Source organism: Chelonia mydas, chromosome 24 (assembly GCF_015237465.2).
Source record: "Chelonia mydas isolate rCheMyd1 chromosome 24, rCheMyd1.pri.v2, whole genome shotgun sequence".
Lineage (NCBI taxonomy): Eukaryota > Metazoa > Chordata > Testudines > Cheloniidae > Chelonia > Chelonia mydas.
Window position 1 is genome coordinate 6,352,241 of NC_051264.2, and position 250,448 is coordinate 6,602,688.

At 47.8% G+C, this 250,448-nt stretch overlaps 5 protein-coding genes and 1 long non-coding RNA gene across 13 annotated transcripts; 2 read left to right on the top strand and 4 right to left on the bottom strand.

Moving 5' to 3' along the window:
• Positions 1 to 14,796: 14,796 nt before the first annotated feature.
• SF3B4 (splicing factor 3b subunit 4) lies at positions 14,797 to 25,819 on the bottom strand. Its single transcript, XM_037883155.2, has 6 exons — positions 25,652 to 25,819; positions 24,066 to 24,194; positions 22,012 to 22,554; positions 20,468 to 20,662; positions 16,221 to 16,394; positions 14,797 to 15,289 (listed from the first exon to the last, which is right to left on the bottom strand). Exons 1-6 carry the CDS (start codon positions 25,683 to 25,685, stop codon positions 15,108 to 15,110), a joined length of 1,257 nt encoding a protein of 418 aa, XP_037739083.1. The 5' UTR covers positions 25,686 to 25,819; the 3' UTR covers positions 14,797 to 15,107.
• Positions 25,820 to 27,097: 1,278 nt separating this feature from the next.
• Positions 27,098 to 56,713, bottom strand: MTMR11 (myotubularin related protein 11). Of its 5 annotated transcripts, none has more exons than XM_037883052.1 (17): positions 56,645 to 56,713; positions 45,712 to 45,784; positions 43,304 to 43,446; positions 42,777 to 42,849; positions 42,088 to 42,230; positions 40,791 to 40,875; positions 40,507 to 40,654; positions 39,032 to 39,119; positions 38,444 to 38,532; positions 37,845 to 37,969; positions 36,899 to 36,965; positions 36,564 to 36,634; positions 34,927 to 35,099; positions 33,882 to 34,052; positions 33,094 to 33,333; positions 32,445 to 32,723; positions 27,098 to 30,924 (listed from the first exon to the last, which is right to left on the bottom strand). In XM_037883052.1, the coding sequence occupies exons 1-17, from the start codon at positions 56,696 to 56,698 to the stop codon at positions 30,850 to 30,852; spliced, it is 2,097 nt and encodes a 698-aa protein (XP_037738980.1). In that variant the 5' UTR covers positions 56,699 to 56,713; the 3' UTR covers positions 27,098 to 30,849. The 5 variants fall into 5 exon arrangements, with proteins under 5 accessions (XP_037738980.1, XP_043391473.1, XP_037738979.1 ...); XM_043535538.1 differs by lacking the exon at positions 56,645 to 56,713 and adding an exon at positions 50,496 to 50,915 and having other exon boundaries at positions 43,310 to 43,446; XM_037883051.2 differs by lacking the exon at positions 56,645 to 56,713 and adding an exon at positions 50,496 to 50,912.
• A 16,672-nt stretch (positions 56,714 to 73,385) lies between these two features.
• Positions 73,386 to 142,124, bottom strand: OTUD7B (OTU deubiquitinase 7B). 2 transcript variants are annotated; one of them, XM_037882785.2, is made up of 12 exons: positions 141,940 to 142,118; positions 110,648 to 110,798; positions 102,666 to 102,836; positions 101,338 to 101,553; positions 91,612 to 91,713; positions 88,794 to 88,921; positions 85,976 to 86,088; positions 84,448 to 84,575; positions 83,627 to 83,776; positions 82,593 to 82,707; positions 80,721 to 80,805; positions 73,386 to 79,250 (listed from the first exon to the last, which is right to left on the bottom strand). In XM_037882785.2, the coding sequence occupies exons 2-12, from the start codon at positions 110,730 to 110,732 to the stop codon at positions 77,922 to 77,924; spliced, it is 2,622 nt and encodes an 873-aa protein (XP_037738713.1). In that variant the 5' UTR covers positions 110,733 to 110,798; positions 141,940 to 142,118; the 3' UTR covers positions 73,386 to 77,921. The 2 variants fall into 2 exon arrangements, with proteins under 2 accessions (XP_037738713.1, XP_043391472.1); XM_043535537.1 differs by lacking the exon at positions 110,648 to 110,798 and having other exon boundaries at positions 141,940 to 142,124.
• A 17,449-nt stretch (positions 142,125 to 159,573) lies between these two features.
• On the bottom strand, positions 159,574 to 203,572 carry LOC119564084. Its single transcript, XM_037882684.1, has 17 exons — positions 203,306 to 203,572; positions 202,493 to 202,579; positions 195,982 to 196,051; positions 172,835 to 172,870; positions 172,055 to 172,103; positions 171,840 to 171,906; positions 169,941 to 169,991; positions 169,725 to 169,752; positions 169,055 to 169,085; positions 167,258 to 167,315; positions 166,832 to 166,862; positions 166,482 to 166,518; positions 166,261 to 166,326; positions 165,871 to 165,906; positions 161,699 to 161,734; positions 160,662 to 160,689; positions 159,574 to 159,695 (listed from the first exon to the last, which is right to left on the bottom strand). The coding sequence occupies exons 3-17, from the start codon at positions 196,022 to 196,024 to the stop codon at positions 159,678 to 159,680; spliced, it is 615 nt and encodes a 204-aa protein (XP_037738612.1). The 5' UTR covers positions 196,025 to 196,051; positions 202,493 to 202,579; positions 203,306 to 203,572; the 3' UTR covers positions 159,574 to 159,677.
• Positions 176,002 to 231,877, top strand: VPS45 (vacuolar protein sorting 45 homolog). 3 transcript variants are annotated; one of them, XR_006287407.1, is made up of 16 exons: positions 176,048 to 176,347; positions 177,095 to 177,229; positions 179,335 to 179,395; positions 183,610 to 183,689; positions 184,232 to 184,300; positions 186,552 to 186,689; positions 187,117 to 187,227; positions 189,667 to 189,801; positions 190,158 to 190,271; positions 190,882 to 191,049; positions 200,337 to 200,495; positions 201,678 to 201,785; positions 202,308 to 202,429; positions 210,805 to 210,936; positions 230,616 to 230,782; positions 231,068 to 231,877. XR_006287407.1 is itself a non-coding variant. In XM_037882683.2 (15 exons), the coding sequence occupies exons 1-15, from the start codon at positions 176,255 to 176,257 to the stop codon at positions 231,153 to 231,155; spliced, it is 1,713 nt and encodes a 570-aa protein (XP_037738611.1). In that variant the 5' UTR covers positions 176,002 to 176,254; the 3' UTR covers positions 231,156 to 231,877. The 3 variants fall into 3 exon arrangements, 2 of the variants coding, with proteins under 2 accessions (XP_037738611.1, XP_043391474.1); XM_037882683.2 differs by lacking the exon at positions 230,616 to 230,782 and having other exon boundaries at positions 176,002 to 176,347; XM_043535539.1 differs by lacking the exons at positions 189,667 to 189,801; positions 230,616 to 230,782 and having other exon boundaries at positions 176,059 to 176,347.
• On the top strand, positions 213,783 to 228,422 carry LOC122463781. Its single transcript, XR_006287408.1, has 3 exons — positions 213,783 to 213,793; positions 215,592 to 215,597; positions 226,712 to 228,422. It is a non-coding gene; the product is annotated as an uncharacterized LOC122463781 (long non-coding RNA).
• Positions 231,878 to 250,448: the final 18,571 nt, after the last annotated feature.

Below are 250,448 nucleotides of genomic sequence, written 5' to 3' on the forward strand. Positions count from 1 at the left end.
GCTTAAACCCCTCCCCAAATATAAACTAAACCGAAAAAAGCCACTCTTACTGGCCTGGCCCACACATAGATATTGCACCGATGTAAATGTAGGGGTATAATTTTTAGCAATGCAGCCTCTAGTGGGGATGCAGTTACACGGATACAAAGGTGTCTTATACCAGTGAACCTTATTCCCCTTCCATATGGGGATAACCTATACCAATATAACTCCCTTTATACCAATATAACTGAATTCCACATTCAGGGATTTTACTGCTTCAGCTATACCGGTGTAGCTAAGCATTACAACTTCCATGCGTGGACAAAGCTTTATAGCAGAATAAGAGTGTCCACACGGGGGTTATTCTGGTGTCACAATCACTTCATTTCTTGATGCCTTTTCCTGGTTATACAGGATCAAAGGTGCCCACAATTCTTTGCCACTCCTTCCAGTCCATGGCACAGGTTCACAGGCCATGGAGTTCCAGTCCTTTTCAGACTTCTACTGACAGATTCTTTCCATCGGATCCTCGGTCTTGCATGTCCTTTCTCGCTGTCCTCTTCCTCCCGTGTTTTCTTTGCTGGCCGTTCTCATCACACATCCAGTCTATCTCAAACCTGTGCTCTCCAGCCCCAAGTTCATCTTCCCCTGAATTTCTGCCATGGGCTCTGTTTACCTTCTGCTTGCCTGCCATTCTTACTATCTGTATCTTTCTTTCTTCCAGCTCTGTAAGACCAGCCGCTCCCCAACCATGGAGCGGGCAGGGACAAACACATGTGGCACCCACAAACTCCCATTTTAGGGGATACTGAAAAAGCCTTCCTGTGCAGACAAGACCTTAGACTGAAGAGGTAAGGCAGAGGGACCAGTATCTTTTCCCCTCCTCTTCCACCAGAGAGGTTCACAGCAACGTGAGGAAAAGGCCAAATTCCCAGGCTGCAGGAAACCACAGTACATAAGAACATAAGAATGGCCATACCGGGTCAGACCAAAGATCCATCCAGCCCAGCATCCTGTCTACTGACAGTGGCCAATGCCAGGTGCCCCAGAGGGAGTGAACCTAACAGGTAATGATCAAGTGATCTCTCTCCTGCCATTCATCTCCATCCTCTGACAAACAAAGGCTAGGGACACCATTCCTTACCCATCCTGGCTAATAGCCCTTAACCTCCATGAATTTATCCAGTTCTCTTTTAAACCCTGTTATAGTCCTAGCCTTCACAACCTCCTCAGGCAAGGAGTTCCACAGGTTGAATGTGCACTGAGTGAAGAAGAACTTCCTTTTATTTGTTTTAAACCTGCTGCCCATTAATTTCATTTGGTGGCCCCTAGTTCTTATATTATGGGAACAAGTAAATAACTTTTCCTTATTCACTTTCTCCAAACCACTCACGATTATATAGACCTCTATCATATCCCCCCTTAGTCTCCTCTTTTCCAAGCTGAAAAGTCCTAACCTCTTTAATCTCTCCTCATATGGGACCTGTTCCAAACCCCTAATCATTTTAGTTGCCCTTTTCTGAACCTTTTCTAATGCCAGTCTATCTTTTTTGAGATGAGGGGACCACATCTGTAGGCAGTATTCAAGATGTGGGCGTACCATGGATTTATATAAGGGCAATAAGATATTCTCTGTCTTATTTTCTATCCCTTTTTTAATGATACCTAACATCCCGTTTGCTTTTTTGACTTCTGCTGCACACTGTGTGGATGTCTTCAGAGAACTATCCACGATGACTCCAAGATCTTTCTCCTGATTAGTTGTAGCTAAATTAGCCCCCATCATATTGTATGTATAGTTGGGGTTATTTTTTCCAATGTGCATTGCTTTACATGTATCCACATTAAATTTCATTTGCCATTTTGTTGCCCAATCACTTAGTTTTGTGAGACCTTTCTGAAGTTCTTCACAGTCTGCTTTGGTCTTGACTATCTTGAGCAGTTTAGTATCATCTGCAAACTTTGCCACCTCGCTGTTTATTCCTTTCTCCAGATCATTTATGAATAAGCTGAATAGGATTGGTCCTAGGATTGACCCTTGGGGAACACCACTAGTTACCCCTCTCCATTCTGAAAATTTACCATTTACTCCTACCCTTTGTTCCCTGTCTTTTAATCAGTTCTCAATCCATGAAAGGATCTTCCCTCTTATCCCATGACAACTTAATTTACGTAAGAGCCTTTGGTGAGGGACCTTGTCAAAGGCTTTCTGGAAACCTAAGTACACTATGTCCACTGGATCCCCCTTGTCCACATGTTTGTTGACCCTCTCAAAGAATTCTAATAGATTAGTAAAACACGATCTCCCTTTACAGAAACCATGTTGACTTTTGCGCAACAATTTATGTTCTTCTCTGTGTCTGACAATTTTATTCTTTACTACTGTTTCAACTAATTTGCCCAGTACTGACGGTAGACTTACTGGTCTGTAATTGCCAGGATCACCTCTAGAGCCCTTCTAGAACAACTTCACTTCCACCCAAGGGTCTCCAGACACTGTGTAAACATTCATAAAGCTTCCCAGCTGGTAGAGGAGTATTATCACCATCTTACAGATGGGGAAACAGAGGCAAGGGAGTCACAATTGAGGTGAGTCATCAGAGCTGCCTCATGGCCCAGGACTAGAATAGCAGGGGGTGCTGCAGGTTGTATTTGAAGGGCATCAGCATGTGGAGGGGAGGTGGGGGGAAGAACCCCAGGACTTGAATAGCAGGGGAGCTGTGGATTGGTACTGAGGCATCAGCAGAGAAGAATTGTGAGTCAGGATTAGGGTGAAATGGCAGCGCTGTGTAGGGGCCCAGGGATAGCGTGGGGGGGCATCTATGGGTCATAATCAAGGAGCTACAGCAGAATCAGTCTGGGGGAAAGGTTAGAACTGTCAAGTCGTTTAGCCCTGAAGTGTAGGAACTTACATAAAAACAAACTTCTACAACGCCTAATGGGCGCAGAAACATTTCCATTCAATTTAAACCTCATGGAATGAAAAAGAGGGGAGCTGGTTTCTTCTTAATTAACTTTTCCTCCTGGGTGCCAGAAACACTCAACTGTGCTAGCACTGGAGAAGCGGAAAGCGAAGCTGACAAGGCCTAGCCCTCTCCTTAAAGCAGGATTAGGCACAAGGGTGGAATGTATGTGCGAAATAAAAAGAAATCACTCCGCACTGGTCTGTTAATGCAAACAGTAAAACTCCCGTCAGACTCACTGAGAGCAGAGTCTGGCCAGCACTGAGTGATGCTGCAAATCCCACCTTAGGGATTAATCAATAACAGACTCCTAGAAAGGGACGGTTGGAAGGAACCTCACCTCGTTTATGCCCCCGTGCTGAGGCAGGACTCCATAGCTCTTTTCAGGCGTAGATATCAAAGCACTTTTACAAAAGAGGTTGGCTTCATTATCCCCGTTTTACGGATGGGGAAACTGAGGCACAGAGAGTAGATGTAACTTGCCCATTGTCACCACCCAGCAGGCCAGTGACAGAGCCAAGGATAGAACCCAGCTCTCCTGCACCCCAGTCCTGTGCAGTAGCTACCGGGCCAAAGGAAAATACCCAAACAAAACCTGTGGAGTTCTCTGGTACCTTGGGCAAGTGCCTTCATGGGGAGAATATACCAGGTACTACAGGGCCCCTTAATCTAGCGGGGAAAGGCAGAACAAGAAGCAATGGCTGGAAGCTGAAGCCAGACCAATGGAAGTTAGGAAAAAGGTGTCAATTTTTAACAGGGAAGGTGACTAATCAGTGGAACAAACCGCCAAGGGAAGTGGTGGATTTTCCATCTTTTGAGGTCTTCAGATCCAGACTGCATTCCTCTCTGGACGACACTTTAGCCAGACACAGGTTATTAGGCTGAATAGAGGGGTAACCAGGGGAAATTGTCTGACCTGTGTCAGGGCTGGCCTTAAAAATCTATCCCTGTATTACATCTATCAGTCAAGCCCCCAGATGAACTTTCACACTAGGCTCCACTGCCCTTTGCTGTTACGCCCCCATGCCTTTGTCCGTACATCTGTCCTGCCAGCACCTCAGAGCAGGCACCTTTCCCGCCTCACACGTGTCACAGCGATTGATAGACAGAGTCTCTGCCCAGGTCAAACACCGCGCAGAGCGTTAAACCAAATGGTGACAAGTCCGTTCGGTTCTCAGGGCTCTGAATCTGACCTCACTTACGCAGGGCGGGATAAAGGGACATCCCCACGACTGTCCATTGAATCGGGGGGAAGCTGGTTTTAGCAAGGGGAGAGCCAGACCACGGTGGGTAGGAAGAGGCTGATCATTTAGTTGGGGGTTGGTCCTGCTTTGCGCAGGGGGTTGGACTAGATGACCTCCTGAGGTCCCTTCCAACCCTGATAGTCTATGATTCTACACCCCTATACTGCAGCCCTGAGTGGTTTCTGGTGGCTTCCCAACCCAGAGAACACTGAGCGCCATTAGTGTCTGTTCTGCCACCGGTATCTGAAACAGCAGCAGCGGGGAAGAGGCCGTGAGGAAAGGCCCACGCCCAGGAAATGGATGTTGGTATAAAGAGATTCTCTCCCTTCAAGTCAGCTCCATTCTATCCCTGACAGGTCGAGTGGTCCGACCCACAGATGGGAAGCCAGGAATGCTGGGTTCTGTTCCTGACCGAAAGGGCACGCGGTCGAGTGGTTTGATCCAGCGACGGGGAATTCAGGACGCCTGGGTCCTATTGCTAGCACTGTCAGAAACCCTCCTTCCCACGCAGCCACCTCCTAACCTGCTCCCTGCGCCCATACACACGGAGAGGCGGCCCACCCCCCCCAGTGGTGCCAGACAACAGAACAATCCGCTTTGCCACCAGTTACGCCGGTGAAACGGGCTCTAACTGGGGGGGAAGGCACACTCTGACCAGAGCCAGCTAGTCACGCCTACAGCTTCCCCGCTCCTGAGCGCCACGTCAACAAATGGAGCGAAGACACAGCAAGTCCGCACTCCCGCAGCCCACTTCTAAGATGCAGTTAAGCAGCGGTGAAGGCTATTAAAGACGGAATCACTGCCCCAGCTCGTGCCATATGCCGTTTATTACCCATCCTGGGATTCCCCTAAGAAGCTTTTATCATCAGAAACTGCAGCAGCATTTTATTGCTCTTCTATCCGTTATTATTTGTGGCCGTGTAAATACCACGGTCTTGCTGGAGATTAAACAAGGATCTCAGGCCGTCCGTATAGATCTGGTGCCATTCAAGGATGTGGAGATGCTGGAATGGGACTCAGGAGGTTTATTAAAGGTTGTGTCACCTAGGAGCCTCAGTCAAGGATCAGGTGCCAATTATGCCAGGGACTTTATGACTTTTTTATGACTATTAGGAGCATTACAGGAGCACCTACAAGTCTGTCTTGGCTCAAGATCCCACGGTGCTAGGCGCTGTACAAAGAAATGGTCCCTGCCCCAATGAGCAAGCACTCTAAGGAGATCCAGGTTCAATTCCTGGCTCTGCCACAGACCTGCTATGTGGCCTGGGGAAAGTCACTTAGCTCAAGGTTTCAATAAGTGACTGGCCATTTGGGAGAGTCTAACACCAGATGCTTTAAAGGAGCCCTGAGGTCCAGATGCTGGGTCCTCACCACTTCCTGAGCATCAGATCCTTTGAAGGCACCTCACACGGGGCACCCAGGAGATCACTCTGGAACATCTTGGCCTCTCCTTGGCTCCCCATCTGTAAAACAGGGATAATAAATCTGCTACTTAGATTTCAAGGGCCGGCTTTTTCCAAAGGTGCCAGTGGAAATCAATGGGAGTTAGGAGGAGTCTAAATAGTGTTAAGCTCTGGGGCAGGGACTGTCTCTAGGCAGCACAGTGAGGCCTTGATCTCTCTTGGGGCTACCAGAATATACATAATAATGAAAGTTGGATTAAGGGGGAGGGGGGACAGACAGCCCTGAAGGTCCCTGGGGATTCTGAGATCAGGGCCAGGCAGAGCAGCAAGGGGGCTGGCTCCCTACACAGGCTCACTGGGTCAGCCTGCCTCAACCCAGCCCTTGCGGGGATGGGAGGGGATTTCAATCCTTGGCTGACACCTTTGTGGGAAGCCTCAGTAGAGAGCCTCTCCATTAGTTACCAATTGTTCAATGGCCACCGGGGACCAAATTGAAACAGACACACACACGCACAAACTCATCTCACACAGGAATTTATTTCCATTGCAGAGAAGGGGGGGGGGGGGCGGGGTTGGAGGCAGGAGGGGAAAAAAACATTTCAGCTAGGATCTGTTTGAAAAGAATCATTTTCCACCCATTTTGCCAAGTCTGTTGGTAGCCTTAACAACCACCTCCCTGAGTGGCAGGCTGTGAAATTAAATCCAACTGTACCGTAAATGGCACCAAATTACAGGCTGTAATTGTCCTACTGCCTGGGCCCTTTCAGCGCTTTCATTGTATGGCACATGGCTTCTCAGAACTGAAGAATACAAACAGAGGAAGCAGACGCTTTGATGGGCCTCTGCAGAGCAGCCACGGCGGTGAGGAACACGGCTGTTATGGGGGACTGCAGGACTGGTTAAGCACCTGCATTGCAAAGGGATATTAGATATAAGAGATATTAAAGATTAGGGCAGCACAGACCTGATGCGGTGAATTATCAAAGATACCGGGCGGGGGCGGGAATAGGAGAGGATCCATTCTTGGGCTAAGTGACTTTCTCCAGGCCACTCAGAAGGTCTGTGGCAGAGCCAGAAATTGAACCCAGATCTCCTTAGAGTGCTTGCTCATCGGGGCAGGGACTATCTCTAATGGGACATGGAGACTTTCTAGGCTGCAGATCTAGCCCATGTTTATTGTGACTGAAGTTTATCTCTGGCTCCTGGCTGATGGGCAGTCAGTTGCTGGGATCAAGCTAGCGTATGAGGAGATCCCTCTCTTCCGGGCTCTGGGGCAGATATAAATCAGGGAAGATGCATCGTCAGAGAGCGCTGCCTTTGGAAGAAAAGCCCATCACGCAGGCAGAGATGTACTGCAGATTGAATTAAAGGGCGGCCAGTTGAGAACTAATACAGGGAAATGTACCATCGAGTCATGGATTCTAAAGCCAGATGGGATCATCTAGTCTGACCTCCGCAGGCCAGAGAATTTCACCCAGCTACCCCTGCATGGAACCAAATCACTCATTTTTTGACGCAAGCGTCACTTCCAGAAAGGCAGCCAGCCTGGATCTGAAGCCCTCAAGAGATGGAGAATTTACTGCCTCCTTTGGCAGTTTGATCCAGTGGTTAAAGATTTGTGCCTTATTCCTAATTTGAATTTGTCTGGCTTTAACTTTCAGCCCTTGGTTCTTGTTCTGCCTCTTCCCGATAGATTATATTAGGGAGCCCTTTGGTCCCTGGTATATTCTCCCCGGAGGATAGTTAATTATAACAGGTGCAACCCCTGGAGTGGACATGGTTACACCAATATAGCTCATTCCCCTTCCCAGACAGCAATGAGCTATGCAAACATAAGCACTTACCGCTGTATCTGCATCCCCAGGCTGGGTAGGGAATCGTACTGCTTCAACTATACCAGTCCAGTTAAAATAATACAACGTGTTTGTGTACACACAGCCCTTAATGACACACAACCAAAGCACAGAGGAGAAAAGGCAAGCCGTATAATCACAGTCCCAATGATCAGTGGTAGATACTCTCTTTCAAAACCCACGCATAGATAGAATCACACTCACCAAGCACCTCTACTCCGTCTCAGCTCAGTGCCTATAAACCAGTGGCTCTGGAGGCCGGGTCATGAGGCCGTGAGCTAGGTCAGGTGTAACTTGATAGCTAGCTCTTCAGTGGACACATCTGGTGCTGGATGCAGGTGTATAATTACTTCCCCCCTCATAGCTCTGCTCTGTTCCTTAAAGGGGGTATGACTGTGAATCGGTTCCTGTTGTCGTCCCTGTATTGCAGGGGGGGAAACTGAGGCAGAGAGAGGTGGAGGTTTAGCCCCGTCACACAGTGAGTCAGCGGCAAAGCCAGAAATAGAGGCAGTCAAGAGTCCTGACTCCCAGTCCCCTCCTCTAACCTTTTAAGCAGCTGTTTTCCTATAGGTCTAGCAAGGCAGCTGCAAAGGGCATCTTACGATCCTCCCAGTGAGGGATGAAAAATAACCAGGCTGAAGTCTGGTCAGCAGCAATTGCAGAACGTGGTCCCCAGAGAGAGGGCAGAGCAGATATTAAGGTGATACGACATGCAATTAAAGCCAAAAGGCTGACTGCGCTGGGTTTGTGGAACAGCCCGCGATGGCATCACAACCCACAGCAACACAAACACCACACTCTTGCAGTCAAGAACTTCATGGTGTCACGTCGGCCCAGCCACTCAGTAGGCAGTGTGGGTGAGAGGGTAGTGCACAGGAGGGGGACTCGGGAGAGTTCGGTTCTATTCCTGGCTGTGCCACAGGCCTGCTGGCTGACTGTGGGCAAGTCACTTCATTGCTTTGTGTCTCAGTTTCCCCATCTGCAATCTGGGGATAATGACGCTGACCTCCTTTGTAAAGTGCTTTGAGATCTATGGATGTGCAGTGCTAGATAAGAGCTGGGGATATGTTATAAGAAGTATTTCTAAGGTACAGAGTATCCAAGGCTAGACTTTTCAATGGATCCTAAGTATCAAGGTGCCCAACTTCGATTGGCATTCACTGGGAGTTGAGTGCCTAACTCCCTTAACAATAGTCTCTAGTTCTTTTCATCAGCAGCTCTCAAAGACCTGTACAAAGGAGGTCGGTAACATCACCCCCTTTTTCCAGCTGGAGAAACTGAGGCAGGCAGCATGGCAGTGGCTTGCCCAAGGTTACCCAGCAGCCCAGTGGCAGAGCCCAGAATAGAACCCAGGTCTCCTGAGCCCAGGCCAGCATTCTATCCACTAGGCCCCACTGAGCGAACCACACCATTGCAAAGTACACACACTGTCCTGCTAAGGAAGGGGCCAAGGGCTCCCACGGGAGCAGAGGGGCTCATCGTATGCCGGGTCTGATCCTTCTCCCCTGCCACAAGTGGGTGCAGCCAGATGTTTAGCCCCAGGTGCACTCGATCAAGGCTGCTCCAGCCGTCGCTCCTGCGAGAGGAGCCAGCAGGAAGGTAGCAGTGTTGGGCTGATGCCTCGGCCTCGCTCCTACAAGGCATTTAGGTGCCTAACTCCCATCGAGTTTTAGGAGTTGGGCACCCAAATGCCTATGAGGAGCCAGGCCCTTGTTTCCCACCTGTGGATTTTTATTTTGGGCAGTGACACCTAGTGGCCAGAGGGGCAGGGTTTTAGTGATTTCTGTTGAGGTTGAGTTCAGTATCCAGCGAGGCAAACGAACTGAGGCCCCCCACAGCAGGCTCTGGCCCAGAGAGACCGAAGAGCCAGGCCCACAGCTACACCCGCGCTGCTGCAACCCTGGTAGCACCGGCAGCGGGATAAGCTCGCCCTGCCCTGGGCCTCGCGTGCTGGGCTCCGACAGGAAGGGTTTGATAGCATTCATATTTGCTTCCAAACTATTAGGGCCGCAACAGTGATTCTGTCAGGACGACCCCCTTCCTCCTAACCCGAAACATTCCCAGGGCCGCCACCACCAACCCCTGAGTCACAGCTCCCCAGCTGCTCTAGAGGGTCAGTGCACTAGCCAGCTGGCCTAGTGGTCAGGCAGTTCTCAACCATCTGCTCATTCTGGAGATGGTCCCACCTCAGTCCCTCCTGGGCGTCCCTTCTTCTCCCCAGGGGTCTGGCATGACAGAGGGGAATGGGAGTAGGGAAAAAGGGACCCAGGCCCTCCCACTCCACGGGGTCCCAACCCAGGGCTCTAAAGGGATGTTGCAGTGTCCGGTCCCCTCCTTGGTCCACCCTAGTTTAAACAGCCTCCTGGGTTGCTTCCTACCGGACTGTGGTTCCTCCGGTTGGGGGCATGCTTAGACTGCCGGGGGGAGACACATCCCATTCTTCGGGGCCTCTTGGGGGTTTCAGCTCACAAAGGTGCGTGGAGGTGAGGGGGAGGATATGGATTTCCACTTTTGAGCCGCTCTTCCCACAGCTCCTGGTGCCCTTTTAAAAGGTCCCTCCACCTGGAGTACGCCCTGCAGCTGCTGAGGGGTGGGGCCTCCTTAGCCCAGTAGTGCCCTATGTCTTGCTCGGGTTAGTGTGGAGTCGGTCAGCCCCCACAAGTCTAAGAGAATTTCCCAGCTTGTCCCTTTGGCTGGATCCTTACCCCTCTACATCCTTCCACTGACTACCCCTGCTGCATTGCATCAGACACAAACTTCTGGTCTTCCTCTGCAACGTCCTTCACAGCCACTCCCCTAATCATCTCTCATTCACTATGGAAAGGTCAAGTCCTGCCTGTGAGCAGACCGTGAGGCAGCCTCCACCGCCTCCTTGTTACACTTCCAAATGAGCACCTCCAGGCTTTCTCCCACTGCCTTTAAACACCCACAAAGCTACCTCGTTAGCCTCCTTCAAATCCCACCTTACAACTTCCCCTGTGCCTACAAAAAACTGAACAGCGACCAGGCAGCTGGTGTGCTGACTCCCCTGCCTGGCATGCTGTTCAATATAATCTCCTCCTTTCCTTGTACTTCCCCATCTGTCTGTAACCAGCTGTTGTCTCTTCTCTTATACCTTGTAAGCTCCCTGGGGCAGGGACCATCCTGAATGAATTTATGCAGCGCCTAGTACCAGGGGGCCTGAGCCACTGCAGTACAGATAATAAATAACTCCTTGCAAGGGCAGACACTGTTATGGGGAAGCCAGCTGGACTGTCTTCTGCTTTGCGCATCAGCAAAGCCATCAGCTTCCAACTGCAGAATCTTCACACCTCGGGAAGGGTGAGGCGCAGAAGCAATGGGTGGCTTTCCAGAGGAGCAGGCTGCCGCGTTAGCAATTAGGAAAGTCTTTCATGTCTGAAAGGGAGCAACGGGGATTCAGAGAGAATCCAACCTGCTGTAAACTCCAGCTCACTTTTCTGGCTCTAATTGGATCCTAAAGGGGAGGTCAACTTTTTAATAAAACTAATGCTTCCAGATGGATTTTTTACAGCGTTATTTGTGTACTAATTAACTCCTAAGAGCCCTATAAACAAACCAGCTTAAAAATAAACAATCAGGAAACCAGAGTAATTTTATCTTGCACTGTCGATGCTACAACCAGCATCTGTACTTCATGCAGGTCTCCCCCAGAACAGGCAGGAGAGAATTATTTTTATTTACAGGGAAACATGATTATAAACCCATCTGGAACCTGGAAGTACTTGGAGACTTCTTTTTTTGGAACTAACTAGATTTCAAGCTAAGAGGTGCTATCTTTTATTGGATCAATTTCTGTTGGTAAGAGAGGCGCTTTCAAGCTCCCACAGAGCCCTTCTTCAAGTCTGGGGTTTCAAGATGACAGCGGCCCTTCAAAGCATCTGGTGAATCAAGGGCCATATCTCTTCCCCATCTTCAAATGGAGACTTTTAAGCCTTTATTCAGTCAGTCTCCACCCTCACCCCTTTCTAGCTGTCAAGGGAGGTGTGAAACTTTCCACACAGCACCTCTGCTTTTATACCTTCCCAATTAACAGCTTCACTTGTGCGATCGCATTGAATTTGTTAGAGGAGCTGGGAAGATTCTAAAGATACAGCTATGCCAGATTTCAGAGTAACAGCCGTGTTAGTCTGTATTCGCAAAAAGAAAAGGAGGACTTGTGGCACCTTAGAGACTAACCAATTTATTTGAGCATAAGCTTTAAGTGAGCTGTAGCTCACGAAAGCTTATGCTCAAATAAATTAGCTATGCCAGATTTGCCTAACCAGGCACTCATCCATATTTGGGGTCGGGAAGGAATTTTCCTCCAGGGCAGATTGGAAGAGGCCCTGGAGGTTTTTCGCCTTCCTCTGTAGCATGGGGCACGGGTCACTTGCTGGAGGATTCTCTGCTCCTTGAATTCTTTAAACCATGATTTGAGGACTTCAATAGCTCAGGCATAGGTGAGAGGTTTTTCGCAGGAGTGGGTGGGTGGGTGAGATTCTGTGGCCTGCATTGTGCAGGAGGTCGGACTAGATGATCATAATGGTCCCTTCTGACCTTAATATCTATGAATCCAGTCAGGGCACAGACCCTACCTGCATCTTCAGGACAGACCTTCTAATTCCTAGCTGGAGACTGGGGAGAGGGCACGACCTCATTGCCAAAAAGATCTCTCAAAGGAGATGAGTTTAGGGTCAGATGGCAGCACGGCTCTGGGATTGTGAGAACCAGATTGTATTCCTAGTTCTGCCCCTGACTGATTGGGACCTTGGGCAAGTCACTGCATAGTTTCGTAGAGCTTAAGGCCAGAATGGACCATTAGATCATTTAGTTTGACCTCCTACAGAATAAGGCTGTTAAATTTCACCCATTTATCAAGCCCAGGCATCACTTCCAGAAAGGCCTCCAGGCTGGAGCTGAAGATGTCAAGAGACAAGGAAGCCACATCTTCCCTTGGCAGATCGTTCCAGTGGTAAATTGCCTTCCCTGGTGCCTTGTTCCTACTTGGAATTTGTCTGGTTGCAGCCCTTGGTTCTCATTCTGACTTTCTCCAGCAGCTGGGGGAGTCTTTTAGTCTCCAGCAGGTACCGATACACTGAAATTGAGGCACCGTTCATTCTTCTTTTAGATCAGCTAAACCACGCCAGCGCTTTACGTTTCTCACCGTAAGGTGTTTTCTGCAGCCCTGGAATTATGTTTTGGGCCCTTTCTGCCCCCCTTCTCCAACATCTTTTTTAAAATGTGGACACCAGAACGGGAGGCAGTATTCATCTCACCACTGCCATCTCCAGGGGTGAAATCACCTCCCTATCCCAATTCCCGTGTATGCACCCAAGGATTGCATTAGCCCTTTGTGCCACAGACTGGCCCTGAGAGCTCCTGGTGAGTTTCTTCTCCACTAGGACCTCTTGATCCTTCTCACCCTCTAGCTTGTCCACTTACATTGTAAGCTCTTTGAGGCAGGGCCTGTCTCTCACTATGCGTCAGTGCAGGGCCCAGCACATGCAGCCTTGATCTTGGTTTGGGGCCTCCCCAATCATACAAGCAATAATAAATCCATCCAAGATAAATGTCCCTCTGATCCCTGGTTTACAAAGTCTAATGGAAACAGGGTTAAAAAGAAAAGATAGGAACAGCACCTGCCACGTTTGCAAAGCAGGCATCAGGCAGGGGATCTGGAAAGTGAAATCGATCAGACTCAAGACAGTAAATAAGAGGGAAGCTGATTAGTCTATTTCCACTGCACAAGCTGAGTGAAGTGCAAAATGACAACAGCACAAAGTAAATTAGAGTTCTAATGTCCTAGGTGACAGATCCAGCTGAGTGAGGTAAATCAGAGAAAAGCTCCATCGTTTGGAAGACACACCAATAAACCCACTTGCTTTTATTCCAGTCAGGCCATTATCATCAGGCAAGAGCTCTTATCTTAGTGAGATGCTGGCTGCTAGGACACAAGACATGCGCTGTGCAGGGAGGAGTGAGAAGTGTGTCCCTGGGTATGTTCTGGATTGAAACACACGCTTAGCTGGGCTTTGAGATTAGAGACTGGAGGCCAACGAAGTAGCAGCAGCGCTGGGGTCTCACTAGCTGAGAATGCCAAAGTGCTCTGCTCAATGGAGCTCTCAGACCCCCTAACGCCACAAATTCACATAGCACATTCCAGCTAGCCGAGTGCTTTACCTAGGGTACAAAGCGTCCACCCCACGAACTGACAGAGAATCGTTCCCTGAAGCATATCGACTCAGGTACTCTGTACACTCTAGATTGGAGCAAGGCCAGAATCTTAACCTTCAGCCTAAGGTTCCATGGCTGGTTAGAACAAGAGTTGACCAAAAAATGTAGAAGGAACAGCTTTCCTTTGGAAAAACACCAGAGTTTCGTCTAAATGTTTCAGGGGAACATACTGATTTCAACCGTTTTTTGATGGGAAAAACAGAGTGGGTTTTTTTGGACAGTGTTTTGATTAATTTTGGTTACAGAGTTTTCTACTGTATTAACTTTATCTAGATCTGTCTCATTTAACATTATACTGAAATATTTTAATATAAAAGTAAGAAAACAACACACTTGCACCCTAGCAAGACATTTGATGGGACTGAATCAAAATTTCTTGAAATTTTCATTTCATGAGACATTTTGGCTTTTCGTTCCCAACTGGAATGATTTTTTGTTTCAAAATGTCAGAACTCCTCGTGGAATGGAAATTCCAGTTCCCAACCAGCTCTCATTACTACCCTTTCTATCACCCTAAATAATTCCTCTCCTCCTTTGCCTTCGCTTAACCAAGCTGGACTCATTTAAGTGAGAGTGCAACCCCACGCTCTGGGTGTCCCTAAACCTCCAACTGCCAGAAGCTGGGACTGGAGGACAGGGGATGGATCAGTTGATAAATTGCCCTGTTCTGTTCACTCCCTCCGAAGCATCTGGCACTAGCCACTGTCCAAAGACAGGATACTGGGTTAGACGGACCATTGTTGTCAGCCAGCATGGCTGTTCTTACATTCTTAAGGAAGAGGCAGTGGGCTGGCTGGTTAGGAGGTATGTTCATAGAGCTGTACGTGGTACCTAATACTGGCATAACTTTGAGACGTCTTGGCCAAGAAGCACAGAGGATGCCTGCAGGCATGGCTGCATTATGCCAGTGCTGCCAGCCCTTTACCTTCACGATCAACAGCCCCCTGAAGGAACAATGATGCAGAAACAGGATTCTAGCATGTAAATAAATGTTTGCGTGAGGATCCAATGATACACGCTGCCGGGATCCAAAGAACAGCAGGCCCTATGGACTCCTCAAGATGTGGCGCAGGGGCTGGTAGGCTGTGGAATGTAAAGATAAAAAATCATACCAGCCTCAGAGGGCAACGCCCAAGGTGTTTATTTGAAAACGGCCAACCTCAGTCAGTTCACATAGAAAAAAAATTCATTAAAATCAAGTTATCTTCTCGAAATGATGGAGACAAGAGCAGGGAGAGGAAAACTAAAAGTAACACTGTTAAAGGGAATAGCAGGGTTTTTACAGGGGCAACGAGACACTGACGGCTCCGATCACGCTTCCTGTTCTCAGGAACGTTAGTCCAAAAAGAAACCAAAATCCAAGGTAGGAGAGAGAGGAATTCGCAGTAGGAAGGTTCTTCTGCTGGCCGGGTCCTGATGCGGCTGCGTTTATGGAAGGGGTCCCCTCAAAGGCCCACGAGGTGGCACGGGGGGCCTCTGGGCAGGACGAGGCGGCAGAGGGACCCGCTGGTAGCCATAGGGCGGTGGGCGGGGAGGGCCACTGTAACCATGGGGAGGCATCAATGGAGGCGGCCCACGCATGCCGTGGTGGGGCATGGGGCCCGGGTGACCTGCAAGGACAGAGCGTAGCGACATTAAACTCTAGCTGAAGGAAGTAAAGGTGGCAGCTCCAATCCAGGGCCCAGCTGCACGAGCCTCTTGCACAAGATTTTTCAGGTACCACAAGCCACAAATTGATTTCGAAGTCAAGAGGCTGTTCAGAGCTGGAACTCTTGGCCGGGGCCTCTGGAGGGATGTCGAGCTGGGCACAGCCCTACAGGCGTCTCTCATCCGCGGGGCCCTCCCCACACCTCAGGCAGGAGTCTGGTCTCAGCGAAGCGAACTGGTCACTGAAATGACGCAGCTCTGGGCAAAGTAACTGCTGTACCAGGATGCCAGTTACCTGAGGCCCTGCCTCCCCGTCTGATTCCTTGCAGCAGGGCTCGAGGCAGAAGGGACATGAGCCCCCACCCTCCCGCTCCACCAGCAGGATCAGAGAAGAGGCACTTTATCGCTCAATCCCTTCCTAGCTGGGAAGCAGGCAAGGAAGCCCTTAGTCACCTGCCCCAGGCGCCTTTCAGCCAAGGATCTCAAAGGAAACATCCCCACTCGATGGCTGGGAAAGGCAGGCAGATGACATGGGACACGGCCAAGTTCACACAGCGAGGCAGCGGCAAAGCCAAGAATTGAACTCAGGAGTCCTCACTCCCAGGCCCCTGATCCACCCGCAGAGCCACGCAGCATCACGAGGCAGAGGAAACTGCTCGCGGTTCCCCCTTCTCAACAGCTCCCAGCCAGAGATCTCGCTCCGAGCATAGGGCTGACCTCCAAGGCTGTGACGTAACCAGCCACCATTTCAGACCTCAGTCTTCCTCTTCCCACCGCCCATCTGAACTAGCAAATGGATGCCACAGGCCTGGGCTGGTATTAGGCCCTTCACTCCTGATAGTGCCCACTCTCACTCTGGCATATCAACACCCCATCTTGCAGGTTCCCACTTACCCATGGGTGACCCGAAATGGGGCCCTCTGGGCGGCATGCCCATTGGGGGTGGTCCGGGGTGGGGCATGCCGTGGGGCGGTCGGGGAGGCGGCTGGCCTCCTGACCCTGGTGGCCCTGGATGATGATGCTGTCCCATCCCGGGTGGTCCGTGATGCACCTGCATGGGCGGCATCCCTAGGGAAAAGCACAAGACATTCTTTAGATCCCCTCAGACATTCAAAGCAGCTGATTAGAAACTAAGTTCTGCCGAGCCCACTGACCACATGAGCTGCTGGAAGGACTCCAGGATCCCAGCGACCTTGAGACAACCAGGGCTTGGGGGACGTGACTGGTCCCAATAGCAGTTTTACTGGCCACTAGAGCAACTCGAATTCCAGCAGGTGGGAGGATTGTACCAGAGAATTCAAGGCCAGAAAGGCCCATTAGATCACCTAGTCTGACCTTCTGCATAGCCCAGGCCAGAGAATTTCACAGCTAGCCCTGTAGTGAACCAGAGCCTTGTGTTTGGCTAACATATCTCCAGAGGGGCCTCCACTCTGGATTTAGAGACTTCGACAGACAGACAATCCACCACTTCCCTTGGGAGTTTGCTCCAGCAGTTAAACTCCCTGGTAACATCTTATTTCCAGTCTGAACGCATCGGGCTCTAGCTGCCAGCCATTGGTTCCCGGTCTGCCTTTCTCCACTAATTTAAAGAGCCCTTCAGTGCCAACCTGCGACAAAGTGGGACCGTTCTTAATGTTTCCTCTGAATACTGTAGGGATGCCTGAGTTTCCCCTAGGCATTTCCTAAGTCTCTAGGTGGTGGGATAAGGGGGTGTAATTGTTGCAGAGCACAGGGCCAGTGTACATCAATGGCCAACACTCTGTCCCCTGGCAACTGATGGCCTAGACCCTACCCCACTGCAAGGTGAGAGCTAAAGGGCTGTAGAAAAAAGGAATCAGGTGACCTCCTGGCCTGGGAAAGGGACAAAGCCCAGAGGAGGAGGGGCTGGAGGGTGAGTCAGTTTGGGCTGGCTGGGGACGAGGAGTGAAGGGCAGATGTGGTTGTCTGGCTCACTGCCCCCCAAAATGGACCCGTCTGAGGGGTCCTGTTCTCTGTACCTACAAGCTCTGTTTTAGACCATGTTCCTGTCGTCTAATAAACCTCTGTTTTAGTGGCTGGCTGAGAGTCACGTCTGACTGCGAAGTAGGGGGGCAGGGCCCTCTAGCTTCCCCAGGACCCCGCCTGGGCGGACTCACTGTGGGAAAAAGAAAAGGAGTACTTGTGGCACCTTAGAGACTAACCAATTTATTTGAGCATGAGCTTTCGTGAGCTACAGCTCACTTCATCAGATGCATCCGATGAAGTGAGCTGTAGCTCACGAAAGCTCATGCTCAAATAAATTGGTTTGTCTCTAAGGTGCCACAAGTCCTCCTTTTCTTTTTGCGAATACAGACTAACACGGCTGTTACTCTGAAACCTGCCACTGTGGGAAGCGCACGGAGGGTCAGAGGACACTGAATGCTCCGAGGTCAGACCCAGGAAGGTGGAAGCCATGTGAGCTGTTTGCCCTGCAGAGAGTCTGCTCTCAGAGAGGAGACTTCCCCAGGGTCCTGCCTGGCTTCGTAGGAGCAGTTCCAGAGCATCGCCCGGGGACGCCGTGACACAACCAAGAAACTTGGTGTTGTTAATCATGCATGTGATCTAAGGCCAGGCACCGAACGTGATGGGCCTTTCACTGCTGTATGTAACCGTCTACTTTAAAGCACTGAAAGCCAGTGTGTAATAGGAGACCACAGCCATCTGTCACTAACACAGCCAAATCTGCAATTATACAAAGCCTCCTAATCAGACATAAGGGGGAGAGGTGACTTCCTAACAGACAGAGCTGGGTTCACAGTTTAGAGCGGGGGTGGGCAAACGTTTTGGCCCAAGGGCCACATCGGGGTTGTAAAACTATATGGAGGGCCAGGTAGGGAAGGCTGTGACTCCCCAAACAGCTTCTCCCCCGCCCCCTATCTTCCCCATCCCACTTCCCGCCCCCCTCAGAATCCCTGACCCTTCCAACCCCCCTCCCCCCACTCCTTGTCCCCTGACTGCCCCTGCCCATAACTGCCCCCCGGGACCCCACCCCCTATCCAACCCCCACTTCTCCCTGTCCCCTGACTGCCCCAACCTCTATCCACAGACCCAACTCCTGACAGGCCCCCTGGGACTCCCATGCCTATCCAACCCTTGTTCCCCATCCCCTGACTGCCCCCCACAGAACTCCCGACCCACCCAACCGCCCCCTGCTCCCTGTCCCGACTGCAGCCCCGGAACCCTCCGCTTCCCGCCCCTTTACCATGCCGGAGCCAGCCGCGCTGCCCGGCAAGAGTGCGCTCAGGCTGCAGGGAGGACGTCAGCGGGGGAGGGGCCGGGGCCTAGCCTCCCCGGCCGGGAGCTCAAGGGCTGGGCCGGACGTGGCCCGCGGGCCATAGTTTGCCCACCTCTGGTTTAGAGCAGGGAGGATTAAAAAAAAAATCATGATTTTAAAAAGATTTCTGTTTAAAATCAGAGGTTTTTTTTAGCTTGCATGTTGCTAGTTCTTTGATTCCCTCCCATTTTATAGCCTTATATTGGTAAAGGGAAAGTTCTGTATTTGTTCCTTTACCAGAATTTCAGATTTTACATGGAGATTCGTTTGCCTGCTAAGAAGCTGCACACTTCAATCTTCATCTATGCTGCAGAAGACAAGTCCAGAGCCTCATTCACGCCCTTATTGCAAGAACGCCACGAACTCTCACACAAGATTGATAAACAAATAGCCCACGCTGGGTCTGCAACCCCTGCCACCTTCCCATACACTGAACTTCCCCAAATTGGAAAAAGCTGAAAGGCTTTGACCAGGCTGCACTCCCCCATCTGGGGCTTATGCTCCTAAATCTTGTAGGTGCTTTACAAAACTCCCACCCAAAGGTGCTTAAATACGGGCTTACGGAGCCTAATGTCAGGCTCTTTCTGAATATTTTGGAATGGGCAAATAAAAAAAGTTACAGTCACTTTGGATGTGTCTACACTAGATAGGCTACAGGTGGGCTGCTGCAGTGTAGACGCTACGGCGATGGAAGGGGTTCACACCCTGAGAGCAGCAGCTAAGCCGGTGTAGACAGTGCTAGGTAGACAGAAGAATTCTTCCGCCAACCAAGCTCCCGCCTCTCGGGGATGTGGATTTACTACAGCGGCAGGAGATCGCCATCCGTCTCTGTAGTAAGCAGTTGAGCCACCGCAGCCTTTCTAGTGCAGACATACCCTTAAAAACCTCACACCGCCATAGCTCTGTTGGTCATAGTGGGGAAAAGCCACCCCCGCAGTGGCACAGCTATGCAGACACAGCCCTAGTGTAGATGCAGCTGTGTCCATAGGAGAGGAGTCCTGTTGGCTTAACTAACCTCATGCAGGGGTTGGACCACCACCTCCCACCAGAAAAACTTCTGTTGGTGTGTGCTGCCGTCTACACTAGCGGCTATGCCGGCATAGACTCTGCAGCGCAGAAACAGCCACGTTCACTTTTCAGTCCGAACACCGAAGCAGTTTTGTTCTGAAGTGACACAGATTTTATGCCACTCCAGGTTTTTTTAAAAAACAAAAAATACCATTTTAGCCCCCATCCTGCAAACACTTGAGCATGTGCAGAACTTTAAAACTATTCCAGGGAGGAAAGGTACACACCTGCTTAAGCGCTTGCAGGACCGGAGCCTGAATTTTTAACGTTTGGGGGCTGCGGGGAGGGTGTTTTGTAAGATTCACCCTTAGCAGGAACGGCATAAAAAATAGCATTTATAATTCAGGCCACAGATTTGAATGTAAAGTTGCAACTGCATACATTTTCAAATTAAATTTACAAAGCCTCAACTCGATTTAAGTCAATAAATTAAATCTCTCTCTCTAGTGATTTAAAAACAACGATCCATGATAAATCACCTTGGTTTAAATCACTTCACCCTGGTTTAAACGTCCGTTTGGTCCGCACTCTAGAACAAGGCATTCAGAAGAGCAGATCGCAGAGAAAGCCTGAAAGTCCCCAGCTCTTTCCTTGCATTTAATCAGTAAATCTCAAAGCACTTTGCAAAGCTCAGCCAATTTTACAGGTAGGGAAACTGAGGCACAGAGAGGGGCCGTGACTTGCCCAACATCACCCACCAGGCCAGGAATAGAACCCCCAGGTTTCCCAAGTCCAGTCCAGTTCTCTGTGCACTAGGCCACACTGACTCTCTGATACCTACCTGGATGATGCATCCCCCCAGGTGGGAAAGGATGTGGGTGAGGAGGGTGCCCTCCACTGGGAGTGCCCCCTGAAGGAGGACCCGGGGCACCTGCACCTGGTGGCATGGGTGGAGGTGGCATGGCAGGAGGCATTCCTGGGGGCATTGCTCCAGGTGGCGGCACTGGTGGGGGAAACGATCCTGGGGGTGGAATGCCTGAAAAGAAAGATGAGTCAGTGAGAAAAAACTTGATCACCTGGGTCAGCATCAACAAACCACAGCGAGGAGTCAGAATGAACTGGCCTCGGCAGCAGCCACATGTCCGCCTGCTAGTGCGAGCAAGTGCCAGCGAGCTCTGCCTGCTGCTGGAGAGCCTGCATCACCCGTAGCATCTCGTCTGCTTCGTTATAGCCCATGTGGTCTCTGCCAAACCAGGAGCGCCACAGATCGCCCGAAGGCCTCAATGATTTCAGCCAGCACACAAAGCCAGTAATCTTCTACAGAGCATCTCACCCAACGGTCTCAATATAACCCCGCAGTGCCCTGAGTTGAGGGTCATACCCCCACTTTACAGAGACAAAAGTGCGGCACAGGGATTAAGCAACTTGCCTGAACTCACACAGCCAGTCAGTGGCAGACAGGAACAGGACCAGGGAGTCCTGACTCCATTCCCCAGGTTCCAGGTGACTGAGGTCACGCCAGCTACCTGCAGACCTCTTGGGTAGGTCTGAGAGCAGAACACATGGCCGACTGCACTGGGGACTAATGGCCAACTTTACCCCTGAGCGTGATGGGGAAAACTGCAAGCAGTTTGCAAGCACCCGAAGGAACCAGGGTTCACGATAGAGCAGCGGAGTTTGCAGCCACGCAGTTCAGCTCTGAATCCAGGCTTCAGCCATGATCCAGATCAGAGCGCCCTCTAGTGAGTCATCCACACCGCTCTCGGCAGCCCAGCGCCCCTTAGCAATGCACTACGGCACTGGTTCAAGCACCAACTAGAGCAGAGGTGGGAAACTTCTTAGCCCAAGGGCCATATCTGGGAATGGAAATTGTATGGCAGGCCATGAATGCTCACAAAATTGGGGGCTGGGGTGTGGAGGCACGACCAGGCGGCTCTGTGCGCTGCCCTGTCCACAGGCGCCACCCCACAGTTCCCATTGGCCGCAATTCCTGGCCAATGGGAGATGTGGGGGCAACGCTTGGGGCAAGGGCAGTGTACGGAGCCCCCTGGCTGCCCCTACACATAGAAGCCGGAGGGGGGACATACTGCTGCTTCCGGGAGCCGCATGGAGCGGGGCAAGCCCGGGACCCCACTCCCTGGCAGGAGCTCGAGGGCCGGATTAAAACGTCTGGAGGGTCAGATGCGGCCCCTGGGCCGCTGTTTGCCCACCCCTGAACTAGAGGGAAGAGTGCCCCTTAGTGATTCACCGCACCACCCTCTGCAGCACAGCACCCCCTAGCAATGCTCCGCAGCCATGTCATAGCTGAAGGGTCCCTCTAGCCTATGGAAACTTGCAGCCAGAGTTCCCCGCAAGCACAAAAAGCACCACACAGCATGTGCTCACCTGGAGGGTTGACGCCCGGCCCCAAGGACGTGACGACAGGAGTTGGCACCGATGGAGGAGGAGGGGCGTCTGCAAAAAGCTGATGGGGCCGGTCTGCCTGAGAGAGGGGGTTCTGGGCAGCCAGCAGCCGCTCCGCGGCAGAGCCGTGCCGCTCGCCTTTGGAATCCTTCTTGAAGGCGTAAGAGACGGTGATAGGACGGTTGCACAGGTACTGTCCGTTCATGGCCTCAATGGCGGCGTCGGAGGCGTCGAAGCTGGCGAAGTTGATGAAGGCGTAGCCCTTGGAGTTCCCCGTGTCAGGGTCCCGCATGATCTTGGGGGTCTGCAGGATGACCCCGAAGGCGCTGAAGGTGTCGTACAGCAGTTTCTCGTCGATCTCCGGGTCCAAGTTGCCGATGAAGATGTTGGCGCCCACGTCCAGGTTCTTGTTGTGGGCCGAGGCCTTGTTCACACGGATCGGCTTCCCATACAGCTTGATCATGTTCATGATTTTAATGGCGTAGTCAGCATCTTCCTCGCTGAGGAATTCCACGAACCCATAACCTGCAACACGTACCCCAACAGAGCCCTTTATAGCCAGATACACTCCATAATCTCTCTGTGCCACCCACACCATCCCCCTGGTTGATCTCAGGGCTCCATCATTTCTCCACTGTTGATGCAAGAATCTTCTCCTCTGCAGCTCTCCTGAAATAATCTCTCTCCTCCTTGCTTATCCAGAACTGGCTGGAACAACTGAGGAGGCTAACTGCCCCCCTACAGACAGGAGAACTCTCACTGAATCATCTAGCATCCAGAACCACCTCATTCTATGTCTCCACCTTCTCCACTCCATCTCATTTCAAACTGTCTTCCTCCCTCATCTGCAGCTATTGATTTCTCTCCCACTCTGCTTCTAAAGCCTGGTCTAGACACAAAGTTAGACCAGTCTAAAGGTGCGATTTCAAACCTGATTTATTTAAATTGGTGCAGCTTTGTATGTGGACACACTCATCAAGTTGAACCTGGCTTATCAATTTAGCTTGCACCTGTAATTCACATCTGCAAGCTAACCTAGATTTAAACAGCTATGAGTATCCAAAGAGGAATCTGTACCAGTTTCACTAAGATCTGATCTACACTTCAGAAGTTTTCCAGCATTGCTATGTTGGTTAGGAGTGTGAAATAATCACACCCCTAAATGGCATAGCTGTGTCAACAGAGGCCCACGTGTAAACGCAGTTATACCAACAAGTCAGTTCTTTTGCTGCTACAGCTTATACAGTATAAGCTATAAGAAAAGGAGTACTTGTGGCACCTTAGAGACTAACCAATTTATCTGAGCATAAGCTTTCGTGAGCTACAGCTCACTTCATCGGATGCATTCAGTGCTATAGCTCACGAAAGCTTATGCTCAAATAAACTGGTTAGTCTCTAAGGTGCCACAAGTCCTCCTGTTCTTTTTGTGAATACGGACGAACACAGCTGCTACTCTGAAACCTGTCAGTATACGCTACAGAACTCTTTTACTGGTGTACACTGTCTGCCCCTTGGGAACATTTGCCAGTATAGCTGCCCGGGCCCGGCCTTGTGTGGACAAGGCCTAAGTCTCAATTGGTTTTAAAAGTAATGGTGCATCTTGGTGCAGAGACACGCTTTTACTCTTTAAAGTAACAAGTGGGGTGAGACAATGTACAGAATGAGATGTGGTAGGTCTTTCATCTTAGAACAAATGGCAACATACACACAAGGTAAACTGAAACCCAGGAGAATTACTTTGATTATAAAACCTATGGGGAAGGGCCTGTCTGGTCAGTGTTTGTACAGACCTGGCACCATGGTGTTCTGATCCACAACTGGGGCTCCTCCACGCTGCCACAACACAGCTAATTGTCTCAGTTCTGTCTGAACATTTTACAGGGACTATTGTTACAAGTGACATGTAAAATGACTAGAAATGGGATTTTTAACCCTTTCCATACTGGCAGAGAGTACATATGTCTGCCTGCAAAATAACGCATTCACAGGTCACTCGTTCAGAGACATGTCTTTGAAGGGACCAGTCAATATCTCACCTTGATGTTGACCAGTGACTCGATCTTTGGGCATGTGGGTATTGACCACTGGTCCTGCCTGCAGAAAGAGCTCCCATAACAGCGGCTCGCTGACCTTCTCATCCAGGCCACCGACATAAACCGTAGCATCTTGAGGGGGGAGAGGAGATGGTGATTGGTTATGTGGATCTGAAGAGCAATCTCTTGAACATTTCAGATGAGTTAAGAACTCTCCCACAGACAGATCAGCTCTGGATCCCCATGGGTTTGAGCTCAGGTCCATGAAGTCAAAAACAAAACTTTCCTTGACTTAAACAGCTCAAGACTGGACCCTTAATGAAACATACGTCTCTGGAGTAAGTATATTGACATCTAATAAACCAATGTTAAATGATTAAGAACATTGTTTACAATGAAGACATGCTCCAAAGAGGTGATAATCCCTAACTCTTATCTAGCACTTTCCTTCAGTAGCTCTCACAGTGCTTTACATTATACAGACGGGGAAACTGAGGCACTGAGAAGGCAAGCCCAAGGTCAACCAACAGAGCCAAGAATAGAACCCCAGGTGTTCCGAGGGCCAGTCCAGGGCTCTAGCCACCAGGCCGCGCTGCCTCCCCTTGTACTACTAGGAAGTGACTCCCCTTAAACCACACGCTTGTACTGTGTCACCCTCACACCATATCTGATGATGTCGCAGCCAGTTGTCCCCCACTCATTGCCAAGGCAACACAAAGTCGATACCTCAGATCAAACTGATGTAGAACCCCTGGCTGACCACTGCCGTCCGCAGCCCAAGCCCTGAAACATGAATGTCAGTTACCCCGCTGAATGCTGGTTCCTATTTTGAACTAGGAAATCTGTTATTTTATTGCATTTCCAACCAAGTCTGCCGCTGTCTATACCAAACACCAGAGCAGTCCCTGGCGATATGAGGCCTCTGTGCCGCCGAAGGGCTTTCCACACAAAGCACTGCACACCTCTTCTTAGACTAACCCTCACAAGCCCCCGATAGAGAATTGCTGTTATGACACCTATTGTATGGAGGAAACTGAGGCAGAAAGAGGGGAAACAATTTGCCCAGGGCTGCAGTGTGCGCCAGTAACAGAGCCAGGAACAGAACCCAGGAGTCCTGAGTGCCAGTCCTGCACCCTGGGAGCCTTCCCTTTATGGGTCCCACAGCTCCCCCCAGACGCCCAAAATGAATTGACTGAAATCAGATGCACAGCAGGGAGACTGAATCTAGCCCCCCCCGTCCCAGCTTTTGGGGGGGAGGCTCGGGCCCCCCAATCTAGGCCCCTACGGCAACCCCCACCACCATCTTTTGGGGGGGAAGGCTCGGGGCCCCCCAAGCTAGGACCCAGCCCCCCCCCATAGCTTTTGGGGGGAGGCTCAGGACCCCCAAGCTGGGACCCAGCCCCGCCCGGCCCTCAGCTTTTGGGGGGAGGCTCAGGACCCCCAAGCTGGGACCCAGCCCTGCCCCCCCTCAGCTTTTTGGGGGAGGCTCAGGACCCCCAAGCTGGGACCCAGCCCCGCCGGCTAGAGGGGGATCGGGCCCCAGCCCCTCGTGAGCGGGGACAAGGGGGTTCGAAGCCGCCGCCATTTACCCTGGTTCCTCTCGGAGATGGGCCCCGCCGCCATCTCGAACGCGCTCCCGCCGCCCCTCGGCCAGGCGGGCGACCTCCGACTTCCGCCCTTTCACACCCCCCACTTCCGGCCACCGCGGCTGAAAAGGGGCGGTGCAGGCAGCGGCCATCTTGGGTGAGGCCGGAAGTGGCCGTGCATGGAAGGAGCCATGGCGGCTAAGGGCGGAAGTCGATTTGGACGCACGCGTGGCCATGTTGCCTATGGGCGGAAGTGGCGATCTTGGGCCCTATTTCCCCCAATGTGTAATTCATCCCCTCTCTTGGCCCCCAGGGGTTCAGAGCTCGTTCCCCTTTGATCTCACACCTTTGTGGTGACATATCATGACATAAACTCCCCCTAGCAAATTCACAGGCCCCTGTACCCAGTGCAGTGGATGCCCCCTCCCTGCAGGGCACCCCCATTGCTGGGGGGTGGGGGGGGGGGAATGAGTGGCTGCTTGACAGGGGTCCCTGTTCCCCCTGGAGGCACAGGGTTGCTCAGCCTATGGTCAGTGGTGCTGGGGGGGCAGTTGTTTGGGCCTCTGAGGACCCCTGTTCCCCAACCGGAGAGACAAGAGAAAAATTAAAAACCCAGCAAGAGGGGGTTTCATCCCCCTCCGACCGGGGTCAGGGAGAAAGACACCCAGGCCCCCATAATCGATGCCAGCAGCTCTGATATTAGGGGGACAAGCAGCGGGCAGAGTCAGCTACTCCATGATGCTTTATTGTCCTGCTAAGCCTAACGGGGGCCCTCACTGCCCTTTCTGCACCTTCGTTATGGAGCAAGTCCTTAGTCCTCTAGGGTATCCAGCCTTGTAGGGGAAGGATCTTCGTGCTCTTTGCAAAGCACTAATGGGAAACCGTTACCTCCCATAGTGACCTTCTTAACATTATTCCTAACTTACATATGGGGGAAGTGAAGTATCTTGCACAAAGTCATTGGCAGAGGTACAAATAGGCCCTAGCTCTCCTGCCTCGCAGGTCAGCAGCCTGTCACCTGAACGATCCTGCTTCCCAGTTTACAGCCAGGAGAGTGAGCTGAGAGAGAGCCCTGAACACGGACTCACGAAACCTGGGTTCTATTCCTGGTTCTCCCATGAGCTTGTTATGTGACCGTAGGCAAGTCACTGCCCCACTGTGCCTCAGTTTCCCCCCATCTGTAAAATAGGGATAGTGGTACTGACCTCCTTTGTAAAATGCTTTGAGATCCACTGCTATGAAACATCATATAAGCACTAGCTTTTATATGAGAAGAAAACTCCTAGGTTCATACATTTTAAAAGCACAAGGACCCATTAGGATAATCTAGTCTGGCCTCCTGCAGAACACAGGCTAGAGAATGTCACCCCATGATTCCAGCATCTAGCCCCCCGCCAACTGTTAGTTTAACTAGAGCATACCATTCAACTCACAGTCAGCCACTCTGCATTTAAAAATACTGCACTTTAATGAGTTCTTAAATAGAAATGTCACTACAAAAAATATACAGAATAGAAAAAAAAATGCCCTTATTTGGATTTCCACTTAACTCATGCCTCATGTCACGGGGAATGTGTGATCTGCACAGAGTTACCCTAATGTTCTGGTCTCCAAAATACTTCTATGTATGTGCTATTAGCACTAAGGATTTAAAAAAAAAAACAAAAACAAAAACAAAAAAAACACCACACCACCACCACCACCAACCCCCCCAAGTAGTAACCAGCAGGAAAAAGAATCACAAAGGAGTCTTCCAAGGGAAGTCCAGGCCCTCGCGGTCTTGAAACCTTGCACTTAAAAAGAAATGAGGCTGTTCTGGAGGAAGTACTTTGTTCATACTCATCAGCTGACAGTCCTGGTTCTTTTCCCAGCCCTAAAGTTCTAGGACTCTTACACCAACAATTCCACACTTTCGCAGAGAACAGTACCAATTTCCTAAGCTCACAGCTGGACTAGACCCTCTGCTGTAACAGCTGCAGCATGGGCCGGTCTATCCTGCAATCCTAGGTGTGATTACTGGGCAGGTATGTCTACCCATGCTAGCTTTATCTGCACTAGCATGGCTCAGAATTGCCAAGCAGATGCATTGCTAGCCCGCGCCACCACACATACTTACCCAGGGTCCCCGTAAAGCCCCCACTGACACCAGTGCCCCCACATCTACACTGCTACTCTTAGCCATGCCAGCATGTCTACCCACGCTGCAATGCTTCCTTGGATTGCAGGGTAGCCCTACCCCTCAGACTGTTCTAATCCACCCTGGAATTTGGCGGCTTCCAATGCCGCTGTGTGTGGGTGTGAAAGAAACACACACACACACAAAAATGTATCGTCCAGTTTTGTCTAATACTTTAGCTTATACAATAACCCATTTCCTGGGGGTTACTAATGTTATAACCAGAGCTTTTTTTTTTTTAATATAAAATATAAATTTTGTAACAAAAACAAACATCTAATATCGTCCTGAGAGATTATATTACAAATGCCAATAAAAATAATCTTTGTTATTCCTCATTGGTGTTAGACAGATATACAAAGTAGGCACTCAAATCTCAGGGCGGAAAAGAAGTAGATACAGGAACTGTGCAAACCCCAGTGTCCATAAACACTGACAATAAGCAGCATGTTGCCATCTGGGTATGGCAGTCATGCATCTGTAGGTACCTGAAAGACGCAGCAAGTCTCCCATCAAAGGGTTTCCTTCATCTCCCTCACAAGGGCCTGAATCCAATGTCCATTGGGGCCAATGGAAAGACGCCTGTTGATTCTAATGCCCAAGCATGGCTGGTGAAATGGACTAACTGGATGCAACTTCTGCAGGGTGAGGAGGGAGAAGATTGGGTTCCACATCCTGCTCCCCCCTCGGAGATGAAAGTCTCAGCCCAAGAAGGCTGGCTAAAAAGTGGAAGGAGTGGAGGGTGACAGGGTTGTGATTCAGGCCTCTGAAAAGCTGGAGCTCAGATAGCAAGTGCGGTTCCCTGAAATGCATGGCCCACGATCCGGAGCATTCACTTTTCAATTAGGATTTAACATACAAAAGCAACAACATCTCTGGCTTAAGGCCAGAAGCAGCCCATGACTGGGATGGATGATTGCTTCCCTGCCAAGCTCAAGACAGATTCCAGTGGGATCACCCTGGAAACTGAAGGCCTCCAGGCCAGGTACAGTCCAAGCAAACTGTCCTCGCCCACTCCCATACATGGAGCCTCAGCCCTGGGTTATAAGGAGAACTGGGAAAGGTGAGAACAAGGCCCATTCATGCTCCACTGCATGTATCAAGGTGGGAGCCGCAGAGCAGGAAAGATGAAGGAAGTTGGGGGGACACGGATGCTCGTTTAATGGGGACTTGGCTGCGACCCACCAATCCCCTCCTCAGAGACATCAGGTGGTAGCCTGACCTAGGTCTGCCATGATGGCGTCTAGGAAAGGCTCCCACCCCTGCGCAGTCCTCCCCTAAGCTTGTGCTGGAAACGCGCTGTAGGAGAAACTACTGAGCGCGGAATTGCCATTGTTTGAGGGTGGTAATGGAGGACAGAGGCTCCCGGGACCAAACTTGGGACACACACACACACACGCACACACACCACCAAGAAAGGGCAGTTACCAGCTGCCTGCCAGCGCAACTGCAGCTTACATGCTGCCCAGACGATTGGCAGAGACACAGCTGGGTATGCTGTTCAGCCCACAAAGTCCCAACGCTCCAGATCCTGACATTCCCACCCTCTGGGGACTCTCCAGTCGAGACCTGAACTCCGAGGCTTAGAAAGCAAGTTTGGGAGGTAGCACAGGCAGTACCTGTCGCTGGGACATGCCCACCACCTCAAAGACCCGCCCCAGCACGTTGCTAGCACGACAGCTCCAAGTGCATCCGACTCACGGGCTCCGCAAGGCAGCTCTGGGAGCCACAGTCCCTTTTGGACCAGAGGCCGGGTCTACATTACACACGCTGCTCTAACTACGTCGCTCGGGGGGGTGGATTTTTTACACCCCTGAGCAACGTCGTGAGACCAACCTTAACCTGCCCCGTGGCAGCCGGGACAGCTCTCTCCTGTCGGCTTAGAACGTCTTCACCAGAAGCGCTACAGCGGGCCGCCGATGCAAGTTTGGAGCGTAGCCCTGCCCGGAGACGGGAGCTTGTGCGGGCTCCCTGCGATCTATTGAGGATGGGGTTCTCCTGCTCCTGCTTTTCCCCACCACCCCCTTCTGAAAGATTCAATCCCTTTTCCCCTCCCCATCCGCTTCAAAAGCCTCGTTTGAAAGGTTCGCTTGGGAAATCCAGGCAGGGAGGTTAAGAGCTTCGTCGAGCTGCAACTCAGGGCTGCGTACCAGACTGGCAGTGCTGGAGACCAGCGATAATCCAGAGGATGGGTACAGCATGGGCAGCGGCAGGTTAACCCTCTCCTACCCTCCCACCCACATGTCGCCCCTCTGGGGGAGGTACATTACAGCATCAATACCCAGTTGGAGGAGCGTGAATGAGCCAGTCTCATCAGCTGAGTAAGCCACCCTGCGGGAGCGAGGAAACTAAAGGGGCATGAAATATCAGACAACGGAGGGAGATGCAACTCAGCTCGAGCAGCAGCAAAGCGGTTGGACCCAGTACACTGGAGCCTGCCCTGAACCCTGCAGTAACAGAATCCGATGCTGTAGGTTTTGCCAAGTGGCGCTCGAAAACAGTGGAGTTGTTTGGTTCCCACCCAGATCCCACCATCCGAATCCCGGGCAAATGCCCAGCGTGACCGGGTGGGGGTTTCGCCAGACGACTCAGGGCCAGGTGGGAGCCCTCGGATCAGGCCTGATTTTGAGGAGGTAGCACTTGGGAGGAGCCAGGGTTATCTGGGCACCTATCACCCTGAGCTGCGGGGGTGGGAGCAAGCCCTTTAGATGAACAGGGTTACCCGGTTCCCTTTCCGGCAGCCACAGAAGGACGGGCAGCTCCCAGCATCAGGAGGGACAGCAGTGCCCAAATTCTGTTGAAGCCATTCCTACAACTCCAAGTCCCCCCGTTTGTCCACTGGCCCAGCAGACAGATCCGGTTCTGCCCAGGGCACTCTCCCATCTCCAGCATGGCAGCGGGGACGCGATGCCGTCCAGTCTTCACGGCGTTTCGCCTTCAAGGGGATGGCGAGAGGGGGCTCCGGGTGCCCCAGCTGGGGCTCTCTGCTGCCATGGCGAGTCACCCAAGTGGGTCCTCTCGCCTGTCAGTCGCCCAGCCGCTCTCGAAGCAGGTCCAGCTCCTCTGCGAGTTCAGCGAGCGTGGAGGCAAAGAGGCCGCGCTGATGGGGAGAGTCAGAGACACAGACAGTAAGGGCGGTTCAGGGGTGGCTGAGTCTACACTGTGCTTAGCTGCTGTGGGTGCTCCCAAGCTGCACTCCCTGGGGCTGGCGACCAGGCAAGTGAGAGACTCAGCACCCCAGCTAGACTCGGGTATAGCGCAAGGGCTTGGGGGACACGATGGCCTCCCCCCACAGCTCTGCGTCCTAATCTGAGTCAGCCCCGGCTGGAACAACCTGGGAAGGTAACGCGGCTCTGCTCATGGCCCTCCGTCCTGTCGCAGTCTGGGTGCCCGGTGCAGATCCACCAATACCCTCCTATCCTGACCTGGAACAGATCCTGCTATCCCAGGCCTGCGGTCCCCCCCATACGCTCAGCTCAGGCGATGCCCCTCCAGCTGTTCGAGCCCTGGGCCTTTCCCATACAGACTAAAAAAATATATATTTTTTTAAAAAACACATATCACCGGAGCAGCCAGGCCTGGCAGCTGCCGGGGATTTTGAGGCCTCTGTCTCAGGTGGATTGAGATCATTAGCGAGATCTAAGCCATGCCAGTGGCCAAAGCAGAGCCATGTTCCTCTGCCCCCCAGAGAGCTGTGCTACGTTCTTCCTCTAACTCCAATGTCCAGGAAACGTTTCGATGCCCTCAGGCAGGCCGGGCAGGGAAAGGGAGCACCTCAGCATGTGGCAGGGCCTCTGGAGGCTCAACCAGGGAAGTCTGTTTCCAATCACAATCCTTTTAAGGAAGCCGAAAGTGACAGGGCATCATATGTATGGGTCCCTCTTTCCAGAGGTTTCCCATGCAGGGCTCTTTGCAGGGAAACTGCAGCCAGGTCAGCTGCAGCCTCCCTGGATTTAAAAGCCTGGGCCCAGCTCTGTTCGGCAGGGACCCTCTCTATTATCTGTTTGTACAGCGCCTAACACAACGGGGCTCCGCTCTCTAGGCGCTACTGTAACAAAAATGAATATGGGAATCAGGACTCCTGGGTTCTCTTGCAACTGACTCGTCGTGCCACCTTCACTTTGCCTCAGTTTACCCCTCTGCACAAGAGGGTATTAATACTGGACTTCCTACAGGGGATACACAGAGTATCTTCATTACCATCCTCAGCCCATCCCCGCACCCAGATTCGACAGAGAGGTAATTTGCTACTAATCTACAGGTTTCATCTGGCACCCTTCACTATAGTATCTGACCCCATGGAACCACTAATGGATTTATCCTCACAACCCCCTGGGAAGCAGGGCAGGATTATTCCCATTTTATACAGAGGAACGGAGGCACAAAAACTAGATGACTTGCCCAAGGTGACCTATAAAGTCAGTGGCGGAGCCAGGAACAGAACCCAGGTCTCCTGACTCCCAGGCCAGTGCTCTATCTGCTAGGCTATGCTGCTCTACCCAATAGCAACAGGAGGCACATGGCGTCTGCGGTAGAGCAGGGAAGTGGCTCCTAGTTCCCAGCTCACAGCCTTAACCCCACAGCCACTCTGTCTGCTAATGTCCCTGGTGCTGGCGTTACCTGAACTTCCTGGCTCCCCCGCAGGTAACACCTTCTCCAGAGCTGGATCAGGGGGCCCACAGACGCAGGGAGTAGCAGCCCCTCAGGCTGCAGGGGGCAGCCGCTGGGTTTGCTCCTCAAGGACCGGTCCTGTTCGCTGAGGCTCTCCAAGGACTGAGCCCACCGCCAGCCCTTTCGGGAAAGCGAGCCATTCTTCCAGGGGAAGAGGTGGGTCTGCGGTGAGAGGCTCCCCTTGGCAAACAGGTACACGGCCCCGTTCCCAGACAAGGCAGCTTCCAGCTGGAGAGAGAGAGGGGGATGTGGGGGGGTGGAAATCCAGGACAGTAACACTCAGCACGTTTTCTCCCTCCCCCCCGCCCTGGTTTTGGTGCTTCAGCCACAGCAGGATACTTTACTGAACCCTGCCTAGGAGAGAGTGTGGACTAGGGGTTAGAGGGGAGGACTGGGCTTCAGGACTCCTGGGTTCTATTGCCAGCTCCACTAGTGACACAGAAAAAGTAAACTGAGGCTCAGAAAGGCCTCGCAGCCATCAAGAAAACCCAGCTGCCCTGACTCCTACAGCCCCATGGCATGACTGCCAAACAACACACTCCCTGCCCCCAAATCGCTCCTACTACCCCACCCAGTGTTTGGAGCCCAGCGCACTCACCTTGTCGCCCCCTAGTGGGGCAGAGTTGCCATTTGGAACGCTGCTGCTGCCCCTGGCATAGGCGGGATTTCTGAACTGTGCCCTCTGCTGGGTGGTGTAGCGCAGCGCCCAGTCCCAGATGGTGGGCAAGTAGGGGCCCCCCGTCTCCTTCACCAGGCGGCCACCCTTCTGCAGGATCTCCAGGGGAAGGGGTTCCCGCCAGCCGTTGACGGGCGCGTAGATCTGGTTGGAGGCACGGTGCTGGGAGATGAAGAGAGAGTGTGAGAGCTGTCTCCGCGAGGAACAGCAAATGCACATCCCTATCCCTTTGCCCCCCTGACCCTGAGAGAGGCTGCACTCCGTACCCCACTGAGGCTGGGCCAGGAGCGGGCCCTTTAAGGGGAACGTTATGCACTGAGGATCTCAGAGCGTCACAGAGGTGGAAGAGAATCATGAGCCCCACCCTGTTCTATGGATGGGGAAACTGAGGCACAAAGAAGCGAGTTGACTCGCCTTAGGTCAGGGAGTGAGCCAGGAATAGAAGAACCCAGGAGTCTGGTCTCCCAGTCTCCTGCTCTGTTAGGAGCTGGGAATAGAACCCAGGAGTCCTGTTCTCCAGCTGCCTGTTCTAGGCCATGCCTCACTCTCCCAGCTGAGAATAAAACCCAGGAGTCCTCACTCTCAGGCCTTGCATTAACCCCAGCACCGGATTTCCCCCTTCTCCGCCCATGGTAGGATAGCGCTTGGGGCAATGACCGCAGAGCGGCCGAGTGTTTCATTGTAGCTGGGAGGCTCCATGCTGGACCCACCTGATTTCTGCGATCTCTCTCCCACTGGCAGTTAAACAGGAAGGTGCTGAAGAAGGGTATGTAGCTGCTGTCGTGGAGGGCCACCAGGTATGTCTCTGTGAACTCAAAGGATGCTGGGAACTGCTGGAGCAGCTGCCACACGCAGTCCAGGAAAAGCAGAAACACCGGAGACTATAAGGGGAGGGGGGGGGAAAACTCCCTGAGGAAACAGAAAAATGCTGCCCCCTTTGCAGCATCTCAGCCAACTTCTGCATGGCATAGGCCAGAGATCGTCGCCCAGCGACTCCTCCACGAAGCCCATTAGCTTTCGGTGGAGCTAGAGCGTGTCTTTCAGCAAGAGGCCAAACAATCCCGATTCAAAGGCTCCAAACAGCCGCTCCCATGGCTAATTGCCCCCACTGTAATCCAGCACAGGCCGGTACCAGTGTCATTCACAGGCTGCCCAGCAGAGGTCCCCACCAGAGCAGTGGAACCTGAGCCAAGGAGGAGCGTCCTAGCAAGTATCCAGCTGGACAAAGCCTAGAGGGGTTGCTTGCGTTTGGTTCAGACTCCGGAGCTACTGCCGATCCCCACCCAGCCATCTCCGCACCTTCCCAACTGCGGCCCCCACAGCCAGTTGCTCCCACCTTGCCTCTCCCCTCACCCAGCCCCCTGATCCCAGCCCCACCATAACAGATGCTGACATGACTGGCAGCAGAGGGAAATCCAGAGCCCAGGGCACCAAGTGCCCTGGCTGGGAGCAGGGCAGACGCTGGGAATGATTGGATCAGAGCTGCTTTCTGAATCTGGCGTCCCACCGGCCCACGGGGGAGGAGGGAAGGCAACCGTCAGTCCAAGGAACCCTCTCAGTTTTGCATGGCCATCGAGCCACGCTCCCGGCCAGCTGTGCTCGGAGCCAAAAGGCAGAGCCCACGTGCTGGGAGACATTCGACACAGTGGTGCCACGGGGGCTGGACTGGTAGAACTCCCATCGCTCTCAAGCATGCCCCGCTCTGGCCAACGCAGCCAGGCATCAAGCCGGAGCCGCGGGTGCTCAGAGACTCACCTCCTCGCGGTCGTTGTCCCGGAGGAGATTGAGGCGCTGGAGGAAGGGGTGCCCTGCCACCACCCACTCCTTCTGCAGCAGGCTCTGGAACCCAGACTGGGTGCGGGCATGGGGATCTGACAGGATCTGGACGAGGGAGGCCAGCAGGCAGTTCAGATCCCGGTCGTCTGACTCTGTGAGGCGGAAGGGTACAGAGAGTGAGGGACCTCGGCAAGAGGAGCGTCACGGCTCCACTGTCCAGACACCTCTCTGCTGCAGCTGCCAATGCAGAGGCTGATTGGCAGTAGCTCTTGTGATGTCCCGCAAGGATCTGGCCTGGGACCCACTCAATGACCCTCCATCAGTCCCCGATTCCCAGAGTCAGCCAGCCCGCCCATTGGCCAGCATGGAGCCTGTGACCCAGGCACCCCTTGGTGCCAACAGGCAGAGGGCACAGGGGTTGCATAGGGTTTCCCAGGGATCAGATATATGCACAATAGTTCACCCAGGGGTGACATGTGAGGTCTCTACCAAGAGCCAGTAGCCCACTGGTCTTTACAGTAATTGCAAACTGGATGGATGGATAATATTTACGGCATGAGGGGCCTGAAAATTCTGTTCTTAAAGTCTTGGACTTAAGGCAGGTCACCAGGAGGTAACAGACACCTCTCCCCCTGCCTGGCAGTTTGGCTATTGTGTATTGTATGCCTCACATCGGAGACCTATTTACATATTGAGCCAGTGAGGAAATGAGAAACTGTGAAATCTACAGGAAACAAACAGTGGAGGGAGGTTTCAGAGTAACACCCACGTTAGTCTGTATTCGCAAAAAGAAAAGGAGTACTTGTGGCACCTTAGAGACTAACCAATTTATTTGAGCATAAGCTTAGCTTAACTTATGCTCAAATAAATTGGTTAGTCTCTAAGGTGCCACAAGTACTCCTTTTCTTTTTAGTGGAGGGAGGGGAGGTGTCCTGCTTCTGAATACAGACAGAGGGTGGGGCTGGCATATCTTGGGGAGCAAAGAAACAGCATTGAGTCCTTCACCTAGGAGCCAAGCTGGACCCTGGCTGTAAAGTCCTGCAAGGATTTGGGGTGAGCGTTGCTCTAGGAGACAGGAGAGGACTGTTAATTTGGCAGAGCTCGAGAAGGCCTGCTGTGAGGTGTAACCATTCCTTTCCCACACTGCCACTTGCTACTCCTTGCATCTCTGGGCTTGGCCATGTAAACCTAGCCTCGGTTTCACTAGAAGTAGACCTAAGTGCTGGCGAGTGGTGATCTGAGCAGGAACTGGGAAGCTGGGGTGCGCTGCTTCTTTGGGAGCAGCGAGCCGGTGAATGCTGCCAGGGGTTGGACTCTCCACGGAGATGGGCCAATCGCTAGCCTATAGAGCGACAGCAGGGCCCACGTGACCTAGAGCGGAGTGCTTGCATTGCCCGTGGGGTCGGGGAGCCAACCCCCGACAGGCACAGACAAGCCTGCTTCACGCAAAGGACAGGTAGTAGCCAGGTGCCTCACAGATCTGGGAAGCGTCACAGAGCCTGTACCGAGGAGCTCACTGCAGCTGCTTATTCCCCTGCCGGGCTCACCCCACCCCTGGCCCTGCCTCAGGGCGGCCAGCCTGTGCTTGGGTCAGAGGAGGGAGCGACATACTCTACCTTGCAGGATGACCGAGCGGGACCTCTCCGCCAGCAGGGCGGCCACCTCGCTCGCTTTCCTCACGCAAGCCCTGCAAGGAGAAGGGGTCACTAATGACAACGAAGACCCTGCAGCCAACGGGAAGCAAAGGACCCCCTCGCCCCCCCAGCACCATCTGAAATTCATCCAGCCAGGCACGGTCCTGCCAGCCACTCCCCCCAGAGAGCTCCACCCCCCATGCTGGGGCAGCCCCCAACAGAGGGATGGTGGTTACCCAGTCCCACCCAGATGTTCTGTAGGGCCTGGGCCCCTGGAGTTAAGGCGTCAGCGTATGGGGCGGGGGGGCGGCTCTCACCTGACGTGGTCCAGCCAGCGCGTCCCCTCCAGGGCAGAGAGCCACTTCTCATCGGCCACAGAGGAGTCTGAAAGGAAGCCACGCCGAAGAACCCCCAATTACTACTTTGGCTGTGGAGAGGTTTATCCAGCCTCCAGCCGCGTAGCGCCAGGTTATCATTACTGGGTTTTAATCCTCACCACCCCCTTGGCAGGGAGCGAATGATTATCCCTGGTCAGACAGAGGAAATGAGGCACAGAGGAGGTAAAGTGACTTGACCCAGATCAGACAGTCTGTGGCCGAGATGGGAACAGAACTCAGGTCTCCTCAGTCCCAGCCTAGAGTCTTGAACATCCTTCCTTTGGGCTGCCTTTTCTGTGGCAGGTCAGGAATTGTCCCGGAGAGAAGACAAGGAAGGAGACATGGAAGGAAGAGACCCTCGAGTCCCACCTGCCTCTCAGCCAGTGCAGGACTGTGCTCTGGCTTTAGCCAGGCCTGTTTTACGGAGTCCTGGCTTCCTTGCGTCAAACAGCCAGCTGCTTCCAGGAGGAGAGAGGTCGCCCCGGGGTTACAGTATCAGCCTCAGATCTTGGTTCTGACAGACTCCCTCAGGCAAATCATGTAATTCCCTGGACCTCACTTCCCCCCTGTAAGGCAGGGATAATACCTCCCCACCTGCCGGGGGACTGAGAGGATATAACCCACGGCACAAGACACTCTGACAATGGTGGAGCCAGACAAGCACGAAGAGCAAGAGAGGAGAAACTGGAAATCCGGCACAGGTGCATCAGATACAAACTAGTGATAACGGTCCCTTGATTCCCAAGTGGGATCCAATCCAGAATAACCCAGGTCCTCCCCGCTGAAGAGCTGGTTAGTTACTGTCTGGGATTCCGCAGGCGTCGGCTCAGGCGAGCGACTGCTATTGAGAAGTGATCTCAGTGCCGGGGCCGAGGCCGGGTCTCACCAGGAAGGCAGAGGGCCCGAAGCTTGAGGTAAGAGAGCTGGATCTCTGCAGGGCTGGGCAGGTCAGCGGCTGTCTCCACTATCACGCACTGGGCGTGGCCAGCGAGCATCAGCGCTTCCACGGACCTGCAGAGAGACGCAGCCGCACCGGGGAGGTGGAATCACTGCTTTGGTCTGGGCTATGGGGCCCTGCAGCACAGCACCCCTACCATGATGCGAGGGCACTGGGGTCAGCACCGGCGATGAGGGGACAGCACCCACCCAGCTCCCTACAGCACAGCACCCCCTAGTGCTGCACTGGGGCATTGGGGTCAGCACGGGCTATGAGGGGACAGTGCCCCCTAGTGCCACAATGGGGCATTGAGGTCAGCACCAGCTATGAGGGGACAGCACCCACCCAGCTCCCTGCAGCACAGCGCCCCCTAGTGCCACACTGGGGCCAGCACTGACTGTAAGGGAGAGTGCCCCCAATTGAGCAGACTCCCTAGAGCAGCTGGGTTTTCCTGGGGAGTCTTCCACCCCAGCCTGGCCCTATTTAGCTCCCCCGAGCTCCCCGGCTGGGGCAGCGCAGCCCTATTCCCTTGTCCTCGAGGCTCGTACCTCACGTCTTCCTTCTCGGGGTCCGAGTCGGCGTAAAAGCCAGCGGCTCTCAGCAGGTCGCTGCCTCCCGGGTGATGCCAGCACAGCCTCTGGGGAGACACAGGGGAACAGAACGAAATGACACTCCACTGGCTGCAGGCTCTCCACTGCGCACGCCAGGGCCCTGAGCTCTGGGGCCTTGTCTCCCGCCTTCCTCCTCTCCCCCCAGCTCCAGGGACCTGCCTCCCCCTAACTGGCTCTGGGATACACCCCCACCCAACCAGCTGGTGGAGACCCTCCCTCCTCAGCCTTCCCTCCCCTGCTGGTTTAGGAGCGGTGTAGTCCCCATTTGATGGCAGGCCAGCTTCACAGGGCACCGGCCGCAGGGAAACACAGCCTACCGTGTGGTGGTGGGGGGGGGGCTCACACCTTATTCCACCCTGCTGGCCCAATGCGCCCCTGCCTCAATAAGAGCCCCACCCTCCCACGGCACCCCCCGGTGGTTGCCCCATCCCCAGAACCTGGTGAGGCAGGGGAGGTCGTTAGGAACCGCCCTCCCCTCCCCAAGGCGGCAGCTTGCAGCCTGCTCCTGGGGCAGGAGACACTCACCGGGATGCGCCTCGCGTTGAAGTGGCCAAAGGCCCTCTTGAGCTCGTTGTCCAGGAGCCTGCTGGGGACCCAGAGGTACTTGGGGAGGCTGCGGAGTCGGAGGGGAAGCGGCTCAGAGCAAGCGCAGAGGGCTGCCGGCCCGCCTCGCCCCAAGCCTCTTCAGGAGCTGCACACAAACCCTACAACCAGAGTGGGATGCGGGACCCTCGAGGCCTCTCCCGCTCCACTACTCCGGTACCTGCCTCCTTCCCACAGCTCCCCCTTTGAGCACTCTCAGACCTTGATAATCAGACAGGGCTGGATGGCCCCTGGCTCTTAAAGGAGGCAGATCTCCCTGTTACAAGGCCATTCCCAAATCCTGCCACCCCTACAACTCACAAGACTCCCCCGGATCCATCCCACATTAACATGCACAGACAGAGAAGAGAACTCAGGGTCTGCTGGCCCACAGCATCCGTCCCACGTGTGCTAGAAGAGAGCTCCCACCAGCTCTCCCCAGACAGGCCTTCCACCTACAGCTCTTGGGAATTTGACAGCCAAAGGATTTTTCCCCAGAAAGCGTCAGTTTGTCGAAACCCGGAGGTTTCCGCGCCAAAGGTGATTAGTTTTGGCTCATTTTGTGAATCAAAATCATTCAGGGAAAAATCCCAAAGCTGTCGAAACGTTTCATTTTGATATCTGCGAGATGAGGAATTCCAGTTTTCCGGGTCAAAGCCCCTTTTGGTTTAGAAACTTGAGCGAATGAGAGTAAAACAAAAATGTAAAAGGGTCGAAATCGGAAGGAAACTACAAGTTTTTCCAGTTCAAGGAAACGTTTGAGATTTCGACTTCTTGCCCCCAACCACCACCCACTTCGGGACCGAAACGTGGTTCGAAATCATGAACATTTTCACTGTGCTTCCCTAGCCACTCGAGGAAGCCACATGCCCATGGAGGTTACGCTCAATCCAGTAGGGGGCCATCGATACGGACCTGGGACTGTAGCCGAGGGCTGAACACCATACCCACTGCAGAAAGGGGGTCTGAGGGAGATTCGCGGCAGAGGGCATTCCCATAGCTTAGGGAGTCCCAATTACTGGAGGATACCCAGAGGGGCTGTGACCAGGGGAGCCGGAATGGGGGGCAGGGGCCAGGCCCCCCCACTTCTTAACCGGCCGTAAAGGCAAGTGACAGGGGAGCGGTGGAGAGGAGTGAGCGTGGGCGGGGTCTTGAGGGAGGGGGCGGGATAAGGGCAGGACTTTGCGGGGAATGGGCAGCACGAGGGCAGGGGAAATGGGCAGGACGGCATGGGTGGGGGGCACACCTAAGGCACATGTGGCCCCCCCCCACACACACACACACTTTTAGGGCACTTCCGCCGCTCCTGGCTGTAACATGCTCCCATGCCGTGGGCTGGGGTTAGGGCGAGGATCTGACTCACCCCCCGATCTCCCCTACGCCGGAGCAGGGGGAACAGCAGCTGGGCCACGCTTTACCTGGTGGCCATGTCGAAGCGCTCATTGACCGGGCTGACCCTCCAGCCAGCAGCCCCGAGCCGCCTCAGCTCCTTCTCCCAGTCGCAGGGACTCTCGAAGAGCAGCGTCGAGGGGGACGACGACTCCTCCGTGCTCAGCCAGGCGTTCTCTGAAGCCGCACAGGAGGGATGGCTGTCAGGGACGAGCGGGGCAGCGCCTCGTGGGTCCAGCCGCCCCAGGGACAGGCCCCTCAAGCTGCCAGGGCCTGGGGGTAGGGCTACACGCCAAGCGGAGATGCCACTTACCCAGGTTCCTGATAGCGGTGCTGTCGTACCACGTCCCCGCACTGCTGCTGCTGCTCTCCTGAGCCTGCACAATGGCCAGCGTCACCTGGAAAACAGCGGCGTCTGGGGCTGTGGGCAGGGTTTGGGGGCCCATGGGAGGGCAGAGGGTACGCTGCCAGGCTGGGGATCCAGGAAGGCCCCCCCAGCAGGGCAGCGCTTGCAGCACTGACCCATGGAGATTTGTAGCCCAGGACAAATAGCCCGCGCAAGTCCCTGCGGCTGCAGGCCCATCGCTGAGCCAGACAGCTGAACAGAAGGGTCGTGACGGGACCCCGGCCAACCCCGCTGGAGCAGAAACCCCCCCCAAGCTTTGCCGCTCGGGGCTTCTCTCCTGGGCAGGGCGCGACAGGCCGGGTTTTCAAAGCTGCCGAGCTGACAACCCTCAGTGACGTCAATGGGAGCTGGAAGCGCTCAGCCCCTCTGAAGAGCAGGCTCTTCGCTGCTGGAGGGTCCCAGCTAAGGCAGAGACAAGAGCTGGGGACGCTGGGTGTTTCAGGGCATCAGAGGATCGCTAGACAGGGGGCGGGAAGGGAAGGGTGGGGTTTGCCTTGCCCAGGGTTCTGCAGCTCTGAGCCCTGTGGGAGGTAGATCCCTGAGGAAAGGGTCCTCGGGAAAGAGGGAAGAAACCGAACCATCTTGCTCCAGGTCACATAGGCTGGATCTGCCCTGCAGCTGGGCAGTGCCGCTCTTGGCCCAGGGAGACAGTCTCGTAAGCGTGCTGAAAACAGCAGCACGGACGCTGTGGCCCAGGCTAGTCGCCTGAGTCTAAGCCCGCCCAGCCCCCGGCTCTGAGCTGCCCTCCGGCCGCAAACGCCCTCACTGCTGTCTTTAGCACGCAAGCTCAGACGGGGCTGGCATGAGTCTGCCTATCTGCCCTGAGCAGCGTGGACATCCCCGCCCCGAGTCAGCAGCAGAGCCCGGAATAGGACCTCGCCTCCCCCCAAACCACATCATCCCACTCACCTCCTGGAGCTAGGAATTGAACCCAGGATTCCTGGCTCCTAGTCCCCTGTGTTAATCCACTAGACCCCACGCTGAGGAGTAAAACAACCTGCTTGGGGGTCCCATCCTCCCATCCAGGCGACACACAGAGCAACCCCTGGTGTGACAAGCCCCCAAATCCCAAGCAGGTCCAGCTCAGAGCCAGTCCACTGGAGGTGCCCATCAGTATCCAAGGGTCCCGAAGCCCCGAGCCGCTGGGCCCTGGGAATCACCGGCCGGAGAGGCGGGTGCCCCTGTCTGCAATGCAGATGCTCACCTGAAAGGCCTGGTACTCCAAGCTGCTGTCGCGGAAGCCAAAACGCAGCACCCGGAAGTCCCGGCAATAGAGCACCAGCTCCTCCGGGATGAACTTGAGGGTGGAGCTGGCCGTCAGCACCTTGGCCTTGGTGAAGCTGTTCACTGCAGAGGAAGCCAGGCAGAGAAGGGGGGCTTGGACCCAGGAGGCCAGGCAGCAACCAGAGTCTTGGGGCAGCTGCGAAGGCTCGACCTCCAGCATGGGGGGGTACTGGGGCAGGATCGGCCCCCAAGCCAGCTGCATGGAGACCGCGCCTGGTGTGGGGGATAGCTGGCAGCGGCCGATCAGGATTGCCCTGGTGACCGGGAAGCCCAGAGGGAGAGCACACGGAGGGACCACGGCTCGCTCCGAGTATGGCCCTGCCAACTACGGCAAGGGCAAGTCTTCCAGTGCCGCCACCCCCCCGCCAAGGTGCCGTGGCCCCAGCCCTGCCTGTGGGTAAGGGGGCAATTGGGTCGCCATGGCCTGGCCTTGGCCTCTCTGCCACTGGGACAGCCCATGAGGGGATCACAGCGCCAGCCACGGGGATGGATGCTGGGATGGAGGCAGTGAGCCACACGGGCTGAGAGATGCCAAACTCATCACAGCGGTGGAGGAGATGCGGCTTGATGGGGTGGAATGTAATGGTGGCCCCTCCTGCCCCCCTTTACCTGCCACCAGCCTCCCGATGCAGGGCAGGGCCACGTCGTGCTCACTGTGCAGGCAAGTGGAACAGCGAGGGGCCTACGGTGGGAAAGGAGCAGCCCTTAGAGATCAGGCCCATTCCCCCTCCTGCGGCATGGGGAAGGAACATCCCCACACCCCGACCCCACTCGCAGAACCTGGCTCCACGGCTGGCACAGGGGGCCCACCCCGACACCACAGCCAGGGGGCTCCGACGGGCCAGGAGGATGGTGTCCACTAGAGAGCATCAGGGCTGCAATTCAGGTGGCTGAGGGCTACGAGGCTCCCGCCCGGGCGCCCCCATTGCCCCGGGCCGCTGCCGGCACCGTCCCGGCTCCCGCCCGGGCGCCCCCATTGCCCCGGGCCGCCGCCGGCACCGTCCCGGCTCCCGCTCGGGCGCCCCCATCGCCCCGGGCCGCCGCCGGCACCGTCCCGGCTCCCGCCTGGGCCCCCCCATCGCCCCGGGCCGCCGCTGGCACCGTCCCGGCTCCCGCCCGGGCCTCCTCCAACTCACCCCCACCGTGTCACCTGGGGCCGGCTCTGGCACAAAGGCGACTCTCAGATTGGTGCAGTACAGCGTGCCCAGGATGGATCCTTGGCCATCCCTGGAGCGGACGATCTTCCTCACGCGAGCTGCCTCTTCCAGGACGTGTTCCCCTGAAGGACGGGGAAGGGGTCAGGGCGAGCTGGGAGAACGCTGTGGTTTGGAATGACCCGTGAAACCGGCTCCCCAGGGCTCTGGAAAGGAGGGGGTAAAGGCAGGAGCCCAGGGCTGGCTGGGGAGTGACGCTGAGCCAGGCAAGAGACTGGGTTAGGGGCGTGCAATGCCACAGGAGGGAAAAGCACACCGAGGAGCCAGATCCTTCCCTGGCGTAAACTGATGGAGCTCTACGGGCTGCAATGGAACCAGGTGGATTTACCCCAGCGGGATCTAGGTCCGAAGGCCTGATCCTCAGGGGGCTGCAGCTGGAGTGGCTGGGGCCGCCGATCAGGCAGCAAATTGTACCTGCAGAGCTGCGGGGAAGGGGGTTTGCCCCACAGAACGCCTGCACGGGGAACAATGGAGGCCGTGCTCAGAATAGTGGGCCCTCGGCTAGGGGGTTTCACAACGGAGGGGGGACTGTTTTCTCTTGACCAAGGATCCTTTTGAATAGTCCAACAGCCCCTGGCATGTGGGGATAGGGGGGCACACAGAGCCCCCGGCATGGGGCGGGGAATGGGGAGGGCGCACAGAGCCCCCAGCGGGAGGTTGCAGCAAGTCCCTGGAATAGCGGGGGGATGGGATGGTCCTGGGGGGAGAAGGGGAAATGAAGGGACGCAAGCAGCCCCTGGTGTGCACAGTGAACTCCGTCTGCAGAAGCTGTGACCTGTGTGACCCTGTAGTACAAACAGAACCCAGGAGTCCTGACTCCCATTTTCCTGCTTTAACCACGAGACCTCACTCCCACCCCAGAGCTGGGAGCAGAACCCAGGTGTCCGAGCGCCCGGTCCCCTGCTATACCCACCAGACCGCACCGTCTCCCCCTCAACGTCAACAAGTGCGGGCATCACAGAGCAGCTGGGCAGCCAGCCCCTGCTAAAGAGCCTTGCTAGAAAAGCCAAACAATGGACCTGCTCCAGCTCAAGTTCCCTCAGCCCCGGCAGCCCCCTGGGGGCCCTGCCGCTCACGCTGGGCATGAAAGGGAATTGCCCATGTAACAGGTGCCTTTGGAGCGGTTGTTCTTTGCTAGTCACGAATTCAGCAAAGCATCTGCTCCGGCCACTGCCTGCAGCGTGTCATCCTAGCCAGGAAATGCCTTCAGACAGCTGCTGCCCAGAGCCCCGATTTAACCCTTCATGCCTCCAATACGGAGCAAAAGTGAAAGGCTCTTAAGGAGGAAGAGGATCAGGATTGGGCCCAGCTTAATGATTTTTATAAAAGTACCAAAGCTCCATAGTATCTGAGCACTCATCCTTCAATATATTAGCCCTCACGCACACCCCCCAGGAGGCAGGGCAGCGCTGTTATCCCGATTGTCCAGGTGGGAAACTGAGGCACAGGGAGACCAAAGGCCTTGCCCAAAGTCATACAGGGCATCTGCGGCACAGCAGTGATTTGAACCCAGTTCTCGGTTAGTGTCCAAGCCCCTGGACCATCCTTCTTCTCTACTCTCCAGTCATTATACTCCAGGAGTCCTGCCTCCCTCTCAGAGCCAGGGAGGGAATCCAGGTGTCTGGCATGCCCCCTCCGCCCCCCCGGGGGAGCCTGGGCCGACAGCAGATGCGAAGTGGCTGTGGCCAGGGAAGGAAGGGCTCCTCCGCCTGCCAGGCACAGGTGAGCTGCGTGTGGCTAGAGTCCGTAGGCCTGGACTTCAGGTCTCATCTGCTCTGGTCTAGGTTCACTTGGTCCTGACACAGCGCAGGGGGCTTGTCACGGGCCCTTCCAGCCCGACATTTCTGTCATTCTGAGCCTGGGGCGGTGGGGGGGGAAGAGACCCCTCATCACAGTCCCCCCCACCCCGGGCGCTCACAGGTCACCAGCATGTCACATGCACAGGCGAATGGGGAGCCCAGCTGTGTCCTCCTCTGAGCAGCTAAGGAACAGGGAAGAGACACCACTGCTGCCAGTCCCGTCCAGTGCTCGGCAGCAGTGTGGTCTAATGGCTACTGCACCGAGATACGACTCAGGACACCTGGGTTCTACACCCAGCTCTGCTGTGTGACCTGGTGCAAGTCGCTGCCCTGCTCTGTGCCTCAGTTTCCCCACCTGTCAAATGGGGATTGTGATACTGAGCTCCTTTGTGATGCACTTTGAGATCTGCAGCGGGAAAGTGCTAGATTAGAGCTAGGGATTATTATTAGAACCATAGTGAAAGCCCCAAGGAAACCCAACCGGGGGGTCAAAACACGAGCCACCCACTCCCCCGTAGCCAGCGGGGATACCTGGGATACACGGGAAAGCCTGGCAGTTTCTGTTTCTCTGGCCGTTCATGTCAGAGGACTTTGGACCTCTCAGCTGTAAAGAAAGAGAACAGGTCGCTGTTAGCTGGATTTAACCCTTTCCTCACTGTGGGCTAATGCACAGACATTGGAGAACCAGACGGCAACTTTCACGGTCTCTGGGGCAGAGGCTGTCTCTTTAGCCTACATCCATATAATGGGGCCCTAACTAGGGTGCTGCAAGTCAAGTAATATTTAACCTGATCCGCTAGTTAATTATTTCTTCCCCTTCGCAGTCCTGACTTCTGACCCCATCCCCTCCCACAGCAGGAGGCTCAGCCAGTCACAAGGATCTGAGTGGCCAGCCTCCGGGATTCTATGGGGTACACTTCTTAAAGCCCTAACTCCTGGAGTCTTGGGCATCTCGGCTTTTATTTCTTGAAGGAAAGGAAGTTTCCTGGCCTTGTGGTTGTGGGGGAAAAAAGCTATAAAACACAACCTCTAAAGAGTTTGAAAACAAACAAGGAACCAAATATTTAAAATCTTCTGATTTTTAAGCCAATCTCATGATTATTTTGGGACAGGGCTTGTGGGGTTTTTTTTTTGGTTTGGGGTTTTTTGGGGAATGCTTGGGATTAGCCACACTGGGGTCTACAGCAATGGTTCTTACCTGGAAACTCAGACCCCTTCCATTTACAATAATACGGCAAGATGGTGATGGCATGCATGAGAGATAGTGCGGTCTAGTGGATAGTGCAGTGGACTGGGGCCCAGCAGAGCTGGGGGTCTATTTCCCGCTTGGCCACTAGCCTGCTGGGTGATCTTGGGCAAGTCACTTCCCCTCCCTGTGCCCCAGATCATGAGTGGCTGTTTAGTGGTGGTGGTTGCTTAGATGGGCCCAGGCAATAATATTTTGAAAATCTGATGCTTTTGGGGGGGGAGGGCTGGCGTGAGCACAGGACTAGGACCCAGGATTCCTGGGTTCTAATCCCATCTCCAACCCTGACTCCCTTCTGGGGCCTTGGGTACATCACTTTGCCTTTCCAGTTCAGTTTACCAATGGGAAAACACAATGAGTTTTAAATGATTTTGCCCAAAGTCACATAACAACTTAGTGGCAGAGCTGGGAATAGATCCACAGACCCTATTAAACCACACTTCTCTCCCAGACTGGGAATAGAACCCAGGAGTCCTGGCACCATCACTGACCATTTTAAAATCAGGGTGGGGGGGGGGGTTCCCCTAAAAGATCTGGCTGAGGAATTATTCTGGGCAAGTTCTCTGGCCGGTGTTACAGGAGGCCAGACTAGGTGGTTACAGTGGTCCGTCCCTTCTGAAATCTATGATTCTCAGCTAGCCACATGGCTATGCTGGCTTGGCTACTCCCCAACTCTTGGGCAAGCCAAAGTCTCCTGACTACTAGGGTCAACTAAGGGGAGGGGGCTAATGCCAGCTGAGGGCACAGGGTAAGATCTGAGTGCCACGCTACCAGGGAACAGCTACACAGAGGAAAGATTAGCCGGAACATAACTGCCTGAAACCTAAACCACAACCAAAGGTTATCTGGCATTTTTGTTAAGCAGAGAGAGCAAACAAAGTGGAATTGCCGCAGCATACCTTCCTCTGCCTGATCAGATAGCGAGCCGGAAACCTTCTTGCAGCTGTAAACAACCTTAAGGGCCCAGAACACTGCAAGTCAAAGTCACTGCAAATGTATAAACCAGAAACGTTTACCACTCTCAGTCCCAGGGATCTTAGAGCTGGCGAAAGGGACAAGACAGACGGCCCCAGGGACCTTAGCAATCTCAGACGAAGTTTGGTGGGCACATAGGGCTGAGTTGGGTGGGAGTGTGTCTATCCTGGAGAGATCCCCGGTAGGGCAGAGAGGGGAGTTTCGTCTCCATGGCCCATTGGTAGCTTGCAAAGCCAGATGGGCCCATTGTGATCATCTAGTCTGACCTCACTTCTGCGGCTGCCAGAAAGAGGAGCCAGTAAGTGCCAACTGGCATTTTCATGGCCTGACCACCTGGCTGCTAGGAACCAGCCTGAGGCAGACAGATCTGCTGCATCCCGCTCCATTAGTGCCTGCAGCCCCATACACGGAATGGGGACATGCAGCTTGTTCCCAGAACCTCTTTGCAGAATTCAGTTTTTTAAAGTAATTTTTTACAGGTGTGCAAAATTACGTGGCTTAGACAATGGGGGGGCGGGGAGGGTCAGGCAATAATTGTTTAATGACACCAGAGGCTGAGATCCCAAAAGTTATAGCTCTCTCCTGCTTTGCTTTTTTTTTTAAAATCTGACTTTTTAACAGCATTATTTCAGTGTCCTTGGACCAGATCCCACCCTCCCCCTTCGCTGTTGTGTGGCGACTACCAACCTCCGCCCCTGACGTGGCTGCATTTCTCCAGTGCTGCAGCCTGCATGTTCTTATGTAGACTACAATAGTAAAGTAATACTGGTGTAAAGGTGTTTTATACCAGCATAGCTTATTCGGCTACATTTACAGAGACACCTTTATAGAATAACTGTGTCCTTACTAGGGATTGCACTGCATTATTTATAGCCATTGCAAAGAGCTCTGGTTAAAGTTAAGAATTAGATAAGTTCATGGAGGCTAGGTCCGGCAATAGCTATTAGCCAAGATGGTGAGGGAAGACACTGGGCTAGATGGACCCTTGGCCTGACCCAGCATGGCAGATTTTACATAAAATAGTACAAAAACTGTGTGTAAGAGCAGCTGGTTAGTGACGCCACCAAGCATATAGGAGCCCGCCAGCCCCCAGCTATGCCATGACAGCAGGGTAAGACATCCCCCAAGCACGGACCAAAATGTTAGGGGTCAGCAAGCTATTCATTCCATGAGAGGTTTTCCCTGGGGTGGGGAGATCAGCTGGCAGCAAACTGCTAAATTTCCTAACGACGAGGGCTAATGGAAGAGAGTCCAAAGAGGAGTGGCAAAAGACTTATTTAAAGCACTGAGCAACAGGTGGGAGGAAGCAGGGCCCCGTGGTTAGGAAGTTTAGCTCCTAGGGTTCAATTTCCTACGGTGCCACAGACATGGGCAAGTCACTTGGCCTCTCTGTGCCTCAATTTCCCCATTGGGATAACCGCCCTGCCTTACAGGGGGCTGTGAGGATAAATCCACTAAAGACCATGATGTGCTCAGATACCGTGATGATAGATCCTAGAGCTTTATTGAGACAGGGAACAGTCTTGTCCTAACTGTCAGGTACCAGTACAGAGTTCATACTCCCTAGCTCAGTCCAGAGCATTACCTACTAAGCCACTCTGCCCCCACACTGGCCTCTCTAATCTAATGCATCCGATGAAGCGAGCTGTAGCTCACAAAAGCTTATGCTCAAATAAATTTGTTCATCTCTAAGGTGCCACAAGTCCTCCTTTTCTTTTTGCGAATACAAACTAACACAGCTGCTACTCTGAAACCTCTCTAATCTCCGTGATTTTACCCAGCTGTTTGCATAGAAATGTTCTAACCAAGATCAGGGCCCCGTTTTAGAAAGCGATTTTCTCCACCCTTGAAATCATAGCAATGATCACCCCTCCTTATGGTCTCATTATTTCCCCCTGCTCCCCCATGTGTCTCTCTCCACCTGCGGTCACCTGCCTTCTACTTAGATGGTCACCTCTTTGGGGCAGGGCAGGGGCTGTCTGTGTGGCCTGTGTATGTCCAGCGCCTAGCATGGAAGAGGGTCCTGGGCCAGGGCTCCTAGGCTCCATGTAACAACAAACGAGGCTTGTCTGAGTCTTTAAAGACTCGCTGTCTCTCCTGCCAGGGCGCGCTTGGCCCCTGCGTAGCATATTTCTGCTCGGCGGTGGAAAACAATCGTCTCATTCTGCAAGGAATGCAGAGAGCCGCGCAGCCAAGGCCAGCTTTCCCTGCAAAGAAACCCTCAGCCCGCTGACCCGCTCCAGCCCCGGGGAAGCCCTGCGCAAACTCCGGGCGTGCTGGAGGTTTGGGGGGGGGGGGGGCAAGAAGAAAGGGGGGGGTGTCACCCACTTTGCAAGAGCAAGGACAAAGCCCCTTGGACAACCACCAGTCGCCTGGTTACCAGCCCCAGTGGACAGCGCAAAGCCTGGTCCCAGAAAGAAGGCGCGGGGCGGGGGGGCCCTGCCCAGGCTCCGAAGCCCAGGACAGCACGTACCGTGCAAACAGCCCTGCTCCAAATTACCGCTGCCGAGCTTGGGGCTCGCTGGCCAACAAGCGCAACCACACGCGGCGTTTGGCGTCGGAAAGACCCGAGCCCGGCCAGCCAGGCGCATGGGGAGCGGGGGCTGCTGGCTGGAAAACCCGGAGCTGGGCTGCTGTGGGCCAGGAGCACGAACCCCCCCCGCCCCCCCGCAGCCCCGGGGGCTTGACAGAGCCGCGCACCCTCCAGCCCCCCACTGCAATTTTAACACCAAGGCTACACAACAAAAAGGGGGGGGGGACAAGCAATGTCATGCCCCCCCCCCAAACATCACTTTGCTTCCAACAGCTAGCAGGAGACCTCCCTCCCCCCCCCCCCACACTCCCCACGACCCAGGCAGGGTGAGGAAGCCAGCCCCGGAGACTCAGCCTATAAATTTATTCCCCCCCCCCCAATAGGTGCTGGAAGTGGGGGTGCACCAGCACCCCTCGGCTCGAAGGAGTTTTTCCTTCCATCCTGGAGGGTTTCCAGTTTGGTTCAGTGGCGCTCAGCACCCGCATCGTGTACATTGTTGCAGGACCCCCCCCCATGCCCCTCCCCCAGCATTTCAACACCCCCCCTTAGCTTTCCACTTACCGGAGGGCCCTGCGCGTCCTGCTGGATTTTAAAGGAGTTTTTGGAGCCCGATAACATTGTCAAGTCTCTTCGTGCCCCATAAACACAAACCCAGCGGGGAGGAGACGTGGGGGGGGGGGAATGAACCCCCCCAGCAGGGAAGGGGGAGCAAGGGGCGAGTCCCAGCCCCGGGAGGAGAAGGCAGGGCGCTCAGTCCATGGCGGGGAAGGTGCCCGGCTCAGCCCCCGGGTTCCTGGGTCTCCGCCGCTGCTCAGCCCCGCGGCAGGGGCGGTGCCCCGGTCCCGGTCCCGGTCCCGGGGCGGGGGCGGGGGCCCTGCGTGGCGAGCCGGCGTGGAAGAAACTCGCCTCCCAGGCGGGGCAGGAGGCAGCCCCAGGTGGGAGGATGCAGCGGCGGGGCGGGGCTCGCTCGTGACCCCTTCTAAGGTGCGGGGGGGGGGGGACCCGCTTCCTTCCCGGGGGGGGGGGCGGCACCGCTCAGCCGTGGGTCCCCCCTCGCCTGGGGAAACTGACCCGCTGGGTCCCGGGAAGAGGCTGAAACCTGCCGCAGCCTTAAAGGAGCCCGGGCCCTTTTCTGGGCGCTGCCCCCCCCGCCCCCGTTCCCCCTCCGCTCCGCCAGGCGCATTTTAATGTCATCGCATTGGCCGCGGATCGGGCCAAAGCCGCGAGGCAAGGGGCGGAGCAAGGGACTGGGAGCCAGGACTCCTGGGTTCTATCCCCAGCTCTGGGGAGGGATGACGGTCTAGCGGTGAGAGCTGGGGAGGGGGTCAGGAGTCCCCAGTCTATTCCCAGCTCAGGCCAGTGAGCCTGATCTAGCAGTTAAATAGGAGAGCTGGGAATCAGGGCTCCTGGAAGGGAGTGTGGGCTACTGGTTAGAGCAAGGGACTAGGGGGTCAGGACTCCTGGGTTCTATTTGCAGCTTGACTGCTGGCTCGCTCTGTGAGCTTGGGCAAGTCATTAACCTCCCCATATTGCCAGGCCAAAGCACTTTAAAAAATTATCAGGCCTCAAATAATTGTGAGACTGCCTTAAAAATTATGAGGGTTTTTTTTAATAACATTTTCATTTGTCTTCTGGGCTCCGAGCATTCGGGGTCACAGTCAGGTCACAGTTTCAAGCTTTTCTGTATGACCACAACAGCTAGAAAGCTGAGGCTCTCACATAATCACATGACTCCAGGAGCGGGGGCTTTAATGAAAGCACCAAATACAGTGAGTGTTGGCAACACTTTGTTTTTCGGCCTCCGCAGCAGTGAGCGTTTACCAAGCACTCTAAGAGCCCTAGCTGAAAAGTGCTCAAGGAGGACAAAGTACAGTGATCTGGAGGGTGTTGCCAATACCAGATGCCTCCTGCATCACTTAGAGCTCCCTACACTGGTTTCCTCATCTCCCACCCCTTGGGCCTTTGTCCCCACCTTGTATCCCACCTTTGAACCACAGCAGCTGTTGGGGTGAGGTTGGAAGCAGGTTGGGGGAAAGGCCAAACCAAGAGGGGGATAGGAAGTGAAGAGGAAGGTGCTGGCTTTGGGGGCACTGCAGATCAGCACCCCTGAAATATTGAAGGGCCCAGCTACCTTGAGGGCTGTAGCAGAACGTGAATAAACCAAACCCTTTGCTGGTGAGTCCCTGCTGCTAGAGGAGTGCTGCTTCTGTTGGGGTAATGCTGGTTCTCGAACCACAAATGGCTCATAGAGGGGAAGGATGGTCCAGTGGATAGGACCTTGCCCAAGCGACCTGAGATGAATTCCCAGCTCAGCTGCAGACTCCCTGGGGCAAGCCCCTTCTCCGCATCTCAGTTCCTCCCCTATTATGCCGCTATCAGCCCCAGGATGAAAATTGATTTGCGACCGCAAGATGCTGAGACACTGCAGCGCCCAGGACTGGAGAAGTACTCGGGGTTCGTCTTCCCTGGGCTATTAGCTCACGGTATAACGCTTACGTTGCCCCTAACCTGCCTCCTGTCCCCACATGCACAAACCTCTAGCTCGAGTTAAGTGGGGCTCTAAGCTAGGGCTGCAGCTAGCTGGCGTGGCGCTCACGGGTGCAATGAAGATGAACCTTCTTAGGCTGCATGGCTCCCAAGCCGTCCGGCTCCAGCGCTTCCCCTCGGGGGGAGCGGAGTTCTGAACTCACAGGCGAGCAGGTCCCCGGAGGAGCAGGTTAGAACCAAGCTGAACAGCTGAGCCATCGACGAGGGGCCCGGCTCAGCAGGACCCAGAACCTGGTGTCTGCCCTCTAAACCAGGCAGGAAAGGTCACAGAAGCCAGGCTGCATTGGGCCCCGGCAGTGCATGGAACCCGCTCTCTTGGCGGACAAGGATGGCAGCTGGGCCCTGGCTATGGGACCATCAGCGTTGAGCCCACACCGTAGTCTACTAGGGCTAGATTCATCCCTGTGACAGTGCAGAGCCTGGAGGGGGAGACGGCAGCTGGCCTCTGTCCTATCCTGAGGCTGGCTTGCCCCTTGCCCTGACTTGCCTCCCAGCCGCCATGCTCCCTAGCAGCCTCAAAGCAGCCAGCACAAAGGACCACCCCAGCCACACCCCCTCTGGCCCCTTCTCCACCCCCTACGCGAGCGGCTCCTGCGGAGGGGGGCGGCTATAGGTGGCAAAGCTGCCTCCGCACCTGGCTGTGTGTTCCCGGGGGGGTATCTTCCAGCTGTTGTGCAAATAGGTGCGGTGCCATGGCCGGTAGCCCCAGGAAGCAGCAGTTTGCTATTAGAACTGTAGCACCATGCGGCGCCAGCTGAGACGACGACTTCAGCCGCCGGGTGCTGCCCAGCCACAGAGCGGGAGACAGTCCCTTCCCCCAACACCTGGCAGTCTAAAGCGACAAACCAGCCCCAGGAAACAAGCGTCGGGGACTGAGACTCAGAGATATTCACAACTTGATCTAATGCCCATAGAGATCAAAGCAATGGGCAGCAAATCAGGTGCTAAGTGACTAGCCCAGGGTCACACCAAGCTGGGAGTGGTGGAACGGGGACTAGAACCCAGGGCTCCTGAGGCCCAGCCTTCCTCTGCCAGGGCTTTTCAAACTTCATGGAGCCTGAAGAGGCTGAAGTCACATCTGGCCCGGTGGAGTTTTTCACTCAACCCAGAGGTCAAGGGTTATAGATTGTACAGGTGTAACCTACGGCTGGGAGAGGGAGGTGCTGATTGGGAGGCTGAGTCAGGCTTGAACCCAGGTTCTCAGCCCCTGCTGACATAGCTGGGCTGACACAAACAGGGTGAGGAGCGGTGCTGTAAACTGCACCTATGCCTGGGTGCAATGGGAGTCTGGTGATGGACGTGCGCTCTCTGCCATGGCCCTGCTGGGGGACGTTGGACAAGTCAGGTCCTCTCTCTGTGCCTTTGCTTCTCCTCCTACTCCGTAGTCTGTCTGGTCTATTTAGATTGGACGTTCTCTGGGGCAGGGACGGTCTGTCATTCTGTGACACGCAGTGGCTGGCCCAACAAAGTCCTGATCTCAGCTTGGACGTGTAGGCACCAGCATAATACACAATATCAGGCGTAACGTCACTGGTATCATTATTATCCATACTGCAGTATCACCTAGGTGCTCCAGGTATGGATCAGGACCCATAGGCATTAGGCGCTGTACCAACATAGAACAGAAAGCCAGGCCCTGCCCCGAGGGGTTTACGCTCTACAATCAAAACTCAGCCACTGTCTCATCTCCAGTCTATTGCTGGACAGCTGGTCCCTGGTGCTGTGGTTCACGGCCCGCAGGTGACTAGCCTGTATGCCCCTGCCCAGCAGAAAGCATCACTCATTTCTGAAACGCTACTAGGTAGCTGGGCAAACGTCCCTGAGAACCCCCAGGCAGCTGCTCAGCACCGCAAAGGAGCAGAGAGTCACAGAGGGGACTTAAATCCTTGAGAAAGAAAACCACGGTGCAAGCTTCAGGGCCCACGTGTTCCTGGGATGGGAGGGAGACATTGGGCTCTCCCATGACCTGGCACTTTGGGCTTATTTTAAACTATGGTTGCAGGATTTTGGCCATTTTCATCATGAATTTTCCTTCAGGGCAGGGGCAGAGTAAGGATAGAACCCAGGACTCCCTACCCACTGGGCCACATGGCCACCACAACTCTGAATCCAGCTCACTCCTAAGCACTTCCAGCTGGCTAGCAGCTGCCCCCTGCAGCACTCAGTCCTGGGGGGAGCTGGGCCTGCCCACGCAACAAGCAGAACCAGTGGTCGAACCTACAGGAGCAGCAGATGCTTGGCACTCAACAAATTGACTGGCCGCTCCCTCCAGGCAGGGCTTGCGTAGGAGATCAGCCTAGCAAGAAGCAAGAGAGCAGGAGAGGCAAGGTGAGGTGAAATGCAGGCTGGCAGCTCACGGGAGCACAGTCGCTGTATCAGATAATGCCCTGATGGTTTTTGTTCATGCTCATGCAATATAGATCAGCCGGCTCCAGTGTGCCATCCCAGGGGAAATAGAGCATGCCGTGAAATTACATTGTAAACTGAAAGGCAGGCTCCCCGTCTCAGGTGCATCTCCCCGTCTCAGTACCAAACCCAAAGGCCCGTCATGGTACCACAGAGCCACCGGGCAGAAGGAGACACCCCCTCCCAAGTGAGGCAAAGCCAAAGGGCCTGACATCCCATAATAATTAACATCCTCTGGGACGAATGGGGAGAGTAAGGATGCAAACCCCGGTGTCCTGGCCAAATGTCAAATCAGCTCATCTCATATGTTCCTGTCATTCCTTGTCTGTTCCATCTCGCTCCCCTACCCTGGTGGTCTGGTCTCTTTGGGGCAGGAGCTATCTCCTACTCTGTGATTGTGCAGCGCCTAGCACAAGGGGGCCGTGTTTTTGATTGCGGCCTAGGCGCTACCTTAATGAACATGACTAATAATGGATAGCCCAGTCGCAGTGAGCTCTGGGCCTGGTCCCATGGTGACTACACTCCAGGGCTAGGTAAGACAGGAGCTTGCATTCTAGCTTGTTAAGCTGGTAACTCTGGCAGATGCTCCTCTGGAAAAGTGCAATAAAACCGGGTCATGACTGCCCCTGGGCAATTCACTAGGTAGTCAGGGCCTGCCTTTTGCCCTTGCTCTACCCCCAGCTCCACTCCTGATGGCTACAGCATTACAGCCCCACAGCAACGCTGTAGATAAAGTATCATGCCTAGACCAGCAGCTGGAGAGATCTTGGAGCAATAGCTCAGGTGTGAACAATCCTCTTATCTGAATGCAATGTTGACTTTGAAGCCTGGCAGTGGTTCTAATGTTCACATTAGCTATTTCATTCTCTAATCCAACACATGTGGAGGTCATTTCCAGTGTCTGCTTGTGCTCACTTCAGGAGCTATTGGCCTGAAAACTAGAAGGCCATGGACCAGATTTGCTAATGGAGGAGATGCCATGCACCAAAGCAGCACTGGCATAATGATGCTGCAAAGCCCTGGGAACAGATAAGCCCAGCTTATTTGCACAGGCTCCAGGGTGTGAATAAGCACAGTAGCTCCGCTGGGGTGTTTGGTTCTGGTGCCACGGAGCAGCTGTGGTTCAAAGCCTCACTGTAGATGCACTGCCCTGGGCTCCCCCAGCTATTTTGTTACCCCAGTTCTGGCTGTCTTTAGCCCAGGTGGGCTCATGCCCTTTCTATCACACTGCCGATGCAGCAGCCACTTCCAGCAGGATCATTTAGCTGGTTAGTGCACAGAGAGATACTCCCAAGACTATTGTAAGTGAGTACGGACGCATGGACAGCAGTGGACTATGCCAATTCAAGCCCCCGCCCCCCAAGGCTGGGTCCATGATGTCTGTAAATAGAGAAGTTCTGGAGCTTAGTTCATTAGCCAAGAAGGGAAGAGAGTACAATGGTAAAAATTTTGATCTTGTTTTCCATTAAGACTCATGCATCGAGTACGGCATGGCTAGCAATGAACAGAGCAGAAGCCATCACAGGTTATTGAGCTCAGTACAGAGCTAACTGAGTGAAATTCTCTGGCCTGAGAGATCACATGGTCCCTGCTGGCCTTAACTGCGATGAAGCTCTGTGAGATGAGCATTTGTACCCAGTTAGAGGGTTCAAGCGACTTGCCCATGTCCACAGAGCAAAGCAGTGCACAGTCAAGACTAGACCCCACGGTTCCCGGCACCTACCCCTGCAGCTCATGCCCCAGACCCTGACCCCTACCTGATGAGACCTCTTTTGAACGTAGCACTCTGTTGCTGTTATAATTCCGGCCATCTGTGCCTGTACGGAGTTCACTCTTCTTCACAAAGAGCCTCCTGCATTCTTTATCAGCCCTTGTCTTGACGGATGAAAAGGAGCTGCTCACCAAGCTGAAAATTACAGCTAGCCTAAGTACAAGTGGTCATGACTTGATCACACTTATAATGTGCAAACAGAATAAAGTCCAGAGCAGTAATATATATATGACACTTGGTGCTTTAAAAGGGACAATTTCACAATGCTGAAAAGAATTGAGATCTGCTGGGAGGAAGAATTTAAATCAGAAAACTGTTACTGATCCCTGGGAATTGTTCAAAAAGACTTTTAGATGCCCAAAAAGCCACAATTGAGGACAATGGCCATACTGGTTAAAAACAAAACAAACAATTTAGAGGGGAAGTAAAGCCAACTATAAAAATAATATTTAACAAATAGAAGAAAGGGGAAGCGGACAGTACTGAATATAAATCAGAAGCTAGGAAGTGTAGAAGATTGTTTCCGTTATCAAAGAGATACAAGGAGAAATCTATGGCCAGCAGAGTTAAGGACAACGAGCAGTAGTTTCTAAAGTATAGTAGGGACAAAAATAATTCTGACAATGGTATCGGTCCATTACTAGATGGAAATGATAGGATTATCAGTAATAATGCAGAAAAGGCAAATATTTCTGTTCTGTATTAGGGGGAAAAAGACAGTCACATCACATGATGTTGCTAACACTCTTTCCATTCCACTAGTATTGCAGGAGGATGTCAAACTGCAGCTACTAAAGTTAGCATGAAGAAGGGTTTAGCCAACTCCGCTGGGCTCTCAACCTGAGCTCCCAGGGCTTTCAAAGCTACTGCCTAGCCCAGTCCATCTGTTTATTATTTCCCTACTAGATGCACTCTCCCGCTTTGCTCCATCTTGTATATTTAAAAAATAAATACAAAAACTTAAACAGAAACTAAAGAAAATTTCCAGCCACAAAAATGTCCCTCAGGGTGAGGTGAGGGCGGGGCAGAGTAAAGGGTAAAATAAGTTTCAGACTCGAGTTTATTTAGCTCTGCCTTTTGGAAAGGAAAATACCCACATTGTTTTCCCAGCTTACATAAATATTGTCTGCTCCAATTCTAGACAGGCAAGCCCCTGTGAAGAAGCCAGGCAGTCACTTGCCATATGCAACATCTGCTGCAAATCAGCATTCGACCATAAATTCTAACGGCACAGAGGGGGTTGTTCCCATAGAGAGAGAGAGAAACTCCCCCAGCCCTGGGCCTGCATTCTCTTGAAGGAAACTTAGCTCCAAACAAAAACCCCACGAGGAGCTTCTGTTCTTTTATGTTCCCCTGTTGTTGCAATGCTGGCCCCAGCAGGGAACATTTTAGACGCTGCCCAATTATGGTCTGAAACCGATTATCACGGCCGCAGCGCCATGGGTGAGAGCTAAGAGGAGATGACGCTTCAAAGGCCACGCAGCGTGCGCGTGTGGGGGAGCAGTCTGGTTAAGGGGGAGAGTGGGAGTGACACACGATGTAGGACATAAGACAAAGGCCTAAGACACAAAGGAAGGGGTTGATTCAGCAACGGGGCTGCATGCATTCCAGGCCATGAGAGCTCTGTTCACGGAGGGTCAGCGGAGCAGCCTTTGGGTTAAAAACAGCTCCAGATGTCCTAACGCACAAGTGGCAAGCACTCTTGTTTATTATGGTAGCGCTTTGAGGCTCCAACAGAGATCAGGGCCCCGCCGCGCTAGGCGCTGCACGTTCACCAACTAAGAGACCATCCTTCAAGGCAGAGTTCCTAAGCTACCCTGGCAGCATAGCTGTGCTGTCTCCTCTCGCTCACAGCCGGCAGCCCTGTAAAGCACTTCTAGGCCTCAGCTAGGAACCTTATTTTTGCTCTGTTACTGCAATACAACTGCAATGTCACTTGCCCCAGAGGCCAGCCCAGTGATGGTGTAGCATTCTAGATGGGTTGCAGCAGGTTATAGCAACAGAGTAAACACAGAGCTATAAATAGCAGCGGGCGTGGTCAGCAGGTGAGTTTCCCCAATGAACAAGGTACCAAAGGCAGGCGCTGCTGTGCTATAAAAATCACAGTAAAACTCCAGTTCGAATTCTATTTTGCTCTTCCCTAATGTGGCACAGCTGGGGCTCTCCAAGCGCTTGGGAAGTGACAAGGACAATTATGAGCGACACCGAGCTACTGAGGGCTGGTCTGCACTTAAAAGTGAGGTGGGCCTGGCTACGCTGCACGGGGGTGTGAAAAATCCATGCCCGAGCCCTGGCACTAGGCTGACCTAAATTTTAGGCTTAGATGCAGGTGGGTGGGTGGCAGAATGCTTCCATCAACCTCTCTATTCTCACACGAGAAGGCGGTATTCCCACAACGCTGGGGAAACCCTTTCCGCCACTGCATCTACACTAGGGGGTTATGGCATAGTGCCATTGTGTAGTCCTGTAGCTATTGCGGCTAGAGTCTCTGTAGTATAGACCTGGCCTCAGATACTACGAGGATGAAGGCCAGGTATAGACAGATTTTTAGGCCCACAAGGGACCATTAGATCATCTAGTCTGGCCTCCTGCCTAGCACGGGCCAGAGAATCCCTCCATTATCTCTGTATGGAACTCAATATCTTGTATTAGGCTCAAGCGTCTTCCAGAGAGGGAGCCAGTCTGGATCTGAAGCCATCAAGAGCTTGAGAATCCCCCATCTGCCCTTGACACTTTGTTCCGCTGGTTAATGCCGTCACTGGTAAACATGGGTGCCTGGGCTCTTATTTGAATTTGTCTGGCTTTAACTTCAACTTCCAGCCACTGGTGCTTGTTCTGCTTTTCTCTGCTAGATTCAAGAGCCCTTTAGTTCCTGGTATATTCTAACCCTACTGGAGCAGGGGCAGAGAAGGGCAACTAGGATGATCCGGGGAATGGAAAACCTGCCTTATGAGAGGAGACTCAAAGAGCTTGGCTTGTTTAGCCTGACCAAAAGAAGGCTATGGGGAGATCTGATTACTGTCTATAAATACATCAGAGGGATAAATACCAGGGAGGGAGGGGAGTTATTTAAGTTAAGCGCCAATGTGGACACAGGAACAAATGGAGATAAAACTGGCCATCAGCAAGTTTAGGCTTGAAATTAGACAAAGGTTTCTAACCATGGGAGGAGTGAAGTCCTGGAACAGCCTTCCAAGGGGAGCAGGGTGCAGGGGGAAAAAACAAAACTGGTTTCAAAACTGAGCTGGATAAGTTTATGGTGGGGATGGTAGGAGGAAGCTGCTTACAATGGCATGTAGCCGATCTGCAACTGCCCGCAGCAACTATCTCCAATGGCTGGTGATGGGACGCTAGCTGGGGAGGGCTCGGAGTTACTGCAGAGAACTCGTTCCCAGGTGTCTGGCTGGTGGGTCTTGCCCACATGCTCAGGGTCTAACTGATGGCCAGATTTGGGGTTGGGAAGGAATTTCCCCCCAAGTCAGATTGGCAGAGCCTTTGGGATTTTTTTTTTTCTGCCTTCCTCTGCAGCATGGGGCACAGGTCACTTGCAGGTTTGAACTAGTGTAACTGGTGGCTTCTCTATAACTTGACGTCTTTAAACCATGATTTGAGGACTTCACTAACTCAGCCAGAGGCTAGGGGTCCATTACAGGAGTGGGTGGGTATCTGTGGCCTGCCATGTGCAGGAGGTCAGATTAAATTATCACGATGGTCCCTTCGGGCCTTAAAGTCTGTGAGTCTTATACACTAATCAAGTCACCTCTTGATCTTTTTGATACACAGCAGTGACACTCAGGCCTCAGGAGCCAAATTAGTGATCAACAGTACCCAACAGAGCCCCAGGAGTATGAATTCATTGTTTCATTTACTATCCATTCATATTGAAAGAGTGAGGAGAAATATTTAGTGTGTATATATATAAATTCTCACTGCAAGAGGACTGACCACATTTTCTCAACTACAATCAGTTAACACAGTAAAAGCAGCCTGATTAGTTAATAATTAAACCACACAGTGTTTTAATATCACGTGCTGCAAAGAGCCGCACTCAAGAGCCACTTCCGGCTATTGAGCCTGGGTTGGAGTATCTCATTGATACACAGAGTCAGGTACCACACGGTCATGCTGAGAAAGCACTGGGAGAAGAGCCCCAGGTGGAACACACACTATAAATATGACTACCCAAAGCACAAGGATCATTAACAGCCCCACTATCCCAACGCCCCTCGCCTACAGCACTGCTCTAATCGATGGCAAGTTACCTTCGATGTAAGCACAGGAACAGCTTGTACCATTTAAACTGCAGGTCCATGTCGTACGTAGGATGAGTGCTGGCAACGTGAGCTGTTCGACACGTATTAGCTTCCTCAACCTCCCCAAAGCGACCTTGGAGCCTTCCACCAACAACCCAGGGAGATTCATCCGCAGGAGTCACGCCTGGCAAATTTCCTTCACCTGGCTTCATTTTATTGGCTGGTCGGACATCTCAAGCACCCAGAAACAAGCACGGGGGACGTGGAAGGAGGTCCAGAGGAGATGGGCAAACACGAGGGTTCAGAGCACACAGGATCCTGGAATTTTCTTGTGGTGGTTCTGCTCAGGGGAAGGAGACAGGAGCTGGGGGGCTAAGAGAGATGCTACTTGCACTCTGGAAGTTAAAGGCCTCAGGGAATTTATTACCATAGCGCCTAGAGGCTCCAACTGAGACTGGTACTAGGGGCTGTACAGACAACATGATTGATGAAGGACTTACAGTTTAAACAGACAAGGGAAAAGATGGGAGGGGAAACAGGCATGGAGCTAGGAAGTAACTTGCCCATGGTCACCAGCAGGCCGGTGGCAGAGCGGGGACTAGAACCCCCGTCCCCTGAACTAGGTCTCTTAAACTAAGAGCCGCCATCATCTCAAAGCAGCTGGCACTCAGCCGCCATTTTGTTTTTGGAACCCAGCAAAAGCTTTTTTTTTCCTGTTAAGCGAGGCCAGCTCAGGCGTTCTCTGGTCAGTTATGGCAGCAAAGAGAAGTAAAGCCTGGTCTACACTTAAAAACGTAGCTCAAGGTCCTAAAAATCCACACCCCTCTGGGCCACGGCTTGGCCCACATAACACCGAGTGTAAACACAGCTAGGCTGATGGGAGAAAGCTTCCGGCAACCTGGCTACTGGCAGCTGGGGGTGGGGGTGGTGGGGAGTACCTAGAGGAACAAAAAAACCCATCCATCATTGTAGGATGTGTCTACGCTATGGGGGGGGGGGTAAATAGGGCCATAGCCGCACCCTAGTGTAGACAAGCCCTAGGCCATTGCGTGCACAGCTATGAAGAGGTTACTTCAAGCGAGAGGTGAGTGGAACACAGGCCCTGATCCCGCATTTTCCTGGGCTGCCCCTCTCCGCCTCAGCTTCCTTTGCCGAATCAAAAAGGTGCATTTCAGCCACCTCGGAGAGAGACTAGCCCAGGGAAATCCCAGGCCTGGCTTCAGTGAAGGGGGCTAGCCTGCAAGACACCATCTGTTGGAAATCGCAGGAAGCTTCGGTACAGCCAGTTCTCAGGCATGGCTCCCACCCAGCACAGCGAAGCCGGCTGCCAAGAGCCAGGGTGGAAAAAAGCTGACTGCAGGCAAAGTCATTTCAGCTGATGGGGAATGGCTCCCGGGGTGTGTGTGTGTGTGTGGTGGGGGGGGAGATCCCGTCCCCTTCAACTGCCGGAAGGCGTTGGGGAATCATAGCAGCCTCTCGCTCCTAATGAAGATGGAAGAAAAGGAGGAAACCGTTCAGCTGGAAGCGGAGAGGGTTAGAAAGGTTTTGCAGCGCGCCCCATGGAGCTGAATGTTAAAAGCAGGGCCTATTATGGCCAGCGGATCAAAGGAGCTGGGGCGTTCAAGGGAGAAAGGTTGCGTCGAAAACATTCGTCCAAACCAACCGTGCGATGAAAAGAACTCGAAAGGGATTAACCATTTGAAGACTAAAATACTTAGCAACACACTCGTCCCACAGCCTGGGAACATAACCCGGAGTCCCAAGTCCCGTCCTCAGGTCTACCCCTTTCCTTCCTGAGTCAGGAATAGAACCCAGGAGCCACTCTGCTCTAACCATTAGACCACACACTCCCCCCCCCACCCCGATTCAGGAATAGAAACCCCAGATTCCTGATGCCTTGTGCCCTGCTTCAGCTACTACACAACACACTCACCTCCCCAAGACAGAAAGAGAACCCAGGAGTCCTGACAGCTTGTATACTGCTCTAACCACTAGCCCGCACTCCCAGGAAAGCACTTCCAGTTTGAAAAAAAAAAAGGGGGGGGGTGTGCTAGAGGCATATGCAAGTTGCAGCCCTACAGCACTAGGCAGCCTGAGCACAGAGCGAATGGTAGGAATGCAGCAGGCATTTCTCTGCACCCCTGCTCCGATGGGGCTTGCTTGAGGGACAGTCTAGACGGCCCACTGTTCCAGCACCGGACCGCAGATCAGGCATCAGTCACCACCAAAGCAGCCTTTTAGAGCATCACCAAATTGCTATCGCAGATCACAACAGTGAAGGCCTGGCGCTGAAATGCAGCAGGCCTGGGGAGTCGAGGTGAAACTAACGGCTAGCAGAGAGGCTGGCCCCTTGGGCTGCAGCTCTCTCAGGAGGATGAAGGCAAATGGGTTGCTCTGGTCATACTCCTTCACCAGCTGCTTGCAGGGGCATGGAGCGAGAGCTAAATTCTGGTTTAGTCAAGGACCCTTCCCTCGGGGTCTCGGATTGCTAGGTTCAGAGCTCCTGGTTCTTCTCTCCCCCTGTCCTGCAAAAGGGACCATAGGTTGCTGGTACCTGTCAACCTGCAGGGGCAGGAAGGATATTTGCTTCTATGTCCGTGACGAGGGAAATCTCTCCCTTTCCGCTTCAGGAAGGTCAGGGGATCCCTCCTTTGCAAAACACCTTTAAAAGCTTTTGGGAAATCCCATTGACTTGATAGGATTAATGCCACTGAATTGTTTTAACCTTGCAAGTAGCATCATCAACACACATTCTGCTGCAGGATGCCGGCAGAACACGAGGGGCATCAGGCCCGAACCAGGAACTGAAATATGGACAGAGAGGAAGGATGACAAGACACTGGACTAGCTCTCAAAAAAAAATCTGGGTTCAGTGTGGGCTCTGCCACACATTCCTCCCACAACCTTGGTCATGTCACATCAAGTCTCAATGCCTCAGTTGCCCATCTATAATATGGGTATAACCCCTCCTTTCTCTTCCCCCTTTGGCTTGTCTGTTTAGATCGGGAACTCTTCAGTGCAGAGACTGGCTCACACTAGGGGGTTGACTTCACTGCAGAGCTAGGGGTTACTCCTAACCCCACGCCTGTCCACACACCAAACCCTCTCACCCAAGTTTGATTGTGCTTTCAACCCAGGCCAACGGGCACAGGTGGGGCTACAGGTGAGTCCCCCAATGTCTTGCCAGTCCCGTCCCTCCCCAGTGGGCCCAAGAGGAGAGAAATTCTCCCACAATTCACTGGGAGAGACTCAGCGTCGCACGCTTGTTTGAACGCTATGAACCAAGGGGTTGTGCCCCAGAAGCCCTAGCGACACACACTGGGAAAGCGCAGTGCTAGTGAGGACGGGGTAACTCAGCCAGGGCAGTGCAATGCGGCTGCTCGCACACATGCTAGCTCTGCGAGGAAGATGTACTCTGTACATCTGGACACCAGCCAGCACCATGGGGAGGGCCAGGTGCTACCGGAATAGCATTAGAACTAGTGTTTTAATTACCCTAGTTTATTCTTTTCCCTTCCCCTTTTAGGTCAATCAATCATGTGCAGGTTTTTTAAAAGTTAAGATTCTTGCACTTAAACCTCTCCCAGTTATTAGTTCCGACTGTGAAATCTGCCTTATTGACTTGTTTTGGGTCCTGCCTATGGGATTCCCTGTTCAAAATTCAAGCTTTACTTCTGAAATGCCACCTAATACTCTAATGTATCTGGACACAAGCCTCTGCCGGCCCTGGCCAGTCAGTGCAGCTTTTCACCGCTACCCGTGTTTTCAAAGAGAATCGGAACAAAGGCAAAAAGTTGAAGACCAGCCCCTCTGGGATCAGCCAGCAAACTAGCTGTGAAAGTTCACCCAATGACCCTGCTAAACTTCATCCTTCAAACTTCATGATCAGTAAAAATCCCATAGATAAGAGTCAATGGAGCGTGAACTCAGCCCTGAATTGGAACTCAAGGTTGATATGTTGGATCATATTAAAGAAGTTCTGTATTAAAAATCACAAATGAGTTTGATTCCCCATAGTTTAAATTCCAGGGTATTACTAATTAAGAGGTCTCTTGGTTTTTGGTACTGTTTCTCTCCCTCTGTGTGTGAAACTTGCAAGCTGCTAATTGCGTTAGTACATTCTAAGACAGAGTCTGTTCTCAAAGCAATTCACAGAGAGAGAGAGACTCAAAGCAATACTCTGTAACAGAAACAGCACCCAGAGACTCCCCGCCCTTTTGTTGTATTAACAATTGTGATTAAAATAGAGATAGAGGATGTATGTGGATGGATGCTTGGTGTGGATAATAACTGAATGATCAGGGAGGTGCCAGCCTAAGAATCCAGTGTCCATCATCTGAAGAAGGCGTCAAGTGGAAATAACCAGAGGACCCCCGGAGGGCAGACTGGAATCCACCCAACAGCCTCAAGAATGGGAGAACCAAAGAACAAGATAACATCTAGCAGCACGGAGCCGTCAGGAATGTGCCATCTGCTGATTGATTCAGCAACAGCATGATGAAGCAATTCCCACAGACTGGCATAGGAAGAAATTCCTATAAAAATGGACTCTAGAAATGAGAACTTTGGGGTCTGATTCTGCAAACCAACTTCCAGGAGCATCAGATGAGCATCTGACAAGGCCCTGCTCCCGCCTCGTGTCCAGGCCGCCTGGCCAGTGGCTTGGCATGAGCAACTCTAAGGCTGGTTTCAGAGTAACAGCTGTGTTAGTCTGTATTCGCAAAAAGAAAAGGAGTACTTGTGGCACCTTAGAGACTAACCAATTTATTTGAGCATGAGCTACAGCTCACTTCATCATGCTCAAATAAATTGGTTAGTCTCTAAGGTGCCACAAGTACTCCAACTCTAAGGCTGGTAACTATGATAACAACCTTGCAGAACCTGTGTGTGTGTGTATGAATGAATGTGTGAATAAATATGAGATTGAATGGAATGTTATAGCTATAACTAACTGCTTACTATGATAATCTTGCAGAACCTCTGTGTGTGTGTGAATAAATATGAGACTGAATGGAATGTTATAGCTATAACTAACTGCTTACTATGATTCTTTCTGTATTCACAATAAATGTGGTATTTTGCCTTTTTCCCTTTAATAAGATCCTGCTGGTTTTTAATTTATTGGTACAACAGATAGACCAGCTGTAGATTTAAGTCTAGGCCAACAGCTACCAGAAGGGATGCAGTTAGGAGAGATTTTTCCCCTGTAAAAAAAAAAAAATCAGCAATGCGGGGGGGAATTTCTGGAGATGTTTGTTCTTTCGCACAGGGAGGCGCATTTAGTACCATTAACTCAACAAAAGGTTCTTTCCTGTAATCAGAGACGGGTAACGGAGTTTAGAGCTCAAGCAGTCAACCGCTTTGCAGAAATTGGCTGCATTGGACCCCAGATTGGTAACACAAACGGCTTTATTCACCCACCACGAGCATGTCTGCCAGCACAAGACTGAGGCAGATTGAAGCAGAAAGGCCTGGTAGACACCGTTTTTGTCCCAGGATAACTACGTGGGTTAGGTGGCGATTAATTTCACCGATACAGTTATAATGGTACAACTTCACGTGTGGATGCAGTTATACTGGTATACAAGCGCCTTATAGCCAGATAAGTTATTTCCCTTCCCATACGGAAATAAGCTACACTGGTATAAACCCCTTTATACTGATCTGACTGCATCCAAATGAAGGTGGTCACACTGCTTTAACTGTACCAGTCTAGACCACTGGGACGCTGTAAGTGTTTAGACAAGACCTTACCGCTGGTAGATTGCAAACGGGGAAGTCTCTCAGTGATCTTGTTCTTTATGAGCCAAACAGCTGGAACAGAAGACCTCTTGCTTGCAACAGCAAGCTGCCCTTTGCATTTAGACAGTCAATAAATGCCAAGCCCCATTGTACAGACAAGACAATTACTCCTCAAGCCCAGCAAGGCATCTGTAGGTTTAAATGCACAGAGCAGCAGTCTGGGAGCCAGCTCCCTTGAGTCCCAGATGCTGCTCTGGCCACTAGCCCATACCACCCCACCCCTGAGATTTGCAGAGGGACATTTTGTAAGTGCACCAACGCATCTGACGCTAAGTTACTGCGACTTTTCAGCTGGCCGAGCCAGGCCCACAGCCAGGGTGATCCATCAGAACGTACAAACGTCACTGCACGTATCACAGCGTGAAGAAGCCGGTCAACAGCATTCAGAGTGCAGGGGTCAGTCTAAACTGGAGTAGCAAAATGGCAGCCAAGGCACACAGAGAAGGGAAACTGTATCTGGTCATCTCTGGCTCTGGTAGAGGAGCCGTGGCCAGATGGCGCGAAGACGGAATGCAAGCTAGGACAATGAAGGAACGGGTGGAAGGTTTAAGATAGTTTCTCCCTTATCCTGGCTTGCTTTTGGTGTGAAGGTTTTTCCACCAGTATTGACTGAATATATTCCTTTTATTTAGGCTTGTGCTCCCAGATGCCTTGGTATGAGTTTTGACTCTGTTCAAGCATTCAAGCAGCAGGAGATCATTAAAGCCAGGGCAGGGGACTGAAGCAAAGACCCGTTTAAAAAAAAACAAAACAAAAAGGAAATTGACAGTCCAATGACTTATGCCAACTATGAAATCTCCAGTCAATTCCAGCCATTCCACTTTTTGTTGAGGGAGAACTTGGATGCTATCTGAACTTAGCTAAGAATCTGGCACCTTGCGAAAGAGGAATTTCCTCCAGGGTTATAAAACCAAAGCATTCTTTTCAATCATTTCTACACAAGCTGGAGAAACCCAGCCCTCTCTCTCACAAGGGTTCAATGCCACGAGTGCAATATGAAGACCGTGGGGACTTATTCTGCACTTCAGGCTGGAATCTAAGGGAAATTCCCATACCACCACTAATTGGGCTGTAATATTTTAGTCTCTGCCAAGTTATCGGTCTCTGTGCCAGGGTAACGCAGCACGGGTTAGTGGCAGGAGGTCAGATTAGATGACCCAGTGGCCAATTCAAGCCTTAAATTCTATAACTCTCAGACCAATTCAGAGAGCGCACAGAGGTACAGGGCGCCCAAGAACATGTACCAAAAGGCCTGTTTCTGCTCTTATTAAAGTCAGTGGTGAGACTCCCATTGGCTTCAACAGGAGCATGGAATTGCCATACTGCAATGGTTTTCAACGGGGCGTGGACACAGCCCTGGGGGGGACACAACACTGCGGGTACGAGGCAGGTACACAACTCATCTAGATATTTGCCTGGTTTTAACACAGGCTACATAAAAAAGATGAACAAAGTCAATACAAACTAAAATTTCATACAGACTTGTTTATGCTGCTCTATAGGCTATCCCCTGAAACCTAAGTACAGTATTTATATGCCAATCGATTTATTTTATAATGATACGGTAAAAATGAGAAGGTCAGCACTTTTTCAGTACTAGTGTGCTGTGACGCTTGTGTATTTTTAGGTCTGATTTTGTAAGCAAGTTGTTTTTAAGTGAGGTGAAACTTGGGGTACACTAGACAAATCAGACTCCTGAAAGGGGGACAGGAGTGTGGAAAGGTTGAGAGCCACTGCCACACTGCAATAGTCCATTATGGTAGCACCTAGAGGCCCTGACTGAGATCAGGGCCCCATTGTGCCAGGTGCTGCCCAGACCCACAGATTTTGCCCCCAAAGGACTTAACTAGACAAATAGCTGAAGGGTGGGATACAGGTAAAGGATGGGAGGACACAAAGGCAGAGAAGGGGGATGACTCATCCAAGGTCACTCAGCTGGAGAGGGGCAGAACCAGGAATAGAACTCGTGTCCTGCTTCTCAAACCCAGTGCCCTAACCACTAGACCGCACTACCTCATCTAGTCCAGTGTCTGAGTGGCCAACACCAGCTGCTTCAGAGGAACCTGTAAAACACCTGCAAAAGGCAATTATAGGATAACTTACCCACAAGGAAAGCTTCTTCCTAGCCCCCAATAGATAGCCACTGGCATATGCTCTGACACATGAGGGTTTATTATCCCTTCCAAATATACCCCTACCAGTATATTTACTGTTGTCAATCTGGATATTCTTGTTAGCCATTAACGTCCAGTCCTGTTTTAAATCCGGTGAAGCTCTTGGCTTCACTGATATCTTGTGGCAAGGAGTTCCACAGTTCCAATGAACTGCACTGAGTAGAAAACTGGAATGTCACTGTTCGGACTATTGTATCCTAAATTCAGATGCTGAAGTTCAAATGGATTTTACAGTAAGTTTTAAACCCAGATCAGCACAGTGCAAAGTGTAATGAACAAACAAGACAGTATTTATACATGAACACACAACAGATGCTGAATCTCTTTTACAGGGCCTGAATTTCTACAGCTATAATGGTATTACTGTGCGGGGGTGTTTTTTTAGGCTTACTCAGTTCACAGCTATGGAAAGAAACCATGCTGCGTTCCATAAAATTAATATCATCCAGTCCTCAGAAAAAGGGATCAATTCAGAAGATTATTTTTGCACCGGAGGGTGGGGAGACAGGAAGTGAAGTGATGATAAAAAAATGGTTTGTGCCGTTTGCGATCCTCTCAGCTGTGCTCAAATGTTTGCATGCGGCCACTAGAAGCAGCTGAAATGCTTGATTTCCATATCACTTTAGCATGTTCCTATTGGGGGAGAATTCACACACACAAGACGCCTAAGTATGTTTCAACCTCTACACTTTCAGGCTTGGAAAATCACGGCCACTCAGCCGCTATAGCAGCCATGCTGTCCTTTCCCGCGCCTGCCCAGAGAGAGAATCAGTAGCATGGTTTGGGGAGGGTGCACACCAATGTTTGACAGCTGTTTCAGTTTGACACACAGCACGGGCTGGGACTTTTGCCCGTCAAGTCAAGCTAGATGGAGCGTAACTATGGGAAGCAACGATGCCCAGCAATAATCCAGATCCACTATTTGGGGGACTTCCAGCTTTTGGAGGCGAAGAAGTAGAATCCAGAGAGAGAAGAGACCATGGAGCTGAGGATGTTTAGTTATGGTCAGATTGAGCTGAAACATCTATGATGCTGTCATGAATACTCACTTTAAGCAGCACAGGGGAGAGTGGCTAGAGATGCACAGAACAGTCAAGACGACGTTGGGCTGGATGGAAAAAAAAAAAAAAAAAAAAAAAAAAAACTTTGTGGGCCTCTAGGAGTTTAGTCAGAAGCCAATAATAGCAAGGAGTTCTTGATCATCACACTGTGCTCTGGTTGGGTCAGGGAACCAGGACCTCTCTCTGGCCACCTGCGTGACCACCACACGAGCGCATGAGGGCTTCGGAAGAAGTAGCCAACCAGAAGGACAGAGCAGTTAACATGAGGCTCTGGCACCACAAAGCGAGAGGATGCAGCTTTGATACATGGCAGGTTTCTGCGGGGGAGACCCATGGCAGAGTCTCTCAGAGCCTGGGTCAACTGAAAAGCAGTGTAGATATTCCCGCTTGGGCTGGAACCCACGGTCTGAGACCCCCTCCCCTCCACACCCTTGCTGGGTCTCAGAGCCCAGTTTCCAGAGGGAGTGGGACATCTACACTGCTATTTTTAGTCAGCTGGCCGGGCTCTGAGGCTTGCTGCCGTAGGGTTTGATTTGATTTTTTGCAGCATAGATGTACGCTGGGATGCTTAGGCAGTTTGCTTTCGTGTCTGCAACAGGTCGAGGCCAATCCCTCTCCAGTCTTAAAGATGGGTGAGAAAGTGACCAGTGAGAATAATAAAAAAAGTCTAGGGATAAACATCATGGGATAATCCCAAAGTTCTAATCCAGGATGAGTGTTTAAGATAACAATGGAAAGTGGTGGCTCATTTGATACATCAACTAGAAAGCCAACATACTTTATTTTTACTAAACTATTAATTCATATAATGTAAAACCAATACCAGGTATGGAGGCAAAACAGGAAGTTAGGAGACACTGGCAAATAACGAGAGGTGCGCTGCTAAGCAAATGCATCTAAGCATGCTCCATGCAGGCAACATCAGCATCCGAAAAAGTGGGAGGATTTGGGCAGGAAATCTTGGCATTCCATGAAGACCTTCCATTATTCATGCTCTGTGTTTCTAATTTAACCCAGCTAACAGTGGGCACGATTCTGACTCGGTAGCAGATTCCAGCACAATTGTCGACAATCCTCGACAAAGAATAATAAAACCTAAAATAGGATAAAGTGTAGACTTTCCAACAGTCATCTGAAAGCATTTGCAAAAGAAACTCATGGTAAACCCGAGGCCATTTCCCCTGGTTACTTCTTACAGGCCTGACTCAAAGCCCATTACACTGAGCAGAAATCAACTGATTTCAGTGGACTTTGGAACACACAGGACAGAGCCAAAAGGAATTAATTTTGCGCCAAGTCAACAAAGCACTTAAGTGCTTTTTTTTTTGACTCAGGGCCTTAAATCTTTATCACTAAAGCCATCCCTAGATCTTCGACACTATTTTTTAAAAAAATTGACTCCTTTCCCAGATTTATATGGTTTACTTTTCTGCATTCCTCTCAGTTTGGATGGAGAAGTCCGTTTCACCTTCTTGTTCTTATGTGTTGGCGCCAGAACTGCTGTGGTTAAGCTTTTAACATGTCAGGGGACAGTTTTCATTCAAAAACCCCTTTTAATTCAAACACCTGCACAGAAGTATTTATGTAGTGGCAATTGGAAGCCTTTCCCCTAGCTTGTTTTTAGTAGAAAAAACAAAATTTGTTACCCGGAAGGGAAACCGGAAGTTTAGCACAATCCTATAGTAGCACTGTCAGCTAGTCCAAAATGCGAGGCTACATTACATACTTACAAAGAGCCAGCAACTGAAGTGAAGAAAATGGGTACAAAAGCAGCGTGGCACAGACTGGTTAAGGTGGAAGTTTGAAAAGGTGCCAAGGGGAAGTGCAAGGACCTGATACACATCTAGATCCATGTTCACAGAAGTTAGTGCCACGAACGGAGATTCAGGAGAAAATTGCTCTGGGCAAAATTTGTACTCTGGGCACCACACTTTAGGAAAGATGTGGACAAACCGGAGAGAGTCTAAAGCAGAACAAAGATGACAAAAGGATTAGAAAAGGTGACCTCTGAAGAAAAGTTTTAAAACTGGCTCTGTTTAGTCTTGAAGACAGACAACTAAGGGGAGACCCGAAAACAGTCTTCAAATACATTAAGGGCTGTTATGAAGAGGACAGTGATGAATTGTTCTTGTCCTGCCTTCAGTGGACATGGAGAAGTAATGGGGCTTAATCTGCAGCAAGGGAGATTCAGGTTAGATATTAGGAAAAACTTTCTAACTCTAAGGGTAGTTAAGCTCTAAATAGGCCTCCAAGGGAGACTGAGAAAACCACATCATTGGAGATTTGTAACAAATTGGACGCATACCAGTCAGGGATGGTCTAAGTTTAGTTGTTCCTGCCTCACCATGAGCGGGGGGGGGGGGGGGGGGGGGGGCCTGGACTTGACGACCTTGCAAGGTCCCTTCCTGGCCTTCATTTCTCTGATTCTAATATCTATCTACTTAAGAGAATTCACTACAATTCCAGCATGAAAATTTTGGTTGGAGCCATTGTGAATAGTTCTCTGAACCCATCTGCTCAATGTGCAGCAACAGTCAAAAAAGCGAACGTTCAGAACCATTAGGAAAGGGACAGATAACCGGACAGGAAAGATGATAGTGTACACACACCTTGAATACTGTGTGCAGTTCTGGCCACCCAATTCTCTTTTGGGATGGTAACAGGTACAGAGAAGGGCAACAAAAATGATTATGGGGATGCAACAGCTTCCACAGGAGAGATTAAGAAGACTGACTGTTCAGCTTAGAAAGGAGATGGCTGAGGGGGGACATGAGAGGTCTATAAAATCATGAACGGTGTGGGGAAAGTGAAAGTGTTATTTACCCTTTCATGTAACACAAAAGCTATGCATCACCCAATGAGATTAATAGGCAGCAGGTTTAAACCAAACAGAAGGAAGTACTACTTCACACAGTCAACCGGTGGAATTCGTTGCAGGGGGATGTTGTGAAGACCAAAAGTGTAACTTGGTTCCAAAAAGAATTAGATAAATGTATTGAGGACAGGTCCACCAATGGCTATTAGCCAAGATGGTCAGAGATTCAACTCCATTCTCCGGGTGTCCCTAAACCTCTGACTGCCAGAAGCTGGAAGTGGATGACAGGGGATGGATCATTTGATAATTGCCCTGTTCCGTTCATTCCCTCTGGTCACTGTCGGAAGACAATATAGCGAGCTTGATGGACCACGGCTTTCCTTATGTTCTTATGCAAGAGGTTGACAGCCGTCCACACTGTCAGCTTTTTGGGTCAGGAGGACCATCTTTTTTGTTCTGTTCGTAGAGTGCCAAGCACAACTAGGGCTCTCCTGCAATACCAATAAATAATCACACACAGGCCGGTTGGTTTGTGTAGCTGCAAAATTGCATCCCTGAGATCTGGTTTTAGCAATCCAAGAAACAAGCAGACAAAACAGCCACAGCTGCTTCTCAGCGGTTATTAGTTGAACTTTTCTTTTTATTGGTCAGTGAAATCTATGGTAGCATAAATGAAAGTATACCATGTAATAAGACTGATTACAAAGCGCCATCTAGTGTTCATTACAGCAGTGCATTTAAACTAGAGTAAAAAGTTGCCAACCCAATATTTAAATTAAATTAAAAAAAAAAGTTTATCAATAAGCAATTGAAGAATTAATTCAGGTCACTTCTCTTATGACTAATGAAAACCAGGCTATGTGCTAAACCTTTCTATGGAGATTCTCCAGGCCTGCTAATCACATCCATGGCTCTAAAAACTGGTCTTTAAAATCAAATGATGCCGCAGATCTTGTAGAATTAAAGTCTAGCAGGTGAAATACTAGAACGCCATATCCTATGGTGCCTTCCCTGCAACAGAGCTGGAGTGTAAAACAAAGGTGTAGGGCAGTTAAAATGCTCTTTAAATGGTTCATTAAATATTTTAACCTATAAAAAAGCCGCTAGTGTCTCTCTCAGGAGCCAGGGCAGTGCAGAATAAGAGGCTGCCCGGGGCTATCCAGGTCCCAACGGCAAGCAACGTTTCTTCCAACTGCACCCCTAAGTGCACTTGTTTTAAGACCAAATCAAATGGCATCCTCCCCTTTTTCCGTCTCTTATGCAAGTCCTCCAGGAGCCTGCTCCGCCTCTGGTGCGTGCGCATCGTCCCCACTAGTCTCCGTGGGAATCCTGCCAGGCCAGCAGACACGGAAAAGCCCCCTCCTGTTTGGTTCTTGGAAGAGCGGAGCGTTTGGTGCTCGTTTTAAAACAAAGGTGCTTTGGAGTCCACACTGCTGCTCTTCCTTCCTCCCGCCCTCCCAACCCACTCCCATCCCCTTTAAAAAAAATAAAGTACCGTAAAATACTCAGCCCCACCACAGGAAGATTAATGCTGCGTGGGCAATCGATTCAGTATGTTTATGCAAAGGAAAACTGACGGTTAATACTGTCTTTCAATAAATATAAAATGTATATTTAATCATCCCTTTTTTAAAAACACACACACACACAAAACACTTTCACTATAAGGAAACATAAATGACCTGAAAAAATCCTAGCAGCTCTACAGAAATTCAATAGATACCTCTCTAGTCAATTCATTATGACATATTAAGGCGGGAAAGCTTTGGAATCAGTTATGTTCAGGGCAATAGTTGAAACTCTGTAGTTTATAGAAAAAATACTCTTCAAATTTTTTTTATTGGAAACTTAACTTTGTTTGAAGTTCAAATTTTTCTTTTTTGATTAAAAAAAGCTATGAACTATACCTAAACTGCAATAAAAAAAATGGCAGACAAGCAAATGCCAGAAACTGACCGCAAGGGTAAGATCCTACAGAAACCTCTGTCTAATAACGGACGACACACAAGCAGCAGCGCCTGAGGTCAGGGCCCCATCCTGCAGTCTCAGCTCCCAGGGTAGTTAAGGGGAGTTCTTCTTGTGCAAAAATTGCAGAGCTGGGTTAAATGGGAGAACAAACGTTTGAGGAAACTTGCCCTTCACCTGCTAAACTTCCACTATCTCTTTGCCAAACTACTGAGCAATCAGATCCTGGCATATGAGAGTCTGACTTTGTGTGTTTCTCTTTCACGCTTTCAGACTCCTATCCACTATGTACAGGTTTACATTCACACCACAGTACAGCAAGCTGGGTTCAAACAGTCTTCGGAGAGAGAGGACAATACAGTCAAACTTCATTAATAAGAATATACTGTCAGTGAATGCTGCCACTGGAGAATTAAAGCACCCAGCTAAGCTGTTTTTAAAGAGCAGTGAATCTTTGTAGCAAAAACAAGAGATTTCAAATGAATTCCTTTGAGAAGAATGAATTGATTCAGTGTTTGTAACTCGCATCTTCCTAGCTAGTCTATTATTTTTAACTAGTATTGCGTGTGTGGATGTCAGCTTACAAAATAAGTGAAGCTGCCCTGAAACCGGTTGGTTAATTTCAATTTACTCTATACGGCTAAGATTTTCTGAAGCAACTAGTGGTTTTGGATCTCAAGTCTTGGGGGCCCAACTTCAGATACCTTAGAGGGGTCTGACTGAAAAAGTGCTTCTGAGAACGAGGCCTTGGCTGGGTGCCCAAAAATCACTAGGCACTTTTGAAAAACCTTGGCTTACATCACCCTCATGAAGAATGCTGCAGACTCATTTACCTGACAGCAGGGAGAACAGACATTGTTCCTTCCTCAGTTTGGTCTGGATGGAACAATGCTGATAGCATACTGGAATCAGCCCAGAACGGGAGACGGATCCCCTTTTAGAAAAGGAAATAAGACCGAAAGCTGATGTTTTATCAGCATAGCAAATGTGGAGCTGCTGTTTTGGTTCCTGGGAAAGAAAAATGCAGCCAGGAAACACAATGAGAATATAACACTCAAACTAAACACCTGGGGCATTATTCTGTTACACTCAGGCTCGGATCTACCACTCTGGCAGTGTAAAGTGGTATCTGTCAATTATAGTTACCCTACTTGTGGGGCCCTTTACATTGCCACAGCTGTGTACAGGGGCTTCTGATTGTCTAAACACAAAGCAGTACCAGTTTAATTAAAGGTGTGATTTAAAATCAATTTAGTGAAACCAGTGGAAGAGGCCGAGTGGACACTCATGTCACTAGTCACCTGGCTTCTAGCTTCAGTCAATTAGAAAGAAGTTTAAGCTAAACAGAAATAAGGCATTCCAGCCAAAATAATATCCACAGGGGGTTAGCACCATTTTTAAATAAAGCCTTATCTACGCAAGAAAGTTACACTGGTTTAACAAATCAGTTAAGTTACGCCAGTGCAAACTCCTGTGTGGACACTTCTTTTGGTTTAGCTTAAGCTGATTCCTAATGGGAAAAGAGTCCGTCCATTTTAAAGCACACCTTTAGTTAAACGGGTACAACTTTTCCCTGTAGACAAGGCATCAGTCATTTAAAAACACACTTACATTAAACTGGTGCAACTTGCATGTTCAGACACAGTCTGGGTGTAAAAGAGAATAAGGCCCGAAGGTCATTTTCCAGTATAAGTATACTTTCACCTTCTTTGCTGAACCTTCCCTCCCCCAAGTTAAGGACAATGGGCAGACTTAAAATGGAAAATTGCATAGTTATGCCTTCTTAAACCAAAAAGGGAACGTTGTAAAGCTTTTAATTTATCATTACAATTCAAATTTTATTTCAAATGTTCACCCCTGCTCTGTACAAGACTGGAATGAGGACAGCTCCAGTTTGGGGTCTATCTTTACAAATGTCTGTGCAAACACTGCAGTGCTAAAGTTCTGCCCACCCGCAAAATAACATGTGGACATAAAGGTCCCGTCCACGCTAATGCTGCAGGGGACTCAGGGAGGGTAGGGAGGGAAAGTTGTGGACCACGTAATAAAAGTGTGTTTAAAATTATGTAATAGCTATGCTGTACTTATTACAGTTCCTTTAGCCCTGTTATCAAAAAAATATCTTTATTACCCATTGTTCAAATGTCAGCTATGGCTCAACAAAACAGAGCCAAATTAACGCTATTCAGCACAACAGAGGTAGTATGGAAATAACTTGCTCAAGTAGAAAAATCAAGTTAGAGAGAAAGAGTGTGCGTGTGTGTAAAAATAGCAGCAAACTGGTATAGATTTAGCTTCCAGTGCTGCAGGGTGCTTGATACATCCTTTCCACTTCTACTTCTCCACACTGATGGTTATTGCTGGGTGGAGACATCGACTTCTTTTTCACATTGATTCTTACTAAGTAGGTTTGACTGTATCCCTAACAGAATCATTTTGCACAGTACTTCTGTAAGAAAATGCAAACACTCGGTATTGCAGCCCTCCCACCCCCACAAAAAGTTTAAAAATAAAATTTAAAAAATATAGTCAAGCCCATCTAAAGGGTAGAGTCCTGAGCCTGCTGCTAAGAGGCACGCTCAGAAGACATAGGATGGAGATGGGTCTGGAGGTGAGGGCCCCCTTCAGAGCCACTACACTGAAACCGTCCAGTTCCAACTTTAAATTCTTTTCAGTACCAGCAAAGAATAAAAACAATGTTAAAATCTCTTCTTAAAAAGGTCCACGATATTTAAACTAAAATTGCTGGGCTGTTTTGCTAACTCCTCTGAAAAGCTATTTTAAATTAGTTTAAGTTGGAATCCAACTAAAAGGACACAGTCACAGTATTCTCCACGTGCCTTCACTTAAAGCTTTGGTCTTGTTGATTTGATCATTTTAAGAACCTGGTGTCTTATTCCCTGCTTCACCATGTGCTCTGACCCAAGCATGCCTTCTCCAGGGGCTTGCTAATCTTAGTCACCCTTTGCCAGAAGAAAGCTGTGATAGCATGCCCCTCTCTCCTGGAAGGAAAGGTTTGTTCCCCCCGCTCCGTTTAAATGGATCACCACTAGAACACTGGAGTGGAATCACATTTGTTACCCCAGCCAGCCGTCCCCACCCTCCTATGAAGAGGGAGAGAGGAGCATGGAAAATAATTATTATTGCATTCCCCATACTTCATGGGTCCAGATGGCAGCGCTAGCCAGACTCTTCAGAACCTGTGTATTAGTGCTTCTCGTTCCCTCTCTTTGCGTTTCAGCTCCTCTTTGTAACAGCAGGAGCAGAAATTCCCAGTTTCCGGATGCCCGTAAAAACTGCAGGTCGGCTGCTTGCATTTGGTCTGCTGAACGTTATAAAGTATTCGGCTTTTGCTTTTGTCCCCGCATGCTCCCTTCTGCAAGCTGTCCTGCTCTAGGGGGTCCTTGCAGCCATTGCTGTGGGGGGCCATGCAGGCAGGGCCGTCGCACTCGACGGGGTAATTTGGGGGTACATCCATCTCTGTTGGGGAGAGCCGTCCCAGGTGGGAAGGGCTAGTTTGGTACGCGTGAGGCCGCCCCTGAGTGCAATGTCTGGGTAAGGTAGCATAGGGAGGAAGGCTGCTGCAGGACCCACCTGCTACCTGCCTCCTGGTATCTTGATAGCTGGGGGGATGTGCGCCTTCTACACAGTTGACCACAGCGGGCCGGGGAATGGTAAAGACCCCCGAGTAGCTGGAAGGAAAAGCTGTCATTTTAGCTCCTATGACATGCTCCGAGGTCTGGCTGCTGTAACTAGGAGGCAACTGGGGGTAGGATGGATTCAGCAGCACATCCTCACTTTTGTGAAGATTAGCCTCCGGTTCCAGCTTCTTGGCGGCAGTGCCGCCGTTTGCAAAGGCCTTCTTCTCTACCTCCTTTTGCTTCTGCTCAGCCAAGAAGCGCTCCTCGGCATCAGAAAGGTACCTCTGGATCATCTCTTCCTGGTACTGGTGCCGGTTGCTGGTCTTGAGGTGGCCAGCGAAGATAAACTTCCGCTCACCCTGCATGGCTGCTCGCAGGATGCTTAGGCTAAGTTTCACGTCGTTGCTGTATTTATAGGGATCCGACTGCTTCTCGGTGCTCACTTGGCCTGGGCAGGTTTTCTCAGCAGAGGCCGACAAATCCCCTTGGGAAGTTTCTTCTTTGCTGCCTTTCCTCGCCTTTAAGGATCCTTTCTTCTTCTTCTCCAAGGTTTCCCCCTGCCCATTGCTCACTCCTCCTTTGACAGTTTTACTGTGCATCAAGCCACCCATGTTCTTTTTTAGCTTACTTCCCAAAGTCTTGCCAAAGCTGCCCAGCTTATTAGCAACCGAGTCGGTCCGTTTCTTCTCTTTCTCCTTGTCTTTGTCCTTCTCTCGGTCTCTCTTTGGCTTCTCTTTCTCCTTGTCCTTGCTGCTCTTACTGCCACCGTTGCTGGTGGTACTACTGCAGACAGATTCCTTGTCCGACTCCCCAGATTCCGCCGCTGAGCGGGCATCATCTCCGGCGGAAGCAGTAGGGGATTCTGGCTGGGCTAGAGGGGCCTAAGGAGAAAGAAAGCAGCCATCAGAGAAAGTCAATTAGTTCAGCAGCTGCAGTCTTCTGGCCAAATTCTGAGTGGATGCAGCACACAGGTGCTCACTAGAAAGGCCTGAACACGCACCAGGGGGAGCATTTTCCACACCAATGCTGGCTCTCCCAAAAGCCGCAGACAGGCTACTCCGTGACAGGAGCTGCAGAGGAGCATGCTGAGCCACAAGGCTGCACGTACATCACTGTGTACTCCATAGCACGCCCCCACTCGGTTAAAATACATCCCTAAAATTACATTTACAAATTAGGCTCTGCAGACGCATCAACTTAGTGCAAGATTTAAATGGGGGAAAGCAAGACCTTAACCAGAGATGTGCTCTACTAGGGTGACCTATCCCCTTCTGGCCAGCTACAAAAGCTATTCTGGAAACAGCCCTTATAAGGTCACCACGAAGGACAAATGCAGGAATGTATGTAGCCCACCTAATAAAACAACCCATGAGTATAGTGGGGTGGTTCTTTATAGTGTGTTTGTACGGGATACAGGAGCAGCCGTTTGGATTCTGGAAGTAGTAACCACAATCAAGACGACACCACAATAAAATGGTAGCTATTGCTCAAGCTCAGAGCTGCGGCCCATTTCACTAGGGGACACTATACCCCCATAGTTCACTAATGTAATTTACTTGTCATGAGCTGGGGCCCATCATGGCAGGCAAGGATTTAGAGAGGATATAGGTTCACAAGTATTGTGGACAATCTATGGGGGGGGGAGTGGGGGGGGGACAGAAGGAGAACTGTTACTTTTAAATGCAGTCATTTGAGCTTTTTCCTTACACATCACACCTTGGCAGCATCTTGTTCTTGGAAATGATCCAAGCTTGAAATTTAACAATTCACACGGAATTTGGAGGAGTCATTCCAGGTCCTGAATTATACCAACCCCACAACTTCCTTTAAAAAAATATATATATGTTTATGAACCTGGAAGAATCTAAGCCATGTTTTCACTGTTAATGCAGCTACCATGACTTGGCGATACGACAGCATAGGGATTTCGGGAGTATGCTGAAGTATTCAGAACCCTACATATGACCCCTTAAGGTTTAAGGCCCTGAAGTTATAGCTGAATCACCTTAATATCTTGATTCACTTTCTGGTGGCTGTAAAGCAAGTGTCCAGACCCCGCAGCGTACAGAACATCCCAGGTGGTGTAGTGCAGTAAGTTGAACTGGCGGCTCTGTGTATTTTGAGCTTTAACATTTAATGTAAACTATTACTAAAGTGTGCACAGAATCTAAGAGGTACATCTGAATGGCATTTCTCTGCTCTTTCTGATCAAATCAATGACATCCAGGCCTTCTAATGGCAGGTTAAAGAAATGTACAGGAATGAAAGCAAAAGTCCACCCCCCGTCTAGTCCTCTGTGGGAAGGAAGCATCACTGTGTTCAAAGGAATAAAATATTTCCTGTTTCTTTACCTGCATTTCACACGGCAAGGTGATCCACTTAACATTCATGTAACTGTGCAGCAAATGTAGTTTTGCTTCCAATGATAATGTCACACTAAAAAAAAAAAAAAAAAAAAAAAGATATGAAACAAAGCACCAATCCAGGATCTTTTTAGTAACTGCGGTTCTATTTTCCATACATGGAGATTTAATTAAAAATTGCTTGCTAATTTTTATAATGTAATAAGTGGATCAAAAGATACCTTGGAGTGATACCTGTACTTTATATGAATTTCCTCCTTATACGACTAGCATTTATGTAAAAAGTTAATGGGACAAATCAGCTTAATTTAAGCCCCATATTCAGGATTTGTGTAAAAGGAATTTCTGAAAAACACTTCTGTTCACACTAGTGTTGTAAAAGTTAAAGTTTTTAAATTCAGATTCTTCTGCAGGTCCGGAAACTTGGACAAAACAAGTGCATGAGAACCAGAAAGAAAAACTGACCACATGCTAAAAACTTTATTTTTATTAGCAGTTTTATCAACGAAACAAGGCAGCAATTTTCTCGTCTCTTTAAAGATAAATGTATCTTTAGAAATCATTTACATTTTTCTGATTTTACATAAACAAATTCTACATATTCTTTTCATAAAAGAAAATAGTTGAATATTGGCCACAATGATCTCAGTTAACTGAAGCTGAAAAAATGAAGCGGTCACATACATTTGCTGCATATGGATTTCTATCTTGTCAGTGTCCCTTTAAGAGGTAGCAGCAATACAAGAGAAATCGGAGCATCATCCAGCATCCTAACTCAACCTTAGTAGCACGCAGACATATCATGGCTCTGTTCCTGCCTACACAGAAAGGGGAGTTATGTTGTTCTTTGGCATACCAGGGGATAAATTCCTATGAAATTAACAAATCACCTAAGATCCTGAGGAAGCAGGGATTAGGTTACAGCAAACATGCACAAAGAACAAATACATCATGCCTTCAATTATTCAGGAGAGCTCTATCTTAACTGGCTGAAGTTTATGAGACTGTAAAATGTTAAGACACTTGACCACACTTAAAGGGTCTTAAAGAGCAAAGGTTAGTTAATTTTGTCCAGTAGAGGGCCCTTTAAAAATAAACCCATTTGAAGTTCTGGAACTGAATAAAATAAGGCTTATTTAACCCTATGCAAGAAGAGACAAAAGACTGAGCTGTAGGAAGTTAACTAGTGCCATTGAGTTTTCTGTAAGCTTCCAAGGGCCTCAATGAGATTTAGTAGCAGAAACGGTTTTGTACTGTAATTATGTAAAATTAAATGACTGCATGTGAAATGTGGCCAAATTCAAAAATATTTTTCTGTATTAATTTGGCATACAGGATTATTTTTGTAATAATGTTAAAAGGCCAGTCATTTGTACATGATGTGCACTTATTCCTGAAGCAGGTACCACAGAAAAAAATCTAAATACAGCTGGTTGGGAAATAAGCATTTCCCTCCACAAAAATATGACTGATTTCATCAAAAGCCATTTTTTCACAAAAGTGTCTATTTGGTCAAAAAGCAATTGGCCCTTGAAAATACACTGCTAAAAAGTTTTCTACCTGCTCTAGATTGATAACTTCAGAGAGGTTACTTGTTCCATATAATATAGTACCTACATAAACCTGCACCTACCTTAAGTACTTTGATCTTAAATACTTCTGCCCATACAGTCCTACGGCCTTACAATAATTGACAGCATTTGAAAAAAAAGGGCTACTACATCTCTATTGATGATTTTCACACACCAAGCACAAGTTTGAAACAAGATGCTAATAATTAAAATTTAAGTTATTAGCTAGGGGATACTAAGCGACAGAGCAGCTGCAATCAGGGAGTTTAACTTCCAGCTGAGAACTCACCTTGCTAGTTTGACATTATCAGTGTCATCTCTGTCCCACTCCCATTCTTTCCCAGGATCCACAGCGAAGTGCACGGGAAGCAGTTTGTGTTCAGAGTCAGTCAGAGGGATCACTGCTGCAATGGAAAGAGGAATAACACAGCTTGTTTAGGGCCTGAAGGGACAAAGGCCTGGGCAACAAGGTGGAAGTGGACAGAGGTAATGGGGAGCGGAAATGGCAAATCACAGTTTACTATTTCTACAGGGCATCATTTTCTTTGGAAAGCTAACAGAGTGTTAGTGAAAAGCTCTGGAGGGTGAAGCAAAATGTTTATCTACAGAGTAGGTACAGCATGGGCAAATTAAGCTTCCTTCATATCACCAAGCGCTCCAGTTGTCGAAACCCTATCCTGGGAGCGTCACCCTTAGCAGTCAGAGTGATTCACAGTCTCTCTGGCTCAGCCTTTGACTGACGCTACTGAGGAGGGTGTCAATTTTGAGGGTGGCTTGTGTAATGCCAAAACATGCCCACAGTCTGGGACCTGCAGCGTCTCTTAGACTGGCAGCCTTATTGCTCATGCCTTAAAGTCACCAGTCTTGTTCTATAAATAGAGATTCTGTTTTTCAGGGTTTATAATTTAATTTGGGGGTGGTGGGGGCGTGTTTTAAGCAATTTTTGAGTTCTATATGTAGATGTCTAAAAATTATTTTTTCCCCAGGGCTCTCTTTGTATATACTGTACTGAGTAATCTGTTTGCAACATTCCTTAGGGTGCTTTAACATAGTACTGTTTCAAACAGTACCCCACTAAAAACGCACAAGGGAACCTTTAACGCGCACCAGCAGGGTCTACATGGACCAATTAACACGCAATACAGTAGTGCTCTTTAGAAACCACCCCCAACCCATAGTCCACATGACTGTTCCATGAAGACAAGCCTTTTGACACACACAACCATTTCCGGAGTTATTCTTGTGTCTACCGGATTAAAAAAGACTTTTTGTACTGGGGGCATTAATTGGTGAAAACCAAAAATCAGAAGCCCTATCAGGTACCTTGATCTTTTATGGGTTCCTTCTGCTCCATGGATACTAGTGCAGAAAAATGGGCTTGATCATATGCCAATACCAAAGGAGAGCGATGACATTTGTTGGCTGGAACCTCCAGGGGCAGATAGATGCCTCCGAACGGTATAGGAGCAAATGCTGAAAAGAATTTATAGTGCGTTATTTTTCAGAATAGGTTATTAAGAACCATTTGTATTGAAACCTCTGACAGACTGAGCCAACTCGTTTCACCTTCACATTAGATCTGTCTATCTAAATTATTTTATCGGGGAGGAGGTAACAGACACCACCACATTAGAAAGGATAAAAAACAATCAGAGGTGCACAGTTGCGGAATTAAATCTATCTACACACCCTTCTTTTCTTCTCCACAAATACCCAAAACTTACACACACAAGATCAGTAATTGATTCATCTTTTCTGACAGGAAATGAAAAAGTCTGCTAGTGGAAAATTATGTTCATGGGGAGTGGAATTTCCCTTCTGCACATGAGTAAATGGGGGCAAATTTGGAAAAAAACATCACGTACATGCTGTCTCAATGCCTTCGAGACCTCATATTATAAGGTGTTCAGTGGTATGCCTTAGAGCTTCCATCGGAACCAAGCTGGTTCACTGCAGCAGCTCTGCATAACCCAGAGCCAGTGCAATGCATCTTTTCTCCTCGTCAATTTAGAGGCAAAAAAAGCCCCTGTGGAACTGAGTGAAGGGCGGAAGGAAGCATTCCACTAAATTGCACCACATACATTTGAATAAATAAAAGCAGCCTGGCAGTGGTGCGAAGGGGACTGCAGACCTGTGGGACTTACCTTCTCCTCCAGAGTCTCGCAGCATAGTGTCTGCCACTACTACAATAGGCCTCTTCAGCACATGGGCAAGAACAAAGACGTGGAACTCCTCCAGGCTCTCGTACACTGGTTCTTCAGAGCTGTCAACACTTTGGAAATAATGGAGAAATGTGATCAGCCCTTCACCTCTTGCACCTTTAAATCACTTGCTTTACAAAGAGACTCTGAACAAAGTTTATATAAAGCATCCGCATAGCTCATATTAATATCAGATCAGAAATGGGTGCAAGCAGGGACTAAACAGATTTGAATTTTGGGCCAGTATGGATCCCAATCCAAACAACGTGACAATGAGTCATCTCCAATAATACTAAGACGTTGCACTTCTAAAGGGTCTTTCATCCCAAAGGATCTCAAAAGGTAGCTATTATTCTTATTTTTCAGATGGGAAATGGAGGCAGACAGCCAATCCCTAAACCAGTTAGAGGGCTGTAGTGTTGATGAACTTCCCTGCCACATGGAGCATCAACACGTCTGGTGCTGCAGTGCTCTTTCTGAAGCACCAGTGTTCCAATGCAGAAGAAAGCTGGGACAAGGTTAGACAAACACGAGTTGTGAGCCAACAAGATCCCGCTAAAGTAGAGACACGCCTCCTTAAATGTTGTCCAATGCTCTGTGTCTACTGCGAAGAGAAAAAGTGTGCTCCAACATCAGAACATAACAAGGATTTCATGGTAGCCTTTGTAGAGACAATTATCCTTAGGAACACAAATACCTAGAAGATTAAATTTTTTTCCTCTTCTTTGTTAAACTTGATGTATGGCTATTTTTACTTTAGCCTCTCATCTGGCTGAGAGGTCAGACAATAAATGAGAACTGCAAACACTAGAGGGCATCAACTAATTCATCTGGGCCTTACTCCTGAGTGAGGGTAAATATTTAAGATTTAGGGCTCACCTACATAAACAACTCGTTCACGGCAAGCTGGGGTGTGAATCTACCTGCACTAGCCTGCCGCAGGCTGTCTGTGCAGACCCTGCTGATGTGCATTAACGCACTGTAGATTCATACCCCACCTTGCTGCAACCTAAATGTTTGTACAGACAAGCCCCTCGCTAGTATTTGTGAGTAAGTTTTAATGAGACAAAACACTGGCTAGAACCAGAGTACACAGAGAGGTACTGCTGGCAGTAGCACTGAAGAGGTTCCCCATCATGGATCATTGTGATCGGCCCTCCGTATACACAACATAAAAAGATGACGCCTTGCCCCAAAAGTTCACCGTTTAAGTAGGGCTGCGCCTACAGCACCTTCTGGTCCCAGTCCTGAGCTCCCCACAAGCAATTACTGCAAGTCACGCACCAATGATGTCCAGTGAGTTTTAAGAGACCACGAAACTATTTTGTTTTTGAACCGAGGGCATCTCAGGGGGAAAGAAAGAAGGGGGGGAAAAAAAATAAATAAATAAAAAAAAGACTTTTGAATTATCTGACTGGGCCGCCAAACCCCTATGGCATCTGGCATCTTTACACAGGTGTCTTCTACCTACCCTCCACAGGTGCCGCCGTTTGTACCATAATGCATGCGGGGCTCACTGGATGCAAGCTTGATTAGCTCATTCCATTCCTTTTGCCACTCCTCTTCTGTGTAAACAAGGCCAGACTAAACAAAAAACAAAAAACCCACACAGAATAAGGGTTTACCAACTCGCTGAAGCAAGCTGCTTTAATTTGCCCCAGCATCAATTTCCTCTACCGAATTTTGCAAAAGCTGCCAATATATTTCATGCAAAAGAGCATACAGTGATATGATCTGGACATCTACCAAGTAACCAGAACACACAATAATAGGGTTAGATTCAGAATCTACCATTCATGTGAAAGATAAATACATTTCTGATGCACTGGAAATATGAACAAATATTTAAAGCTGGAGAATTGGACTAAAACTTAAATATCCCAATATTACACTGAAGGCATCTTGATTCTAAGCGTTACAGATTGCATAACCTATTGAGAGACGGTAGCAGGAAATCATCACTGGATTAGCAGACATCCAGGTTTTGCTTTAGAAAGCAATTTATCTTCCCTTCCTACCGAACAAGCCAGCAGCAAAGTGTCCAGAAAGATCCCACATAAGGGCAGATTTTCAGCTGTTAGTGATTCTTCGAGGTGTTACAATCAAACTGAGTTTACATTTTCAATCCCACTTTCATTTTAGTCTGCACACACTACTTTAGTGCTTTCATTTATTCATTTCATTTCAGTTATGAGCACAGATTGGTCTCACATGATGTACTGCACGATTCTGAAATATCTATATTACAGCGGTACCCAGGGGTCTTTCAAAATAGATTGGTGCCCTAGTGGGCTGAGCACTACCAAAAAAAACCACATATGAAAGCGCAATCCTTGCCCTGAAAAGCTGATAATCCAAAAAGATTATTGGCGAGTGGCATTACACAGGTGCCACCTTTACTATGTTTTCATTAGCTGTGGTCTTCAGAATCATATCATTCAGTAAATTATATTTTGGGAATAAGGAATCTTCAACCTGCTCTCTTGGCTGAAGCTGGTAGGTTGCTATGTTAACGCCCAACATGCCCACAAAGTGACAATTTAAGGTAAAAAGAACCAGAAACCATCACAATGCCCTAAAAGAACAAAAACAAAAAAAAGTCAGACTGATTTTGAAGTTAGACTACACAAGACGTTATGCCAAACTTACTAAAATCAGATTTCAGAAATCCAATTTCCCAGGACTGGAATGCGGGACTGCATGGGAGCCTGGTGTACTCATACCTCTCTGCCATCTTGTGCTCCAGAATCTGAGCTTCAGTTTTAGAAAATTAAATCACTAGTCTTATGAAATCATTCAAAATATGAACCAAGAGTAACCAATGCAGCAGTGTCTGCCCCTCCTGGTCTCAGGGAAGTGTTAATTCAGAAGTATAATGATGATATAATTTAATCATGAACACTGTTAAGCATTTCAGTTGATCTGAGCATCTACAATGTACATCTCATTACAGTGAGCTTATTTTGAGGAGGAGGAGGGGGGAGCTTGCACCACTAATCTTTTTCAATCCAAACCCCAACTTACAAGTCAACAGTTCAACTGCACCTTTAATATTTCAAACTGGACGCTCCACTTCCCCTGAAATGAACTCATTCCACTCAGAGATACCAACGCTATTTTAGTGTCTTACTCTACACCCAAAGAATGTTTGTGCTTGTTGGATAACATGCTTCCCCAATTCAACCAGGGCTTTTACTCATGAACAGAAGAACTGGTGGCAGAGATCACCTGAACTCTGGAATGTCAGTCAGTCACCAGGTGAACAATCAGACAGATTTTCCAAACAAAGGGACTAGCACAAGCCTGCCTTTCATAACACTAAAGGTCATTAAAGCTCACAGGATAATTGTGCTTTATTTGCAGGCTACAGCTGGAGACAGCACTCAGATGCCACAGACTGATGAGGTGCTGAAATCTGCACTTTTAACATTAATGATGAAAAGTCAATTTGGTTTTTTAAATATTCAGTTTTAACAAGGATGGCTCTCTTTTTCTAAACTGGGAAATATTAATCTAAAGTCTCTTATTTACGAATTACGTTTTTAAAAAAGATCAAACAGCCCTAAGGAAAACTTACTGTGTTCTTTAGACCCTACATGCAATGGTATTCTATCTAGCTACTCAAGGACATCTGGTAACTTTCCACCCTGACAAACATATGTCCTTGCTTTCTGGGGCTAGTGTCACAACTGTAATGGTCTTTTAATGTGGTGAGTGTGTGAATTTCCTTTTTTGGTGGTAAAGTCCACACAGCGCTCAGACTGAGAAGTGTCTCTCCGATCTTATCACAAGAGAAGCCTACACAGGGTATGATGCATTTCTTTTCTCTGAAAGAACTGTTTTGTTGGTAGTGACAGGATGCGATCCCTAACGTAGGCACAGTAGGAATGGCTGCAGCAAAATCGTAATGTAACAATACAGGAAAGTATGAGCTTTCAATCACGTTGTATTATCCCATTTACACTGGCTCTCACTTGGGAGCCTAACACATCAGGAACACCACACACCAATATTGCTAACACAGCTATAAGTCAACAGAACATCCTTACCATAGGAAAATAATTTCTTCAGAAGTTTCACAACTGTACTTCAAATGGATGGCTACTTCCCTTCGGAGTGAGCCAATTCGTTGTACATTATGGGTTTGCCCCAAATTTACGTTAACGTTTTTTAAAAAGCTCAGCTTTTACCAGAAGAGGAAGCAGGTCCCAGAGCCAACTAGAATTATGCCTGGACATGCCTCCTCGAGTCACAACTAAGAGCTCAGTCTTCGTTCCTTCGCCTCCTACCTCTTTGTTCTGCTGTGTTTGCTGCCACCGCCACCTCCGCTGGAGCGCTTCCCTTTCCACACCTTTATCCATTAAGGTGTAAAGCGATTTGCGCAGCATGAGATCTCGATCGTGGAAACCCCACATACCTACGTGGCGGGGAGGGAGCGGGGGAGAAAAAGAAAAGCATTAATAGCCGCTGGCCTTTCTCCAGCCTCTGCCTTCTGAAGATGTGCCACACTAAAGCCTTACAACAGCCCTGTGAAGTAGGGAAGTGCGTAGAACCTGAGAGTTATGAACACCTCGGGACTGGAGGTTGTTCGTAACGCTGAACAAAACATTACGGTGGTTCTTTCAAAAGTTCGCAACTGAACAATGGCTGAATACAGCTCTGAAACTTTACTATGCAGAAGAAAAATGCTGCTTTTAACTATCTTAACTTAAATGAAACTAGCACAGAAACAGTTTCCTTACCTTGCCAAATCTTTTTTCAAATTTTCTGTTTTAGTGATTTACATTTAATATAGTACTGTACTGTATTTGCTGTTTTGTTTTGTTTTTTGGGGTGTCTGCTGCTGCCTGATTGCGTATTTCTGGTTCCAAAGGAGGTGTGTGGTTGACCAGTCAGTTCGTAACTCTGGTGTTCGTAACACTGAGGTTCTACTGTATCCCCATGTTACAGATGGGGAAACCAAGGCAGGTAGATAAAGTGACTTGCCTAAGGACATTGAGAGTTAGTGACAAAGTTAGGAATGGAACCCAGGAATCCTGACCCCAAGCCCCTAGCTTATCCACAAGACAACAGCTGTATAGCATTTTTCTGTAGCACAGAAACGCGGAAGTTCGAGTTAAAGTTAACACTTAATTTAAAATACCAAAAAACCCATCAATGGTAGTAAAGTATTGTGTCCATAAATTACTTGAAATCAATCAGGGGCCAGGATAACATTTGCATGAGGCAGGCTGGCTTCACTACTTATGAACGGCACCAGTCCCATGTAGGAAATACTCAACTTCTGTTGACTTAACCTCAGAATATTATACCAACACTGAGAAGATTAGATCGCTGGGGACTAAAAATTGGGCTTCTAAAATGGTCCCAGGCCAGGAGGCAGCATCCCTATACTAAATGTGTGAGGGGAAGAACGGGTGGCTCTGCTACTTTAAATTCTCTTTGCAGATATGAGTAAGCTTTGCCAGAGGGAAGGGTAGAGACAAATATTTTCAAGCTTCTGATATCTTAGGTGTTTATCTGGCCACCATCACAGGAAAATCTGAGCACCTCACGATCTTTAATGTCTTTATCCTCACAGCATTCTTCCTATTAGCTTCATCTTGCAGATGGAGAACTGAGGCACTGTGAGACTACATGAGCTGCCCAGGGCCACACAGGAAGTCTGGGGCAGAGGACTTGAATCTGGATCTCCAAAGGCCCAGCCTAGGTCCCTATACCACTAGACTATCCTTTTCTCTCTGAATAAAATGGATTAAAAACCAGAGAATAAGCTATCCTAAAGCAGATATCCTGTTTATCTCAAGCAGCTCCCAGAAGCAGCGGCATGTCCCCTGTCCAGGTCCTATGTGGAGGCATGGCCAGGTAGCTCTGAGCACTGACCTGTCCACAGGTGCCGCCCCTGCAGCTCCCATTGGCCTCAGTTCCTGGCCAATGGGAGCTGCGGAGGGGAGGTGCTTGGGGCAGGGGCAGCATGTGGAGTCCCTTGGCTGCTCCTACCTGTAGGAGCTGGAGGGGGGACATGCCACTGCTTCTGGGAGCCGCACGGAGCTGGCCAAACCCCCAACCCTGCTCCCCAGCTGGAGCTCCAGGGCCAGATTAAAATGTCTGGAGGGCCGGATGTGGCACCTGAGCCATAGTTTGCCCACCCCTGTTCTAAACAGTGTTAAGGATATTCATTTACTACCAAAAAACCACTTTCATAGTTGGAGAACATATCTACCCTTCACACATTTCGTTTAGAAATCCATGTCTAAAAATAGAGACATCGGAGTGGGGTGGGGAGAACCAGAGGTTTTAAAATAATGGGACTAGGACAAAGTGGGGAAATGCTACATACTTCACTTAAAAAAAAAACCCAACCCAGAAATAATCCTTCTCGAGTAGGGATGTGGGCACTATAGGAACTTTTTACTCCCTTCTGCTCTTAGTTCAGTCTTTCATGGAAACACCAGTTCAGCTGCATCTCTTTCATGGAAACTTCCCCACAGCTGCATATCTACCTCATTACTCTGAGGATACAAATCCTTCACCTGAAGGGGAGGGAGGGGGCACCATTAAAAATGAAAGACAGGCTTAGTCCTTTCAGGCTGATGCAAGCTAACGCTGTTGAGGAAAGAATAAAGCTCTTCTAGGGATGGGTTCAGAAAAAGGCAGACAGATGCACAAACCAGAATTCACTGCCCCATCCTAGGTTATTCTGGACTATGTAGGTTTTCAAGAAGGGAATAACACACACTTACATAGGGCCTTTCAAACTTTAGTTCTTGTCACCCTTCTGTGAAGCAGATGGAAAATGGAGGCACAGAGAGGTGAAAGGATGTGCCCAAAGCTACAAATCTAGGATTATAAGTCAAGTTCCTGACTAACTCCTGTACTTAGATCATCTCCCTCTCTGAAATGTAACAAGTTTTATTTCCCTTCCTTAAAGACCCTCCCTTTATTTCCTTTATAACATACTATGCTATTAAGGGAGGAGGTAAAAATCAAGTGAGTGGTTGGAAGTTGTGCCTGCAAAACTTCTCTGGATCTGTTGATACTCAAGTGTCAAAAACTCATCAGTCACAACTGTTATTCACTTCACCATGAATTGTTTTGAGGTCTTACCGAGGGAGGCAGCATGAAGCAGGCAGTTCCCGTCGCCTGTCGTCGCCAAAGGAAGTAGCCTTTGGCAGCTGGGATCAACGTTAGCCCACCAGTTCAGGCGACCTGTGGAAATATTGCAGAGTCCCCCACTGTAAGCTCATACTTGACACAGGAAGAGCAATTGTTGTCTTTGCCTGTTCAAAGGCGAAAGGTAGAACGGATTGTAGCTTGGCCTGTCTCCGAGCACCCGGCAAACAGGAATAAGCAGTTATGTATCTACTTGCCAGTGGGGAAGGGAGAGGGGAACAAACATATTTCATTGCATTTTCTGACACAGATGACCCTCCCCCCCAATCTGTTTTTCAGCAGAGAATAAATCTCTCCGAAGAAAAAAACAAGGAAGGAACTCAAAGGAACAAGTAAACAGCCAGAGAAACCCACTTACAGTAGTAGCTGAACAAATAAGGCAAAGCGCTACTATGGCTCAGTTGACACCAATCAATCTGAGCCAGAAGGATGTGGAACTCAAGTTATGCCTAAATAGATCGAGGTGGCCCATACTGCCGGCTGTGTCGGTTTTTGAATGAGACATTAGTATTCTCTCTGGCTGGGTCTGATGAGGGCCCTCGTGGAAGTTAAAGATCCCCATAGCACTTTAAACAAAAATAGCAATTGGTGTCTCCAGGATCAGAGACAAACGTCCCTGGCCACTCTGGAAAGCCAAGCCTTACCATCTGTAAACATATGAAAGATGTAAAAGGAAGGAATAAGAGTTGCTGTAAGCGATAAGTACGTTAGGCTACACTGACGGGGGATAAGAGGGGAGAGTACAGGGATGGTGGGGTTTATCATCTTTTCCGGAAGGTGAATACACAACCAACTACAGTCTACTAACATGCACGCCAAGCAAATCCATTCTGCAAGACACTCAAAACACCTACAGTGTCTTTCATCAGATGTCAAGGTTCTTTACAAGCTTTAATACAGTACATTAAAATCATACAACACCCATTTGAGGTAGATTACTAGATCGGCCCCATTTTACAGCTGAGGACATAGGCAGAGAGGGTGAAGTGACTTATTCGAGGTCACATGAACTAAGGGGCAGAGCTGGAAACAGAATCCGGAAGGCCTGGCTCCCAGTCCTGCGCTTTAACCTTTAGCGATTTTTCTGCCGATCTTCAACTGCAAAACGCTATTTTTAGTTTCTCCTGGTGGTTTCATCATTCATATCTTAAGCATGCAAACATATACTGTACATGTTCTTTTTGTTGAGGAACAGTGCTTGGGAAAATTCACATATCTCACCAACTAAGCAGCTTTGAAAGTGATTTTAGCAATCAATATATGAACTGTCAGATTAGTGCTTTAGACAGTTTAAAAACTGGGAATCCGAGCTCTCAGGTAGTATAAAGCATTTGAATCACTGCAAATCAAGATATGGCCTCTCAGATCATCTGAAAAGCAAACTGACTTTGAAAAATTAATATTAAGAATTGTGGTCATGTGTAGCATAACTGGAAGAAGTTGAATCTTTGTTTCTATGAAGAAAACAAAGTTAGTTTACAGTAGTATCCAGCAGAGACAAACCTACAGAAATGTTCCAAGCCACCTTTAAGCAGGATTCAGCTTTAAACCATGTCCTCTAAACAACGTGTTCCCCAGCTCCCAATGACCACTGTTAACTTCTCCACAATAGACGAACTGAATGTCAATCTGCAGGCAATAGGCTGGCATGCCTCTATTCATACTCCAAATAAGTTGAATCAGCATGTGAACCCGTCTTTAGAAAAACTAGGTCTCTTCCCAGCATTACAATTTAGCTTTCTAGTCTAGAGAGTCAGTGAAGAGTCTCTGCTAGGTATTAGATACAGACAGCACTTAAAAGTTAGGAACACACATTTCTTGCATGCATCCAATGAAGTGAGCTGTAGCTCACGAAAGCTTATGCTCAAATAAATTTGTTAGTCTAAGGTGCCACAAGTACTCCTTTTCTTTTTACATTTCTTGTGATTTTTCTTTGCAGTCTCACCAACAGATGCAGAAGAACTAAATTAAGGAAGTTTTAACAACACAAAGGGATAAACAGAGAAAGCACAAAATGGAGCGCAAACTGCAATCTGATGCCAGAAATTTCTTTTCCTGGGACTAGAAAAGGAATCCACGCTAGATGAAAATGGTTTAGTACACAACCTCTCAAGACAATGGCTCCACTCAGAAAAACAGGCTATTTTCAGTCAATATAGCTTCTGGCACAGCAAAGTCACAACCCTTCGCCAGGTGGAATGGTGCCAGAAGAGTAAATTGAGAAACAAAACAGCTTCTGACAAAAGCTAAACAAAATTTAACACCACTGTAGTGACTCTTAAGCCTTTTGTCCACTTCACATGTTTTCCTGGGAATTTGTTCTCCTTTCAGCCGCTAAACTTTAATGTGTACAAGGAAGTTAACTTTCCTGGATTTTAACTGTAACTCTGGTTAGTGTCTGAATAGATTGTGCAGTCTCAGGCCTGGGCTACATATAAAATGTAACTCAACATAGCTACACTGCTCAGAGGTATGAAAAACTGCACACCCTTGAGAGCCATACCTATGCAGACCTAGCCTCCAGTGTAGAAAAAGAAAGAATGCTTCCATCGACCTAGCTACTGCCGCTCGGGGAGGTGGATTACCTACAGTGACAGTAAAACCCCTTCTGTTGCTGTAGTAAGGGTCTACACTACAGCATTACAGCAGCATAGCTTCAGCGCCTTAGTTCTGCCTCTGTAGTGCCCATAGTGTAGACGTGGCCTCTCGCACTGCAACATCAGTTTAAAGTCAGAGGACACATTTTAGAGAGGCATTTTCTATTAGCATGTCTTGATTACAGGCTGCAATGTACCTCCAAAGGGACGTACGAGTAGCAATTTGTACTTATTTCCACATGCATCAAGTTATGCAAAAGCGGGCACCTCAACTCCATTCCCTTATAAAATTTCCAAAACCCATTTCTGAATGTTTTGCCTTTTCCAAGGTGATGGAAAGGCCAAGATACCTGCTAAAAGTCTTGAAAACAAGATATCCAGACACAATTCGAGAAGTCTGTCTTAAGAAGCTTTGTGCACAGCGCTAACCCAAAAGCAGGCCAGTTCTCTCTGAAACCTTAGCTTCAGAGATACAATTACACTACAAGTGGCTTTGGGTAGCAAATCAAATGAATATGAGCACAGAGAAGTACAGCTAACAATAACCCAGGAATAGTTTATTTTGTACCTCCAGTGAAAATCCCAGTTTGCTCTTCTTTTCCAGCCTCAGAGCTATTATCCTGCCTTACCATGGTCTAGAGATGGATTTCAGGTAATAGGTAGTTGAACACTGTGGCAGACTTAAGTGCAGGGAGAGAGTAACCACAGGAACCTAAAAAGTGCGATCACTCAAACCACCTGTCACCAGAATTGCAGTAGCTAGTGGCTTTAGAGCAGGGGTGGGCAAACTTTTTGACCCAAGGGCGACAGCAGGGTTGCGAAACTGTATGGAGGGCCGGGTAGGGAAGGCTGTGCCTCCCCAAACAGCCTGGCCCCCACCCCCTGTCCGCCCCCATGCTCTGGGTGTCCCTAAACTTCTGACAGCCAGAAGCTGGAATGGGATGACAGAAGATCATCAATGATTGCCCTGTTCTGTTCATTCCCTCTGAAGCATCTGGCCCTGGCGACTGCCAGAAGACAGGATCGTGGGCTAGACGGACCATTGGTCTGACCCACTATGGCCATTCTTACAGTCTTACTGTATTACAGTAGCACTTACAGGCTCCAACTGAGATCAGGGCCCTCTTGTCCTAAGTGTGGTATATATACATTGTAAGAGAGTCCCTATCCCAAAACTAAATAGACCAGGTAAAGCAGGAATGGGCAAACTACGGCCCAGGGGCCGCATCTGGCCCTCCAGAGGCTTTAATCCAGCCCTCAAGCTCCCACCGGGGAGTGGGGGTCTGGGGCTTGTCCTGATCCGCGCGGCTCCTGGAAGCAGCAGCATGCCCCCCTCTGGCTCCTATGCGTAGGGGCAGCCAGGGGGCTCCACATACTGCCCCTGCCCCAAGCGCTGCCAATGGGAGCTGCAGGGGTGGCGCCTGTGGACAGGGCAGTGTGCAGAGCTGCTCGGCTCTGCCTCTGCATAGGAGCCAGAGGGGGTACATGCCGCTGCTTCTGGGAGCTGCTTGAGGTAAGCACTGCCTAGAGCCTACCCCCCTCCCATGCCCCAACCTCCTGCCCCAGTCCTGATCCCCCTCCTGCCCTCCGAACCCCTCAATCCCAGCCTGGACCACCCTCCTGCACCCCATAGCACCCGCACCCCCAGGCGGAGCCTGCATCCCCTCCCGTACCCCAACCCCCAATTTTATGAGCATTCATGGCCCACCATATAATTTCCATACCCGGATGTGGCCCTCGGGCCACAAAGTTGGCCCACCCTTAAGATAAAGAAAGGGTGGGGCGGAAAGACAGACATTGCCACTCCCAATTTCTCTGAGCCACAGAGAAATCAAGGGAGCGGCTCATGGTCCACAGAATCTGTAGCGGCGCCAGAGACTGAATGCAGCACTCCAGTCCCACTTCCTTAGCCACAAGACCGTCCTTCCTCTGTAACTAGAGCACACAGTAACAACCACGAGTTACTTGCCCTCTTGCGTCTCGATTTAACATCAACACCCACCACCACACCGCTCATGTACTGTTGAGCACAGGTTTTCCTCCTACTAAATCACTGAGCACTGGGTGTGTTGGGTGGAATCAAAATGCAAAGTAGGTTAAGAGAGCAAAGAAATGAATAAAGGGGACAGCTTGGAAAGTGCAATTAAGAGAACTGGTGTCTATACTGAGCTGAGTTCTTTTAAATATTAATCATAGCTTCTGCTTTTTCATAGTTCTTGATTATATATTAAATATATTAGTTAACTCACCCACTGATTCTCCTAATGAAAGCTAAGAAAGCCCACACAAAACGGATTTGACAGTCTGAACATTTTTACCTTTGAAAGTTGACAGCTATGATGAGAGCCTATTCCAACGTACTGATGCATTTACAATTAGCTCTCTCCTTGAGCACAGGGCTTTTTCTGCCTTTCAGAAAGTTATGTGAATTTAAGGCTCATAAGGTGCTGAGTGACAGCCCCAGAGACACATGTCCTGTATCTACAGAAAATGTACAGTAGAGGCAATGGTGCAGTACAAACTTCACCCGCAACTTGACCAATGTGGCTTAACCCTGGAGGAACCATCTCTATGGGGTTAATTCCACGTCACGGCGCATTCAATCATTGGCCTCTCCACCGAGAATGCCAACAGAGGGTCCAATTAGCACAAAAGGCGGTCGGGGATGGAGGGGTGGGGTTTGCAGCGTGGGCACCTGATCAGCAAAAACCTGGAGAGGCTATTATATATTACAAATTCCTTGAGTGATCCAATCCCCAGAGAGCCATTAGAAACCCTTTCGAAACGGTATTGAACAAGCAATGAATCTGACTTAACTGTGAACCTACCTCCAGTAACAGCCAGTCTAGTCAACAACATACTAGCCAGAATATTTGCAGAACCTCTGAAAGCCGAAAATGCATGATACGTAGTGCTTTGGGGGATGGCTTGGAGAAACATGTATGCATTTTTTGTATATTAAACCTAGGCAAAAGGTAACATCCTGATAGAAAGTGACCTTTATTAAGGCCAGTGGAAGTCTTGTATTGGTTTCTCTTATCACCCGTTAACAAATGGGAAGTTTCTATTCTGAGCATACAGCATCTGGTTTGCCATTCACTCACTGACTTCATCAGCAGGGTAAATTGCATTCAATGACAGGACATGCTTAGTTCTAAAAATCATACAGCAATTTCTAATAGTCTGCCTACAGATGGCAATTCACAGCTGTATTACCGTAACTTATAAATAGAAGAAAGCAGAAGTTCTCTTGCCAATATGCGGTGGGGCTTTTTAAAAAAGCTACTCAGCATTGCTCAACTGATCTCTAGGGAGGACTGATGGTCATGTGATTAAGGCACAAGTCTGGAAGACAGAAGATCTGGAGCTTATTCCCTGCTTCTCCACAGTTTTCTATGAGACCTTGAGCAAGTAACTTCACCTCCAGCTGCAAAGGAAGGAAAATACTTCCTTACCTCCAAGGCGTGTATTAAGACTCAGTACATTAGCATTTACGAAGCACTTCAGGATGCTCAGTAGGAAGAATATTAAAGGGCCTGATTCTCAGGCCTGGTCTACATTAGGAAATTAGGTCAGTATAACTACATCGCTCATGGGTGTGAAAATCCACACGCCCTGAACAATGCAGTTAAACCAACCTTACTCCCCTAGGGTAGACAGTGCTGTCGATGGGCAAGTTCTCCTGTTGACCTAGCTTTTGCCTCTCGGAGAGGTGGATTACCTACACCAGAGGTCCCAAACTGTGGGGTGCACCCCTGTAGAGGGGGCATGGAGGAAAATACAGGGGGACACAGCGGGCCCAGGCCAGCCCCCATGGGCTCAGGGAGGGAGCACCACCCAGCCCCGCCCCCAGCCTCAATTCTGTCCCTGCGCCTGGCCCCGTCCCCAGCCTTGGTGAAGTTCTGCACCTGGCCAGGGCCCAACTGCTGGGTCCCACCACAGCCTGGCTGCGGCTCCATTCCCGGCCCCGCTCCGACCCCCAGCCTCAGCCCCTGGCTGCGGCTCCATTCCCGGCTCCAGACCTACCCTCAGCTGCAACCCCCTTATCCTGTCTGCATCCCCTCCCCTGTCGGAGCCACGGTGCTGCCCCCTCCCCTGGTGGAGTGGGAAGGAGAGGACGGGGTTGGGGGTGCATGACCCTCTGAAGTTTGGGGGACCACTGACCTACACCATTGGGAGAACCCCTCCCATTAGCATTGGTAGCGTCTTCATTACAGTGCTGCATTGTTTTAAGTCTAGACAAGCCCTCAGTTACAATAAGGCCTGTTTTCACTACTCTGGCAGCGTAACGAAGCTTTAAAGTGGTGTAAATTACACTGCCCTTTTACACAACCAGTAGAGCAAAGGGTCCTTTATGTAACTGAGAATTAGACCTTAAGCTTATGTCATCCACTAAGGATACTGCCCACTAAAAACTCATAATAAAGGAATTAATTTAAAATCTGAGAATGAAACTCAAATGTTGCTCTGAACTAAGCTTGGAACATTTAACATTTGTTTTAATGTAGAAATATCCTGTATAGTAAACAAAATACCTACAGTATTTAAAATAAATAAATACAGAATGTAGTTGCATTTTACCTTCAAAGCACTTTCTAGACATCTATTAATTCAATCCATCACCCCTCCAATCTGATAGGTATTGCCCTATTACAGTCAAGGATCTGCTCCAGCTCTATTGAAGTCAATGGGAATCTTTCTACTACCTATAATCGTAGTAATTCAGGAAAGAATCCATGAGTTCTCACTCTCAGGTCATTGGTCTCACCACTAGATATGCAACATGTGCTCTAGGGTATAAAAGATCTGTAAAATCATTTGAATAAAATATATTTGAGTTACCCAGTTACATTTTGAAATAAAATCCTCCTCAATCATTTGTGTGTCACACATTCCATATTAAAAAATGCATATCTCAGATCCACCTAGATATGACCCCAGGCTAGGATACATGAAATTTATTCACATTAGAAAAGATGGCTTCACTACTACTAAATGGCAAAGCCACAAGTAACAATATCACTCGTATAAAGTGCCAATTTCCAAAACCACAGAATATTTATTACAGAGACACTCAAGCAGATTAGGTCTAAAATTTGACTTACCTTAAAATTTATGTTACCTACTGAGGAAAAAGTCTTATTTAGACATGTGTATTGGTGGTGCAGGCAAAAAATGATGAGATCGAGCGCAGAGAGATTTAAAAAAAAAAAAATTCACACAGGAAGTGGGTGTTGGAACCAGATTAGAATTTGGAAGACCTTATCTTCAAGTCTTCTGCTCAGACCAGGACTCCTTTTAAAGAGAGGAGGATTTTGAAGAAATCTCAAGTTTATTAGCTTGATTCACCCAGATTGTAATAAGCTCCTAAAACAGACTTCACGAGTCCCCTCTCCTACTTTAATCAAGGTTTACGACACCCCACTCCAAATGCTTTTATTAAAGCTGTACAATATCTGAATTAAGCATCCACCACTGTCTGAGATATATACTCTACCCTGTGCGCACACATAAAACATGTCTACGCTGCTGGTGGTGATTAGATTCAACATAAATTTTCTGGCTGCAGGAATGTGGAGATCAATGTCCATCACGCTGACCAATACTATTTCATTGTTTCCTTATACTCTCCTGTCTATTTGTATGCACCTGTTGTCTCTCGTTATCTTAGATTATGAGCTCCTGAGGGCATGGGCTGTCTTTGTTCTGTATACGTACAGCACCTAGCACAACGGGGTCCTGGTCCACAACTAGGGCTCCTAGGTGCTTCAATAATACAAATAAATACAAATAAATAAATAATACAATACATGCTGGTTTATACATTTCATGCTTCCACCCTCTAGAAAGCAGCTCTTCTTGCACTACTTATGCATCAGTTTCATGTGCATTTTCAGGTTGCTGCACTAAGGTAGTTACCATGCATCTTTTTTCAAATCGTGCATTTCAAAATGTATTGACGGTCATCTGTTGTCATCTGCTATTGTATATATTGGGTAAAAACCTCTCCCGCCTTTCTCACATCAATAACTTAAGAAATAGTACACAGTAGAAATGAAATCTTAGGTGAGGGGTAAGTAGGGAGTACTGCTAGGTAATTGTGATGGGGCATCCACCCCACACTGGCCTGTAAGGGGTTAATGAGCCCTAGGGACGCTGTACAAAAAGCAGCCAATAGGAGGCAGGGCTGTGCAGAGCAGCCAATCAGGGCCTGGCAGGCCCACATAAGAAGAGCTGCAGGGCAGGGCACAGCAGAGTCAGTAACTGCCTGGAGCTCAAGGAGGGAAGATCAGGCTCCTAGAAGAGGAAGGGGCACCAGCACCCTGGACAGAGCAGAGCAGGGACCGGGGAACCTAGAGAGAGCTCCTGGCTGGCTGCTAAGACTGGCACACTGAGGCCAAGGTAAGGGTGAAAAGGTGCTGGGGCCACAGGAAAATGGCCCAGGGAAATGTACTGTGAGGTTGGAGGGAACACAGAAAGTGGCTGACACCTACAGGGTCCCTGGGCCAGGACCTGGAATAGTGAATGGGTCCAGGTTTCTCCCCCCCCGATGGGGTGGTTGGACAGCTGGACTGCAGTACTGGCCCCCCAGGAAGGGCGGAGCACAGATTGTGGCATGGCCAGAGGGCTGTGTCATGAAGAGGATGCTGCGGTCTTTGGAGTGACGTGGGTCCAGTAGCAGACGTGACGGCAGGTGAGACACCACTGAGAATAGGCATACCTATGGAGCTAATCCCCAAGACGACCAGCAGGAGCCCCGTCACAGTAATATTTAGAAACAAAACGAACAGATCACATACGTACAGTGCCTACACACAAAAACAAAGTAGCTTTAAGCCTGTTCTATAGACTTCTCTCTTAACTCTATGGTTTGTTTTCATGCTAGAGAGAGGATCAAACAACTTTATCCTTTGTAGATACGGAGTGCATCATCCCTATAACATGTTCCATTCTTTACAGCCAGAAGCTTGTAAACCAGAGCATTCCAGTTGGCACTGGCACAAAATTGCTACCGCTGCACCAAATTAGTGTCAAGAACAAAAAAAATCAGGGAAACACTTACCAGCCTGTTCCAATGCTACCAGCATAGATTGCTCAATGAGATCTCGCTCAATGAAACTGCGAAAGTCCTCTGTGTACACGGTGAGATCGGGTAACTGGAAAGTGCAAATGGGCATCTCCAGCAGATGTTCACTGCTACCATTGCTGGAGACGTGGGAGCGGGCCAAAGAGACAATGGTGGAGCTAGCATGGGAAATGCCCCGAGACAGACGTTTCTCTGAAGGAAGAAGAGAAGAAACACTAATATGTGAAGATAAGGCCTATGCATATTTCCTGGACCACTTTCCCTCGAAGTAAAAGCATTTTACATAGTCTTCAACTAGTATTTTAGTTTTGTGGCAAGCATCTGAATTGCCCTAGCATATAGAACTGACAAGTACTTCTAATTCCAAAAGGGAAGGAAGGAAAGCAAAACTGGGTTGTGGAGAAGGACCATAACCTACTTGTTAAACCACAGGTCTCTTGACTCTGTCCTTAGTTCTGCTCCCATCTCTGCCCCTACCTCAGCATGTGACCCTGGACAAGTCATTTCATTTCTCTGCCTCAATTTCCACATCCAACACTGAAGTTAAAGCCTTCATCCACCAGGAATTAAGGCTTTATTCATGAAAGTGCTTTGAGATCTTCAGATGGAAAGTGCAAAGAAACTGCAATGAAGTGATTCTCAGACCCTTCAAACTGCCAGGACTGTACAGAGTTACAGACTGTACTATCAGTTAACAGCAGCCTGGACTAGTGGTTCCATCTTGAAGATTAAAAGGAAGAGGCAACAACGCTCTGCTCTGGATTCGGCACTCAGCTTGTTATCAAATAACCACTTGAAGACTGACTTGGCCCAGTTCCCACACTTCACTTCCACAAAGGCATAGCCGATGGCTATGGCACCACCTTTGCATACAAAGGCTTAGCTATGGCACAATATGGCTTTGGCACCACCTTTTGCAACCTGTGAATTCTGGGCTGCTACAGGTACTGAAACAGCCTCAGACACAAGTTGGAATGGCCCCTGGTTGCTCAAATGCTCTGACTTTCAGTATCTCACCCTCGGCTGCTTACAGACACCAATGCAGCCCTGAATCCAGCGGTGCAGCACTCCCCAGCAAGCACCCTGTGCTGAGGCTTCTAAGGAGTAACTTAGGATCACTTCTAGTGGCCCTACAATGTGTGTCTGCCTCAGGTGAGTTTTCCCCTAGCTAGATTCCATCCCCTATATTGTCAAAGCAGGGGAAAGACTCTGTCCCACTGTGTTTTAGAAAGGATTTCATTCTCCTTTGACACATGACTGAGTGTGAACATGATCCAGTTGAAAATCTAGAAATGTTGCTTTACCTTGAACAATGTCATCTTGCCGCTGGAGCGGTGGCCGCACCGGTCGAGCAGCTTCTTTTTCCAAGGATTTAAAGTTGCGCCCTTCATTGAAGGAATGCGGCAGGTTCCCAGCATGCACTTGCCTCAGCTGTTCAAAGTCACTTAGTGCTGCATTCACATCCCAGTTTTTACCTAGTTTGGAAAGTATAATGAAAACTCTCAGCATTAGAGAAAGAGTTAAACCATTTTTGAAACATGCACCCCCGAGGAATGCCTTAAATGCAAGTTATCAACTTGTTATCAAAACACTGACTCTAACCTGGAAATAAACCAAGACGACCATGTGATGGAAACAGCCGTCTAGCCTGAAATTCAGTAGTATGCATTGTATATGCTTAGGAGTAGAAGATGGAACAGGGCAAAGCCTCTAACAGTTTAGTATTTACGTTAATTTCACACTTTGAAAGATGCCTATTTTGTCTGTAAAGCTGCACTGATCTTCAGATTTCCTTCACGTTCAACAAGCACTTCCTATGCAGACCAGTTTGTCAGCTGATTGAGGTCATACTTAATATTGTTTTGTAAGCCTCTTCTACTGTATTTCAGAAATTTATTACAATGTAAGCCCCATTTGCTCTCCAATAAAGCTAACAGCACAGAGCTTTCCATTCATCATTCACATTACTGTAGGGCAACACAAGGATCAAATAGTCATACATGGTCAAATTCAGTTCTTTTAAAAGTTGACAATTTATTTGGAATTTAAGGTTCTGATCATTCATGTCAGGGAGAGGAAAAGATTTCCCCCCAGAGGAGACAAAACCAAAGTATGAAAGCATGAGAGTTGCCAGCCACACTAGTTAGCTGGGACATTTTATAGAAGAATCAGATGCGCTACTAACTGAATGAGAGACAATGTCGCTCAACAGCAACTTCAATGGGATTGACGGTATCTTTAACGTCAGTCCTCTTAATTTTAATACTATCCACCAATCTGAAAGGATCCCAGATAAGATTTATCAATATAAAATTAAAGCATGTAAATCTTTCAGCATGCAATAAATTGACCTTTTAGAAACAATTGTCATTTTAGATATAGAAAAAACAGATGCCACCAAGTGGGTTATGATGTATGTTGAACCTGCAATACTGAGGATTTATTAACCTATCCAGAATCTTAATACATTGTTCATTTACTGCTTTAAAAGAGAGCCAACATATGCAGTATATTCACTACAAGAATAGTTAAATTGCTGATTGTCCATGATTTATTATAAGCCAAATCAAAACAAGTGTCACAATATCTAATTTCCCAAGGCAAATATGTTTCTGGAGTGTTTAAACTTCTTCTGAGAGAGATTTAATTGATAATGTTTAGTGACTGACTGCACAGCAACCTGCTTGGTAAATGATCACTTTTTTGAGTCAAGCTTTTATTTAAAAGCCTCAGCATCAGGAATTTACTGACCCATTAAATCAAAATTTAATTTGCAATCACAAGTCAAAATCTGCCTCACTCGCAAACACACAAACCCAACAATTTCTACTGTTACGTTGCTCGAACTTCTGAGCTCTAGAAGCAATATACATCTGTGAATACTCAACTATTACTACAACTTCTGAATTTCTGTATTAGCCAAACAATTCACCAAATGTTTTTTCCCCTATTTTCACAAAGACGACATTAAGTTTATATGGAAGGATCCCATGTGGTGCCAGTTGTGAGGATTCTTAAGTATTCACAGATTTATAGTGATGTTCTGTTTCCTAAAAGCAAAATCAATAGCTAGAGCTAGCATATTTTATTTTTTTAAGTGGACTCAGCATTGAACAACTTCATTATTCTAGATGGAGACAGATACAGTGAAACTGCTGCCCAAACAAAGTTTTCACCAGATTTATGTTATAAGATGTGGCTGTTGGTCAAACTTCATTTATATTTAAAACAAGTGAATAAACTGTGAAGTCAGCTAAACTAATATTAACTCACACAGTAACTCCCCTGAATAAAACCCAAATATGTGAGAGCCTAGGGGCTTGTTTTCGGCTTCAAATAGAAGCTGCAGGAACTCGGCACCTTTAAATCAGGCCTTGCACGCATGCCCTGAAGATGAAACTCTAGCTATGTCAGACTTCGGGCTTGTCTACACTACCCGCCGGATCGGCGGGCAGCAATCGATCCAGCGGGGGTCGATTTATCGCATCTAGTATGTCGACTGCTAAGCACTCTCCCATCAACTCCGGTACTCCACCAGAATGAGAAGCACAAGCGGAGTTGACAGGAGAGCGTCAGCTGTCGATTTACCGCAGTGAAGACATCGCGGTAAGTAGATCTAAGTACATCGACTTCAGCTATGCTATTCACGTAGCTGAAGTTATGTATCTTAGACCGACCCCGTGCGGTAGTGTAGACAAGCCCTTAAGGAAAAAGGCAGAGTAAAGGGCCCTGTCCACAGACATACATTTGTAGGGATTGAGACAGACAAGGTAGGGAAGGGTACTATCTGCTTTTTCACCAACTTCTGCTGGTGGAAAGGACAAGCTTTCAAGCATCACAGAGCTCTTCTTCATATCTGGGGAAGGTAACCAGAGTGTCCAAGCTAAATACAAGTTGGCATAGATAAAGCATAAGGGGATTCACATATGAAGGAGATCACTTCAAAAAAAAGTCCCAATTTATATTTAGCTTTGATACTCTGGTTACCATCCTCACACCTGAAAAGGAGCTCTGTGAAATTCAAAGCTTGTCCCTTCTGCCAACGGAAGTTGGTCTAATAAATTACCTCACCTACTTTGTGTCTCTAATATCCTTGGACCAACACAGCTACAACACCACTACAAACAAATATGTAGGTATTGTCAACCCAAGTCTTCCAGCCAATGATAGCTGCTAGGTTAAAATACAAGGAGAGGAAGTTTGATATACATATAAACAAAAGACTATAAAGGATTTTATAGATCAACACTAAACAGCTTAAAAACTAAGAATAGCAACCACTATATTGTTTATTGTTGAGTATCCGCTTACAAAAAAGTCAGTTATCCTTAAATCACTGAGACTGCCTGAAATAATGGTTCAAATTTTCTCTCTGAATCAGACTGATACCCACTGAAAATGTTATGAAAAGAAAATAGTCATGAGTGTTTTCACTCAAAGCCTTATCTGCAGTTAGCAGCAATTACATAGGTTACCAGCATTCTTCAATATTGAGTAATTTCCTAAAACTTGGAAATATCTATTTTTAAAAAAACAAAATTTAGAATTTAACCTGGAGGAGATAAGCGTGCTCATTTCTGTTACTACAATAATTCTGTTACCCTAGTACTGCACGAACAATTTTATATTCTGCTGCTACAAACTGCATTTCTCCTTTCTAAATAAAAGCCTACATGAGGACTGATAAAATTTAATTCAACTACACAAGTGCCTGTTAACCACACCCAGATATAAACTGCTCACGTTTTACTTTAAATTAATTAGTTCAAGAACTAAAAAGTTGTCCAAATATACTGAAAAAAATCCAAAACAAAAATTCACACCAACCCTGTATTCCATATGCCCACAATTGTAAGAAACTTCACATATGTAATACATCACTAACATACAAACTGCTCACAAATTGACGAGAGCAGATATGCTAACTTAATAGATCCTATACAAGAAACATTACAGCTCCTTCACGTCATCAGATTTATACAGTACAATGAACCTCTTAATATAAGTAGATTTACACAACTCTACTCCAGACAAATTTTATTATTGAAAAAGTACATTTCATCTTATACATAAAATATTGAACTAGACAAGGATGGGAAGGAGCCAGATAAGGAAGCCAAGAAAAAAATAACTCTGGTTATGATATTTTATATTATCTTCAGGGTGTCTTATAAATTCCCAAACTATTTGGGAGAGACAGTCGTGCCACTAGTCTTTCAAACTGTAGCAGTCCCTAGATTAGCAGTAAGGTCTTAGATTTGACCTCATCACAACACTGCCATTTTTAATCTACCACCACTAATATCAGATAACTCTTACTATAAACATATTAGTAAAGTAAATTTAGAGTGATAAGATGAGTGATGTAATATCTTTTATTGGACCAATTACCTCACACACCTTGTCTAATATCCTGGGCCTGACACAGCTACAACACCACAAAGCAATTTTGGTAGACATGTAAATAAATATTTTAGAAACTAAATTTTGCGTGCAGTTATTTTGTAGATAAGGGTGCTCCACTGGGCACTAATCTTTAAATATTCTGTTATAATTTAATATACATTTCTGTGAATGACAATGCAGTATTTAAGTAGAGCATAAAGTAAATTCTCATTGAAAAGTGAGTGTGGTTTTAAGTAGCTCAGACCCATATGGTTTTTGAAAGCAAATGGCAACACGAATTAATCAGATTTCACACACACACACCCTGCATTGACATCTGAATAACCAGACTGAAAATAAAGGGGTATTCCAGAGGCTAGAACTTCAGTGGAGACAAAAAGGAAATTCACCATGGACAACTGAGCTCTGTCAACTATTTCTGCAGAATATTTGGTTTCTGGAGGCCACAAAAAGAAAATCTAACAGTGCACATTCTAACTGGAAGACAAAAGAACTTAAAACATTAAGCCTGGATGATCTTTCCAAATGACGTATTTTCCAGATTCTTTATTTTTGTATTGAAATCCTCACACCTGAAACTTAACACCAGGTCTTGCCAAGCAAAGCCATTTACACTTAACAGTATTAGTGAAGTTAGATTCTAATCAAACTACAAAGCAGGTATAAAAAACTATAGCTGCGTGTAGGAAAGGTAATCAAGATACAGCATAATGTGTAATCAGAGTCAGACACCTTGAAATTCATACGTTCAGCTCTGTATAGCTGACACAAGCATATGGCTCTTTATACACAAAAGGGGCCACATTGCATACTTTCACCCTTCTTAAATTGTCAAGGTTTTGGATAACTTAACTTTATAAAATATTCCTGTTCCAAAAAGCATACAGTAGAACCATACGAATCCCCCCGCCCCTCAAATCAGCCTAGCTGCCTTGCCCCACCTCTCAAACATTGATTGGCAAATGCAGTTAAAAAAGATCTTCTATTAACAGACTACACACTGCATAACATCTCACGCTAAGATATCTCCTTTCCTATTCATCCACACAGCTACAACTCTCACCACCTCGCATCTCGATTACTGCAACATCCTTTTCCTTGGTCTTGACAAATGCAATCTTGTCCCCATCATATCCATTCAGAATGCTGCTGCCAGGATAATTTCCCTACCCGCAGCTTTAACTAGGTCATTCTTCTCTTTGCATCCCTCCACTGGCTCCCTCGTCTCCATCATATCAAACAATCTACCTCTTTGCACTTGCAAGGCCCTTCACAGCCTATTCCCAACCCTACTTTTCTCTCATTCAGGATCAAAAAAAGTCAACTCCGGTCTGTCATCAGCCTCCATCACTTGCTTGTTATATATTCCAACAGGCAACCTCATGCTTTCTTCCATGTTACTCCTCACACTTGTGAAGAGTGCCTCAAACATCCACAAAACAAATTCATTTTCCTTCAAAAACCCATCTCAAAACTCTCCTTTACTGCCAGGCCAACAGAAAGATGGGACAACATTTAGATGGATTGTGTGCTGAGATCACAGTCTATCATGCTGACCCACATGGTCTTATTGCTTCCCTGTACCTTCCCGCTGGTCTCTCTGTACCCCTCTGTTATCTCATCTTATACTCAGATGGTAAACTCGGACTACTTTTGTTCTGTGTTTGTACAGTGCCTAGCACTACTGATTCTGGGCCATGACTGAGGCTCCTAGGCACTATGATAATGCAAATAAAAAAATATAAGACTGCAGTTCTGCTAGTGAATTATGAAAATTAATTAAGATTACAGCTGTCAAAATAAATAACCACACAAGTATTGGAGTGGGAGAGAAAAATTATAAAATACCTCTCCATCCCAAGCTAAAGTATTTCCCCTGAAAGACAACATTCAAAATCCTTAAAATGAAACACTAACTTAAATTAGAAACCAGAAGATATATAAACACCACAAAACCCACACTCGACAGACTTCCTTCTCGACAATATTACCATCTGTAAACACAAAGTGAAATCCTGGCTCCAGTAAAGTAAATGGGAACTTTGCCCATCACCCAAAGTAATTGAAGAGCAAAAGCTCTCTACATGAATATGAGCCAATCCTCAGCCCTCAAGGGGTATTATCAAGGGGGAAAATGGAAGCTAAGAGGTGAAGCAATTTAGATCTACACTGACAACTTTAGGGCCTGTACCTCATTACTGTTGTAGATCCAAACTGGTAGTAACCGCAGGGAAACTAGTGCAAGTTGGATGTAGATGTTCTTGAAATGTTGGCTAGTTTTTCTCTAAGTGGGCTACATAACAGCAGTAAAAATATCGGCAGCTGGTCCCATCTTCGTTAGCACTAGTAGTAAACCGACAGCATGTCCCATTAAAGAACAAAAAACAGTTGCATGCTAGCATCTTAATTTGATTAGAACATTAAAAAACCCACACTGAAGTACTACCTACCCAAAACTGGAATTGTTAAAATATCTATAGTTAAGATTGACAGAGATTGGGAGAAGACTTGCTCATTTTCCCCCTCAGTACTCTGCCACCAGGTTGAAAGTGTTTATAAATATTAGATGGGAGACTGGACTGAAGTGTGATGTCATTTTAAACAGCAAAAATTATAAACACAGTTAGTTATTTTCATAACAAAGATAGACAATTAACCTACACCAGTGGCTCTCAACCTTTCCAGACTACTGTTTCCCTTTCAGGAGTTGGATTTGTCTTTTGTACTCCAAGTTTCACCTCACTTAAAAACCACTTGCTTACAAAATCAGACAAACATACCAAAAAAAAGTGTCACAGCCCACTATTACTGAAAAATTGCTTACTTTCTCATTTGTACCATATAATTATAAAATAAATCCACTGGAATATAAATACTGTGATAAACAATGTCTGTATGAAATTGTTTAGTTTGTAGTGCGTTTGTTAGTGCTTTTTATGTAGCCTGTTGTAAATCTAGGCAAATCTCTAGATGAGTTTATGTACCCATGGAAGACCTCTGCATACCTGCAGGGGTTTGCGTATCCCTGGTTAAGAACCACTGACCTACACTATGCTCCTATAAAAAAAAAAATTGTATGCTATCAGAACTGCTATGTAGGCAAGAGCTAATATTCATACACTAATCAGAAATGTAGAATTAATTTAATGAGAAATAGCGGTTCCAAATTAGATTTTACAATTCAGATTGTATTTGCTTTGGGATCTGTATGTCTAAAGCACAACACATCCCCAGGGTTGTGTACAGTTTTGAAAGCTGCAATTTTTACGATAAAAGCTGTCTGCCTACTAAATGCATGGAAGATTAAATAATCAGAGATTATACAAATGCAGTAAATTTGTCTCAAGTCTTAATCCAAGATCAAGGTTATGGCAAAGGAATAGCAGAAAAGTTTACAAGTGAGTAGTTCAGAGGCAAAAGGGGCACATGTGAAATTCACACCTCTACAACATAATCACTCACAAAATTCTGAAATAGCCATATGGTAGAGTACACTGAAACTACACTAAAGGCTCTTTTCCCAGTACAAGTTGTTCAAGCTTTAGAAAACACCTCTGATCAAACACCAGTTTTTGTTAGCCCTTGAGATGATTGCTTATGGTGTGCATCATGCAAGAATAAAAAGGCATATTCCAACACTATACTTTTGTTTTATGCATTCTACCCCTAGCAATCAGCTGAGGTTTGTTACGGTATTGACATGGAACATGAGATCAAGCCAAGATTTCACTAACTCTACTACAAAGGTAATCTTAATATGTGCAGTGCTACCCCCACTAACAGCCTACCTACCCCTCTCTTGACTCCTTTTTCTATCATCTATACCGATACAAAACCTACTGAAGAATTAACTGTTCCTACCCCATCACTCACTCTTTACCTTCAAGTAGGTCTCTGGCCAGTCCTGGCTCTGCCCCCGTTGAGCGAACAAAATCCGACAAGACGACATCCATATCCAGGGTCATGTGATCATGAATTCCTTGCAGGCAGTTGGAAACAGCTGGGACATAGATCAAAGCTTAGTCTTCAATCTAAGAATGAAATGTACACAGCTCATGTTACAAAGTATAAAATAATTAGCCTGGCAATGCAGGCTATGAGCAAACTGGGAAGTATCCAATAGCAGATGGTTCATTCTCATCTTTTAAAAACTAATTTTGTTTCAGGATTAGAGGTGGCTGCTTGCCTGACTATTCACTAATTGATAGAGAATATGAATTATGTTGCTATTCTTGTTTCCTGGAACAGAACCCTAATTGTTTCAATACACCTAAATTATGTGACAGGAACTGTGACGGCTTGTGATACCAGAACTTAACTAAACTTAAATGAGACATTATCCAAAACCAGAAACACAGCGTGAGGCAAAGAATATTCAGTGTACAGAGAAGTAGCTTTACTAATTAAAGGAATACAAAAGCTGACTAACTTAAGAAAAGCCATTCCTTTAGTCAGCAGGACTTATTTCAAAACAGTAGACAAGTAGTTAGCAAAATATATTAGTTTATCTAGAGAATTCGCAGGATCTCTCGATATCTGGACTGAGACCAGTACATCCTTAACCTCTCATCTAGAAACATTCCTCTTCAAAGCATGTTTGTAATTCACAAGAAAAAAAATGAGAACTGATTTTCATTAGTAGATGCAGCCTGTACAAAACAAACCACTTTTCAGGTTAAAAAATTATCCTTCCTTTGGACTAGAATAGTTGACCAATCAATCAAACTTTGTACTAGGCAGAAACCATTTCAGCATGCACTTGCTGTAAGAACAACCAACCACTAATAAAGCTATGAAATAGCTGGTGAACAGCTTTATTTGCAAAACTTTCCATTCAGATTTTGCAGTCACAAAACCCGCCAAGTCCACCTTGTAAAGACAATGATGATGTACTTCAGCTTGGTGGAAATATGAATCAGCTTAGCAGCCTTTGCAATTTTCCATGCAAGATCTCCTTCTACCCATAAAGTCACTACTCTCCTCAGTGAAAGGCCTCTGGAAAAAGGTGTATTGAAAAAGATCCTTCCAATAGCTAAATCTCTTCCTAGGAATCAAACAAACAAGCCAGTCCTAAAAATTTAAGTCCAGACACAAGATTTATGTAATCTAAATGTAAACAGTTCCAAAGAGTTGGAGAGATATGCAAGGTGTGTGCTCCTACTTCTGCATAGCAAATCTGGATTTGCTATGTTCCTCTAGGCCAGAAATCAATGCATGCATCCACAGAAGTTTGGACCAAGCAAATATCCTGGAGAGATTAAGCAGCACTGTAGCTAAGGGGCTATTTTCAAAGCTCTATTTTCAGGGCATATAAACAGTTTGAAAAATTCATTCTAAACTGAAACTTCGTATGCAAATCGGGGCGGGGGGGAGAATGTGTGTGTAAGGTTAAGATATTTCCAGTACCCTAACAAGACAGACTAACCCATTTACCCTACCAAATGTCAAAAATTTCTAGGCCTATGAAAGATGAGCAAAACTGCAAAATCGCATAAAGATCTCAAACTCTAACTAAAGTAAGCAAACAAGCAAGCATTATATTTGAATTTTCTGTTTATCATCTTAATGTAATTGTTTGTGTTTGCTAATCACAATGGAAAAGCCACAATATTTTTTATCACTTATGTAATTTCCGGACTGTCCTCATTTGTAGGCTATAGAAACATTAGAATATGTAAGTATAAAGCAAGTTTTTTGCTGGCAATATGTGGGGACCATTGCTGTGGTTATGGTAATCAGGTATAGAAACGTCTCTACATTCTAGCTCTGGGTCACACACTCATATCCTTTACATGCTACCTAACCTCTGACAGATGCTATATTCAGTGTTTACACAGCTTTTAGAGGAGAGCTTGTGTATTGTTGGAACCAAAGATAATCTCATATTTCCTTTTGACAGTTTCAGCAATTTTTAAAAAAGTTACATAGCAAAGCACTGACCTTTGAAATGTAGAAAAAAGAAGCAAAACCAGCCTACACCCATTCACCCAGAGCATTTACATTGCTTCGAAAACTGCCTCATGCAAACGAATGTCAGTATCTCAGAGGTGAAACTGACGGAAAACTTCAGTTCTGAAGACACAGCAATGAACTTTAAGCAGACTAATTGCCAGGGTTCAAATGAAGAAACATCCACACCCTCATTAGTTTTTGGGTTTTGTGTTTTTATGCAGCACATCTGCTTGTGGTTTCACCATCACTGTGGCTGTTACAGCAAGGGCAAGCTGGAGCGGCACCATGCAGCCTAGAGGGCGCTATCTCATAATCCAGACAAAACGAGACCAAGGTCTCAAAACTCTGTTTAGGATAAGAGAGTGCTTTCTACTCACCGCAGCAATGCCCAATATTTTTACAACAAATACCTCAAAGACCTGAAACACAAGCACACACACGCTAGCCTTAAAAGCAACAGCTCATACAGAGATTAAGGTCAGAAGGGACTGCTGTAGTCAGCTAGTCTGACAGCCTGTTTAGCGCAGGCCATAGAATTTCACCCCGTAATTACTACATCCAGCCCGATGACTTGTAGTTGAGCTACAGCACATCACTAAATCAAGCCTGGATGTCTTTCTTAAAGATGTCAATTGATGGAGATCCTACCATATCATTGAGTGAATTGTTTCAGCAATTAATTACACTTACAATTAAAAATGCGCACTCTGATTTGAATTTGACTAGCTTCAACTTCCAGTCATTGACCTTATTTGTTTAACTGCAAAATTAATCGGATTGCTTCACAAGTATTAATATATTCATCCTCAACACCTCCTGTGAGGCAGAGAACTACCCCCCCCCCCCTTTTCCACCCCCTCCCCCCCAATTTAACAGATAGACAACCAAAGCACAGAGATTTGGTGGCTGATTCAAGGTGACACTGGAAGCTTGTGACAGAACTAGAACCTCCTGATTCCCAGCCAGTGTCTCAGAACACAAGAACTACCACCGCCTCATCTACACATATCGTCTAAATCAGATTAGCTCAACTGAGGAATGTAAACCATGGGTAGAGTTTCCTGCTTGCTGTAAAAGCAACAAACACTAATGCAAAAAAGTGTTAGGACTGGTTTTAACGTGTACAACATTTACAATGCTTTCAGGTTGCACCAGTGTACGCTAAATCCTTTCTAAAAAAAGAACAGGAGTACTTGTGGCACCTTAGAGACTAACAAATTTATTTGAGCACAAGCTTTCGTGAGCTATAGCACTGAATGCATCCGATGAAGTGAGCTGTAGCTCACGAAAGCTTATGCTCAAATAAAATTTGTTAGTCTCTAAGGTACCACAAGTCCTCCTTTTCTTTTTGCGGATACAGACTAACACGGCTGCTACTCTAAATCCTTTCTGTGCTCCCTGGAAGCTCATCCACAGAATCAGAGATGCTTCAAAGGGAACATTTTGTTTTAATCTCTTCCCTTCAAAAATCTAGTTTTTACCTAACACACACACTTCACTAGAAATCCACATGGGAATGAGTCAGCATAACATTGAAATTCTGTTTAAAAAAAATTCTAAAATGTCCTTTAAAAAAAAAAAAAAAAAAAAGTACTTTTCCCTATGTATGCAGTTTTACTTCCCACACTGAATTTGTCCTGCATAATAAAAAGTTAGCTTCACTTTCAAGACACATGAGCACAATGCTGAAGTAGTGACCACAACCAAAACACCGAAGTGGGTTAAACGCAAACATTTCACTATTGTTTGGGTTTTTTTAAAATTCGAGATAACACATGATGAAAATAAGTTTAAATGTTTTACAAGGCTCATCTTTTGAAAAACTATCCAATCTCTTCCCTCCCTTCCACTCCCATTAGTGTTTCTCTGTTAGATTCATATGACTAACACTGTAAACAGGATCAGAAAAGCTTCAGATAAATCAGTATTTGAGACTTGTTTTATTATTGGCTTCAGATTTGGCTATACTTCAAATATTATCGTAATTCACTTTCTGAACCCAAATTTGCCTTGAGTGAGATAGGACACCATCACTTCTGTCTAAAGTGAGCCAACACTGAAGTTAAACCAGACAGCCACAGAGGTTAACCTCTAGCACCTCAAGTTCCTCACTAATTCCTAAGCGATTGTTTCCAGCACTGTGTAAACTCCAAAGTGTCTCTCTCTCACCAACAGAAATTGGTCCAAGATATTGCCTTACCCACCTTGTCTCTTAAATATCCTGGGACCAACATGGTTACAACACTGCATGCAGAGATCAATATCAGTCTAATTCACTCATTGAGAGATAGTGCTACCTCTTGCAATGAAAAAAGAAAAACATCTTTCTGATCACCCACAAATATAAGAGGAGGAATTACTGACAAACAACGATTACCCACACACTCAGATTAAATGGAACTGTTGGAGGCTTTCCTACAGCCAAAACATTCACACCTAAAGAAGTTGTTTCTCTTAATAAGCCATTATGGGACACCATGCTCTTCGTGTCTTTCCTTGATTTTTCACCTTTTACAATGAATACGTAATTTATTCTGCTTATTCTATAGAAAGCAGACCTCTTGGGGTACCTAGTTACAACTACACTGTACACCTAGTTACTACACAGGACAACCTCATTTAAGGACTGGCATACAGACAAACAGCAGCAGTTTAAAATCAGATTAAAATCTAGGGCAAACCTTTATGTGGACACCCACCCACCCCACTTGCAGATCTTTCAAGGTTAATCAGCTCCAGAATTCATCCTTGTCAAGATTTCCAAAAATCTAAAACTGGTTAGATCTGTTTAGCTTGCACCTATAATTTACTAATACAAGCTAAACCCACATAAACCAGGTTTAAATCCAATTACGAGAATCCACAGAGCCTTTTGAACTAAGTTAACGGAATGATTTAGAAAAAAAATAATCACACCTTTAATTAAGCCAGTGTGCAAGTTGAATTTAGACAAGGGCCTAAACCACAACTCCCAGCTGTGCTGTAACTAGGTCCCCCAACACAGTAGCTTTTTGTATTGTGGATGGGACCAATGTGCATTTTACAATGAAACAGCTGTGCCAGACTGTATAAATGCAGCAATGCTCAGATGCATTTATTTCTTGTATCAACAGTACAAATGGTAGTCACACACACACACACACACACACACCCCCCGCCTCCCCACTTGCAGGTCTTTCAAGGTTAATCAGCTCCAGAATTCATCCTTGTCAAGATTTCCAATGCAGTGAAAATTTCAGATGCAGCAGAAGATTTGAGAATAAAGCACAGGAAACACAGCATCAGACCTCTTCAGCACGCTGAGCTACATCAGCCAAGACAATTTTAAAAAAAAAGCAAGCTTTTGTTAGCTTCTGAATGGCCAGAAGGATAAGCTTACATTGTAAGAGAAATAATAAAATTAAAGTGAGGCTTTGTTTTTTCTTCCTGTCAAATGCAGGATAGGCAAAAAAAACCAACCAAACAAAAATCCTCTTATGGACACGAACGAATAGTACTGGTAAAGCAATGAATATAGCTTCCTTGATCTCCAGACAAGCATATTCAATACTTCAGAAAGATGAACAAATGGTGCTGCCATATACGTGAAGGGTGCTCAGTAAATATTAAGGGGCCGGGGAATACTTCCTCTGGTTTCTGCCACCTGTAATAGGAGCGCGTCTTCTAAACCAACACTAAATACAGCAGCTGAACATAAACATCCTCCCTCAAAGTTCTTTATAGAACCTATTTTCCTTCTCCAGTTGACATGTCAAGTTCTCTGAAGACCCAACGGCCTAGCAGTTTGCACCTAAAGGCAAAGGCATTTACTCCAAGGCTTCTTTATACCACTCTGGCAGCGTAAATGGGCCTTAAAGTGAGGGCATGTCTACACTATGGAGACTATGCAGCCATGTGTTGGCACAGCCCCATAGCATAGATTCAGCCTACATCAACAGGAGTTGGTCAGTATAGGAACACCGCCTTTCCAAATGAAGTTAGCTATGTCAACGGAAGCCCTCTTTCGTCAACATAGATGTGTCTCGACCGGGGCTTTTGGTGCCGTGCTACATTGGTATTTTTCTTCCATAGCCCTGGCCAACGTACCTATGCGGATATATTTTTCAGTTTAGACCAAGTCTTAGATTAATTATACATATAGACACAAATTCTAAGGCCAGAAGAAATCACTGATCTTTTATTCTAGTCCTACAGCCTGTGTTATACAGGAGGTCAAACATCCCTGAAATAATTCCTGTTCAAACTATACCATCTCGCTCTTAAAAAAAATCCAATCTTGATTTAAAAGATTCCAGTGATTGAGAATTCATCACAACACTTAGGGCTTATCTGTACACAAACCTCATCAGTTTAATTAAATTGGTTTAAGTAAACCAGTGCAAACCCCTGTGTGGACAATAATTTCAGTGTAAAAGCTCGTCTATACACAGAAATTGTATTGTTAACTACACTTGTAAACAGTACAACCTCCCCTTCTCCCCTTGGGGTGGATGCAGTGCCTTCTATCAGTATAGCTTTTCCTGTGCAGGAAAAGGAATAAAGCTAAACCAGTGTAACAGCTTCTATACTAGATGAGCTGGTATAACTATTTGGGTAAAAAACATTCACATCCCTATGCAAAATATTTGTACTAGTACAAAAACTGGGTAAAAGAGTAGCTTGTTTGGTTTAACGTAAATGTGTTTCCAACCAACTTCAGCGAAACTGAAGAAAACCAGTTTTAGGCCACGTCTACACTGAGCTTACAGCAGCAGCACCGCTGTACCAATGCAGATCGCTCGTGTAGCCGCTCTACGCCGATAGGAGACAGCTGTCCTGTAGACATAATAAAAACACGCCACAAGCAGCAGTAGCTATGTCGAACGGAGAAGCTCTCCCGCCAGCATAGCATTGTGCACACTACCACTTACGCCCGCGAAACTTATGTGCTCGGGAGGTGTTTTTTCCACACTCCCTGTAAGTTTTGCCAATGTAAGAGGCCGTGTGTGTAGACATGGCCTTTCTCTAGCTCAGGGATCGGCAACCTTTGGCACACAGCCAATCAGGGAAATCCACTGGCAGGCCAGGACTGTTTGTTTACCTGCAACGTCCACAGGTTCGGCAGATCGCAGCTCACACTGGCTGCGAACCGTTCCAGGCCAATGGAGGCTGCGGGAAGTGGCATGGGCCGAGGGATTTGCTGGTCACTTCTTCCCGCAGCCCCCATTGGCCTGGAACAGCAAACCGCATCGGCGATCGGCCGAATGTGCGGACGCTGCAGGTAAACAAACCATCCCAGCCCACCAGCGGATTTCCCTGATGGGTCACGTGCCGAAGGTTGCCGATCCCTGCTCTAGCTTATAAGAGTGTCCACATAGACATTTACATCAGTTTAGTTATACTAATTACTAATTTAGTTATACTAATTTTAAATTCACACTTTAGGGCCATGTCTACGCTACCCGCCGATTTGGCAGGTAGTGATCCATCTATCGGGGATCAATTTATCACATCGAGTGTAGACGCAATAAATCGATCCCCGATCGCTCTGCCGTCGACTCCGGAACTCCACCACAGCGAGAGGCGGAAGCGGAGTCGACAGGGGGGCGGCGGCCACCAATCACATGCAGTGAGGTAAACGAAGTAAGTGATTCTAAGTCGATCTAAGATACGTCTACTTCAGCTACGCTATTCTCGTAGCTGAACTTGCGTATCTTAGATCAATCCCCCCCCCCCCCCCCCGTGTAGACCAGGCCTAAGTTATACCAGTGTAACTCTGTGTAGATAAAGCCTTACACCACTTTAACAATGCCAGAGCTGTGTAAAGGGGCATTAACGTAACTGAGAATCAAATCAATAGTCTTTAGTACCCAAGGCATAATTTGTTTCCCTGGATGCTATGACCCAAGCACGTAACTACAGAAAAATTTACGAATCGTAAGAAAACAAGCTGTGTAAAAATTAGGGTGAAATTTAAAAAGCACTTAAGTCACTTAGAAGCAGGGTCCCATTGGAGTCAATGGGATACACAAATTACAAAGGCACTTTTCAAAATTCCACTTTAAATTTTGTATTTATTCTTACAATGTATTAGTTTGCTTTATTTAGTCTGTTTTATGCACACAGGGATTAAAGCATACTGGGTTTCTGACTGGCTTTTTTTTTTTTTTTTTTAGTTTCTTCGATAACACAACAGGTTATAAGTCGTCACATTTAGGATTTCTGATTTGCAAAACTCACAGTATAATAGACATTCAATTGTTATAAGTTATCCCTCTGAATTCTACAAATACTCAACATATTTAATAGTTGAGAAAAAATATTTTTCTGTTTGGCTACTTAGAATTTGAAGCCTTTCGGGACGAGACCATTATAGGTTTGTAAACTAGAGTGCTGTGTGTGTGAAAAAACGTGTTTCCATTTTTGTGCAAAACAAAAACAATTTGAAAACGCAGTTCTCAAATTCTCCCTTAGTGGGGTCCACTGTCTTAGTCACGGTCTTAAAGGCCTGAGTTGCTAAGATTCCTAACTCATCAAATAGTTAAAATAGATAAAATTTAGGCAGAAACAAGTGTCCTAACGATTTGGCCAGGTTTTTTCCCTGCAGAATTTTTTTCTTCTCGTGAACATTCTCCAAGCTCTATATTCTTTTGGGAGATATGAAAATATCCCATTGATGCTTCTCTTGAATAGGTTTCTCTCTACTCTTTTAATTTCACTGTTGAGCTTTCCAGGAGTAAGCAATTTATTTAAACAGCAGGGGGAAGCATGTTTGCTTTCCAAATTATATTTTCAGACAGCCATGAAAGGCAGTTCCTTAGCACATTGTATTTTCCGAAGCAGGGGTGTCTGTTATTTTGAAACACTTTGAAATGATTCCCACCAATGTAAAGGTTTAGCCTCGGAAGATTTAAGCCCATGTCTGTATTACGGACAGCAATGACACCGCAGTTGCTGTAGCACTAACATAGATGCTTTCTCCAGCGACGGAAGAGGTTTTTCCCATTCCCGTAGGTAATTCACTGCTCCAAGCAGCTGCAGCTAGGCTGACAGAAGAATTCTTCCATTGATCTAGCTGCGTCTACACCTGAAATCAGGTTGGCAGAGCTCTGGGGTGTGAATTTTTCACAACACTGAGTGCTGTAGCTATGTCAGCCGAACTTTTAAACGTAGACGAGGCCTAGGTTTGGTTTACAAAGAGACCAGAATCAGTGAAGCTGCATAACTGATTACCCTAGGTATATTAAACAAATATTTCACAGAATTTAAAAATGGGCATCAAGTATATGCACCAGGTGAGAATTCCTTACAATAACCCTCCTTGCTGTGAAAAGAGCCAGCGGTTCCCTCCCAACAATTCTTTGCCTAGGAGAAAAAGGCTCTTATCCACTCCTTTTGGTATGGATATTAAACCCTGTGCCCAAAAGAATCCAGGATGAACACTCAGATAAAATAACCAAAACTGTCAAACACAATGCCCCCTGGGGGGCACCTGCTTTGTAAACAGATTTCTGGGACCAAAGCCATCAAACATTACAAATCATATCTATTTCACCCCTAAGCTAGATACCTGTGGGTTTCTTGGCACAGGCTTGGTAGTAGTGCCAGATATTTTCATGCTTAAAGTTGGCCAGTCTATCTAAAAACAGGAGTGGCAACTCCTTCATGGAGTAGTTGGGATACTTAATTCATTGATATTTACAACTCTTTGAGATCCTCGTTTGGAAGGATGTATAAGAATGGTGCATTATTGATTTTCCCCTAGTGGAGGAGCCCTTTACACAGAGGTTGAAAAATTTAATTCTAAACTGGACCTCACAGGAAGTGTTTACCTTCCATCTGGAAACTTGCATGGAATAAAGACTTCAATAGTCAGATCACCTGAGAAGTAAAGAGCTGCATCACGAAGTCAGTGTGAAAATACTTCCTATGGTTTGAATGGCACAATAAATATAAGCTTTCCACACTGCTTTAAATATTACTTATCCTCAGATACAGTTTTCTGAAATTATTTTAGATAATATGCTTTTTGTGGCAGAAATAGTCTTCCAGAAACTCTGTACAGTTTCTAGCACAGTTTGGGTGCAACTGTCACATAAATACCATAACCAGACCTTCAGATTTGCAAGAACTGTAAATCCAAGTGATAGTATGCTATTTCTCAATGAAAAGACATGGTATATTGGTTTCGGGAGATCTTAGCATACATGACATTAAAATCTACACAAGTTAATGTTTCTACAGTTATCTCCGCTCCCTCCTATCCCGCTCCACCTAAATCAGCCTTTCATTTGTAGCCAATTTAGGAAGCACTTTGCATTCCAGACAAGCAACTTACAGAGATCATTCTAGCAATTAAATTAAATGGGCCATTGGGCCTTCAGTTCATAAACGTTATGGGCTATTATAGTCTCCTCTACTTTGGCCCTCTAATCTCTATTCTCATTTTCAGCCATTACTAGCCCAGTTCTTTCCTTCTAAAGCAACCCCCCTCAAATTTGCTCTGCTCCCCTTCCACTCTTGGGGTACATCCCCCCCTAGAAACACTGCAGCTCTACTGCTGTAGCATGGACACTTACGGCAGCGATGGAATGACTTCTTCTGTCTCTACAAAAAGAAAAGGAGGACTTGTGGCACCTTAGACTCAAAATTTATTTGAGCATAAGCTTTCGTGAGCTACAGCTCACTTCATAAGTGAAGCTTATGAAAGCTTACACTCAAATAAATTTGAGTCTTTAAGGTGCCACAAGTCCTCCTTTTCTCTTTGCGGATACAGACTAACACGGCTGCCACTCTGAATTCTGTCACTACAGTAAGTCCCGCGAGAGGCTGTGCTACCTTGACAGGAGAATTCTTCCATCAACCTAGCAATGTCTACACTGGGGCTCAGGTTGGCATAAGTACATTGGACAGGGAGTGAATTTTTATTTTTTTTAAACAGCCTTGAGCTATGTACTTTAAGCCAAACTAACTCTACTGTAGGCCAGCCCTTGTTCTCCACATGGGATCCTGTCACAACTGTATTAAAATACAAGGGCTAGCAGCCTTGCTGCCATCCTACTTTTGTGACTGTTCTCACATGCACTCCAGTTGACCTATTGCTTGTCAATGGCACGACACTGAGATCTATGTTCCGTGAACTCGGTCTGGTACATTTCTGTGTTAGGCACATTAAAAACAACTGAGGTATAACTTTATGTAATGAAAACAGGAAAAACAGTTTGTCACCAGGGCATTGAAAATGCAGTAAATTATAACTCTAATGGAATACAGAGACCATAGTAATGCTCACTGATTGGTTACTATTGAGATCACATCTTTACAGCTTGCAACTTTTAAGCCACTTTATTTTCTTGACATTTTCTCTATTATCCATCTTTTATGCCAACAATAACCACCCCACTAGATCAGACATTTCATGGTAAATTGACTTGTTTGACAAAAAAAGACCATAGCGGAGGACCATAGAGCCCACCATAACCACTTACCAGGAAGTGCCCTCCCACTAGAATAATACATTCATGGAAGCAACTTTAAACCCTACTTCCTCTTGGTCAAACACTTCAAAACAGTAATAGTTTATTTGTCTGGACATTTCCCCTCCTCCAACATTTAAGTCTTGCCTGAATTTATGATCTTACAGACTCAAATCCTATTGTATACAATCCCACAATTTGGTATAACAAGTCTCACTAAAATTCAGTTTCAGAACCTGGCACTGGCAGGTACATCTTGCAATTATGATATTCACACTAAAGTTCCATACACACTCACTCTAATTCTCTTGTTTTACTGTTTTTGTCTTCCTCTATTCTGTTTCAGGCAGCCCCTGGAGCAGTCTCCCCTTGTCCCCAAACACATTATCTTCCCCCTCCTTCAAATCTCTCCTAGCAATCCCCCATAATCAATAAGCCCATCACAATATCTTTTTTCAACTGCTATCCTGTGCTCTTCTGCTTTATCTACTTAGATGACCAGATCTTCAGGGCACAGAGCATTTTACCTTTGTAAAATACTGTAAATTAAGTATTTCCTCAACACAGCTTTCATACATATTTTCCTAAAACGCTGCCTAATTTCAAAATACAACAGGTCCTTCCAAGTCTAACATACCAGTTCAGTATGTATTAAATTCCAGCCTTCAAAATCAAAGGGGAAAACCGTGAAAAAAAGATTTAATGCAATGAAGTTTGATTAAAAAGGTAATCCTCAGAGTCAAAAGAGGAGCTGTTTTAACAAAAAACAAGCAAAAACAAACCTCCCACAGATGTGGCAGTAGCAATGCCACTAGCATCTCAACAACTGGAGACTTAGAGATGTAAACACCCTCCCCAGCCTTATTTAGGCTATTGAGAATGATGTCAATATTTTCCTCGAATGGAGCATGACTACTCATTTTAAAACCACAATGTCCAAGACCGTTAGGAATTCTCAAAGTTCAACGCCTCTTCTGCTGTGATGCAGACTCTGAAATATGCATGCAAAAAACAAGAGAAATGATCAGTGTAGAGTCAGGCTGATAAAATTTCTTGCGCTTCTTGATTAAGAAAATCCCTCTTTGAGACAAACACTGGCAAAAATGTCCAAGTCTATAGCAGACAAACACCAAATAGCAGGAAACAGAAGGATCCACTATAACTCAAACTTAATCTAATTTTCAGACATGCCAAACAAATTAGGGCACTACAAAGACATCAAATCAGCTTCAGAACTTTGCTAAATATTGAAGTAACTTGTAAGGGAATGCCCAATGCTGCTAGTTCACAGAATTTTGAAATTTTGTTTTAAATTACCTTTTTCTGGTAATATATATAAATAAAACTTAGATAAGCACTGCTCACCTTGACAAAGTGACAACAACGCTGCTTACAAAAATCTCATTTTGTTTTAAGCAGTCGGAAGTACTATTTATTAGCACCATTGAGCATTTGTTTCTGAAAGGCATGTTAGGATGAGTATAGAGGTGCGCCTTTACATCTCTGCAGATGAGAAGTGTATGCAAAACAAAGTATTCAGCTCCTGTCAGGACCTCAAGCTTCAGTAGCACATTACAATGAAAATCAATTTGTAAGCTAATGTATTTTTACCACCAGCCTCTATCTTGACTGGTTTCAGAGTGACAGGTTTCAGCAAAGTGAGCTGTAGCTCACGAAAGCTTATGCTCAAATAAATTGGTTAGTCTCTAAGGTGCCACAAGTCCTCCTGTTCTTTTGGGTTTCAGAGTGGTAGCCGTGTTAGTATGGATCAGCAAAAAGAATGAGGAGTCCTTGTGGCACCTTAGAGACTAAAATTTATTTGGGCATAAGCTTTCGTGGGCTAAAGCCCACTTCATCAGATGCATGCAGTGGAAAATACAGTAGGAAAATACAGTGGAGCTTGAAACTTCCTACTGTATTTTCCACTGCATGCATCTGATGAAGTGGGCTTTAGCCCACGAAAGCTTATGCCCAAATAAATTTTAGTCTCTAAGGTGCCACAAGGACTCCTCATTCTTTTTATCTTGACTGTCTACCACATGGACACCTATTATAAGCATATTAACATGACAGCTCATTGCAGTAAGTTCAACTGGCTAGTTCTTCAAGGCAGCCTACTGAGCAGATGAAGTATCTCAGGACACCTCTATGAAATCTGTATGTTTTCACTAACAGGTTTTTTAAAAGCTAGAACTAAATTATGACTTAATTTTATCACTCTTCCTATTCACTACAAAAGGGCAGTAAGTCAGTTCAGCCCCAGTTTGGTCTCTACTACCCAAAGCTGCTGTTAAGCTTACTAAAGTCTGGTTACATCACAGGAGGGATTCCTTTTTATGCCTTCTCATACTTTGCTTGTTCATAATCAGACATAAGGCGTAAGGTTGCTTAGCACTGCCTTGTGCCCTTCTAGAAGGTGAAGGATCGATAAACTTTACCGTAAACTTCTGAAAACCCTAAAAAATACATTTAACCATCCCCCGCCCTCCCCACACACACTGCACCCCCAAATAAGCTCAGAGGTGCAAAGTGGCTCATTCATCTCCATGAGATGTTCTCAGCAGAATGAGAGCTCCACATGGAGATGTATATAGCCTGAAACAACAGCTCTAAGAGATGTAAACTGTACCATTCATCTCAATGGGAGTTCTCCCTCCCCTTCTGAATTCAGGGGTATGTGCCTGTGGCATCCACTTAGCCACTGTATCTACACTCTACCACATTACGGACTACAGGGGTGTGAACACAGAGTGCACCAAAATGTTGCACTCCAACAGCCCTTTGTGGATGCTGCTGTTGCAAACTAAAGGTACCTAGTTTGCGTTAACACAGTCCACATTTTGCAGATAGAGCGCAACATTTTGGCACGCTCTACAATTTGCACCCCTGTAGTCTAAACCGGTGGTTCTCAGCCAGGGACCCCAGACCCCCTCGGTGGCCACAAGCACGTGTCAGGGGCTCCGCCAAGCAAGGCTTGCATTAGACTTGCTGGGGCCCAGCGTAGAAAGCCAAAGCCCCACTGCATGGGGCTGAAACCTGAGCAACTTAGCTTCGCAGGCCAGGTAATGGCCCTGTTTGCTACCCCCTAATGCTGGTCCTGACTTTTATATGGGAAAAAAACACACACACACACACACAGTTGTTGTGGCACACGTGGACCGTGGACTTTTTATAGCATATGGGGGGGTGAGGGGCTCAGAAAGGTTGAGAACCCCTGGTCTGAACTGCAGTACAGGTAGACAAGCCCAACAGTCTCATCTCCCCTCAATACTGCATGACTGTGGCATGCACTGAGCATGCCTGTTCTCAGCTCCCCAGTCCAATCTCAGCACTGCGTGCCTGTGTCAGGCACCAAACAGCCCTGTTCTTACCTCCCTGCAGACTCAGACTGTGGTGCCTGGTGCTGCAGAGTTCAGCGAACCCCTCCTGGCACAGTTTCATCCTGTCAAGGACTCTTGGGTACATCTCTCATCTCATTTTCAGTATGGCAGCCTAGCACCAGGCCACTGTACCAGGCTTCATATCCCAGACAGTACCACCCATGAAATTCTCCCAAGGGGAGGCTCAGACAGCTAGATAGCATTGGGGATACGCTTATAGGCTGCTGACCCTCCTCAAAATTGCACTTACAGCTGACACTGTTAAGCTAAGGTGCTCAGGCTCTTGTACAGTAATACCTTGACATATTTCTGAATTGGTCCTTCATTCCACTGAATAGCTGAGCCCAGGGGCAGACCAGCAATATGAGTTTTACGATGGTCAGAGATTAACTGTTTTTCCTAGCTCTGCCCCAAGAAATGTTAGAAGAACTGAAAATTCTAAAAGCCAGATCATTTTTAGGTGTAGCTATATCTTGAGAAACCTCTTGACCAAATGTCCCCAAACTTGCTCCACTAACCCTATTCCAGGCCTCAGCGAGGCATGCCAATTCTCAAAACAATCAAAGAATACATGTGGAGTTTATAGCACTCAAACATCTGCTCTTAATGTGGGAGCATGGCTCAACCTTGACTATCATGCAGCATAGGTGACCCCAATATTATATATAAATATATCCTTGCCTACACAGATCTTCATGTGTTTTACAGACATCAGTTATCCTAATAAAACGAAAATACCCACCTCATAGGGATGTCATGATGACTACTTAGCATTTTACAGACATTAGCTAAGCTATAAAAAGGCTAATTAACTTCACTATTAGGACACATTGGTAAGTATTTGCTGTCTCATTTTACAGAGGAGAAATTGAGAACACAAGGGAACTCATACAGCGAGAGCATGAGGTACAGTCAACAAACCTCAATTTCAGTACCTTGGTCAAACCTCTGGACAACATTCCATGATGCAATTTTCAAAAGCAAAGTAAACTCAAGAAAAAAGTTGGGAAAACAGAAGTCCTATTATCTTAGTACACACAGGAATTGGTTTTATTCAACTTCTACTGCAAAATATGAAACAAAGAATATTTTTACAAGTACACACACACAAGCTTGATCTTATTACAGCCGACACTGAATTATAGTAGCAAATCACCTTTACAGAGGGTCTTCTCAACTTTTATCACATCCTGTTTAAGCAGTTTATGACTTGGATTGTATCAGGTTGAGACTTGAATATTTAGCCCGACTTAAATCTACAGTTGTAGAAGTTACTCAACCAGGGGGAGAAATCCAGTCCTGATAAGTGTTCGACCCCTCCAAAGACCAGGCGCAAAGCGTGTCAGTTCAATTTCAATCGCTTTTCTCTGCTCCTCTAAGGGTATGTCTACACTGCAAAGTTGTCGACAAAACTTTAGGTCTTTCATAGGTACTTTAAAAAGCCCCCCCAGTGAAAGACAAAAGTTTTGCGGACACAAGTGGCAGAGTGATTGCGACTTTGTTGGCAGGAGCGCTCTCCTGCGGACAAAACGAATGCCACTCGCAGGGCTGGAAGTATTTAGTCGGCAAAAGAGCCGACAGAGTGCCGACAAAGTGTTACACACGTTGACTTTTAGTGACAAGGCTGTGTCAAAAAAGCTGCATGGTGTAGACAAGCCCTAACTAAAATCTCCGTGGGTGTTCAAAAAAGAATTATCTGTCCACAATTCTACTCTTAGTGTATTAGGTTTAAAGAATTCTGCCCCACAATGAAGTTAAAGAATTATTATTGGCATTGAAAGAAAAAAAAATGAAATACTTCTAAAATGTAACCACCACAGGGTCAACAAGAATGAGGAAAAGAGTAGCATAAATGTTATTAGTACATCCTGCACTTATCCTGTTGCACATAGGTATTTCAGCACATGGCATATAATCATAGAACTACATGTTGAGGGTTCCAGTCTGATTCATGGATCACTCCTTTGTATTTGGATAGAAAATGATTGGATTTTTGGTTACTGGATTTTTTAATTGGTTTGTCCTACTCTGTACATACTGTCATACTGCAAGAGTGATATTCAGGGACCAATAACCTCCTTTTGAGGAAACCAGTTTCTCCAGAGTCATACATCATTTTTTAAATAAATTGCAGTACACTAAATAAAAGGGAGGGACAGGATGGCAGCGATGCTGAATGAATGAATCAGGCCTGGTCTCTGATTAATCTCTGGAGGTGTGTGGTCAAATCCAGATTCCCTTTAGGAATTCAGTTTGTGACATTTTAAATGGTTGATTTTTTTTCCCCTAGATGACAGTATATTTTAAATCAGTCATTAAAAGTTCAGCACTTTCCTCTGATTCTGGCTTGTAGCTGACCACCTTGTGCTGTGCTCCAGGCAGATCTCTCACAAAGCAGAGATTAGCAAACTGAGTGAGGACTGCTGTACATTGGGAATTTACATCAGTGTAGCTACATCTCTCTCAGGGGTGTGAAAAATCCACACCTCTGAGACATGTAGCTATACTGACCTAACCCCGGGTGTAGACAGTGCAAGGTCAATGGAAGAATTCTTCTGTCAACTTAGCTATGCACAGGTGATCCATCTCTCCAAGAGGCATAGCTAGGTCGATAGAAGAATTCTTCCATTGATCTTGCACTGCTTGGGTGTGAAAAACGCTGCATCGGCACAGGTGCAGTGTTTAGGTGAGAACACTCCTATGCCGATGGAGAGAGCCACCATGCAAAGTTTTGTGCTGTTAAAACACCCCAGAAATACCTGCATTTGAGCAGTGGGTAAAGTCACCCCTATGTATAATTTACAAAGCTTTACACACACATAAAAAGTTATAACCAAGCCATTTTTATTGGTCAGGAGTGAAGAATATCTGGTATTTTACCCAAGTCTCTAAAGAACACATTGCTAAATTCAGAATAGTTCTGTGGTCTCTTATGGGTCTCTGGAGAGATCAAGCCCCCATATAGGTTTATGCAAAATACTATATTGAGTTACACTACAGAACTTTTCTACCAACAATGACAGAGTCCTTATGTCCACAGCCTACAATACTGGAGTCATTTGCCTTGTCAATACCACTCGTCAAATTAAAAAAAGCTATATACCAAACTTTGTTTTTAAAGACCGTTCCCAGGTTTGCATTTGGCACTGAATCAGATCAATGTGCCAGATGCTATATTGGTTGTACGCAAATATGAAAGCAAAACATTACAGATTCTCAAATTGGCCACTGCACTTTCAACACCACTGATAAGAGACTCTTGCATTACAATTCTTTAAGAATTTTAATAATTCGGCTCCTATAAGTAGTCGACCTTCAGAAAACTGGGCAGTCTTATCAAGGCCAGTAGGACAGCATCCAATCTTGATTCTGGCACAACCCTAGTAGACTGAACAGGGAAAAAAGGTTTGGTATTTATTTTTGCCCAACCTTAAATAACTACTCCTGAAAAGACTGAGTGCACACATGGACGCGTTTTGTTTAAGGTTTCTCAAGGTTTAGGTTTCAAGAAAGAACATTTGTAAAGGATGCTAAAGGATTCTGAGCCTGCACACTGACTATGCAATTTTTGGGTCAAATCCAGCAGCCCCGTGGAAGTCAAAGAGACTGCTCATGCAGGTAAGCATTGCAGGATCAGGCTCTTAAAAATGCCCAAGAAAGCATTTTTGTCTTAAAAGAACTATGAAATTCATAGGATGTGCACGCCTATTTCTTTACAGTACTTGATGTCAATTTCCTATTAACTCATGATCACACAGGTGACTTGTTTATACAACACCCAACACCACATTAGGGATCTTTGCCGTTACAGCCCAAGAAATATATTTCATTTGCCAAAGAATTTAAAGTTGTTTATCTGACTTTGCCTTTTATTTTTAAAGGTGATTTTACTTTAAGAACAGCAGCCAGACATGATGTCTATCCTAACTTCAAGTACATTCAAATGTTTCTTGTGCTGTTTAAAATAAAAATATGTACACTGAAATTGGGATGGGTCTGTGCAGTTCCCAGCCCAGTTACAGAAGCCTGTTTTTAACAGGGCTTGGGTGTGTCAAATGTCAGAAATACTATGTCATACGATGGTCTGGGCTGTGAGGTAGAACGGGAGAATTTCATGCAGATGGACTTAACATTAGTAAATGTACACCAGGGGATAGTGGGGCAGGAAGCAGATTAAGTGGGTCCTAATCCATCTCCAGTGCCTATGATTCCAATTTTTTAATTACTGGTGCATTCTCTAACTTCACTGTGACAGGGTCCTCTGCCCACCCCTCTTCCTGGGGCCCACTGACTGCCCCAGTAAAGCTCAGAGAGGCTTCCTGTTATGCATTACCCGTGGCTTTATTTACACACACAGTTCTCCCACCGCCAGTGTTGAGCTATTTACAATGCTTACAGGGTTAGTTCCCTCTTTGGCTAGCAGTCATCCTGCAGCCAGGAGACTGCCCGTTCTCCTGGCAGCCCCCCTTCATACTGGCTCCCAGCCCTTAAACTGCTGGCTTGTCAGGCCCACAGGTGGAGTCAATCCCCAGGCTAGGCATCATGCCTGTTACACCAGCCCCAATCTATTTCTCTTGATTGGAGCTGGCTGAGCAGGGGCTAATTAAGTGCTTTTTCAGCAGCACCCTGCTACACTCACATAATATAGGATTTTTTAAAATATGGGGAACAGCTAGGCACAAAACCTATACCATGATATTTAAGTCATGATACCACTCTAAGGCTAGCAACTTCAAAGCTAAGAGTAACATTTAAGTTTCTCTCTTGCATTTTTACCCCTTCCTTTCCTTCACCCCAAATTGTGTGTGCACTATTCAACAAATGATCACTACTTAAACATAGGGTTTACAGTCAAATTAAACTGTGGTTCAAAATGTTATTACACAGAAGCATTGGGAAAACAATATTAAGATTACACCGCATCCGATGAAGTGAGCTGTAGCTCACAAAAGCTTATGCTCAGATAAATTGGTTAGTCTAAGGTGCCACAAGTCCTCCTTTTCTTTTTGCAAATACAGACTAACACGGCTGTTACTCTGAAACCTAAGATTACACTGTGAACTATGAGCCACATGTAGCGCTGATGTATAATAATCCTGGTCCTTTCATGAATAATACTCCTTGCTTGGCCACCACACCCACAGAAACCAAATGCCATAAGTACTAAGTCACATTAAGAACATCCATATTCATCACTACTAAGTTTAATTCCCTCATTCTTCTAAGCAGTGAAGCAATAGATATGTAACTGCACAGAAAAGGAGACATCGCCTTTAGCTGTAACCATACCCCAATGGAACCATTTAAGTGAGGAGCTGGGCCAACCTATCAGGAAAACACAGACAGGTCTAGTAGCTGCTAATCGCTGAACTGAAGGTGAAAAACAATTTGTATGAATCAGATACATTCAGAAAGCAGACAGCATTCAGTATTAACCGTAGGGTTCCTCTCTGGACACATACAGTAGGCAGTGCAAGACACAAGCCCACAGGACTGCCAAATTGGGTTGAATTGTATTTCAACTTTTAGTATGAACAAGGCTATATTGATAAGGTCAAGTATTTAAGTGTTCAAAATCTTTACACTGTTCACGCAAAGCTTAAGCACACAAGACAATTACAGAAGTTAACCCACTTTTGCAGCCCCCAGCAAAAGTCAACCATGTTGCAAGGACAGTTATAAATGTAGTCGTGCCCCTGGATGGTTAAAAACAAAAACACAGTTGAGTCATGCAGTACGTACAGGACTGAACTACTGCAAAACTGTAGCATAGCATACTGTAATCAGGCAATGTCTATACTAGACAAGGTAGGAGGGTTTGCCAGTACAGCTATACTAATGTGAATGTTGACACGAGTTATGCCAATATAAAAAACGTGTTTTTGACAGCACACTGTGTCTACGCGATGACTTTTGCCAGTACAGAAGTGTCCTAAAAATATCACACCCCTAATCAAAATTATACTAGCAAAAGTTTTTAATGAAGATCTGACCATAGACAAGTTTAAAAACCCAAAACAAAAAGAAAAAAATCAAAAATCTTGATCCTCCTCCTTTGGAGTCCAAGAGAGGAAAAAGCTGTCAATAGTTTGTATGAGGAACTTGCTGTCCTTAGAACAATCCCACCTTCAAACCAAACAAACTATTCACAAGTACAGGCAACCCTTTAATCAGTATGTTATAATGAAGCTCATATTCCATTCACTAATGTTTAGAGCCAGGTTTTCAGAAAGGATTGAATAGCATTCATAAAAATACAGCCCCAAATATAAATCGAGGCTGGTCTGTCTGCTTTTTCTGATCATTTATGAGACATGTCCCATGCCAGCCAAACTTTCTGAAAAAAAGGAGTTATTTCCCAAACCATAAAGATATGCAACAGAATTAGTGTTAGGCACACACAGTACTCGCTGTTACCATAATAGTGGATACAAGTAGTACCTTGCAATTGTTTATGTAGCAAAATAAGATTTAAAAATGCTGATACTAATTAGCATGCTACAATCAAAAAACATACAAACATATACAGAATCATAATTTTGCATGGCAGTTTACAGAGACTAGAGTCATGGTCCCTGCCCCAAATATCTCAGTCTAAATGATACAAACATTCAACATGAGAATAGACAAAAGAAAGAGAAAGGGAAAAGAATAAAAATGCAATTGATGAAGTATGTTTATTCATTTACTGTAAATTAAGCACATTAGATACATTCTTAAAGTCACTTGTGATACTTGGTTCATCATGCTCTGGAAGACACATTTTACCAAGCATCTTACCAGGACACAAGTAAAATCCACCGTATCAAAGGAACTGTTCATGCCTGCACCCAATACACTAGTTCTAGGATTGAGAACTTGAGAGTTTTCACATGATCAAATATACACTTTAAAAACGTAAAGAAAATGAAGTGAGATGAACAGCTGCTTTGTTAGAACTTTAAATTTTACTGGAAAGTAGCAGTTTATAGTTTCATAAGGGCCACTGCCAAAATTAAGCATTAACATTGATCTTAAATGCAACCCTATGTTGTACATTTTAGCTAAATCCAGAAAAATATCTCCAAAGAAATACATTAGGAACATGAAACTTAAAACATGTAGACCCCTTCCCCCACTTTACTGTGTGATCTTCTTGTGTGGGAGGAAGCACAGTGGATAGACCATGGGGCTGGGAGCCAGGACTTCAGGGCTGTAGCCCCATTTCTGTTATGAACTCACTGTCCTCTGTGCCTCAATATCCCCCCCTCCCAACCATAAAACTTGGATGAGAGCCTTTTAAACAGGGGTACTGTGAAGCTTGAATGTTTGCAAAGTGCTTGGAGATCCTCAGATGACATGTGACAGAAGATGTAACTTTTTAAAAATAAACAAACTGTGAGCTATAACATACACACACACCTACAAGAACAAGACCTACAATTTGGGACAGCTTTGGAGGCTGACCAAGTTGAAAGTGCCCAACATCATTTTTAAAAAAATTTTTGAAACATTTTTAATTCTGAAATAGGACTTGTGTCACCCATACCACTACCCTATTAGGAAGGCCCTGAACACGAGACAACACAACATGCCATCGGGACTCAATTTCATCAGTTAAAGAGCAAAGATGTATCTGGATTCAAGCCCTGTGCAACATTTTCTTCCTCCCTTATCACCATGTACAGTTAGACGGAAGGAATCACCCCAAAGAGGTGTATTGTGAAACCCCACATGGCCTCCCTAGACTTGCACTGAAAACTTGCCTGAATGGAATATTCATGATAAAACCCTTAGGCTAGGCAGGAAAGAATGCCGTGCGCTAAGCAGCCCAACACCTGTACTGACCAAACCCTGCTTCTTATCAAAAGAGCTGTTCACAAAGCAAACTACACAACTGCCCTTCGTCCAGACACATGAGAACCAAGTCTTTCAGGGTGGTTTCTAACTTTTGCCACATTTGGCTTTTGGACATCTCTCTTCCTTCCCAATCACACTGCTGATCAGACATATGCAACACTGGTTGGGTGTCTAATATACTCTAAAATAGCCAACGCACACCAAAGCCAGACTAGTAACACAATGAGCCTGATGTGACCCAACACCTTTATTATATTTGCTAAGTCCTGGCTATGTGCTTAGTATTGTATAAAAGACAAGATACAAATAATTCCTGATTATTGGGCAGCCTTGAGGAAGGATACCTATTTTCCTCCCATTGACAAATAAATACCCATCAGTTCAGATAGCCCAAGTGAAGACCTGTCCCAGTCTGAGACGTCCAAAAAGCCAAAGCGTATTAAGTTTCAACTTGAATGACTATTGTTTGTCATGAGGTGAGCTACTGCAGGATAGCAAATTGTATTCTCCCCCCAGGTGGGGTTTTCAGACACAGGAGGCAAGACATTTTTAACTGAATATCCTGGGTCCAAAATCTACATGCACATTACAAAAAGCAGCTGCTAAGCCAAAATAGCAACAATGCTAAAAGTAAGTAGTTTCAAAACATTTTGAAACTGAAGTGCCCCCCCCCACCCCCCTGTTTCTAAGTTAAGGAAGTTTTAACTTTTGTAAAAACAGCAACTACGCTTTTTATAAGTGGCATCTTCCTAATTAATTGTATTTTTGTGCTAGAATTAAAATATGACCTAACCACTTTCAGCATTAAGGCTGATAGCATAAGGCGCTTCAGACCAAGTGGGTTTGAAAGAGTCTAGAGGTTAAACCTCAAAGTATGAAACGCGAAGAGGTCTCAGCACAAAAAGGAGGCTGTCTGAATAACTCCGAAGTCCTACCCACATCACCACTATCCAGTAAATGCATGACTGACTTCACCCTTAATTGTATTTATTAATTCTAAAGTGTCTCTCTCTCAGGTTAAATTAAAAACTCTAGCTTTCAGTTTCAGAGCACTGCCAAGACAGAGTAACTGACCAAAAATGCAGCAAGGACTGAATCTTAAATAATGTACATGTTAATATGCATTATTATTAAAGTACAGTGTTTCATACTAAAAGCAGTGAACTATGTGTGTTCAGTGACTAGTTTTCGAACAATACTTGCATCCATCTAAGTTTCAACAGTATTAGTTAGCACCATTCATCCTTTAGGATGATTTCTATAGCACCAGCACTGAGATAGGCCCAAAGGTTGCCAAAGTTCTGCACGAACTATATACATACAGTACATGTTCAATGCAGCCATCTGCAGGGGAATGGACGGCAACCAGTCATAACAGCAGCCTACAGGAGGCTGCACAACCTAAGGGGGAGGAATGGTTGGCCTGAGGCACCCAGAGTAAACCGGAACTCTTATGAAGACTGCCATCAGATCTTTAATATCCATGCAGTGCAGACAGAATTCTGGATTGTAAGGTTTCGTCCCAAAGACCCATATACTGTAACATTCACAGTGTTGCATTTAACCTCCTCATGAGGGTGAAGGGCTGTGCTGGCAAGGGGAAAACAATGCAGAAATGAGCATGTGAATTGGAAGTTTTACACAATTAAGCCCTTTTTATGCTAGAATTTGACAAAAAGAAAACACTGTAAAAAAAACTATGAAAAAAATTTTTTAAAAAAACTTTACACTTCCAAAAACAGCTTAAGCAATAAGAAAAGGAGTACTTGTGGCACCTTAGAGACTAACCAATTTATTTGACCATAAGCTTTCGTGAGCTACAGGTCACTTCATCGGATGCATACTGTGGAAACTGCAGAAGACATCATATACACAGAGACCATGAAACAATACCTCCTCCCACCCCACTCTCCTGCTGGTAATAGCTTATCTAAAGTGATCACTCTCCTTACAATGTGTATGATAATCAAGTTGGGCCATTTCCAGCACAAATCCAGGTTCCCTCACCCTCTGCCCCCCCCCCCCCCCCAACACACACACACAAACTCACTCTCCTGCTGGTAATAGCCCATCCAAAGTGACCACTCTCTTTACAATGTGTATGATTTAAGCAATGTATGCTCTCATTACATTTCTAAGCATGGGTAAGTACAGACTCACACAAGTTCTTACAGTGCCAGAGCCAGTTAGCTTCAAAGGCGCCAAACAATGTGTGAATGATCCCTATGCAACTGTAACTCTGTTTCTTAGCCACACAGTTACATTACAGATCATTACAGTAATTAGAATACATAATGAATCAAGTTAGAATTTTTCCCCCACTTCAGCCAAGTACACAGCCCTTATCTAATATAAACAAACACAAGCAGTTTTCTTATTGGCTATCTGCACAGATAGAAAGCTTGAGAAAACTGCACCTGCATAAAAGTCAGGGGTTAGGCTGGAAAAACTTAGTGGCCTGATTTTCAAAACTACTGAGCCACCACAGTTCTCACTGACCTCCCGTAGGAGCTGAAGGCACTCAGCACCTCTGAAAATAAAGCCATAAGAGATTTAACTACACTGTTAGGCACTGACTCTTACATATACTACTTTTGATTCAGTAAACTTCTGGACAGTATAAATAGGTCTTCGGTTTTCATAGAGCTTATCGGACATCTTAAAGAGTAACTTATGGTCAATCTGTTTAAAGAAACTTTTACAGCTGCTACACTTGAGGAAAACAACATCTAGGCAAAGATATTTATTTGCCCGATATTCAGCATCTCTTTTTGCAATATTGACCAAAAAGACAGCAATGCCATTTTAGACTGCAAAAGCATCATGTCAGGACGTAAAGATTAGATATTGCTTTATATATGGTTCTGGCACTGGGATGCCCAGAACTTTAAGTGGTCTCATCAGAAAAATAGCAAACTCTGGAGAAGAGTAACAAAAATTAAGGAGCTGGAGAGACCAAATCCTGAGGAAAGTTTACAGAGCTAAATATAACCCACTCATATCTGCAAACAGTTATATTAAGTTTGGAGGAATTTCACATGCATAAAACACAAATGGTGAAATCCTGACTCAATTTATTTCGACAAAGTTAGGATTTCATCCACTGGTGGGAAAGCAGTTTAGGAGGATGGATATAATTACAAATAAATAGGCTGAAGTTAGACAAATGAAAGTTAATTCTGAGTATCTGGAAGTGCATTAGACTATGAAGCAGTCTCCCAAAGCAAGAGAACTGGACAATGCATCAGAAAACTTATTACAGGGAATCAATCCCATGTTAATTAGGGGATGAGCTAGATGGGACCTAAAAGGTCCTCAACCCTAATTTCTATAATTGACTCCTTGTGCTTGTATAACTCTCCCCACCACGCAGTATAGCGTTTCCTGTTGCTCAATCCTGCAATGAAGTTATAATACTGTTTTTTGCAGCACCACAGTCTGGTGCTATGGCAATGATGGGGAAACTGTAAATAGAGTCTATGACTTCATGGCAGGATCAACCAGAAGACTGGAAGAAAGGGAACAAGCCCTTAAAGATGTGCATGCATAACAGGTTTCTTCCTTGGATTTACCTTTAAAATATATCCATTTAAATACACTACCAGCTGAATTCGCCCACTTCTTTAGTACATAAAAACTGATAGATTTTAAAAAATTATTCAAATCTGGCATTCTGCAAAGGAAGATACAAAAGGTAACAGCTGTTCCAGCTGCCACACAACTACTTTGCCAGGACATCTTATTTTTCATTAGCAACACACTCCTTTTCCACCATCACATATCTCCTGAGCAAAGCCTGCCATTCTTGCTAACCTGTGGTAGCATTTGGTTATTAGGACACAGGAGCTCATCACCAAACAAAAGCAAAAGGAAAGGTTTCACTCATACACCGTAACACTCAGGAATGCTTAAGTCTTATTCCCATTTTACAGACAGGTAAGCTAATCATAAATTGTCACAGCAACTCAGTGGCAGACATCAGATAGAACCCAGGAGTCCTGTGTCCCTAGTGTAATCACTAGACAACACTGCCTCCTGAAACCATACAGAATACCTGTCCCGTTATTGCATTCCTTACATAGTGACTCCCACTATCGAACATCAATGCGAGGACTGTTTCCCGTAGATATGGGTTTGTCCAAGCTGCTCAACGGTTGAAGTCGGTGAGTCATGAGCCTTCTCGCCCACAGTGAAAGCACACAGAATCTACTGTTCTGCAGTGAGGTAACCTTCAATTATCAAGGCAAGAAGCTCCCTTTCCTCATCAGATTAGGACTTGTAAACTCAGGTCTTGTTTTTAAACCTGTGTCATTGCCTCACTACGCTCACTTCAAGGCAATTAATTTCTTCTCGCCCGTATACTCACGCACACAAAGCGCATGCTGCACAGCAAATTAAAGCCTTGATTCCCAACATTTATCAGCAGGATGCATCTCTATCTTGTATTTGGCACCATTAAAAATAGCAGGCACGTGACAGACAATAGCCTTCTAAAAAAACTAAATCCTTAGTGCGACCAGGCAAGATGATAGCATAGTCCATTTTGATTTATATCAGAAAGTAGCATTTACATACAAAGATGGCATTTGCAAGCCACGTAGATTTCTAGTTTGTTAATATTAATCCTATTTGGTCCACATCAGAGTATCCTAACCAGATTAAAATGATTAGTTATTACTCCCTTGCAAGTGAAAACATTTTAATAACCTAATGATGAGGCAGGTGGCCAGAAGGAACCAGTGACATCACTGTCCCGCTTGTTTTATCATTAAAAAGCAACCCTCAAACCTGCAAGTTCTGCACTACTTCCTCTCACTGTTGCCCTTATCCTCATTCACCCACCTGCATTTTATCTTAGATATGAGCTCCTTGCGGCAGGAACTATAAGTTCAATGGGTGCCTAGCACAATGGAGAACCATCATGCCCTGTGGGTGCCACTGTAATTCAAAAGTAGTATTTTATTATTCATGACAAATACCAAATGAGAAATGAACAACGCTCCTGGACTTCTAAGAGTGACTTTATCCCCTCTCGATCTTTTCCTTAATATTAATATAACTGTGCAAAAATATTTATATTTCATTTCTATAGGGCCATAAAACAAAATGACATCTTGGTTGACTTGGCAGCCACCTGCAGAAAATAAAAGTTGATCATTCTGTTCAAGAATCTAAACCTGCAAGGTGCTAAAAAGCCCCAATTTCCACTGACCATCATGGGAACTGAGATTGCTCAGCACCACTCAAGGTCAGATCCTTAGTGCTCTTTATTAAACTACTTTGGCCCTGATCCTGCAATAAGTTTTGCACCGGTAGACCCCTCTGCCTGCACAGGGCCCCACTGACCTCACTATGAGTCTGTCAAAGCAGAGCTCTTTGCAAGACCAGGGTCCTAGTCAAGCCCAAGTTAGAAATCACTGGCTGAGCAGCAAGACTTCAGACACAGACATTTATGAAGCTATTGACTTCCATTAGGATTACCACATGCACTAGCATTTCTGGCAGGACAAAATATTATAGTAGAATCTTGGGCTCTTTCAGAGCATGCCCCAATTAGGAAATATTTTACAGAGTGCAAACATGAAGATTTGATTTTTTTTAAAAGGTTCTCTTGGGTAGTATTTGGGAGGAAACCCATTAATTAAGTTTGCTAGAAGTCTGCTCCCAGTTTATCTAGGTCATCTAATATATCTTTATGAAAAATACAGATGTTCAAGTGCATACTTTTCTTCTTCTGGCCTTAACATAGGTAACATATCCCTGGGGTCATTATTAAAGTTCTCAGGGCAGGAACCTCACCTGCATCTTTGTTTGTGAAAGGCTTAGTATACTGAGGGTGCCAATAATTACTGATGTATCATAAGAGTTAGAAACTTGAATGAAGTCCATCTCCCTGCCAGGGCAGTGCAAAGTCCTCAGTTGACGGCATGTCTGACTAACTCTTCACTACACTGGAACTAGTCAAAAGATGAAGAGATAAAAAGGACTGAAAGTAAATGACACTTTACAATATAAGTAAACACTAGGAGTAAACACCAATTTTCCTTTTGAATTTGAGAAAAACCAATGATGGAGATATAGGTGAATGCATGATCATTCACCTATAACCCTGTGGATGCATGATAAGGTGCAGCAGACAGGGCTGGATTTGATAGTATAATACAGCTTCTCCATCTTTAACTGCTGTGAGCCACTGAGGGTAGCCAGTCTAAAAATACACAAGAGTAGTAGACACACAGGGCTAGGAGTCCCCATTATGTTCATCCCTATACACTGTTAACCTATTAATTACAGACACAGGAAATCTAACAGCTTTACTTAGTCATCAGCATCTCCTAAAGTTTCTGTTTGCATTGCAACTTCAAGTTAACAGGTGTGTGTCCCTGGCTGTACATCTTGTGTGCATTTCCACACACACACACACACACACACACACAGGGCTTCACCAAATACTAATATTAACTTAGCACTTGTATAGCACTCTAAAAACAAGAGGGCAGCTCATCACCCTTTCGTACCAAGACTGAAAGGACACTGTATTAGAAAAACAAAACAACCCTCTGAGGATACAGTAACAGCACTTAAGATAAAGCTGTTTCAAAGCTAATGACATTGTGACCAGTGTAGCCTAAGGAAGATGTTACCCAACTTCAACCTCATTTATCAGAGCTGACTAGCCTAAGAGAGAAAGTTTAGTGAGACCAATTAAACAAATTAAACCTTGCATCCAGGCTTCAGACACATGGGTCCCTAACTGCTTATCACAGAAGAGAGTGAGTCCACAAAACAAACACTGCCTGCAGCTGTTCGTCCAGCAAAGTCACCCTTAGTGTATTTAAAAATAATAAGAGTCAAGGAGAGAACACAGAAAGATAAAACATGAGAAGAGGAAAATCATCAGCAAGATAGGGGGCGGAGGGGAGGGAGAGTTGGTCCCTGCCTGGCACTGAAGCAGTGGAGTAAAGAGGAAAGAGGGAGGAAGCTGTAATGAGAGGGGAGAGATGCGAGGAGGAAAGGGAGAGTTAGAGCGGAGTGAGTGAGGGCGACGAGGGACCTTTCTTAGGGCTGCGTAACAAGCTGGCCCGCTTGTGGGCACCATGGGATACAGCTGGGCGTGATGGGGCAGGGGCGGAGATGGGGGCTATCGGGAAATAAGGCTGCAGGGGAAGGGAACAGAGATAAAAGGGGGGGGGAGTGCTATGGAGAAGCAGGGGGCGAGGGCTGGGGGTCCTGGGATGAGGGGGAAGATGGAGGAGGAGGGGGGAATCCTGGAAGGGGCTGAGGCTGGAGGCTTGTGCAAAGGGGTGGGGGAGACGACGAGGCAGGGGGCACAGGGGCAGAGCTAAGGACGAGAACCGGCGGAGGGGCGGGGGAGCTAGGGAGGGGCTGAGTCAGGGATCTGGGAGGGGCTGATGGCAGTCGGGGGGCCTTATGCATAAGTCTCAGAGAGAGACAGGGCTCGGCAGAGGACCCAGAGGGGTGGGGACTGGAGAGGGGGCTCGGCAGTGGGGGGGGGGGTAGTGCTATGGGGAAGGAGCGGGCTCAGCATGGGGGACCCGGAGGAGCCATTGAGGGGAGGCTCGGCAGGAGACCCCGAGGGGGGAGGGGCTCGGCAGGAGGGGAGTGCTATGGGGAAGGAGTGGGCTCAGCACGGGGGACCCGGAGGGTGGGGCGCTATGGGGAAGCAGAGGGCTCAGCGGGGGGGACCTGGAGAGACCATTGAGAGAGGCTCGGCAGGGGACCCGGAGAGGGGGCTCGGTAGTGGGGGGGGGCACTGTGGGGAAAAAGGGGGCTCAGTGGGGGGGACCTGAGGGGGGCTTGGCAGTGGGGGGGTACTATGGGGAAGAAGGGGGTTCAGCAGGGGGACCCGGAGAGGCGACTCGGCAGTGTGGGGGGGCGCTATGGGGAAGGAGGGGGCTCAGTGGGGGGGAACCGGAGGGGCCATTGAGGGGGGCCCAGCAGGGGACCGGGGGGGGGCTCGGCAGTGGGGGGGTACTATGGGGAAGAAGGGGGCTCAGCAGGGGGACCCGGAGAGGCGACTCAGCAGTGGGGGGGCACTATGGGGAAGGAGGGGGCTCAGCGGGGGGGGGGCTCGGCAGGGGACCCGGAGGGGGGGCGCTATGGGGAAGGAGGGGGGCTCGGCGGGGGGTCGCGGAGGGGCAGTGGGGGGGCGCCATGGGGAAGGAGGGGGCTCGGCGGGGGGTCCCGGCAGTGAGGGGGGCGCTATAGGGAAGGAGGGGGCTCGCCGGGGCGGTCCCGGAGGGGGGGCTCGGCAGTGGGGGGGCGCTATGGGGAAGGAGGGGGCTCGGCGGGGGGAATCCGGAGGGGGGGCTCGGCAGTGAGGGGGAGGGGGCTCGGCGGGGGGTTCCGGAGGGGGGGGCTCGGCAGTGGGGGGGCGCTATAGGGAAGGAGGGGGCTCGCCGGGGCGGTCCCGGAGGGGGGGCTCGGCAGTGGGGGGGCGCTATGGGGAAGGAGGGGGCTCGGCGGGGGGAACCCGGAGGGGCCACTGAGGGGGGCTCGGCAGGGAACTCGGGGGGGGGAGTTACCCTTGGCCGGCTCCATCCCCGCGCTCGGGGTCCCCGGCCGGCGCTGAGGGGTCCCCGCCCGGGGGCGGGTGCGTGGCGGAGGCCGCTCCGGGACCCTCTCGCTGCGCCGCCGCCGCCGCCTCCTGCTCGCCGCTCGCTCGCTCTCCTCTAGGGGAGGAGGGGTGTGCGCCGCTCCCAACCCTCCGCCCGCCGGGTTTCCGCCCGGACCTCTTTCCCGGGGACACGGGACACTCGGGCCCCGCCCACCTCCGGCCCGGGGCCAATCGCAGCGCGGCGCCGCCACCCGCCACGCTGCGCCTGCGCGGCCCTTGGAGACGGGCGGGGCCGGAGGGCGTGGCCTTGGCGAGGCGCCGGTAGCCCCTGCCCTGGCGCGCGAGAGCTGGCGCCGCCAGCAGCCCCCACCCCCGTGCACCACCTCGTGCGGCCCTTCCCCCGTGCAGTCACCCTGCACCCTCGCCACGTGCCAGCGTGCACCCGACTTCATTGCAGCCCTCCCCCGTGCAGCTCCTCCCTGGAGCCTCCCCGAGGCAACACCCATGACAGCGCTGTCCAGTGCAACACAGCCGGAGGCTGGGGTCTGTTACAGGCGGGGGTGGGTAAGGGTCTTTGGCCTGCCATGCACAGGAGGGCAGACTGTCTGATCATGATGGTCCCTTGTGGCCTTAAAGTCTGAGCGTGCAAAAAGCCTTGCCGTATAATACACCGCCCCCCCCACCCCCCCAGAACATCCTAGTGCAGCAATCGCCAGGAGTACCCCTCTCCCCGTTCTCCCCCCACCCGCCGACAGAAACACTTCTCCTGTCCTTTACAATCTGCTTGTTAGATCAGCCCCCTCGCTCAAGCTGACAAGGCCAAAAAGTATTTATTTCCAAGGTTGCTAATTTGCGATTTCATTACAAGTCTCATGATATTTGGTGTTCTCAGAGCCCCAGCTTCTGGGGTGAGAATCTCAGCTTTCATAAAAAAAATAAACAAACCAGTAAGTTTCTAGCCTTTATGGTTCTAGAGAAATGCTGGAAAATATGATCCCAACTGTCGCCTAAAAGTTCAGAAACCACAAAGCGAAGGGAAAGACCCAAAAGTATTAATTTAAAAAATAATTTTAACAGTAATGCTTATTTTTAAGCCAATTTCATAGTGGGGGGGAGCTGATTCATGATTTTTGAATGGTTGGGGTTTGTATAGAGACTGCATTTCTGGGGAAAAAAAACTCGCTGAAACAGTAGAAATGAACAAATCGAAGTGAGGGGTCTTTCTTTGCGTAAAATATGGGAATAATGATGTCTAGGAGTTGTGAGGAAGACACAGACAGATGCAAAATGGTAGTGAATTTTACATCCTAGCACATGTGCAGCAAAGACCTGATCATTTGCCCCATGACTCTAGATTCTAGGCGGAGGGGTTAACTGAATATTTCAATTTTAGTTGAGCAAATACATCTTTTTTTAAAATTTAACCCCGCTCCCCCCACCCCCCGCCAAAAAAAAAAAGATTTCCACTGTTTCACTAACTCATTAATTTCTCTGTGGATTTTGCTCCAGTGTATTGCCTCTAGGTTGAGATCAAGCATGGAAAATTTCAGCCCAAAGGGAGAATTTGAGAATGTAATTGAGAAGCCGGATGGTCATGTGGTTACAATGCTGGGCTAGAACTCAGAAAATCTGGGTTCTGACTTTGCCAAGAGCATCTCTCTGTGTGACTTCGGGGGAGTCACTTCATTTCTCAGTTCCCCATCAGTAAAAAGGGGATAACACTTCATTTGCCTATTTAGATTTCAAGCCCTTTGTGGCAGGGATGTCTCTTGTTATGTGACTGTGCGGCACCTACCACAACGGGGCCCTGATGTTGGTTGCGGCTTCTAGGTAACAGCAGGCAATTGCTACTCTTGAGAGTTTGTTACTTGATGGTGCCTCTGTCTGGTGCACAAACAACACAGCACTATCCTGAAGCCCCCACCCACTACGAAGAAGTTCCTCAGTGCAACCCTGCCCACAGCAGCTATGTGGTGAGTTAGTGTGCAGCAAGCCAGTGTGTGAATGTACAGGGCCGTGCACTGACTCACTATGTGGTCACTTATCATCACTCCAGGACTTTCACTGCACTGTAGCAGTGTCCACCTGGTGAGTTAGTGAGCAGCAAAGTGGCGCGCTGTAGATTTAGGTCCTGGCTTGCTGTACACTAACTCACCATGTGGATGAGCCCTGAGTAAGGGCTGCGTAATGGTCACTGAGCTGCTGACGTACAGCAGTGCAGGGAGAATGTTCCATATGGCAGGAGGCTCTTGCACCAGCAGCAGTGAAAATGCAGGGGAGGGGCTGGATTGAGCAGGAAAAGTGATCAGTGGCCCAATCCTGCTCCTCTTGAAAGCACTGGGATTTTTGCTATGGATTTCATTGGGGGCAGGAGCAGGGCCTTAGGGCCAACCCATTGCAAAGCTAGTGGAAGTATCCAAGGCCCGGGGGAATGTAGTTGCTCTTAAGTGTGATATTGTATTATATGGACTAATGGCCTCATCCTGAGATCCTTCCTCTGGCAAGCAGTCTCACTGAAGTCAATAAGATTTGAAGGAACTCAGCACCTGGCAGGATCAGACCCTTAAGCAGGACTTTCCGAAAGGTCATTGACTCATACCCAGTGTCTCTCACCCGCTCCACTCTGTCCTCTCTCCAGCCTGGAATCCTTTTAACCACCGAGGGGGGGGGAGGGGGAATGCCTAAGCCTTTGCCATGAAATCATAAAAGCTCCTTCTTCCTCCTTCTCTGCAACAGTTTTGGCCTGGGTGCCCCAGGAAGTCTGGGGCATAGAAGATGAGGGAGCAGAGGGAACAATGCTCTGTGGGCTGCCCTGGCGCTCAGACCCTGAAAGGAAAGGGACGGCGTGTACCGTATGGGCTAAGAGGCACCAAGTGCTTTGCATTCCCCCGGCCGTAGGCTGCCAGCGCTCACAGGCGAGGCATGCTGAAAATGCACCGCGTCAGCTGCCATTCATTTTATTTTTAAAGGCAGGGAGGATGCATCCTCACAAAGCAGAGCAGAGGTTCCCATAGCCACACTGCATGGGATTCTGCTACAGGCCCAGAGTAACTCTAGTGGCCCCTGGATTTGCACAAGTGCGACTGAGGTCAGGATCTGTCCTGCAGGGATGGGGAGTTATTCAGGGCTGAGAGGACCCTGCTAACCCTTTCCCAGACTTTCACGTAAGAAGGAGACTTCACTGCAACGCATGTGTAATAGGCCCACGTTTTCCCCAAGCTCTGGTGAGCGAGGGATGAGGCTGCGCTGAGCGACTGGCCTGCAGCGACACATCAAAGTTTAAAATCAAACCAAAGCACTGAGGGCAACAATAGCCTGGAACCCATCACAGCAGGTCAGCAGGGGTGTAATCAATACATCATGTGCTAGCTGCGGTTATTCTGCATGCCAGTGGCAGGCACTAACAGACACCAGGGTCTAGTGGTTAGAGCAGGATGCAGGGAAGCTGATTCTCCATTGTCCTGCACATTGGGCGGTCCTTTACCTCCACGCAAAATGTTACCGTTCCCCTTGGCTAGCTTTCTGCATGCAGTTTGTTCTGCCATAAATAACTCCCTAAGGAGCAAGGGACTGGGAATCAGGACTAGTGTGAATTTTTTTTCGTGGATTGAAAGCCACTTCAGATTGAAAATTGTCAACCAGCAGAATCAGCTGTCAATCCAGAGACGTGCCTCTCTGCACTGGGGTCACTGCTAATAGCAAAGACGGCAGGGAATAGCGTTTGTAGCCATGGGACTGTCCTTCCAGCACCTCCATTTATCTGATACTCTTTTTTCTAGCCTCCGCTTCCCTAGAGCACCCACTCCCTGCTAACCAGGCCCTTTTCTGGGCAGGGGATGTCTCATTTTGGGTCCCTAATAATTGAGGTGACCCACATTGCTGAATGCTTTAGTTTTTGTTGGTTAGAATAACTTCTTAAAATCTCCAAAACATTTCTATTCCCAGCATTGTTTATAACCAAACCTACGTGCTAGGGTGCCCGTAACAATCCCAGGACAGCTACGGAGCCTGGGTCACCCCGGTACTTTGTGCTGTGACTGAGCATGACCCTAGCGCTGGCTGGGTTTCTGACTGGTTTGATCAGGCCCAAGGGAGGCCACAGCAAGGCTTCACACCACCCCCTGCAGGCATCTGGTGGATGTGGCACTGGGTTGGGACTCGGGAGGGAGATTTGGTTTCTGTTCCTGGCTCCGACCTGTTGTGACTATAGGCAAGTCCCTTTCCCTCTCTGTGTGTCTGTTACCATCCGCAGAGGCAGAGGGTAGGCGAGGAAATGGGAAGGGACTAGCACTTACTATGGAGATGTGCAGTGCACAGCGATCATAGCTGGGGCCTCTAGAGTCCAGGCATTACAGTAGTACAAGTGATTTGCCACGACTGATTCTCCAGGTGTCGGTTTTATTTGCTTTGGTGAGTGTGTTTGGTGGGGGTGGAGTTAGTTCTTATTTCTAGCCCCTCCATCAGCCAACAGTAATCAACATATCATTTGCATTAAGGGGCAAAGTTGCGTTATGCTGAAGAGTTCCACCCCAGAAATGGCTGCATTTCAGTAGATGCCCAGGTGTGTCATCCCACGGTCTGGGGCTGGACAGCATCGCTGTAGTTTATTTTTACAACTCCCCCTAGGGAACGCCAGTCGGCTTTCAGCTGCAGACCTTCAGCCCCAAAGCACAGATCCCTCCCCCTGGGGCTAGAGGACAAGCAGTAGTAACAGGTTATCTTCTGCGCAAGATGAAGCCAAGCTTTGTACTTGAAGCCTGAATCTAACACTACCACCTGCACCTCCCTTTTCTTCCTCTCTTTCCTAGCACCATAGTGGGGAATAGCACCTTGGCTTCTGTCTGTAATAACGTCTAGCTCTTAAATTGTGATTTTTATCCAAAGCATGTTACAAAAGAAAGTCAGTATCATCACCCCTCTTTTACACATGGGGAAACTGAGGCACAAAGTGACCTCCCTATAGTCACGCAGGAGGTGAGCAGCAGAGGGAAGAATCAAATGCAGTTATCTTGACTCCTGGATGAGCCCCGTAGCCACTGGGCCTCACCGTTATGCCAGTGTCAACTTTCCAGTCCAGTCATATTGCTGTAGAAAGCCAAAACGAAGCCGCCAGACTTGTATTGCTCAAGGGGCTGGAAAGCCAGGATACAGAGGTCACCTAGTCCAATCCAGCTCAGGTCAGTAGTGACGACAGGCTGGAACCATCTCAGGGATGCTTTGATGGGTTTCAGTTTCTATGGGCCAAAGAGCCAACTCCCAAGGTACAGATCAGCTCCCTTGCCAGCCGCTTGACTGAGGGCTGAATAGACCCTTCATAACATTAATAAAGGGGGAAAGCTGTCTTTCAGACAGAGAGCTCTATCCGGCACAGTTCCATTTTCTATTACATGAGGGTACGTCTACACTGCAGGGTATACTCAGACTCAGGTTTGAGCCCAACCCCACTCCCATGCCCACACAAATCTGTCTGACTCCGGTCAGCAAGCGCTCAGGACCCAGGTCTTAGGACCCACGCGGGGAGGGGAGTCCAAACCTCACTGAGACTGTGATCCAAGTCCTGTCATTTTGCAGCAGGGAAGCAGTTCAAGCCACAGCGCCCAATCAGAAGCTCTGTGTGGATGTGTTAGCATGTAAACCCAGATTTACAATGCAGCGTAGGTGCTGACGCTCAAAAACACCAAGTCCTCACGTGCAGGTTCTCCCGGACCTAGCTTTGCCATGCAGCGTCGAGGAAGCCTTAGGTGCCCACTCCTGGACTGGAGCCCCATTGCGTTGGGCACCATACGCCCATTCAGTGCCCATGAGGCTTCTGGAGCTGAGCCCTCCACCCAGAGCCTGGTTTGGGCCCTTTGCTTAGGACTTCAGCTCTATTTCTTCTCCATAGATCTCACACAGCACATCAGCTGCCCCTTCCCCCAATCTGAGGTCTTCTGCAGAGGCCTGGCTATTCCTAGTTTCCACTGGACAGGCTGCCTGAAAGTTACCTGCTCCAGGCTCCCACTAGCATCAACCTGCTTGCTATCACTCTCCCGCACTTCCCCTATGGGCTGCCTGTCACTGGCTCCCCAGACTGAGCCCCTTGCAGGCTTTTCTAATCACCTGATCCCTAGTTGATCAGCCCCAGCTGTGAGATAGCTGAGCCCTCACACCTGTGGTTGGATGCAACTTCCCTTAAAGGGCCAGCCACGCTGTGACATCCTGCCCCCAAAGAACTTAGACCCTGAGCCTCAAAGATATTTAGGTTCCTACCGTCCACTGAAATCGATGGGAATTAGGTCCCGAACTACCTTTGAGGATCTAGGCTTTACAGTCCAGGGACCTGACTGTACAGGCTGCAAAAGCTGATCCCTGCTCCCGTGTGCAGTCTCACGGAAGCCACAGGACTGCCTATTGGCGCTGCCCAACACGCGTGCAAAACGCCATGATTTTGGCTGAAAGCGTTTCCACCCCCACTTTCCCTTGCTGCAAAGGCCCACCAGCTTTGCCCATGATGCCGCCTTTGCAGGATGGGGGGGTGAAGCTTTGCTTCTTAGCTTTGTGCCATATATTTCCAGTTTCCATCAACCCTCCCCTCTCAGTCCCCCTCGGTTTCAAGCCCACTAATATGTTACCCTCCGTGAATTTATAAGGAGCCCCATTGTATGCAGAGAGGGGCCCCCTTCTCCAATCCAAGGCTGCTCTTCTAATCAGAGGAGCTGTTGCTCTCAGGCCTGTTTCAGCGGCAACCATCCACGGCAGTCGAGGCAGGATGGGGCTCGTCATGTGGACAGCTCAGCTGACCCAGAGAATGAATCGCGGCTTTTGTTCTTGTCCAGCAGCCTGGTGTTGTTTATGTCGGACACAAAAGGATTGTTTATCGTGTTGGAGGCATAGAAAAGTCCAGCAAAGAAAGGAAAGGCTGTGCCCTCAAGGCTGGCCCCTGTGAGGCCGGATTCGATTTTCACTGCGGTGTTTAAGCAAAGGGCAGATCTTCCCAAGTGACAATGATTTTATAGAAATCAACAGAATTTCAGATGGTCCCAGCTCCCCATCACTAGTGCGTTTTGTGTGATTTTCCTTTCTCAGTGCTTGCAGGTTTTGCTTCTTTCCAGCAGCCTGGAGCGCACAGATCAATGCGAGAGGCTCAGAGTGTAAGAAAAAATAAAAAGTCTGCTTGTCCCTTTTCTGCCAGTTCTTATTTAAGGCCCTCTGATTGCATAGCCCAGGAGAAATTATTTTGTCAATGAACTCACCTCCGCCAACACCACAGCGGGAGCAGAGAAACAGGGCGTCCTCCCAGTTCAGATAAAATCGGCTTACATTTCCACAGCCCCTTTCATTCCAAAGAGATTGACAAACTTAAAGGGGCCACGCAGAGGGACGTCTCCACTCTGCCGCTGAAATGCAGCCACTTCTGGGCTGAAACACAGCAGCTGTTTTGACGGCACACACATCATCATCATCATCAATCACTCCCTGATTCTCACTGATGGCAAGGTCATTTTACACACGGGGAACAAGCCCACCCTAGCTTAGCGTGTAGGGTCAGGTAGAATCACAAGAGGTGAGACAGCACCAGGCCAAGTGACACAGTGAATATGAGAGACCTTGAATTGGTTCCAGGAGGAGACACACACACAGAGATGCACACACTGCAGCTAAGCTTCCTCCATTTGTTTCCCAACACCATGTGTCTCACTCTGGCGCGATCTAGCGTGATGGAGCTGCAGGTCAATATTCAGCCATATGTGGCAGCTGAAGTCAAGCTGCTGCTAATGCAGCTCTCTCCAATATATGACACAGCAGGGCTGTCAGCACAAGCATGGGAACCCTGCAGGAACCAGCTTTATGCTGAATTTTCACTCGGCCAGCACAGTTTTCACCTTGTCACTATCCCCGTTAGCTGATGCTTTATAGGACTCTGGTTTTGTAGCACTGCCCACCTCAGCCTCTGTATCACCAACCAAGCTTTAATAATAGCTATTGAGAAACAAGGGCAAATTCATACTCGGCTTTGCTGGCCTGCACCTTGCACAGTCATTTGCACTGGTGTAAAGTGAGTGAAAGATGCTGCCCATTCTGACCTGGTAACATTTAGATCTATTTTTCCCTGGTGTAAATGATTGTGCAACATGCAAGGGAGCAGAGAATCAGGCCCTCCGGTGACTCGAATGTGCGTCTGGCTAGATGCAAACAGTGTAAAGAGCTTCAGGATTTGAATAGCTGAGTGCAACACTGTTCCCAAGAAACATAGCTCTTTCAGATGGGCTGACCCAAACTGCTAACCCCAATCCACTTGAATTTGGGGTGACCTTGCAAACAGGCCCCTTTGTGGCTTCTCCCAGGCTGCCTCTCAAGCTCAAAAGGAGCTTCCCATAGACACCCACAAAGTCACCTCTTTGTCCTCCTTGAAATCCCTCCTTAAAACTTTCCTTTTCCATGATGCCTACAAAAAACTTTACAACAGTTAGACTGCTTGTATGCTGAAACTACAGCCCACCATGCTGGCCAATACTGTCTCATCGCTTCCTTGTGCTTCCCTGTCTGTTTCTAGCCACCTGTTGTCTCTTGTCTTCTCCTTAGGCTGTAAGCTGTTTGGGACAGAGAGCATCTTTGTTCACCGAGCACTCTGGGGACCTGGTCCTTGTCTGAGGCTCCTAAACGCTATTCCAGTGCAAACAACACCTAGCCCTTTTTGTCTATCGATTTAAAAGCACTTTGAACAGGAGGTCAGTATTATTGTCCCCATTTTACAGATGGGGAAACTGAGGCACAGAGAGGGGAAAGTGACTTGCCCAAAGTCACCCAGCAGCAGAGCCAGAACTAGAACCCAGGTCTCCATCTAGTGCTCTATCCACTACACACTGCCTCCTATGACACAGAGTAATAATGACATGCGCACCCAGGAGCCAACTTTGCAGCTCCCCTCATGTCTAGCTCTAATAATCAGACTGCTGAGAGTTCGAAGACTAAGCTCAGGAAGCAAAGCTGCGAGCTGCATCCCCCGGCAGCCGTGCACGTATTTCACCTACCTATGTGCATCTCATCAGTGCTGCTGCTCCAATCAAGTGAATTTACACTTCAGGGTGTCGCCTTCAATTTTGTCTGGAGCTCTGCAACTTTGTGGTTCTGTCACTGCAATTCAAGCCCTTCTGTGAAGTAGCCTCGTCTTGGGACGCGGGTAGACGTCTAGCAATCATAATCATTCCCGTCAGCGGATACTCTGGCAGTACTGAGGCCAAACCTGGAAGCAGAACGGTTCCTAAAATACATCTTCGCACCTTTGGTGACTCGGCAGAAAAGGGGCCTGTTTGTAAATTTCAAGAGCCAGGGAACGATTTTTTGGAATCCAGAACTAACAGGAGACGCCAGGTGAATTGGGCTGCCTGAGCAAGCTGGGATGGCAGAGGAACAAAAGCACAGCACTGCAGTCCAATGTGCGGGAGGCAATATTCTCACAATATTCAATGCACTGCGCCTCCAAGGAGGTATTTTCTGTTGGTTCCCCTTTCCAAAATGTGTTCGCATCAATTTTGGGGCTGGAAACAGATGACAAACCTGGTGACTGATTTCCACCGTTTCACCAAAGAAGCAGTGAGAGGGTGCAGTGGGACCCAGTGAGGGCAGGGCAGCACAGTAACCTGGCGTGTTGCAGTCCTGGGGTCTAGTCCTGGTTCTGCTACTAACCTGCTGCGTGACTTTGGGAAAGTCACTTCCCCTCTCCCACCCTTTGTCCACTTACAGTGGAAGTTTCACTGGGGCAGAGACTGTCTGTGCAGCGCCCAGCACAGGGAGGACCCGACCTTGCTTGGGGCCTCTAGGTGGCGGTGCTACGGAAATATTAGTAATAATAACGAGGCATAACAATACTGTATTTACCAGACCGACCTGTAACGTGTGCTACTAGCATCTCCCATAATGAGAATTCAGCAAAGCAAATCAATGCCCTAATCAGTTGAGACCAGTCTCTGACCACTGCATACATCATCCCACTATAAACCTCTCCCTCCCACTCAGCGTAGTGCTCTGCAAGGCTGCTGAGAGAGGCATAAAGAGGGGACAACTGTACCGTGCCTCCCCCACCCCAACATCTGTGTAAATAAAGTGAAATGGGAGCGGTTGGGGTGCTAGTAAACATGGTGTACCGGGCCCCAAATTTCTCTTGATGGGCCTGGCCCACTGCTCCCTGCTGCTGCTTGCAGAAGTGTCACATTACAACAACCTCAAGTAGCAAGTCCCCTTCTTGGTGCAGTAGCGGGACCTTCTCATTTGCCAGCCCAGTAGAGGCACCAACGGCGGGCGGGCTGGTGAGCAGGGCTAGACACCGTCACGCGCACCACCGTGGTGCAGTTGTGGGAGTGCCCGCTGTTGCTGCCACCAGAGATGGGAAATTGTAACCAAAAAAAAAGGGGCGTGTTGTTGCAGCCCAAAGGGTGACACTCATGAAGCACTAAACTCTCCAGGCCTGACGCTCAGTGACCCGTGGGCCCCTTTCTGCTCTGGCAGAATAAAGGGGCCTTGAAGTGAAAAGAGCCTTTTGAGGATCCCCCTGTGAAGGTGTGCAGTTAATGTAAAGGCCTTGCTTCCAGCCCCCAGCAAAAGGCTGGGTCAAGGACATGGCCAGAGAACACTATACTATGACTATTCTCTGCTTCCAGGGGGCCACGAGGTGCAAAGCATAAGTTAGTGCAGCCTCAAGGCTACCTTACACCAGGGGCCTCCCAGAGTACATGGAGTGCAAATGTGTCTTAAAACCACCTTCACTCCCCCCCACCCCGCCATCCCGGTCCCAGTGTCAAAACAGAGTAACTAAGACCAGGCCCTCCAGGTCAGCCCCTCCCTCCGTGGACTTGAAACCAAGGTTGTGGGAAAGGGACAGCACAAACGAGGCTCCATGCCTGTCTCCCTACACTCCACCTAGGCAGGGAACTGCCTTGAAAAATTACTGATATCAGGAAGCACAATGCTGTCTCTGATGAAAGGCGCTGGAGTTCCTTAAGAGCTTGCATCAGTCACTTCTTACCACACACCACGATGCCATCAGTTGTGCCAGGCCAAATTCTGACCTGACATAAGTCTGCGCAACTCCATCGTCTTCAACAGTTTCGCTTACTAACACCAGCTCTGAATGGGCTGCTCCTTTCCTGCCAAGATTCTTTACGGATTTTTGTATTCAGATGAAAGCTTTTTTGGAGCTTCCTGGTTGGAAACATCTCAGTAGCCACCAGATCATAATACTTTTCACTTCTACAGGGCCTTTCATCTGAGGATCTCACGCACTTTACAAATGTTAATGGATTAACCCTCTCAATGCTGCCTAAGTACATTTTATTATATCAATTTTACAGATGCAGGGGGAGGAACCTGCAGCACAGCAAGGTTAAGTGACTTACCCAAGTTTACACAGTGAGTCAGTGGAACGGCTGGGAAGAGAACCCAGGCATCCTGATTCCCAGTGCCTTGTTCTAAGCTCTAAAGATTGGAAGAGTACAACCCTGATTCTCCAAATTCCACATAGCCAGAACCAGAGGCTGGTTGTGTCCCTTGGGTTTGCATAGTCTGAGCATCACTCATGTGAAAATGAATGGTACAGTAATCTCTGTAAGAGGAGCGCAGCGTATGACATCGAGTCTCAATCAAGAGGCAAAGAACTGGATATACTGGGGCTTAGAGGCTAAAAATGTGCCGGTGTGCTGAAAAACATTATTATTATTTGTATTATGGTAACACAGGAGTCCCAGTCACAGACCAGGACCCACAGTGCTAGGTGCTGTACAAAATACAGAACAAAAAGACTATCCTTACCCCCAAAGAGCTTACAATCTAAGTAAAAGATGAGAAACAACAGGTGGATACTGACAGATAGGGGATTACAGCGAAAGAATGAGACGATATTGGTTAGCATGACAGGCAGCGGTCTCAGCCCACCAGCTGTCCAACTGGTGTCAAGTTTTTTGCAGGCATCACAGCAAAGGAGAATTTGAGGGAGGACAATGAGGTGGTTTTGTGGCTGACCACAGGGACTTTGCTCCCCTGCTTCTCCCAAGCAGGGCACAAAGTACAGAAATGCTGCCTGAAGAACAGAGTGACCACAGTTGGAAAAGAAGGTTTCAACCCCTTTGGAGAGTTGAACTAAATGAAGGAGCCAAGCAGCTGGTTCTAAAAGCAACACTCCATCTTCACTTGTCTCCAGTCCTTTGGGATGAGATTGGACCCTTCATCTGGTTAGTTTTAACTGGATTGTCCTCACAGATCAAGAGAGAAAGATGGAAAATGCCCGGGTGTGGCTGTCCTGGCAAATGCCAGATTACAGTTCTCCAAGGTGGCTATGCCACCTTGGGGGAAGCCTGGGGGTGGTTTTGTCGGAGCAGGAGCATCCTGGCATATGATCTTTTCTTTGCAAACCCCCCTAAAGGAGAAGCGAATGTTAGACTAGAGCGGATCTATTTGGATAAATCTTGCTCACCTGTGAACTCTTAAGTTTAACTGGGCTACAGCTGGTGCTGTTTGTCTCAGTTTTAATGCCTTGGAAGCAAAAAAATGAAGAACACACAAGAACAGTATGTTCTTTGAACTAAAACACCAAGTTTGCATTTATTTGGGTATATTGGACCTACTGTCTTTGTCTGCTATAAGCCACAGCTAGACAAAAAGAGAAGGTGTGTGTGCATGAAGTTAATAACTTCTTGGGTCAGATCCACAGCTGATGTAAATCAGCATAGCTCTATGGACATCCATTGGTTTACTCCAGTTGAGAATCTAGTCTCTTGTCTGTCTGTCTGCATATGGACTTTCCCCTTTGGGTCACTGCAGGTCTCAGGGAATTAAGGACATAAAATTGAGAATCCCCAGTGTTCATATATGGTACATTACATAGGGGCCTTGAATATTATAACAGCAGGTTAAAAAGTTTGCCTGGATGAATTCAGGGGGTGGGTAATGGGATGTGGAGCCTTTCGTCTCCATGTCGCCAGTTCAACTACAACCCAGGTTGGTATTTACTAAAAGTTGTTCCCATCTGATGTGAAACAAGTTGTAGGTTTCAGTTAATTTCCGAGACAGCTATATCTGTGTCCTTAAGAGGAGGTCTTTGCAGCTTTGCAGCTGATTCAGGAGATTAAGTAACAGCACAGTTCCAATTAGCAGAGTATCTGGGACCTTAGCCACTTTCTGGGACTTTAGGTCAGCTACACAGTATGGTTAAATTCCCATCTACACTAAACATTGAAGCCTGAATCTAACGGGGGTAACTGTATTATTTTTTAGTAGTTCTGCAGCACTGTAGATCTCTATGTATGGCACTAATTAAAGCAGGTGACAATGGAATCCCTGCTCCAAATTGTTTGCAATCTATATTGAAAATAATATGGGGTGGAGAAGGAAGTGCAGGAGGCCCCGACAAGATGATCACTTCAGAGACTAATGAATGCCGCTTGAGAGTAACTACGTCTGTTTCATCTATAAGAGATATAAATGTAGTTCATAAGGCTCCTTGAAGAAATGGGGTTTGAAATGGACTTGAATGAGGAGTGAGTTATAAGGGATAATCTGACTCAGTTGTCATTGTAGTGTAGATACAGAAGAAGCAAGGCAAATAGAGATTGGTCAGTATGCGTAAAATGCTTTTTGCTTATACTGTAGAATTCAGTATTTCAAGTGACCTAGGGGATTTAGAATGCCCCATTCCTATTAATATTAATGAGAACTGAGGCCCAGATCCTCAAAGGTATTTAGGCTCTTAACTTCCATTGAAATCAACTGCAGGTAGGTGCCTACATAGCTTTGTGGATCTGGCCCTGAATATCCAAATCTCAACCTAGCCTTCCCGCTGTTACCCCCGCTATTTTTTATTGCAGTCAAGCTTTTTAGCTCGATTCTCCCAGTTACTAAGACGCTATGTAAAGAGGCTCTGCTCAATAACAATATTCCATGGCTCCACAGGCAATAAAGACTCAAAGCTCAGGTTCCATGGAACAGGCCCAGCATAGAGATTTCCAGCTTCCTTTGGAGCACCAGGGATTGCCTATTGGCAGAAGTACTGTACTGGTGGCCCAGTGGTCTGTCCCAGGGCGTGGTGTTTCTGTCCTTACCACCTTCACAAGAGGCTGACACCAAGGCAAACAGGAACCTTTATGGATATTAAGGGAGATTAAGATGCAGGTCCTGAGTCAATGCTATGACTAGTGGGAGATCACATGGATATGTTAGGGGACATTAGTATAAGAACAGCACAATGAAGAGGATAAGGGATTTGAGTAAAATGGGATAAAGACACAGGAACAGATGGTCTGTGTGCCAACATACTAACCTAGGTGAGGGAAGACATTTGTTAAGCTAGGACTGCTATTGTCTGCGCTTTGGATAGAAAATATTTCAGTGGAGAGAAAAAAATCACAACAAAGCACCGGGGTTGGGACCATGAAGTCTTTTCAGCTTGAATTAGAATCGAGCAGTTAATACTGGACTGATTTGTGAAGAAGACAATGAGAAGTGACTTGATGATAAGGACCTTAGCTAACCGGAAGGCACTTGGGTTAGTGAAAGCTTTTCTTGCCTTAAAACTTACTTGACTTTTTCCAAACAGCTCATGGAGTGGGTAATTAACTTGATACAATTGACATATCTATGTGGCTTCCAAAGGGCATTTGATAACATTCTGGATAGAAAAAGACCTTTTGTTTGTTTGTTTTTCCTCTCTGTAAAAGAGGAAGCAAGAATTAGATTATGAAAAAAATAATGAAGTGATGCAGCCCATTCCAGATAATGAAGTATGCACATTTTCCAAATGACCAGCAGGAAACCATAAAACGCACTTTACTGTAGGTCTGTTCAATAAATGCAGACTATCCGCAAGGCAGCTGAATACAGCTATTCATATTTACTAATGACATATAACTGGGTAGAAAAAAAAAACATGCGTACTCATGGTACGACGAATGGATTTACTAGATCAGAAAATGAGAGGTTTAAAGGGCAGATGACATCTCATACATCATATCAAGACAAATCAGATTATGGCTTTATGAACCAGCAGCTCTCCAAAGATGGGGTTTGATCTAAGTCCCATTGTAGTGAACAAGAGTCTTGCCACTGACATTAATGGGAGTTGGATCAGCCTTGTGATGAGGAGCTCAGTAGAGAAATAAGTATGGTCCGATGGTAGTGGCACTACCTGAAAACTGGGTTCAAATCCTTGCTTTGCCACAGCCTTCCTCTGTGACCTTGGACAAATCACTTAGCTACTGTGTCTCCGTTCCCCATCTGGAAACAGGGATAATAGTAATCGTTCTCTCCCCTGGGTGCTGTGAGGATAAATACATTAATGATTGAGAGGTGACAGACACTACACCACTGGGGGCCATGTAATAATATCTAGCGCTTTTCATCAGTGGACCTCGAAGCAATTTACAAAGGAAGTCAGTATCATTATTCCCATTTTACAGATGGAGAAACTGAGGGATCCAGCAGCAGAGCCAGGATTAGAACCTATGTCTCCTGAGTCCCAGTCCAGTGCTCTATCCCATCAGAGTACCTTAGACAGATAGCTAAGGAAAATGAACCCATTAAATATACTAGAAAGTTTCCTAGAAAACATTCTAGACAACCAGAGGAAGGAGAAATATCACAAAGAAGGGGACATAGAGGCATTACTGTCGATAAGCACCTACTGTATGTATCAGTTTTCCATGAGCTATAGCTCCATTCCATTAGCAGCTCTTTGAACAAGTTGTTACTTTTGCTGGTGATCTGTTACATCCACTGTAGCTTATTACCCACCCCCCCGTAGTGATATCACAGGAAAATAATTTTGTTTGTGCACTGAAAATATTAATTTACAGGACCAGATCCAGACCTGGTGCGAGTGGAACTCCAGACCTATATCCTGTTACACCAAAGATGAATTTGGCCCATGATGTCAAAAGTGAGTTTGTGGGGGGGGGGGGGGTGAGAAAACCTGGATTTGTGCTGGAAATGGCCCAACTTGATTATCATACACATTGTAAGGAGAGTGATCACTTTAGATAAGCTATTACCAGCAGGAGAGTGGGGTGGGAGGAGGTATTTTTTCATGCTTTTTGTGTGTATATAATAAGATCTTCTACACTTTCCACAGCATGCATCCAATGAACTGAGCTGTAGCTCACGAAAGCTTATGCTCAAATAAATCGGTTAGTCTCTAAGGTGCCACAAGTACTCCTTTTCTTTTTGCGAATACAGACTAACACGGCTGTTACTCTGAAACTAAGAAGTACAAGAGATGAAATATATTTTCTGATGACATGCAGAGACCTGCATATTTAGAATGTGGTTAGTCTCCCATGACACACACAGACAGGCAGTAATGAGATCCAAGGAAACATTTCCAACATGCATTTCTCATCATAAGACTCTGCTGCTTTTAAAAATTATTCTATCATTCACAGAGATGAAACTCACCCCATTTCACTCCTAACATATAGCAGTCTGACAACAGGGTTAACATGCTGGGTGTGGCATGATTACACACACATCTGATCCTGCAATCCTTTCATATGCAGTGCTGTCATTGCTTTCAACAGAAGCTTTGCACATGACACAATGACAGAATGTATGGAAGGATTATCTTCTGTGTCTCACTGCAGTTCTGGTACTTCCCACCCGCAGGCATGGGAGCTTGATAACTGAAATGTTGTACATTTGCTAACCAGTTCATCATGCAGGTGTGATATTAGCGGAAAACAGACACTAATGTCAGAACAACTGAGACAGCTGGTTCAAGTGGGCATATCCAAATTTTTTTCTAACAGTGAATCCCAGTGTTTATGACATCTCAAGTGGCAACATATAAACATAACATGGAAAGTTATTCCGTAACTGTGTTTTTGTTTTGTGCAGAGTGGTTTCTTGTCCTCCCAGATATAGTTTGCAGTACTACCTCTTGCCTTTAATCAGAAACCTATAAACGACTTCCCAAACAAGCCAACTGGAGCAGTTATATATGAATGTCACAAGTAAAGGTATGACTAAAATCTATGGTGTAAATTTTATAGCTGCAGGAAGCTATTTGATACAGGTCAGGTAAGTTACTCAAAGAGAATAAATGTCATGTAAAGAATGACTTTGTGGAGTCTCACTCTTATCAGGAGAAACCACCCCCAAGCCAATCCCTTAGGCTTTGCTGTGTCAGTATCTGGAAACTTGTTGCTGTGAATGGTTGGCATAGAAATCTGTAACCTAATGAGATGGACCAGCTGTGAAAACTGGACCAGGATTATATGCTAAGGTACAGCTAGTGGAAGGCAATTATCTTAAGTGAGAATTTAATAAAATTATTTGAAGAAAATGACAGTAAATCCCCTTATCCATGCAGAATCTGCCTCTGTCATCCTTCCTTTCGAAATGAGTAAAGCTAAATCTATTTATTCTTAAATAACAAGGGCCTGATTCTGATCAGTTTATTCACATTGAATAGCATTTTACTGCACCAGTAATCTCATTGATTTTACTGGGATTGGAGAGGGTGCCATTCAAAATAAGGGTATAAAATCTGGCTCTAAGAAATCCTTTTGTCATCAGAATGTTTTAAAAGTAACCGAACTAAAATAAAGCATCAATGGGATTAGAATAGGTTTTTATTTTTAATATATATATATATATATTTGAATAATTTGTTCAGTAAGAGTTAAATGTGAAACAATGTCAAACATGTTGTCCGGCAGCCAGACATATTAAAGTGAAATTGCTCTTCTACCATTCAGACTCATCCTGTGAAGAGAAGGCAAGATGGTTATCATTTCTTCGAAATACAAAACAGTTGCTGGAAACGTCTTTTCTAAAAATAACAGATTAACTTCCTATAAGGGTACATGAAAATTTTCACTCTGCATGTTTAATAAAAGAACCATCTGAGCTATTTTTAACTTGGACCACTTCATTTCTGGTAGCAGTGGAAAGTTTTTATCATATTCTTTATTAACTAATTTGGAAAATCAGTAGATCAGAATAAACCAATTCCAGTTAATAAAACATGGTTAGTTTCTATGCCATGGAAGTCTAAGCAGGACTTCGGTTTATCACAAAAGCTAGATAATGTTTTTGTTGATTCTTCCTCAAAGCAATAATGGCATTAAGATATCGGTCTTCTACAGTTAGAAAAATGCCACAGTGGAAAAGTATTTAAGGAAAACCCAGGGCCTGATCTTGGAATTCTTTTCTAGAAATCTTTAGTGACTACAGTAGGTCTGTTGGCTTCAATGGGACTACTTGCGAGAGCGACTTTGGGTTGCAGCACTGACCCTACCAAAGCAGCCTTGAAGTTCTGGAGATTTCAGTTCAAATTCCACTTAAGGTAACAAAGGAATTAATTTTGTGGTCTCACTCTAGTTCCCATATATCCACAAAAAGAAAAGGAGGACTTGTGGCACCTTAGAGACTAACAAATTTATTTGAGCATAAGCTTATGCTCAAACAAATTTATAAGTCTCTAAGGTGCCACAAGTCCTCCTTTTCTTTTTGCGGATACAGACTAACATGGCTGCTACTCTGAAACGTATGTCCACAGTTATTACTGATATTTGGCCTGACTGATGCTATCTGAACAGCACAGGCTCAGGACTACTTTGAAGGTCAGGAGCGAGGGGCATTGACAAAACTCTGTAAGAGGAAGTTTGCATAGCACCTGCCTACAGTCTGCTGGATTCAAGTGAGGTAAAGCCAAGAGATCTTGATTACCTTTGCCAAGGGCTCTTCAACTATGCAGCTGGGTTTAGAAGAAAAAAACAAATTAAACAAGATATCAATATCTCCAGCATGAGATCTACGCCACCTTTTTATTCAACTACTAAACTATTTAACTGAACTACTATGCCACTCCTTTCAAAACACAATTATTGCTACCGTATCTTACATTTTTCAGTAAGACTCTAATCTATAATCAATACGACTATGTATTTGTATTGCACCAAAAGAGTGCTAGATACTTTAAAATATTTTTATTTGGACTGCAGTAGCCTGGAGGAGCCCCAGCGCCACATTTACTAAGTGCTGTACACCACAGAAAACAAAAAGGCATTCCCTGACCAAAGAGCTTTCAGGCCACATAAAAAGACACAATCCTGCCACTGTTGATTTATAAGCTAGGCTCAAGGCTCAGGCCACAATTTACAACTAATTTGGGGTGTCTCCATTTTTGAGTGTCTGATTTTAAACATGTAGGGTGAAATCCTGGCTTCACTGAGTGAATGGGAGCTTTGCCAGTGATTTCAGCAAAGCCAAGGTTTCACCGTTAGTCTTGATTTTCAGAGGTGCTGAACACCTGCAGCTCCTGTTGCTTTCAAGTGGAGTTATGGACGCTTAGCACCTCTGAAAAACTGGCCCTAGGTGTCTCAAGTTGGGCATCCAAAAATACAAAGAAGCAGCCAAATCCTTTGATACCAATGAAGTGGTTACATAAGAGCAGCCATGCTGGGTCAAGCTAATGGTCCACTGAGCCCAGGATCTTGCCTTCTGATAGTGGCAAGTGTCAGATGCTTCAGAGGGACTGGACAGAACAGGGCAATTACTGAGTGATCCATCCCATGTCGTCCAGCCCCAGATTAAGATACTTTAACAGCAAAAACTTGACTTGAGTGTTTGGGTGTATTTCACAGCCTTTAAATGTGAAATTAAGTAAAAACCTATGTACAATGAGCTTATGTAAAGAAACAAAGTACTTTGCTAACACCTGAAGTGCAATGTTTTTAAGAAATACCAGTTTCATCATATGGTACCTTGAGCTATCATCACCAGTCTGAGTTGCAACAGTCCTGTGTTGCAAAAACAAACAAAAGCAGATTAATTACATGTCTTTTGCATCCTTCTTTAGTAAGATATTAGTTTTAAGATCAGAAAATCAAATCTACTTTAAGCTTTTAAAATTCACTTTGGCAAATCCAACACAATACAAGCCGGTGAATGAACAAAAAGACATTTCTTATTCTTTCAAGGATGATTACAAAGATGAATTTCTAAAGAGGAGACAACATACTTGGCTTATTTAGTCAAAAGTAACATCGCTGACATCATTACAAAAGCATTTCCACAGAAACAGAACAAATAATTAAATAAGTGCTTTCCTGACATTATCAAAGCATTTTAAACCAAAACAGGCCCAGAAAACAACAAAATGCAATTAAACCCTAATTTAAGACCTGATTTTACAATCTGGTGCTATGATGAGTAGTACTTTATGCCATGTGCAGTCCCATTGACTCCTAGAGTAAGGGAGTATGAGTGGCAAAAATCGGTCCTTAGAAAATGCCTTCTTATGGAAAAAGCTTAGATCTTTTAAAAACATACAAAACAGTACAGTATAAAGATCTCTAAGTGTGTGTAGCTTCTTGGCCTACAATAGTTCTTACAGGAATATATCCGAGAGCTCATAAATCAGCAAAGTGAAATAAAACACAATCACACCTGTGCTTAAAAAGGCAACAAATACGTATTTTACAAGATGAAGATAAGGAGAATTGCTTAATTGGAGCTGAAAGGCAGGATTTATCCATTCAAAATTATACTATAAATAGTGACATTATAGTGGAGGTGCACTGGATTGACTATGTTTAACCCCTTTTCTTAGCTCTCTCATGCTAGGAATAGCTTCTAATCCCAAATGCTATTCTCACTGAGATTAACAGGACCAAGAGCTGTTCTCTGTTCTTCAACATTAACGAATCAGAGCTGATATTCTTTAAAAGTAGTATTAGCTTCTTTCCTGTAAAAACAGAAACCTTTCTGGTACTCCAAACCAAGGGCTACAACAGTCTGATTTGCCAGGTGTTAACGTCCATGTTTAGTTCTGAGTAACAGAGACACTTGGTTCTTAGACAGTTATAAAGGCCTGTAATACAGAAGTTACAATGCTGAACACGCCACTTCCCCATACAAAACAATCTGATCACTCAGGTTTGATACAAACCGCTTTGGTGACAGTTTGAAGCCAAAGCCACTTCCAGGGGTTAGAAGGAAAATATCTCTGCAGCTGTTTGAATGCACCACTCTCAAATTAGGGGCAGAAGGAACAGAGAAGTTGGAGGAGGTGAGAAAGGGAAGCACAGAAAAGAAGAGAGTGAGAAAGCTTTTAAAACATACGAATTATAAAAAAACAAACAACAGGTGGCTTAGAAAAACAAAGTTGTAATGCTATCTTTCTTATGGTTTGTGTTCTGACCAGGAACCACTGAACAGATGAGATGCAATAGGTAGCACAGGACAAAAAAGGCATCCTTGAATACTAGAAACTGACAAAGGAAAGAAATAAGTGGACCAGTCAGTACAATAGTCCCTTGCCACCTATAAAAACTGGACTTAGGCCCAGAACCTCAAAAGGTATTTAGGCACCTAATTCCCATTGATTTTAAAGTACAAGTTTCTGTCTGATAGGGATTTACTCATAGAGGTTATATGCCTGATGGCCAAAAGGAAATGTCATAGCTTTTTGAAACAACACTAGAATGCTCCCAGAAATCTGCTTTTTAACAACACTGAAGAGAGACGCTGAAAGTGATTTCAGGATGTCTCTACTCTACTCAAAATACATTTGGATTTCTTCCACTCTGTTCCTTGAGAGACTCCTCCTATGACATGGTAACCAATCTTGTGTATGTGCTGGCTGCCTGACAGATACAATGGGCCAGTTCCAGCGGTGGCGAGTTTTCCTTTGTTCCACACGTCTCAAGGCCCATCCTCCTCACACTAGGTTTAATGTTCGCTTTGGGTTTCAAGATAAGTCTCTGCTTACTGCCTCTTATGAAGAACCTTTATGCACAAGCTGAAATACTCATTAGGCATGACGTCCCAGTAACCGGTTATACAAGATATCTGAGCAAATTGATAAGCCCCCTCCAACTGTGGAGTCCTATTTATTACCTGTATCCTCAGCACAGGAAATACCTAACTAGAATGGCATCTGGGCTTGGGTCGCATCTATAGCTGCTCCCACATTTACACTCTTGAAGAATTAATTAGGAAAGTAGCAGGTGACAACCCTCATTGCCAAATGCTTAGAGAAGGGTTCCAGCCAATGCCTTTGCCACTTGACACCCGGGGTGTGTGCTCAATGGTTACTCCCACTCCCTTCACTGATTCACATTCATTTTAAGGCCAAATGTAGCTGCAAATAACTCCACTGAGACCAAGCATAGCTATAGCAATTAGATAAAGCAAGTAACAAAAGCTAGGGATGCTTCCAAACACACTCCTTAAATAAGATCCATACAGAAGAACAGAAATAATACCAATAGTTAGAAAAACTGAGGTCCTGAGCAACTGTGGTCATTATTTCATTATCACACATTTAGCAAAGCACCCACCCCTGCTTACAAAAATGAAGAGCTATCTCTGTCTGTCATAGCGACAAAGAGTCCTGTGGCACCTTATGAATCCGACGAAGTGGGTATTCACCCACGAAAGCTTATGCTCCAATACATCTGTTAGTCTACGAGGTGCCACAGGACTCTTTGCCACTTTTACAGATCCAGACTAACATGGCTACCCCTCTGATACTTGTCTGTCATAGGTACTTACATGACCCCCAACTGAGTGCCACAAAGTCTTTAATGCAATATCCTTGCAATTTTCCTGTGAGGCAGGGAAGTGCTATTAACTCCATTTTACAGATGGGGAATTGAAGCACAGAGACATTAAGTGATTTGCCCAAGGTCACACAATGAGTCTGTTGCAGAGCAGGGAATTTAACTCCAGTCACCCAAGTCCTAAGTATTTGCAGGTATGAACCCTGCCAAAACCTGAATCTGTGTTGACAGGGAGTTTGGTAAGTGCAAATCAAATGTCCAGACCACTAAACCATCCCCATTTATTTAATAACGGTCCCTCAGATCAATGCAACTGAGATATTTGCAATGTAGATCTAATTCTGGATGTAAATTTTCTTTTGCACATCTATGGGGAGGCAAAAAGGTTGGATGCTGATAAATCCAGATAATTCACTAGATGTCTTGGTGACAAATTAACAATAAAGACATGTATATAGCCATTTTTATCAGAGGATCTCAAAGCACTTTAGAAAGGTGATTTAGTATTATTATTCCTATTTTGTAGATAGGAAAAATGAGACATGAGAAAGTTAAGTGGTTTGACCTGTGTCACACAGTGAGTGGGGCGCAGAGTCAGGGAGAGAAATAAGAACTCCTGAATCCCAGTGCCAGGTTCTAATTTATAGACCACTCTTATACGGAGAACTGGTTGCACACTTAGAAACATTTTTAGCAAGATGCACAGAGATTTAGCTATGCAACTTTCAAACAGTAAAAGCAGCTGGAAGGCTGGACTCCCAACGCACCACACTGAAAGTTCACGCCTTAAGGGATCTAAAGACTACAGTTGGCTGCAGAATCCTTCACAGTTTATTGCTATTTCAATGCACACACAGATTTAGGGACCCATGTACCACAGCTATATATAAAGGACTCTGAGACTGGCTAATCCTGCCCAAACATTTCCAGAAGACTCTGTCTAGCAGATCTTCTCATTATATTTACCAACTTGAAATTCACCTTTTCTTATTATTCCCTCCTATAGATCTTCACTAAACCAGGTGCAAGGGGAGATGAAAATGACACACCCTTCTCTTTCAGAAGGGATTTACCCAAAGGGAGGGGCATGGTAGTGACACTGCTTGTGGTACTTACTAGTTTTAAATCCCACTAGGAGTTACTCACCAATCCTCCCAAAAGCTGCTAAGGGGATGCCCTGGCGAGCATCATCCACTCTATGGGCAATGCTGGCCCTTTACAGCATCCCTCCAGTGGATGGAAGGCTGTGGCCACTTAATTCAACACGGAAACCATCCCAGTAGTGTAAGTACCACAAAAACACAACATTTAAATTAGTTTATATCTAATGAATTGCAATCTAATGAATTAATAGAGAGAACAGCTGTTACCTTTTCTCCGATCCAAGAGCGCCCTCTGTCTGAGTGCTGTAGAAGTTCAAATGCAAGTACAATCATTTCAAAAAGCCATTGATCATTCAGGATTAGCCCTTTAAACTGCAGCTTTTGGGTATTTATAATATTCAAAACCCCAGACTGTTTATGTTTAACTTGCTATTTGCCCTCGGCTCCTACAAATTTATTGCTAAATGTAGGTACTTCAAAATTAAAATGTGTAGTTAAATAATGTTGAAGTGGAATTGCAACTTTCTTTGAAAGAGTTCCTTTTAAGACACAAAATGCATTTTACAGCCTACATCTGAACATTTTAAAGCCAAAGACAAAAGGTTCGACTGTGACTATCAATTTGGGGTGCTGGTCCTGAGACAGCACAGACCTGACCTGCAGTGATGCTCATCACCCAGCACATTGAATGAAGTCCATGGGAGTTGTGAGTGCTCAGCACCTCTGCAAATCAGACACAGTCTATTTTCAGAAAGTTCACCTGAGAGTTATTCAGGTCAAACTCCACAGTCTGCGGAGTGATGACATCCTGGTATTATCTCATGTTATCATTTCCTTTCAAACGGTAGCTAGTAAATGCCACCTGTTCCATTGCTCACCTCACATGTTTGGTCGATTCCCTCGGTGCTCTCTTATCTGTAAAACGTACAAATGTATTATGGTCTCTCTAACGTTAGAATTTCCTGATTAAGGCTTGATTTCTCAGCCTTAGCACTGCATTCAAGTTATTTGCTTTGTGATGTATTTTAAATTAGCATGCTGCTGTTCATGCTCTAATATTGGATCAATGTTTTCAGTACAAACCAGTGAAAATTATGGCAGGGTATAAGATAGCTGAGGTACACACTACAGTAGCCTTGTAACAAACAAAAAAACATGACAGCCAGACAGAGGAAAGTACTTTTATAACTATCTTAAATGTTCTTTGAGATCTCTAAAAATAACATACCTGGGCCATTCAAAAGCTCTGACTCTTCATACTAAAGGAGAGACAGTTCATTTCAGTCAATCAGAAAAAGTCAGGCATTTTTGTGAAAAAATCCACTTTGGGACATAACCAGAAGTACTGCATTCCTAAATGCATCACTAGCATCTGTTTCCCTAATGCAGGCAGAGGAAGTAAAACAAAGATTTATAATTGCTTTCTTTCTTTGCTTCATTTTGGGATTCATAATTTTTCTGTCTCTGGTAGTCTTCTATTCCCTCTAAACAAATGGAATGAACTCCAATCATTGGTATAGTTAATGTCCCTGGGCTTCTTTTCTTTGGTCTGACTATTTTTATATCACACTAGCTGACAGCACAACAACATCCTCAAGAGGGGTAATCCCATCAACGACCTCCCCCGAACTGTTAGTAATACTGATATACTCACCCAGAAATTGGTGACATTTAAGTAATTAGATATCTCACCAGAAAGCCTCTCAATCTCACTTTGAAAACAAAGCAAAATGCAAGTAGACGTGTCACTCACCAGAACTATTTTAATTTACAAAATTAACTTACATCAGTTTATTGGAATCATAGCAGCTAGAAGTTGGGAAGATTTATTTATCTAGCTGAAATTCGTTCACCCCTGTGCAGCAGAATTACAAGTCCATTTAAGTTTCATACTAAGGGCTTAAATGGGCTATAGAACTTTAGCTGGCTCATCTGTACTGGGGGAATTTAATCTATCATCTCACCCCAGCCAATGCAGAGATGTTCCTTGTGGCCCTAATTTATCAGAGCACTTAAATACATTCTTAATTTTAAGCATGTGCTTAAGTCCCAATTAAGTCAGATGGGCTTATGTTCTCCAATGGTTTCTCATGTCTAGTTTTCAGTGACTTAAACAATGGCCTTAGTTGTTCCACAGTATACCAGAACTCATTGTTGAGAGGTTTTCATAGAATCACAGAATATCAGGGTTGGAAGGGACCTCAGGAGGTCATCTAGTCCAACCCCCTGCTCCAAGCAGGACCAATCCCCAATTAAATCATCCCAGCCAGGGCTTTGTCAAGCCTGACCTTAAAAACTTCTAAGGAAGGAGATTCCACCACCTCCCTAGGTAACTCATTCCAGTGTTTCACCACCCTCCTAGTGAAAAAGTTTTTCCTAATATCCAACCTAAATCTCCCCCACTGCAACTTGAGACCATTACTCCTTGTTGTGTCATCTGCTACCACTGAGAACAGTCTAGAGCCATCCTCTTTGGAACCCCCTTTCAGGTAGTTGAAAGCAGCTATCAAATCCCCCCTCATTCTTCTCTTCTGTAGACTAAACATCCCCAGTTCCCTCAGCCTCTCCTCATAATTCATGTGTTCCAGTCCCCTACTCATTTCTGTTGCCCTCCGCTGGACTCTTTCCAATTTTTCCACATCCTTCTTGTAGTGTGGGGCCCAAAACTGGACACAGTACTCCAGATGAGGCCTCACCAATGTCGAATAGAGGGGAACGATCACGTCCCTTGATCTGCTGGCAATGCCCCTATTTATACATCCCAAAATGCCATTGACCTTCTTGGCAACAAGGGCACACTGTCGACTCATATCCAACTTCTCGTCCACTGTAACCCCTAGGTCCTTTTCTGCAGAACTGCTGCTGAGCCATTCGGTCCCTAGTCTGTAGCGGTGCATGGGATTCTTCCATCCTAAGTGCAGGACTCTGCACTTGTCCTTGTTGAACCTCATCAGATATCTTTTCGCCCAATCCTCCAATTTGTCTAGGTCCCTCTGTATCCTATCCCTACCCTCCAGTGTTTCTACCTCTCCTCCCAGTTTAGTGTCATTTGCAAACTTGTTGAGGGTGCAATCCACACCATCCTCCAGATCATTTATGAAGATATTAAACAAAACCCGCCCCAGGACCGAGCCTTGGGGCACTCCACTTGATACTGGCTGCCAACTAGACATGGAGCCATTGATCCATGTTTTCCTGCTATTCACCCTAAATTTGCATTTGTTTAATTTCATCCCATGTAGGAAAAAGGAAAACAAGCAAAAACTGTGGGTCAAGGAGAATTCAGATGGAAAACAGGCACAAAAGTGAGCCGATTTTTCTAAATGAACTCTGACAGGAATGAATCCACCTTTTGCAAAATTTGGAAGTGCTATTGAAAGCAAATACATTTTAGCACTGTTGTGGACCATTTTAAACCCTCTGTAAGAAAATACTAGTGCATCAACCTTACTTTTCATATTCTTCTTTCTTTAATGCCCAATCTAAGAAGAGAAGGGAGAAAAAAGGAGTCATTAATTTTTCCACCCAAAAAAAAAAAGGTGAAGTTCTCTTTACCAAACTCCATACAAGTCCCCATTACTTTCCAACATTAAAAGATCCATGCAAATTTTCCCACAGATAATTTCTTTTTTGTGGACATTTTTGTCTTTCACCAAGTCTGTTCACAAACAATTTAGGGCCCTGATCTTGTAAAATGTGGTGTGAAACATGTTGTTTTCTATGTGGTTCAATGCAGGTGCAGTCCTCTGTCTACATGCTACATGTTGCAGCATTGGGGTCTAAGACAGCCATACCTTGCCCATGGATTTCTATGCAAAGTTCTATTGATTTAAAGGTGAAATGTGGGTGCTCAGCACCTCTGAAGCTCAGGACACATATTAGATGCTAAATTTAAGGCATCTAAGTTTAAACATTTTGGCCAGAATATATACCTTAAAGTCTAACTCATTTTATCAGTGGTTAATTTTACAATACATATCCAATTTCTTCATTTTCATCATTTTTCTACCACAATATTGCATCTAAACCTTTTCAAACCCACACATTTAATCTTCAATTCTGTTTCTAATATCTATAATGATCCAGCTGGGAAACTTCTAGGTTCTTTTTAGATTATGTACCTTTAGTTTTATAACGCAGCCTTGAGTTCTAATGAAAACGAAACAGAATGAAAATGGGATTAGGCACAAATATAGAAACATTAACATTGAAATCTTTGTATATTGAAAAAACAGAATTAGCTAAAGTGATTTCTGTAATTATTCCCTGAGCAACTGCAGAGAGCTGTCATACATTTAACCACCTAAAAATTGAAATACATTATGTAAAATATATACCGCATTTTTTAGCTTCCTATTTTCTGTCCTCAAAGCATCAATTTCTTGGACCTAAGAAAGAAAAATAAATATATCAATCATTGTGTTGGGAAAATTTTATCATCTGTGTCACCTTTGTAGATCTTGAAATTAATGTCAGCTTTTTCAGGTCTTATTACAATATACTTGTCAAATTTTAAAACACCTGTAATATTGTTCTTAATTCTATATGTTAGGTATATGCTGTAAACAACTTTAAGAAAGTTAACTCGTTTACTGATACCGAATAAATATGATAATCACATTAGGCTAATAAATATTGTAATCACACAGGCTCTGATCCTGCAACGTGACTTCATTGGTGCTCCATGCAAGAGCAGGATTCTACACAGAGAGTATATTCCAGGAACAGGGCCATTGTTTTAAAAGTATAATGTAATTTAGCAGAATGTTACTACCCAGATGGATCACAAAAATGAAGCCAGTGAAAGATATAATGACTATTGTGAGGTTTACTCCTTCCTTAATGTCACACACACAGTCAAGCCATGTTACCAACAAATCCAGATTTCATAGAGTTTATGACCAGAAGGGACCACTGGATCATCTTGTCCGACCTACTGTGTACCATGGGCCATTCAATTTCACTCAGCTACCCCTCTATTGAGCCCAATAACTTGAGTTAGACTAAATAGTTGTGTGCCACAGTCAGAGAACAGGAGAGACCCAGGTCAGGGGCGATGGAACGAAGGGAAGTAGGGGGGACTAGCACCCCTGCAATGGAAATATTGTGGGAGCTCCACCCCTGTGTAAACTTGCATGCATCTGGGGCAGAGGGGGAGAGCTGGATCCAGGAGGCTGGAGCTGTCGCCGCAGGATCCGGCGTCAGGCTAGGGAGCAGGGAATGGGAATCAGAGAAGCTGGAACACACTTGGGAGAAGTTTGCAACCCCTGGAACCCACCTTCCCAGCCAAGAGCTGGCTGCCTAAGTCTCAATACCTCCCCTCACTCCCCCTCCTATCCCTTGACCTCATTCACAGGGAACTTCTGACCACCCTGATTCCCAACGAAGGTGCCCTGGTCTGATTTAGTTGGTTGTTCAAACTATACACTGGGATTTTAAGACTGTTACAATCTGTCTCACTCTGGAGATACTACTGGATTCTCCTCTGCTATCCGCTCCCTGTGCATCTAAGTGGAATATCCCATGTTTACAGAAGGAGAGCGGGGAAGGAGACTTTTCTGGCTTGAGCACTTTCATTGTGCTCAGCAGGGAGAGGAATGGATAGCTCAGTGGTTTGAGCATTGGCCTGCTAAACTCAGGGTTGTGAGTTCAATCCTTGAAGGGGCCATTTGGGATCTGGGGCAAAAATTGGGGATTGGTCCTGCTTTGAGCAGGGGGGTGGACTAGATACCTCCTGAGGTCCCCTCCGACCCTGGTATTCTAAGATTGTGTCCCTTCACATTTAGAAGAATTACTTTCCTGTTGGTTCTGATTGTTTATGTTGCATTATCTGGTGAATAGAGGAATCATTTTTAGCAAAAGGTGGCCTTGCCTACACACAAAAGTTATACTGCTTTATTATTTTTATTTGTTATTAATTACAGTATTATTATTACTATTATTATTATTTTAACAATTATACCATATGGGAAGGGGAATAAGCTATAGCAATATAAGGCACCTTTATACTAGTATAAGAGCATTCACACTAGTGATTGTACATTATAACTATATTAGTAAAAAAATAACACCACGAATAGACATAGTTATACCAATCTGAAAACAGTGTGTAGACCAGACCTCACAGAGTCTGAGCTACATACACGAACCTCAGTTTTCACAGGCTGAACATTAATAATGTATATGTAAATGTCTTCAGGAATCTTTTTTTTGTTTGTTTGTTATGTATTACTTACAGACTGACTGCTGTCTAAAAAGGAACAGATTTCATGGACAAGTCTCTTTCTCTGATCCTTATTTTTCCTACAAAATACAGGAATTTTAGACTATAGTCACATTTTTAAATGTACTTTGATGAACATTAAGTGTAAATCAAACAGAATAAAAAGTGAACTAGAAGTACAAAGGCACGGCATATGAAAGAGCTCAGCTTCTCAGAAAAGGTACTTACAAGATTTGCAAATAGGTTTCATTTTTCACCAGCACCTGCTCACCATTTTCTGTATGAAACATGCACACATTATATTATTACACTTTAATGAACATAATAGCTCTTTTCCAAAAATGTCATAATCAGGAATAATAGCAGCAGAATAAGTGTCACACAGACCCACGGCTTTAAAGCAAAAACTATATAGGGCTCAATCCTGCAAGTTGTTCAACGCAGGCGGACCCCTGCACCCTAACATTCACTTCATGGGGCACCAGGTGGGAACAGAGATCTGCCCATGTGGCTCAATTTGCAGGAGCAGGGCCACAGTCTGCAGGAAGACAATGTTAAGTCCTAGCAGTACAATGAACTGTTTGTTTTAAACTTGTCTCTCAACTGACCTGGAGACTTATGTAGCCAAGGGCCTGAGTTCAGATTTCACTCACACTGATGTATCCCCAATTATTTAAATGCAATCGTTCCTAATGTACAACAATGTGAGTGAATGGAGAATCAGGTCTAAGGCTGCTTAAGGGCTTGATCCTTTGGGATGTTGAATACCTCTTCTGAGACTGCCTTCAGTGGGAGTTGAGGATGCTCAGCACCTTGCAGAATTGGACCCTAAATTCTCATCCGTAGTTGCTTGTTGGCTAATATTACGTTGGAAATAAATTACTGATTGGAAAGGTTGACCTGATTATTTTGTCATTCCTGAAGAGTGATTTTAACAACTATCATTTTGGCCTGGCGCCTTGCCGTTTGAGACACCTTACATAAATAGATCCAAGGATTAGAACTTACCCTGTTTTTCAAGTAATGGCATTTTGAGAGTGGAACCTGAAATCAGAAACAGAGATGAGTTTAGACTACAATCTACAGTTATTCCTTCCTTGTAGGGATGCTACAATTTTTAACCTTCATACCCTAGCAGGTCCGTTTCTAAGAGCTAAGTAAAACAAAATCCATCGATCAGCTTTGGTGTGGGATGTACAAACCCTCCTGGACCCTTGGATAAGCACTTGTGGGGGTAGTCCATAGCTTCACTTTCCAGGAGCTGAGCTAACTAGATGAGCTAGATAACCAGAACTCCCCATGAACTTGGGGGGTGGGGTGCTAAAGGGAGAACCCCAATTCCCCACCCTGGTCTTCATCCTGGAATTTGGGGTGGAGGAGACTGTAAGACAAGCTCACCCCATCCTTCTTTACCTCCCTGTAATTTGTGGGGTGGCAACAGGAGGATCTCACATGAATTCCTCCCATGTAATGGGTGGGGATGAAACATCCCCAATCTCCCCCTTAACCACACTCAGAGATTTGGGAGGGGCAAAGCAAAACCTTCACAGCCCCCCCTCTTATTCATAACCAGGAATCTGGGGAGTGGCTTAAGCAAAACCCCACTGCACCCCAATAATTTGAGGGGCTATAATGAGACTCCCTCACAACCCCCACTTTAGTTATCTCCTAAGGGGTTATAGTGAAACCCCCCATAGCTGCCCCACACACCCCAGGAATTTCAGGGGCTCCCCACACCCCCCCATTCACCCCCATGAATTCGGGAGGCACCGACAGCTCCCCCATTCACCCAGGAATTTGGGGGCTATAGTGAAACCCCCACGCCCCCATGCACCCCCGGAATTTGGGGGCTCCCCAGAGCTTCCCCTGGAATTTGGGGGCTCCCCATACACCCCCATGCATCCCAGGGACTTGGGGGCTTCCCAAAGCTCCCTCATTCACCCCAGGGATTTGGGGGGGGCATAGTGAAAATCCCCATATCCACCCCCCGCCCCCCCCCGGGTCTGTCTCTCCCCGCCCTGCGCCCCGCACCCACCCGGCCCCGGCGGCGGAGCCTCGCTCTGCAACGGCCGCTCCGCGCTCGAGGCGCCGGTTCCAACGGCCCGGGCTGGAACTGGGGGGAGGGCGAGGCCGCGGGTGGGAGGGGGCTGTAGCGCGGGGGGGGCTTGGCACTGCGGAGGGGGGATTGGCACGGGGGGCAGGAGCAGCCTATGGGGGGCTTGGCACTGGGGGGCAGGAGCAGCCTATGGGGGGGGCTTGGCACTGGGGGGCTACAGGAGCGGCAGGGGGATTGCGGGGGGGGGGCAGGAGCAGCCTATGGGGGGGCTTGGCACTGGGGAGGGGGGATTGGCACGGGGCGCAGGAGAAGCAGGGGGGCAGGAGCAGCCTATGGGGGGCTTGGCACTGGGGGGCTACAGGACCTGCAGGGGGATTGCACGGGGGGGGGCAGGAGCAGCCGGGGGGGGGGGATTGGCACTGGGGAGGAGGGATTGGCAGAGGGTGCAGGAGAAGCGGGGGGGGCAGGAGCAGCCTATGGGGGGCTTGGCACTGGGGGGCTACAGGAGCGGCAGGGGGATTGCACGGGGGGGGCAGGAGCAACCTATGGGGGGGCTTGGCACTGGGGAAGGGGATTGGCACAGGGTGCAGGAGAAGCGGGGGGGCAGGAGCAGCCTATGGGGGCTTGGCACTGGGGGGCAGGAGCAGCAGGGAGGATTGGCATGGGGGGCAGTAGCAGCCTATGGGGGGCTTGGCACTGGGGGGGCTACAGGAGCGGCAGGGGGATTGCACGGGGGGAGCAGGAGCAGCCTATGGGGGGGCTTGGCACTGGGGGGGCTACAGGAGCGGCAGGGGGATTGCATGGGGGGAGCAGGAGCAGCCTATGGGGGGGCTTGGCACTGGGGTGTGTGCTCAAGAGCAGCAGGGGGGATTGGCATGGGGGGCAGGAGCAGTCAGGGGGCTTGGCACTGGAGAGCAGGGGGGATTGGCATAGGGGGCCGGAGGAGCAGGGGGGATTGGCATAGGGGGCAGGAGCAGTTGGGGGGCTTGGCACTGGGGGGGGGGCTGCAGGAGCAGCAGGGAGGATTGGCAAGGGGGGTCAGGAGCAGCGTATGGGGGAGGTTTACTCTCCTTCCTCAGGGTGAGTCAACAGAAGTTCCAGGTTGTTGCTCAACCCTTATACAACCCCCTTTGGCCCAAGCACCTAGTCAATATTCGGGACTTCGGCAGGTTTTTTCTGTTAAGAGGCGAAATTAGGAGTCAGATATTTCTTTGGTGCTATCTTGTTTATTTACAAAGTACACAAAGTCCTGTTTCCCTAAACACAATAGAAACAAACAATAGCAATTTGCTCAGAAATGTAGGTCTGCCTTTCCATCGAGTACTGTGTCCAAAAGAACCTCTGTCTCTTGGCTTTGTCCCAGGGCCACACTCATCACATCTTCTCTTGCCCAGTGTTTGCAATCTTTCCCCAGGAAACACATAGAGCTTAGCTTCTGTCATCCTAGCCATTCAGCCCATTGTCTTGGGCTGTGGCTTCCTACCATTTCCAGCTGTCACTCTCCAAAGGGGCATTTAATTGCTCCTTCCATTTGGCCTGAAAGAAGGGTGGTTAGCCGACCCATCAGCTTTAATGAGGTCTGCAATTGTCCATAGATCAAAGAGCCACGCAGCAGTCAGCATAACACACCTCTTTTTTTCTCTCCAGGTATTAGGCATGCCGTTGTTTTCTCGCAGGTTGACCGTCAAAATTGTGCAGCTTCTCAGGGCTCAGGCTAGAGATTTTTAGGCCAAAAATAATAGAATTAAGGGTTGTGGGAGAATTGTCATTTGGGATTCTGTGCAACAGTTTGTCTTGCAGTTCAATGACTGCAACAGCCTCTGCGCTGTTTGTCTGGAAGCCTAAATAAAGTTTAGATTCTGATGATCTTCAGGGCCAAAAGGGGACAAAACCCCCTCTAAGCTACCACAATGATGCCAGGTGTCAAGTGGTGATAATATCATTGAGGGTGATTTGCTGCATCTCAAGGAATCATGCAGCAAAATGCTTCATTGCAAGAGCATGCTCCTTGAAACACTGTTCCCAAGTCAAGCCCCAGTGTAGTATCCCCCTTCCACATGAGAAAGACTTGACAGCTCCACAGTGTAAAGTACATTGAAAACACACCCACGCTGCAGGAAATTGAATGCATTTATGCTGAGGCTGCTGGGAGTTGTAGTTGCAACCCCTTCCTACGAAAGAGGATGGGTGTTGCTTGACAGTACATTCCTCCTCCTTGTGAACTACAACTCCCAGTGCTGCAATAGGACGAAACAAGGAAGGAAGCAAGCAGCTAGCTGCACAGGAGAAAGGAGGAGTTGGTTGCTCAGTGCCTAGCCTAGTATTACCCACTGCAGAAGGGGCAGGGAGGGGGAAAGCAATCGCTTGCAAAAATGAATGTAGTCTTTGCAGTGAAGCAATATGTGTCCAAGATGATTGAAGACAGCGGGCCTGGGATGAAGGTCCTCCTGATGGATAAAGAAACGGTGAGCTAGGCCACTATGGCTTCTATATTTACAATGGCATCTCCTTTGTCTCTGTCATTTTGTCTTTCATGAGCTACTGGGGTAACATTGGCTTCTAGCCCGACCACAGGTTGGAGTCTTCCTCTTGTGATGGTGTGGATCTACAGGAAGATAAAGATGTCTTTGCTACTCTAGTGCATGCCCTGCCAGGGAGTAGAGGGAGTTTATGGCTTCCTAGACCCTCCTCCTTTCCTCATCTTGGCTCTAATAATTCGCAAACTTGATGTCCCTTCCTAAGCAGTTAGCTCCTGGGGGACTACCTGCCAGTGCCGGGCTAGGGAGCAGGCTGTAAGCAGTTCTGCTCTGCTTCCTTAGTGGGATGAGGAGCAGGTTGGAGAATGGGGGTATCAAGGATTTGTGTGAGGTGGCTCCTCTCAAGCACCAATAAAGCTTCTGCCACACCCGCTCCATGAACACTACTGAGGCCATGCTTTGCAATGTTAGCCCAGTGCACCAACGGCTGCTGCACACCTGCGTATTGACATAAAATTGCAATGAACTATCCAGGGAAACTGAGGTACAAGAGGTGAAATAATCTATCAAGGGTCACACAGCAAATCAGTGGCAGAGCCAGGGGGAACTGAACCCAGGAATCCTGACTCCCAGTCCTGTGCACTAACCAATAGTCAACACTCCCTTGTCTCGGTATCTCATGAGCCTGCCCCAGCAAGCTGACATAACTTGGCTTCTCCTTCATTCTCCCTGCAGACCAGTATCGTGAGCATGGTGTATACACAGTCAGAAATCCTTCAGAAGGAAGTTTACCTCTTTGAGCGTATCGATTCTTTGAATAGAGAGACTATGAAACACTTGAAAGCAATCTGTTTTTTGCGACCGACAAAGGTAAGATACTTTTGTAAAAGCAGCTGCTGTTTGCATTGGTATTTGCTCTGCCCAGGTCCTACATACAAGCTGAGCAGATGATGCTGGTATCTAAGGCTCTGATCCTGGAAATACTTTCCCACGTGCTTAGCTTTATGCTTCTGAGCAGTCCTAATGAATTCATCAGGATGTCTAATGTGTATAAAATTTAAGCACAAGGTTGTGTTTCACGATCAATGCCTTAGTTTGATAGCTGTACAGACTTTACCTTGTCCGCTCTCCTGGAGTGAGTAATCTAAAAAAAAACAAAACAAAAAAAACCCCGCCCCATTATACAGTGTGGGAGAGTTGATGTTATACCTGGGCTGGTAAATTTCTTGGTAGTTTTTGCAAAGATGAAAATTCTTTCATTCATGAAATTAATTAGATAATGAAAGCCACCAACAATTCCCTGTAACTTCTTACTGAGCATACTCAGCCTTTTGCCTAAGTTGAAGGAACAAACCCTGCTCCAATTTGGATTTGGAGTAGTATTGCTAACTCCAAGTGTTCAAACATCAATCATGAGATTTTAAAAAATAATACATTTTAGGTCTTTTATTTTCCATCTGATTTTAGAACCTTTAAGATTCATGCTTTCAAGCTATTCTCTTCAACAACAAGGGGTTAGAAACTTACTCTTTCCTTCTTTTCTTTTAATTGACGACTGAATTTTCATGTAGTCACATGACTCCAGGAGCTGGGGCTTTAAGAAAAATGCAGAATCATGAGAGGTGGCATCATGTGGGAGCAGTAGTACTGTGAAACACAGAATTCTGTGGGACACAACCCACCATGCAAAATGGCACATTTATTTAGTCTATAATACTCGCTATAATACGTGTCTGTGTAATGCTCACTGTAGTAGCTGGGGGTCTGTCTGCTGAACTTGCAGGATGGGTTCAATGATCCTGTAGGCCTTTCCCATGTCTAATTCCCAGAGGGAGAGAGACATCGGCCTCATGGCTTAATATTTCTTTTTTATTAATGCTGCTTAGCACAAATGTAGGTCTCAATACTGAAAAGAGCCCAGCTAGGCCCCAAATAAATGGCCCGATTTTCAGATCAGCTCAGCAGTCAGGTGCATATTGTGGGCTGAATTCTTGAAAATCTGTTCTTAACTGTGTCCCTGGAGGCTACTGAGCATTCAGGAGAACCTGGCCCTGCTTTAAGTGCCTAAATGGGAGCTGAGCCCTCTTGAAAATTTGGTTTCAGTTGTGGTGCTGAGCACGTGGAAATCTGGCTGTGAGTTCCTTTGAAAGTCAGGTCGATAGACAAGCCTCAAAGGGCAGGTCCTGGAGGGTCTGTACCTCCTGAGGGAGGCCAGAGGATTGGAGCCACGAGCTCTGATGCATGGACACTGTAGAGGACATGGACCTAGCAGCCAAGTCAGCTGCATCCAGGGCTGCTTGCGGGGAGGTCCTTCCTGTAGATTTTCCCTCTCCTACGAGTGAGGAGAATTCCAGTCTGGCCTCTTGCTGGAGCGAGTCCTTAAACATTGAGAAGAGCTGGTTTTTCAAACTTTTTTGGTCTGAAAATGCCAATTAGTCAGAACCAAAACCTTTAGCAGTGAAGGGCCAGTTTTGATGAATTCTCTTACTCGCAATTTTTTTGGAAAATAAGTTTAGAAATTGTTGAAACATTTAGTTTTGACAAGTTTCAATGAAAAATCCCAGTTTGAAATGCCTCAATTTTTTTTTTTTTTTTTTTTTTAAATGAAGCTAATTATAGTTTGCAAGTCCACTTCAGTTGCCCCAAATTGAATTTTGTCCCCCCTGGAATTTCAGTTTGGGAAGATTCTCAGAATTTTGGCTTTAGTCCTGATTTGGGAGGGGAAAAATTCTCAATATCTTGAAAATATTCAAAGGACAGGCAAACCGTTTTCCACCCGGCTCCAGTATTGAGTGCTCCCAGAATGGTGGTGCTGCAAAACCCCAGCCTCCAGTAATTTTAGCAAGACCATAGTGATTTGCAGAATCAGATCCAGAGTGCTGCCAGCTTAGAAGCATTAATTAGTCTAATCACCTAATGCATAATTATTGGGACCTTTTCTGATTCTTCTCCATCTGGGTTTTCCTTTTATCAAGGAGAATGTGGAATACCTCATTCAGGAGCTGCGGAGGCCCAAGTACAGCATCTATTATATTTGTAAGTATGTCCTAGTTCACCAACTATTTCAGACATTCTAGGCAGACTCTGATATGATGCAAATATTTTCTTCTAAACCTGAAGCATTCTTAAAGTCCTTGTTTCTGTTCTTATTCAGCAGCCTTCTGATCCTCAGTCTCACCTCGGGAAGGCCTGATCTATATAGGGATTATACGGGGTTAGCGTATTTCCCCCGAAATTTACAGGAATAAGCTATACTAGTATACTAGCACCAGTGTACTAGCACTAGCACTGGTGCTAGTATACTAGCACCAGTATAACTGTGGCCACACTAGGGGGTTGTACCACTTTAACTATACTGTTAAAGCATTACATAGACACAAGCCCTTAGATGTTGTTTCCCCTTCTATGTGCCACTAGCCTTGAGTTTTTGCAATATGTCCCTGCTCTGCCCCCTCCAAGTAACCTCATGCCGAGCTGCTCCTCCTTTCAGGCTGTACTTCAAGCTCATCAAAGGCACTTAAAAATGCATTGTCCTTCAAAGTTCTTTCATCCAAGGATCTCAAAGCAATTGGGCAGTGGGTCGCTCTCCAGTGGGAGGACTGAGGCACAGAAAGGTGAATCAGCTTTCACACAAGAAGCAAGTGTCATGTTCAGAAACAGCATCCAGGGGTTGTGATTCCTAGTATCATGATCTTACAACCAGATCTCGCTCTCAGCTGCCCACATCAGCAATACTCATCAGCTGTGCAGAGCAGCCTCCTGCAAAATTATGAGAGATTCTTATCCTCTTCCTCAGCATTTTCTCTTCTCTGACTCGACCAACCCAGCTGCCCTAGGATTGAGGGAGTGGACTGACAATGTGAACGCTAACCCCACTTGGCAGTACATTCCACAATACGCAATAACACTTCACACTTCTAGGGCTTTACATCTTCACAACACTCTACAGACATGAATTAAACCTCCCACTGGGGGTAAAGTAGGCCATTCCCATCCCTATAATACAGATGGGGAAACTGAGGTAGAAAGGCTGAGAGAGTGACATTATTTCGCTTTGGATCTGAGCCAGAGCCAAGGTTAGAATGTAGTGGAATGTACTGGTCCATGGGTGCCTAGAACAACTAGACTGAACCTTTCACTGACTGCTGGCCCAGCCTGGTGTTTCTCTAGTATTATGTTCATGCTGTGTAATTCTGGAACTTCAGTGATCTAGTCGCACATAGTATTGGGTTTAAATTCAGTCCTGTAAAAAATAGGTTCCCAACCCTTTTTCTTTCTGCCTTGAGATTCATGGGAATGGGCTCAACCAGCCACTAGGTGTCATTGTTGATCTGTACGAACACAATGATGCCAGAGAAGAAACGCTTGTCTCGATTGGCGGCGGGGGGGTAGGTACAGTTAAAAGTGGTGGTGGCGGCTCCATACAGATTAGAAATAAATGAACACAGTGGTGCCTAGAGGCTCCAGCTGAGATCAAGGCCACGTTGTGCTGCGTGCTATACAAACACATTGCAAGAGACGCTGTTATTGATATAAGAAAAGGAGTACTTGTGGCACCTTAGAGACTAACCAATTTATTTGAGCATAAGCTTTCGTGAGCTACAGCTCACTTCATCGGATGCATACTGTGGAAAGTACAGAAGACGTTTTTATACACACAAACCATGAAAAAATGGGTGATTATCACTACAAAAGGTTTTCTCTCCCCCTATCCCACTCTCCTGCTGGTAATAGCTTATGTAAAGTTATCACTCTCCTTACAATGTGTATGATAATCAAGGTGGGCCATTTCCAGCACAAATCCAGGGTTTAACAAGAATGTCGGGGCGGGGGGGAGGAAAAAACAAGGGGAAATAGGTTACCTTGCATAACGACTTAGCCACTCCCAGTCTCTATTCAAGCCTAAGTTAATTGTATCCAATTTGCAAATTAATTCCAATTCAGCAGTCTCTCGCTGGAGTCTGGATTTGAAGTTTTTCTGTTGTAATATCGCAACTTTCATGTCTGTAATCGCGTGACCAGAGAGATTGAAGTGTTCTCCGACTGGTTTATGAATGTTATAATTCTTGACATCTGATTTATGTCCATTTATTCTTTTACGTAGAGACTGTCCAGTTTGACCAATGTACATGGTAGAGGGGCATTGCTGGCACATGATGGCGTATATCACATTGGTGGATGTGCAGGTGAACGAGCCTCTGATAGTGTGGCTGATGTTATTAGGCCCTGTGATGGTGTCCCCTGAATAGATATGTGGGCACAGTTGGCAACGGGCTTTGTTGCAAGGATAGGTTCCTGGGTTAGTGGTTCTGTTGTGTGGTATGTGGTTGCTGGTGAGTATTTGCTTCAGGTTGGGGGGCTGTCTGTAGGCAAGGACTGGCCTGTCTCCCAAGATTTGTGAGAGTGTTGGGTCATCCTTCAACATCCTAGGTTGTAGATCCTTGATAATGCGTTGGAGGGGTTTTAGTTGGGAGCTGAAGGTGACGGCTAGTGGCGTTCTGTTATTTTCTTTGTTAGGCCTGTCCTGTACTAGGTGACTTCTGGGAACTCTTCTGGCTCTATCAATCTGTTTCTTCACTTCCACAGGTGGGTATTGTAGTTGTAAGAATGCTTGATAGAGATCTTGTAGGTGTTTGTCTCTGTCTGAGGGGTTGGAGCAAATGCGCTTGTATCGCAAGGCTTGGCTGTAGACGATGGATCGTGTGGTGTGGTCAGGGTGAAAGCTGGAGGCCACGTCTCAGTCTCCATGGCCATCATGTAGGTAGGAATAGCGGTCAGTAGGTTTCCGGTATAGGGTGGTGTTTATGTGACCATCATTTATTAGCACTGTAGTGTCCAGGAAGTGGATCTCTTGTGTGGACTGGACCAGGCTGAGGTTGATGGTGGGATGGAAATTGTTGAAATCATGGTGGAATTCCTCAAGGGCTTCTTTTCCATGGGTCCAGATGATGAAGATGTCATCAATATAGCGCAAGTAGAGTAGGGGCGTTAGGGGACGAGAGCTGAGGAAGCGTTGTTCTAAGTCAGCCATAAAAATGTTGGCATACTGTGGGGCCATGCGAGTACCCATAGCAGTGCCGCTGATTTGAAGGTATACATTGTCCCCAAATGTAAAATAGTTATGGGTAAGGACAAAGTCACAAAGTTCAGCCACCAGGTTAGCCGTGACATTATTGGGGATAGTGTTCTTGACGGCTTGTAGTCCATCTTTGTGTGGAATGTTGGTGTAGAGGGCTTCTACATCCATAGTGGCCAGGATGGCGTTATCAGGAAGATCACCGATGGATTGTAGTTTCCTCAGGAAGTCAATGGTGTCTCGAAGGTAGCTGGGAGTGCTGATAGCGTAGGGCCTGAGGAGGGAGTCTACATAGCCAGACAATCCTGCTGTCAGGGTGCCAATGCCTGAGATGATGGGGTGCCCAGGATTTCCAGGTTTATGGATCTTGGGTAGTAGATAGAATACCCCAGGTCGGGGTTCCAGGGGTGTGTCTGTGCGGATTTGATCTTGTGCTTTTTCAGGGAGTTTCTTGAGCAAATGCTGTAGTTTCTTTTGGTAACCCTCAGTGGGATCAGAGGGTAATGGCTTGTAGAAAGTGGTGTTGGAGAGCTGCCGAGCAGCCTCTTGTTCATATTCTGACCTATTCATGATGACAACAGCACCTCTTTTGTCAGCCTTTTTGATTATGATGTCAGAGTTGTTTCTGAGGCTGTGGATGGCATTGTGTTCTGCACGGCTGAGGTTATGGGGCAAGTGATGCGGCTTTTCCACAATTTCAGCCCGTGCACGTCGGCGGAAGCACTCTATGTAGAAGTCCAGTCTGAAACCTGTTATTGATATATTGAGCATATCATGGGCTTGGTGCTGCTGCTGTAGTTCCAAGTGCCCCATTGGGCACACGTTAGATCGGGAGCAACATAAAGGGGAAACCTCCTGTGCCACCGTCCATGCTGGACCCGCTGTGTCTAAACGCAGAAAGCTTCAGTCTCCATGGCCATCAGCCCAGCTCCCTGAATCATCACGTGACGTTAATGGGGGGGAAATCGGGTTACAATAAATATCTAGACTGTATTAATAATCATAATGAATGCAGACTGAGGGTCAAATCCATCCCTGCTATGATTCGGCCCGTACCCTTTTCAACTGAAAGACTCTTGATTACTTTTTGTTCAGCAAGTCCTTTCGCGTATTACGCATTAACTTCCGACCCCAGCCGTTGCTGACCCGCTGTGTCTTGCGTGTCTCCTTTCAGATTTCAGTAACGTGATCAGTAAGAGTGATGTCAAGTCACTGGCTGAGGCTGACGAGCAGGAAGTTGTGGCAGAAGTTCAGGTGCGTGTAATATTATCTAATATTTTACATGACTCTCTCCATCCTGAAGTACTTTTAGAGTTGATCAACAGGCTACGTATACTTGTCACTGCAGCCACCTCTGGGGAATAACCTCTGCAGCCATTGAACAGTATGCGCACAACAACACTATGCAGCAATTTAAGCCTAGAAGAATGGATACACTGTCTAAAAATAATCTGCCCTGAGCTGCCAGAGCTCCTGCTTCCAAGCTCCTCTGCCAGAGCAGGGTTGGTACGTGTCTCCCATAGTGGTGACTGGCAGGCATACATGCAAAAGGTGGAGTAAAAGCCATATGTCAGGAACAGACTGGAAATGCCAGCAGAGATAGGAACTCTGAGAGTTGGGGGGGGAGGAGTGGGGATCGCTGGGAGTCATTGGGGCTGTGAATCACTTACGACTTTAAGGATGTGTCCCTATGTTCGTATGTTTGGGCTGAATAGCTGGTGTTTGAAACATTTGCTTGCATAAGAGGCGTAAGTGTTGGTGTGACGTTAACTGTATTGACTTGTGTTTCTTGGCAGGAGTTCTATGGCGATTACATTGCCGTGAATCCACACGTGTTTTCCCTCAACCTCCTGGGCTGCTGCCAGGTATGGAAAAGGCTAACGCTCCTCTAGGGTCTCATTTTGGCTCATAGCTGGGATTGGAGGACACCAGAACGTGGTCATAACTATCTGAACATCCTGGCCAGTTGCCCAGCTGGGAAGCTAGGCTGTTATAACTTGCAACCCTTGCTATGGAGCTGATCGCTTTGTCAATAAATGAAAGGCCATGGATTGGAAGTGCTATGTAAATTGTCCTCCCACTTAGTGTTAAATGGACTCCCTGAAGGGCAGAGATGGGGTAGTTTGAGCCTGAATTGCTGCCCATGCTGCACCTGCTCAGTGGACTTCAAACCCCACAGCTGTCAAGCCAACACCTTAACCTCTCAAGTGTCATGGTGTTTGTCTTCCGTGCAGCCACCTGGACGGTTTCAATAAGAAACATTCCATAAGACAAAGACCAAGCAGTAAGAATGAGAGAAGATGCACACAGGGCTATTTAGAAACCTCCTAGATCATCTCCTGGAGGAGGCAAGGAACCTGAAAAGAGAGGAGTCAATTAAGAAAATACTAAGGTCCTCATGCTTATTAAACTCACACTTAGAGTATAAGCCAATAGAGATCAGGTTGATTCCTAATGTGGGTTTCTTGTGCCTTCCTCTAAATCCGCTGGTGCTGGCCACTGTCCGAGACAGACACTGGGCTAGATGGACCTTCGGTCTGATCCAGTCTGGTAATTCCTATGTGCCTCTGGCAGTCCTCACTCAGGAAGAACTCCCATTGAAATCGACGGAGGTTATACATGAGTAAAGATAGCAGGGTTGAGGCCTGTGTGACACCATTGAAATAAAATACTTCAGAAGATCCAAATTAGTTAATCCTAAATACTTTTTTTTTTTTTTTTTTTTTTTTTTTTGCTGTGTCCAGTAAATATTGAAGAGTGCTACTGCTCTGCCTTTGAAAGTAGGCTCTGGACACTAACTGAGGGGGACTGTATATATATGACTAGATAGTTTTGAAAAGCATCCACTAATTTTGTGTTGTGTGTCACATTTTGGACACTCAATTTGAGACCCCTTCATCCTGAACTCAGAGGTATCAGCACCTTCGGCTTCCTTTGATTTCAGTTTGGATTGCTCAGGACTTCTGAAAATCTGGCCTCAGGTTGAGCACCCCAAAAACCGTGACACCCCAAATTAGCAGCTGCTTTGGCAAATGGTGACTGTGTTCCCTCTTTCCTGACACAGTTGCCAGGAATCACAAGCCAGTGGTCTCATTTTTTTTGCTAGCAGCTGTGCTCATCTAAAGGATGATCCCTCTCCAGTTGAAGATACTGGTAAAACTCCCACTGACTTCAATGACGGCAGATTCAAGGCCTCTTTTGATCTTACAGTATCGTTAAAAACTGCTCTTTCTTCCTCGGCACCGTGCTAGCTTTAAGCATATGTTTCGTTCAGCATTTGGGGAAAATCTCACCGATGTTTTTTCAGTAGTAAAGGAGCTTGTTTCAAGGGCCATGGCCAGTAGTTCAGAGCGAAAGCTAGGATTTGCTAGGAAAGGCAAATTTTGACATAACCAAACACAAATCAGAATGTCTTATGCATAAATTTTTGTTTTGTTTTTTAAATTTGAGAAGCCATTTTAAAAAAACAAAGTATAAATATCCCCCGTGATGTGAAGAAGCCAAATGCACCAGCTGTTGTGCTGGGGCTCAAGAATCTCCAAAGGGAAAATGTTCAGAGACTGAAAGTGAAATTGCTCAGCTTGAGTTTCTCTCTCCAGGGCCGAGTGGGATGAACAAAGTAGACGAAGGCCCTGATCCTGCAAACGCTTAACGTGTGAGCTTAAGTTGGCTTCCATGAAGAGTCCCGTAAGTGGGACCTCATACTTGGCCTGAGCACAAGTCTTGTGGGATCAGGGCCTAGATTGTTAATACTCTCTGGGTTGTCATCATCTGTGCTGTACTTCTCAAAGCAGATGAAGAATCATAGAAATGTAAGGTTGGAAAGGACTTTGAGGTCATCTGGTCTCCTTCCCTTCCCCCCGCTCCCCTGAAGCTGAGGCAGGACCAATGTAACTAAAGAAAATACTTTATTCTGACAGTGCCCTTAACTTAACTGGCATTGTGGAGGCCTATAATTTGCCTTAGTCGAGGTGAATGCACAAACTTTCTCCTCTATTGCTGTTCCTTTTTCTTCTGTATTAGGCTTGGGGAGCCTCCATTTCTCTCTCAAGTTAACCAGAAGAAGGGTACAGGGCAGTACTGGAGTTTCTTTATGGGAGTATTCTTCATTTTCAGGGTCGCAGCTGGGATCTGGCCCAGTTGTCCAGAACAGCCCAAGGGCTGACTGCTTTGCTTCTGTCTCTGAAGAAGTGCCCCATGATTCGTTACCAGCTCTCCTCTGATCCTGCAAAGAGACTCGCCGAATGCGTCAAGGTATGGAATTGCCCTGCACTGATCCTGGCAATCTACTTGTACTTCCTGTCACAAATCTGCAGCGTTTAAGAGGAGAAAAATATTCTTTTGGGAGCTATTCTTCTTCGAGATTCCTGGCTGTGCCACTGATCTGCTGCATGACGTTGGGCAGGTCGCTTCCCTTTTCGATGCCTCGGTTTCCCCATCTGTGGACCTGGCAGAATGCTTGTTCCCTAACTCTTAGGGGTGTTGTGGAGATTAACTAATAGATTCTTGTCAAGCTTTTTGACAACGCTGGCAAAATGCAAGGTATTCCGTTAGCAGTGCTTATTTATAACAGCACACTCTCTTGCACTCTCTATTTGCTTCTCACTCCCTAGCACCCAGGCTGCAGGGAATTCTTCTGCAGTTAGGACTGACTGACTTATCTGGCTTTCTGCCCCTCCAGCAAGTGATTACTAAAGAATACGAGCTGTTTGATTTCCGGCGCACTGAAGTTCCTCCGTTACTGCTTATTCTGGACCGCTCCGACGATGCCATCACCCCACTTCTGAACCAGGTGACGGTAGCTCTTGTTCAGCTGGAAGGGATGGGAGAGGACAGGAAGGTGGGATGCTGACGTGCCCATGGCTCTCTGGCACTAGCTCAGGGTCCTGGGGTTTGGGTTCACTGCACTCAAGGGAAAGATTTCAAATAAAGCATGGTTCCCTCCTTAAAAAATTCTCACCATCTCTGGCCTAGTTTTCAGCATCACCAGATCCTGCTGGCTTCAGTGGCAGATCCAGGTGGCCTCCTGAAACTCCAGCCATTTGTGTATTGTAAAACATGCTTTAAATGCAGGGCCTAAACGTCTTAGCTGTGTCCCTCTTAACGGATTATTTGTAGCACCTGCTTGGCAGCACATCTATCAAATGACCTTGCATCAGCGTGTTCTCCCTGCTGCGTTATGGATGAGCGCTAGCGTGGATAGTATGGTGGGTGGAGGTTTTTTGAGCAGCACCGTGGCCGTGCTGCAGACTTCGGCATTGAACAGCCCGTTATTTGTCTCCTTTGATTTCTTCGGGATGTGTTCGGGCGCCAGTCGGCCTGATGGTTGGGTAATGGCTGTCTCTGCAGAAGTGCTTTTTCACAGGGCAGCCAGGGCATCTGTATTGATGGTGGGACACGCTGCTTGGAGCTGAAACACCTCCTCCGTTTTCATCCAGTACTTTTTCTCCTTCTGGCTGGGAGAATTTTCTCAGCTGACTGGATGGTTCAGTGGTTTGGGAAAGGAGCTTCTGTGCCCTGCATGGGCACTGATTTAAATCCAGCACAGGTCAGTGGGGGCAGTAAACCCTTAGCCTCTTCGGCTTGCGTGAAATGAGTTCATTGAGTCTCAGTCCAGTTCAATGGGCCAGTGCCCCAGCCACAAAAGCCACCATCACAGCTGGCAGTGAACTTCAGCAGAGAGGCCGAGGACTGAGCGGGCCATGGAGACTGACCTCCCCTTTTACCGGTAAGGCCCCATCTATGCTGCGGACACAACTGTGTCGGGAGACCTGGTTACAGCACGGCTACTCCTTGGCCCACTCCTGCTGTACCAGTTTGTAGTGTAGATGGGACTCTGTCACCTAAAGCCTGGGACGTGCACTAGTTATGGAATGGGGGAGTAACCTGGTCCCCTGATGCAGTTGTGTTTAGCGTAGCTGTATTCTAAAGAAGGTCTCTCTAGACACATTCCTGTGCTCGTTCAGCACGTAGACAGTTTCCCACTCCCACTAGATGCTAAATGTGCCTGTGGGGTGACTTCATCTATTACTCAGATCAAAAGGTAGGGAAGAATTTCTCTACTGCCCTGGGCTCTTCTGGCTCGTTGACCAGAGTGATCTGGCAGCGTCAGAAGCCCATGCTTTAAAGTCCTGGCTTGTAGGGCTAAGGACTGCAGGCAGGATAGGTCCCAGGAGAACAGAGACTTCTTCAGCCCCAGTGCAGAGATTCAGATGAGAGTAAATAGGGTGGCAAACATGTCAACGCTTTGATCAGCTGGCAAACTTCCCTTCTGATAACATTAGGCTTCTCGGGCTAAATATATAACGCACTGATCTCCAAAACCACACATTCCTCCTCCTGCATAAGAAGCAGAGGAGCAAGCAGGAAACAGTACAGCCTGTAACAGCAGCGTCTCTGCAGCCAAAAATACACTCCCGTTCACGGGCAGAGAACGGGGAGATGACGGCAGCAAGTAAATGGGTTCTAACAGGAATATTAATCCCCACTGCTCCAGTATCATGTCTTCATGTCTTTACTTTTCAGTACATTGGTTGCTTTTGAATACGAATACAAATACAACAAGCTGTCCGGAGCCGTGACTGTGTTCCTGGCTGTCAGTACAGTGGGGCCCTGATCCTGGATTGGGGTCCCAAGGTGCTAACTTATTAGCAATAATAAATGTGATATCTGTTACAAGATACTGGCCATCGGCCTGAGGAGTTTCCATTTTACAAGGTGTAAGGAATGGGGAATATTGTCAGTTTTGTTTTAAAAAACACTGGTCTTGATTTTCATTTACACTAAGGTCTGTGGCAGTGCAGGGGTGCTTTAAAGTAGGTGCAACCATAATTCACTTTAAGGATCCCCTTTGGGTCCGACTACTTGCGCATGGCCGCTCATGTAGACGTTCCGTGCTAGCTCTGCTCTTGCTAGCTCGCTAAAAATAGCAGTGAGAGTGCCGTGGGACAGGCCTCAGCGTGGGCTGCAGCAGCCGGCCTCCCACACCGCAGCGTCCTCACTGAAATTTTTAGCAAGCTGGCTAGAGCGTAGCTAGAAGAGGTACACAAGCGAACAGTCCCGCTCCCAGCTGCCATGTAGGTGTGCCCTTATATGCCAGAGTGGTGCAAAGGGACCTTACTGTAAATACGAATTAGGCCCATTATATTTCAGTCTTGATTTACGTTGGTTGTGATTTAAGTCAAACGTTTGTCTCTTCTTTCTTCCCCCCCACCCCCTCCACCCTTCTTAGTGGACGTACCAGGCCATGGTCCATGAGCTGCTGGGGATTAACAACAACCGAATTGACCTCTCTCGAGTACCCGGCATCAGCAAGGATCTCAGGGAGGTGGTTCTGTCCGCTGAGAACGACGAGTTTTACGCCAACGTAGGTAGCTGAGTGCTGTGATGGAGCGGGAGAGCCTTCAGGCAGTCTAAACTGGGGGCTGGGTTCTATTCCTGATTTTGCCACTGAGTCGCTATGTGAACTTGGGCAGGATCTGTCTCCGCTCTGTGCCTCAGTTTCCCCCCAACAGTGTCCCAGGCGGGCTTTAGTGCCCATTCATACTGCCTAAATGAAACCATTTTGTATTCCACAGCTCGTTTGCTCACCCTCAGAGCGCAGCATGGGAGTATGCAATAGACCCTCCTAAAGCTTTGGGAGCTGGGGGCGGTGATTTCCAAAGGGACCAGCTCTCCTGGGAGCCGCCTTCGCTCCCATCCCCCTGTGTTTGTTGTCCACAGAACATGTACCTGAACTTTGCAGAGATTGGGAGCAATATCAAGAACCTAATGGAAGATTTCCAGCGCAGGAAACCGAAGGAGCAGCAGAAGCTGGAGTCCATAGCTGACATGAAGGTAAAGAGGACGTGCGCGATTGACCAGGCATCTTACAAACAATCCACTGCAGGACATTGCAAATCACCAGCATTTACTACATCCCTGCTTCGTGCCCTGATCCTGGTGACTCAGTCTCCTGTGGCATGTAGGCTCCTTGGGAGTGGAAGCCGTCTTTTTGGGCTGTGTTTGTACAGCCCTCGCACAGTGGGGTCCTGGTCAAGGACTAGGGCAACACAAATAACTACCACACCTGCACCCTCCTCCCTGTCTTAATAAAATCCTCTTCAGCACAGCCGCTCACCTCTACTGCGCCATGCAAACGGGGGCCGTGGTTCAAGAATTGAAGTAGCAGCCACACCTGGGTGGATTTCCACTAGGAAACCCTCTGCTCCCTGTAAAGATTCCTTCAAGCTGCAGAGCTCCCCCTGCAGGGGACACCATGCAGAGGTTCTCTGGGGAGGCCGGGAGTACCCGCCCTGCAGCACTGGTCTCACTCGGGCCGGTGTACATCGGGAGTAACTCCACCGAAGCCAGTGGAGATGCACCGACGAAAACCCGGTGCAAGTCTTGGTTACTATATTCTGCTTGCCATTTTCAAGAGGTTTGAGTTTCAGTTTCCCCATTGCAGGCATTTGTGGAGAACTACCCGCAGTTCAAGAAGATGTCGGGCACGGTATCGAAGCACGTGACTGTGGTGGGGGAGCTCTCCCGGCTGGCCAGCGAGCGGAACCTGCTGGAGGTGTCGGAGGTCGAGCAGGAACTGGCCTGCCAGAATGACCACTCCAGTGCTCACCAGGTAACCCAAAGCCCAGAAGCCAAACTTCCTTTATCTGTTTCCAGCCGGGTTGATCCTGCAGCCCTTCTGCTTGTGGAACTAGTGCTAACGTCAGTGGGAGTTATGCACATGGAGCCTACGGGGCTGGGACCTCGGATGGTAGAACTAGCTTCTCCACAGTCATCCATGTAATTCAGACAGGAATGAATCCTGAGTAATGATAACTAACACAAGTGGTTGTCACAGTTTGCAAGCCACAATCAGCTGAACATGCTCTGTTGCTATATTTGGGGAGCGTCTGAATAATGCCTGAAGAGTAGGACCCTGGAATACAACTGTCCTTAGCCTGTGCGATCATCATATGCAGCCCCCATCTCATGGCAAGCTGCCAGTGCAGCCAGCAGTTGGAGGAAATTTGAGCATCCCTCTATGGTGGGACCTTTGGTGCTTACAGAAGCTCATAGGGGTGCTTTGCTGGGGGACTTGGGTTGATTTTGCTAGAGCTCCAACTATTTGTATTGCCCTCTGTGGCAGCTATGCCCAAGCGTCCTTATTGGGCGTGTATATTTTTGGAGTGGGAGTCCCACATCAGATTTACTAGGCTAGAGGCAAGAATGTTATTTCTCAATCCCTGAGGGTAGCTTCTGAGCTCCTTTTGAGCCAAGTGCTAAGTCTGACTTAGGTCTTGTGTGAGCTAGGGCATGTATAATTTGCTGTGTTCACATAAAGCAGGTGGTGAGAGAACTGTCAGTTGCCTTGACTTAAAATTAGTCATCTGATGAATGCCCCATGGATACAGTTGATTAAAAAGGGATGCTGTCAGTAGCAGTCCTTCCCTGGGTTACTAATACTCCAGAGATGAGGATGATTAGAATAGAAACGATTCTGACCATTTACTTGTCCTCATTTGGGCTGCTTGCTTGCATTTTGCACTTCACTCGCCTTCACGTGTGAAACCAGTGCTACAGAAGCAATCTTGTAGGTGTGCATGGTACTTTGACATAACTAGACTGGTTGGTTTCATGTTGTGGTTTGCAGGCCGGGATCATGCAGTGAGCTCTGAGTGAGTGAACGCCTGCGCACACACACTTTGCAGGTGACTAGATTAGTCAGTTTCACAGCAGGATTTGCAGGCCTCCATGACACAATGAACTCCAGGTTGGGTGGAACCCTCTGTCCATGAAAAGCCCCAGTGGTGTCCATGAGGCTACACGTGGCCTATGGGGTCCAGCTACAGAATTGGGACCTTAGTCAGTTGCTTTGATTCTCCTGCACTAGCACCATGCTTCTGTGTTTGGGTTTCCAAAGCCACAAGGAAATGACTTCAGACCGAAAAAAAAATCAAGCGTCTTTTCATTAACAAATTGGAGAATTGGTCTGAAATTCAGTAAAGACAAGTGCAAAATACTACACTTAGGGGGAAAAGAAAATCAAACGCTCAGCTACAAATGGGGAATAACTGGCTAGTTGGAAGTATCACTGAAAAGGACCTGGGGATTATAGTGCATCACAAATTGAATATAAGTCCAAAATGTGACGCTGTTGTGGAAAAGGCTAATATTCTGGGGTGTGTTAGTGGGAGTGTTGTATGTAAGCTGCGGGAGGTCATTGTCCCACTTTGCTTGGCACTGGCGAAGTCTCAGCTGGAGTCCTGTGTCCAGTTCTGGGTGCCACACTGTAAAAGGGATGGAGTACTTGTGGCACCTTAGAGACTAACCAGTTTATTTGAGCATGAGCTTTCGTGAGCTACAGCTCACTTCATCGGATGCATAGCATATCGTGGAAACTGCAGAAGACATTATATACACACAGAGACCATGAAACAAAACTTCCTCCCACCCCACTCTCCTGCTGGTAACAGCTTATCTAAAGTGATCATCAAGTAGAGCCATTTCCAGCACAAATCCAGGTTTTCTCACCCTTCCCCCCCCCCCCCCACACACACATACAAACTCACTCTCTTTGAAACCTCTCTTTATAATGCGCATGATAATCAAGGTGGGTCATTTCCAGCACTAATCCAGGTTTTCTCACCCCACCCCCCTCCAAAAACCACACACACAAACTCACTGTCCTGCTGGCAATAGCTCATCTTACAATGTGCACAGCAATAATCCAAGTTTAACCAGAACGTCTTGGGGGGGGGGGTTTGTAGGAAAAAAACAAGGGGAGATAGGCTACCTTGCATAATGACTTAGCCACTCCCAGTCTCTATTCAAGCCCAAATTAATAGTATCCAATTTGCAAATGAATTCCAATTCAGCAGTTTCTCGCTGGAGTCTGGATTTGAAGTTTTTTTGCTTTAAGATAGCGACCCTCATGTCTGTGATTGCGTGACCAGAGAGATTGAAGTGTTCTCCGACTGGTTTATGAATGTTATAATTCTTGACATCTGATTTGTGTCCATTTATTCTTTTACGTAGAGACTGTCCAGTTTGACCAATGTACATGGCAGAAGGGCATTGCTGGCACATGATGGCATATATCACATTGGTGGATGTGCAGGTGAACGAGCCTCTGATAGTGTGGCTGATGTTGTTAGGCCCTGTGATGGTGTCCCCTGAATAGATATGTGGGCACAGTTGGCAACGGGCTTTGTTGCAAGGATAGGTTCCTGGGTTAGTGGTTCTGTCGTGTGGTTTGTGGTTGTTGGTGAGTATTCGCTTCAGGTTGGGGGGCTGTCTGTAGGCAAGGACTGGCCTTTCTCCCAAGATTTGTGAGAGTGTTGGGTCATCCTTCAGGATAGGTTGTAGATCCTTAATAATGCGTTGGAGGGGTTTTAGTAAGATGAGCTATTGCCAGCAGGACAGTGAGTTTGTGTGTGTGGTTTTTGGAGGGGGGTGGGGTGAGAAAACCTGGATTAGTGCTGGAAATGACCCACCTTGATTATCATGCGCATTATAAAGAGAGGTTTCAAAGAGAGTGAGTTTGTATGTGTGGGGGGGGGGGGGGGAAAGGGTGAGAAAACCTGGATTTGTGCTGGAAATGGCTCTACTTGATGATCACTTTAGATAAGCTGTTACCAGCAGGAGAGTGGGGTGGGAGGAAGTTTTGTTTCATGGTCTCTGTGTGTATATAATGTCTTCTGCAGTTTCCACGATATGCTATGCATCCGATGAAGTGAGCTGTAGCTCACGAAAGCTCATGCTCAAATAAACTGGTTAGTCTCTAAGGTGCCACAAGTACTCCTTTTCTTTTTACGAATACAGACTAACACGGCTGTTACTCTGAAACCTGTAAAAGGGATGTGGACAAACTGGAGAGAGTCCAGAGGAGAGCAGCAGAAATGGTAAAAGGTTTAGAAAAGTTGATCTCTGAAGAAGGATTAAAAAAAACTAGACATGTTTAGTCTTGAGAAGAGAAGACTGAGGGAGACCTGATAACAGTCCTTACCCTATTCGAAGATTTATCAAGAAGACGGTGATCAATTATTCCCTATGTCCACTGAAGAGAGGACAAGAAGTAGTGGGCTTAATCTGCAGCAAGGGAGAGTTCGGTTAGGAATTGAGATTATATGAGGAAAAATCTCCAAGGCTAGTTCAGCCCAGGAACAGGCTTCCAAGGGAGGTCGTGGAATCCCCATCACTGCAGGTTTTAACGAACAGGTTCGACCAACGCCTGTCAGGGCTGGTCTCGGTTTACTCGGTCCTGCCTCAGCACGTGGGGCTGGACTAGATGACCTCTTGAGGTTCCTTCCAGCCGTACGTTACTATGATTAACATTAACACGCACACAAATCCCAAGCACTTGTATTCCTGTTAGATGTTGTGAGATCCCAATTCCTCTTATTTGTATCTGAAACCAACCTAAATGGAGCAAAACTATATTGCGAGTGTCTCTGCCGCTCTTCCTTGTACACACAGTACTGGTAATGTAGCATTAACAAACATCATCACTTATGGCCGTTGCTGAAAGAACGAAATGGCCTTGGAGCTTTGAAACTGAAAAGAATCAACAATCTAAAACATGAAATCCAACTGTGATCAGACTGTGTTTGGGAGAAGCCCTTGCCTCTGAGCCCTGCCCTTATTTTGGGTTTGATTTTTTTTTTTTTTTAAACCGTATGGAGCTGCTTAAATAAAGGATTTCTTTGGCAAAAGGCTCAGAAAACCTTGAAAAGGGACTTCTGTTTGACAGCTGAGTGTGGAGACTGATGCTCTGACCCCTTGATGGCTCATATAATTCCATGACCTGCCTCAGAATCTGACAGTACGTCAATAATGATGCATTGAGGCTGTTGACTAAACAATGCTGCTGGGTTTTTTTTTTCCCGAGGGTGACTGTGTTATGACACACAAAGAATGCAGCCACAGACTCCATATTTATCATTTTTAAAATGCTGCTGATCTATGTACTGAAAATGACTTTCAAAAAGAGATTCCACTAAAATGAAAGCTATATAGTGTAATAAATGCTGCCACACAGTAGGAAAGTATTGCGTTAACGATCAGCATTTGCAAAGAATTTGAAATGCGTGTCTTTCTAATCTGTGTTGCTCAGTGCTCCAAGAGGGTAGCTATGGGATATTAGTTGTCCAAATAGTCTAATCTGTAGGCCAGACCCTCAGATGTGCACCTACAGAGCCCAATATAGCCATGTTGGCTGGTGTAAACCAGCATCATAAGGTTGAAGTCAATGCAGCTATGCAGATTTATGCCAGCTGTGAACCTGGTCGATTTGTGTTCATTTGCTATGTTCTGATAAGGATGTACTAATGTGGAGTCTTAGCCATAAAAGGGACTTGCTAAAACACTCCCTTGGAGTCCCTGGCTTATGCTGTCTCATGGAGCAAATGTGATCTAGAAACTGTTTATAAATCAGTGTTTGAATTCTCATTGCCAGCATCACGTGTACATGCTGACATCTTTCTGCCTCTCCCATCAGCAGTAACAGAGATTCTGGCAAGTGCCTAGCACGTAGTGCTAGCAAAAAATACAAAATAAATCCTGTTACCTGGTGATGCACTCAGTGACGGAGGAGGCAGAAGAGACTCCATCTTCCACTCTTGTAGCTGTATCAGTCCCTGCAGGGGAAATGGAAGTAAGAACTTGTTAGGTAGCAATGATGGGGCTGTAAAACAGATGCTAAGAGCTCAATTCTCGCCCCTGTCTTGTCTACACACCGTTTTTGTATCAGCATAACTACTTTGGTTAGAAGTGTGTGTATAGTTGTTTTTCCCCCACTCCCCGGCAGGTCTCATCTAGACGCAATAAATCAATCCCCGAATGCTCTCCCTGTTGACTCTGGAACTCCAGCTCACAAGAGGCAGAAGCGGAGTTGACAGGGGAGCGGCAGCGGTCGACTTGCCGCCATCCTCACGGCCAGGTAAATCGACCTAAGATACGCCGACTAAGTTGCGTATCTTAGGTCGACACCCCCCACCACCTCCCCAGTGTAGACCAGGGCCAAGATAGTTAAGGGCTGTGCCAGTATACTGTGGATCTAGGTACACAGGTATAAGAACATAATAACGACCATACTGGATCAGACCAAAGGTCCATCTAGCCCAGTATCCTGTCTGCCGACAGTGGCCAGTGCCAGGTGCCCCAGAGGGAATGAACAGAACAGGGAACCATCAAGTTATCTATCTCCTGTCGCCCATTCCCAACTTCTGGCAAACAGAGGCTAGGGACACCATCCCTGCCCATCCTGGCTAATAGCCATTGATGGACCTGTCCTCCATGAATGTATTCAGTTCTTTTTTGAATCCTGTTAGTGTCTTGGCCTTCACAACATCCTCTGGCAAAGAGCTCCACAGTAAAAGTGCCTTATAGCAGGATAACTGGTTTCCATTCCATTCCCATGTAAGCTGTACTGGTATAGCACATTTATATTGGTCTAACTGGGGCCCCGCTAGGGGAATATACTGTTTTAACTATACTGGTACAGTTAAAATGGTGTAATGTTTTGTGTGTAGACAAGGACTTGCACTAAAATCCATTTATACCGCCATGGCAGAAATTATGGGGAAATTACGGCTGCTGGCAAGAAGAAATGTAAGCCTTTGAGATGTGGTATCTTGTGCTTATCTTCTGGTCTCAGAACAAGATGAAAGCTTGTTAGAAGCATTATTGGAGAGAAGCTGATTCTGCTGTTTGGAAATTAACAGACGCAAGCTAGTGTATTTTGGTCACATCAGGCCCAGAGATGGAAATAACCTTAAAGTTAGCATGGAAGGAATGGTGGTGGACCACCATAGTATGGGATGACCAGCAAGGAGGTGGATAGATGGTGTGTGGGCAGATCACACGGGGAGTGTTTGAAGCCAGCAACAGGTTGAGAAAGCTTCCGAATATTGTGCTATGATGTCACCAATATTCCAACATGAATAAATGGGTTTTACTTACTTAGTATGAAGAGGATTGAAGGTGAGTGGAAAGGCTGAGGTGCACCTACCGTAAGAACCCTCGATGCAGTCAGAGGGATGTAAATGGCCTTTATTGTAACTGAGAACTTAGGGCCTGAGTGCACACAAATGTGGAGTAAGAACGTGCTGTGTTTTCTGACAGCAGATACACTCTTTGGAAGATCTGCTGTGACTTTTTTTTAAGTGGTCTTTAATCAAGGATGCTTCAGTGTTTGGGTGCCCGTCTTCAGACAGATGGGGCCATTTGTATCCCAGGGCTGAACAGTTCCAATGGGAGCCAACAGGAGCTGCAGGCTTTTGGCACCTTTGAAAATCTATGCCTAGGTGGCACTTGGAATCAAGGCCCACTCGTGAAAATAGAGGTCTCCCCTCTTACTGTTCTACCATTAATGGAATCCCCCCTTGGCCCTAACCCTGGAAGGACCGAGATGCACCTTTACAAGCAACGGGGCAGCTACATTATGAACTGCACACCTGAGAAACCTTTCGGAGTATTGCTCCAACTTCCACTGCACAAACTTTCCTGGAGTGTGCTGCGGCCACTTGGCTAAAGGAGACTATGGTACAGCCAGTACCTGACTGGACCTTTGTGAAGCCGCTAGAAAATACATCCAAACCACACAGTTGGCTTTTTTTTTTTTTTTAACATGGAAATGCCTGTGATCAGTATATCTTTAGCTGCGTTGCCCCAGGCAGTTCTCTGTCACAGTCTCCTACTGGTAGCGTAGGGGAAAGGCCACAGAAACAATGAAGAATAACCCACTGCACCAAAGAAAGAAGGAATTGTTCTCTCTCTGATGTCATTTCAGCAGTGGATAATTTCACTTGTGCCCTAGGCCCCTGGAGTACAGTACGTTTCAGTTATTCCTTTCCTGGTCTCTTAGTAAGTGCGACATTGTACATGAGTCTTAGAGACGACTGCCTGGAAGGTTTTGAATCCCATCTTCTCCTGTGTGGACAATTGCTTTTCTGTTTCATCTGCTGCCCACTTTCTTATATGGACGTTGTCACTATGCACTCAGCCAGGGATCCAAAATCCGCAAGCAAACATCCCTGCAGGATCCACACTGTGGGTGAAAGCCCATGGAAATGAACAGCAGTTTTGCTGTTGACTTCAGTGGGGCCAGGATTTCACCCTACATTTTCGTGGTTGTCACCTAATCCAGTTACAGCAATTTGTGTCCATAGACAGGAACCTGTTCGCAATTCGACTCAACCAAATTTGTGCGTCTGCTTTGCCTGACTGCGTCTGCGCTAGCGGATTCTGGGGGATATCCCATAGTGCCTTAGCAAGGGCTAGAACGCTCGGAGGTCTGGCCTTGCCCTTTAGGAGATCACGTTCTCTAGTTCATCACAAAGAAGGAGCTGCCTTCGTTTCTGTGCCTTTGAGCCAACACAGGCTGGCTTTTCTTTTGAACCTCTGGCAGATTTGTACTGTCCAGAGGATCCTACAGCAGCTATCAGCCCCTGACAGGAGGCCTGCAGGCTCGTTCAGTCCTTGACGCCTCTTCTCTGGCATCCGGCACAAAGGAGAGAATTAAGAGGTTAATTCTTCCCTATGCTCCCTTACACATCTGCCAACTTGGCTGCGCTGTTTGCGCCGTTATCTCAACTGTACAACTTCGCAGAGTCCATGCACGCTGACGAGGGGATGTATGTTGGGGTGGGGGAGAGAAGTAATGGCGCTGTTTCTTGTAACAGGAGGGAATAACATTGGGCTGGTAGATCCTGGTCAAAGGCCAGTTTAGACAGAATATAATTGCCCATCTCCAACCCCTAGGTAGCTAATGCAGTGGTCCCCCCCCTTTTACCCATGATGGAATCTGTCTGTGCCCCCCTGGGAGCCACGGTCCGGGCCAGGGTTAGGAGCCAGGACCACGGCTGGGAGTGGGGCCTGAGGCTGGAGCTGTGGCTGGGGGCAGGGCCAGGGCCGGAGCAGAGCTGGGGGCAGAGCAGGGCTGAGTGGCACGTCCCACCCTCCCATGGGGGCTGCCCCAGGCCCTGCTGCGCCCCCTGAATGTTCCTCTGCGCCCCCCCCCCCTTGGGGGGGCATGCCCCACAGTTTGGGGACTAGTGGGATACAGCAGGGGTAGTGAAACTCTTTCTTTATAACCTGGGTCACATCTTAAGCCTGGCCTATGTTGTTTACGGAGTTAGGACAGGGCAAGGCATCTTACATCGACCTAACGATGGAGGTGTCTGCACTTCTTCAATTTCACTCGTGCCGCCGTGACTGCCTAGCTGCAGTGACTTAGTAATCCCACCTCCACAGGCAGCGGCGAGTCACGGTCAACGTACTTAGGACAGAGCAGTGTCAGTGCACTGGTGCGATGCTTACGCTGACTGTTACCAGCTTTCAGGAGCCTTCCCACAATGCCCCATGCCGACGGTACAATCGATACTAGCGCTCCTGGTGAGGACTCACCAGGAGCAAAGCGTACACGCGCACCGGCAACGTCATTACTGCCAAGGCTGTCTGCCGACGTAAGTTAGGTTGACTTAATTTTGTAGTGTCGACAAGCCCTTAGGCAGACTCCCTAGTGGACACCTCCCCTCCTGTTTGCAATGACATCCTGTCCCTGTAGCAGCTAACGCGATGGATTGCATGAGAATGTAATGTTGGAAATGTGATGGCAGTAAATTTTTGTTGCCTCTGGTGCAAAAACTCTTTCCTTTTGTGCTTCATTTCATCCCTGTCTTCTCTTCCCGTTGCGTACTTCTGATGCCCTCTCACTTTCTCCTCCTCTCCCCGCTGCGTGCTTCCTCCTGCCCAAAGATTGCCTGAGACTTTGCCTTCTGCACACGCCGCTCTTTAGTCCCTACGCGGCAGGTTTGAGACGTGATTTACACAATTGCTCTAGAAATGCCGGTCTAATGCGCAGGGCCAAAAAACCCCGGCCTTTGAACGCTGTGTTTGGGGGGCCCCTTTCTGTCGTTGCAGAACGTGCGGCGGCTCCTGCAGAACCCCAAGGTGACCGAGTTCGATGCCACGCGGCTGGTGATGCTCTACGCCCTGCACTATGAGCGACACAGCAGCAACAGCCTGCCCGGGCTGATGATGGACCTCAAGAACAAAGGGGTTTCCGAGAAGTATCGGAAGGTAGCTGCAGCTGTTGTCCCAGTTCTGGAAGGATGGGTTAAGTGGGCAGCGGATAGGAAAACACAAGGGGGCATATCCTCAGTTGGTATCAATGGTCCTAGCTTCACTGAAATCAATGGAGCTGTCCCCGGGTGGGAGCTAATATCTGAATTATTATGGGATGTTGTCTGTGTAGCTCTCCTCCATCCTTGTTACTTGTGAGCTTTCCTGGGGCAGGCACCGTATCTGCCTCTCACATTGTATAGCACTGAGCCCAACGGGGCCCTGATCTTGCCTGGGGCCTCTGGGCATTACTATAAAATATACAGTTAACGATCTGAGAGAACACATCAGCTTCTGGAGTTTGTCCCCATCTCTCTGGATACTGCTGACTTCTCCCCGCCCGAGGCGACTCTTAGCCTGGCTCAGATGGGCGATCGGATACTGAGGTGACAAAAGTCTTGTAATTAGACGGAAATTTCTGAAGGACAATCCTGGTATTGCCTTTTGAAATACCCCAAATGGCCTTGGTTGACGTCTGCAAAGCGCTTTGAGAGCCGCTGTGAGACTGGAGCTATAGACTGGCATCATCCTCCTCGGCCCATGTCCCAGGTCCTCCCTCCACTCCCACCTCCCAAGTAAACCGCTCATTTTGAACAATTAAAACCCAACTCAAAATCCCTGTCCCTGCTGTTCTTATTTATTACAGTAGTGCCTGGGGCCCTGATCCAGGACTGGGCTCCGTTGTGTTAGGTGCTGTATGAACTCTCATGTGGGTAGGCTGGATTTGCTAACCCCTCCACTCACTTAGGAGTTCTGGCCCCATGGCCTATTTGGTTCTCTGCTGCGGTGTTCTATGTTTAATTTTTACTGGTCTCAGACCCAACACCAAGAGAGGCTTGGTTGCGGGGTGGGTCCCCATTTGGCAGAGAAGTTGCAGTTTGAATAGACCATGGATATTTAAACTCCCCTCTCAACCCTTTGAAGGCACCTCTCCAAGGTACCGCCAGGAATATGTTGCTGGGAGCATACGGGGGACACTTGCCCTGGACCTCACCTGTGTATCGGGTTGGGGCTAGCTGGAGTCCCTTTTGGCTCCTTGGGCATCGCTCCAGCACCTTCATCAATGCTAAACCCACAGAAGCTTTCCTGAAGCTAGTTCCCCATGTTAATTGGTCTCCGGTCTCCCCTCTCTCTGGACAGCTGGTGTCAGCGGTTGTGGAATACGGTGGGAAGCGGGTCCGGGGCAGCGATCTCTTCAGCCCCAAGGATGCCGTCGCCATTACCAAGCAGTTCCTCAAAGGACTGAAGGTATTAAGATCTCTGCCACGTGTTCCCTGGCAAAGCCCAGACAAGGACAGGGGGCGTGCAAGGGACCCGAGGGGCTCTGTGTAGCATTGCCGTGTGGCAGTCGCATGAGAGCCAGCACCACTCGACAGAGCTGTCCCTAACACAGATGGAGTGCATGCAGGTGGATGAGAGGGCAATGCCAAGGGACACCATGCACCACCTGCAGTGCACCTTTAGTCATTCCTCCTGTCGGCTTGTGTTTATTTCAGCCAGGGCTGCCCTTTAATAAGCAATCTCCAGTGGCTCTTGCCAGCTCTGGGCATGGAGCTAAGGTTGCGGGGTGGGGCCGGTGTACACCTTGTTTCCTGGCTTTCAGAGATTGGAGTATTTGTGCGCTCAGCGCACTGCAAGGGCACAAGGCAGTTGGTCTGTACCAACAATCACTGCGTCCGCTGGATGCTAGTCATTCTGGATCATGGTTTTGTTGGCCCGCTCTCTCCGCTTCCTGCCTTGAATTAAAAGCACTTTCTCTCTGTATCCCAGGGCGTTGAGAACGTGTATACGCAGCATCAGCCCTTCCTGCACGAGACTCTAGATCAGCTCATCAAAGGAAAACTTAAGGATGGCCAGTACCCCTACCTGGGTCCCAGCACGCTCCGGGACAGGTACGGAGGGGGCAGGCTGGGGACAGGAGAACCCCTTTGGGGTAAATAAGGGATAGTTAATACCTGTGTCCAGTATGCTCAGGAAACATCATGACGTTTTGTTTAATAACTATATGATGTGGAGGGGATTCCATAGCACTCGATCTTGGCCTATCGATGGTAAAAGTAAGAACAGCAGAGTTAAGTCCTGGAGCGTTTCTGGAAATCTCCCCCTATATTTTTCCCTTTGCCTTCAGACAGCTGCATGCATGGAATTGCCCTGTAGCTCTGCTTTAAGAGTATTAGCCTGTTTGTCAGTTTGATTCCTTCCAGTTGCCTCAAGACAGCAGCACTCTCTAGAGGGAAAGCAAGGAACTGAAACTTGATCTCTCTTTCCCAGTTCTGCTACTGGTTTGCTGTTTGACCATAGGCAAGTCGCTTAACATCTCTGTCTCAATTTGACCAAGGGCAAGTCATGCCTGACCGACCTGATTGCCTTCTATGACGAGATAACTGGATATGGGGAAAGTGTTGGACATGATATATCTTGACTTTAGTAAAGCTTTTCATATGGTCTCCCACAGTATTCTTGCTAGCAAGTTAAAAAAGTATGGCTAACTTGCCCTCCTGAGCTGGTTGTTCTTTCTGGTGAGAACCTGACCTCGCCCAGTGTGGCTAATAAGCTGGCTAGTAGTCCTAACTGAAAAAGAATGTGGCTGCCCTTTTAGGGCTGAGCTGGTCCATTGTCAATATGGCCATTAAAGGCAGGTATAGGTTCCGATGATTTAATGACTTCTGAGAGGAAGTCATGACCTTGTGGTTTAAGGCACAGGACTGGGAGGCCGGAGACCTGGTTTCTATTCCCAGCTCTTGGAACAGTTACTTAATCCTCTGTACCTTAGTTTCCTCATCTGTAAATCAGAGTTTCTGCTTCTGTAATATACTGGTTTAGGGTGTTCAAGCCACTTCTAATGAACAATCTGCTTAGAGGATAAGAGCCTGCCATTGCTGCAAGCTTAGAGTTATTCCTTTGGAGCCAAAGGTAGACACCTGTGCTTCTGATGCTGACTATCCTAGGTTCACTCCCTGTTGATGAGCCCCGGTGGGTTGGCACAGCGAAGCGCTCGGCGACCCTCTGGGGAAGGCACTTTATATGCAGAGTGTTGCAACAATCCTCACCCCCCTCACACACCGGATCCTGCCAGCTTTTATCAGCAGCTGCCACATTTTGCGAGCTAATAATTTTTCAACAAATCGGGTGGCTGTTGCAGGGCAGGCTGGGTTAAATTAAAACTGCAAACTCATTTAGAGCAGAAGGGAAGCGGACTTTGGGACCGAGGTTCAGCTACATTGAGCAAGTGGGAGGGGAGGAAGTGTGTCCAATAATGCTCGTTAATTTCTCTGGCTCTTGGAGGTACACCCAGCACAGCTCTCGCTTCCTTCCTTCACCCCACCATAGGGCTTTGCGATCCAGCTGATACAAGTGAAAACATATTTCAGAACGGAAAGGCGTCCAGATTCCACGCCAGCTTGACAGCCGAGGCCATTAACCACTTTATTTCTGAGTGATAAAAGAATTATGGGCACACAAGAGATGAGTTGTTTGTCTGCGTGCCAGGAAATCTCTGCCTCGTGCCAGATGCTCCTTTAAAAATCCAGCAGTGGATTGTGGGGCTTGTGGAAGGGGCTGCTGGAAAGGGAAAAGCATCTGATTGTCCCAGGATGGGGATGAAGGCAGAAGAAACGCAAGCTTGCTCCTAGGAATGTCAAGAAATGGAAGTCTCCTCCTAGGAAATGCTCCAGCCTGGCCCTGGAGGGATTGCTCTAGGCTGAGATGGGACTTCAGTCTCCTTGGCCTCTCTGCTCAGCCTGCCAAAGGGGCCAGTTCTGTTCTCTTTGACGTGGGCATTTGCCCAGTGGCCCTGAAGTGAGACCCACCGATTCATTTCACGCAGGCCACCAAACAGCAATAACCATTTCCAGACGCTCTATTTCCAGACGCTTGATTGGAGCCAGCAAGGTGGGGCAAAGGTCCCTTGAGCCAGCCAGTGCCTCTAGCTTCGTTTAACCCTCTGCCATTAAACGTGCTGGTTGCCAATGAGATGGCCCTAAAAGGGCTTGTCTCCAGTGGTGTGGCACAGAGTGCAAGAATCTGCCCTTGGCGACGTCACGGTGCTAAGGGATTTCCTCAGGGAATGGGAGCAGGGTTTAATTTCCCAATGAATAAGAAGGTCAGAAATGCCTAGATCCAAAACAAAATATAGCTAAGCTGGACAAAAACCAAGTTTCCATCTCTTCCCCACCCCAAACCATAGCACCAGCCTAACCACGTAACTGACTGAGTAGACACAGGGAGTTCTTATAACTTCAGCAAAATAAACAAACCCCAAAAGGCAACGGCAGAGATGCCAAACCATATTCTGCCCTAAGCTCTTCAGAGCAGATCTTCCCTGGGGTTAGTACAGCGCCTAGCAAGGTGATCCCAACTGGAACCTCTGGGTGCAATATTAAATAACGGCTGCATTGTGGAGCCTCCCACAGATTGTCATGAGCCATCGGGGTTCATTGGAGGGCTATAGCGCATGGGCATGAGATTAGCTGGGCTCTCATTGGACAGTTAGGTGTACCCAGAATGCCAGCATCTTGTTGCAGCCCCTTGGGATTGTTTAGAAATACAACTCTTGTCTCTCTTTATCAGCGGGAGACAGTGTAGCCTAGTCCACACAGAATTTGGCCTGTGTCTCAGGAGACCTGGGTTCTATTCCCAGCTTGGCCACTGGCCTGCTGGGTGACCTTGAGTAGGACCCATCCTGTGCCTCAGTTTCCCTATCTGTAAAAGCGTTTTGAGAACTACAGTTAGATGTGCCAGATAAAAGCTGGGGGTTATTTTCACCTTTCTTAAAGTACAAAATAATTCAGTGCTTGTTTGATTATTTTTGCGGCAGGGGGGGCTGGGCAATAGATGCTGAAAGTTGGCCTAACTTGGTCTTGTACTGCTTCCAAAGAGACAGGAGTCCTCTTGGCAAAACCCACTAGCACAGCTGGCCGTGTCAGCAGAAAGGCCAAGGACCAAGTGGGCAATGTAAGCCGACCTGCCGTTTGCTCCTAGATGAGGTCAGAAGGTGGCCGTGTATTTTTCCCCCAGTGCCACTGTGGCATGAGGGTCAGCAGCACTGGCTCGGGGCGGAGCGCCCCCTGGAGATGCATGCACTGCTTCCTGCTGCACCACTTGCTTGGTCTCCTGTTCCAGGCCCACCTTGCCTCATGAGGCTGGCTGAGAGCACCAGATGGTCTGGCTGCAGGCATTGATGGGGGAGAACGTACCCCAGTGAGTTGAAGCTGCTGGAGCACTGGAAATCCAGGGCTCGGTGTACAGATGGCCTGGTGGTTACGTTACTAGCCTGGGACTCAGGAGACTTGCATTCAGTTCTCTGCTCCTGTCTGACCTGGGGCAAGTCACTTAGGGTATGTCTACACTTTAAGCTGGGGGTGATTCCCAGCCCAAGGAGACATATGCATGCTAGCTCTGATCAAGCTAACGCACTGAAAATAGAAGTGTCGGTGGGGTGGCGGGACAAGCTAGCCGCCCCAAGTCCAGTCCCATCTGAGAGCTAGGGATGTACTTGGCCCACAAGCCCCGGCGGCCCCTGCACTCAATCAGACCTAGTGCAGGAATTATAAGCACGCCTCACGTTCTCTCTACAACGGGGATCATAGTCCAGCTCTCCCATAGAGGATAAATATATTAGATTGTGAGGTACTTAAGTTCCAGGGTCATGGGGGGCCACAGAAGTACCTTAGATAGATAGATTGATGGAAAATTAATCAGGCCTTAAAATCTATCCCGAAATGTTCCAGAGGAACTGAGAGAGGAGCCACCTTAAACTTCACAACATTGATAATACATGTCAGGGAATCACTTAAAACCCAGCCCAGGGCAAACTGGACTAGAGCGTGTTGCCACGTGTGGTTTCAGCGGACGGCGTTACAGTGATTGACGCGAGTTCAGCAAAAGGTCAGGATGAAACATTTGTATTTCACCATCAAAGGGAGGCAACCGCTTGAACGGCAAAGAATTTTTAAAGGCTTCTCAGTGTATGAGTCTTTCCTTAATAAATATTATGCTCTTGTGGGGGAGGAGAAGCTCCTGGTCCAAATTAGCAGCAAGGAGGGGAGGAGAATCTCTGTAAATCATCGAACAGGGTTCCAAGCAATTCCACTTAATCTTTCGCTTCCAACTCTCCTTTTTCTGCCGTTTAAATGTCATTCTCCTCCTATTTGCCATACACGTGCAGGCCCATCGACACTACTGCGTGAGTCATGCTAGCGACAGCTCGCCAAAAGCTCATTATTTGTATTACAGTAGCTCATAGAGGGTCCAGCTGAGATCAGAGCCCCACTGTGTTAGGTGCTGTACATACATATGTACACCACCTAACACATGCTGACAAACATGTAGTCAGAGACGGTCAGTTCCCCAAAGGGCTCACAGTCTAAATAGACAAGATGCACACAGGCTGGGAGAAAGGAAGGATTATTATCGCTGTTTTACAGGCGGGGAACTGAGTCAGAGGGAGATGAAGTGAATTGCCTAAGGTCAGAGAGAGTCTGTAGCAGGGCTGCGATCCCAAGTGTCCCAGCCCAGTACCTTACCCACAAGACCATCCTTCCTCTTAAAATGCTTGTCAGGGGCTTGATTCCGCCATGCTCTTGTCTGACAATGGCATTGCTATGCAGCTGTTCAGCTTACTGGGTTAGCTAGATCTGCGCTCTGGTGTGCCAACTGGGGTGGTTTCTGTGACCTGGACTCCGCTCAAATGGCGATTTGCCCTGTTCGGAATAAGAATACCACCATGTTTGGAAACCTGGTCTGATCAGAAGTCCATAAAATGGGCAAGGTCCTTCTCCGCCAATGGGTGGAGACCCTCAGACAGGGGAGTACAACTAACCAATGAGACAATCTTGGTCAGTGACACTAGGCAGCGGTCTCTGCACACCAGCAGCCGAACTGCTGTGAAGGTTTTAGCAGGCACCAGGGCAAAGGAGAGTTTGTAGAAGGAGGGATTGGAAGGCAGATGTTTAGGGGGAGCTCCCTCCTTGCTTGTGTGAAAATTTAACAAGTGGGAAGTGGAGGCCGGCACCAGAGGCTGATAGGAGGTGAACGTTAACAGCTCCATAGCAGATGAGAGATGATAGGTAGGGGGGGTTGACTCGGCCAGGCTGGGTATTCACTTTCAATCAGCTTAGGTTGGTTGCGATAAAGAAGGGGGCGCAGTGGAGGGTTTGAAAGATGGTTGACGCCGTCAAAGTAATTCAGTCCTCATGTCTTCTCCCAAGTTGGTATCAACTGCAGAGCTAAGCAGCCTCACTCTGATCTGCCTCTTCTGGGTCATGATGTTAAGTGTGACTAGACCTCCCCAATTAATTTGTAAGGCCGCTCGTGCTTTCACTGAAGCTACTGCAGGGGTAGCGTGGGCGGAGGAGTAATGTCAGGATGAGCTGTGTTGATACTGTTTTCATATGCATTCTGGGTTCCTCCTTAGCTGCCTTTGCTGGGGTGGTTTTTAAAAAAAATCTGTTTAGCACCGTTTGGAAGCGGCCAAGATCTGATTGTCTCTGGACACAGGGACAAGAACAGCCAATGCCAGACTCCTCTGTCTGGGGCTTCATCTGGGCAGTAAGCCCCCGCTGCTCCCTCCTGCAAATGTGTTTCCCTGCTGTGCTGGAGCCGCTAGTCTGATAGTGTGTGTTCTCGGCCTCGTGCATGGGGATCAACTTCCTGCACAGCAACGTAGCCCTGACTTCTAGGGCAGGCTCGCTGCCTGCCTGGGGCTGCTGTACCTCCTGGGATCTGCAGATCTCAAAGCAATTTATGGTGGTGGTGCATGAAGCCTCGAAAACAAGGGTGACCGTGTGCTATGATGCCAAGATTGAGGCCGGGCATTCTGAAGGAGCCAAAAGGAGGTAGTTGGGGATTTGGGGATGTAAATCCCTTAGGCCTTGTGAGCCTGAGCTGCTTGGAGACCGACCCAGTGGATGAAGTGGGGTTGGGTGGAGGTTGTAACTAAGTGACTCCCTGTGCTAAATTGTTTTATTTGCCTGTTGCTTTACTGATCCAGTTACAGTCACTAGTTCAATTTAACAGATGTAATTGGCTGGTTGGGATTTGTGAGACATAACCACTGTGACCCCCATAGCAGATCGGTGTTATACCCACTTCCCAACGGAGCAAACAACACTTGCCCTGGAGAGACACAGGGAGTCGCCAGCAGACCTGGGAATAAAACCCTGAAGTCCTGACTCCCAGCTGTGTGCTGTGTCCTCTAACCACACGTGCAACTGTCTAATAAAGTAGGGATTTTATCTATTAAGCTTGCAGTACCACCCCCACCCACGCCCCGCTTTCAATTATTATAAAGTACATTGTCAACTGGTGCCATTGGCCCCTCTTTCTAGCCATCAGTGATTTGGCTGATCTCTCCTAGACATCACGGCGGAAGTGGTTCTTGAAAAGGGATTCAGAAATACTCTTCAGTACCGCAGATTATGGTTTATTAGATTTTTTTTTCCCCTTCTCCATCCCCAAAAGCGCTGGGCAAATTTGCATCCAGTTTCCAAAGAGGCATGTCTGAACCAGCTAAAAGCCATGGCACAGCAGTCTCCATCCTCCGGGGCTGGCTCCGTGACTCGCACCCTTGCTCGTGCATAGAAACTTCGTCCGCTGTAGTGAAACATTTGAATCTGCACAGTCTGAACATGCAGTCGCTGTATATAACCTGCTTATTTTAAGGCTGCCGTACAGAAGATTTCACAGCTTGCTTTTGTTCAAGGGACTCTGTAACTCTTCGGGGAGCGATCGCTGCACTGAATCCTAGCTCGCTGGGAATGTTGTGAACACGACGTACGCTGTGCTGCTGAAATCCTGATAGTTCTCCCACCGTATAACTACTCCGGACTGATGGCCCAAAACATCTGCATGATAAATCGCACCATTGTATCTGCAGAGCTCAAGTGTGGAACGGCTAGGCTGGCGTGTTCATGTACCTTTTTAGGCCTTTTCTACAAGGGACGCCTTTCTGATAAAAACCCTGTCCTTTCGTGAAAGCTACACAGCTGAAGCTAAGCCACTATCCGCTGTTCCAAAGAACAGCGAGAGGAGATTATACACTGACTGCAGATGAAACTTGTGTTTGAAGTCCATTGAATGCCTCAAGAAGCAATTTCTTTGTTTAACGTAACTCTGAGAACCATGTTTTTCCAAGTGCCCTGTAATATTAGGCACCTAAAGTTTTGGCACCCAGGATCTGATTTTCAGATGGGCCAGGTACCTGCAGCTTCCAAGAACTTCCAAAATCTGGCTTGAGGTGCCAGATTCTGGGCACCCTATACTAGAAACTACTTTCTGACAGTTTGGGCCTTGCTTCTGATCAGGAGCTTGCGTGGACCACGCAGACGAATTGCTGCTATTCTGATTGTTGCAGCAAGCAGCTCTAGTCTAAGAGAATACCTGGCTGTAGAACAGAGATCAGGCTTGAGGGCTTAGGGAGCACAGCAGCAAGGTAACCAGGAGGTTGTGTCACAATTTAGCTGCCCTGTAGAGAGAAGCTTTCGGACTCAGTAGTGTACGTTATTGGAGTCACCTGAGAGGATGCACAGCACCGTATCCCGTGGAACCCGTACAGTGCACTCCAGGTTCACAGATCAAAGGTGCCTCATGAGCCAGGACCAACTTCTTGTACCTCTGAGCCAGCTGGGTGACTTGGGGGGTGAGAAATGGGGTTGGGGGTGTGAGGAGGGAGAGATCAAAGTGCCGGCTTTCTTGAGGAAGCAAAATATTCAGGGCCACGTGTCTCTCTGCATGTACCGAGGTGAAAGCACCCCAGCCCTGCAACTTCCCTGCAAAATCCTGTGTTCCTAAACTCCTTAGGGATTATAATCTCAGAGGTGAACTCGGCATAATCCCACCAATTCCGTAATGAGCCAGAAAGACTGCAGCTGATTTGAGCCAAGATGGCTACAACGCTGTCGCTGCCCTTATTTGACTCCTAAATTAAGATTAATTTAACAGCCCTAGCAGGGTTGTGCTCGTGCATTAAACATTGGTGGATGTGTCATGGTGGCGCCCAGTGGGAATACAGACCCTGCCTGCTACCGCCTTTTCAGAACTGTTCACACATTGTGTAAGTGTTTAGCAAGGTACAAGTGTTTAAATGCCATGTTATGTGCTACGGCACCGTTGCCCCCTCAGGGCCCTGTACGTCACAGAAATTAGATATAGGGGAAAATCCACTGGCTTGCTCAATCCGTGTCCCTGGCCAGGGCAGGATTTATCCCTAGGCTGTGTTGTCTAATGCTTTGTCCTGCTCCGTTTCAAGAGCTCTCCCTTTTCATTGCAGGCCTCAAGATATTATTGTGTTTATCATTGGAGGAGCAACCTATGAAGAGGCGTTAACTGTGTATAACCTTAACCGCACCACCCCTGGGGTCCGGATCGTATTGGGAGGGACCACCATCCACAACACAAAAAGGTAACAAGGACCGGAGCCCTATCCCATAGGTTTGAAAAAGGTTTATTTGAGTCTAGGTCTGTGACACAGGAGAATTTCAGGGCACCACTGAACAGTCAGATTTCTGGTCTAACCACCCTGCCTGGTAGGTGTAGCCCTGAATGCCTTGTTGGCTCTGGAACAGATTGTCAGGCTGAAGGTTTAAGGAACTTGAAAGTCAAAGATAAAAGTTCTAGGTACAGAGAGGCGTATGTGCATAGTTTCTCCTGCTTTGAATTTGCTGCCCACGGTAGTATGAATGGGAAGGTAAGGGAATGCCCGGAAATCCAGACCACACGCCTGATTCCGCTCTCAGTCACTCTGGCGTAAATCAGCCATGAATCTGCTGAGGTCAGGGGGGTTCCACTGGTGTAAGTGAGATCGGAAGCAGGCTCTGTGCTTGCAGTAATGGCAATCTCTGTGCAGCCTGCAGATCTGCACAGTACCGACTGCTCTTCACGTCGCGCTCTTACAAAAGGAGCTTTCATTCCCAACCCACCGTGCACCTCCCTATCCTCCCTTAGGAGATGGGTCAGGTGTACAGGCTTGATCTGCAAGACTCTTGGGTATGCTGATCACCCTTAATTCTCTTTGATCCTATGTTACCAGTGCTGCCCCTGAAACATTCCAAGCAACTAACGTCTTAGTGGGTTTGTGCTGGCAGTGCCGATGGCATTGCATTGCCGCAGCAATGGAAGCAGGTGATCCAGTCCTAAAATTCCCTGTTAGTTCCTCCGAATACCATCTTGCTTTCTCCAGGAAACAACTGGGACTTGTGTGATGTGATCTGCTGATGAAACTTACGAGCCCAGTTTCCAAACATGGGCACCATTTCACAGGCCTAAGTGCTGATCAAAGCGTCCAAGTCAGGATTCGGTTATCCTAGTAAGGGGGAAATTAGACCATACATCTGTACCACCTCCTGCCAGGGGGTGGGGGAACAGGCGGGAGTATCTCCTTCTCTCCCGTGCCAGCTGCTAGCTAAGCAGAGAACCAAGAATTCTTTCAATTCTTCCCCCACATCCCTCCAAATATCCCATTCTCTCCCCTTTCATAATTAAGTCTCCTGGGCCGGTAGCCAATCAGTTGGTGGGGAACAGGAGGGTAAAGTTAGAAGGAATGTGACAGGTGACCTGAATCCATTCCATGTGCTCTATCAGAAAATGTGGTGAAATCTAAGAGCTGGAACAGTCCCTGGAGATGTCCAACAGCTGCTCTGAACTTAAAGGGACCCCTCTGCCCTGTAGGGACGGACGGAGGGGAGGCTGAAACCTCATTAAACTTTAAATGCAAACTGTATCATTCTGGTGACATTAAATGTAAACATTCAGGCTGCAGTATTCAAAGCTGACTAAGGGCTTTGGGCAAATGGGACTTCATTAGAATGAATGGGAGTGGAGCATCCAAATCCCCTAGACAACTTTGAAAATCTCTGCCTCCACATTCTGCAATTTCTGAGTGTTAACATTCTCATAGACACTCTAACTGGCCTGCGTTGCACACACCCACACCCCAAGGACCCATGTCTGCTCTTGGGTCTAGCCATCCAACCCACAAGGCTGGATGGGCTGCTGAAGCCATAAACCTGTCCCCCAGGTTTGTTCACCAGCTGGACCAAGTTTGTGAGCCTTTCTCATTGTTAGTTCTATTCTGGTAGTGCCTAGATCAGGGCTCCATTGTGCTAGACTCTGTGCAAACACATAGGATGAAACAGTCCCCATCCAGAAGAACTTGCAGTCTAGGAAAATAAATGACATCAAAGCATGTGGAGGGATGCATTTGGGTACATTCAATCTATTATCTACACACACACACACACTTGCAATTTTAGCCCAATAAATATTTGCTACTATACCTATTATGTGGGACTTTTAAATGCCTCATTTCTGCACCTCCATCCTAATTCCGCCTCCCACAAGATATATTCAGGTTGCACAGCAATCATTTGTATCGTATTGCACGATCCAGTGGCTGTCACCCCCACTCCCACCAAACATATTTTTTTACACATGTGCAGCAGTGTCCACTCTGAAATCTGTTAGTTTTTCCTTCAGTTAATAAAGCCCTCGAATTGGACACCAGTCCAGATGCAAGTGGCTCTTATGAACTGGGTTACAAAGGCAAGTCTGTATTAGCCCACATTTTGACCAAATCCTACCCAAACTAGCTAGCTTTCCATTCGCACCCCGCCCCGCTCCATGGTTAGCCTTGGAGCTAAACTGCGTTGCTAGAAACGGAAAGATAAAGTACTTTGCAGTCATGCTCGCTGCTCCTTGTCCAATAGGCCCTCCGGAAAAAGGGAGTTGCTAAAATGTCATCTTGGAAAGATGCACCCAGCCTGTAAAAATGCAACTATGATGAAAACATCTGGCTTCATTGCTCCTGAATTACTTTGAAAACCAGTTTCCTGGTGTTCCATTTACTCTAATTCCCAGCAAGCAGCCAAACGTACATTCCCTCCCAAATGCAAGAGCTTGTATAAACCAAGAAATCCCAGGGTGTGGCGCAGAGGCTGACAATGCACCTATGGTTGCTTAGATCCATTTCCAAGCTGAATGACAGATTCCTGCAGGATTGGAAACTGGGTCAAAACCCTCCCACCTGGTGGCTATTCACCAGTGATGTTTAGAGATGCTAGGTGCCGAAAGCAGACTGGGCCCCCAAATTAGAGAAACAAAGTAAAACCCAGACCCTATAGATCTCTAGTCTGGAAAAGGAGCCTGAACCCTGTAAACTGTTCTCTGCTGTGGCTTGTTTAATGTTGCAGCTAGCACAATACTACTGCATCTATAACATCGTCCAGCAGGTCATTTCAGAGCACTTTACACACATCGAGGCTGTGATTCTCCCCCAAGAGCTTAAAGGAGGTAGGCACCTAACTCCCATTGGAAAATGCCAGGTTAATTAAATCATAGCGCCTCCCAGCAGCCTTGGTTCAGGAAAGCATTTAAGCATCTGCTTAAGTTCATTCCTGTTCAGCCAAGCACTTAGTCCCATGCTTAACTTTAAACGTGTGCTGAATTCCCGTTGGCTTCGTCGGAGTTAAGCATCTACTTAGCGTGGTGCTGACCAGGGAGCCTTTCCTGAATTGGGGGAGACTCTCTGAAGTAAGTAGTAACTATCCCTGCCTTACAGATGAGAAACTGAGGCACAAAGAGGCATGTGTTGCCCTAGGCCAATGGCAAGTCAATATTAAAACCAGGAACAGAACTCCTGGTCTATGACTCTTGGAGGCCTCTGGCTAAGCTCCTCACTCTAAGAGGTTGGCCATGGCCTGAGCTTAATGGCCTACATCTATGGCGGTGTCCCCACTGCAGCCTAGGCTAGCTGCCAGAGCACAGCGCCATCTAAGAGTCTAGGGACGTACTCGGGCAGCTAGCCCCAGCTGCTCCCAGGGCTGCCGGGCCACTACATCTGCTGCTCTCGCTCGAGCAGAGCTAATGCATGGACTTCTGCCCAAGCTGGAATTATGCCCCCCATCTACAGAGTACACATACCCCAGGCTGTACTGTAAGACCTTGGTAGCACTAAGATGACACAGAGGTGCCAACCCAGAATCAGCATTTTTCAGAGGCCCAGCAGGGCTGTCTGCCAAGTCCCGTCATTGCTGTTGATATAAGCTCTTCCCAGGGTGCATGGGGAGAAGGGGGCAGCAGATGCAGTTACCAGAGAAGACTGGGGAGGGGGGCGGTGGCATCTATTTCAGAGACATGAAACTTTCGCCTTTCCAGCTAGTGACTTAGTCCTGGCACATCCCTCACTGCACATCATCCAAAGGCAGATTCCCCTCACTGCTGGTGTACTTGGCCATGTGCCGCCTACAGTTGAATCCCTCCTTTCTAATGACCCTGGAACAGAAGCCGTGAGAAGGGTTGGAGGAGGCTGGAGGGTGCTCCCCAGCTTGAGGGCCAAGAGGTTTGTTTTGGAGAACCTGCATAAACTGGACGATCGCACAGCACAGTTAAAAGGACACTGTCTATCTAAGGTCCTGGTCTGGCCCTGTCACCATTGTGCCTGAGCACCTCCCCATCTTTCATTTATTTATCCTGTGCACCCCTGTGAGGCAGGACAGTGCTGTTACCCCCATTGTACAGATGGGAAACTGAGGCACTGAGAGGTTAAGAGGCTTGCCCAAGGTCATCCAGGAAGTCTGTGGCACAGCTGGGAATTGACCAGAATTTCCCTCCTAACCACTGGACCATCCTTCCTGTCATGCCTCCACTTGCAGGTGATGGGTCCAAAACATGATCCCAGGATGACTGAGTTCTCCCCTCCCCCACTGGCAATTTGGCTACAATCCATGGTGCACTTTAGAACAAGGGAGTATGTTTTGGACCCGTCACTCCTGAGAGCCCTTTGAATTTTAGATTCTTCGTTCTTGTACCACTATTGCTTTGCACTTGCACAGTGCCATTCAGCCAGCAGGCTCAAAGCACACTGCAAATATTTGGTTTTGTAGGACCTGCCTCGAGGTCCTGTCCCCTCTTCCATTTGAATCCCATACTAGGCAGCTCTTAATCGCTGTTTCTGAAACTGTCCTGAAAATATGATGTTACATTTGCAGCTAATCCATGTTTAGATGCACCCGTTGCTGACACCTGCTGTCAGCAAGAGGTAATTTTGCCGGTAGAGACCAGGTTCAAGTGTTGAACAGCTCTAAGGGCGCCATAATCCTGGAACCCCCAATTTGTGTCACTTGAAATTTTGGGAAAAGCTTCTGCCTCATCCCCAGGTCCAGTCTACCCATTTTGAGACTGATCAGATGTTTTGGTGAATGGTAAAATTAGGCTTATAACGGAAGCCCCACTGCAAATCTTGATGGCTTGACAGCATTTGCGCCGTAACGAAACACGGAGCAACGGCAGAAGGTAACCGATAGCAGAGATCTCCTGACAGGTGTAACTTTCACCCAGTATTGAAGGCTGAAACCTGCCTTGAAAGAGGATCTGTGTACTGAACTGAAGTACGTGTCCTGTAACACACTTGGAGGCCACGTGTATTGGAAGGGCTCTGCAAAGAAGCCGTAGTACCATTAACACACTCCACTGAACAGCTCCGCATCCCTAGCTGTGTCCCTAGAGCAGAGGGGAGGCAGGGCTCTTCGACTGTGTTTTCCTGTCTGTTTGGTGGTGGGCTTAAAGTTTGACTGGCTCAGCAAAGGAACTTCTCCAGATGTTTCCTCCAGAGGGTCTTTACTGTCTCCCTTCTAGCAATTTAGGAAGGACGGGGTGGCTGTGACCCCAGACCCTACCCCACCGGAGACCGTAACCCTAAGTCGAGAACCGCTGACCTACTTTGGTTTTGAAAATTTCACCCTTCATTTTTAGTACTCACTGCGTGATTCTGCATCTGGGGGTTGGGGAGGAGAGAGAGAGAGTGTGTGTGTGTGATGATACACACATAGGCAGGGTCCCTGGTTGTGAGGATAAGGAGCTTCTGTTTGATACAGATCAAAGTCAGCCAAGGGCTTGGAGGACCGGGGTGACGTGGTTGGGATAGAGAGGACTTTGGCAACAGTGTATTGATTAGGCTGGAGGAGGGCAGAAGAGGTTGCATGGTCCAATGGATAAGGCACTGGACTGGGAATCAGGAGAGATGGGTTCCAATCCCACCTCTGCCACTGATCTGTTGTGTGACCTTGGGCAAATCATTTGCCCTGTCTGTGCCTAAGTTTCCTTTCCTACCCTCTGTCTGTTTAGAGTATTTCTGCATGACACAAGCTGCCCAGAACCCGGAGTTTGTACTTGCATTGCTAGCCTATGCTGCAGCTGTTCCACTGCATCTAAACTGCTTTTTTTCAGGTGTGTTAGTGCAGGTCTGGCTACCTGTGCCTCAGTCACACTTCAGATTGCAGTGCAGACACACCCTTAGATTGGAAGGGTGGGGACAGTCTCCGATTTTTATGTCTGTGCCTTGCTCAGTGGGGTCCCAGTTCTGGTTGGGACTTCTAGGCACTAGCGTGATTCAGTTAATCATGGAGCAGTCTTGCTAAGAGATGACCTATATTAGCCATAGCGATGGTGTTAGAATTACCAGGGCCCTGTGAGGAAGGTAAACCATAGAACTTAGAGATGGAAAAGCTTATCTAAGGGATTTATTCCGCTGCCCATCACCATAGTATTTGAGCACACTCCATACCTGGGTGTCCCCAGGGTGCACGCCCGATATTAAACTGATCTAGCACTTGGCCTTAGCTGAAGGTTCAAGAAGAAGGAATCTGTCAATGAAAATGACACACCGGGATATAGACAGTGGTTCTTTGCTCTGATCACCCGAGAGGATGCCAGAATGCTGATTGTTCTTGTAGCTCCTGGCAAAGAGCTGCTAGTTTTTCTAAATCAGCTGGCACGTTGTCTTTTTGGGATGGGATCCCAGAAGCCGAGTGCTGGAGCCACCATTTCAGGCTGGGCTTAGATTCCTGCTGTACTGAGTAACGTCAGCTAGTTAGGCCTTCTCCCCTGACCGCAGCTTGGCGCCGTCTCTGAATTATTTACAGAAAAGGTAGGATGCAGTACCTCCATTTGCATTTCAAAGAAGGAAAGAAAAAAGATGGATGTCATGTTATCGCAGGGTCCTGCCCACTTATCTCTGGATGGGGATTAGCAGGGATCCTCATCTGAAAACGACACGAATTGGAATAATTTCTGCATTTTTTCACCTACTGGGTGAGGCAAGCATCCCCGTAATGCGGATAAAATCAGTGCTTTCCGTCCATAGGTCTCAAAGCATTTTCCAAAGGAAGGTCAAGTATCAGGAGCTCTAGGATATAGAGGGGGGAAAAGAGACTTGGGCAAAGTGCAGGTCTCCCGATTCCTAGTCTAGCAGCATAGCTTCTGGACCATGCCTTTGCTGCTGCAGGCTTTGTCCAGGGAGTTAAAAGAGCCTGTGATTCTGGCCTGCAGAGCACTGGGGGACACTAGTGTCTGGGCAAAATGTCAGGGCTTTTCTTATTAAAAATCCGCACGAGACTGCTGAGGTGCGGCCTATCCATGTCCTGCATGGATGGGAGAGCTGGAAGCTTACAAAGGACACGGATAAGACTCGGAGCACAATTACTCGAGACCCTGGGTAAGAGAATAATGTCTTTCTGTGGACGCATAGCTTGCCGATAGCAAAGTGACTCACTTCCGGCACTCCTACGATCGGGCAAGATCACAGGCAAATCAGGAAGAGGAGAAAAGCCAGTTATGTTGGAAATACTGTCAGATGCACTAGTCTCCAAAGGAGAGTGGATGTTTTACTACCCCTGTTCTGCAGCGAAAGAGGAAAAGAGGTGGATGACAAGCTTTGCACCGGAGCCGTGACTTGATGAAGAAAATACAGTTTTAATTAAAATCTGAGGCTTAGCTGTAAAAGTAAAGGGAAGTGGCTATGGCAACATGACCATCAAATACACAAAGGTCTGGTTTTCTACTTCTCTTGTGCCCTACAGAGTCATTCACACCTGTGCATGTTGGGTGTAAAACGAAACCAGATCAGAATAGCAGCATCCTACACCCACTCTGCACTCACTCTTCATTGGTGGAAATGATGACACAAGGTGCAAGGCAGAGAAGGGTCCAACCCATAATGTATGAACTTCAGTGCCGTAGAAAGCTCTGACATCTTTCCCAAGCCCCTTTTCCTCTGCAGGTCTCTGGTTCAGATCCAGCCCGGATTGGTAGAGATTGAAAGTTCTCTCCCTGATGGTTCTTTAGTGTCACATAGGCGAAAGGAGCTGGTGTCTCAGACAGTTCCCAGGAGCCAGGCTTTCCTCTCCCAAAAAGCCAGCCGCTTCAGAGCTGGCACCAACCGGCTCCCTTCGGGTGCTCTCAGAAGATGAGGCCATGGCTGAGTGACGGAACAACGCCTGCCAGACAGGGTATTGAAAAGATCAAGGAGTGACTCCATTAGAGTATAAGGACCTTCACAGGGAGAAAGTATCAGGTACTAACGGGCTCTTTAATCCAGCGGAGAAAGGCAGAGAGAGACCCAAGGGCTGGAAGCTGACACCAGACAAATTCAGATTAGAAATAAGGCACAAATCTTTATCAGCGAGGAAGAGTCACTGTTGGAACAAACTGCCAAGGAAGGCAGTGGCTTCTCCAGCTCTTGATGTCTTCAAATCAGGACTGGGTGTGTTGCTGGCAGCTGCTTTAGCCAAACCAGTTACTGGGCTCAGTCCAGGGGTAAGTGGGAAGAATTCTCTGGTCTGGTTATACAGAAGATCAGACGAGATGATGTAACGGTCCCTTTAGACCTTAGTCTATGAATTTCTGGGTAATTACAGCATGTCTGCAAGTGCCATGGTACAGGATGAGGCCACAGAGAGCATGTCTGTAACAACGTGGGCAATGCATTGAAAGGAACTGGCTGACATGGTATCCTGTCGTTTTTTGAATTTGGCTGTGATCTCTGGTCTTAAACCATTCAGGGTTGGGCATGGGCCAGTACTTGGATGGGAGAACTCCAAGGGGAAAATACCACATGCTACAGGGAGAGGGGCAGGTAGCAAAGCCGGAAGTCGTCTTCCCCAAGTTCGTGCTGAACCAATGTTTCCCCCCCGGTGCTAGGAGAAGCTGTATGGCTGGAGGTGCCGTTATTCAGATGAGAGATCAAATGGGGGGTCTGACCCCTTGAGACAATTCAATGAATCCCAGTGTTGCAGCTAAATTTCAATTTGGCTAACACTGTATGCTCCTTCCCACCTGAAATTCCTCCTGCAATCTCTATTGGACATCATTTTTCCTGTTGCAAAGCATTTGCCGTCCATTGAAAGCAACTGCTGCTTTCCACCCCAGAGGTGATTTGCCTTTGGACAAGAGACTCGGTAATTCCTTTAGTGCCTCACAAACCTCAGGAGCCTTTCAGACAAAAGGCACCATGGCAATGTAAGATTATTTACTCATAGACTTTATACATTAAATATGGCAAGACCTGGTAAATTTGCTGAGCATTATTGACCCTGCAAGAACAGAACCCTAAAACCATGTCATCCTATTACACCACAACGGCTCCAAAGAGTCTGGGGGATTTGTAAATGATCTCTTCCAGAGAAAAGGGCAAACAGTTATAATTTCAGATCCTTTTGGATTCATTGCTTTTTGTAAAAAAGAAAAGGAGTACTTGTGGCACCTTAGAGACTAACCAATTTATTTGAGCATAAGCTTTTGCGAGCTACAGCTCACTTCATGCATCCGATGAGGTGAGCTGTAGCTCACGAAAGCTTATGCTCAAATAAATTGGTTAGTCTCTAAGGTGCCACAAGTACTCCTTTTCTTTTTGCGAATACAGACTAACATGGCTGTTACTCTGAAACCATTGCTTTTTGTGTAAATGTAAACAACTTACTTTACACAAAATCCCAGGACGTGAAGTTTGTAGATTTATTTATTTTTATGGCCAGAAGGGATCCTCCAATCTTTTTGTCTGACCTCCTGCATAGCCCAGGCCAGAGACTTTCTTCCAGTTACTGTCCTGAGCCCAAATGTCAAACGAGGCAGATTTGTCGTTATTAAATATTGAGGGAATCAGACATGTATCGATCCCCTGGGGTTTCTTTGTGATTATCTGTGAACTGGACCAGTGGTTCTCAACCAGAGATCCAGGGCCCCCCAGGGGGCCGTGAGCAGGCTTCAGGGGGGCCACCAAGCAGAGCTGGTGTTAGACTTGCTGGAGCCCAGGACAGAAAGCTGAAGCCCTACCGCAAGGGGCTGAAGTCCAGGGCCTTGAGCCCCCCACCCAGGGCTGAAGTCAAATCCTTAGCAACTTAGCTTTGTGGGGTCCTCTGTGACGTGGGGCACTGGGCAGTTGCCCCGCTGGCTACCCACTAATGCCTGTCCTGGTTTTTATATGCAGAAAACCAGTTGTTGTGACACAGGGGGGCCTTGGAGTTTTTATAGCATGTTGGGGGGGGGCCTCAGAAAGAAAAAGATTGAGAACCTCTGACCTAGACAACTCCACTTTACCCCCTCCTCACTGACTGCACATTGAGAGAAGGTTTTTAACAGTGCAGTGGGATCCAAGGAAATTTAGCAGTTTTGACAGAGCGGTTTAATACAAGGAAGCCTTCCCAGGGTTTTATTATATTTCCATCACGTTCTAACTCCTCTGGTAATCCACTGGCCTCCCTGTAATGAACTCTCTATTATTCCTTCTGGATTAGAGTGGATATCTCACAATAAACAAGGAGATTTTTATATTAATACTCTGAGCAGCCAGCGTAAGCACCTTAATTCTCTGCTTTCATTGTTCTTACCAGTCCAACTTCCACTCTCTGATCAACAGCTGTGTCTATGGGGCAGGGGAAACGATTCTGCTTTTTTGGCTGTTTTTAACTAAGCAGGAGACAAATGCGTTTTTGGAGCTGGTTGTGTTATTGTGGTTCGTATCTTTGTGATGGTGTTTGTTTAAATACCCCGTGCATTGTACAACGTATAGGCGTAAGCCTAAGGTACTGGGAGTGGATGCTTTACAGTGTGGGAGCCTTTATTGTTTTTGGCATTAAGGCCCCTTTACTCCACTTTGGCAGTGTAAAGGGGCCTTAAAGTGGGCAAAAATCTGTGTGTAACGTAAAGGAACCTTAGTGTAAATGAGCATCTGGCCGGGTGGAGTGGGGGGGGAGGGGTGTGTGTATATACACACACACACAACTATACTTTGCTCACTTTCTGTATATATCCATACATGCACAGTGAGCGGTGTGTGTGTGTGTGGGACAGTGGAGCATGCATTCCAAGGAATTCCATGTAAGTAAATTACACTTCAAAAATGTGACATGTTCCACTAATCGAGTCCATCCTTGCAAATGAACGAAATGCCAGTGATTCTACAGGGAACAGGGGCGTTGTTTGCTAGACTATTACCAACCTGGAGGCCCTCAGGCCTTAATGATACTGAAACTGCAGATAAAATCTTCTAACTTTAGTGGGAGTTAGGCTCCTAGAAACCTGTAAAAATCTGTCCCTTAAGGCCTGATCCAAAGCCCACTGAAATCAATAGGACCCCTATCAGCTTCAGTGAGGTTTGAATCCAGGGGCCACGGGGCCTGATCCTGCGAAGTACTGAGCACTCCTAAGAGATGCTCAGTGTTAGCAGGAATTGAAGGAGCCGGCTGCTGCACAGGATTGGGCCCTGAGTATCCCTGTATGCTGTACAGTCTGTTCGCAACAGGGCTCTTGGCAAATGTCATTTTGCAGCAGCTTTAAGATTTGCTCTGCCGTCCCTGTGCTCGCCCTTGCAGGCAAAGCTTTGGGTCAGGTTCCCCAGCACCCTGCCCTTTCTTATACAACATTTGCAACATTAGCCGCGTTAGTGTTGTAGCAACATCTCCTCTGTAGAGCCTGGAGCTATTTAAACATTAAAGTGTCCGCTTGGATTAGGCCTGAGCGCAGATAGAGAGAGCAGTGACTTAGCTATGAATGGGGAGCTTTCCCATTTAAAATGTAATTGGGAGCCTTTCAGGACATCTGTTCCTCCATGTGACCTTCCTCCACTGGGACAGCGCATGGGCTTGGCCCAGCCTCCTTCCATTGGTAAATGACCAGCATCCTACTTCTTTTGTGTGGAATTCAACACCCAGCCTGCAACGGATTTGAAATTCAAGCTTGGGCTTGACAGAATCCCCCTGCATCCCAGTGCCCTAGTCACTGGACAAAGCCTTATCTATTAAGTTCAACGAAAGCAGGCTTTTCTCATGGGGCGGTTTGTCCGCAGCGGTTCTGACTCCAGCAGCGGGTGCCAGTATCATTCCTCCAGATTGAGAACCGCTCCGCAGCTCTAGTCTCAGCTGATAACTAGTAGTGCAAGGCCAGCTTCTAGGGCCAGACTCCAGCTTCTTCCAGCCCGGCGGGTTCGTCTCCATCCCTTCCTCTCGCTGCTTCGTGTGTTCCTCTCCTGAACGATCGATCGGGAGCGCTCTGTACGTATCACGGGGTGTGTCACTTGGCGGGGAGTTCCGAGTGCTGGCAGGCCTGTGTTTTTATCCTGGGATGCCCCAAAATAACAACAGCTGATTTTCATTTTTTTAATTGCCTTATTGAAGAAGAGCCCCATATTCCCATGGGAGGGGGGCATCGCTTCACAGCTGATCCGCATCTTTGAGATGTGCAGATCTTACCATAGTGTCCGAGAGATGTGGACACATGCCCAATTTATGAGAGTAACCATCGCACTAAACTCTAAGGGGTAAGTCCAGGCTTTCGCAGCTACGCACAGCCAGAAAGCCATAGCAGGGAGAGGACCCTAGGAGATGTCTTGCCCTGCAGAGATGCCAATGGCTGGGTCACACGAGAGCTCTGCTCTATGTTGCATCAGTGGCCGTGCACACAGATCAGCTGGGCAGGGACATAGCCACACCTAGGGGTGTGAGTTTTGCAGAAGGCTTGTTCTTTGCGGTCTAGTGTTTAGAGCAGAGGTCTGGAAGCCTAGGGGCTTGGCTCTCTTCGGGTACTCTCCGCGCACTCCTCGCTGTAGTATCTTGAGGGTTGTGTCGCTGCCTTATTTTGTGACCTGGCTCATGCCCATGCTCACCACCCGGGCAAGTCATCGGCACAAGCCTAAAAAGAGGGGGCCTGATTCTTGATTGCATGAAGGCCTGGTCACATCGCTCCGGTGTGAATGAGAATTCAGCCTGATGTGGGACCTTCAGACTGAGCATCTGAGCATAGCGAGGGCAGATGGTGCCGTGGTTGGAGACACATGTTCTGATCCCTGCTCTGTCACCGACTTCCCATGTAACCTTGGATAAGTCTCTTTGTCTCTCTGTGCTCGTTTCCCCGCCTGTACAAGGGGGGTAATGGCACCGCCCTGCTGCACGGTGCTGTGTGAGGATACAACCATAAAAGATTGTGAGGGGCTCAGATACTACAGTAATGGAAGGCAGATAAGCACGATCAATTGATCGATAGATTTGCAGATCCCGTTGACTTCGTTGGGAGTCGTGCATGCTCAGTTTCCTTCCATTTAGAAGGAACAATCAATTACACACATACACAATGGGAAATGACTGCCTTGGAAGGAGTGCTGCGGAAAGGGATCTGGGGGTCATAGTGGATCACAAGCTAAATGAGTCAACCGTGTAACGCTGTTGCGAAAAAAGTGAACATCATTCTGGGATGTATTAATAGGAGTGTTGTAAGCAAGACATGAGAAGTAATTCTTCAGCTTTACTCTGCGCTGATTAGGCCTCAACTGAAGTATTGTGTCCAGTCCTCGATGCCACATATCAGGAAGAATGTGGACAAATTGGAGGGAGTCCAGAGAAGAGCAACAAAAATTATTAAAGGTCTAGAAGACATGACCTATGAGGGAAGATTGAAAAAATTGGGTTTGTTTAGTCTGGAAAAGAGAAGACAGAGAGGGGACATAACAGTTTTCAAGTATGTAAAAGGTTGTACGAGAAGGAAGAAAAATTGTTTTTCTTGACCTATGAGGATAGGTCAAGAAGCAATGGGCTTAAATTGCAGCAAGGGAGGTTTAGGTTGGACATTAGGAAAAACTTCCTGTCAGTGTGGTGAAGCACCGGAATAAATTAACTAGGGAGGTTGTGGAATCTCCATCATTGGAGACTTTTAAGAGCAGGGTAGACAAACACCGGTCAGGGATGGTCTAGATAATACTCAGTCCTTCCATGAGTGCAGGGGATTGGACTAGATGACCTCTCGAGGTCCCTTCCAGTGCTATGATTCTAGTAGAAACCAGGCCTTTACCCTCAGTTAACTGCCTGTAAACAGAGAATCATTAACTCATCTCCCCACAAAGCTGAAAATTCATGACTGTAAAATGCTTTCAGAGCCTCTGATGGAAAACACTAGCAAGGTATAAATACCTGTTAAGGAATTTTCCGTGTCTTTATAATAAAATCAGATGGGCTGCCTCCCTTGTTTTTAAATTAGAGCTTGCAGATCTGCTTAAAAATACCCTTGTTACGACTTATCAAAAAGGTAAAAGGGCCTTTGTGGCCATGTTCTGTGTGTGAAGAACACCAGGCAATGACTCACCGTAAAGATAGATCTGGTGTATGAGCGATGAACTGCCACATCTGTCCACTTAATGAAATTCTTTTATAGTGGGCCTACATTGAAGATTAGGTTCAAGGCAATTTCGCTGCATCTGCCCGTTGGTGGAACCACTTGCTAAATATAAACCTCTGACTCGAGCTCCCATCTGCTTCTTTCTTTAGCATAATGAACAATAATGGAAGGGCTGAAAAGCTTGGGGTATTAATGGTAGATCCTCTTTTTATATATACACATAATTTAGTCTTTTTTTTTTCATTTAATTTTATTTACTGTGAAGGCAAATGTCCATGCCTGGCATGGTTCCAGTCCTGAATTTCGATCTTAACAATCTTTGCAGCTGCTTGCAGGATTCAGGGCGAATTCGTCCGACAGAATAAGTCCAGAGCTGTCATGAAAATGTCTTGGGCTTTATCTACTGCTTTCCATCCTGAAGGGTTCTAAAACTGTATCTATATCATGTACGCAAGAGTCACTGAAAGGCAGCCACCTCTGGGGTGGAATGTGGCAGCTGTTTAACAGCCACCTGCAATGCAGTTCAACAGTGTTGGGCGAGGAGTGAAGAGAAGTGTGGCACACTATTGAAATGGGGGAGAAATCAGATAGAATGGAGTTCCCTGATATGGAATTTGGCCAGGATGCTAGCGTCCTGTCTCATATAGAAATTCCCTGGGACTGTTCCCATCTATCTGTGTGCCAATGGCTTTACCTCATTTCCAAAAATCTGCACCTCGGGCTCCATAGCACCTCTTTGCTCTATGCTCAAGTGTTGGAGTCAGCACTGACTCAAAAAAGAGCCCCCCACGACTGACTCCCCGCTCTCCCTGTCCTGCAGCACAGCACCACCTAATCCCACGCTGGGCCACTGGGGTCAGTTCTGACTGGGATGGAAGAGCGCCCCCTACTGAGTCACCTGTTCAATTCAGCCATGCCCACCTGACCAATTTCTCTGCTTGCTTGTTCTGTGCAAACCTGCCCACACCCTGCAGATCTCAGAACTTGCCTAGTACATCAGGAAGAGGAAACTGCAGCAGGGCACTTAAAACCCTGGTCTCTCATCACAGTTCCTTCCCCCTCCCTTTCCTTGGGCTGCGGGTGGAGAGAGCAATTTTCCCCCCCTTTATTCACAGTGAGGGTTGATCCTTTGCTAGGGAGCCATAAGACTCTTTTCCAGCACTGGAGAGTTGTGTGCTTTTGACTGGTAGAGTTTCAGGGCTGCTGGAGGTGCGGGGAAAGAACAGATATGTGGCTAAAAAGAGGAGAAAGAGACTGGTAGGAACATCCGGCTTTGGAGCCAACAGGTCCAGGGCGCAGGTTAAGCACAATCCTGCAGTGACTAATCCCAGGGAATGTACAGGATGACCCATTTACCCAGTTACAGGATTAGCCCTGTTGTTTTCCATGTGCCACTCGCCAGCCAGGGTGTCCCTAGTCAGAGCTCCAGTAGCTCGAGCTATGTGGCTACCAGAAGTATTTGGTGCTAAATGTGGTTTTAACATGCAGCTAGAGGCTGGTTATCCATGCTAGCTAACATGGATATAGGAGTAAGTCCGTGGCTAGGGGCATGTGAACTGGGCAAATCTTTTCCCAGCTCTCTGCTCCCTGATCTTTACCACGCTTCTGATCTTTATAGATACAGGGCCTGCTTCTCAGTCACTTTGTTCCTGTATCTGGGGCTTCCCGACTCCTTTGTGCTCCTTGTATTCTTGGTCTGGGCAGAGGCCTACCTGGCCCCCAGTATAAATTAGAGTATGAGTTAGAGTTGCTCTCTGATTCCTGGGGCCCCCGGGGAAGTGGAGAATAGCTACAGCACACTGCACAGTAGCTGTGCCCCGATCCACGCTCTGTTCTGGGGGCTGGGAGCAGGACCCTCATCAGCTCCACTCTAATTGGAGGGCCCCTCCATGGGGAGATTTTCAAGGGGCCAGTTCTGGCATGAAGGCACGTTAGCATAGCTGTGAATCCAGCCTCCTGGAGATAAAGTTAACGAGCAAGAATCCCCTTTAAAATGAAAAGCAAGTCAGTCCCTGTGGCGCTGTTATGGATTCCATCTGCTGCCTTTAGAACCTAAAAATAAAACCAGGAGGCGGAACTTGACAGCTGTCTTCAAAGAACCGAGCGGCCACCGCGTGCGCGGGTCCGGCTCTCCTTGCCATCAGTCGGGACTTCACCCGCGCCAGAATGCAGGGCTTAATTCGCATCTGGTTCGGTGCTTGCTTTCAAAGCCTCATGATTCACCACCTTGGCAGGCAGCCCCGGATTCTGACGATCTATTTTGGGGGAATAACATTTCCACAGGAATTTTTGTTGTGTTTTGCAGTGTCACCTGGTTTTTTTTAAAAGTAACTTGATCAGCACATTGAGGGAATGAATCAATCCATAGCTTGGTAACCGTGTAGAACATTGCGTGCGTAACCATCCTCCATGCAACCCAGGTCCTGATTAGATCTTACAGGGGGGGCGTCCCTTTCGTTTTCAAAACTCTTGAGCTGCTTCACAAAGGCTGTGCTGGGCCAGATCCCCAGCTGGTGTAAATGGGCATTGCTTAATTGGAGTCGCTGGGGCCAGATCCCCAGCTGGTGTCAGTCAGCCCCACTCCATTGGCTTCAGTGCGGCTACACTGATCTACATCAGCTGGGCCTCTGGCCCCATCTGTGCTCATGCAGACATAGAGGGCTGAAGGTATGTGTGTTCCCGGCTCAGCACTTCAACCCAATCATGTGATTCTTCTCCTACCTCACCTACTTTGGGGGCAGTGTTGTCTCAAGATTAGAGCAAGGGACTTGGGAGGCGGGACTCCTGGGTGCTAATTAAACCTCTGCTACTGCCTGCCGTGTGACCTTGGGCAAGTTACTTCGCGGGATAGCTCAGGTTTCTCCAGTGTAGGCCGGGGCAATGAAAGCCAGTTGACAGTGAGGTGGTGAGTCTGAATGAATTGTCTGTAAGGGGCTTTGAGATGCCCAGCTGGAAGGTGCTGTGTGAACAAAGTTAAGTTCTTTGCCGCAGTGTTCACGGCTGGTGGGTATTCTCTTTCCTTTGCCATTCCATGGCCGGTAGCAGCTGGGATCCCACCAGCAGCAGAGTGTTTTTGCATAAGACTCATAACACATCTGCCCTGCAGTTCACACCTGTAAAGTGTGTGTGGGGGGGGGGGGGGGGTCCAGAGAGAGCATAAAAGGGGGCTCTTGGCACTAGACTAGGCCTCAGGAGATCTGACTTCAGTTCTGGGCTCTGCCACAGACTCCCTGTGACCTTGGCCAAGTTGCTTCCCCTCTCTGTGCCTCCGTTCCCCATCTGTACAATGGGGAGAACGCTCCTTCCCTGCCTCATAAGGGGGCTGGGAGGATAGTCATGAATCCAGATGCAATGCTGTGCTATAGTTATTTATATTGTTGTAGTGTCAAGAGACCCCCACTGAGACCAGGGCCACATTGGGCCAGGTGCTGCACAGAAACAGGCCCTGCTTCAAAGGGATGGTAACAAAAGATGGGTGGGGAAACTGAGGCACAGAGTAGGGGCGTGACTTGCCCCAGGTCATCCAGCAGCTTAGTGGCAGAGCTGGGAACATAACCCATAATCCCTGCTGGGACGGGGGCAGGGATGCCTGCTTCTTTAATTATGATGGGCTGGGTTAAGTGGAAGCAATATGCAGGTCTCCTGAGGCCTGGTCCAGTGCCCTCCCCACTGGACCACAAGGCCTCTACATACTGCAGGAGCCAGTAAAAAGCCTACAATGAATCAAAAACAACGCACGTGGCTTTAGCCCATTATCCTTTGGGAGTTTGTTTTTCCTGAAGGGATTGAATTAAAGCCCCAACCCTTAAACCACTTTGAGACGTATTTAAACCAATGTGTTCCCAAGGTTTAGCCTCTCGCTCGCGTGCGCTCGTCCGGATTAAGCTTCCCTGTGATTTGTGACGGGTCAGGCTGCCTGGCTGGGTCCTTAATGCAGATAGTCCCTGTTTGGCTCTACCACATCCCTGCTTCTCCTGCTAACACGCCCCCACCCCCAACACACCCCCTGCAACATCCTCTTTGACCTATTGCTCTCTCCCAGCTGCTAAGTGACTCCATATTCCCAACAGGAGCAAACCTTTTCACTGAAAGCAGGGGCACGTTTCCGGGTGTGGATAATCTCGGCCTCTTCAGACCGTCTGCTCAGAGGGGGTGAAATTGCCAAGACCTCGAAGCAGCAGGCATTAGTCAGGGGCAAGAGTAGACCCCAGGAGTCCTGAACTCACGTGCTCAGGGGGAGCTCCCGTCTCCCCAGAAGATTATTACACTAACACGCTGCCCCAGCCTTTGCTTTGCAAGCTCCTTTCCCAGAGACTGCCAGGAGGTGCGGGGGAGTGCGGGGGTGGTCTGCAAACCCGGTGTGTTTCACAGGAGCTGGCTTCTGGCAGGTAAATTCTCCAAGGAGCGGGTCACTGATTTGCAGACTCTGCTCCTTGTAAATTCTTATACCGTCATCCTAGTATCTGGGCATGCAGTAATGAGGGTGCGCTCCCTAAGCCTTTTGTTTGGCAGGGTTTGGGGAAAGGCTGAAGGCTGTGTTTGGGTGGGGAGGTGGAAAGGGTTTTGATTTATGGCCAGGTTTGTTAATTACTCCTCTGCACGTGATCACTTAATGAGCCTGGCGTAATGGTCCTGGATTCTGGAGGCACCCAGGTACCTGCTGACGTCTCATTGGCTTCACTGGCCCTTCAGCACATGCTTAAAGTTAAGTGTGTACTTTAAGTCTGGAGTTTTTTAACATTGCCTAAGAGATTTAGGCACTCAGCTGCCCTTGGAATCTAAACTCCCTTATGCTCCCCTGCCAATCCCATCCATACATGCTTTGCTGACTAGGGATAAATTTAAGCACATGCTTAAACCCTTTGCTAAATTGGGGTCTTCTTTATAATGGGACTTGCAGCTGAATTAATTGCCAGCGCGCCCAAGGAGTCTGGATGCGATTTAAATCTAAACCAGTGATCTCTCGATTGAATGCATAGACTTGTGAATGCCTGGGAAGTAAAGAGACCCTTGCATTGTGTCCAAGTCCGGCCGAGTGGCTGGCAAGTGAGGTGAGGAGCAGTGGCCCAGCCAGCCAGAGGGACTGCCTTGCAGGAACCCTGCCAACCCCTAGCGTGAAATGTCAAGGAAGCATTAGCCGGAGGTTACAACCCTCGCCTCTTCCCGCTCCATCAGTGGCTCGGGAAGAGCCAGAGCGAGCGGCTTCCTGGCTTTGTGAGTGAGTGGATGCTGGCAAGGAAGAGCAGGGGCAGAGCCGGGGAGATGAGTAAATGCTGCCCTGATCAGGCGGAGTTGTGGTTCATTGCCTGGGGGAGGAGAGAGACCTGAGCCCTGCTCTGGGAGGAGGAGGTGGGCCCTGCTGCTTTAATTCTGAATGGCTGGGCTGAGTGAAAGCATCAGGCGGTTTTGCTCTGCAGGCTGGCTGTCAGTCCCCAGGCCTGGCATGGTACTTGGTGTACGCAAGCAGGTGGGTGGGGCGTGCACCCTCACCTCCACTCTGCCCTTCAGTGTCTCCGGGGTTAAATCCCCAAGGCACATTATAGGAATCCTTATTACTGGGGAGAGGGAAGAAAGCTCCTATGATCTCACCCTGCATAACTCCTCTCTGACACCCCCAGAAATCCTAGAGCCAAACCTGTGTCCCCGCAAGCCCCGCACGAGTAGCAAGCCCAGACCTGGGTGCACTCCGCAGTGAAGACAAGCCTTCAGCATCTGTCAATGCCCACCCCTTCTCCCCCATCCGCCCGCTGACCCAGCTCGTCTATGCCTCCCCCTTGGAGAGGAAGCGGCACGTCTGAAGGAAACCTGCTAGTGAGGTGGGGCATTGTCTGGGGGACTGAGCTTGACATTAGGAGGCTGGGACTCCTGGCTTCTATCCCTTGTTCTGCTGCAGACTCCCTTGGGCAGGTCATGGCGCCTCTCTGTGCCTCAGTTTCTCCAGATGCAAGGTGGGGACATCCTGGGGTACTGAGAGCAGGCACAGAGCTCAGAGCTTGCAGAGCACCCGTTGCCTGCATGGAAGGCTCAAAACCAGGTGCTGTCTGCCTGAAGAATGAAACACTGGCTCTGGGCTCCGCTAACTTTGATTCTCTGCTTGGCAGCTTCCTCGAGGAAATTTCAGCTTCCGGGTTCCGCGGCCGGGGCGCCGAGAGCTCTCAAGTTACAGTGAGAGCGAGCAGCAGGCGGTGAACACTGGGGGACTCCGCCGCTTCCCATCTGGAGCTCCTACAGACTGACCAGACGGCGTCGAAGCGGCGCCGGGCGCTCCCGCGGTCCATCTTGCCATCCTGCTGCTGGACAACACACAAGCTGGCCTCTGCCTCAACACGCCAGGCCGGGCCCGAAATCCCAGCATCCTTGGCGTTACCTTCCTGCTTGGCTCTTTAATGGGACGCAGCGGAAGAACTGCAGGGAGGTGGCGGAATCACAGATCTTGGGAAAACGTTACCTGTGGGTGCCCGGCGCCTTTGAAAATCCAGCTATTTCTGTGTCTCTTCATAACCACAACTGGCCTGCCCAGAATCTCCAGTTGCCTGCGTGTGTTGATCCCTCCAAGGTAAAGGCTGGATGGGCTCTCGCAGCCTCTGGCTCTATATTTGTTTAATTGTCTGCAGCCCAGCTCCTCACCGATAACTTTCAGGGTCTAGGCCTGTATGTTTGGAAGTTCATTAAACATCCCACTCTGACCAACTCTTATATTTTAAATGATTCCAGATATTTGTCCCCCTCCTTTTATAATGTCCATGAAACTAGCTATATTCCTGACTGGCCCCATTCTTGAGCCCCTGCGTCCATGGGGGGACAGAGCAGCACGGGCCCCTGTACTCCTTCCCCCCTTTCTGTTTCCGTGTTGTGATCGGGAAAAGTTCGTGTGACACTAATAAAAATAAAATTCAGTTTTCTGGCAGAAACAACAGTTTTGGTTTTGTGATGGTTTGGGAAGAGTAGCCTGAATTATAACCCCAGGGCAGATGGCGGGGAGGAACATACCAGAGTCCTGATCATAGGGCTGGCAGCCGGGCTATATCAAGTGCTAACTTGGGTCCTGACACATGCTCTGTGATCCCAAATGAGGAGTCACTTCTGTGCCTCGGTTTCCCCATTTGTAGAAGTGCATGATAACTCCATTCCGGGCAGTGGATCACAGCAGCCTGACCCTGTGAGTTTGACAGCTGGGCAGTGGGCCCTATACTGGGACACGATTTCCACCTCCCTGGTTACTCCGTGGCTTATGCCTCCAGTGCTGGAAGATGCCAAAAGCTCCTTCCATTCTTCTCCGGGCTGCATCCTGCAGCCTTAGGCTGGGCTCAGGGGAAGAAACCGAACTTTGAGTGAGTTGGGAACAGAGTTCCAAGGCTCCAACTCCTTCCCCTCCAGATGCCCGGGCCAAAATCCTTAACGCTGTGAGTGCGGCAGCGGGGCTGGGGCTAGCCCATGGGATGCGAAATTGAGACCCTGGCTCCTACCTGCCTGCAGCCAGGCCTTGCAGTCCTGCCTCCTTTCATAGGAGTGAGCCTCTGAGATCCTGCTAAGTTAAATGGAGACTTTCCAGTGACCCAGCCACTGTGTGATGCCCACGGGAAGGGAGCGTCCACATAGGCACTGTAGCTGCTTTGCCATGACCATCCTGCCAAGCAGAAACCTGCCATCCCTTGCCCCCTCGGGCTGTGACCTCTTTAGATCTCTTGGTCTTGAGGGGGTAGTGGGGATGGTTGGAACATGCTAACTTCAGGCCTTGAGAGCCATGCAGGCCCCTGCTCTGGTTCCAGTACGTGGTTCCTAGAGACAGCTCCAGCTGTGAGGCTGAGATGCCAGCTCAGGCGTGTTGCATTCTGGGGAGAAGCTAATGCACCATGTCGGAACCAGAAAGGAGCCCACCGGCAGCTAGTGCCAAAGGAGATCCCATGACGATGTCCCTTGCTCTTCTATCTGCTGTCAGTTCAGGACCCTGCCCTGGCCTAGCAGAGGTTGTCAGCTATAACCCAGCAGCGGTGTCTGTTTTCCAAGGGAAGCCGTGGGATGGTCAGATTTCTCCTTTGCAGCCAATGGAAGGTAGAGTCCAGCTGATGCAAGCTTGGATCTGCCCCTGTCCATAGGGGAATCCTGGGGCAGTTTCTTGGTATTCAGGTGCTGGAAATCTTTGTGCAAAGCAGTATGGGCTAGGGCTTGGAAGAGGGAACTGGAGTTCAGGACTCCTGGGTTCTGTTCCCAGCTCTAGGAAGGGAATGAGCTAGAGGCTAGAACTGGGAAGCTGGACTCCTGGAAGCTGGGGAATGGTCTAGCAGTTAGACTAGGGAAGCAGGAGTCTGGACTCCCGGGTTCTGTTCCCAGCTGTGGGAGGGGAGTGGGTTAGGGACTAGAAGTGGGAACGTGGGTTCTATTCCCAGCTCTGTTATCCAGCTGCTGCGTGACCTCAAGCATGTCTTTCTGTAGCTCACTTTCCGCACCTTGTAAAACAGAGAGAACACCTCTTAGCTACCGCATAGTGTCTGAGGAGTTATTAACATATTCTTATGGCACACCGAGGGTGTTAAGAGGGTTAACAGGGAAGTAGCAAAATTTGCAGACGACACAAAATTACTCAAGATAAGTCCAAAGCTGACTGCAGAGTTACAAAGGAATCTCAAAAAGAAAAGGAGTACTTGTGGCACCTTAGAGACTAACAAATTTATTTGAGCATAAGCTTTCGTGTAGCTCACGAAAGCTCATGTTCAAATAAATTTGTTAGTCTCTAAGGTGCCACAAGTACTCCTTTTTTCTTTTTGCCGATACAGACTAACACGGCTGTGAAATTCTGAAACCTGTCAAAAGGAATCTCACTAAACTGGGGGACTGGGCAACAATTGGCAGATAAAATTTAGCATTGATAAATACAAAGTAACGCACATTTGGAAAACATAATCCCAGCTCTCCATACAAAGTGATGGGATCTAAATGAGCAGTTCCTGCTCAAGAGGGAGATGGTGGAGTCATTATGGATACTTCCCTGAAAACATCGATTCAGATGTGCAGCAGCAGGGGGAAAAGTGAACACTGTTAGGAACCACTAGGAAAGGGATAGATAATAAGACAGAAAATATCATCATGCCACTATATAAATCCACTGTACACCCACACCTTGAATACCGCGTGCAGTTCTGGTCAACCCTTCTCAAAAAAAAAAAATATTAGAATTGGAAAAGGTACCGAGAAGGGAAACAAAATGACGAGGGGGATGGGACGGCGTCCATCTGAGGAGAGATGAAAAAGACTGGGACTGGTCACCTTAGATGTGTGGTGAGTAAGAGAGGATGTGACCGAGGTCTATAAAGTCAAATCGCGTGGAGAGAAAGGGGTATTTACCCTTCACATAACACCAGAACCAGGGGTCACCTGGAAATGAAATGAATAGGCATCAGATTTAAAAACAAACATAAGGAAGTGTTTCTTTGCACAGTGCTCAGTCTACCTGTGGAACTCCTTGCCAGGAGATGTTGTGAAGGCCTAAAGTAATAACTGGGTCAAAAAAATAATAGATAAGTTCCTGGAGGACAGGTCCATCAAGGGCTATTAGCCAAGATGGTCAGGGATGCCATCCCATGCTCTGGGTGTCGCGAAACATCCAACTTCCAGAAGCCTGGACTGGATGACAAGGGATGGATCACTTGATAATTGCCTTGTTCTGTTCATTCCCTCTGAAGCATCTAGCACAGGCTACTGTTAGAAGAGAGGATATCGGGCTGGTGGCCACTAGTCTGATCTCCTGTGGCCATTCTTATGGTGTTTGAATTCATAACTGTCTGATTTAATTCCCCAAAGCAAGGACATTCGGATCCCAGATGTTCTCCAACCACCGTGCGGCGCCTAAGAACCTATTGGGCGTATGTATGTATGTTGTGAAACGGCTCCATGGCACACATGAGAGCAGCAGCACTGGAAAAGGTGAGAGCTCCCACAACGTCCCCCAACTGCGGGTATCCTCCCTGTTCAACTTCTGGGTTACGATCGCCGCCTTTCTCCCCTATCACTGGTTTAGTGGCAATGGGGAACTGGCACGATCTTTATCCCCGGGCATTGTTGAGGGTATTGCCTCTAGGAAGTCTGTGCTGCTTAGGTTTCAGAGTAGCAGCCGTGTTAGTCTGTATCCGCAAAAAGAACAGGAGGACTTGTGGCACCTTAGAGACTAACATATTTATTTGAGCATAAGCTTTCGTGAGCTACAGCTCACTGCATCGGAAGCCATTCTGCACAGCAAGAACACCGGGTGTTATCAGCCCCTGGAGCTCCAAGGCAGGGGTGCCAGTGTTGTTGGATCCAGGAGCGAGATAGACCGGCGTCATGAAGCAAGATGTCCTGGCTAGATTAGGTTCAGCCAGCAGGCCACAACCGGCGTGGGCAGCTCCGCTCCATAGCAAAGAGCTGCATTACCGACCGCAGAGGATTTGGTGCAGGGGATTCACTGCTGCTGCTCGTGGTGGTGCACTGACCCTGCTGAAGCTGCAGCCGGCTACAGGCAGCTTCCTTCCCCTGCATTTGGGTTGCAATCTCCTCCCCGGGGGTTGGCAACTGTCGGCTTTTGGGGGTTAAACAAACCTGTTGGGAAATCTGCCAGACTGCCCCGCCCCGTATATTTGATCCATTTTGCCCCCGCCCCCCCCCCCCCGAAGAGTAATAACAGCTCATGAGATCAGAACTCCCCCTGCCCCCTCCCCCTTTGCACCAGCTTCGATTAGAGCTGATACATGTAAGGTGGCCTCCTTTCTGCTTGAAGTGTCATGGTAAACAATCAGCTCAATTTAATCCGAAGCAGACATGGGCCTGGGGACCGTGGGGGGGAGCATATTGTGCTTTGCATTTTGAGCAGTTTGATTCAAGCCTTGTAGCTCAGGCTGTCTCACCTGGAAACCCTCCCTCCCGCCAGGGAATCCAGTCCCTTCCCCTAGACCTCAGGCAGTCAGCCCGGTGCGCCATGGCATAGCACTCACCTGCGGGCAAAACAAATCGCTGTTCAAAACCAGGTAAACAGAAATGACATAGACGGGGCTTGTGATTTGTGCTGGGCCGGTGCCAGCAGAGGCCCCTGCACAGCTGGGAGTGTAATTTCTCTTTCTAAGGACAGGATACTTTGCATTTGTCTCCAGACGGCGAGTTGTGATTTAATTCTTCCCGCCCTCTTCCTCTCCCACTGAGCTCGCTTGCTGTTGTTCCTGTTAAGGAAACTGAGGCACGGGGAGAGAGCCTAGAAAGGTGTCTAGCAGCTAAACTGACTTCATGATAGGGCAAGTCCTCTCTTGGTTTGGCCAACAGACCGAGGACTGAATTGGGGACCTCCACAGCTAAAAGCATCAGCTGCTACCCCTTGAGCTGAAGCGTGGAGGCTGCCTGGCTGGCACCATAACAGGCTCATCTCCCAGGCAGAGAGGGGGGACCTCGCCCGTACACACCCGTGGGTTACTCTGCATGGGCCAGCTCTAGGGTGAAGCGAGCAATTCAGTCCCCATGCCCCATTCCCTCCTAGGGCTGTTGTTGGGTCTCGGTCCATCTCCCAGCAGACAATCACCCATCAAAGCCAGGCTGCTAAAAGGCACCTTTGGCCAATTCCAACCTGGTCTAGTCTACAAGCCGCTCGCTGGAGCAGAAAGACACATGTCCCAGTCCCCGTCCCAGTCCCCCTCTTTTGCAAGGATTAAGCTGATGGGAATTGGGGGGGGGGGAGGGAGAAATCAATCTGCGTTGCAGCAGCTAGTAATGAAGTCGCAGAGGGACCCCTCCGCCCCCAGTCTTTAGAAAACAAAATAATAGACACCACCTGCTCCTGCCTCTTCTGGGCTTTCCTCCTGAACAATTCCCAGGCTGCTAGGTGCAGGGCTGCTCTAGCTGGGGGCTATTTACACCATGCAAACCCCATCGCTGCTCCAGAGTCAAACGGGATTCAAAATCAATGCCATTTGCTCCAGCGCTGAGCACTTTTTGCGGCACGTCAACAGGAGCGGGGGCAGTTCTCCACGGTGCAGGCGTTTGCAGCAGTGCGCAGGCGGGCGTGCAGCATTGCGGGTTGCGGTTCTGCACTCACGTTGGTGTAAAACGACTGCACAACGGGCAGACCGGGCGAAAAGTCGGGCCCTCAAGGATCACACCCAGTGCGAAATAAATAAATAAAGCCCATCCAGCACAGCTAAATGTGGCGACTCCGTAAGATGACCTCCTGGACCACCGGAAGTGAATGGGAGTTTTGCCATTGATTTCAAAGAGGCCAGAAATGTCACCATCAGATTTTTAAAGGCAGAAAGGACCATAGTGATCCTCTAGTCTGACCTCCTACCTAGCCCAGGCCAGAGCATCACGCTTAGTGATTCCTGCATCAAGCCCCTCGCTTCTGCTTGAGCCAGGATGTATCTTTTAGAAAGACACCCAGCCTTGAGCAACAGACTCTACGCAAAGGAGAATCCCCCATCTCCCTGGGTAGGTTGTTCCGATCATTAATCCCCCTCACCCCTTAAAGATTTGTCCTGCATTTCCAGCCTGAGTTTGTCTAGTTTCAATTTCCAGCCACCAGATCTCACTCTCCCTTTGTCTGCTGGATTGCAGAACCCTCCGCTCTAAACTTCCCCTCACAAAGGTACGTACAGACCAGGATCCAATCAGTTTCAGCCTGCAGCACAACCCCCTAGAAGCCACCTAGCTTACAGGGGAAGGCGGATGAGAAAGTCCTGGAGGGCCCTGTTGGGACCGCTTTTAGGAGAATTTTGTTTTCCCTGCTGGACAGAGGAGCATGTGAGCATCTGGTGTAGGGCATCCTGAACCGAATCCCCTGCACTGAAGCACCCACTTCCTAGGGTAGTTTCTCAAGGGAAAGCTCCAGGCTGGAGAGGAACCAGTAGGGCCGCTGGTGAGAGGTGGGAAGAATGCCCGCTAGGCTGGTTCCCTTCGTCAATCCGCAGGTCCGTGGCTCGGCTGGTATTGTTCTGTGCTCGGAAAGGCAGCACAGGAGAGGAGTCTCCGCCATTCAGACTCCCTCCTTTCCCCGGCATGGGTGATTAATCCTGCCACATATCTGGATTTATTGGTTCATCGCAGGCGCTTGCTGCCAAACAAGTAATTCATCCTTCCCAGCCGCAGCTGTGAGCCACGGGCGCTCATTGGGGACTGCGGGCTGCATAATCTCTCGAGCGCCTTTCGTCCCCAACCGCCGGCTGTGCGCGGTGGACACTGCCACTGACATGATGCAGCCACCTCTGGGGTGGAATGTGGCAGCTGTTTAACACAGCACCACTTGTGGGCAGGAAGTAAATATATATATAGCATAGACCATGCTGGGGGGACGCAGGGCTGGAGAACGGACAAGATTCCGCCCTGCAGGGAGCAGCAGCACAAGGCCAATGCACCACTTACGAGCCTAGTTTTGAGGCCTGAGGCTTGAGGCTGGCCCAGGCCCTGAGCGGCCCAGGAACCCAGCATGGGAACAACTTCCTCCAGCAAAAATGCCCCAGACTCAGGGGCATAAAAGTGCTGGCAAATTCCCACGCCCGAGTGGGAATCCTCCCACTTTGCCCCGGTGAGCAGGCAAGGCGGCTGCCGTGTGTTCTCCTTTAGCTAGCTCGCACAATGGGGCGAGGGCGGCGCTGCTGCAGGAGATATCGCTGCCCCCACACGACACGCTACATGGATGGTGCCTTGCAGTTATGTGTGTACAGGGGGACCCCAGGGCTGGACTAGCAGGGGGGCGGGGTGGGGAGAGCCCAGGGCAGGGATAACGGGGCGGGGGGGCTGTGAGTCAAGATGCAGGGGCATCAACACCACTAGGGGAGGAGCCCAGGGCTGCAGATCAGTATTAAGGGGCACCAGCAGAGCCGGGGTGGGAGCCCTGGGCTGGGCTAGCAGGCAGGCTGTGGGTCAGCACACATGTTTTCAGAGCCTGAAGGAGCAAGCTTGCCCAGTGTCTGGCACTAGGGCTGTTAAATCAGTTTCCTAAGTGCTCGATTCACTGGCAAAATCTTTACCAACCCCACACAGGGGGAGCCGGCTGAGCCAATGAGAGAAACGAGGAAGCCAGAGAGGACTTTCCAGACTAGGCCAGGCGAAGCCCTGCAGGGAGCAATCCCAGGAGATGGACTCAGCTCCAGGGGGTTTGTTCAGCTCCAGCCACCCCGGGGGCCAGCGGGTACAATACAGCCAGCCACGTTAGCAGAGTAGAGAGAGGAGTTGGGAACAGGCTCGCTGGCCACAGTACTGCAGCCTCTGCTGGATCCCTTGACGCCACCCCCCCCCCCACACACACACACAGACAATATCTCTTCAAATGGTCCCCTAGTCCCCCTTCCGCCACAGAGCAGCCCCCTGCCAAGCTGCAATCGGCCCGTGGGGTAAAGCAACTGGCGTCAGCTGCAAACCCTGGATGCTCCAGCAGCTGCAGCCAGACGGCGAGTCCCCTTCTAATTAACAGCAGCTGGGGGCCTGCTGGGAAACTCACAGACTTGCGACAAAGATGCTGTGAGTTTCCAGCTCTCGGAAACGCGGCAGTCCACCGGGGTACGGGCGGGGAGAGGAAGCCCGGCGGGCGGTGTCTCTGTGTCCCTTGTTTCCTTAATAAGGCAGCAGCCAGGGGCGTATGGAGCCTTTTCGTAGCAGACGAGCAATTTACGGCCTCTCCAGCAACTGTCACTGGGCCATCTCTTCGCTGCTGCGGTGTGTACGTGAGATGAGTTGTTTGGGGCTCAGCCGCATCCCCGAGCTCTGCATTGCAACTTCCCTTCCCCCAATTAATTGGCATTAATTCGGCCCCCTACCAGCTCTGCAGTCGGCCCTCCGGCGCCTGCATCACCACCACTTTACTCCCCTCCTTTCCCCCTAGTCTCAGGCCGCTGAGCTACAGCCACAAAGGAAGGTGCCCATATTGCAGACCCCTGCCCAGGGCAGCGATTTCAGCGGAGTTACTGGGGTGATGCTGGGGCTGACTCCGAGCCAGTGCATTCTTGCTACAGAAAGGTTTCCATAGGGCCCTTCGCTGTAGTATTGTTTGTTAGGGAGCGAAACCCTGGGCAATAGCCCCGTCCAACCATCCTCCCACTTTAAAGCGTGAAAGAGGCAGCAAGTCAGCGGCAGAACTGGGCCTAGAACCCAGGAGTCCTGACTCCCCAGCCCCTGCTTTCTCCACTCGAGCCCGGGCCCCGCCCAGCGTGACGCCCATAACGCTAGAGCCCGCCCGTGTCCTCTCAGCCATTCTCACCACAGCTTCTGCCTTCAAAGGCCCAACCAGCCCTTGCTAATTGTCATCCCGGGGGCAGTTCCTAGACCCAGGCCTGCATCTGGAGGCTTATAAGGCTCTGTCAAACTGTGGCATTACTAGCAAAGACCGCGCGGCCTCAGATGGGCGATAGATCTGGGAATGAACGAGTCAGATCGGGTGAACAAACTCCTAAATCCCTGCTCATTATCTCAGCGTCACCCAGAAATTCTGTGCCTGGGAAGCAGAGCGGGGGCCAGAGGACAGCAAGGTGGTGGAGCCGCCTGGGGCTTTGAACCACCAGCATTTGCCTTTTGCCATCTGAGCTTCTAAAGTTTCTCGGCTTTTGTTGCCTTGAAGTTCAGATTCAAGCTGTTTTCGTGCAGCTCGGCTGGCTCGTGCATGCATGTGACTGTATGCACGGGTGTGAGAGGGTCTGCATGAGGCTGGGCGGGGGGGTGCATAAACTCCTGTGACAGCAGGCACAGGGAGGGTTGTCAGATGGACCCAAAAAAAGGTGATTCGAATTCCATGCTGGAGCCAAGCACCCACCTGCCCTGCACCTGCACGTGTGCTGTGCTGCAATAGACAACAGATCTGAGTTAAACACCTGGGCTTGGCCCCCGGGGATGCAGTAGAGGGTGGGCATGGGATACCCACTTTCCAGAGCCCTCAGCTCAACCCAGATCCCAGCAGGGCAGCCAGAGCCCCTAGTGAGTTGGGGGCAGCACTGCAGAGGCCCCGTCCCTGCAATCCACCAGGCAGATGCACTGGGCCTCGTGCCCTGGAAAGAAGAGCCAAGCCAAGCTTCAGCCACTACTGAGAATCTGGCCAGCACAAGCATCATCCCAGGGCATTACTCACTGAAGCATCCTTGCTGGCCCTTTGCCTGTCCCAGGAACAGCTATGTAATCATCAGAGAGACCCTATTCACTCTGCTGGGGTGAAGCAGGGCAGCTGCTGCTGTGTTTTAATGGCTGCTGGGCCCTGGCACACAGCTTCCCAGCTCTTTTCTGTAGAAAGCCATCCAGGAGGCCGGGCCATAGGCCCAAGGACATCCTGTGGCCCCTTCACAGCCACCCCCAGCCCCTTCACATCATCTCCCCGTCCTGAGCCAAGTTTGCAGCACCTCCCAGTTCAGTACTTCTCTACTCCTTTCATTAAAGCATGCTGGTTGATGCCCCCTTTCAGCTCATTACATTAGACATCTCCACTCACACTGGGCCTGTGGGAGGGGGAGGAAGATGTATGGGACCTTTAGCAGATGGAAGAAGCAGGATTTCATTTAGCAGAAAACAAACCCTCCAAAACTAGTCTATAAATTACAGTAAATTGCAGAGAAACACAGGCCTGTTTTTCATTTACACCAAGGCCCCTTTGGACCAGTTTCGGGTTGCCAATTTTGGCTGGATGTATTCCTGGAGGTTTTATCATGTGACATAATCTTTAATTCCTGAAGACTCCGGGACAATCCTGGAGGGTTGGCAACCTAGATAGTTGGTCAATGTCTGAACCTTGAGCTGGGGCTGTGATTGCCAGCATGTAGTATGCACATACCCGCTGTGTCTTAGAGGTGTGATTATTTTTAACGGGTCTAGTTTTGCCAGTACAACCCCTCATGTGGATGCAGTTATGCAGGAGCCTTATAAGGTGCCAGAATAGCTTGTGCCCCCTCCCTGATACCTGTGTAGCTATTTCCAGGGGAGAGAGCACTGGACTAGAACTCAGCAGACCTGGGTTTGGTTCCTGGCTCTGCCACCGGCCTGCTGGGTGACCTCGGGCAAGTCACTGTCCCTCTCTGTGCCTCGGTTTCCCCATCTGGACAATGGGATTAATAATTCCTCCTTTGCCTGCCCGGTTGATTTAAACTGTAAACTCTTTGGGTCAAGGCCTGTCTTATTACGTGTACGTGCAATGCCTACCACAAGGGGTTCCTGGTCTTGGGTGAGGACTCTAGGTGATACTGGAAAGCAGATAACCATGTCACCAGAGTAGTCAGGCCCCAAAAGACTTTGGGTGAAATTTACCCTGTGCAGATGGGTGGGTGTGCGTGTGAATTTCACCCCTTAAGTGGGATTTCAGTAGCACAGTTGCCTTGCCCAGCTGGATATTTTCCCCATTCCCCCTTTCCCTGTGCTCCCTGCCGTGCAGTGATTATCTTCAGAAGCAAGAAAATCCATATGCCCTAATTAAATTTATTTCATGTTGTAAGCAACAGCCAGTGCAGTTACACACTCGCTGTCCTGAGGCGAAATTCTGCAAAAAGGAAGAGGGGGAGAAGAAAAAAAAACAACAACCCCCAGAGCGTTTGTTCCTCTGATTTAGCTGTGAGAAGATATTTTGGAAACTGTTGATTATGAATCAGCACATCATGGGGAATGAAATTGCAACATCCAAGCCCAAGTGAATGAATAGGAGGTTCAAGGACAGCAAGCCCAGAGATAATTTCTTCAGGAAGATCTCCTTTCATTCTGCCTTATGTTTTCAAGATCTTCCCCCTCCCTTCTAAACAATGCCATTTTTGTGTCTCATGTAACAAAATGCATGATTACCAATGATTTCCTACTAACCCAGCATCCCTTAAAAAGAAGAGCCAATTGTGCTGCCAGACATGGCCTGGGAACTCCACTCCAGTTAGGAAGCCACGCTTTCCTTTTCCCTTTTCATTGCTCTCCCCAAGGTGACTCCTTGGTAAAAAGCCAAAGAGCTTGTCACCCTGGTATTATTGATACTGCAGGACCCCTGGTCATGGGTCAGGCTCCCCTTGTGCTCGGTAGGGTGAGCAGATAGCAAGTGTGAAAAACCAGGACACTTTTCTTCATGGTGTGGGGGTAGAGTTGTGTATATAAGACAGAGCCCCTAATATCAGGACAGTCCTGATACCATGATGTCTGCTCACCCTAGTGCTCGGTTCTGCACGAACACAGCCACCCCCACGCCTTGATCGTGTGTTGTCAATGCAAGGCGAGTGACCTCCCCAGCCTGAGTTCTTGGTTCCACTCAGGCCCCGCGGTGCTGCGCCGGTGACGTGGAGTGGCCTTAATGGGCATATCTACACAGCCCGCGGCAGCAAGCCTTCGCGCCTGGATCACCCACTTGGGCTGGTGCTACAAACAGCCACGTAGAGGTTGTGGCTTGGACTTTGTCAACCGCCTCTATCCCTAGGCTTCAGAGCCAGAACATCTATCCAGCAATTTTCTACCGACGGAACGGATGGAACCACTCGGGACCCGTAACATGTGACTTAAAACGGTGTCTAGGCCTTGTGCTGGCCTGGGGGAACGGATTACGGATTGTTTCAGCAACACCTAGCTGAGACTGGGTTGTGCAAGGTGCTGATGAAGGCAGTCCCTGCCCCAAAGAGTTTACAATCTACACAGACAAGACAAAGGGCACGAAGGAAAAACATAGGCACCGAGAGGGGAAATAGAGGGAGGAATAGAACCCAGGTGTCCTAGGTGCCCACTGGATCATGCTGCACCTGCAGCTTCACAGCTTAGAGGAACTTTGCATTTCAGCGCAGCTCTCTGTATAGTCTGTACCGCACCTAGCACAGTGAGGTCATAGTCCAGGATTGGGGCTCCTAGGCCCTTCCTACATACAGGTAATAAACAATAATAGTTTTGGATTCCTATAGTTTAAATATTTGTGCCTCCCTCCGCCTGGGTAATGCACATGCATTTGTTCAGTCCTCTGTGTCTTAAGTCGCTATTAATTTAAATGTGATTTATGGTTATGTTTCACAGCATACAGACAGAAGTTAGATATCAGATAGTTTTGCTGGAAGATTGCAACGTAACATGACTTTATCGCTTTGCTTTCAGAACGATAACAAAAGGAGAGACAAAACAGGCTGTTCCCCAAGACAGAGCAGCCCAGCTCACCCCACCTTACTACAGTCCGTCTGCGCACTGAGTGCGTGAGGCCTAGATTGCACATGTCCATACAGAGCCCTCTAGCCTGCAAGCAGGACCAGGAAAACCCCCACACTCAATGCTATTGTGCTGCAATTGCAACACAGTCCTCACTGCACCACAATTATTACTTTTTATCTTTCCTGCAACCGCAATAAAGGGAGACTGGAAATATAAATAATCCGAGAACACAATCTACACAAGAGACATGATGCTGCAGATCGAGGTAATTAGTAGCTACGATGGGGCTAAATTCTCCCATTAGATATACAGTCATGCGATGTCCATTGATTTTCATGAGAGTTGTTTGTGTGTGTCCATGGGACAAACATATTTATCAGGGTAAAGGCTAATGCAATGGAGTAAGGGATAAGTCCACTAGCTCAGTGGTTCTCAACCTGGGGTACGCATATCCCTGGGAGTACGCAGAGGTCTTCCAGGCAGTACATCAGCTCATCTAGATATTGGCCTAGTTTTACAACAAGCTACATAAAAAGTGCTAGCGAAGTCGGTACAAATAAAATTTCATACTGACAATGACTTGTTTAAACGCTACTGCTCGATATACTATACACTGAAATGTAAGTACAAGATTTATATTCCAATAGATTTATTTTATATTGATATGGTAAAAATGAGAGTCAGCAATTTTTCAGTAATAGTGTGCTGGGACACTTTTGCATTTTTATGTCTGATTTTGGAAGCAAGTCGTTTTTAAGTGAGGTGAAACTTGGGGTACGCAAGACAAAAGAGACTGCTGAAAGGGAGACAGTCGGCTGGAACGGTGGAGAGCCATGGCACTAGCTGGGAGGTTACTGATCACTTAGAACAAGGGAACAGTGAGTGTGGAATGAAGTTGCATTTTCTCTGGTTCCCCTCCACTGTCACATTGACCCCTGACACGTCTAGGCCTGAATTGTAAGCCCCTAAATCACTGTCGCCCCACTGGCTTCATTAGAGCTAAGCCTGAACAATCCCACCAAGGGTCTGAGCCAACATTTTCTCAAAGTAGCCGAGTGGCAGCGTATTCAAGCAGAGCTTTTGGAGCAACTGCGTGGCTTTCCTAAAGCACCCCCTAGATATGCTGGCCATTCGTCCGGCTTCGAGCTGCACCGTCCTTTTTCTATGGTTTTGTCCTGTCTGGTACTGAGACCAAGCCGGATGTGGTTTTGTCCGGTATCCTGGAGGGGATGGGGGAGGCCATTCTGAAGAGTGCCCCCCTTCGCCTCCACCAGCATGACCTCACCTGCACTGTGCGTGCGGGGTCACACCATGCCCAGAAGTACCAGAATGTCAGGTATTCTGGGGAGGCGGATGTGGCCACTCTAGATTTATCTAAGCCAGTTACAGAGAGACTCCCTGGGGAGCTGGGGGAGGATGTTACTGCTCAGTAGAATCGTCAGGAAGTTTTTCAGGGTGGCACAAAGGGTCCTTGGCACCCGTGAGAATTCACACAGTTGTTTTTGGAACACTTGTCCTTTCTTTGGCAGTCCCGTGCCTAACCCCCCTGGGTTTGCCGTTCAGTTTCATTGTCGCTGCATTTCACGTTGGAAGTGGATTGAGCATTTAAGCTGCTCACACACCACAGTGGCGGTCATTGTACGAGAACCCAAATAGAACAGACTTAATTGCACTACAGAGACATAGCTAAAGCTTTCCCAAAGCGAGCGCCGCTTCTTTTTTAGTTCCTTTCATTGTACATTGTCGGGAGAAATTGATTACCAGCTGATTGGGGGCCATTGGAGGGGTGCTCATTGGGAGCCAGCCATTGAATAAAGTTTATTCAGAAGAAGATCAGAAGAAGCCATTGGGAGTGACCTACTGACCTTTTCTTTGATCTCTGCTAGATGAGCAGGGAGCAGTGAAGCTGGAGCCAAAGCGATAACACAAAGCATGCTGGGAGTATCAGTCCAATTTGAAATGCAACCAACAGGGGGCCCTCTCCTAGCCCCTCAGCTATCAATTGCAACCAATCTCTGCCTCCATCACTAAAAAACTCAGAGTGGCTAGTCTGTCTGTCTGTCTGTCCCAGCCCCCAGCCAGGGAAAATGATGCTACCCCCAGGTCTTCTATTTAGAAGCGCCACTGACCTAAATCTACAAAACCTGTTTCATGTCAATGATGTCAGCCTCATAGCAACATGACACGCCACAGACATGGGATTTTCAGGCACTTAAGAAAAGCACGACATGGGTCTTTTATTAAGGCCCCTTCACGCCTGGGGATCTCCTGTCCGTTTGCATATTTAAGGGCAAAGGGTTAAAGCAACTGTGTGACTTTTAAAAAGAGCCTAAGTGACTGAGGCACCTAAATACTTTTGACAATCTAGCCCCAGGAGCCTAAGTCCCATGGACTTTCAGTGAGATGTAGGCTTCTAGAAGCTGGATCTTCACTGGTATTTAGGTGCCTTAATGCACAGAGATGTGCCTTGAGAGATCTTCAAAAGCGCTGGGCACCTACCTCCCATTTGAAAACCTCACTTGGCATCTATCTGCCCCTTGAGGTGCTTAAATAACTTTAAAAATCTGGCCCCACATGCCTGAGACACTTAGGAAAACGTTGCCCAAGACAAAATACACAGAGCCAAGTATTGCTCTCAGACGAGTCAAGTTGCTGAATAACTGCATCGACTTCAAATTGACTCAGTATTTAGGCAATTGTCTTTGAGAGCAGAATTTGGCCCCTAGTTGTGTGATTCAAGGTGCATTACAAACTTATACTGCTCTGCCGGGATCCCTCCAACTGGCACTGGAATGCAGCCACTGCCAGGGTGTTCAGCAGCTCAGAACAAGAGGTGAAAAACAGCTTTTCCAATTGAAACTGCAGGAGGAATTGTAGGGAAGTAAAATGTTGTTAACCCTGTTGGAATTGGGTGATTAACTCCCTGTCTCAAGCGATGAGGCCGGGGGATCTTTAATAACCACAAGTACTGAGGACCTTGATTTTATGTCTCCTTTGAAAGATGGAGAAGCACCAGTGCCACTGACAGGATTTGAAGACATGGGATGAGCTTTTCAAAAACAAGAGGGTTTTAGACACACGACTCCCATTACAATTGGGTCTCTAAATCTACCGATCCCCATATGCGTTCATCTAATTATAATGGAGTAGACTCACCACCGGCAGCCCCTTTTGGCAGGCCCGGTGTAGCAGGCTCTCCTCATTTGGCGCCACCTTCTCTGGGCCCACCGCAGTCTGCCTCTTCTTGTGACTCGGCCCAGACCAGGTCACATTCAGTCTCGCCCTTCCAGGGTAACAGAGAAGCCAATAAACGAAACACAAACAAACGTAACTCTTCAAGCCAGACCCGGGCTCACTCCTCCATGGATTCTTCACCCTTCCCTGGACTCTGCAGAGTCCTCTTCCCGTCTTGTGCAGAGCGACAGCTCCCAGGGCTTTTTCCCTGGAGGCCCGGCTCCAAATTCAACAGTCCCTCTCCCCCTTGTGTCCCCCTTTCTGCACCACCTTTCCCAGTGGCTGGGAGGGCAGCCCAGACAGGGACCCTGTGGTGAGCAGCGAAGGTCTCCTATTAGCAATTTGGCCATGGGCAGTCAGGCCTAGTGATCAGAGCAGGAGCTAGGAAGCAGATCCGATCCCAGGGCCAGAGCAAGGAAGCAGCAGCCAACCCAGGAGTCAGAGCCGGAACTGGGAATTAAGAGCCATGCTGAGCGTCAGAACCAGAGTCAAACCAGGAAGCCGGCACCAGGAGCCAGCTGAGGGAGCACAGACAGAGCAGGAGCAGGGCGGGGGAATATGGCTGGAGCAGCAGCAGGCACAGGGAGGATAGCAGCTGCAGGCAGCAACCCATTAAGCAGCCAGAGAGCTGCTGCTGGGCTAAAAGCCAGCCAGCTGCCCTTCCTGACCACTCAGTCAATCAGGGAGCCTGCTGCAGGCCAGCTGCACTCGTTGGGTTGCCAGGAGATGGACTCTGCTGCAGGCCCTGAGCTCTGACAGTTCCCTCACACCCCTCACTGCCTCCCTGGACTCCTTCCCACCTTGGCCTTCCATTAGGCCCTTTCCCGAATCCCTCTTGGGCTTCCTGTTCCCCTGCCTCTCTCTAGGCCTTTCTTCCATGCCCTAGTACCCAGGGCAGGACTGCAGAGTCCTTCCCCTCAGCCCTACAGACCCCTTCTCAGCTGGGCTTCAACTTCGGCAGGGCCTGGCCCACCCTCCAGATGCAACCAGGTGTACTCATTGCTCGGTCTCCAGTTAACTCTTTCATTACCACCGGGGGTGGGGAGGGTACCTACTCCATCACAGTAAGATACGTACTGGGTCCCCTATCCCCAAGGGATCTGAGCACATATTCTAAGATCGAAGAGCACTGTCGGATAAAATCCCACCAACTCCTTTATTCAGCATGAGGCTCCAGATACTCACAGGGAGAACCCAACCTTGCCCTGTTGGATGGCTTTACCACTATACATTGTAGGACACAAAATAAGCGGCTCACCGGGACCCTGGATGGCTGAAGTTTTGGTGCTGGGCAAGCGTGTTATTTTTTTTCAATCTTGTGATTTTTAAGACAATCTCCTGATTTTGGAGGGGCCTGACTTGTGATTTTTTTTCAGGGCACGGGGCTTTAGAACAGCAGGTGCTACCCAGGGTTCTCTGCTCCGTACCCTTCTTGCTGTCGAAAGGGAGGCGATGTGGCTAGTGCACCAGACTGGGACGCAGGAGACCTGGGTTTTATTCCCAGCTCTACCACTGGCCTGCTGGGTGACATCTGACAAGTCACTTCCCCGCTCTGTGCCTCAGTTTCCCAATCTGTGAAATGGGGATAATAACACTCACCTGCTTTGAGAGCTAGTGATTATGATTATTGTCTCTTTTACCTCACTTTCATCCCGGCACCTTTCATTTGGCTTCTGTATTTAGCTACCTCCCTCTTCATAATGGGGAAGCCACTGGTAGGTCTGTGCTGAGCCACACAGAAACCCACTCCTGCAGGAGTCAAATAGACCAGCACCTTCCATCAGCACTGGATTCACTTTGGAAAGTAAAGGTCATCATAATAATAAATATACAGTAACAGCCCATACAGAGCAATTTTCAACTGTAGAGCATAGCACTAAACATCAAAGCATTATTATCCCTATTCTACAGATGGGGAAACTGAGGCACAGAGAGGCCAACTGACTTGCTCACGGTCACAGGTCAGCCCAGTGGAGTGGGAGGAGAACCCAGGTCCCCTCAGTCCTAGTCTAGGGGCCTAGACACTGGTGACTCATGCTATAATGCTCTGTGAATGTCGATTAAAAGTATATCTAAGGCCCTACTTAATTTGCGGAAATTGCAGATCCTGCAATATTAGGCGTCCACCACATTTTTTATTTTAATTAGCTTACTTTGCACAGTCCGCAATTCTGCACACATTTCGAGGTTCACAACACACCCTTTTTACCCCATTAGTACAGTAGTTCCCCATTTATCCGAGCTGACAGCGGCTGGGGCTTGGGCTGTCAGCCCCACACCTTAATGACTGAAATAATTGCAGCAAAAGGTCTGGTTTTCAAAAGAAGCAGGCATAACTTAATACTTGAGCGTTTATATTGTTCCAAACAAATAGGTCTTCTTCGGCTTTTCCAAATTACCACAATTAATAAAGATCCATTATTACTTTTCTGTGATTTTCCATATCTTGTCCACGACTCAACTGCAATTATTTGACAATCATCCTGCGCTTCAAGTAGGGCCTTAAGTAGATCATTATTGTTATTATTTGTTTTGTCTCACTGTATTGTAGATTGTGGTTACTGTATATGTATCGTTCTACATTGTATTGTTCTAGTCATTGTGGTTATTATTTTTAGTGATTTTCAGTTGCAGTAGCACCAAGGAGCCCCAGTCACGGTGCAAGACCCCCAGGTGCTAGGAGCTGTACAAACACAGTACTAATGGACGGTCCCTGTCCCAAAGAAGGAGCTGACAATCTGCATAGGGCTCTGTCTTAGTTAGCCGTCTGGGATGTACTTGCACATACTCTGTGTATCCCACAGCACATGAGACGGGGGCAGTGAACGGGCTAGTGCACCTGCCGGTGTCTAAGACTTGGTCTCCCCTGAAAACTTATGGCAGTGTAACTCCGTCGGTCAGGAGGGTGGAAAATCCAACGCCGTTATACCAACCTAACCCACGGTGCAGACAGAACTGTGTCGGCAGGAGAGCTTCTCCTGTGGCCATAGCTGCCGCCTCTCGGGGAGGTGGTGTACCCACGCCGACGGGAGAAGCGCTCTCGTCTTCACTAAGTGATACAGCGCTGTAAATGTAGACAAACCCTAAAGTCTGGGAAAGCCTGTCACTGCACTGCGTGCCCCCCTCTGCCTTGGTTTGCTCTGCAGTAGCCTCCTTTCGCGTAACTTGGCC

What these genes read in the sequence shown, in the direction of transcription:
- MTMR11 (XM_037883051.2), bottom strand. Translation starts at nt 50,552, where the DNA reads ATGTTATCGGGCTCCAAAAACTCCTTTAAAATCCAGCAGGACGCGCAG. An exon ending in TCAACGCGAGGCGCATCCCG is followed by an intron (nt 38,533 to 39,031) that starts GTGAGTGTCTCC and finishes GTGTCTCCCCAG; the next exon opens with AGGCTGTGCTGGCATCACCC. An exon ending in GGGGGAGCCAGGAAGTTCAG is followed by an intron (nt 30,925 to 32,444) that starts GTAACGCCAGCA and finishes TCTCCCCATCAG; the next exon opens with CGCGGCCTCTTTGCCTCCAC.
- LOC119564084 (XM_037882684.1), bottom strand. Translation starts at nt 196,024, where the DNA reads ATGGAGTCTCTTCTGCCTCCTCCGTCACTGAGTGCATCACCAG. An exon ending in GAAACCTATTTGCAAATCTT is followed by an intron (nt 171,907 to 172,054) that starts GTAAGTACCTTT and finishes TGTATTTTGTAG; the next exon opens with GAAAAATAAGGATCAGAGAA. An exon ending in TAAATGTCACCAATTTCTGG is followed by an intron (nt 166,863 to 167,257) that starts GTGAGTATATCA and finishes TCTCTCCTTTAG; the next exon opens with TATGAAGAGTCAGAGCTTTT.
- VPS45 (XM_037882683.2), top strand. Translation starts at nt 176,255, where the DNA reads ATGAATGTAGTCTTTGCAGTGAAGCAATATGTGTCCAAGATGATTGAA. An exon ending in GTACAGCATCTATTATATTT is followed by an intron (nt 179,396 to 183,609) that starts GTAAGTATGTCC and finishes GTCTCCTTTCAG; the next exon opens with ATTTCAGTAACGTGATCAGT. An exon ending in ACGACGAGTTTTACGCCAAC is followed by an intron (nt 189,802 to 190,157) that starts GTAGGTAGCTGA and finishes TGTTGTCCACAG; the next exon opens with AACATGTACCTGAACTTTGC.
- SF3B4 (XM_037883155.2), bottom strand. Translation starts at nt 25,685, where the DNA reads ATGGCGGCGGGGCCCATCTCCGAGAGGAACCAGG. An exon ending in TGGGGGGATGCATCATCCAG is followed by an intron (nt 16,395 to 20,467) that starts GTAGGTATCAGA and finishes GCTTTTCCCTAG; the next exon opens with GGATGCCGCCCATGCAGGTG. An exon ending in CCATTTCGGGTCACCCATGG is followed by an intron (nt 15,290 to 16,220) that starts GTAAGTGGGAAC and finishes CTGTCCTTGCAG; the next exon opens with GTCACCCGGGCCCCATGCCC.
- OTUD7B (XM_037882785.2), bottom strand. Translation starts at nt 110,732, where the DNA reads ATGACCCTGGATATGGATGTCGTCTTGTCGGATTTTGTTCGCTCAACG. An exon ending in GGTAGCATTGGAACAGGCTG is followed by an intron (nt 91,714 to 101,337) that starts GTAAGTGTTTCC and finishes ATATTTCCACAG; the next exon opens with GTCGCCTGAACTGGTGGGCT. An exon ending in GATAATGTCAAACTAGCAAG is followed by an intron (nt 80,806 to 82,592) that starts GTGAGTTCTCAG and finishes TTTTTTTTTTAG; the next exon opens with TGTGACATTATCATTGGAAG.